At 42.3% G+C, this 288,358-nt stretch overlaps 13 protein-coding genes and 2 long non-coding RNA genes across 25 annotated transcripts in view; 3 read left to right on the top strand and 12 right to left on the bottom strand.

The window, feature by feature from the left end:
* Positions 1 to 6,773, bottom strand: part of LOC138411745 (uncharacterized) — a 7,824-nt gene extending 1,051 nt beyond the window's left edge. The window contains exons 1-3 of one of the 2 annotated variants that reach the window (XR_011244227.1): positions 6,580 to 6,773; positions 234 to 875; positions 1 to 32 (exon numbers count right to left, since the gene is read on the bottom strand). The exon at positions 1 to 32 is cut by the window's left edge and continues 1,051 nt beyond it. This is a non-coding gene — a long non-coding RNA (uncharacterized lncRNA). The remainder of the gene's footprint in view (positions 33 to 233; positions 876 to 6,579) is intronic. The other variant, XR_011244228.1, reaches the window with a different exon arrangement.
* Positions 6,774 to 49,441: 42,668 nt separating this feature from the next.
* arhgef10la (Rho guanine nucleotide exchange factor (GEF) 10-like a) lies at positions 49,442 to 150,645 on the bottom strand. 2 transcript variants are annotated; one of them, XM_069532244.1, is made up of 27 exons: positions 150,310 to 150,645; positions 142,862 to 143,161; positions 140,785 to 140,812; positions 133,874 to 134,034; positions 131,818 to 131,913; positions 131,595 to 131,722; positions 130,271 to 130,366; positions 129,460 to 129,568; positions 128,250 to 128,350; positions 127,309 to 127,386; positions 125,693 to 125,872; positions 124,553 to 124,669; positions 121,608 to 121,700; positions 120,394 to 120,564; positions 117,707 to 117,852; positions 116,720 to 116,892; positions 113,692 to 113,807; positions 111,556 to 111,683; positions 99,468 to 99,568; positions 88,790 to 88,911; positions 72,342 to 72,428; positions 68,113 to 68,327; positions 66,606 to 66,763; positions 64,260 to 64,402; positions 58,092 to 58,263; positions 53,267 to 53,389; positions 49,442 to 52,826 (listed from the first exon to the last, which is right to left on the bottom strand). In XM_069532244.1, the coding sequence occupies exons 2-27, from the start codon at positions 143,154 to 143,156 to the stop codon at positions 52,276 to 52,278; spliced, it is 3,888 nt and encodes a 1,295-aa protein (XP_069388345.1). In that variant the 5' UTR covers positions 143,157 to 143,161; positions 150,310 to 150,645; the 3' UTR covers positions 49,442 to 52,275. The 2 variants fall into 2 exon arrangements, with proteins under 2 accessions (XP_069388345.1, XP_069388350.1); XM_069532249.1 differs by lacking the exon at positions 130,271 to 130,366.
* Positions 150,646 to 152,395: 1,750 nt separating this feature from the next.
* On the bottom strand, positions 152,396 to 192,491 carry chd5 (chromodomain helicase DNA binding protein 5). 3 transcript variants are annotated; one of them, XM_069532226.1, is made up of 40 exons: positions 191,845 to 192,491; positions 184,164 to 184,315; positions 179,055 to 179,273; positions 178,387 to 178,505; positions 177,575 to 177,816; positions 177,368 to 177,480; positions 177,134 to 177,260; positions 176,698 to 176,864; positions 175,826 to 176,044; positions 174,704 to 174,910; positions 173,894 to 174,105; positions 173,103 to 173,234; positions 172,791 to 172,899; positions 172,377 to 172,568; positions 172,059 to 172,259; positions 171,444 to 171,581; positions 171,165 to 171,286; positions 170,809 to 170,982; positions 170,167 to 170,308; positions 169,907 to 170,038; positions 169,634 to 169,751; positions 169,397 to 169,521; positions 169,072 to 169,318; positions 168,456 to 168,628; positions 168,092 to 168,266; positions 166,471 to 166,557; positions 166,260 to 166,348; positions 165,218 to 165,351; positions 164,636 to 164,780; positions 163,681 to 163,840; positions 163,499 to 163,578; positions 163,093 to 163,288; positions 162,924 to 163,001; positions 162,690 to 162,833; positions 161,680 to 161,788; positions 161,349 to 161,481; positions 160,980 to 161,175; positions 158,242 to 158,405; positions 157,017 to 157,173; positions 152,396 to 156,222 (listed from the first exon to the last, which is right to left on the bottom strand). In XM_069532226.1, exons 1-40 carry the CDS (start codon positions 191,909 to 191,911, stop codon positions 156,095 to 156,097), a joined length of 6,024 nt encoding a protein of 2,007 aa, XP_069388327.1. In that variant the 5' UTR covers positions 191,912 to 192,491; the 3' UTR covers positions 152,396 to 156,094. The 3 variants fall into 3 exon arrangements, with proteins under 3 accessions (XP_069388327.1, XP_069388342.1, XP_069388332.1); XM_069532241.1 differs by having other exon boundaries at positions 157,047 to 157,173; XM_069532231.1 differs by having other exon boundaries at positions 166,471 to 166,536; positions 191,845 to 192,490.
* A 1,075-nt stretch (positions 192,492 to 193,566) lies between these two features.
* rpl22 (ribosomal protein L22) lies at positions 193,567 to 196,745 on the bottom strand. The gene is made up of 4 exons (XM_020096512.2): positions 196,615 to 196,745; positions 195,811 to 195,921; positions 195,020 to 195,144; positions 193,567 to 193,755 (listed from the first exon to the last, which is right to left on the bottom strand). The coding sequence occupies exons 1-4, from the start codon at positions 196,624 to 196,626 to the stop codon at positions 193,611 to 193,613; spliced, it is 393 nt and encodes a 130-aa protein (XP_019952071.1). The 5' UTR covers positions 196,627 to 196,745; the 3' UTR covers positions 193,567 to 193,610.
* A 954-nt stretch (positions 196,746 to 197,699) lies between these two features.
* Positions 197,700 to 217,214, top strand: rnf207a (ring finger protein 207a). Of its 5 annotated transcripts, XM_069532206.1 has the most exons (20): positions 197,700 to 197,823; positions 197,958 to 197,987; positions 198,214 to 198,404; positions 204,104 to 204,236; positions 204,483 to 204,566; positions 205,017 to 205,161; positions 205,382 to 205,463; positions 205,553 to 205,628; positions 206,330 to 206,455; positions 207,556 to 207,602; positions 209,366 to 209,438; positions 210,153 to 210,221; positions 210,574 to 210,642; positions 211,128 to 211,234; positions 213,846 to 214,023; positions 214,173 to 214,358; positions 214,605 to 214,656; positions 214,746 to 214,863; positions 215,104 to 215,196; positions 215,692 to 217,214. In XM_069532206.1, exons 3-20 carry the CDS (start codon positions 198,214 to 198,216, stop codon positions 215,840 to 215,842), a joined length of 1,980 nt encoding a protein of 659 aa, XP_069388307.1. In that variant the 5' UTR covers positions 197,700 to 197,823; positions 197,958 to 197,987; the 3' UTR covers positions 215,843 to 217,214. The 5 variants fall into 5 exon arrangements, with proteins under 5 accessions (XP_069388307.1, XP_019952375.2, XP_069388308.1 ...); XM_020096816.2 differs by lacking the exon at positions 204,483 to 204,566; XM_069532207.1 differs by lacking the exon at positions 197,958 to 197,987 and having other exon boundaries at positions 197,707 to 197,823.
* Positions 200,627 to 203,210, bottom strand: zpr1 (ZPR1 zinc finger). The gene has a single exon (XM_020096818.2). It carries the CDS (start codon positions 202,947 to 202,949, stop codon positions 201,618 to 201,620), a length of 1,332 nt encoding a protein of 443 aa, XP_019952377.2. The 5' UTR covers positions 202,950 to 203,210; the 3' UTR covers positions 200,627 to 201,617.
* A 7,518-nt stretch (positions 217,215 to 224,732) lies between the features above and the next one.
* On the bottom strand, positions 224,733 to 232,008 carry agtrap (angiotensin II receptor-associated protein). Of its 2 annotated transcripts, none has more exons than XM_069532204.1 (5): positions 231,731 to 232,008; positions 230,385 to 230,419; positions 230,070 to 230,178; positions 229,073 to 229,283; positions 224,733 to 225,573 (listed from the first exon to the last, which is right to left on the bottom strand). In XM_069532204.1, the coding sequence occupies exons 1-5, from the start codon at positions 231,755 to 231,757 to the stop codon at positions 225,449 to 225,451; spliced, it is 507 nt and encodes a 168-aa protein (XP_069388305.1). In that variant the 5' UTR covers positions 231,758 to 232,008; the 3' UTR covers positions 224,733 to 225,448. The 2 variants fall into 2 exon arrangements, with proteins under 2 accessions (XP_069388305.1, XP_069388306.1); XM_069532205.1 differs by lacking the exon at positions 231,731 to 232,008 and adding an exon at positions 231,458 to 231,628.
* A 717-nt stretch (positions 232,009 to 232,725) lies between these two features.
* On the top strand, positions 232,726 to 234,190 carry LOC138411671 (uncharacterized). Its single transcript, XR_011244223.1, has 3 exons — positions 232,726 to 232,922; positions 233,037 to 233,188; positions 234,001 to 234,190. It is a non-coding gene; the product is annotated as an uncharacterized lncRNA (long non-coding RNA).
* Positions 234,191 to 234,990: 800 nt separating this feature from the next.
* Positions 234,991 to 250,375, bottom strand: draxina (dorsal inhibitory axon guidance protein a). 2 transcript variants are annotated; one of them, XM_020096934.2, is made up of 7 exons: positions 250,229 to 250,375; positions 240,186 to 240,692; positions 239,857 to 240,095; positions 237,310 to 237,430; positions 236,702 to 236,794; positions 236,244 to 236,333; positions 234,991 to 236,053 (listed from the first exon to the last, which is right to left on the bottom strand). In XM_020096934.2, exons 2-7 carry the CDS (start codon positions 240,673 to 240,675, stop codon positions 235,941 to 235,943), a joined length of 1,146 nt encoding a protein of 381 aa, XP_019952493.2. In that variant the 5' UTR covers positions 240,676 to 240,692; positions 250,229 to 250,375; the 3' UTR covers positions 234,991 to 235,940. The 2 variants fall into 2 exon arrangements, with proteins under 2 accessions (XP_019952493.2, XP_019952494.2); XM_020096935.2 differs by having other exon boundaries at positions 235,769 to 236,053; positions 240,186 to 240,689; positions 250,229 to 250,370.
* A 4,521-nt stretch (positions 250,376 to 254,896) lies between these two features.
* On the bottom strand, positions 254,897 to 267,827 carry pank4 (pantothenate kinase 4 (inactive)). Its single transcript, XM_069532202.1, has 19 exons — positions 267,658 to 267,827; positions 267,164 to 267,246; positions 266,136 to 266,341; positions 265,421 to 265,604; positions 264,728 to 264,820; positions 264,483 to 264,636; positions 263,196 to 263,377; positions 262,464 to 262,545; positions 262,093 to 262,193; positions 260,688 to 260,843; positions 259,805 to 259,917; positions 259,039 to 259,126; positions 258,643 to 258,794; positions 258,030 to 258,085; positions 257,876 to 257,925; positions 257,598 to 257,702; positions 257,419 to 257,519; positions 257,193 to 257,261; positions 254,897 to 257,016 (listed from the first exon to the last, which is right to left on the bottom strand). The coding sequence occupies exons 1-19, from the start codon at positions 267,794 to 267,796 to the stop codon at positions 256,764 to 256,766; spliced, it is 2,367 nt and encodes a 788-aa protein (XP_069388303.1). The 5' UTR covers positions 267,797 to 267,827; the 3' UTR covers positions 254,897 to 256,763.
* A 1,096-nt stretch (positions 267,828 to 268,923) lies between these two features.
* LOC109635416 (transcription factor HES-5-like) lies at positions 268,924 to 270,495 on the bottom strand. Its single transcript, XM_020096565.2, has 2 exons — positions 270,342 to 270,495; positions 268,924 to 270,228 (listed from the first exon to the last, which is right to left on the bottom strand). Exons 1-2 carry the CDS (start codon positions 270,462 to 270,464, stop codon positions 269,794 to 269,796), a joined length of 558 nt encoding a protein of 185 aa, XP_019952124.2. The 5' UTR covers positions 270,465 to 270,495; the 3' UTR covers positions 268,924 to 269,793.
* Positions 270,496 to 273,764: 3,269 nt separating this feature from the next.
* Positions 273,765 to 275,003, top strand: LOC109635428 (transcription factor HES-5-like). Its single transcript, XM_020096583.2, has 2 exons — positions 273,765 to 273,879; positions 273,993 to 275,003. The coding sequence occupies exons 1-2, from the start codon at positions 273,817 to 273,819 to the stop codon at positions 274,425 to 274,427; spliced, it is 498 nt and encodes a 165-aa protein (XP_019952142.2). The 5' UTR covers positions 273,765 to 273,816; the 3' UTR covers positions 274,428 to 275,003.
* Positions 275,004 to 275,992: 989 nt separating this feature from the next.
* On the bottom strand, positions 275,993 to 277,164 carry LOC138406016 (uncharacterized). The gene is made up of 2 exons (XM_069517295.1): positions 277,015 to 277,164; positions 275,993 to 276,906 (listed from the first exon to the last, which is right to left on the bottom strand). Exons 1-2 carry the CDS (start codon positions 277,068 to 277,070, stop codon positions 276,672 to 276,674), a joined length of 291 nt encoding a protein of 96 aa, XP_069373396.1. The 5' UTR covers positions 277,071 to 277,164; the 3' UTR covers positions 275,993 to 276,671.
* A 2,359-nt stretch (positions 277,165 to 279,523) lies between these two features.
* On the bottom strand, positions 279,524 to 281,392 carry LOC138411533 (transcription factor HES-4-like). Its single transcript, XM_069532149.1, has 2 exons — positions 281,118 to 281,392; positions 279,524 to 281,004 (listed from the first exon to the last, which is right to left on the bottom strand). The coding sequence occupies exons 1-2, from the start codon at positions 281,238 to 281,240 to the stop codon at positions 280,672 to 280,674; spliced, it is 456 nt and encodes a 151-aa protein (XP_069388250.1). The 5' UTR covers positions 281,241 to 281,392; the 3' UTR covers positions 279,524 to 280,671.
* Positions 281,393 to 283,216: 1,824 nt separating this feature from the next.
* On the bottom strand, positions 283,217 to 287,223 carry LOC138411532 (transcription factor HES-4-like). Its single transcript, XM_069532145.1, has 2 exons — positions 287,070 to 287,223; positions 283,217 to 286,956 (listed from the first exon to the last, which is right to left on the bottom strand). The coding sequence occupies exons 1-2, from the start codon at positions 287,190 to 287,192 to the stop codon at positions 286,624 to 286,626; spliced, it is 456 nt and encodes a 151-aa protein (XP_069388246.1). The 5' UTR covers positions 287,193 to 287,223; the 3' UTR covers positions 283,217 to 286,623.
* Positions 287,224 to 288,358: the final 1,135 nt, after the last annotated feature.

Raw genomic sequence — 288,358 nt, 5'->3', positions numbered from 1 at the left:
CGAGCCCGGTGCTGGAGGCTGAACAAAAATACCTGTAACACATGGGTAAAACAATAAGCACTGACAGATGTCCGCACATGAGGACAATAACAAATCTGGTCATTTAAGCTGAACTAGCGAGAACGAGCGGCTACCAAGGCTACACAATTCTTCAAAGGCCTCATTATTTCTATTTAACCAGGATAAAAAGAAAATTGCATTTGTAATATTTTGCGTAGAAGATTTTTGCAAACCTTCAAATCGCTTCAAAACACATAACCATGATTTTATACTCTTGCCAATTACATGACATGGCCTGTGTTTGGGTTTATAGCCGCCTGAATGTCCCGCTTCATTCACCGTGTCATCCATGATGCTCTGCTTTCGCTGTAAATCCAGCATTTCCTTGCTGCTCTGGTGTTTGATCAGCAGACTCTTCGCTGGTGGATGACATTGGTCCAAAATTGACAAGATTGTGTGTTAATAATCCCTTTTCTTTCCCGGTCTGTGCCAGCTCCCACTAAACCCAACAGTGGCCTGCACCACTGAGGTCGCGCAAAGGCTGGAGTCCAGGTAAAACTCAGATGACTACAAAAGTAAGGTTTTGAAAAATGGAGCTTGGCTTTTCTTATAGAACCTTGGAATAAATTCCTTTGTCCTCACAGTTCATGGTCATACTGTTGCCTCCAATGAATCCTCTCAAATACTCCCTGTGGGCTGATCATCTTCTCCTCGGGGAGTAGTTTCCTTAGGGCCTATCCCGATTCACGCCTTAGCTGTTGCCTGTTTTGTGCGTGGCCTTGAAAGGGTACTGTTGTCCCATTTCTCTACTTGACATAGGGGTAGTGACCATCCAGCCTTTCAAACACCCCTTCAATTGTAGTCTATTCAGGACCCTAGTAAAACCAAGGGATAGATGGAAATTCATGAATGCTTTGAGAATGGAGGCATTAGAAAATAATCATGAATGTAAGTGTGCTGTTCGTATCTTCCACAAGTTTATTTTGCAAGCTGGGGGTCATTGTTGACTCTGTCATGACAACAGTCAATGATCGGTTTCTGTGCGAGACAGTTTCCTTCTTGTATTGACTGAGGTGGAGTTTGATCTGTTGTTGGGACACACCCAGTTCATCCATTATGTTGCCTTGAGAGAATCTAACTCACTTTTTTTTTTGTCTTCCCGACTCTACTAATTATCTGCGTTGGTTTGAGTAATGTGTTGCAAGTAGATATACAATGGCTCCTGGGTAAAAGAGTCATCAATACATTGCTTCAGCCTGGAAAACAAGGAGTCAGTAAGGGTGAAACGAAGAAAAAACTAGGTAAGCTTAAAATCAAATCCCCCATGATCCAGGGAAGGCCGCTGAACACTACGACCTTGTGACAACAGTTAAAACCTGCCTCACAACTCCTGCAGAACATCACCATGATGTATCGACATGTTCACAGGTTCAACCAATATTAAGAAAAAAGATAAACTGAAAATGATTTCCATTATTTTCAATATTTTCAATCATTTTGAGATGCTGTAGTTTCACATTCTAGTAGACAACTGCAATCTGTGTATTTGCACCAAATCTATGACAGGTAGCACAAGTTCTGTTTTCTCTAGTGGTCCACCATGGTATATTCCTTGTTGGCCTTTTTACCTTTGCTAGATTTGTTGTTTTTTTTCTATGTTTTCACGTCAACTCTGGAAAACTTATTCAGACATTTGTGGGGTTTGATTTTCGCATGTGAAGAAAGCAGCAAGAGATTCACTAAGTCAGACACATTTCTCAACACATTGACACCAGCATCAGCCTTTATCTCCAAAAGCTCTTGAATCTTATCTTCCCAAGTTGACATCTTCTTTGGCGTCTTCTACGTGTATGGCATCTTTTTCTATCCTAAGATATTTGTACTCTTCTTTTGATGTTGTTATTTAGTTTTTGTAGTTTTGTGTCCATCACATTAGAAAAGTCATCAATGCACCCACTCAACTGCAGTGGATTCTCTCGTGAATATCCGGTTGTATGGCCTCACTTGGACACCTCAGTTTTACAAGGGGACTTCAGGAGAATATCTGGAGTTCAGTGCATGTCTGAACCATTAGACAGAGAAAGCCTTTCTAAAGCTGGCATATAACTCCTGGACCGGGTCTTTAATTTGGCAGCACTAGATGGATTCAGGTCTTTTAGGCCTTCTATCAAATTGTCAAACCTTAGGGGCATAGTGGCGTGGTGGGGTGGTTGTCACATTATTGCTTAATTAACACACTTTCTTCTTAAATATATTGCCCCTCTTATAAATCACCATTAGCCAAAAAGGCTCTTCATTTACATCAAAGAAAAAGGAAAGGGCCAACTCGGTGTGTCCAGTCGATGCATCAGAGCGTTTTATTAAACTTGTAAAACAGAGTCAGGCCAACTCTTCGTAGCCTAGTGTGATAGCATCTGTTTTAGCTGAGTTTCTCCCACTGGGTGGCTGATTGAGCATTAAGGAGACCAGTATGAAGTCACATAGAACCTCACTTCTTTCTTTTACTCACAACATATTGGGCAACCTGAGATTTCTGTTCTCATATCAGGATCTGCAGGTTTTTTTGTTATGTCTGCCAACAGTCTAGCTGTAACTATTATTGCTGTAATTTCAACTCCCAAAGACAAGGTGTTATTACTTGTGGCACTGCTTGTATATATTGTGGCTCTGCACAGCTACTCTTATAGCAATGTCTAATATATATTTCAACACGGAGAGCTCAGGTGGAGACATTTTTAGAGGTAGCGAGAAGGAAAAGTCTGGTGATTTAACTGAGAAAATGAGAACCATCTTCATTAAGTGTACAGTGCAATGATGATAGGGGACAGAACAGAATCCTGCGGAGGTGAGACGTTGGTGGAGGCATTATAAAAACTTTCAGTTCAGACCCTTTACAAAAAACCAGTGACTCAGAGAACACAGGCCATGGGGTCATTGGTCAGATATGCTCATGTTGAATATATGACAGTAGGGACATGACAGCGTGGGAGAAAATATGAACAGCAGTAAACAGCAGGTGTTCACCCTCAGAGGTTTAAAAGCAGCATGTGAGGAAACCGATCTTTCTCACTGACCTTTTGCTAAAGTTATTTGAGGTCTGATCAGTTGGAAATGCAATGAAAAAAAAACAATTTGATGATGAGCCTAAATGAACAGTCGTTTCTCATAGATCGGTCAACCCACCTAAATTAAATGTATTGTTTGTGTTAGGTATGGAAACTATGTTTTAATTATTTATCTAAAACTCTAAGCAGCATTTCCTGTTTTGTGCTTTATATTCTTTATTTGTGAGCTGTTAAAAGTGAATGATGTTCTGAAAACATTTAAAAATTTAATATTCTACTTAAAATACATAGTGGAGATTACCGATAGCTACCTGTCTCTGACAAGGGCAGGGAGGTTGCTCTAAATACAATGCCACTTATAGCTGTCAACTATCAATAAAAAACATGCATCTGTACTTGTACTACTAGTACTACCACTGGTATTTGTCTTTGCCTGCTAGGAATATGTAGTAAGTTTCATAAAAATAGTACATACAGTTGACTCTCACTATTTCTACCAAAATCTGTGAACTAATTTAATTATTCAAATCAAAGGTAGGTCATTATGTTAATATTTATATTTGAGTATTTGGTACATGTCAGTGGTATACAGTCTGTATTCAAAGTACCAAATCCACCTAACCTGAGATCCCAGATGTGTACCCAAATCAAATTGTGTTCTGTCTGCCTTTTGTCCGAGCTGGGTATTAGTAAAAGTAATTTCCCCTGCTCAGTCATAGCTCCACTGTGCCTGTGAGGTGTTTTTTTTGTTTTTTTTTTCCTACAGCTGTCAAACTGCATCCAGGCTTTTTAAACCAGATGACAGAAGAGCATGACCTTAAACCCAGAGAAAGTTACACAACACACAACAACTATAACAAAACTATATCCAAGTATTTTGTCCTGCATTGATATTGTGTCTTACACCAATTAGAAACTTGGATTAAATGTCCATTAACAGAATTTATGTGAATTCATGAAGACAATAGAGCTGATTGTTCCCACATGAAAGATAGAGTATTTCAGTGACACATGATATGGACTTGGAATCAGGCATAAATACATTAAAATGAGATATCCTGGAGCTAAAAATGTGCGGTTGACTTTATAGAATTGTAAAAGTGACCACAATATATAGACCAAAATGCTGGTGCAGTTCAGTTAAATATCCTATTTAAATGCATGGACTGCACTAGATGGAAACGGTATAGTGTAGAGTTGAGGTATGCAGAAATGAGAGGATCTTGGGTGAGCTGAGAATCTGAATTCGGGTTTGACGTACGGATAACTTCACGTTGGATAACTGCATTTTCTGTTGCTCCTCCTTTTGCCCCCTGTTATTGAATTTCAAATGAAACAACTGCTCCTCTGAGGTTTCTCTTGTTGAGAACACCTGAGAGAAAGGAAAATGGCCACTAACTTCAGCTGTAATTAGATTTGAATAATAGATGTCTGCACTGCTGACAAAATTATCATTATCCCACTAATTGAACTCTGGTCCTGTTCATTGGATTGGCCACCTTAATATCAACAAATGGCACATGAATTACACATCATTTTTCTACTAACTAACCTGCACAGAAATGAAATCCGAAAAAGCTTCAATGGAGATATGGTGTTTTTTTTCAGTTTCTCTTTCCTCGTGTGCCACACAATTTAAAAACCTGTTAAAGTGCCTGATAAAGGCAGCTCCTCTCCCCCACAGAAAACACTGCCACAGAAATGCCTTGCCAGTAGTTGCTACCTCTGCCCCCATTGTGAAATCATCAGGACTAGATGGTGAATATCCCCTTGCACGTTTGAAGGTGTTCTTCCAGAGCCACCGGCTGCAGAGTTCTGCAGTGTGTGATGTTTCTTTTATGATCTGGTGCAGGGCATGTCAGTGGATCCCAGATCTTTGAGGAACCTGATGGTGGATGTTGTGAGGAAACACATGCAGCCAACCTCCACAGGGCAAACTACTGCTACATTCTGCACAGCCAGGTAAAGCAGAGACAATAACAAAGTCCCTTACATGTGCTGGAAGCAGTTGACCAATCAGAACAGAGTGGATCAGCTGGCCAATCAGAGCAGACTGGGCTTTACGGGACGGTGGCCTTAAAGAGACAGGAGCAATGGACTGTATGAGGAATGTGATTTGTTTTCTTAACATTAGAGCATGTAAACATGCTCAAGTAGTAAATAAAAGTATGAACCTAAATATAAGTAGAATGATATAAAAGCTGTGAAGGTGCTGGAAAAGTGGCGTGCTATTTATACATCATCCATATCGCCAAGAAGACTTTGCTATGTCTCTGCAGTACTATTGCCTTTTTTTAAATCACATTGTGTGATGTTAAATAGCAACAGAGCAACATCACTAGAGAGCAGCTCAATAGCTTTAACAACAGTTAATTAAACCAATATAGTCTGGCTGACTTTTTGCATTGAGTCAACATGCGTTTGCTTGTCTTAATGGCCTTGACCGATTGCTTTGCCCTGAGGCTGTGAATGATTCACCTCAGTCTGCTAAACATCAGCAAAAAGAACCTCTTGAAGTTGTTTTCCATCCATCTAACAGCATCTGTGGCAGACCGGTGAACTTTTCTTCCTGCAGCTTAAAACAGGCCACACAAATCTCAGCACCCTGACTTGATAACTGCTCTGTTCATGAATACGCTCGCTCACTGTGGCGTTACAGCTATAATCACATGTCTAATCCTCATTATTTTTGAGTGTAGCCTTGAACATAGCAACAGCAAAGGCGAATCATGAAGCAGGTGTTTTGTGATGATGCATATTAGATTCATATTTGCATTTCAACTTCCTCAAACAGCACAAAGCAAATGCACCATGGCAGACGTAGCGGGAGATAGGAGGCCGTCGTAATGTGACTGTCTGTTTGAATGAATCTAATTTGGCTTATTCTCATATTAAACCGTGTAATGTTAGAAAACAGCTCCTCCAAAATTAAATTATTTCTTATTTGAAAGTACTGCACAACAAGAAGTGGTACTCGGGTCTGAAATCATGAAAGTAAATCATTGCTATGGTGATTTGAATTATATCAGCACTAAATCAAATTTAGAATTGTAATCATCTCTACTTATTAGAAGAGAAATGGAAATACCAAAGAATTTAAAGGACTGACTTTGAAGTGAAACTTTCAAAATGTATGTGGTCAGAATTTCACTTTATAAAGTTCATTTAATCTGATATGATTCTTATGGCATCAAATCACCACGTTCATTATCTCAAGGAGCTTTACATCCTAACACTCACACACCCAGCAGTTCCTATGATGAGCACGCACTTGGAGACAGTGGAGAGTAAAACTCTAGCAGAACCAGACTCATCTATATCTGCCTCAACCGGTTGGGTTGAGAGGACAGTAATGAATGTCAAAATATATACTGCTAAATCTAAAATAAAAGCAATATATATTTAATATTTATTTTATTTAAGTTATCTAAGCCATTTTCCTCACAATGGGGTCAAAAGATTGTCCAGCGATTCTAAAGTTGCATGCATTCAAGACAATAGGAAAATCACTTACGCGTTTAGGTGAGGGATGGCAGAGCCGGCAGACGACAGGTATAACATATAAATTCTGCTGCAGAGATCATGTCCCTTTGCTTCTGCCCTTATCACCAAAAGGTCTCCAGTCTCATTGTCTTTCAGAGTTGAAATCTTCGTTATCGCCCTGAGTTATTATTGAATTCTTTCTTTGTTTGTTTTTTCAGTTTTCATCCAAGGGTTGGCAGGAGACACTCAGAACAATGTCCTCAGCAACTGATTTACACTTTGGACAACCCCAAGGGATCACTTCAGGAGATTATTCAGTGCATTGCTCAAAGCAGCTTTACTTAACTACTACTAGACAGAAGCAAAGTGCATGAAAGACATATTTTAAAGATATATCAAGATGCCTTGTCTCATTACTGAACAGGAAACTACTCTCATGCAATCACCATGTTTACATTTCTCCATGCACTGCCATACAGAGTGGAGATCAAAGCGAGCTGAGGGCCTGCAGTGCCGATGGCTTTGATGCCAGTTACTGAAAAGGATGAGAGAACTGAGTCATTCTTCCACTTCCTTTACCAACAGTCTCCAGAGACATTAGGTGCTTGAAGGACCAAACGCAGGCAGCTGATCACAGTTTACCCGTGATATCATCGCTGCAGCACTGATAGATTGGGATTTGATTTTTGAGAAGGCGACAGCATTGGCTATTGGATTTTTTGGACGCATGCTTGTAATGGCAAAAACTTCAAATCCATCCTGATATTTGTGGTGATCTCTTGACCTTCTCTACAGTTTTATTGTACAGCAGCACAAACTTTTCCACAAATATCCTTAAGAAAATAAAAAAGTTCTCTGCCCACCTGGAAATGTGTCAGTGCCTCGAAGGCAAGCAGAACTCAAAATTATAAATTTGAGAACTCCCACACATGGTCCCACTTCTGTTGGAGTTTTCGTCTTCATAGAAACAGTTTGTAATTGCTGAATAATTAGCAGTTCTACATGAGAAATAAATGAGCAATCTCCCGAAGATGTTCAATATGATGGCCGTTAGTCTTATTTTGCCCCAAAATTATATTTTAACATATACATTGTGCAGTATTGCATAATCCAAAAGTAAATACGGAGATTATAGCCCCGTTGATTTTCTGCACTTCTGTAATTTAAGGTGTCATTGTGTTTTTGTTCCTATATACTGTTATTCTCTTATATTTTTATTGTATTCTTTGTACTGATCGAAGGCTTGTTTTGGACACGCCCTGCTTCATGCACCACTACATAATTCCACAGCATCCAGGGAATCGTCCGACCAAGGTCAGGATTCTTGTGGCGAGCTTGTTTTACTATTGGCTCAGTGCAGGTGCTGAGGGGTCTGGAGAGTTTTGTCCTCTGGGGTAAAAGACACCACTGATCCTGGATGCCTGATGGGTTTGTGTCTCTCCGCCTATGACTCTGACTCCAAAGCAGATGCTCGTCATTTGTTTTAGTCAATCTCCGCTGTTGGAGAAGGTCATAGAGGGTGAGCGGATCATGCTTTGCACAAAGTCTGTATCCACACTATTAAACCCTGCACTGTGGAGACTAATCACTACCACAGCCACGTGTCACGTCTGCGCTGCCTCATTTTGTCAACCCCCCTGATACACAAACAGCCTTCAGATCTGGCAGACACACAGTCACAGTAATGTGACAGTGGATGTTAGGGGACTTTATCCTAGCTTGGGATTTAATGAGTCTCTTGATATCCCCCAGGGAGACAGAGACATATCAAATGTCTTTAATGAGATCCTTAATTGAGGAACACTTGTATCACTCACTAATAGGACAGGGACAAAATATGTCTGAGCTCCAATGTCATCTGATGCAAGGAAAGGTGAAAGGAGTGAAACCAGCTCAAATCAAGCCACAGTGAAGCATAAATAAATCCTGCCCCTTCCGCCCTTGGCTGGAGGTGCATGTAAAACTGAACAATAACAGTGTTAGCAGAGTAACAGGAGATCATAAATTATAGACCAATCAGACCCGAGATTAAAACCAGGTACGTTTTCAACTTGTGGCTCATCAGAAACATTATCCACAGGTTTTAGGTTTTAACATTAACTGACACAAATGACGTCTATATTCTACAACTGAGACAAAGCAAGTGAGCAAATATAAAGATAGGGAATCGTAGTATAAAGGGAATTGTTGAGAAAAATGTCTCATTTGTAACAATTGCAGTTTTGATAAATTTAGTTTTTATGGAAATGGAAAGTCGTGTTTCAAATGGAGCACAAGTTAAAAGTCACAATTTACAAAGTCAAAACGTGCATATCATAAGAATAGAGTTGTTTCATGTTGCGTTAATCAATCTGTCGCATGCGTAACACTGAGGAATGTGGAGCATCTTGTCAAGTTATACTTTATTATCATAAGTAATCAGGACAGGAAATATTTGGTTGTGGTCAACTAAGATAATTGTTGGTTACATCTGCATGTTTTGTTTCTCAGAGAGATTTGATTTGTTTAAGATAGATCCACATGGAGTGAAACTGCAGCGAGGACATTATTTTTCGTAATTCTCATAATAGTATAACTTTCTCTCCTTAAATTCCATCAGATTATGACTTTTTTCATTAACCACACTTGGAAAAATACGCCGAGAGATTTGAAGATTTCACCATCCTGCAGAGCAATCACTGTGTCCCTGCTATTGATCAACACCCTAATCAATCTACCAGAGATGTTTAAAGGTTGTTTTGTGCAGTGGGAAAACAGCTTCTTATCAGCACCTGCACCAGGCGTCACCATCTCCAGACATCAGTGTGGCAGTGTAAGATTCAGGTTTTCAATATATTCATTCATGCTTTACATGTGTCAGGAGCTATGGAGACAGGACGACCTCACCTCACCTCCCACAGAATAAAGCACCATACTCTTCAAAGAACTTACCTAGAATGAGTTATTTCATATGGAGTCAAAAAATGGAATACATAGCAGGAGGCGGAAACCTGATCTCCTGTGAATTATATTTCTCAGCAACTATTTTGCACTTGCAAAATATGGTTGGAAAAATCCTCATTTAAATGTTTATGTGTTTTTCTGTACACTTTCCCCAGGATGCACATGTCAATGCTTCAAAAACATACAACTGCGGGCAACTGGAACGCTGAAGACCATCATCAGTAGAAACACAAAATGAAAATGTGTTTACAGAATTAATGAGATGGTTGGCGCTGGATGTGGAGCATTGTTTAGCTTTGTGGAGTGGGCATCACCAGAGAAAGGCCACTCTGATATATGACTGATGCATGTGAGAACGGGAGAGACGGTGCAAGCGAATCATCGGCTGGACGAAAAGTAAAAGGCGATGCGCGACGGGAGGAGCCCCCCGACTTTTTGCTGTAGGTATTTTTGCAGTTGGCTGCCATTAAACACATACATCAATCACACATGGCACAGATGTGGACGGTGATGAATAGACTTCTGACGGGATGTGGCGACGAAAATAAGCTTGACAGGGAACTTGAATGATTGTGACAGCTGAAAGCGAGAGAAAAAATAAAAAGGGAGAAAAAGTTTTTTTGTTTCCAGCTGCAGTCTGAATGTCCCACTTCCTCAGAGGAATTTTATCTCGCACGCCCCACAGTTAATTTATTCTGTTTTCAGCAAAGTGAAGAAAGAAGTGAAATGCGGCAGAGCTAAGAGCAAATCAGCATCCTTTTCATTGTCTTAATATTTATCATCATTTGCATAATGCTATTTGGAGTTGAGATTATTTCACACGGCAAAACCAATTTCAATGGCTCAGTCATGTCACTTACTTATGAAGTCGGAATGGTCATCCAACTGTGTAATTGGACATTTTAAAGTGCTAAGCAAGTTGGTAACGAGAACACAGTTGAGTCGACCGACGCATTAAAGTTGAATGACAGTTGAATACTGGAGGAAAATGGCCGTCACTGTCCACCACTTAACTCTGTCGTACATTGAAAATCCCTGGTTAATGCAGATTATGTCAACATGTCCCTTAAACACTGCAGATGATGAATAATATTAACGTGAGTTTGTTGTAAAATCATTCCTCGAGATTTCTGGGGGGTTTTCTTCTTTATCTCCGTGTCCTGTAGGGATCTCTGCTAAGGAGATTAGTGGCTGAGAATCAGTTAGAGTTAACTATGACAAGAGAATGACAGTTCATTTAAATGGTGAAAATTGCTGGTGGGATTTCTGCAGGAGTGCCACCAAGCTGGGTTAATACTGTTTGTGATAGCGGCTGACAGGACGCCTTTTGAGAGAGATCATTTGGGACTGTGACCTTTTCTTTTGACAGAGGTCACGGTTTATTTTTATTTATTTATTCGCATCAATACATACAGCTTTGGTTCAGCCGTTATCTCAGTGAGAAAAATGTTTTTAAATCCCAAAGGGAGGAACAACCGCTAATGCTCCAAAATCACATATAATCAAAGACGAGCATAATGTGGGCTTCAAATACTCAGCGTGGCGAGACTGGCAGCACTTAGCAGCTGAAAACTAAACAGCAGTGATACACAACATTTATATTTACTTTGCAATGTGACAGATTATGATAATTAATCGAAAGGTTAATGGTACACTGGGAGGAAATGACTTTATATAAAGATGAACCACATGTCTCCACTTCCTCCTAATATCCAGATATGAAGTTAAAATATCTTACAAACGCTGCACGGATGATGTTATTTGGAGCCGGAGTCTACTCAGCGGTGTTCAGGCGATGGAGCCTCGGTATGGAGTCAGTCTCAGCTGTCACTAATTACGTTTCACCCTGCTTTTATATAATTAGATCAATGATGAAAATTTTAATCAAATACATTTATTTTGAGTCAGCCACCAGGGAGCGATCAAGAAGCTTTAGATTCACTTTTGTCAAGCTGTTGTATCGTCCATCTTCATTTACAGTCTATGGTCTCATGCACTAACATGGAGGAGGCAGATGTTACAACCTATTCTGCAGCCAGTGGGTGATCAAGACACTTCGGCTTTACTGATGGTGGGCTGTCATGTCGTCCATCTTTATATAAAGTCTATGGTCTACTAACATGGAGGAGGTGGGGTTTATGAGCATACTGCAGCTAGCCACCTGGGGGCTACCATCTTTATTTCCAGTTCCTTTTGTCTTTTCACGCCTATTGGACTAGTCTGTTTAATGATGCTCTTATCTCGACTGCATTATATTTGTATTAGTTAATGAGCACATTTGTCAGCGAGAAAACTGAATAAAGATCATGTTCCGTGGTTTAAACTTTCAGCGCTCAGGAAAACTGACCGGGCGATAAATAACCACCTCAACTACAGCCATAACACCATTACTGTAAGTACATTACAGCACTTCCTGAGCAAGGATCATATGGCAGCTCCTATATCTTATGCTTTTCAATGGTCAGTGCTTTTGGCAGCACGGCTCCTCTGCACTCACCTATAACACTGGGAAGGCTTTTGAGGTGCAAGGATTTACTGTGTGAGGGAGAAGGATAACCACATTGCACCCCCACGTCCTGCTTCACTGAACCGAGGGACCGACGGGCCACAGAAAATCGCTACAGGCTGAAGTTTGGGACATTTTAATAAACAAGAATTTTGAAAACTCTCAATCAAACGCCAAGATGTAATCAGAACGACACCATTTTCCTTTGCTGTGGCTGCACACGCCGGCACCTTCATCCTCTCCGCTCCGTCGAACGTTACTATTCCCCCCTGGTCTCTTTCAATCCTCTGACATTCTTTAATACCATATTGAGTATTGGGAATTATAGTGAAGATAAAGGCCTAATCACTCATCCATGTTCCTCTCTCATTCACTGAGCAGAATACATTATATAAATCACATACATTTGAATAATTCCCATTTCAGTGGTTCAATATTTAATTTTGGTGGGGTACTTGGCAGAAGGTTGGTTTATCCCTTGACAGTGTTTTATGATGTTGGACGTGTGGATATACTTTGAAATCATTGTTTCACAGTCACACAGCGGACAAGAGGAAATTTCAAAGAGGGGGAAATTATTACATGACCTATGAACTTTGACTTCATGTGGTCCAAAGAACGCTGAAAGATGAATGCAGTTCCGTTTTCCAAGATGCATTATGCCACAGAATAATTGCTACTAGATGGTCGCCACGGCTTATGTTTCTCCTCATTTCAAAAGCATGTCTGTAATTAGACTTTATTTAAAATTAGCTCCGGTCTGTCTATTTAAATGGGGTAACAGAGCGGAGCATGAATCATGCTTTCTCCGCGCCCTGGCAGAGCAGCTGGTCCGGCAGATATTAGCTCCTTCAGAGCGCTGACCACTTCACCAAGCTTGATAATATAAGTCTGAAAATTGGATATGGTCACTAAGGGACAAGCGGACTGAGGAAATCAGAATTACTCCTCATTTGTATTTGATTTACATTTTTTTTTCTCCATCGGTCTTTAAAAGGCCGGCGTTGGACTCAATAAGAAGATTAAAAGCAAATATAGTTTTGTCAAACCAGGGACTCGGGGTAAGAGCTATTCACTTTCACGTCAGCTTTAAGTCGAAGATTTTGCTGTCAGGCCTCGTTGCCGCTGTAGCTTACTGGGGGATTTAAGTGTCTTTTTGGCGCAGGATCTTTTAACCAAACACGCTCTGTGTTACTTGGAATCAACGTTCAAGTGTAAGTTGTGGGATGAAGAAAGTAGAATTGTGCAAAAAGTTGTGACCTACAATGAAATCACATAATTAATGGGACTTTATTCAAGCCACGCAACATGTTAATCCACACAGTTGAATTTCTTTAATAATTCAGAACGAGAAGTTAAACATTTTGAGCAAACTTTTGATTTTAAATGGCAGAAAGGGCATTTTCTAGATAAATTATACAAATGCCATCTACCGACATTCATGCACCGAGGCTCCTGCTGTCCTCTCTGCTGTGGCCGTGCACTCAGCCAGCTGCAGTCCTGTCTTTGTCAGTCTTAAGGAGTTATCAATGTCAAGGGCTTTGGACTTCTGCCGGGAACAAATGGCGAGCGGGTTAAAAAGTTGAGAGAGATGTCACAACAGGCTGTTGGATGGATCCCAACATAAGCCACAACAGCTTAGGACGGCTGTGTTACACCGTCTCCTGGCAGGGAAGTGTTTGCCACTGAGACATGCGCCCTGGGAGGCAGTCAAGGATTGGACTACCCTGTCATTTGGTTGACAACTGACCCGCGTCCCTCAAGTCCCCTGCAGTCACCGCAATGACAATTTCACGCCATGAGCTTCCTCTCCTACCTGGCTCACAGAATCCCAATGAGTTGACAAATACAGAGGATGAAATGGGAAAATGCTGTGGCAGGTGAGAGTGTCATGCACGGCGTCTCCAACAATTCATCATGCAAAGGAGGAAACTGCACGTCTCAACTCGTTTTACACCAGTAGAGAGTTTTCCAACAGGGTGTCCTCTTAATCTAAAGGAGACATATGACCAGAAAAAGTCGAAGGTCGGCAGTAAAACACTCCTGAAACACTCCTGTCAGTAGTTAAGCCGATACTTCTTTACCATTGTGACAACATGTACATTTGTAAACAATTCTAAAATTATATTATATTATTTTATAAAATCATGAATATGACTTTAATGTGTGTCCAGGTTTTATCATTGTGAATCTAGAAAGTGATGTAGTTTGTGATTCTGAGAATGACTCCCTCTTATTCTCTGATCTCTGGGTGTGAACTGAGCAAAATCTGATTTTTCCAAACACCAGTCTTTTCACTCCTAAGTCAGCTCAGTCCCACTGCAAACAGCAGGTGGATATTCAGTGTTTTCCAAAGAGGGGCGAAGGAGAGAGAAATATAGAAGCTGTGAAAAGAGTTGGTAAATCGAGTTTATTCAAACGATAAGTACAGGGACCAGTTCTCACGAGTAAAATCAAAAACAAAACTCTTTCTTTAGGTGAGTCTGACGTTTTCCTTTTGTTCCATCCTCTGTATCATGATAGCACAGCTCTGATAGTCTGTGACAATTACCTCTGCGGCTTCAGCTGTGATACGCTTTCATGCGTTGTGCCTCACAAGAAGCAGACGAGAACGCTGAATAATCAGTTTGGCTAATTGCTGGATGGTTCCATCACATTCTTCCACTTTGCTGAGCACGTTAATTGTCTAAAAACTGAGGGAAGGTAAATCTTCCTGTGTGAGCAGTTGCGTTTTCTGAGGAAAAAGAGAAAAAGCATCATATTGACATTACATGGTCTATGTTTCCTCTGTCAGCCTCAACAGGACTTAATTGGCCATACTTCAGAGGGACAATGATCCTGAGCCCAAGTTGCTTCAGAAGATTATAAGTTGTGTGCTTGCAATCCAGCAGACGTAATTGGGTGCTTAAAAAGTTAATAACTTTTGAATAAAAGTGCTCGTCAGCTTTTTAGCACATCACATGTAATCTGTGACCCGGGCTCCAGAAGCTTGCATGTTAATGACGACTACGGGGATTTAATTAAACCATTTTCCTCCCCGACCAGTGTGTTTGACTCCACGTTTCAAATTCATTCCAACTTAATTTCTCAGACTGCATGATCAGAATAACGCCTTCGCATAAACCACTTTGAATTAAATTAAGATGCCTGTTTGTCTTTGCAGAATCATCTGACGCCCCGGTCTGAGTTCATATTCTAAGCTCATGCTCCGAGTTCAAAATGTGCAAAGGAAGAACAGAGGAAAAGGCTTTCATGGATAAGAAAGTTTCTTGCTAATAAGGTGTGTGGGCACAACACATAACATGAAAATCCTTAACCTTTAGCACTGGGTTTTTTTCCTCAGCAATAAATATATAATTACATATTTTAGTACTGAGGACAAGGGGAAGCCAATGTTTCTGAGTGGATCATGCTGCCAGGAGTGTAGAGCAGACTCTGATGACAGACTGCCCTTAGGTTAAGTTTCAGTGGAGAATAATTGAGTAATGAAAACCCAAATCAGATTCCTCAGAAATGAAAAATGGATTTTCCCACTGTGTTACAGTGTTGTGGGAGCTGGAAGCATACATCAAGTCAATTCACTGCCAGGAAAATGTATTTATAAGGTGCTTTTAACGAACACGGTCATTGTAAAATCCTTTACCGACCAACAAAAGCATGTGAATACAAACACGAAAACTGCAGAATATTTAGAAGTGTTTGTGTGCATTGGTTTGTATTTGTGTGTGTGTGTGTGTCTGTGTGTGTGTATGTGTGTGGTGCCGGGACAATCCTCAGAGCAGCATAAGATAAAACCACAGAGCACGAAGCGTTGGGATATAGTGACTCTCACAGCGGGGATAAAGGTAAAACAGTAAGCTGTGCTAAATCAAGGTTGCTGTTGTTATTGCATCCCACTTCCTACAGTGTCCAACAGAAGCTTCTCACAACAAACACAAAACGCCGGAACAAAGCTGCTCCCGAACAAAACAGGCTGATGGTTTTGTCCTGTATTCATCAGCTTGATAACCAGTAATAATCATACTAATGATGGCTGTTCAAGGGCACTGGGGAGCTATGGGAGGTGGATAAGGGGCATGTGCAGAGGGGCTGCAGGGAGGAAGCCGGTGCTGTTAATCTGAGAGGCTTGTGTGGAGTTTGGACGGACAGGGAGGGGCTCCGTGGCTGCTCACGCTGAGATAAGGCTGCCTCCCTGCCACTGGTTACCACAGCCGCGGCCCCCTTCACAACAGGACTGGCCTACTTGCCCCCTTCCTAGGCCAGGGATTTTGCCTGCATGTGATAAGATGCTCCTGAGCATTGCAAAATAGCACAGGTATTAGCCTGCCTTCATCTTCACAAAAGGAATGCCGCGGGATCGAGTGAGGGGACGAAGGGATGAACCTAGACTGAAGCCAGCCCCCATTCTGGCTGAACAGATAAGTGGTGCTCTGACAAGGGGTTCAGAGAATGGGAGGGACGACCAGTGGCTCCCCTGCTGGGCCAGATGAAGACGAGCTCACCATGTGGTCTCATCATCATCAACAGCACACTATCTACCCAGAGACCTCCACAATCAGTGTGTGTGTTTATCTGGCGGCTCATAAATAGATATATAGAATATTGTTTAAAAATATAGAATCGTATCATTCCTCAATGATTCTCTGCTTTTGTTATGTTTAGCGGACGTATGCAGCTTCTTTCATGTTACAGCAACACTCTGAGACAAAAAATAGCAATTTAAGGAAAACAGATTTGGCTTGATCATTCTGGCACTGCGTTATTATGTATACAGCTCTCATTATTGTGATTGTCCCCATCGGATGCTGTCAGATTTGGGATAGAAGCGCCGCACGGAAGCAAGGCAGATGAACAGAAGGAGGCACAGAGAGACGTGACACGACAGCTTCAGCAGATATTTTATTAGATGATTGCCCACGCACATAGTTACATGCATATCCTAATGGCTTCGGTGCATGATGCCATGAGCGTGAGAAACTGGTCCAAAATGTATCATCAGATAGAATTCTACAACAGAGGGAATAAATGACAATGTTCCTATGCAAAGTATTTAACATATTGCAAGCTTGTGGTAATGAATTAATTATGTGTTCAATATTAATCAGTATTCCAAGACGTGTGAGTTTCCCACAATATGTTCCTGAAACCATGAGTGACTCCTGAATGAAGAGAGACGAACAGATGTCCTGATCGACTCCACAGTGAGTCCGGGCAAAGTTTAATTACACTGTGCTACTGTGCACAAGTGAACCTGTCTGATTGAAGTAAAGTGTGTGATTGTCAGCATGTTGTCTGCACCCTCACACACACACACACACACACACACACACACACACGCCCAACTAACTTTGTGTTTAATTAAGTTCTGTCGAAGTCGTGTTTGGAAGATCTGCTTCACATGAGACAGCATCACTGTGTGTTAAGTAACCCTCAAGTGAACCTCTATGTTCACTTGAGATTTTATTTTCTGTGCTTTTTTGAATCACACACAATCACATCAATGGGAGGGGTGGTGTCTGGGTAGAGCACATCGACAAAAGCCTTTGAATCTCATGCTCTTTCCAAGGTGACATCTTTGTCTGCATCCAGAGATATTTGGATTCCCCCTATTTTGCATCCAAAAAAAGCAAATTTCAGAAACATGTTCAGGGTGCAGTTCTTCAGTGCAGGTCTGAAAGCAGCTTCCCTGTCAACGCACTGCCCCACTGAAAGAGAAAAACAAAAACACTGTCATTGAAGGAGCAAAGCAAATCTCCATCAATGTCTGGTGCCTGCAATTATTCCCCTCAATTTAATTATCTGCAAACCTCAATAACTTTGCTGCGACTCTGAGAAATATAAACTTTTGCTCTTCATATCACAAAATACCACCTGCCAAGAAAATGGTGAAACCGGCAGAGCACCTCTGTCAAGTCTTTGCAAATGCGGACTCTTGTTTTGTGGCGAGTGCAAAGTCTAAGACACGCTGCTCTCACCACATCTCAAACTCCACCAGCCCAAAGTCAATTTCTGCTTATCTCTCCGTTCTTATCTGAACTTTCAAGGCAGGTTCCTTTGGTTGGCTGCAGTGTTGTGTTTTGGAATTTCCATAAGCAGAAAATGAAGAACAACAAGGAGAGGTTGTTTATAACACTGTGCATTCATCAGCTCGTCATTTAAACACATGGGCGGGTTGCATTTTATTTAAAATTCTGTGTAAGTCAGGAAATTATACGTGTTCTGAGGTTGTCGCATCAAAAAAGAAATGTTATTATACACCCTATAATTCAACTGAAATAATTTGTATCAGTGAGCGTGAACTGCCGAACGATGAAGGCCGTGGAGGGAGACAATCAGTTCGGCCCCAGTCTCTGCTAACAACAGATTATCCATCCATCCATCCATCCATCCCACTTATCCTTTGAGGGTCATCGGGGAGCTGGAGCCAATCCAAGCTGACAAAGGGTGAGAGACAGAGTACATCCTGGACAGGTCGCTAACAAACAACCATTCACTCTCAGATTCACATCTACGGGCTCCAATTAACCTGCTTGTCTTTGGACTGAGGAAACTGAAGAACATACAAACTCCACATAGAAAAGAAGCTGATGAGATTAAGACCCGTTATGCTGGAAGATTCAGGTAAGATTAATCAGTAAAGTCTGTAGAATGGCCTGGTGACAGCAGAGGCATCTGTGTGTGGTGATCCACAGAACCTAAATAACAAGAGCTGTTCTGGGATTTTATGAATATACACGTGTAAAACCTAGAAAACAAACAGTGGAATGAGTATATGTCGTGTCTTGACGCCAGAGAACCACTGATGCTAATGTGTTCTAGTATTTATATAAGTATAGCTCCAGTATTTTAATGAGCTGGCATGTCCAAAAACCCTGAATGCAAAAGCAATGAAAAGTGCTATTATAGTTCAATGCCACAATTACTTGCTCAACAGTTTCAAGTAATTTCCCATGTTTTCAGTAAATGTGCCACATGATTCACCTGTTTACAAATCAGTCTCTGGAATGTCTTTTTTCTTTCTACAGACTGAAAGATAATGAAGTCCATTAAGATTATTGTGCAGATACAGAGAGCCTACAGCAAACTAGCAAATAAACAAAAGGGCCTTGCAGGAAAATATGTTTTCTGATTAATAACGAGTTAGCAAGCAGCACTGCTAATAAATCCACTGCCACACACACACACACACAAAGTGTGGTTGCACAAATCAATTTGAAGAGTGAAAAGTCAGGGGTGATGATAAGGTTTTAGGTTTTTAAACGCATCTTTCTGCACGTCTCGTACCAACTGCGTATTTGATCACAGTGAGCGAGGAGCTTTCAGAACGCGTAACTGGCACAGACATATTCCAATGTGGCGCTCAGAGGTAATGCAGGAGACTCCGAGCGCCTCCAGCACCTGCTTTTTAATCCTCATGGTTCTGGCAATATGAAGCTTATGTTATTGGAAAGCCACAGCAGTGGGTGAATTCAAATTTCTATCATGCAATATTAACTGCACTGTGTCCCGGCAAAATTGAAAAATTCCAGCCTCATGAAAGATGCTGGGTGATAAACAGAAATTAATTTTGTTTTTGTTTGTCAGTAGAAAATCTTATTTTCCAACACAAGAGGTTCAGTTTACAGTTATGTGCAAATCTCTGGGATGAATAAGGAGCAAAAATGTTATGAGTCTGTTGTTTATCATCACTTACAAAGAGGATGCGATCTGATTTATCGGTGGAGTGCAAACATCAGACCAGGATATTGAGAGTTCTAGGTTAATGTTGGGAAATATTTATGTTTATTATGGGAAATAAATGGAATTTAAGGGGCCTGGGCGGAGACTCACTTTAACTGCAGATATCGGTCGGTCTCCTGCCGGACAGTTGGTTGTGGGATGCTCTTCTTCTTCCTCAGCCTCCACGTATGTCTTTTACATAAAGGATCCATTATCACCGGATGTAAACTAAGCAGTGACTTATTCATAATGGACATAATTTCTACAATTGCTGCTAAATTGTTGATATGAAGAATTATATTTTCACCATAACAGACATTTTGCCAACGGAACAAAAAAAAGCTGGAGCAAATGGTAAAATAATAATATAATATGCTTTTAGCACTTTTCTTTTTCTTATTCATGTGCTGCACAAATGAATAAAACTACATATGTTTTTCTCTCTGCTTATTGTGGGAGCTGTTTGGCCTCTCTATAACAAGGTCAATGTATTGAGCCTTGACATAATGAATTGAATAATACAATTAAATAAAGAAATAGTAATATAATTTACTATTACTAATCTAGAGCCAATCTAATAAATCACTGCTCTGCAAATATCTGTCTAGAGAGAAAAAATATCTAAAAGTAAAAAGGAGGTAATATAACATGATGCTGGTGCCAATGTGGCAACACCAAATTGATGTTTAACAACTTCAACGAGTCCTGACATCAACAAGAACTCAGGATCTGGCACGACTCATGGCAAAGTGTTGCTTATTACTGGTTCTGTCCAAAAAGTGTGTGATGATCACAGCATTTATCTCTCTCAGCAGCTCCTCCCATTACTTCTCTTAACAGCATGTTGAATACAACTTCTGACAGCCTGTCAGCTCGAGCAGCAGTAACGTGGAGAGGATTTGGCAGCGCAGCATGAAAATGTTTTACAATAGTTAACTGGACTCCTCAAACAGCTGCAGAGACAAGCAGAGCGAGCCGTGAATATGCTAATACATCCAACTTCTTTTATTTTCCGGACATCGAGTGCAATTGATCCACGCCGTCAATTATCGTGAGATGAAGGAGTGAGATCGCTCTCGCCCCCAGCTCGGTCTGCTCTGCAGGAAATAAAGTCCTGGTGACTGTGGTTCACCACAAGGCAATTTATTTACAGCCCTCCACTTGTGGCTGTGTAAATATTCTTCACGAGAGAGGAGGCTGTCACCAAAGCGCTGCACTTCATCAAAAACAACCCCTTCTTGTCAGGGGCTAATGTGAAGGTGTATATCACACCAAGCGTCTGCCCTCTGAGCACAGAGATGCAGGGGTTGTGGCACTGTTACAAGCAATGGGCAACTCCTATAGGGACTCTGCACCTCCGCTGAGTTGCCTTCACTTAGGAAGTAACACGTGGGGGGGTTCTCCTGGCGGTGGCTACAGGAAGCAGAGGGGGGGTGTTGTTGTACAATCGCCTCAGTGGGAGTGTTTATTAGGGTAGACTTGAGGATTCTTGCTTCTTATTACATCATACAGATTGTTCGTGTCAGCAGCCGCCCCCCCCCCCCCCCAAAGGCAGGTCATGCTGTGTGTGTCTAGCAATGAAATTTCTTACCAGTTGTGGAATGACACATCCGCCTCACTATTACACGAGTCATGACTGTAATGGTGAATGAGGGAAATAACCGTCCATAATTCCCCTGTGTTGTCTGCGAGTAGCCTGAAGTTTTCAGCGTGACCTCCTTAAGGAGCCGTTATTGGATTAGACTGTCATGCCACCGGACTGATGCGTGATCAAACACTTTTATTCTCCTCAGCCGTCTTTATTACACACAATCTTGGAGGGAATGACTCATTAAGAGCTTCTCTGAATCACTTACAGATGGATGCTTTAGCCCGCAGTCGAAGAATGGACAGTACAATATGAGACGGAGGCATCTAATTTGATTTCATTATGTGACTATTGTGCCATTATCAGGTTGCCTTTGTCGGGATGTGAACCATTAGCGTGGTTTCCGAAGCTACTTTCTTTAAATGGAGGCCTAGATGAGGCCTGTGGTCTATTTAGAGGGGACCTCCTGGGGGCTAATGAGCTCAACACCCAAGGATGCATAATTTAACCATATGCCTCATTCCACGACTCTACATGCCACAAAATTTGAAATATTTATAGCTTTATAGTTTAAGCTGCTGCATTTATAGATCTGTTTACATCCCAGCGAGGTCAAAGCAGTTCATCTAATGTGACGCCTTGGAAACATAACTTTTCATATCGCACATTCCGATGTGGCGCCAATTCATACTTTATAAAAGCGCAAACCATTTTCAGCTCAGCTACTGTACACACATGCAATTAATTGAGTGGATTGGCAACTGAAAGCAGACAATATATTAAATGAGTTTTGACTTCCCATTTGAATAAAACTGAAAATATTAATCTGCACCGAGGGTGTCACTGATCTGTTTATAAGCTCTTTAACTTCCACTGCAGAATCAATAATCACCCTTTTAACAGCTTCGTTATCTCCCTCTTTCTATATTTACACTTTAGGTTTTATGTTTTGAGCTAATTAATGAACACCACGAGAGGTTCTTGTGTCTCGTTATTGTGTGAGAAGATACAGAACAGTTTGACAAAACAACGTCTGGTAAATAGGGACATTACCTCTCATTGTGTGCAGCGTAATGTAATTACTTAAAATTACAATTAACGTCCTATGAAATATGAGCAATAACATGAGAGTCTTGTGTTCATGTTTATGGAGAAAATTCACGGGGGGATGTGATTCAGGTTTTTTTTTAAATTTAAATCATCTCGAACAAACGTTAGAAGACCCTCAGCTCTAATTAAAGTAAACTAGCTCGTACTTTTACTTCACTGAGCGATTCTGACCAATACAACCTCCGCATCTGTCACAGTGCTGAAGGAGAAGGTCTCGGTTTGTTTTCATTTGTTCTACTACAACAATGTGACCGATCTGCTCATGTGTTCCGACATATAAGACATCGCACCAGAACATGAAGAACATCAAGGCTTCACATTTAAAATCAAATCACATCTGGGGATTTGCTTTGACTCGCAATCAGAGTGTTCGTCTCTTGACTCTCTGGTCTAGACCTGTGGGTGTAAATTCTCCAATTATTACATACTTCTGATCTGAACCTGGCTGCTCTGGTGGAACTTCAGAGGCAAAAGAAACCAGTGTAATTTAGAAGTACCCTCTGCTGCTCCCCTCGGATCAACACCTAAGATTACCTCTGTGGACCTTCTTAGTATAACTAACTTTAACTGGATCTGCTGTCCTGGAAACAACCCTGGAAATAGCGGGAACCTTCTTTCTACCCTGTGGTTGGTGGAATGGACGGAGCAGCTGTAGGACAGTGTACTTTGTCAATGTCACTTAAAAACCTAATGCTTAATGTTCAGCTACTGTACATGCAACAACAATCTCGGAGCCCATTGGCCATAGTCTGACAACGAATTAGCCTCTGGGGGCAACAGCCAATATTTTGGGGCTTCAAGTGCAGACGGCACATATCCGGGGCGATGACTCAGTCTTCTGTAAACTGATTACAGTCCAATGTGTCCACGTGGAGTCTTTACCTGCGGGCAACCAAGGCCTGCTCCAATGTGATTGGCCAAGCCCCCACATCTTGTCCCTTGCCTTCAGATGCTGCATATTCACATGCAGAGTCTGTTTGTAGAGATTAGAGGAACCTTAAATGAACCCCCTCTTAAGATGTGTTGGTTATAAATACAGAATTTGTGCCATTAGGTTTGAAAATGCTGCGGCCACCAGCATGTGCTGACAAACCACTGATGCAGCTCTGGACAAAGTCAAATAGAACCACAATAAAAAGTGCCCAGACCCTTCATCCTGATGGTAACAACTCATACTCATCATCGAGAGGATGAAGAATGACGTGCCTGAAACGTAATTAATGACTGTGCAGTAATCCATCGATCTTGCTGAGCCACGATCTGATTAGAGAGAGACAGCTTTGTACCCCCCCACCCCCCCACCCCCCTTCCTACAGATGGGTCTTTTTCTGATCCCAAAACTTGCCTGAAAGCCTCGAGCTTGTGTGTCAGTTTGTGTATGAATCACTGAGATCAGCGTTCTGTTCATCCACTCTGTAAAGTGCTGTCTAACCTTAATTCTGGTCACTAAATTTGGACTAATGGCTGTTCCCTTCCTGATGACTTAGAGATCAAAATACATCCATCAAACTCCTGGTGATTCCTGTCAGACTGGGAGTTTTGTTCTCTATTCTGCCCTCGCCGTTCCGTCCCATGAGCCGGGTTCTGATGTGGAACAATCAGACAGAGAACGGGGACTCTGTCACGAGTCCAAACGTTTCTTGAAAACTCTGAGATCCATGAGAGAGGGATGTGTAGCAGCTCTTATTATAATCATTAAACCATGTGTGATGTAAACTCTCAGGATATTCAAAACATTTAGAAACAATCAGTTGATCATAATAAAACTATTATTCTATGATAAAAACAATCTGTGGCATAAATTACAACCTACAGAAAATAAACTCTTGTTTTCTCTCTCTGAGTCATTGTGATTGAATAGTAATTGTGAAAATACTCGCTGCCTTTACATGCGAAAAGAGATACGAGATACTATCTGTAAGCTTTCAGAAGATGTGCACAAATACAGACCATATAAATGCAGGATACGGACTTTATCCGTCCAACGTTCAGCATAAATCAACATTAGTTTAAACGTCCAACCGACGCTAATGAGAATTTGGATGAGCCACCTCTGGAGCCATCTTGCCAGCGTGGCTCGGACTGATTTAAAGGTTAACCTGTATTACAGCAGGTTCCCATTAAGATTTGTAATTTGCAAAGGCCCAATAGATTATCTGACAACAGGGGGCAGTATCTCTGGATGTGTTTGCTTGATACGTCAGACAAAAATCCATATTTTACATTATGATATTCACCCCAAGAAATGTGTCGTGTTCTGTCCACAGTCAATGTGATCGTCAACTTTTCTAAAAATGAAAAACTGCAGAATGGTGATGTAGAGCCATAGAGCAACATGCTATTTCCATTAAGCAGCTGGTTGAACCGGGAAGCAGCATCTGTTCTCCCGTCTGTGTGTCCTCCTCACATGCAGCACGTTTGCATTGTGGCTTCATTTGGGGGATTCAAGGGAATAAACCTGAATGAGAAGGATTCTTTGCTTCTGTAGCCGCCGAAGCAGTTTCAACTCAACCCATATGTGAATCACAGACTCTTTGTAATAGCTCTCCTCTGTCAGGAGAGAGGATGTACCTGTCAAATCATTTAAATTACTACAACCGTTGTTGAGATGGAAATGCTTGGATCAGCGCTTTGACGTTGTGGAACTTGCGGGGGCCTGGAAGTATTCGCTTCGCTGGGTTCTGGTGTCTTTGCAAAACAGAATTATGCTCTGAGAAATGTCTCTGTCCAAACTCATGGAATTGAATCAAAATCAACAAACTGAAGTCGAGCCTGGCTCCATAAACACTCACAACACTGCACACACGTACACAAGCCTGCTTTGCATTCCCTCCCTCTGAGCTGCTCTCTTTAATCAGCGCACAAGCAGTACATTAAAACACACTGGACACTGCAGAAACGACCGTCCTAATTTATGCTGCGACCATCAGTATACTCGCAATACAGTCATTGTGTGTCACATTTTAAATTGAATATTTCTCACGCCAGCAAAACCCTCCTGACGTAGAACCTAGAAATTACAAGAGTTATAATCTTGGATTTTAATTGAATTTATATACATCTCACTCCTTCATGTTCCCTATAGTTAATGGCCTCTTGTAGACCCTTGACTGTTCATAAATCAGAAGTTCAGCTCTGGCGTTATTACAAATTGAATGATCTGGCAAAAGAGGCTGTATCCATGAATCTTCGGAGCCGAGCGTGGGGGAAAAAAGATGTGGAAACACAAACAGGAGAGCCTGCAATTTTTCTATGTCACTATTCCATGTCAGTTTCATGAAATAAAGAGGCAGAGTTCGCAGGTCTGATTATGAGTCTGAGACTGGAACTCAGAGAGGTTTCCTGCAGATATTACGACTCCGTGCTTTCTAAATGGTTTTCATGTGATGTCCTGAGGTGTCCAGCTTTGGTGCATGCATGAAGATACAGGTTTACAATCAATTAATTTTGGAAAGGCTTGAACGATGAAACATTAAAGCTGTTTGTAATTCATAAACATGTTCAGTTTGTCCTTTTTCTCTACTTAAATAGTTTTGTCTGTGTATTTAAATGGTCCATAAAGGTAAAGAGGCTCCTGGAGAAGCAACAAATAACAACTATATTAACTATGTATTTAATAACTAAATAACATTCATAGGAATACTAATTATACAAAAAAAAAATCTAATTACTGTGAGTGTGTTTATTGCGTTGAATCGTTTGCAATTGAATATTCTTTGAATACATTGGGGCAGACAACCCATCTTGAATAGAAAACCAGGCTCCATCACTGTTTTAAGTTCCAACTGTAAAGACCCTAGAGACAAATTCCTATTCTATAATTACAATCCTACAGGATTTCTTAACATTGCACAAAACAAAAGTTTGCTGCTCACTTGGAGACATCACTCACGGCGACGCACACACACAGTGGTGTCTGTGTTACCTCTGCACCCACTCAATGATAAAATTTTAATGATTTCTGTAACAGAAAAGCATATCTAGCTCTGGTGATGCTGTGTTGTATCTGAAATAAAAGAATACTGTTGTTATGCACTGGATTCCTGAAATACTGCCTGGGATGAACCCCCGCAGGGAAAACTCATTGCACCCTTAAAAGAAATGCTGGTGCCAATGCTGCGAAAGAGACATATGAGGCTGTGGACATCCAATTGATTTTCAGTCAACACATCCCTCACGTAGTCTTTTATGTGTTAAATTATTTAAGTGCCGCAGCTTGAGGGAGGTGAGTTTATATCCTCCCGGAGGAACGGGAAACCTACCCGTGTCACTGAGTATTTCACATCAGGTATTTCACACAGATTCGACTGTATTAGTTAAATGGGTTTTCTGGGATTGGCCTTTTCACCCATGGCTTGAAAAGGTCTAAGCAGGTGCTAGAGGGCGCCGCACATTATCATTACAGAGAAGGTCTCCATCATCACTGCAGTGCAACAGTGAATCAGCTTACCTCTTCAAGCATCATTTTATCATCACACAATGAACTCCCCCCTGCAGCGTTCTTGGTAAATGACCGTATTCATTATTCATCAGCGATTACTGTCATAATCGATTTTGTCCGATTGGTCTGAATTCCGCAATGTGTTCTTAATCCTATCCCCGAGAGATGCTGAACTTTGTCACATCTAATTAGGTTTGCACGAGTCAGCCACACAGAGACAGCTTTTACAGCTTCTCCATTACATGCTGGGTAATTGGTGTCCCATTCATTGGATTTAATCAACGTCTCTATACATTTGACACATGGCTGCTAGGACAGCATGTACATAAAACCGAACTGGTGTGTAGTTTGAAAACATGCTTCCCAGCAACATGGGGAAAACTTCTTTTGATTCGAATATGAGCCACTTGGTGATTCAGAAAAGAGTTCTACTTTTCTAGTCACTGAATACCTTTCTTTGTGTGCCCTTCATCTCTCTTTGACGATGACCTTCCTGTTTACCATAGCCAGCTGCATGACGGACCTCTGGTGCATGTGACATCTGTATCTGCCAATGGATATGCTAAAGCTGTCATCTCCGCAGCGCTCAGCCTGTCAGTCAGCCTTGCCACAAACAGCCTGGGACCACAGCTGTCATAATGATCCAGCAATAGAAAAGAACAATCTGCTGATCTTCTCTTAGCCTGACGGAGACTCCGGCTGTTCTTGAAACAGTCAGCTTGTCTTTTTCAACTGATGTAGACCAGATACAGAACGTGGCCTCATTCCCTGTGTGTCTTTGCAGATTCTCTAATTTATTGTCACCTACTTCATCCTATGATAGAGATGTGGATGATGTATTATACAACAAACTGTTCCAGGGATTTCTGCTGCACAGCCCTGCTAATATCTCTCCTCTGAATAATTCACTTCTAAGCCATGATTCATTTGTTGTTCGAGGGTATGAACCAGAATTTTTGAAAATAGCGTTGATTTTCAACAATGTGCAATTCCTTAAATGAGACATTTATGCTCCTATTAAGATTTAATTTGGATTATCACTTAAAAAAAGGTTCACAGGCTCTATTCTTTCCTCCACTGTTACTTGTTGAAGCTCCTCTTGGCTGCCTCAGCTTGGTTATCGCTGCTAATACCTTGTCCTGATGAAGCCCAGTCTGCTCTGATTGGTCAGCTGAGCAACTCTATGATGATTGGACAACTACTTCTATTATACGTATGAAATATCAGCCACTGCTCTTGCTTAACCTGGTTTTGCTTCAGGGTCAGTGGGGTTGTTTTTAGTTAATACAGACTGCAAAAACTGTAAGTGTTCAAATCTGCAGACCTTGTCCAAGCACAAAAACCTACAAAACATGTTACAGGAAAAAGAAAAACTGAAAAAAAAGAGAAAGACCAGCTTTTCTTGTTTTATGCCGGAGGCATTATGTTCTTGTGTCCGTCTGTCTCATTTCTGTGAACATGACATCTCTAGAAACTCAGTTGGATATAAAGATTAACTGATTAGATTTTGGCAGTATGAGGTGTACTGTCAAGGTCACACTGACCTTAAAAGTATTTTTTGCTTTGTGAACGCAGCATGTTAAGGACGTCTCTTGAGAATGCTTTGAAATTGAGCATAAATGTCCACTCACAGATTAACCGATTAGATTTGGTGGGGGTCAAAGGTCAAGGTGACCTCACGTTACATGTGATCTCAAGTCTGCCTTTAGGGGATTTCTTCATATTGTGCATTTGAAAAAATCCCACAAAAGAAGTGTTACCAGTCCGTCAGAGTTCGTTTTGCAACATTTACAAAGTGCTGTCAAGCAAAAACGAACAAAACGTCAAAAATAGCTTGGTATAATAAATGGAGGACTTGCACAGCTAAATCCATTAACGCTTATATTTCCCTAAGGTGGCTACTTGACAGTTATTTATTGCAAACAATACTGGTCCACTGGGTCTATCACCTTTATTTTCAGTTACTGTCGTTTCCTTGTAATTAAATAGACCACTTAGTCAAATAGTTGTGTTTTCAGAGAAAAAGATTTTACCCCAGGTCTTACACTAACTGTATATTATAACAGATGTATAGGGTACAGGGATCTCGTTGATATAAGAATATATAAATCAGACCCAGGGGTAGATTGCTCACTGACTCCTTCTATTTCTGATCTTTTGCCATTTAGATACAACTATGAAAAGGTTAGTGTGTTATGCATTCTGGGAGGGCAGTCGTGTGCTAGAGTAAGAACAGAGTTTACAAGAATAGTCAATTATATTTTAACAAGGCAGCTCTAGACTGTGGATACTACATTGATGTACACAGGACTAAAGCCGTGAATTCCCCGGGAAGATTGAAAAGGTATAACGAGCCAGTTATTCAAACAAGTTCTGCCAGCCACTCATTACCCACTCAGAGTCTGTCACTGCCGATAAAACTTGATGACTACTCCTCTCTGATACTTTTAATTTCTATAGGACATGATTGTGATGCGTTTCTCGATGTGTTGATGAGCATTGCACATACGAAGCAGTCACATTTCCGAATCCATTAAAATATAAGATTACACCTTAAAGGCCTCTAAAGCTTGTAATTACTGCAGACAATTTCTCTGCATAATGACATTAGAATCACTTTAACCTTGTGCACCGAGTATGTAAACTGTGGCTGTAAGCTCTGCAGCTTATAGAAACCACAAGCAAACACACACATTACAAAGAAGCGAAGAAACATCATTTCTATCAAAGCAAATAACCTAAGATTCAACTGAGACGCACTTCAAAACATACATTCACCAATTCAACAACATATCCATGGCTCACAGAAGCACAGAAGAATTATTTCTGCAAATTGAACATGTCCGTATATTTCTTTACTTCTTTCCTTAAAGAAACTATACCCAGATAAACCTTGTGATATACAGTTGTGTGTGTGTATATATATATATATATGGGTAAATATATAAATCAGCAGTGTATAAAACTGCAGATTACCAATGCAGGAATTAAAAAATAATGTATAAGAGCCGACATTTCTTAAAACCTTGACAGAATGAATAAACTCAAAATACCACAGTTGCATAATTTCAAATTTATGGATGAACAAGTGCTTTAAATCCAGAAAATGTGTGAATTATATATGCACATAAATACATAATTATGTCCAAACTGTCAGTTATGGCAAATGAAGAAAGAAATGTGCCTGCGACAACTTTTAAACCAAATCTAATTACAAAAGAGAAAAAGATATGACATTGAGGACAGTGGATACAAAATGTGTTCTGTGAATATTGGTGGTAAAACAATAAATTAACTCTTGAACAACCCTACTTTAATTTTCAGGGCATATACAGGAAGGTAACACAACCAGAGAAGGCTGAAGACACAATGTTAATCTACAGAAAAACATTTAGTAAATATTGTCAAACTAAAAAAACTAAAACATGCAGAGAAATTGTAGTGTCGGGGTCTCAAAGGCCAAAAACCCAAACAGAACACCCGACACTAAACAAAAGTAAAACCAAAATGAAACATAAAAACAACACTTAACTCCCTGTCTGACCACAAACAGTGAGAGAAGGGAAAATGGCAGAGAACCCCTAGCATGCTTCCTTATAATTACAAAACAATTAGTTAACAAAGTGCTGACAAAAACACAGAAAATAACAAGTTAAACCACAGCAGCAGTTCATCAAAGTACTCGCTCAGACAATGGAAGAGCTCCGGCTGCAGCAGCTTTATGCGCTGCTCCACTGACGACATAACGAGCTGCAGGAGTCGAGGAGGTGACGCCGACGCTCAGAAGGTTTGAGGATCTGAACCAAACGGAGGAAACAGCTCCTTTAGTGGCTGAGCGCACCAGCTGCTCCCTGTTACCTGACGTGAACAGCCCGCCTACCAGTTACCTGCAAGGTCAAAGGTCAAAAACCAGCAAGAAGCACAGTTAACTCACCTGTGCATGTGTGTGTGTGCGTTCCTGTGCTTATACCTTTGTGAGGACCACCCAAGTATAGACCCCACAGAGTGAGGACATCTTTAGAAAGTGACATTTTGACAAGTCCTCACTTTTTTCAGGTTTTTTGAGGGTTGAAGTTAAGTTTAGGTTTAGGTGAGGGTTAGAGTCAGGCATTTAGTTTGGATGGTTAAGATCAGGGTGGGAGCTAGGGAATGTATTATGCCGATGAGGGTCCTCACTTAGACAGAAGTACAAACGTGTGTGTGTTGCTCACAGGCACACACACACACAGATGTTTTCATTCATTGTGGTTGATGAGACTCTTAATAAGCCACACCTGTAAATACCTTTGTCTCTTTTTGTGGGTGTCAATTTATTGGTTAAAAAAAACGCCACACTCAGATTTGTGTTTGTTTTCAGCGGTGAAACTGTCGCGAGCTGTTTTAATGGCCTCACCTCTCATCCCGTGAGCAGAGCCCCACAGATGCACGGTGCATATGAGGAACAGTATGGTGTGGTACCTCACTGAAAATATTCAGATATTGCTCTACTTGTTGTAAACAGATGAGAAGCTCCTGCAGAGGACATTAAAATGACGGTTCACATTTTCCTCCAGTGTTACTGCTCAACAAATGCAGCGAGGACTGTAATGAGGCTGCGGGTTGTCTCTGCCTCCTGTTACCCAAAGCAGGGTTTTAACAAGGGCATTGTGAAGACAATGCTGTCGTTTTGTATGGCTCCGAGTGTGAATACTACGCCGTCTGCATTCAGATTGCGATCTCTCTCACTCCTCACTCAATGAATAATGCAGAGCCAGCTAGTCAGGTGATAAATTCTCAAGTGTAAATCCACAAAGCACATCAGGGAAGTGACTGTATTTTGACAGTACACTGTCAGATGGAGAGGGTTCATACCAATCTGCAGAGAGCTGGGACAGGAAAACACTTCAGTGTTAACAGCTCCACTGAAAAGCCTTGACGCTCTGAAGGATAAATGACCGACGGTGCTTTGTTTCTAATTTGGTCTTTCTCTGAGCGATCCGATCAAAGCATAATGAAATTTCATACACTGATAATGTGATCCCAACAAAACAGGAGAATTGCACCGGTGACTCTGGATCATGGGCTGTCAACCACCGGTTACTGTCTCCTAATCATCTCATCACATGAGCCACTGGCAGATGCTCAGGTGGTGATGGCAGCGAGATAAAGGGCCTCAATGAAAAACATTAATAACACAGTGAGTTTCCTCTCTGTCAATCAATGAGCTTTAAAACGCTGCTTATCTCCATTAAACCAACAAAACTTGACTCTATATTATTTTCAAACAGACGTGAGTAAAACCGATCCGTCTCCTCCAGTCCTGCAGATTACAGTGTAATCACTGACACCAGTTTCTCACAACTGTAAAGATTCTTCTGTCTGACCTTCACATCACATTTGCACATGGGACTTTTTTTATTGCTGAAAAAAATACACAGGGTTTCTTTGAACAGAAAAAGAGATTCATGTCGATGATTGAAATAAGGTACACTGACTGTATGTGCTATGGATTATAGATAATTACAATTTGAAGCAAAGCATGGTTTATCTTGTAAGGATCTCATTTATTTATTTTTGCCCCAACAATAATTTACATTTATACACTTGGTCCTTGGAACCCAGATTCAGGACGAACTTCCAATCCTGCTACAGACCAACCTTTATTGTGCAACTGTTGTTTTGTGGCATTTCTTTTCATCAATGCAATGTTCAGTGTTTTTATTTGCTGTAAGAAAATCCACCTTGATACTTGTTGTAATTACATCTCCATAATTTGTGCAAACAAATTTTAATCACATAGATGACTGATAATTATAAAACTGTTTTAGTTCCTCTCATCCATTAAAATGGATAAAAAATATTAGGTCCTCAAATGTGTATTTTCTGGAATTTTTATAAATAAAAGTCCCCACAAATGCAGTCAAATACAAAATGACAACACATTCTAAAACCAAGATGAATCAAGACATTTCAATCTCTAGCGTAAGTGTGTATTTATTTATTTATTTGAAACACAACTTAAAATATGTGATGCTTTCTGAAATTGTAAATGTTTGATCATCAATTTCTATTTCCGCACATCTGGCTAACTCTATTATCTGGTTCTTTATTATGTCGCAGAAAGAAAACAAATGTCAGAGTAACAATGATATAGTATAGTTCAGTTACAGAGCATCAACAATCACTCAGAACTACCTTAAAACGACCTTGTTCCAGTTTCATGTCTCACACCAATCACAAGCTGTGAGACTGTCACTCACGATCCGGAGCAAAGGCAGCAACACAGAGGATTATTACGTCCAAACATAGAACATGTCCGATACGTTCTTTCATTCTGGGATCAACCCCTGCTCGGTCACATTTGGCTCTTTGAGACTTGTTTTCTATTCATTTGTAACAGAAATCCAAATCTGAGACACAGACTTGTTATGAGTGCGGCTGGAATAAAGAAAGACTGGAACTGTAGTAGGGGGATGTTTGCTCAGTGTGGAGGAAAGTGTGGGTGACAGCTTATCAATATTTTGCACAAATAACTATTGCCAGTGTGTGCGTGTGTGTGTGTGTGTGTATCAGTGGTGCACAGATGAGTTGTGGAGGCGAGTGCAGTTTGATGTTGTGCCTACTTCACCACAGGCTCTCCACAGACTCACGCTTCACTGCTACAACCAGTACAACCACAAACATCGCCAGCACACACGTCGAACTGTTGGCTTGATTTGGGCCGACTCCAAACCAGTACGCACCCAAGTGATTTCTAACAACCGTCAGCGTGACATGTGGAGAGGTGCAGCACATCGGCAGCTCCTCTCATCAAATCCTGAGAGCGGCTTCACACGCAGGCACATTGAAAGAGCAATTAAGTCCCAATGCAACTGCAGACTGCTCCCTTTTCTGCTGGTTTACATCATCAGGGCTCAGAGGTGCTTCTCTATTTCCCTGCTCCCTGTGGGAACCAGCTCCCAAGTCCTCGGAGCCATCTCATAAATCAAAAGATGTTTCAATGCTCTTTGATTGCTCGCACAGTTTCAGAACAGGTGCAGACAAAAAGGCTCACAATCTGCCATAAAAGTGAAAATCTGCTTACTGTCTAATGTGTCATTAGGACAGCAAGTGTCAGCTGCCTACCATTCCTAACTAAACTTTTGGGTGGAACTACTTTTTTTTTTTTTTTAAATCAAACCTCAGCTTCCTTACAACATTAATATTTTCTGAGCATCGCCAATTTGCGAGAATTCACATATACACAACCTTCCGAGAGCGCAGCACAGCGCCAGCATACAACCCCCATAGATAAACACAAATAAGAACGTATATTTCAAGTCCACCTGGATGAGGTACTACCCAGTTTTAGCTAAACCAACAATTATTTATTTATTTACGTCTCTATCCTAGGCAGAGAAAATTCGCCCTCCATGCTGACTTGATTTCGTTAGGTGGCTTACATATCCAATTCCAGCTCCGTGTGCATAAACATAACAAGCCTTAATGTTAAATCTGTTATTGATTATGCCGACTACAGCTTCATCAAGACAGCAGGAGACGTGTTATATTATTCAGGAGGAACTGCATGAAAAACAAAGAAGTTTCAACACGCAAAAACAAAAAACTATTTTGCAGTAGTTCAGAAACTTTACTAGTTCACAATCTCTTTATATTCTACTTATTAATATTTTCTTTACATCTAAACTGCGACATAGAATATATCTAATAGAACTGAGTGCTTTAAACTCAGGTCAAACATTTGCTCTAAGAGCTACTCAATGCAAAGTCAGCCAGATGTTGTTGGTTCAGTTGGTCGTTGTCGATGATACTGAAACACTCTCTAATGCAGCTCTGGAGCTATTTAACATCAAACCATGGGATTAAAAATGAGCAATGAGACTGTGGAGGCACAGCAAAGACTTCTTGATACCGCGGATGGCCTTTAAATACCACGCCACTTCTCGAGCTCTTCTGTGTGTCACATCTCTGCATTTAAATTAAACACACTATGCTCATACTCAGATTCACCATTTTGATTTGTAATGCTGCGTGGAAATGTTTAAATGCTCCAATGTTCAGAAACCACTGTCCTCATATCGTCTGTTTTTAGCTCCTGTCTCTTTAAGGCCCCCCCCCCTCCCGATGAAGCCCAGTCTGCTCTGATTGGCCGGTCTGTGATTGGTCAACCACCTCCAGCATGCATAGGAAACGCCGACCTCCGCTGTCATTCTATCTGGCTTTGTTACGGTGCGTACCGCTATGCAAGCATTATGCTAATGTCGGACATAGAATTTCGATGATGGGGAAGTGTCGGCCGGACTTTTGACGACGTGATTCAGGGGAGTTTCTGAAAAAGCATAATATTCCTCCTTTGGCATTCTCGAATTGTCATTTTTACGTCACGAACAGTTTGAATCAGAGGCTTGAACATCGATATTACTTTGTCATAACCCAAAAAACTGCTGGGCCAAACAAAAGACTAACTCCTGTTCGGTTCCTCCTTTCACTGTCCTCCATTGTGTTTCAAATACACAACAGTATAAATGATCCAGTCCATTTCGTTAGAATGAAGCTGTAGCACTGAGATACAATTTTCTCTACTTGTGCATTCGTCTTGTAAATTATTGAGATAAAGGGTATATTTACTATTTATGTGCTTTGTATGCATGTATCTCATTTGAATCCCCGGTCTGTGTACTTCAGGCATCAGAGCTGTGACCCCGCTGTCACCTTCCGTGTTCGTAATCACCAAACACATTTTCTCATAAATGATAATGACATCAAGGACGTGAGCGCGAGCACATTAACTGATTATCTCATGTGGTCATGTGACACGGCATGCAAATCAATTCTCCATGTGTGCAGATATCTTTCATGGGATTGCCTGACATCAAACGGAAACATGTGCATGTGCTTCGAGTCAAAATTATAAGAACAACAAATGTAGTGCAAGGCAAGGTCAGCGCATGAACCGCTAGCGTGCACGAAGCCTGAACCTTGAGATGAAGGGAAATTAAGACAACGGATAAATCTCGCAGCCTCAATTGATTTCACCTCAGAAGCTTCAGAAAATGCAAAGAACAAAGTAATGTATCATCTGGCACTTTGATGCTGAAAAACATCTGAAAACAAGGTTGCAGCACGAGGACGCGAGGACAACACAGTAGTATATTTTACTGTAACATATTCCTTTCAGGGGCTCCTTGATTCATAGAACAGAACTGGTTTATATTGTACCTTGTTCGGATGTGAGATGACTTTTCAGAACTGAACCACTCTCTGTGCCGACAGGGTCTGTAGAGGGATTCTCCTCGCCGTGTCCAGCAGTGCAGGTTTAGTGGTTCGTAAATGTGTGTGAGCTCTGTGAGTTCACCGGTTCAGTCAGAGACACGTACGTGTGACATGAGGAGGCTGAGGTGGTTGAGGGAGCGTTGGCATGAGCAGGAATCAGCTGAATAATGTGAGGAAGTGTCAGGAGCCGAGCTCGCCCATGAAAACCCTCTGATATCTGTCAATGACAACGTTCATTCACTAAACCGTCGGAACAGTTTGCTGAGTTGTGCCTGAGGAAAGTCAGCAAGTGTGGAGTCTTTCATACAGAACCTTGTTTTTGGGTGCAGGGGAAAAAAGGGTGTTTAGGGTTAAGGTTAAATAAGTACATCCTTAAAGTTACCGTCGTGGTAACGTTATTAAAAAACTGCAGTTAAGATTGAGGAATGATCGTAGATAAGACACAATATCGATTGTTGATTTGATTGGACGCTAGCACCCAGTCGATTCATGATGTATTTTTCGAAATCTAGAAATCAATGGAAATGTTGAGAAACGTAAAGTTTCTCACAATGTTAAAGAGAAAAGAAAAGCAGCTGACTCCTGATGCAGATCTGCACAACAACTGAATGGCCTCTTTCCCAGCCTGCCTTGCTTCCCCTCTACTAAGTTTCGTGGAAATCCTTTCAGAAGTTCCTGCGTAGTCCTGCAAACTAAAGCCAATAAAAACACAACATTCCTGTCTCTTGTCTGAAAGTGCTGTATCCTTTGACCCATTCATGCACCCCCACCTCCTCTTAGCGTGGACTTTGCCGCTCTGTATCCTGCTTCACCTGACCTCCTCCTTTGCTCCCCTCATAATTACAACGACCGCTCGAGATCTCGGGTAATAAAAAGTTACTGTGGGTGCTAATAAGCTGCTTGCACAGACGACCTGTAGGGTTCTTTTTACTGGAGGACAGGCGGCCCCTCTATGAACATGCTAGTGTTGTGACATTTGGAAATGCTACTGTGAGGAGAACATATGGGTGTATTTCATTTAACTGTGCTAAAGTGGTCATAAAACGGAAAACGATGCCAAAAATATGGCAATTCATCAGTCTTTATAGCGTGCTGTGTCTGTGCCAACCGTGGCAAGCCAACTGTATGTCTAACCCGTCCACACGGATTAGTCATATCATTAAAACCAGTATTGTGGCTGATCAGAGTTTATTCTATAGACTTGTTGAGAAAAGCAACGACTCCACCCAAAACAAATGTTTGTTAAATAGCCAGCTCCAGTGGTGACTTAGTTGCACACACACACACAGACACACACACACACTGCATTGATGAACACACACGGTCGTCCCGCAGCCTCTCACCAGCCAACCAACCCCCCTACCTCGAAACAACAACTGGTACAGAATCTACCTGAACTCCTTTTCAATGCAAACAGGCGCTTTTCACTTTTTGAAGTAGTTTCACCTTTTTGTGTGCCACATGACTGCGTACTATGTTGTACTATGTTGTACTGTGTACTATGTTTTTATTACTTAATGTGTTGCCTACTTATATGTTCTGTCTTGTGTATGTATATGTCCTGTCTACTTATATGTTTACACCAGGGATCAGAGAGAAACAACATTTCAATCCCGTCTATGTGGTGCACGTCAGGCAGAATTAGACAATAAAGGTGACTTTAACTTGTAGTATTTGTCATGAGGATGCTCAATATCAAGGAGGCAGAAACATGCGTCATCTTATTTTACAATGAAAATAAACTCTGGTGCAAGGTGAGGTCGGTGAAGAATCGTTCTAAGCTTGATCCTTGAGATGAAGGAGAATTAAGACACGAGATAAACCCGCAGCCTCAACCGTTCTCAGAAGAGCGAAGAAGAAAGAGCTGTATCATATGACACGTTCAGTACAGTGGCATAACAAGTCTATAGAACCTAATGTGATGGAATCCAGCATCTTTCAAGGACACTGTGAGACATTAAAAGGTCACAGCTTCCTCTGTCGGCTTTGTCACCAGTGGGATGAGTTATTTCAAACACCAGAATTTCTTTGTTTACCCTAAAACTAAAATGTGCACGGTGTTGCACTGGCATGTGACCCTGACACGAACGTCTTCTTTTACAGTGACGGGAACAATGTAGGCACATGCACTTGTCAGAGCTATATATATATATTTCTATATATCATCAGCCTGAACATTCAGTGACATTATTGTACATGCTGGTAGAGAGCTTTAGACACAGCGTGCTCATAGTTCTAAAGCAATGTGTAGTCAAGCAGACAGTTTACAATGATGAGGTTGTATTGAGCAAAATGAGGAGCAGATTAGGAAGACTGCAGAACATATGCATAATTCCTGGGGCTGGAAAGTGTGATAGTGTGTCAGCCTGTGCTGACAGACAGGGTGAGATAAGTGCAGCGCTGCAATAATGTTTTGCCAGTAATGCATATCATGGTTATACAGGGAAGAGCACGACTTCAGGTCCATGGTCAGCTCTGTGGATGGTGGAGTCTGGCTGTAGGTTGGTAAACAGGACGATTAGGAATAAATGACTGAGGACTGCTCATATAGTGGATGTATTTTATATTTTCCATGATGATTTTATATTTTAAATGCTGATTAAATGCAGATTTGGATTTAAGTGGATTGTTTTACCAGTTTCATTCATGCAGCATTCAGTGTCACATATCTGCTGGGTGATATCCAATATTTGTAATTTGTGTATTCATCAATATTTAGATGTATTACTAGTTGCTGCCAAAGGTTTAAATTGGAAATAGAATAGTTCATCTTAAAAACTTAAAAAAAAAAAAGACTTATAAGGTTTCTCCTTATGAAGTTGCCTATTAAATAAAATTAAATAAAAAGGCGTGTGTGCTTTATATATGTGGTCAAAAATCAGGATGTGTGACAAATATGATATATATAAAAAACATAAATACAGCAACGATTTATCAGAATCAAAAGAAAACAATAACAGACAGAAAAGCTACAGATGTAAAGCATGAAATTAATTAATATTCCAGTTATTTTATTTTAATCGTGCAGTGTTAGCGCTTTACAGGCGTCAAGCAGCACCGTCAAAATGACTTTTAATTTGTAGTAACTATTCTAATGGCCATTTCATCAAGGTGTAATATGTGATAACTTCCCTGACACGTTTTCCGAGGCAGCCGTACTCAAGCTTTTCTATTTATAGGAAGCACAACATATCACGTGTTGTGTAAAGTCTCCTACATTCAATTATAGAACACAAGCTCGACAGGACCGAGTTTAATGATGAATTCAAACTTCAGGGGTTTTTAATGTTAGAGGTCTGTAGCCTGCAGTTGTACCTCAATCAGATAAGATATCGAACATGAAATATTGCTCTGAGTAAATCAGACGTCTTCGAGCCAGAACCACCTGCGGGGTAATAGCCTATTTCCTCCTTCTTGAGCGCGAGCTAACCTTATCCACGAGTTAATAATTTGTGAGTCCCAATCTGAGGACCTGACTGATTTACACTGAGCGGTTTGGTCAAACAGTAGATTCAGTTTAGCAACTTATTTGGAAGCAACAGCTGTTTTAATGCAAAGAAACAATACAGTCGGCAAAACCAATATGAAATACTCGGAATATTAGACTTTAATGCAAATTGATCTTTCAGCAAACAAGAGAAACATATGCATCAATATTGTTATCGTATTTGAATATTTGTGGGTTTGGGACACAGGGTCCAGAGGGGATGGAATCAGTTTTACAGGAAACTGGTCTGGTTTAGTTTAAAAATCATCCTGACAGTAATAACGACATTTACAACTACATGTACTGCGTTTTTTAATTAAGTTAGATACCTGTCAGTGTTACTGCGGCACTAGAGGAGCGGTGACGACTGGACTGGACATGCAGGAATCAAACAAAACTTAAAAATCGCTCACAGTTTTAACGCAGGCAGAGGTCAGACATGAGAAGGAGGTCAGCGGTGCAAAGGTAACAAGGAATCCACAGGCAAAAATCACAAAATGGCAAAAAGGATAAACCAGATAAGGCAGCAAAACTTACGAGGCAAAGAATGTCTCGGAAACGAACACAGTCGATGATTGCACGAGGGATGATGCTGGAAAGTTCCACTTGACAGGATCTATCTGGCAGTGGTGTGTGGGCAGGTGTATATTTACTGGAGGTGCATTAGTGGTGAGTGCAGTGACAGGAAACTGAACAATGGGAGGAAGTGAAGACGGAGTCAATGAAGTGAGTTAATGAAAAAACAAAAAAATAAAACAGGAAGTGAGAGTTCAGTCTGGACAGGGGGTCGGGAAGGTCATTAGGATTGATTCTTTAGAAACTGTTAATGTCTGTGTCACTGTTTGTGATACATTTTCTGAGCTATTTCATTGGACAAGTCAAAACTTTGACCTGCTGGTGGCGCTAGATTAAAAGTTGCAGAATGTCCCATCTCACATTGTTATGTTACCCATATTGGATCCTTCCTCCAAGTTGTCTGATAATTCGTCCTGTAGTTTCTGCGTCATCAACTGACAGACAAACAAATGTGGATGAAAACATAACCTCCTTGTTTGAGGTAAAAATGGCGTTTGCAATTTAGCTTTTTACAAAAACACTGATACCAAAGCTGTTGTTCTTAACCTTGAGCTCAACCATCACAGGAACATTAACCGAGATAATAGTCGATCAAACCCCAGCTCAGACAGTTTCCTCACTCGTGCTTGTTCAGCGTTTGGAATCCCCAACAGTATTGGCTTCCTGTCCGTGGAGAACGTTAAATAATGTTTTTGAAACTGTCCCTGACACCCTCTCACTGAGCTTTTCATCTTGAATGACTATTAAACCTTAAACACATCAACCAATGTTACGGGTGTACACGCATTCTGTCTCCGCCATTCACGCTGTGTGAGATTACCCTCCACCTTCTGCCGCCGCCTGGTTTGTTGATATCACAATGAAAACCCCCTCAGGGTGAGAAGTTTATTCTATTGTGCCACCTGATTTCTTGAATATGAGCCGGGAATCCCTGTGGCTGTGTAGTAATTCCCAGGCACTGGCATAGTAAAATGTTTAGTTAAACTTGCTACACATGCCAAGGGGTAATCCTGTAATAGTGATGAGACAAAAAAAAAAAAATTGGAGAAGAAGAAAGAAATCCAGTGTGTAAAAAAAATACAGAAGCGCTTCACAATGTGACAGCAACATAATCGCTTCAATAACCACTGGTTGAAACGTCTGCGTGGCCCGTCCTGACGCAGTCTGTGACAACTACCTCAAGCGATGAGAACGAACCAGCCAGTCCCATCTGTTTCCCAGCAGCCGTATCAAAGCGCGCTCCAAAGATGTGCTCAAACTCTGCATTTATTGTGTTCACGTCTTCAGAACCGAAATGAAACCGGTGGGCTCCGTGTATTTTGTCGGCAGCTGGTGTGACATTAATGCTGTTTTCATGCCCGTCCTATTATGTGAGTCCAACTGAAGGGCGTGGTGAAGCTAAAATGAAATTATGGGCTTCGTTACCTCAAGGATGTTGTGTTTTCATCCGTCAGCAGGATTATGCAAAAAGTGTTGAACCAATTTTCTTTAAACTTGGTGGAGGGGTGAAGCAAAGACTCATTTATGTTTTGGTGCAATTGAAGGCTTTGGACTTTTTTTAATCACTTTCCTGAACATTCTTTAAACCTCAAACTTTCTCCGGGAGGAATGTAGAGATCTTAAAGTCACAATCAGACATATTTCGTTTTATTCGGACTTGGCAGGGATATTTGTTCTACAGTTGGATTCTAGGAGCTCTGGCTACAAACTACAGTATGAGTGACCTCATGAATTTACAGCACTGAATTCTGCTTGTATATTCCAGGCATGACCCAGTGTTCCACATTGACAGAGCCCACTGGCTGAGGCGTATACGCTTCAGTGGTGAGTGGGAGTGAATTTGTATCTTACCTACATCGAGTAAACTTCCAGTCCCAACAGACGCCACTCTGTAAAAAATAAAAAGTTTTTTTATTTACAAATGACAGTTTAGGACCAGATAACATAAAACTTTATTGACCCCTGGGGGAGATTTGCTCGGTGCAGCTGTACAGAGACAAACTAAGACATAAAAACATGTCAAAATTCGTTAATTTGTTTTGCCAAGAAATCAATTGAATTTTTACTTGTATAACCCAAATTCACAAATCACTAATTGTCTCATAGGGATCTCTTTGAGCTGTGATATCCTCTTCTTAACCGTCGACTAGAGCTGAATAAAAATACAACGGAGAAAACGAGGGATCCCTGTCATAACAGACACATCAACAAAATAACATTGGCAAATATCAAATTTAGCTTTTTCATTATTTAAACAAGTCTCGGTATAAACATGGTTTGTTAGATGCTGTTGGAGTTGCAAGGTTCTTTTTTTTTCTATAATCAAATATTTATCTTTGTTTTCATACAAAAGTCAGATTGTTCATTTATAGTGTGACACAATACACGTTAAAAATATTTTCCCAATGTGATGAGATCAACTACACACACAAGTGTTTTTACCTGGATCATACAAACAGTTGTATGTGCCGCTCTCGTAACGTGTGGTGGCTTCATGTGCTGTGTTTGTGCTTTGAAGAAAAGAGAATACCCGCAATGGCTCCAATATTTCTTGACATTTCCAAAGACTTGTGTTTTTTGAATCTTTGCTAATGTTGATATTTCCCCACACGAGGATGTGGCTCCGTTACATTCTCATACAGACGCGAAACCAATGTGAGGAATTCAATGCTCTCAATTTTTCCACGTTAGATGAAGATTGAAAATATTAAATGTTAATGTCGAGTATATGTAAATAACAAGTCTATTGCAGTTGACCTCAGGTGACAACACTTCCAGGTTCTCTATAGAATTCTGCAGCAGTACGTGTTTCCTCGTGTGCATCTTCAAAAAACAAATCTGGTTGGATTTGCATCTTTATTTTTAACTTATATCCTCTTGTTTACCTGTGCTGTCACAGCTGGTGGTTGGAGCGCAGGCAGGCGCAATGGAGGAACTTCAACAGATGTGAAGAAGAAGTGATGAGGACCAGGCTCACAGACGAACGTATGGACGGACGGACAAGCAGCCAGAGACAACAGGACGAGGAAATGGAGTCCACAGGATGAGAGGCGTGAGAGTAAGAAGCACATGTAAGCAAATGACTGGACGGGGCAGATGGCAGGAAGTGAAGAACAGGTGTGTGGGGGGGGCGGGGAAGTTCCAGTGATTGAAAAAGAGGTGAGCGGGTGGAAGTGGAAACAGGAAGAAAGTGCAGGGACATCTGTGGGACGGGTGGAGTATGACAGGAGGCGAATAAACGGGGCTGAGGCAGAAATGTGTCGTGAGATCAAATCCCACACGGCTGAAGTTGTAAAGAGAGAAGACACTGGGAGCGATACGACCGAAACAAAGAGCTAAGAGTGGACGACGTGGCAGTTCCTTAAATAACAGTTCCCCTAGTGGCAAGCTGCGGTATAGGTCATAAACCCTGCCTCCTCCATGTTAGTAGATGAGACACGGGCCAAACAAAATGTCAAATGCAAGTTGGGTTTTGTCATTGAAGGTATCACACTGATATTTGTTCAAGTGTTTGTTTGTCTGGTTTTAATTAGTTATGCTTTGATTTGTGACGAATGCTCTATAAATACAGATTATTATAAATATAATTTTATTATTATTATTATGTGATGCTGCAAAAACACAATCCCAATAAAAATGTCTAATTTTGTGTATTGGGTTCGTGTTTTCACAAAAGCACTATTGGACATTCTTTGCAAGGTCTTTTTAAAACCTTGTATATCATTCAAAGCTAATGACAAAGATGGAGGATAGAGGGTTGGGTTAAAGGGTTAGGGTTAATGTTGAATAATTTTATGTATTGTAAAATGCAGGGCACTGAATATCAGAATCCATTGAATGTGTTCAGATGTGAATTGTGCTTAATAATTTAGCTCAGTGTCGTTCTAGTGAAACTCTGTGTGCGAGGGACATTATTTGACGGTTGAATGACATCATCTTAGTGACAAACACGTTTAATGAACACGATCAACTCTGTCCCCAGGAGGTTTGTCCTAGAAAGAACACAAAATAAACCGTCCCCCTGGTTTCAGCGGATAGTTTGAGAACACTTTTATTTATCGTTGCACTTACTTTTCACTTAATGGCCAATAAACGGTGGAAAACCTCATAACGTTGGGACACTTACGGATAATTATGACTTGTTAGTGATTCCAAAACATCTATTTTTCTTATCATATCATTTTAAACAGAAACTCTCCCCTGTGCCAGCCACTGTGGCAACGCTGGGTTTGAGAATCTCTCTCTCAGAGGAGTGAGGAGTGTAAAAATAGAAACTGTCATCATTGGTTACTGTGGATGTCCACCCTATAAAACAGACAGCGTCTAAGCTGCCAAGCTTCCCGCAAAGCCAAGCCTCCTCTTTGCCTTTTACCAGGGGAGCATTCTGAATAAATATCATACCTGCCACCATCGATAGTGATTTTCTATATCTTTGAAAAACTAAGAATCTTAACTGCTTCATGCATGTGGTTGTCAGCAGCGATTGGCTCGTGGAGAAAGTCCATTACTCAGTCACACTCTGCTCTGCTGGTGTCAGAGCCGTTTTTTCACGCCTCACTCTGGACTGACGGGTGCAGCAGCAACAACAATCGAGACAATGCAGCTCAGTTAAAAAAAAAAACCTATAACTATTTAACAGATATAGTGCAGTGTCCATGCAGAGGAAAGCCATTCTCTTGCATTGTAGCACTGCCTTGGGAACAGTAATATTATATAAAACATGGCTGCGTTATTTACCATAATACAATGAAAATGTGTTTTAATAGGCTCCATCTGTCATGCTGAGGACAACAGCACTAAAAGGAACTGTACATCTCTTCCCCCGGGGAGGACGAGGGGCAGGAGGGAGGAGAGAGAGAGAGAGAGAGGGAGAGAGAGGGAGAGAGAGAGAGAGAGAGAGAGAGAGAGAAAGAGAGAGAGAGAAAGAGAAACCTACTAAACTGGACCAAACTGCCTTGAGTCCAAATAATGGAAACTTGGTTGGACACATTAAAATGCACGAGGCCTGAAAATGCGTCTTCTAGCGTAATCCCTGTGAATCCTCAGATGCAGGTGATGCAAGCGTTGCAGGAACGTGTCGCACACACAAAGACAGACGTGAAAAACGAAGGTGAAAATGTTTTTTACATTTGATGCCGAACGTGATCCGGGTCTTATCTTTGCGTCTGTAGGTGAAACGCAGCTCAGGTCACAGCTGCGTTCAACACCTTATTTACCTCTGATATGTTCTCTGGCCGGAATCCAAATCCAACAGGGACGCGAAAAAGGAGAACGACGGGACCTGAGTGCTAACGTTCTCATTTTGTTTGAATAGTCAGTGAAATGTTGGCATAAAAGTGACTTGATTCACTGTGAGACATAAAAAGTTTTTTTTTCCTCTTCTCCGCAGAGGTCCCACTGAGATAGTAACAGAGAGTTATAGCAATAGATATATGAATTGAAGGTCACCCTTCAAAGGCCCAAACAGTCTCGGAAAATAAAACACGGCAGGACAGTGAGAAGTGCGGAGCATGTAAAGCTGCCATGTTTATACATATGACTGTAAATAAGAAGTGGGGATAGCAGCGTTGGCTCTGAGACATTATAAAAATGGGTTTTGAGGAAATTGCCTATAAAATTCCTCAGCTGCACGTCACCTGTTTTGATTTAGAGACTGCAAAAAAAAAGAAGAAATGATAATGTCGCAGTCGACGAAGACGCCTGAGACACGACAGCATTACAGGGACGCCACTGTTACGAAGCACCGCGCTCATTGTTCACTTCCTCCGCAGGAATAGACGGACGGAGAGATAAATATTGTGGGAGATGATAACTATTCAATACAGGCACGGTGGTGTCATGCCATTAGGCCGACCTCTCTCTTCTGGGACAAGTTGAATAATGTACAGTGATCAAAATTTCATTAATCCTTTGCATGATTAAAAGGTGGTTAATAAAATATATACGTGAGCAGCAGTGGGAGCATTGTAAAAGACGAGTCGACGTAAAGTGATGAAGGATTGATGGGAATTCACTTCTCCTATCTGAATGTTTGCTGAACGGGAAAACAATAACCTCAACTGAAACAATCACTTCTTCTTTTTCATGAGTGACAGACTTTGTCAAGAGAACTGAGCTGTGACCCGGCCCCTCTCTTTGGGGCTGGGCACCGTTCGTTGACAGGCGCCGGCTCCGAGTGTTGATGGAGGCGGATTATAACACCAGAGGCAGCGGCGTGAGGGCCTTATCCTCATATTCTCCGCATGCAAATCATTAGCTACTTCCTTCCTTTGTCGAGCAAGGTTTGTGCAGTGTGCTCCTCTTCCTTTATCACTCCTCCTGCCAAGCCGGTGGAAATGAAAAGCAATGCAAATATGCCTGCCTGGCTTTTAGGAGTTGGCAGATAAAGCAGGGAGACCTTCAAACTGCAATGCTTCATCCGCTTCAGTTTAGCCTTGACCGAGGCATGCAAATTATACCTGAGACGCAGGGAGAGTGACGCCGCGAGCTGCACAGGCGCAAAGCTGGGGCTGGAGATAGGCAAATCTCTCCCGGAGCAGGGTTAATTGGCAGAAAATATCTATAGAAAGGCTCCGGAAAAAAAGGGGGTTGTGAGGTCTCACCAGGGAAAGCACACACACGTATTTGTGCCCTGCACTGTCTGACTCGACAGGGAAATGCTTGCGCAGCATTTGGGAGCTCACATTTTTCTGTGGTTTTTGGGGTTTTTTCGGCAAATGCTCGCTCTGCTGCTGACCCAGGTACGAGGCGAACTCAGCACTGCTTTATCAGATCTGTAGTACAATTCTCACCGGAGCTGTACCCACGCTGTCTGAACGTGCATTTGATCCTCACTGTGCTGTTGGATCCTGGTTTTTGCGTATTTTTGGCGCTCCCAAGATAAAAATCTGTGAGCCAACAAAAACTTTGAGTAAATGAGAGCTCGTGGCGAAACTGAAAAGAGAACAAGTAAACAAAGCCTAGATTAAACGCGTCCACAGAGAGTGAGGAGGCATATTAATGGCAGGGAATGCATTTTTTGTTTTCTGACACCCATTTTGACGGTTACGCATTTCTAACTACAGAATCACACCGAGGGAAGACATCACTGCATTTAACTAAAAAGCCATCTGTGCGTGTGTGTAATCACATAACTCTTCTTTTCATGTTCAAGTTGATTTACATGAAGAGTATATGAAAGATTCAACTGACTCTGATCAGTTTAGTCAGTTATGTATGCTGTGATTATTTAAACTAGTGCAGGGCCCATTTGAAAGTTCCCTGTTTGTAAAGTTCTCTTGTCTTCTCCTGTGTCGATGCTGCGGAGCTACATCAGAATTATTCCTCAACAGTGAATCCTCGTCCGACAGTTCTACAATATAATGTGACTTTTTTAGTGTTGGTCAGCAGGACGCTGTGTGCAGAATATTTTATAAAAAGAGCGAGGTTAGCAAACTTTGTGTTCATCCTACCTGGTTTATCTGCAATGAAGCAATGACACAATTTGCTTTATTAATGTGGCTCGTATTTGAGTTTGAATGATCTACTCAACTTGTGTTATTTGCTCATACATGCCAGCGTCACTATTCCAGGTCTGCGGAGCAACTGAAACAATCTTCAGACCCAAGTTCACAAAGTTTTCAAAGTAAAAGGTCGATATAAAGCATTGTAGCAACAAAACTCACGTTGCACTTTTACTTTGTAGAGAACTTTCTGAAGAGGATGTGATTAGCATGTTGTTGCCATGACGATTAGCACCCACGATGCCTCTGAATGTCTGTGTCAGTCTGAGATGGTAAAATAATCCAGATTTTAAATATGTTCAATTCAGTCCACAGGGCTCGTCAACTGTTTATTCGAAGTTTATTAATATTGAACGTCACCAAATTCAACACTGCGAGGGCTCTTAACAATAGAAAAGTGTGAGGTCGATAAGACGAATGGTTCTGGAGATATGTGAGCCACATACAGAGATTTCTGAAATCAGTAGATAGATGTTCCCAAACACCTTTTTTATTATTCATGGTTTATTTTAGCATTGACCTTTCCTGCTAATTTCCCGTGGACTGCTGCTGAGGCTATTCAGCTGTGAGGTCAAAGGGAAACCGTTGCACACGTTGACCTCACATTGTGGAGTTTTTATTCCTCTCACATGCTGGAAAGAGAAGGAGAAAGAAAACAGCCGGGGAGAGATACAGTCAGGTAGAGAGAGCCGGAGGAGTGGAAGAGGCGGGTGGGAAATGGTCGGGGTTCCCCAGTGTGTCTGCGCCTGCAGTTTCGCTCGTAACAATCCCCGCCTGTCTACCCTCCGAGTGCAGCGGGCCAGCGACAGCATGAGCCTGAACGTGAGGAAGCATAAAGGATGAGACAAACATCTAATTTAGCTCGGAATTTAACGACAATGTAAATTTAAGTCAATTCGTAAGACCTTGTTTTCCCTGATTCTGTTTTTTGCTTTTTGCACCTAAGGTTAATTAATGAGTTTACTTTTCATTAAACTCTAAAAACCAAAGCTGCCGTGGATTTTAAACCAGGGACTCAAAGCCATAAGATTAAAAGAAGCTGCGTGACCTGTGATGTGATGTCTCGAGGGCAGCGCAGACGACAGGACACAGCCGAGTTCAAAATGAAATGGCATTACGTCATTCTTCTCTCTTCTCTTCAGCATCTGTGTTCAGTGTTTTCTTTTGATAAGCATCTTCTTTGAGTATAAGTGGATCATCTCCACCAACCAGAGCAGTTTCCATGTACATATGTCGGAAGTCCTTTTTCCCCCAGATTGATATGAGGCCACTGTGACCTTTGACCTTCGACCACTGAAACATAATCACGTTATCTACCACATGTAATGAAATTCCCCGTGGGCAGCTCTAATACATCACATGCACAGGGACGTGTACGAAATTTGAAAACATTCCCTCAGGTGGATCCTAAGATGTCACGTCCAAGAAAAACAGAGACATACTCTGTGAGGCCGCCGTGACCTTGACCTTTGACCTTTGACCACCAAAACCTAATCCGTTCCTCCTTGAGTCCAAGTGAATGTTTCTACCAAATTTGAAGAATTTCTCTCAAGGCATTCTTGAGATATCTTGTTCCCAGAAATGGGACGGATGGACAAACATAACGACTCCGATCACTGGCTGGAAAACATAAAAAGCTTCAAAGACGGGATTCAGAGTCAGAGAGAAATAAAAAAATGTGTTAAATCATAAACAGAATAATGCTGCAGACGTACAATATATAATCCACATCGACTACATTCTTCATGAGTCAGAGACAAAGATCAAACTCATGTTTAAAGACGTTTTATTTGAACTTGTTAGAGACAATGTTGAGACGTGTAACATTTAAACTTCTGTACCGAGAGGACACAAGTTTTTCATTTCAATATGCCTTTGATGGCTTTAAGCGTAATACTTTAGTCGAGAGGATGATTATTGTTTATTTTCTTTATTATTATTAATAATAATATTTCAGTCATGGTTATATTGTCGACACTAATACTAGATTTTTTTTTTGAATGTAGCAGGTTTTAACAAACGTAAGCAGTCACATGATCACACAGGTTAGAAACAAACCAACATTTGCAGATGGCAAAGTTTAAGCAGCTTTCATGTAATTGCAACACATTGCACAGGAAAACACGTGCCTCCGACCGTTTGGCAAAAAGTCTGACAAATCAAAACATTATTTAAATTTTTGCCCTGAAAAATGAACCTTTGAAAAAAAACACAACAGTTTGTTCACTTGACAATTTGTGTTTCTTATTTCCCCAGACTTCTTAATTTCGTGTGTTTGTTTAATTTTCTTTAATTTTGATATGGTGCATCTCAAGTGGGTTCATCCTCTAATTAAATGTTCAAATAAATAAATGAACTGATGTTGTTAAGACCGAGGAACAAATCTACAGAAATAATAAATGATAAACAGCAGTGACCTTCAACGCTACAGGAAAATGAAAAACTGTGCCTCGTGCAGGCTCGTTCAAAATATCAACACTGTCACAGTCCGCTTTACAAAAGGGAATAAGGGTTTAATTAGCACAGCTCTAATTAGTAGTACAGTACGTTCATTCATGAGCATTATATTCAGTGTATGGATGATACCTGCACATATGTAATAGAAGCAAATGAAATGAAATGAAATGGTCAATGTCCCTTAAAGGCAGAAATACATTTGAGATTCAATCTCAGTTGTTAGTGGATAAGTTAGCGAAACACATCAAATCTGCAGCAGAGGAGATTTCATCAGGCTCCTCAAGCAGCAACGAGTTAGATTCTCTGCTTGAGGTTGAACAAACAATCTCCATAGTGACCATGAGAGTGCAGTGGTACCAGCGGCATTGAACCTGACATGAATTAGAGTGTATATTTTTGACATGACATTGAGATTTACATTTAGATGACAGCATCTGAGGACGGTTCACATCATCGTGTTTGTTTATTTTTTAACGATTCCGGCCGACAGCGGGACGTTTAAATGCCTTTTTGAATTTCAGCTTCGAGGAGAAGAAGAAGAAGAGGAAGAAGAAGAAAAGAGGGGAAGAAGAAGAACGTCAATGAACGAAATCTGAATTTTTATTCTTCGTCTTTGATGAAGGGATAAGACGTGAATCCATGTGCGGAGAACGGGCTACGTGGAGTAATGTGGGCTGAGAAAAAATGGTAGACTATAAGCCACGTTCATGGGCTGATACTTGAGCGAGCTGCGTCGGCTCACTGTAAAATGTGCCTGTTTAATATCATTTTCTCCGCGATGCCAATGTCATCGGTCCATCTTTACAAGCCCCTCAATGTAACTGTAACTTATATAGAAACATCACAATATTAAACTAAGTACCACTGAGTGCTTCTCATACCCACTTCAACACACTGCTGCTGCTGCTGCTGGATAAAAACAAGGAAATTCCAAAATCTCGTTATTTTACATGTAAAAAAAAAAAAAAAAGAACCTGTACATATGGTCATGAGGATTAATTTGCATGTTCAGTTAAAAACACAAAGACTAAGTCGTCTTTCGACCAATCTGAAGACATGTTCAGTGACGACATCCTCGTGTCCCGATCAGAAAATATTAATGTTTGTGTCAAACTCCAAATATTATCATGAAATCACCAGGAAAACTTGTGAGATAAGTTTGATGTGACTTAATATCACACAGAATAAACATCTGTACATTTCTGTACAGATGTGCTGTTTATTGTAGAACATCCCCTTTAATCAGAATGTAATTGAATGTGCACGTCTTAGTTCGATTCCCTTCGTTGATGCATCGCCAGTAGCGGCGGACGTGATTATTTCATCATCCGGTAATAGAGTTTTGATGTGTCACTGGGGTTTCTAGCTAATGTGAGTTGTTTGTGAGCACACATTTGTTTTTATCTGGCTGACGAATGACAGTGAATAATGAAAACCGATATCTGGCAGCTCTGGCAAATTTTTTTGTTTTCCCTTCTCAACAAAGCGATGGAAGTTCTTGGGTGAATCAATTTTTTTTTTTTTTTTTTGCAACAGCTGCAACAAGACACAACATTCTTTTCAGGAGAGCACATATGGAATTTTGAGACACAATATAAGGTTTCTTACGTTCACATTGTACAGGGATGAGAGCGAGGCTGGCGGAGCTCATAAAGTGATGTTAATGTGCTTTGTGGTGCGGTGGTAGTCTCCGGCTTTCAGCTCTAAACAGATGGGATCTCTCCCACAGGATCAGATAAAACACGTCCGTCTCTAACTCTGCGGAGCATGGCAGATTCAACAAAGGGCCGCTGTCCATGGGTGCTCAGCCCAAAGTCCTCGGCATGAAATAAATGTGAAGTGCGATGAGGTTAAATTGCAGCATATCAATCGAAACTAAAGCAGGAGGAGGAACCACATCAGAACTAAACTGTGGCAGCTCATGATGCACAGTCCTGAACATTAAAGGGTCCTTTGGGTGTCGAGTAAACAGGACGCCTCAGATGTTCTGATTCCACAGGCTAAATCACAAGATGTCAAGCTCTGTAACAATGGCAACACCTTCTCATTATACATCCAAATCCCTTGAGATGATGGAACAGGTTACTGGAGGCTAAGCTGGGTAGACATCTATAAATATGCATCATCTTTCCATATATATTTCATATCACACTGTCAGTGGGAGCTGCCATACCATTAGAATATTCTCTAAACCCTCCACATTTGTCCTAGTACCTGCTGGAGCTCCTTCCTTCAGTCTGCGGAAGCCTTTGCCTCCAGAGATAACCGCCGCCGAGATCACCCTGTCCCTGCGTCCCCCGTCCCGCTCACAAGGACGCCCCCTGACCCACATTTCTGGGTCGTCGCTGAGCTCGTAGATAGATCCATCTTCCACGCTGTGCTCCAAGGACTCCAGGGAGGAGTCTGACGCCTCGTCGCCCAGCGCCGTTAGCGGCCGTCCGGGTAATCCGGATGTGGAGCGCAGCCTGTACTGCAGCAGAACGCCTCGTCCTTTGCCTCGCCCCTCTCCCTGATAGGAGCTGGACTGTTGCAGGGATTCCTGCGAGGACGTGTCGCTGCGGTCCTCGCCTCCGCAGGCCGAGTCCGGGCTGTCCACCACCGAGTCCCTCTTGAGCAGCTCAGGAGACAGGGTGCTGGTGGTGGCTACCAGGAAGTCCACAGGGCCGCAGTGGGCGTTTAGAGAGATCATGCCCTTTCCTGTAAAGGCAGCAACAGAATATTCAAACATTTTCCACGGAGACACTGCTTCTCGACAGGGCTGAGGTCACCTCGCTGACAGGTACATCACTTAAAAGAGTGAAAATGACTGGAACCAAACCTCGGATCATCAAAAGTTATCTGGAATGATTGTAATTTATGGATGGTACCTACAGTTTCACTTGGTAGAAGAAAAACAAAATGCCGCCGGGCAGGTTTTCAAATTACCCTGCATGAGAATATATACAGTGTGATTTGTGTGATGCCTGCCTGGTAATATTTGCTCTGATTCCCAGAGCCACAAGAAAAATGTGAAGTGTGACCTCAATAATGGGCAGAGCAGAGTAATTTTCTGTCATGAAAAAAACCTCTTGGCTTCTCTTTTGACCTCTGAAGAGGCTGTTCAGTCACAGTCGTCCGCCCCCTCCTGTGATCCATACCTGTTATTTTGGGGATGCCCTCCAGTTTGGGAACAGGGAGAGTGATGATTAAGCCTTGGGCAGTGCCCACCCATAACAGCCCCTGGCAAATCAGGAGGCTCGTGACTCGCATGTTCTTCGGACCTGCGACGTAAGAAAACAACAGACAAAGTCACGCGTCAATATATAAAAACGAGGTGTCGCTTAAAACTACGACAGATTCTGGTGTTTTCTGTGAGAGAGTGAATTCTGACAAAAGGGGCATTTGGGAAAGTGACTCTTCAGAGCTTGCTTGATGAAAAAAAAAAAGAAAGATATTCATTGTAAGTTATCAGCGTTAGCTTTGAGAAGAGTTTAAGCTCTATGATCAATCTGTATCTGACAAGCTTAACACACATGCACAGCACAGCCACCCAGGGCTCTGGGTTATAAAAGATTATGAAAAATTGGATTTGTGGAATTGCTACTGACCCAGTTGAAAGACAAACTATCATAAAAGCACAAAGTAGAGAAAAACACACTCTCAGTATGATACACCTGTGTTTCAGATCTGAGTGGTTTTAGAAATGTTGAGCTCCAAGGTTTTCACCTCCTTCTTGTACGCAGCCAAACTGACATACAGGGGTGCCGGTGGAATGAAAGACACCGTTAATCTTCTCAAATTAACTCTACACACATTCCACACAGATTAGATCAGAACTATTCTCAGCTTAGGTGCGGAAAGAAAAGAATATTTGCAGTTCATTGAAGTTTATATATATTTGACGAAGCATCTAAAGATCCAATTATAAATAAAGTGAACATGTCTGTCATGCAGGAGAGGCATTAAGAACTCATAGAGCGTTTTCATATTGACATGTGAAAATCTTTTAACTTTGCAGACCTTCAAAAACACTCGGAGGAAATAAAACATTTAAAAGTGATAGCGTCTCCTTTTAACTCGTTTTTTCTACCAAACTAATGTTTAGTAGTAAAGATAAAAAGCAGCAGAACGTCATAATATTTAATGTTCACTCTTCCGACATGCATGCGTTCACAGGCTGCTGGAAATGGGAAATATTTTCATAACCTCGCCTATTTGACGAGCTTCATTTGCTATAATAAATATACTGAATTGCACTACATGTACTCATACAAATTTATTTGCTAAATTATCTGCTTTAATATTTTTATATTCTACCTCATATATACACTTTTTAAAATTGTATTTTATATTTATATTATGCACCTTGAGGTTTGCTGCTAAAATGTAGTTGTACACTCTGTAATGACAATAAAAGGAATCATGTTCTATATATATTCTAAATGTAATGATTCATAACAGAAACATATTAAATACCAAACCAAATACTGGTTTTCCATTTCCTGTGTTTCTTACTGTTCCAATTACAACCCAGCACATACTGCAGTATTCCTCTAATAATACGTATCTAGGTGTTTGGCCAGATGATGAAACTATTCATAAAGTCAGTTTAACATTTAATCGTGTTGTCAGTTGAAACTGTGGCCGCGTAACCTTAGAGACGAGCCTCAACTTAACCCTGCACGCACAGGTGTGCTCTGGTCCAGTGGGGGGACAGCTGTGGTTCAGGCCATAGAATGGGTCGTCCACTAATTGGAAGGTCGGTGGTTTGATCCCCGACTCCTCTGGTTCCGCATGTCTAAATGTCCTCAGGCAAAATACTCTACCACAAACGGTGTGGGAGAGAGGCAGTGTGCAGAGGTCAGTGTGTGTGAATGGGTGAATGTGACCTGTGATGTACATCGAGTGGTGGTTAAGATTAGAAGAGTGTTATATACAATCCACTCATTCAGCTCTGCCTCTCAGGCCGTGAGGTCAATACAGTCAAACACTGACATCTTCCTGACCTTTCTTCATTTCAGTTACAACGGCTGTCGTTGAACAACGTAACAAGCTGTTGTTGCTTCAAGTGTTTTGGTTTAGTGTCCAAATAAAACACTAACAGACGAACAGCAGATATAGAAATATAGAATATATGCGATAATATAGAGGTTTGTTTTTTTCCTTCTTGTCTCGTAAGTAGTCTGATATTAGATGAGACGTATCAAGTTGACATTATGAGGTTTGCTGAAAGTGCGACAGAGGAAGTTACTCGTGGTGATTTTCTTTTCCCTTCCTGGGTGAGATTTAAGCAGCAGGTTTTATTTTGTGTGAAGTTACGTTTTTACATCCTGTCACAGCGAACGACGCCAGAGTCAACATACGTTCTCTGTTGTGAAGTTTTCCAGCACCGAAGAGTTTTTGCTGCACAGCATTAGTGACGGGGAAAAGGACAATCGCACGCTCTTATTATACATGCACATCCTTTGTCTCCAGTTAACAAAGGGCTGGAAAAAAAAAAAGCATTGTTTGTTTTGAATTTATTTTTGCATTCCTTCTGCGCTCCCTCAGCTCTCCGCTCCCATTGTGGCCTAGTTATCTTTAGACGCATTTCCCGTGATATCCATGGCAACGGGTAATTGAATTACACCGACACTCTTGGTCAACAACTAAAACAATGCTCATTTACATGTGTAGCTACATGTTTGTTCAGAGTCATGCTCAGATTATGACGATTTGCATGAGCGGCTCAACAGTGTCATTAAAGAATTCATTGGGCTGTGCGGAGATGAATCATCATCCCGAGTAGGAAGCTGACTGCGCAAGAGGAAGTGGAGGCAGAGCGGACGAGCACCATCAGCAGACGCCTTTAGGTGGAGACCTTGGAGGGTCACGAGTGAGGTGGGCGCCGGCGAAAAAAAAAAACAGCCTTTATCTCCAAACTGTCTGCCACCTGCTCACACCGCCCCAGAGCCTATTTGTACTCTGGTTTGAGAGCTTAAGCGAGAGAGCGGTGCTCATGAACACCCACTTTTGGGTTACCGTGAAATCTGAAGTTAAGTCGGGGCATGTGCGCGCCAGGCATTGTCTTTAAGAACGGCGATAAAGATGGATAATGATGAAGACACTTGAGATTAAGGAGGTATAGCTTAACCTCGAGCAATCTTGCACCTTCAGTTTTTTGCAGCAATGCACACCCTCGAGTGTGTGCAGTGTGTAGTGGGTTTAACGTGGGAGCCGGTATTTGCCTTAAAAAGACGATGTCTCTAAAGATAAATGTTTCTCTGTGATATGTCACTGAGGACTTTATTTTGGAATATTATCTCCTCACCCGGAGGACAGAACTATTAAAGGCATTAGTAGAGAGGAGATCAGCAGTTTCCGCTGCCACAGAAACTTCTGTTGTTTACTGCAACTGAAATTCCCTATTGAGTATAAATCACATTAAGGGGAGAGGATTAGGGGGTATATCATTACTGCATGTCCTAGCATAAGTCAAGGAGAAACCTATGGGAGCGGAGACCTATTGACAGAGAGAAACTATCAGTATTTCATGTGCGGTATCTGTGCTTGTCGAGTGTCGGGGGAAGCTCTTTCCTCTTGTGAGCTCAACAAATCACAACTTAAGTCAAACATCCTCCTCCTTCCGTGGACCCTGAAGACATGAGCCGAGCATCTCTTTTTTTCTTCTTTCTCTTGACCTTGTTTCTTCCCCCAGGGCCGAGCCTCCAGGCTGCCACCCTCCCTCAAATCTGCTGCATATTTCAAGGGGAAGCGCTGGTGCCGGATGAAAACGACCTCTGGATCACCAGATACGACGGCCATAGGAGTGTGTGCTCCTTAAAGTCTTTTTCTTTACTTTGATCTACAAGAGAAAAGTTTGGTGCCTGAAACGCATGCTGCTTTTTACTCTTTTACTCAACTCGCAGGAGAAAACCTTTTTTTTTTTTTTCCTTCAGAGGAGGAGGTGGAGTGCTACCTCAGCTTTGAGTATTGCTCCAAATACATCAATCACAGTCTGGTGTGGATCAACGAAAGGGACAATATATTATAAATGCATTCACACGACTCGGTATTGAACGAGCTGATGGCCCACAACATTAGACATGTTGGAGGGAAGTACTGTTATCACCATTAGACAGTTTTAGGTATGCTTCATTAGGATCTAATTTGTTTACTATGGCTCATCCCTGAAAAAAGAGAAAAACACTGGCTGATAAATATTTCATCCATCATGAAGGAAGTCACACAGGAAGTAATGGACTATCTGAGGCAAGCTAAATGGACTGCAGTGGGGTGAGTGGGTTTTTTAAAGCAGAGCGGAGAAGATGAAACAGGCAGCGAGAGAGAGAAAGTGGGACAAAAAGAAAGCAAAATATTAACTCAAAGGGAAAAAAGTGGGAAGGTACGTGCGGAGAAAACGAGCTAAAATGGGCAAGATATCACAGACGCATGAACATTTAAAGAAAGACAAGAGTGTTTCCATGGGAACCCTTGGTATGAAGATCTTAAATGCAGCTCAATGTCTTTATTTCTTTTTTTTTTTTTTTTATCAGTCCCTGAGTCTATTATGGCTCTGTGAAGGCCTGAGATATTATTCAGGTCAGTCTCCCGAGGGCAAGACCCAGAGAGCAGCTCGGACAAGGGAAGAATAAGATTGTAGAGAGGAGAGCTTCATCAGTGTTAAATGAGAATCCTCCCATCCTCTTATCTATCCATTAATTCTGACTAAATCTGTCTGTCTGGGCCCGAAGAGGTGCGGTGTTGAATTTGGTGCAATTTGAAAATTCATGAACTTTGAATGAACAGGTGAACGGCTCCTCTCTGCAGCAGCGGTCGAGCAGCAGTCGGTACTGCTGCCGGTCAGAGAAAAGAAATCTGCAGCCATCATCGCCACAGGACACAGACGCTGCACAATATAGCCAAGATAAAACCTTTCGAAACCATAAAATGTCACTTTACTAATGTCGAGGACCCAGGTGTGATGCGTGACGACGTGCGTACCGGTGTTCAGCAGCGTCGACCGCGTGGAGATGTTGATTTCCTGCAGCAGCTCCAGCGTTTCCGTGTGAAAGAGACGAATGGAGGAGCCCTCGGAGAACGCCATCCACACCCCTCCACCAGCACACGCCATGTGTGCCACGCTGACCATCGGGTCCGGATGGACTTCAAACTTCTGGAATGTCATACGTAACAGCAACACAGGAGGAAAATCACACACATTATCAACACATTTTTCATTTGTGTGACACAAAACATTTCTAAAACTGAAAGGTTAGCTCTCTCTGGGTTTATCTGGGGGATTTTTTCCTCCATATATTCTGTGGACTTGAAGAATAGCAGCTTCAGAGCCAGTTTTTCAAAAGCTGTTTTGGTCTTTTTTCAGTTTAGCCTTTTATTCTCTGAGGAGTTTAGCAGCGTCACGGCTATTTTTCCTTTAATAATTGAACCAGCTTGTGGTTATTATTTCCAAATTATATATTTCACAAACAAAGTGAATAAGAATAAAAGACGTATGCTGAGCGTCTCTCGCTTCATTAGAGACAGTTTTTCTGGCACGCCATTTATTGATTATTGTGACAGTCATGTCCAAGTTGATTTGTTGCAGTGGTTATTTTTCCAAACATAACAAGATAACTGTCACAATTATATCATGAGGTCATCAGACGTCCTGCTGAATCTTATGTTCGCTCGTCCCTCTGCACTGATTTTTCTGTAAATAAATCCAAACTGTGTCTCCTAATTTTGTCATTTACAAAGTCCCTGACACATGTTTTTGCACCAGTCCCCTGGCTTCCATCTTTTTTAAGAGCACAATGAAAAAAAGAGAGTTTTGCAGGCACAGTCTTAATGAGTAGCTTGAAATAAATGCAACGAGCCTTATCATAGCGACACATGCAGCCCCTGCGGTCCGAGGCGTGACAAGGGCTGGTTCGGGCATCATCTTGGAACTCATATCACTGTCAATGCACGAGTTGCATGAGGCTGGGCAATTAGTCAATGAGAGCAAGTGGGTGAGGATGAGAATGCAACCCCGCGGCCCAAACCGGGTGCACCGGCGGACAGGGATTACCACCTGTTTGTGTGCCCTTGCCAGTGGGTTCTCCTTTGTTTGACATTAGGGAAAAGGAAAAGAAGAAGGCTTTGATGTGTTTTCTCTGTTAATTGACTCCTCAGCAGCGAGCGCCGGCTCCGCCACAGAAAGGACGTGCAGTGCAGCTCTGTGATATTCAAGTGCAGCCATCAAAATATTAGAAATCCATGAGAAAAAACACACCACCTTGCAATTCAAAAGGGTTGAGAGTTGTGTAAAGAATATCTCAGTCCCACTGTGTGTGCTGCTTTATTATCGCGTGAATCATTATATCAAATGAATCAAGTGTGGCGGCTCTGAAAGGGATTTCCAGCTGATGAATGGCTGTCATACGGTTTAATGCCTCCTCGCCACATGTTTACAATCACCTGTAAAGCACTCTGTGAAGCACGATGTCTTATTTGACTTGAGTGAACAAAAAGAGCCTGAAAACGTGTGAAAATAACTGATTTGTAAGAAATGTTTTTACATAATATCAATTTACACTTAAGTCAATATTTACCCTCATCGAGGAGTTTATGTGTTTGTCTGCATTTGTCTCATAGTTGGCAGGATTATGCAAAAAGTACTGACGGGATTACCACAGAAACTTGTGCTAGAATCCACAAACGTTTTGTACGGATCATGATCAGGGGGCGGATCGGGGAACTTTTTTTCCCACTTTCTTAAACTTTGTGAGTTTCGTCCACGTTTGCACTTTATGGATCACGATGAAACACAGCGGACATGTTTATGGGAGTGTGGGTAATTTGGAGTGGTTCTAAATAAAAATCCAGAACTAGGGAATTTAAATGTGTTTCCATAAGGCCTGGGTGTCATCCTGGTTAAAAAATAGAATTCTCCAGTCTAAATCAAGGGTATAGACCGGATATGTTGCGGCGTTGTGTCAAATACAGGATAAATACAAGCCCCTCCTGCTGCCGCCGACCAACAACCTGGCATAAGTCTGCTGAGTCCAGTGTTGCTTACAGAGATGAGGTGGTCAGTGAAGCCTGACAGTAGTAATGTGCCCTTTCCACTTGACTCCGCAGTGTCACACTAACAACAACATCCCCATTTATAGTTCTCCGCCAGCCGAGCCACAGCTCCTCACACTGCAGCCTGTCTGAGCAGCTCATTAGTCCTTCATTACGTCAGGTGACAAGGTGTCGCTGCCTTTCCCGAGTGCTAAGTCCACATCTCCACTCTGAGCTGCGGTGAAGGCAGTCGTAGACATGTGAGTGATAGGAGAGAGCAGGTAGTAAGAGAAGTAATGGGAAGAGGATGGAACAAGGTCTGCCAGTCAGTATTGATCAATGCTTGTATGCCCATGTATGTCCTGCTTCATTAGCATTGCCTTAAATTACAGGTGCTCTTCCGGGGGCCTTGGTATGTGGAGGTCAAGAGATCGACTCTTAGAAAATTCTGAACGAGGCTGAGACGCGTCTGGAATCCTGATACGACGATAAGTGTTGGTGGATTTCAACAAAATTATATTTCTGCAAAAATCAAAGAAGCAAACAAAGCACTACATTATCGACAGTCAATCAAATACGTCTCTTTTGTGTGACAACAAAACAAAATAAATTCCCAAATCTCATTTTCTCTCCACTTCATTTTGCCTGATGAGAATGTGAATCAGGTTTATCGCTCTATAATTTATTGATTCTCTGGAAGAACATAATTTGGTATCAACATATTCACACGTCAATAAGTGTTGTCACTGAGCTATTTCTTAAAAAACTGGTGGTGAAGCAAGCTTCCCCCAATGTCTGTGATAATTTCAAACGAAAAGACGGGAGAGAAGGAGTAAGAGCCGGAGACGCTGCTATTTGGTTCCCGGAGAATGTTGTTAATGTTGCAGTATCTTGGTTGGCCACTGGGATTTTAAATTTACGGTAATATATCACGTTCTTAATCCATTCTTCAGCCAAATTCCGAGATTCCATCAGCGGGAAATGAAGCTGCTCTTTGAAATATCTCAGCATTCCCAGGTGATTAATCCTAATGATGTTATTGAACCATATTCTAGTGCCACCAGCAAATGTACTTTTTTGGTTTCAGAATGACAATCATGCTCACTATTGGATGAGTGACAATACCATGACATCTAGTGCCGATAGCCAACATATATTGTCATAACTTCGATAAACCTGTGACTTTTCATTGTAAAACAAATTCCTGAATCAGGCCCCTTGGAAATCCGTCTTAAATACTTATAATATAAAATGGTGGTAAACATTTATATTTTCTGAGCATCAACATATTATGAGCTAAAAGCAAATCTGTTTCAAAGAACAACACACTGCAAGCATGGCTGTGAAGTCTTGACTGTGATGCTGTGAAGTCTCATTTGAGGTATTATTTTGATGCTTTGTGAGATCTTTCTAAAATATTGGCATGTTAAGACAGATGAAACAATTATTTTACCGTCTGCTACATTTGTCCCTCTTCTTTTACCTCATTGTGTTGCTGAGGTGTTGTCGGCCCTATAATTTCCATCAATCCCCAGCAGAGTGTGCGTAATTGAATAGTACAAAGCCGAGACTACGCACAAATGTTTCAGTCGTGACGATTCTTTGTTTCTTATAAAGGCAATTTCAACAGCATATGTCTGCATGTTTACCCAAAACAGACTGATATTTGAATGAGCCTGCAGCGCCAAGGCACCGACTGCAAAGATTTAAAAAGAGATTCATGCCAAGTAGCACTGTGCAGGGATCGGAGGTGTCAGGCGAGACGGGCTGCGCTGTCCACCAAAGTCATGGATAAATGATTCAAACGTGCTGCAAATCTGACAAAATGGCGAACATCCGCAGGGGAAAACAACGAACGGGGGAAGCGAGTAGAATCCGTGACCCTCCAGCCGCGCTCCGAGTCATATCTCTCGCTACAGGTGCCAAGTGTTGCTTCTCCAGATCCTGGATATGCACCGACGCCCCTGTGAAGTCAGCCCTCATGAGTCCACATTAGTGCGGAAGACAAGGTTAGCAAAGAAGTAACCAGAGCTGACCCGTTAAGCTCTGTGGGAGATACAGTGAACCAGAACCGTGGCTCTCCTGCATGGCTATTCAGCTGATTAAGCTCATGTCTCCAGAGGACTGCGGTAGGCAAAAGAGGTGAAGGAATAAAAGGAGACATCCCCGACTCAGCTCGCTCCGAAATATGTGGCTCCTGAGGCAGACTGGAGGAGCATCTGTCGCCGGATTGATCGTCCAAATTCGCCAGCTGCTTCTTATGGTTTGTTGCTTCTTTTAAAAGAGATGCATTTTAATACCAATTAACTTTGTGGTTTATACAATCAAAAATGAGCTTGTTACTTGCATGTTGATGTCGATTTTCTATATAACAGGATGTCAACCAAAATATCTCTAATTTCAAAATAAAAGTTATGCATCCGTCCATTTATTATCTACACTGCTTTTCTTTAAAGGTTCAGTGTGTAAGATTTAGGTGAAAGGGATCTATTGGCAGAAATTGAATATAAAATAATGCTAGTGATGTTTTCACTAGTGTGTTTCATCTAAATTGTACGAATTGTTGTGTTCTTTACCCTGGAATGGGCCTTTTACATTTAAATACTTTATATTTACTTCGGCAGCGGGGCCTCCGTGTTCTTAAAGTCGTACTAAACCTTTTGAGTTTTATGACGACAGGTTCTCTGCCATGTTTGGAAGGGGAGGGTGAGGTGAGGGGTATTCAGCTGCAGCACAAACCTTCACCACCAGATGTCACTCAATTCTACACACTGACCCTTTAAGCTGACATTGCAACAGGATTCAAACTGAGATGACAGTACCACTGTACCACCGTAGCATTTTGCCACTTTGTTTGTTCCCCTTTTCCCCTGAAATGTAGCTCATTTGTTTTCTGCTCTGGGAATGGAAAACAGATTTTACACTGCGGTCACAGAGACTCGTGTATCGTGTTTACTTGCAGTGTTTTACTTTGTTAGGTTTATTCAAATTCAAATTCAGCATCATATTTTTTATCAGTCAACTTTTATTTGACCAGGGAAGGTCTGCTCGGCACACAAGCTTGTTTCCGCCAAAAGCCTTTACCCGTTTATACAGCTACGCACACTCACATCTGGGATACATAATTAAATGGTAATGGTTTGCAGCTCAGCATCTGAATACCACATTAACATTACCCAGAAGAGTTTGTTTCCTGCCATTCATTATCGTCTACCACAGCTAGGGAAGTCATCCCCCTGTACAAATCTAACGACACACAGTACAGATGAACACCTTGGAGAAAGACTACACAAAAAAAAAAAAGGAAAGCATGACAGAGACGAGACCCAGGACGATTTTCTGGAGATAATGGTGTTCATTCCTGCAACATAACTCAGAGCGCTTCAGCAAAATGAAGCTTATTTGTATATGGAAGCCCTACAACAAACACTGTATATGAATCTTTGACTTCGTTGTCCATGCAGCGGCTCCAGGCAGTAAATCTCGATGACATCACAGATTAGAAAGCTGGCTCTCTAAGGCTGTCTGCATAAATCTTTTCACAAAATAAGACGAGAGGAAATTTTCCTCAAAGCTGTGAAAAAAAACCCCACCTTGTCTTTCAGTTTCACTTATGAACTCATCCATTTAGGTCTTCAAACCATGTTTTAGTAAAGAATGAGAATATTTGTCTGAGATGTTGGAGGAGTTGACCTTGCAAGAGAGTTCTTTCAAACAAAAGCTTTTGAAACGATGGATATAATAATCTTCATCGTTTTTGGAATATTATTGAAATGCTTTAAAAAATAAAATACAGCTTAGTGCTAGAGTGCTGTATAATAACTATTTAAACAAAAGGACACTTTATTTGAGCTATACTTGATTGCATTTAATATGGGACAGCTATATCTATGTGTGTATCTATCTATCTACATATCTATCACTATATATACATCTATGTGTGTGTATTTATATTATTATTTATTTATATACACACACACACAGATTTTTTTAATTTCTTTTTTAATAAGATAAACAATCCACAATCCTAAAGGTCGGCTCAGATTGAGGCAGTTTTTCCTCAGATGAAAAATTGTGGTGGTCTACAGGTCGCATGTTCCCAGCAGTGACCTGGTTATTTACCTGAGTGCTGAGACTGGAGCCGTCCACGACTGTGACTGAGTTCCCGCAGCTCGCCCACACCGAGTCGTCTAATACCAACAGCGTCCGGACGGGTTCTGAGCCCAGGTTCACACATCTGCACGAGTCAGGTTCCCAAAGATCATCTGAGCAAAAGCAAACAAAGAACACTGTGAGCGGCAAAAAATACTGAAAGGAAAAAAAAAAATCAATGGCTATCATCACAGCTGGCTTAAAATCATATTAATAAACCCTGCTTCTATTCCAACACTGTCACATTGAGTGAGGCAATTACATTCAATTCCCCCCACTTGTATTGCAGCAAGATACCTTGGTATTTATTTTGAAAAATATTCTTAAAGCAGTTAAATGTTATTAAGCAATTACTAAAGCATCAGTGAAGCGGGCTCACAGTGGAGGCTCCTTTTATTTCACTTTAATTAAAAAACAAATATGTGCGAGAACGAGAACTACAGGTTGACAAAATAAAGACTTGGACCTCCATTTGAATCACCACACACTGAGCTGCACAGCGTTCGCCACCCACATGCTAATAACTCTGGTGTACACTTTAATCCACTTTCCAACTTCTTCCCTCGCTCCCTCGCCGTCTCGCTCACTCTCTTTCTTTTTTTTTTTTTTGCCTCATCATTGTGAAAATGGAGCAGGCCCTTTTTTCTTTTCGTTTTAATCACATAGTGCACGTTGCAGCCACAACAGAAGCACATTACGAAGCGAATTACATAAGCATTTCCTTTGCTATATGCGTTAATGAAGCAAAATTACAGAAGGGAGTGCATCCAGCCATTTAATTAACATTTTGAGTTGTTTATTTCTGCCTTTCATTGCAGAATAGCTTTACTATGGCTCCTGACTTCCACAGGTTAATTGCCTGGTGTGTTATAAAGGTCATTTTTCCACCTTTTCAAATTTTACTCTTGTAAATGTCCCTCTGGCCCCGTGCACACGACAGGACCACACTGATGCTTCTCCCTGTTTAACACTGCATCAAATAAAGCTTCTCTGCCTCATCTTGTGGAGTATTTTCATTTGCATTTAACACAATGTCCGATGTGCATCTCAGCGAGCACAGCTCTCAATTCGAGCCTCTGCATTTTCTGGTTGTTTCAGACTTGTTATTTAGACACTAGCAAGCTAGTCAAAGGCATCAATCTTTAACAGATGTGCAGAATCCACAAACATTCCCTGGCACCCTCCAAAGCTTTTCTCCTGTCCTTTCTTTTTCTTTTCTTTTTTTTTTTTTACATACAAAGCATGAATAGTAATATTTAATCGGCATGCAGCAGCTTGGTGTAATTAATCATCCTTTCTGCTTGGGAGGAGAAAGGAGCACAGGAGGAAGGCAGGCATGTTGATTTACTGGAGCCAGGTAAAAAAGAACCTGGTGATGGAAGCATTGTGCTCCCGCTGGCTGCGAGGACAGAAAACTACTGCTGAGATGGTGTTAAGCCCTCCTGGCCTTGTGCAATGCCTGACTAGACATGGCACGCCATCCACCACATGGGGAGGTGTTATTTACATGCTTACACCTGGTGTGAAAATCACCAGGAATAGGAAATACAGCATAAAAGGGAAAAGTGATTTTAGGTTAACGTGATTCTATTATAATTTTACTAACAAACATTCTGAAAAATAGTTTTTTTTCTGAAAAAATAACAAATGAAAGTCTGTATGGGTGACTCGTAACATAGATAGTCTTATGCAAAACCAATTGTGTTAATAAAAATATATACGAAGAGGTTTCAGGGGAGCCCTATTCTCTCTTCTTCCCTTCTCTGTTATACAAACACAAATAGCAAGCGTGAATATGAATTCAAAACAGGTTTTCAACAATAGAAAAATTATTCAAAAGAAGAAATATGGGGAACTTTTGTCCTTCTCTTCTGGCAGTGTGACAAAAAAAAATGTTTACGCGCATTTATGACGTACGCATACAGGTGAACATCAGACTCTTTTTAAATCAATTATTTCTCACCTCTGAACTGTTTCTGTTTTATTGGGAGCATCATCAACGTTTTTCTGACCCATCCTCAGTTTTCCCGCTATACTCCAAGCTGCTGTAGCTAGCACCACTACTGGCAAGTACAGATAGAGGGCGCTGGCAGATTTGGTCAGCATTGTTTGGCAATGACTAAAATGCAACAGACCTTCATTTGTGTGTAGAAGTCTCACACTCCAGCTTTAAATATTTATCGTCCTCCCTAACATGCAGCATGTTTTGTACTCAGGACGACACAGTTTCACTTCCTGCGACAGACCCCCACACAGTGAGACGCTACATCCACACTCCAACAATAAGTCTGAAACACAAAACAACAAACATCTCACCACTGTTATTTCTTCCATAAACCATCATGGTGCCGTTCCTCAGGCCAGCGAACAGGAAGCGGGACGACTGCTTCAGGCACAGCACAGGGCAGCCCTCTGGGTTACGCAGGGTCAATAGGCACTGTGCCGCGGTGTCCACGCTGCCATAGACCAGGATGCTAGAGGAACAAAAGCGGCACAAGCAAACATGATAAATGAGCGTCATTTAAAATGACAGAGTGGCTCGTTTTCATGCGGTTTGATTTAACAGTTCACTTTGGAGCAAAGAATTGTGTGTGTGCAACCACTCTGTCTTTCTCATGTTTGAAATCCCATCTGAACGCGGCTACATCTTATTGTGTTCTCCAGAATGACAAATGCACATTGCTGCTTGTTTGTTTCTGTCAGTCTGAGAAGAAAATGTCAAGTAGAAGTGGAGATGACATTTTTTTCTGAGCATGCTGAAATTGTTTTCTTTCTTTCTTTCTTTTTTTTTTTTGCTGTCTTTTTTCATTTCCCTGGACAGACAATCGGATTGGAAGAGAATGAGTCAGCGTAAAACAAACTGCTGACATACAATTCTTAAACTAATGACTGAACACTTCAGTAAATGAGAATTACAGAAACATAACAGGTACGTCTAAAATCCAAGAATATTCTCTGCCTGAAAGAGAAAACAATTTATTCACTGTAACTATGACAGGAGACCGTTGGTCTATTACAAACAGCAGGGATCAGGGGGTTTATTGGATTTGAAAATGAAACTGATCTTAGCAGCAGTGGCAGTATTGATGCTGTGTTGAGGCATCAGCTCTGATTTCTTGCTTTGATGAAATATTGACAAGCAAATCTATACAGGTAGAAACCTCAAGGGAGCAAAGCACCGGATAAAACAGGAAGATAATATACAACAGCAGATTGAAGCACGTTGAAAAGTATTTGTCTTCTCATGTTAATATTTCTGGTTCTTATTTGATGATGAAAATACGTTTTGATTTCATAATTTGTGATCTTGCCATTTCTGCACAAAGGCTTTCTTTTGTCTGTTTCTACACGGTATCTGTTCATTTCTGTAATATCGAGCTGCATGTATATGACAGTTTAGTTTCACATCAATGTTCACGCCTGGTGTCCGGAGTTTTCAAGCACCAAAAGAAGCTACTGGGGAAATTTGGAAACGCTGCTGTTCCCATTGTCGTTGGAAAACTTTAATCTCTCTGAGGCAAATGAGGTCCTGCATTCAAGTTCTATTCACATGTGAGCTATTACAAGTGACCAATACAAACAGTGGAAGGAAAAAACAGCCGACTAGCTAACTGGCTAGCAGTTTTTTTCCCCATACATCATAGTTTTAGCAGAGACGAGCAGTCATGGGTAAAGTAGATCTGACTCTTTTAAAAGGTGAAGAACACTGAAAGTCCTGTGCACTTCAATAAAACTGGGGATTTCTCCGGTGTTTGAAATTATTATAGATTGTTCAAAACAGTTTGGATAAAGTTGTTTATAGAAAATGTATTTGTGTCCTCACCGGCCATCGTCTAGTCCAACACAAATGTTGGCGCCGATCCCTGAGGGTGCCTTGTGAACTCCAGCCTCCATCTCATCCGCCTGAGCAGGTTCAGGTACATATTCCAGACATCGGACAGCAGAGTCCACCTGCAGGCTCTTAACAGCCCGAGGCAAGGGCCTGTTGAGGGAAAATATCTCTATCTGCCCCTGTGAACCTTCACCTCTGCCAGACACCTGTGTGGAGACAAAAAACGTCTTGTTAAAATGTACAAGACCCCATGTTGAACTGCAGAGAGTTGCAATGCCACAGGTAATAAAAAGTGGCCCTCAAGAGTTTTGTAATGATTGATTGAGGCCACTTCAAAAAACCCTCGATCAAGTGGAGTTCTTCAAGTTGAGCATTCTTTTGTCAGTCAGAGAGTCTTGAGGGGCATTGAGGTCTTTCCATGTTACATTATAGGACTCTTAGGCTGCATTGTCATAGGTTTTAATACAGTTTGGAACCTGTGAAGCTGTGAAATGTGTCTGATTGCAAGTAGAGGAGATATGTGCTGACCCCATTTGGATTTTTATGATGGTCTGCTACTTCGACTTCATTAGGTCACAGAGAAATTGCTCTCATATTGTTTTAAAGCTATATTCATATTAATCTAAACTCTATGCTATCCCACATTTAAAAAATAATAAGTGTGATATGTGATTGTTGAAGGTTGAATTGGTTTAAACTTGGTAAATATTTTATTACCAAAGTATAACGTCATCAAACCTCCAGAGGGTTTGGTCTTTGGTTTTTGAAGATATCATTATTAATCTGGAGTCCTTACAATGTTGTTGAACATTAGATAGTGATCAGTTCATGGTCAGGCTCATGGAAAATACCAATGCAATATTGTGATACTGTGGAATCACAACTTTCAAGCTAAATTACCCATTTCTGTCCCCAGAAGTATCTGCACAGTGAGCTGCCTCTTTTCCTTTGACAAAAATCTTTCTTGGGTACAACCCATCAATCAATCACTTGATCCGACATCTGATTTTAACACTTGAAGATACTATCCTCAGTACCAATAAAGAAGTTCACAGAAGTGTACGAACCGAGCTGCTGAAAGCTCTCACTGTGGACTCTACCAGTCCACGCCCATAGATGTCTCTCCCTTCTCGAGGAAAAAACAAGTTGTGAAACAACCTCTCAAACAAACAACAACCTTATCAAAACAGGTCCCCCAATCACAACAAGCTTCCCAAGGTAATTCACACCCCACAGGCCGACTGTCTGCCTCAATAGAGACTTGATTTTCTATGTCCCACATTTATATTGGTCTTTGTGTAAGCCTGTCAATGCCAATGCTGAGAAAACAAAGACGGCAGGAGCCCTCCAACCTATCTCTGATGCAATTCCAATTAAGGTGGCATTGCTTCTATTCCCAAACAATTAAATTGCCGCTGTGGGTTTTCAATATAATCTCATTCATTATTCTTGCGTTAGGCCTAGGTGGATGTCCAGACAAAATACAAAGCCCTTCCTGGAAAAGATATCGGCTGCTTGCTGCTCGACAGTGAAGATTTATTCTCCGTATGAATCACATCGTGTGAATGTGACATGAGCTAAATATAGTCTTTAGCTCTTCTCCTCCATGCTCACCCTTATTTGCATGCAATCATTTGTTTGATTTGTATCAGCGTGCAGAATCTGGACGGGAGCGATCCTGTGGGCTCTTGAGAATGAGCCAGAACAAATAATGGTCTGTTGCACAGGGTGAAAAGAAGATAGGGAGGACTTATCTTGCAGCATGAAGCCCGAAAAAAAAAACACTGTTTCAAGTGACTTTGTGGAACCAAAGCCAGAGGCAAGGCCCCCATTCACCCAGCCTCCTCCTTACATGTCTATCTGTGCCTTCCCAAACGCTTCCACACACCATCATCACCACTAATCACCCCCCCAGCCCCCCACATCCGATGCAAACACACTGTCCTGACAAAGTCATCACTACTCATTTGAAGAAATAGATGTCTGGAGTTGTGCCCTGGACAGATTTCTCCTCCCAGTTTGAGGGAAGCAAAAACTTTCCGAACAGTAAATGCTCTGCCAGTATTAATTACATTGCTCTGGACACAGTGAGGAAGCCTGGGAGAATAGTCATGACAGCACACTGTTCTCGATTGTATTTACCACGTTACGAAGCCAAAACCATGGATCACCAGAATGTCCATCTACTTAAAAAAAATGAATGTAGAGTTCCTGGTACTATGAATGCTAAATACTGTCCTGTATACATGTATAAGATGAGAAACATATGGAGTGAGTTAACAAAGACTTTAACATATAAGAAGAAGGATGTTGGGGAAAGTGGGACAAGGAGGGTAAAGGGAAACACTGGGTTATCAGCCTGATTAGACACAATGTCATTACTCTGATCAAAGCACACAGAAATCCCCATAGCCCATCTCACTTTAACATGATTAGTGTCATCCCTTATTTGACAAGCCTGCCAGGGAGGTAGAACCAACTGGGGGCGGGAACACTCAGCCACTAATTATTCTTGCTGCGTCTGCAGGCCTTCGCGATGATGTTTTTTAGTGGATACGAGTTTGTTTTTTTGCGTTGATTAGAAGTTGTACTGAGCCGAGGAGAACAATTCGCTGGGAGAAGGTCACACGTGCTTCGTACTCAATGAACTGCTTGTCCTGTTTGCAAGGTTGGTTTCAAGAAGCAGGAACAGAATGTGAAGTAAATTGGTCCATGAGAATTGTATTCCTTTCAATTCCCTTTGCTCAACCCTTAACAAAAGCTCCAGACTGGAGGCCAAATCAGCATTTCAAGTCAAAGACGCAATTTTAGGGTCTGACGTCACAGACTCTGACTACATTTCTAGAATCCTACATATCTAGACGACTCTGCCAAACAAAGCACAAAGGTGAAGGTTCCTGTAGTGGTGAGGTATCCCCTGATATTTTACACTGCACATAACCGTGCCTGTGAGGGTAAAACAAACAGTGCAGCTCAACCGCAGCGGGCTCAGGTTGGGCCTCCGACCAAACAGAATGCCTGATGGGTTTGGGTCTGACTCAGTTTTCTCTCAGGCTCAGACAGATCCGTGCAGAAAAATGCAGCCTGAGCAGGAGGATCATTCAGCCTCACCAGGTCACTTCTCATGAGTATTTTTGTGATTGTACGTAGTCCGAAGATCAGACGTACTCAGGGTTTTCTCCTGGTGAAAGATCATGAATTGAGTGTTGTCCCATCACCACTCAGTCATGTAGTATAAACTCACAGCGACGGAAAGACTCCAGATCACAAGTCGAGTAGTGTGAACTTGGCTTTAGCGTTCCTTCCTTGAGATTCAGCTCCAAATTCTTCCTTTGTTCGATGCCACTATCTTGACAATTAATGCTATAAAAGACAGCTGAAGGCGGACATTTCACAAAATTGTGGATTTCAGTCTTTACTTTAGCCTTCACTCACGTGGACATTTTGTCCACCAGTGTCACACACATGACAACAACCTACCTTTGCTTCTTGAAATCGTGCTGGAGGACAAGGTCAGGGGCTTTTAAGTCATCAGTAATGGTACAGTGTGGCCTATGCCCCTTCAAACATTGATATCACAGTTCTCTGAAAGCCAGCTCCCCCATATTTCCTTTTTCTCCACTCCTCTTTACAAAAGCCCAATAAAAGCAATTAAGACTGTACTCTTTGTCTTTGAGGACCTACACTTGATTCAGACTTTCTTTAGGTCAAAATGGGATTACCTGATAAATTGCCTACCTTCTGCAAAAAGGAGAGGGAACGAAAAACTGAAACGTAAAGATTTATAGCAGATTCTCTCAGTTTTTTGGTCCTCTACCCCAGATCCACTAAATTCCCCCTAGTCTGCGGAAGTCTGGCAGCACAATTTGCCCTACTCATCATAAAACACAGCAGTTACCTACCAATAGACTTTATACTGTATTAATTCAAAGCATCCTGGTGACATTTTACAGTGAAAAATGGTGCATGTCCCATTTTTAGCCTTGAGATATTTTTTTATTCCCTCTACTAATTAACGAGAGCAGGTTGTAAGAGAGGATGTTTAAAATGACATGGTAATTGTGGTAAAAGCTAAAAAAATTCAGCAACTGTAAATTTATGTTTGCCTTGTCAATGGTTTGAGGTGTTTGGCATTCAGTGTAGTGTGTGGATGCGTGTGTGTGTGTGTGTGTGTGGATGCGTGTGTGTGTGTGTGTGTGTGTGTACGTGCAACACATTACCCAGAGGTAGCCTTGAGGTAAGGAGGTGCTCGCTGCAGAGAAGCCCAGCAATGCACAGTGCACAGGATTATGGAGGGCAGCTTCAAGCTGAGAGAGACAAAATGAATATTGATTAAATACATATCACGGCTCAATACTGCAAACTTATTTTTGATGGAGTCACAAAATAAAATACTTTCTAAGTTACCACAACACACAACAGGCTTGTCACTTTTTATGTGGAGGCATGAGAAATCTAAATTCTCAGCTCTGCCATCAACGAGAACTTTGTCACGTCACATGAAGGTTGATGGTTCTCCACCCACGTTATGAGCTGTAAATGTTCCACTATTAAAACACTGAATGGAGCCATTGGAAATTCATACCTTACATTGTTCTGCAATATGTCAAGGAACTTTTGCTGTGAGCCTTCAATGAATTCCTGTTTTGATGTGTGAACACTTTATCTAAAACAGCCATTTTATATGTCAAATGCTATTCACAAAAAATGGCAAACATACCCAGCAATGCTCTTATGAGTGTGTAACCTGTGGTTGTTAAATTTATTTTGTCTTCCAATGCCAACATTAAAACACCAACAATAAAAACAGCTTATTATGTTTATGGTTTTCTATATAAATGTTATTTACAGCTTTAGGTTTTCATGTTTCTGTGATTTCTAAAATGATCAGTTCATACACGTGGATATATCCCGGATTGTTCTACCAGCTTTGAAGCACCATGAATCAAATTACAAAGTTATTTCCAAATGCATCAATACCAAGTTTGTGATTATACAGTTTGAATATAATTGTAATCTTAAAACTCGAGCAGCACATAAATAATATTTACTTAAAAAGACGCAGGAGGATTAGTGTAACTGGTAAATATATTGTTAGAAGTGAAATTCAGCAAATGTGGGAACGTACAAATGTCCTGAAGAACCAAACCCAAGACCCAACAACCCCCTTATGAAATCACATTTAAATTCACTGTATTTAGATTTTGATTAGATTTTGAAATAATTTGTGAGAAATCAAAGAAATAAAAAAAAAAAAAACTATTTTTATTACAATGTTAAATGTTTGATTCAGCTCCCTGCTCCGGAGCCACACAGAAATGTAATCGGTTCTTTGTTGGGTCATATCCCCCCACTTGATAACATTTCATGGAAAGTGGCTGAACAGTTCTTGCAGAATCCTCCTAACAAACTAACACATACAGATGGAAACATAAATAAATCCATATGATCTATATCTTAATATATATGTGAAATCTATATTCCTTGGACACACGCGGGAATGCTGGAGGTTGACATTTACAGTATAGAGCCTGTGGCTGTTAGTACATCAAACCCCCGTGGTGAGAGCTGCTCGTCTGACCAGCAGTCTTTCTGGTCGGGAATGATTATTATTTTGGTGTGTAGCCGCTGAGGGTGGGCCATGTGACAGACGGAACAGCTAATTGTGTGTTGTTGTGTTGGTGGGGGGTTGGCAGTGGGTGAGATGTGGAGTTGGTGGGTGAAGAAGGGACAGAGGGAGCGGAGGGAGGGTCAGCGATGAGCGCCGCACGTCTTTAACTGTCGTCCTCCGCGGTGGCAAGCATCAATCACCGGTAATTTATAGCCTCTGTTGACCAGGACCCTCCCCCTTTTCTCTCTATTGGGTGTGTTTGTAAACACTAAACAAAAATAAAGGATGCTGGCCAGACCCCCCCCCCCCCCCCCCCCCCCATCTGCAGAACATGGCTTTTCCTTCTCTCTCCCTCACTCCCTCCTCTGTGTCTGCCTCTATTCAAATTCAGATGCGTGGCTCGTCCCCTATATCAATCTCACAGTTCCACTTTCCAATTTCTCTTTCCCATCTTTCAATCTGCTTTACTCCTGCTCCTCTTTTCCCTCTGTCTGTGTCTTTTTTCCTCCCTCTCCCCGTCTGCCAGTCCCCCATCAAGTGTAATAAAATGTTTTTTTTTGATAGGTAATTAAGCAGAAGCCATAATGTGGGTCCATATGGAGGCTCTGTGGTAAAGAAAGGAAGAGTGGCTGTGGACCAGAGGGACTGACGCACTATACTGGACTGTGCAGGTACTTCAATGGTGGTTGGATTTTATCTGTCACCTGAGACAGGGAAGTATTGGAGGCCAATCTTCCCGGGTCTAGATTGCTTCCTCTATTAGCACCCACCAGAGTCAGCGCGGCAATACAACTGGGATCTCTCCTCTCTATCGGAGTCTATTAAATGAGTATTCAAAGGCAGGAATGTGCACAAGGATGATTCAGATAAAGAGCTGATGTTTTAATAAAGAGTTGTTCCTTAATGAGAAATCCGCCATTTGAAAAATGTGACGCCCACTCCTGTGAAATGATTGCAGGTGTAAAGAGGAAATCTCATTTTGGAACAGTGTAAAAGTAATTAGCTATTTGCTAATGACACCCCATTATGCTTAAAAATGTGAGACAGCATTTCATTCCATCTCGTACGATTATTTAAATTCCACACAATCGGGCAATAATTAGCGTGAGACATCATTTCCATATTATCAATTTGGGATAAAACTCTTGGACTGTTACATGAAGCAACAATTGTCTGAGTAAGTGGCTCACGGAGCTGTACGTGTTCTATGATACTGAGCCGAGGATAGATTGTGTTCCCATTAAAGTGCAGTGACGGTGACTGTGATCAATACAGTAAACCCCCTGGTCTACTTATTGAACATCTTTGTAACCGCCAATGGAAGGAGCTTGGATGAGCACAATAAGCCTGTGAGATCATTTCCTACCTGTGAATGTGCAAATCATATTAACAGGCACAAAGGAAATGTAGGTCTTCAACGATGACCGTATCAGTGGCCATCCCAGCGTTAATAAGGTAGCAGTTTAAAAATCAATGAGATCCAAGCTTTCTGAAAGTCAATTGTCAGTCTCGTTTATATCCTAGTCTGTGTGTGTGTGTGTGTGTGTGTGTGTGTGTGTGTGTGTGTGTGTGTGTGTGTGTGGAGCTGTAGGTGCGATGTTGAGGAGCCTAAGCTATTCCCCTGAGTGGAGACAGGATGAGAGGGGAAGGTGAGCCTGTAAGCCGTATGAGGGAGGTTTGATGGAGGACTGTGGGGAGTGTGGGGAGGAAACGGGCGGCTGAGCTAATTAAAGCGAGATTTGTTGATGTGATGAGAGGGCGGCCTCCCAGCTGCTGGTTACCAATGACCCAGTGGTCGACAGAGAGGCCGCCCCACCCATTACCCCAAGAGGGCGCCTGCCCATATGCTAGCTCCAGGTGGTTACGGCTACCAGAGGAGCATCCATTGCTTTTCTGGAAGATGAATGTAAGATATGTGCAATTACACCCATTCCTACAGGATAGAATGGGTCCATTTATCGTGACTTATCTACCGCGAACGTTTGCCTAGTTACACATGGCAGCAGCTTCACGCTCTGTATGACAACAAATGTAGTGGTGGTGGTGCTGGTTAGTAGTACTGGTCTAATATGACAGGGTTTTAATGATTCACAATCTTGGATGTCAGAGCAATGTCCCCTTAATGAGGATGACTTCCCCAAATTCAATTAATGTTGTTTTACCTCCTTCTCAGGTGCCCTGTTTCGTTCCAGCACTTTCTGCCTCTGTTAGCTCAGTGGAGTCTGCTCCCAGCTGTGTGGGGGGGTCTACCACACATCAGATTGTGACAGTCACTATCCAAAAAGGCATCACATTCATCAGGGGCCCATATTGTTATCAGCCGCCAGCATTGCATTGTTTGGCCTGCACCATGCTTATGTAATGGATTCTCTTTATTGGAGAGTGTGCTCTATAGTCACTTTTGAAATACTGCATCCTGTGAAACTACTGAGCACACACTTCTGCACTGCTCAAAAGGGAAAAAATGAGTTTGCAAATACAATATATTGGACTGTATAGCCGGATGAAAATCAAATAACAAATATTATCTCTACAAACGGCTAGCGTACAGAGAACTGGGTGCTGTATATTAGAACCAGGCACAGAAAATATGCCTGTATTTTATGTTTTTCTAATTCCAGAGTCACAGTGACTTCCCCCAATTCCACATACCACAATCTTTTACACGCACTAACAAGCACTAATAGAAAACTTCCTCTGTTTATTAACTGGTAATTGACTGGTGCTGGTGCTCCCTCTCCACTGCAGCTGCACAGCCTGAGGCCCGCGGTGGCCTCGAGCATCTGGGGGCACGTTAAAAACAGAAAGCATGCCGACAAAATGCAAGGAGCGAAATGAGTTTTCAACAATACTGGTATATTTTGGGACTTTAGATGCATTGTGGGCAATTTCAGCATCTCGGACAAAAAAAAGTCCCATCGATTAGTAACTGAAGAGAGGCCTCACCTTTCTGTGCACCTACTATTTATTATTGCTGACAGACAAACATAAACAATTCTCTCCAACTAAATAAACCACAAAAGCAATACTGTCAAGTGCACAACTGCAGCAACCGCAGTCCAAATGTACCAAATGTACTGTGGTAAAGCTCGGCAGCCATGAACCATCCAGTCTGTCAGAGCAAAATAAACTGTCAACTGTGTTTAAGTTACATTATTTCTACGATAAACGATTTTATATAAAAATATGTTGTTTTTATTATTTAATTGTATTTAATTATCTGGTTTTTCAATGAATGTCTTTTGAAAGAGGGACATATTATATAAGATTCTTCAGCTTCTTTCTGCAGCTTTTCATTCGAGAGTTGAGTTTATGAATTTGCATTTAAATTGTATCGTTTGGTCAACGAATGAAATAAACTTATAAATTAAAAAAACATTTAAAAAAAAGTTTGTCTTCAAAATCATAATCACACAACATCACGACAAAATCCAGCGTCTGGTGAATTTGAAGTGGAACAAAATGTTTTTTCTTATTATTAACACAAATCGTAGAATCAGAGAAACTGATCATTTTGCAACTTTGAAGCGGTGTCGCTAAAGATAGAGATATCTGTTGATATCTGTCTCTACAAATTGTTGTGATATAAAACGGGCAAGCTAAAATAAAGCTACAGACAAACAGAGAAAAAACCTTTTCTGAAATGTTAAAGCCGCACAGAGCCAGTGATCAACATCCAGTAGAGTTAGCATTACAAAGACCTGTGCACCCCACAGCTTCAGTCAGGTGAGGGGATCCTCGTGTGCAGCCCCACATATTACTGCCAGATGAGGGGGAGCAGAGCAGAGCACCTCCGACAGCTCCTTAGTTTCAAATTTACTCAAGACAATGAACTCCGTAATCTGTGTCCAGAGTTCTAAAGAGGTCTGTTAAATTTTATTGTGCGTCTGAAATGATAAGCAGTTCAATCCTCACTATAAAATAAAGAAATTGCCTGCTGCTCTGTACTGTGATGGCTTTTCTCCAATAAGACTGCATGTTCTAAAAAAAGCAACAACAAAAAAAAGCTGGTATATGATTAAATCCTTGCTTGTCAATCAATGGCCCTTTGAAAGGCAGGGTCTGTTTCAATTGAAATGGGTGAAACATAACTAAGGCCACCTATGCCTCAGGCTACAGGCAGGATGGATGTTGAGTGGATGGTCGGTCGGGCAGAAATTACTCACATCCAGAGCGCTGCTATAGGTAACACGCGCTTAACAAGCTGCTAGCATTACTGATTCTGCTCTGGTGAGTGACGTTTCTTCATGATAAAATCTAAAAGGATGCAGGAGTTTGTTATCCATGTCCAGGTCCAGCAGGTACTGTAGGTCTGCTATGGAGATTTCTCTACGTCTGTAACAAACTAAAAAGTGCTTTGTTTGGCTGAGTAACTGTTTTCATTCAGATGGGATTCTCTAAAAATGGCGACATATACTAGATGCATATCTGGACAATTACATTTTCTTTCTGAATTTGATCTTAAGAGGTAAGGAAGTACAAATAAGTAAATATGAACTGTAATAAAGTGCACGATGAACACATTTACTGCTGTTGCCCTATATGTATATTTATGATATTAATTTAAAGAGAGTTAAACTAATAATTTGAATGTATTGACATTTTAAAAAACAGTTGTAATGTGCTCTCAACAAAGGCAAAGTTTATCTGTAACCAACATTTGTTAAAGCTGGGGTTGGTAATCCTGAATAAACCAGCTCCATATGCCACGCCCTCACACACTGACACATTGTTTGTGAACCCGCTCTTGTGACGCAGACGTTTGGGGAAAGCAAAGTGTTTGCTCTTGATCTGTTTCCCGATACATCACACCCTCTGATGAAGCTAATACAAAAGGACAACAGGATCAAAGTTGAGACTTGCTGCTCATGTTAGGATTTCATGAGCTCGATGTCACCCTGCGATTTAAATTCCGTCAGCATCTACAGACGCAGATCAAAGGGCCAAGCACCTTCTGTGCTGGCGGGCGCTGCATTACGCTCGGAATATTCAAAGTCATTTGCAGACAATAAGATTAAACCATCTGCACAAGACGGATGAATAGACGGCCTGATTGTTAACTCCTGATCGGACTGTATCAGGTCCTTTAGAGGTGGTTCGAACTCGTGGCAAAAAGCACACGGCTATCAGCTTATTAAAACTGGCTCAGGACATCTCCCTCAATTTAATAACCACTGTCTGTACAGTAACGGTTCAGCCTCCCCTGGCTATGCCACAGATCATATCAGCAACAAGTGGAATGAAGTTGGAGCGGTTTTGCATATCTCTGCCGAGAGCCACAGTCTGACATTGGTAGGACATCACAAACTCATATTCATGACTCGACTGAGATTTTCTCCCCCGTGCCCTTCACCGCTCCTAGCTGAGCGACTGCTACACGCCCAACAAATGTGATGCAAATTCGCTGTGTCGCTGTATCCTCTCTTGACACACACACACAGAGAGAGAGAGAGAGAGAGAGAGAAAGAGAGAGAGAGACACGCGTACATGCACGCACGCACACACACACACACACACACACAGCCGACTCCTGCGGCCATGGCAGTTCCAACTCTGGATGAAAGCAGTGTACTACCCCTGCATTAATGGGTTCAAAAGAGGACTAGGGGCCAAAACTTCTCTGTGTAGTCAATCACTTCCTCCATCTTCCCTTTTCTGTTGCCAGACATCTGTACACGGCACCGACAAGCTTCGGATGAGCAATCTCTGCCCACCTCAAAGACAGAAACTAATACAACTGTTTGTCAACATGGGGTCTGAGATGAAACCCTGGGCACACGAGTAGACAAGACTTTCTATAATCCTTAATATCAGATGGCAGGAAATGCAGAACAAAGGCAACGCCGGTGCCAGCTCAGTCCTCGCCATGTGGTGGCTGAAGCTACTTGCCAAGGAAACTCTGCACATCAAGGAGTACCTCCCGAATTTGAATCTGCCCCTTACAATCCTTGGATCCTTATTCTGTGTTGGCCTGTTTGGCACAACATGAGAGGAACTCAAATATAACTGTTCAAAAATACTAATCTGGTTATTCAAATACCATATTTCAGGTCCATTGTCTCAAGCCTGTATTTCAATATTTTAAACGTTGGACATGATTTAACCGTCTTTTATGGATCAATCAAAGATTTTGTCTTTCATGAGCGATCTGGAAAAAGGCAAAGATGATATCAGTTCCAAAATACAGCAATTAAATTGAGAGGACACACTTTTTATATTGCACACAAGCTGAATGGAAAGTTTACATGTTCACCTACTTTAAAGGTAGAGAGTAGAGTAGAGAGTTCCTGTCCTTAAATCTCTTAACACTGGCCAGGAACAATAAAATGAAGCAGCATTCAGAGTGGTAGGTAGTAAAAACAGAAAGGATGTATCACTGCAACAGAAACTACTGGTTTGGCACAATAGGAAATCAAAGAAGAGAGGGAGCTTTCTTCCCTTTTTCTGAGTTAATGCTGTTTTTGCCTATCGTCCTCTCCACATGGATGTATACTCGCAGCGGAAGAATGCGACCGAATTACCGCATTTAGCAGATCTGCAGGAATTTCCCCTTTGGGTGCATAATTTGTTTCTGCTTGCTATCTTGACAAGTACAGAGTAAGCGGAAAACCCAGGGCCAGAGAAGGACTCTAGTCTGAGGCATTGCTCGAGTGTCTATGATTCCCTGTAATTAGTATGTTAACTGTCACAGCAACCCATCGGGCCCTTTGCAAATGACCTCGCTGTCAAACGGTGGGCGTGTCAACCCTGTTTATGCATATTCAGGCGTTGCAGTGCCCTCTATTGGCAGGCAGAGCAATGAAGACAAGAATAATTGTACAGTGTAAGAGGCACAAAAAAATAACTAGACTGGGGTGTTTTTGTACAAGCTTGCTGTGAAAACCAGACTCTGGGTTACAAAATCAACCACCTTGGTCCTGTCCTCCATCCACCCATCCATCCATCCTTTGAGGGTCATGGGGGGCTGGAGCTAATCCCAGCTGGCATTGGGCAAGAGTACGTACATGCCACCAGTCCATCACAGGGCCAACAACCATCCACACTCACATTCACACTTACTGGCTAATAGAGTTACCAATTACTGCAACCTGCAGTATCTTTGAACTGAGAGGAACAGGGAGTACCTGAGAAAACCCATGCAGACACATGGAGAACATGAAAACTCCCAGAGCCTTGTTACTTCGAGGTGTGCTCACCACTTCACCACCGTGCCGCCTGGATCTTGCCAAATTAAAATTCCCAAACCCTCTTCAACAACACAGCTCCAGCTGTTTCTTAAATTAATTAAAACCTGAAGTAGACAGGATGTAATGACGACTTCACTTTATTACTATTCCCCCCTGAATATTGGAGCTATTTATTTCAATGCACCTTTATTGTCCCTTTAGTACACACACACAGAAACAACTTGCTGGCAGCAAATCCAGTGTTCCTGTCCTGGCAGATACGAGGCAGAGATAAAAGGCTGTACTATTGGCAAGCATGAGAACCATTCATAATGTACCTCTACACTCTCAAGTTGTTAGTTACTCTTTAGGGCAATTCGAACAATACAACTTCTGTTTAGAATAGATTAGAATAGAAATCCGTAAAAATTAAATATGACTGATAATCTCTGAACCCTAAATTTTCTTCTCCAGCTGCTTTTAAAAATGATGAAAAACAAAACGCAAAAGCCACCTCCTATGTAGTCAATATTCACACCAGCAGTGCCCACCCACCACATTTACTTTACTGCCTCTGTGGTTCTTGCATCTTTGTTTTGTTGCAGAGATTGAACTTTAAAATTTATCACAAAAGGGAGGCGGTGCAGCTGGCAGTCGCTGCTTCCGGCTTGAAAAGTACCTTCAAACCATTACTTAAATTCAATAAACTTGACTGCTGGTGCCTCTTACGCCTGGCAGAGTAGAGATCCAGATCTACAGGGAATGCCTGACCTCCGAACACTTCTGAAACATTAGCTGAAATGTTGGAAACCGTCACAAGTCCCTCAGAGTTGTTCTGCGCGAATGCCAAAGTTTGACTTCTGCCCTGACCTCTGAGCAAGGTCCTCTTTGGTCCGCAGCGTTAAGCAGTCAGAGCTTGTGTGCTGTCACTGCCCCCTGTATTTGTGACAGTGACAAGTTTGGTTTGTCTGGAGTTGGGCTTTGCTGAACTGAGCCACGACAGCAAGAAGCTGCCGAGCGGCATCAGATCCAGCGACAGGTCTGCTTTGGTCCAAGCTTCAAAAACAGAGAAATTCGATTGACACTTCCTCCTTCCTCGTATTCTGCATGCCACAAGCTCATCTGCCCGCTTGGAACTCAGATGACAAGCAGCAGTGGGTCTGTTTTCTGGAGGGAACTGTGGTGCATGTTTATAAAGCTCTCAAGTGCTTCCAAAATTTACAACTAAATTTGAGGCAAGTTATTTCTCTCTGAGTGAGACTCTCACAGCATTTCAACAAACACAGTTCAATAAATAAAAACTGATCCGGGGGATATGGTATACTGAATTCGACAATAAACACATTTCTGCAGATGGTCGCTTGCAGAAAAAACTACCAGAACAATTTTACAGACTATGGGAAATTTGTTGGTATCCATGCATTTAATATTACAGACAGCAGCTGTTGATTTTGGATTTACTGTAGATGCCACATTCGGTTTTGCTCCACATTCCAAAAACACGATATTTGTTGAGCATCCAATGCATTAAAATGTGCTCTAAGATGCAAACAAAGCAAATCAAGCACCAGGCTGGAACTTGTGTTGCATTCATGGACATGCATTACTTTGCTGGTCCAAATTGAAGGGAGGTACACAACACATTTTTACCCCGACTCCTAAATTAAGATGCTGGTGGGTTGCCACTGATAACATATTTGAGCATCATTTGTGGAAACGATAATGAAGCGAACGCAGCCAAATAGAGCAACGGAGCACACCAGTACAGTTGGTCATCATCATGATTCATTTGGCCCTGATAGTCACAGAAAAGCCTGCATGCTGTAGATTAAATTTCTAATAAGCATCCCTGGGGGGAAAATAAAACTGCTCTTGATGACGATCAGGTCAGGGAGGAGAATGATGAGCTCCTTCCAAAACAGTCTCAAGCCTTCGTGCATCCAGCTGTTTGTGTTTTTCTGTCTGCCAGAAGGATATTACTGCAGAGCAAGAAAGGGAGTCGCCGCACCTTGGGTGGACATGTGGCTGGGACGACCTTTTAATCCATGCTGTGGCATCTTGTCTTGACAAATCAGAGATGTGGCTGATATCTGCTCATCTGAAAGGTAGCAAACAACCTTCAAGAAGAAAAAAACGGGTGGGGTATATTCTGAAAGGTGTTAATTTGATGACTTGCCTTTTAAAAAAACGATAACATAAACAGTCTAAAGGAGGGAGAGGAAATAAATCAGCGGAGAGGCGTTGCATCAGGGGAAGGCCACCTTTTTGTCCTTCTCCCTTTTAATCCATATTTCATAACATAGCATCCCGGCAGCCTTCACACTGAACCCTTTCCCTCATCTTGGCTGTGAGAGCTCGGAGTCATTATGTTTGTAAATCAGTCACTCACCAGAGAAAAAGTAGCTGTGTACATGGTGTGTTCGCTGCTGCCAGGAATGTTGCTCAACCAGCTCATTTTCTGTGCATGCACTCACTTTCATGTGGCAAAGTGAATACACAGTTCTGCTCTCTTATCACTCCATCAGCAGGGAAGATGGATGACCACGCGAGTAAAAGGGACACGCACAACATGCCCCAAAAGCACCAGCCAGTCCAGTAAACAAGCACAGACCCCAGTGACCCAGTACAGTGTAATTGTACTGGATGACAGACAGAGATGACCTACAACGTGTTTGATGGATTTCCGGACTGAATTACAACACTTTCCAAAAGAGAAAATACATTAAAAATGAGGTAAATAAGGAATTATGATGATCTGTGCGATCTGTGTAAACTAGTGGTGTATATTAGGGGTAAGACGTGAGCTAGCGTTGCCGTTTTTCCGAGCGGAGATACAGAAGCTAATCCTCTCAGAGAAAGAGAAGGGAAGCTAACCCCGACGCAGCCCGAACCCGTTCCCAGTTTGTCATTCTGCACTTCAAAGCATACATGATGAAATCCCCCAAGGTATTATAAGAGCTCTGGCATAGCAGCCATCCTCAAACCTGTCCTAGCCCTAATGCCTCATAAATGTAGTCTGGAAACATGTCCCTTTACTATTTGTAATGTCTTTGTAGTCTTGGATCTTAAGAACCTTTTAGAGTTGCAGAGGAAGGAGAAGAAGGAGATATGAGGCGTTTGTGAGTCATTATGCAGCCGAGGGATTCCAGGCCCCTCACTGTAAAAATCCTGCACATACAGTATGCACGTGCACCTCTTTCAGAATGGTTAGATCGGTGCAGGAACTCGGCATCGATCGTCTTCTGAGCTTTGCTGAATGAGCAGTTGTAGAGAAACACAGTGCACAGAAAATAAATGTGTCCTACATTGAGAAAAGCACGTAATTCAAGCCATTTGGTTCTCAATGTACTATGTGACGCCATCGGATGGCGGTTCTTTATTCAGCGTGCTGAGCTGTCACATTATTGCGTTTCATAAATACATCCATTACTGGTCTCCAGGCTTCAGGCGAACAACGCCTGCTGGACAGACTTGAAAATAAATGGCTGATAAAACTCTGTATGGCTCATAGTCACAGAGGGAGATGAAGGGGGCACTATGGATGTTGTCCAGATATCACTCACTGTATAACTGCAACCAAAAATCCCTGCAATCCATGCTAATCAAATACCTTTATTTAAGATTTTAGTGCAACATTGAATTTATAATAAAAATTAAATATATAAAAAGTAAAGCATATATAAATCAAAACGTAAATCACAATCCATGCTAACAAAAAACTTTTTTGATGTAAACAAATTTAAATGTTTTCAATTCAGCTACTACCTCGGGAACAGTGAAGTGTCATACAAGATGGACGGCTGAGGGCTCATAGCTATTATTTCTATTTGTTGCTTAAAGGTTCAGTGTGTAGAATTTAGTGACATCTAATGGTGAGGGTGTTTGATGCAACTGAATACCCCTCACCTCACAATCCCTTTCCAAACATGAGAGAGAACCTGTGGCAGCTTCAGTTGTCATAAAAACTAAAAAGGTGTTTAGTTTGTCCACTTTAGACGACTGTTAAAAACATGGCAGCCTCCTTAGAGACAACCCGCTCCTGATGTAAATATAAAGTATTTAAATATAAAGGGTCCATTCTAGGGTAAAAAAAACAACAATTTGTACAATTTATATGAAACACACTAGTGAAACCGTTTTGGCAAAATTATCTACATTAGCAAATTATTTGTGAACCTACGAACAATGCTATAAATATGCTATGGTACATGGACGGTATATAATTATGGATGACAAGACAGCTCCCTGAATGTGAAGCCTAAATATCACAATCGCCCCCTGGTGGCTGGCTGCAGTATAGGTCATAGCCCTTGCCTCCTCAATGTTAGCAAACAGAGCGTGGGTCAAATTAAGGTAAGGTAGTTGTTATCACTCAGGTGCATGTAAAAAAACTTCTGGTACACTTGGTATTAATTTGTTATTTGATGGATGACTCCACTCCACAATCACTACTGGGCAGACTCAAGATGGCAGCACAAGTATCTGTGATATCTTGGCTTCATTCTTTCTACATTTGAAGGAAGTAGAGACACATCATCCATCTTTATATGCAGTCATTAACTGTGCAATTTAACAGCTGATTCTTCTGTATGGAAATGTGGTTCATCTGTTAAAGTATCTACTATTAATCTGTTAACTCCAGCACCTCGCACCGTCCCTACGGGCCGACTGCCAAACCTGCCCTGTTTCATCCTTCATCAGGGTGTGCACTGACTCTTTAAACAACGACCATCAGGATGTGGTTTGTCTATTGACCACGATAGCCCAGGATTCTGTGTGTGTGTGTGTGTGTGTGGGTGAAGGGGAAGGAGAGGGGGAGAGAGATAGAGAGAGAGAGGGAGGGAGAAAATGAAAGAGATAAATTGAGAGGAGTCAGTCTGTTCTCTCTCAGCCGACCTGTGATAAGGTTTATCTCCGGGACCTAACGAGTTCAGCTCCTGAGTGGACCGGGCCAGCGGTGGGTTTAGCATGTTGTTCATGCTACGCTGCTTTAGAACTTTATTTCTTGTAGGAAATGGCTTCGGCCCCTTCGGCCACATCTCTTTTAATCTGGGATTTCGTTCTTTTTTCACCTCCTTTTCTTCATCCTTTCTACTCACTGTAACTCAGACTGCCAAGAGAAGCTGCGAGAGCTGGAGAAAGAGATGCTGCGGAGCTTTGGCACAGAGAGGCATGTGTGTCCCAGAGGCGGTGGCTGAGGCGAAGATGGAGACGCAGAGAGGGAGAAGGGCTGCTGCCGAGTTAAGCCCCTAATCACAGTCTGCTCTGCATGAAGGACTTAAAGTCACTCCATTTAATGCTACCTTCTCTTTAGTCAAAAAACGGAAAGAAATACTACTGCTTACCTCCTCAGCTCTCTCATACCTAGGCCCCAGTTGCTATCACACAACAATTCATGTGATGCATTTAAGTAATCACTAGCACACAAATAAATACAGAGAAACATGCAACCTAAGCACATACATAAGCTGCTGTACTGAAGTCTGGACCTTTTCCTGAAATGTTCCAGAAGAAAGCAAACATCTAAATCTAAATTAGTTGCTCAGGACATTTTCCTGAACTTCTCCAGTCAGCTCCCCTCATCCAAGTGAGAACATGTGAGAATACTGCAACGTCTGGAAAATTCACAGAGAACTAGTTGGCGTATTAATAAAGTTTCTAAAACACGACAGATGCAAATGTGAATCAGGCATAACAATACAAATATATCAGAAAAACATGCTAAAGACACGTAGACTTAGAAAGACGAGATTCAAATGCACTTCATGATGAGGTCCAAAGCTGGTGTCTGAATCTACACATAACTCCGGCTGCTCTACCCTGACGCCCCCCCCCCCCCTCACCACAGCTCCTCTTGAACATGTGTGACCCTCACAATCTCCAGCTGCATTCTTCATATGTGGAAGGCAAACTCCAGAAAATGTTCAGGGACAATTTTCCAGATATTTTCTGGAGCTCAAACGGCTATAAAAACACTCCTCAATGAATGTTTCCCTCTCACACATCAGCTTGAACTTTAACAGCCACAACAGCAACAACATACACGCTCAAAGTCACGTGACACAATTTCATGCTGAACCACATTTGTGACTGAAAGAGCCGCCGTGCCCTTCATCCGTGTGCTCAGGTGCCTCATTTGTTTGTGTGTGAGAGGTGGAGAATACGAGCGGATCCTTCGAGACGACAGACTCCCACTGCCTCAAAATATATTAATTGACTTGGCTCCGCTTCCAGCCAGGTGTAACACACTTTTGCAGAATACTCTGGAACATCGGCGATATCTTTTGGGAAATTCCCCCTGCCGTGTCGGAGCTTCACTTTCCGCACTTCCAACTGCTGCTGCACCTCACCCTTCCCGTCTCGACCACATGGCTGGCAGACTCTGGGATGGCATATAGGTCTTAATCTAATGTTGGAGCATTGATTTATGCTTGGGTGTCCCACAGCCATTAAGATAATTGCATGATCACTTTATAACACCCTGCTAATATGCCCCCCCCCCTCCACCCACCTTGCTCAGAAAGACCCGTAACCACATTATGGTGTTATAAAATGTGGTTGGAAATATTATCTCTCAACTCTCGCAAATTGATCTCAAACCATTTCCTGTGAATAAACCCTTTTAGTCTATCTCTCACCTTTGCTGACCACTTGATCTATTGGAGGCTTCCAGAACTTAACAGCTTGTATTGATCGAGATCCTTCCTCCGGCATCTTGAGGGGATGCTCTTGTGTCACCTTGTAATTCTAATAGTCTGGGTACTTTTGAGTGAGCTCATCACTGAGACAATGTATTTTTAGCCGCTGGGGCAAGGCATCTGCACTTTGATTGCATTTAATTGAAAACGTCGGAAGTAATTGGCAAAATGATCACTGTCGACACAAATCTTTATGAAAATAAAGATTCCGACATTGCTGTGGGCGAAGGAGTTAGCATCAGTGAAAGTTAAATTGCTCTGACTCTAAGGGAGGCACTTGGCTTCCTGAGCACAAACATTACCAGTTTAGAAACATTGAACACGTAGAAACCAAGTTCAAGTTCAAAAAGATGCAGTGAATTAAAACCTTTGTTTAAAAGAGAAGAATATTATATTAATTCATAATTTTTATTTGGGTAATTACTTAGAGAAAGTTTACATGCACTTTGTGGTGCTATGTCATTTGACCTTCAAACTATACTCAGGTCATCCTTGTGTCCCTGTGAATCTTTGTGCCAGATGTAATGAAATTCCCTGTGGGTGTTACTGATCTATATCACAGGCCAGTGTGACTTTGACCTTTGGCCTTCGACCACCAAAATCCAATCAGTTCATCTTTGAATCCAAATAAACATTGTTTCTCCTTTAATATCAGCCACTATAAGAAAGAGGAATTCTAATTATTTGTGCACCCAGTTTGATTTCTCCAATAATAATTAATAATTTAATTAAAAATAAACCATGGTGAGAAATGTCATGTTTATTTTTATACTTACATACTTATTTTTGCTTATTTAAAGCATTACATGTAGTAACTAAGATTTATCCTGTAGGAGACCAGATGTTAATAAAGATTAATGAGCTTTTATAGAATTTACGGGATCTTAGATGTGATACCTTGATTTACTGATTGGTCCCACTGTGTTCCATTCCTATTTGATTTAAATGACGGGTGATCGACAGATTCATGACCGGAGGTGAGAAGCATCAGTCATATAAAAAAAAAAAAAAAAAACACATTTATCTTAAAGATTCAATGTGTAGAATTTAGTGACACCTAGTGGTGAAGTTGCATGTTGCAGCTGAATACACCTCACCCTTACAAACTGGACTTTTAATCATCGTCCCCTATACATGTGCATAGAACATATTTTAAACCTGTGCTCTTTAACAAAGTGTCACAGTGGATTTACCTTTCTCTCTGGTGACTTCATAGCAAAGACGGGCATGTGACAGGAAAGCAGTGGACACCAGAGCGGGGCCATCGTCTTCCCTTCGTCTTCTCCGTATAACCAGCCTGGTGAATTCTCTTCTCCTGAAAGAGAGAGGAAAAAATACTTTTTCATTTCCTCTCACAAAGGTGGATCTATGTTAATGTCGTTATCATTCACCGGCTTGTTTTATTGACATGTACTGACTGAATGAATCTCACACTCACATCTGCTGCAAACTCTCCTTCAAGAGATCAGAAACCAAGAATAGGAAGAAGGGCATTTGGCTACCTCCGTTATGTAATATGAATGGTGTTATTAGCATGTGAATGATATAATCAGCTAGAGGCCTATTCCCAGATGTAGGAAGCAAGGCCAGGTACTGCCAACACAGGGCCTCAGCAGTGATTAAACCTTCACTTAATCAACAGTGAGAGTCAGTCCCAGCAGGAAAATACAACTGCTGGATTTGAGTTATAATAATGGGTCTGGCTGGTTGTTGCAACATCTCAGCGCTCGTAGCTCCGAGCTTTACAACAGGTGCACCCCTGACAAGGCACCGCGCAAATCTGCCAAACCGCTCCCATTATGTAATTTTGTGATCATCAATTTCAATTTACAGAAACTAAATTGTGCATGAAATTCAACAGCTTGCAAAGATTTGCCCGCATACGTTTTCCATGGCATGAGCTACACTGTGCCTGCACCGTGCCTCCCAGACATCGCAGTCACACGAGACGGATTTGCATTGGTTTATTTCGGAGTTTGTTTGATAGGAACAATGTTGATTGACTCTCTCTTCGCATCTAAGAGTTTGCACTGACTGACGTCACCAAAGGTTGTAAGAATGGACTCATTCATCCGGTTTTGGCCGCACAGATTAATGCACCTTAACAATTTCAAAAGCTCTTACTGAATTAGTGAAACTACAAATATGTATCATCGCTCTCCCATGACGTCAGAGTGAAGTCTCCTCACATTCAAAGCTTGAGTGCATTTGAATAAAAAAAAACAAGCCCATGACCAAGGACAGGAATGAATGGCAGTGGATGAGGGTTTTGCTTCTTTTCAAAACTTTCAATGACTTTGCTTTTGGTGTTTGTTTGCTGTTGATTTTTCTCACATCTATTTTTTAACCTTGTGAGCACCACATCCATTGCACCCTCAAAATATTTGTAAACAAATTAATTTCATTCTTTTTATATCAGAAAATAGAGGAGAAAAAAAAAATTTCAGGAGATACTTAATCTGACAGTGCTTTATATACAATTCATAAAATGGCTGGATATTGCACAATTTAAATAGTGTTAGCCTGTAGGCCGACCGTCCCTCTGCAATTCCCTGCCAGGATATAAGACTTGAATGGCAGCCAGATTTGTGCAGGTGGGGCAGGGGGTCCAGCGGTTTCATTTACACCCGAGTGAACTTTCATCACTTAATTATAACATTCGCTAAAATAATGTTCTGTTCGGGGAGGCTGGGTGCAGATTTAAAAGAAACAGAAGCTTGGTGAGATGGAAGGAATGGAAAGAAACGGGACATGGGTATGAGAGGACACAAAATGGCCTTCACCTTCAGTTTCTGCCATCTAGTCGTGATGATGAATAACAATGAACAAATGATAAGCACGGACCTAAATTGAAACCGGCATCAAATTTGGACATGCAGGGCCACTCACCTCAACACAAACACACCCCACTCATAAACATACACGGCCTCAAACACACACACACAGTCAGATTTTCTCATTTATGAATGTGTTTGCATCATTTGCACCTCTAAACACAGGAGCCATAATAATCAAGAGGTGTAAATACGCTGCATTCCTCATCTGTGTCAGAGGAATCCATCACTTTCCAACTTATTTTTCAGTCGTAAATTTGCTGCTCGTCATAAATTTCAGAAAATAACTAAAAACTTGAAATTTATTACATTGACTCAGGTTAACGGGCTCATCTTTTCCTTATAGTCCTGCGTCTTGAAGTGAAATAGTACCTGAATCCATCCCTCCTTCATTTTGATGGTGTTTAACCGACTGTGGGACAATGAAGTTCTCACTGAAAACATTCTATTTCGTGTGTTTTCCCCGGGTCTCGTGCCCAGTGAACTGTGATTCATACAAGATTCACATCACGTTGCATTTACCAGAAATAAGCCTTACACAGACTAGGGGGTAAAAAAAGGATTCATGTCAGCTGCATAATGGTAATTACAAGTATAGGGGCCGAGGACATGCGACTTACTGTGGCTTCCAATATCTAACCATTAGTGTCACATTGCAGTCACAAAAGCCAGCAGCCAGTCCGACAAAATCAGAATCAAAATCTTTATATTATTAAATCGTTATATTACAGATGCAAGGAACTGGTTATTTTTACATATAATTGGTTAATTATAAAAATAAAATGTTGGAATATGGAATCAGCGTATAAAGAGGACTATGAAATCTATTCCTGATGATGAGGACTTTTCATATGATGGCGTAAAAAAAAATAATCGTGGAAACAGAAGGGTTGTGTAATATCTGATCCGCTCATCTCCAGCGTTTTACAGCTTCACTCAACCCCCGTCATCTCATGAGTCATGAGCGTCACCTGGCCTCACTGTAGACGAAGAAACAAACACATCCTATTCACCGTACGACCTTATCAGTCTATTCTCCGCAGCGAGAGAGCCGTGCATCACACACCTGGAAATATCAATAGAAAAACCACTCGATGAGTCTAACTGTGGATGCTGCTGTCATTTCACTGTTTACGGACAAATGATACCACACACACACGCCAGCTTGATCATGAGATCACCTGGGCATCCTGCACACTGAGGTAAACAATGATTCTCACTTGCCTGCATGTTGATATGTGCATGGTTTTCTAAATACACGTTCAACTAGCCCATTTCCCCCAGAGGTCAATGGGAGAGGAGTCAGGTGACCGCAGTGTTTGGAGTTTGATCCACTTCCAACTTCTACAGTTTTTGCGATGCCTTATTAAACTGGATCTATACTGTGGATATGCAGTTGCAGCATGGATGCACTGCACGAAAAGACTGACAAGTAGATTAGTGCAGTGCTTCCAAGCCGGAGGTATACGTTTCCCAGGAGGTGCTTCTGCAGCTGCCAGAGAAAGACTGTAAAGCAACTGAGCTGAAAAATAAAAACTATGATTTAGTTTTAAAAAGTTTACTTTTAAAAAATCCACTTAATTGTGTTGAAGAGCAAAATGAACGCACAAGTACCTATACTAATTGGTGAGAGGTAAACTTGTAGATATGATAATCCCACTGAGTGAGCTGTAACACCTGAGCACAACGGTCTATTTGAAGAGTGCACGAAAACTCATTAGCGGGAAAGTGAAGAGGTGGAAATAGCTAAAAGTGCTAAAGCTAAAAGTGGTGTCAGTCCATGTTGACAATGTTCCAAACCGTCTGAGCACAGACAAAAGTTACACATTTCCACGATCACTTTGCCTCGATGACCTTTGTAAAACGAGTGAAGTCTGTGAAGAGGCCAATATGAAAGCGCTGTGGGGACAGATTAAAGAAAAGTGGTTTGTGAACCACTTGATCACTGGACCAGCACAAATAGTAATTACATCATTTTTATTCCTAAAATGCAGCAAACAAACAGCCGCGAACACACAGTGAGTACGATTCCCACCTCCTGCAGGGCTGTGGTCATTTCTACAGCAATGTTCTCAACAAAGGAATCTCCTGACACTGTTTAATGACTTATTCCACAGATTTGATTGAAATGTGTAGTTACAATCAAAGCTAATCTTTCTGATATCAAATGCAATCACACAGGAGGGAGACCAAGGCTGCGCTCAGCACGGACACAACGTTTATTTAATCATGTGAGTGTTGCCATTGTGGCAGAGAGAGTCATTGTTGGGTTAACATATTCTCCTGGAAGAAAACTCTGGGGTTTATAATCATGTTTAATATTTCAAAATACACTAATTGATGTTACAGTCTCTGCTTTTGTCATTTCTGTCAACTGATGCAAACACAAAGCACCAGCTCTTGTGTTTGTAGTTAACTTTACTTACTGTGCACTTCGTTTTTAATACGGCTGAGTTAAAACACACATTACTGCCGATTGGCCAACACCTCGGGACACACCCACCAAACGATATGAATTATGACCGGAAGCCCATCGCACACGGACTCAAGCAAAAGGTCAACGTCATTCAACTTTGAAACCGTAGAAAAAAATGGTGCAAAATATTATGCGACTGAACGCTCAGCAGACAAAGACAAACAGCAGCCCAGATATAAATTCAAAATCCAAATCGAAGACCAAACACAGTGAAAACAACAAGGCCAGATATCAAGGCCGAAGTCAAAACAACTGAAATGCAAATCTAGAATCAACAAATTTCATAAACAAGGCCAAACAGAAAGTCCACAAAATCCAGAAGCGGGTCAGATCCTGACAGCTACGACTGTTTTGATGTTAACAAACTACAGTGTAGTGAGTTCCACTGAGCCGCAGTTTATTTATCTGCAGTGTTAATTAGAGGCAATCAATATGAATGATGAGATTCCTCAAGCTAAAGGTTAAGGTCAGGTCTGTCTACAAAACTGGGAACTCAATCGCAGCTTCTGTACCATAACTACGTCTAACAGCATCATCTGTGGGGGTGGAGGGTCGGAATAATAAGTGGGCGGATTCAGTTCCTCGCTTTCCTTATTCCAATCATGCTTTTGTTTCAAGTCTTTTTTACTGATGAAGATTAATTTGCAGAGCATGCCGCTCTTTCAACCCCAGTGACACGCAGGGCAAAGATATAGACTAATTAAATACACCAGTGCAATTTATATTTCCCATGGATCAATGCGAGTGTGGGATCTGTTAATTAAATCTGTGATAATGTTTACTCATCATAAACATTTCCCATGTTTGAGCACGGCGAGATAGGGAGATAATCTTCGCTGTCTGACAGATTAATTTTAAGGGACTAAGGGAAAATCCTTCCAGCACATGCGGAGTGAATGTGGGCTGGCTCTCCTCCACGTGTTTGTTAATCGCCTGACAGCACAGAGCAAAAGAGATAACACCTATATGTCAGGTATAGCAAATGGATGCAAAGAAATCAGTCACTATAGCAACCAAACAATCTGAATCCGTGGCTTAATGAAGCCCCCGCTCTCTCTCTCTCTCTCTCTCTCTCTCCCCCCCCTCGCCTGTTTGATGTGTTTTGTGTGGTACACATCAGCATGGCACAGGTTATCACACAGTGGATTAAGAAGATGTGTCAGAGTGTGTGCCAGAACTTCCAAAGCCGCACTCCACTCATCTATTGATCCGTGTGCGAGGGGGGGGGGGGGGGCGGCACACTTAGCAGTGTAACCGCAGGCAGCAGCCCCCTGCCTGCCCTCTGTTCCCTGCAGTGGGACTGATTGCTTGTCTCAATCATCCTTTCACCCACCCCCCTCCCCACCATCACTTCCACACAAACACACTCCTGTAGACACACACTCCCACACACCCTCAACTGCCTCCCTCTCTCCGAGGCTCATTCATTGCGCTGCCTCTGTCTCGGCAGCAATCTCACATGATTCGACGGCCTCTTGCTCTTCTTGTGAGGGCCATCAAAGTCTTAAGCCTTAACCCTGTCTGAAAGGGCTGGGACTGCATGGTAGGAAGCAATTAATTCTGCAGCGAGAAAGCCCATTAATTAGGCAACGCTTCTGGCTATTTCACGAAGACCACTCACAAACGGTAGGGCCACTCAGAGAGACATAAAAGATGCACTGGCACACCAGGTTATTAATGGACCCCAGGACTCCTGGCGAAGCACCGCTGTGGGCTAATTCTCACTTTCTGTTTCAAGGCCTCATAACCACCACGTCCACTCACAAAGTGGCAAATGCTATTTACTAGAAACGTGCCTCACCGGGCCTGGCTATCATATGAAATCATGTTAACTAGTGCAGCTTCAGTATTTTGCTTAAGGAGGTGTTCAGATTCAGGTTGTTATTTTTCATTCTGGTGCTGATTTGAGGAGGTACCGTTCTTCATATTGACCGTTGCTGCAACTTCAACACTTCATTCTTGAGTCCAGGTGAATGTTTGTGCCAGATGTAATGAAATTCCTTAGGGGGCTTCAAAACATATCATGTTAACAAGAACATGAGATCCCTGTGACCGTGACCTTTGACCACCAAAATTCCATCAAGGTGTTCCGGAGCTGTTGCTTTACCACGATCAAAAATGTGTCCGTAAGGCCATCGTGACCTTGACCTTAGAATCAGTTTTTCTTTGAGTCCAACTTAACGTTTGAACCAAATTTGAGGAAATTCCGTCGAAGCATTCTTGAGATATCGTGTCCACAAGAACTCGTATGGACGGACAACCTGAAACAAGTCTATACAACACACCGGAGGGAAGAAACACTGACGGAGCATATGTCTTATCTGATCCTGATATTCACTCTTCAGGATAAACACTGGTGTGAAGAAGACTCTGGGAAAATGTAACGTCTAATCACCCACTAAATCATGCATGAGTACATTAGCTATTTGTGCCGTCCACCATTTAGGGACATTTCGGGAGCGCGGTACCCATTTCAAACTAAACAAGGCCACGGTCGGGTGCACTCGAAATGCTGACTCAGCTGCGGATCTCCCCTGAGCGCACGGCAGGCCTGCCCCCGCCTCCCCCCCCCCACCGCCTGCAACGACGAGGAAACCTCTGCGACAGTACGCCAACCGTGAAATTAAATCAACAACTCCCTTATTGTAATTACATTTAGTTAAATGGGAAGGCAAAGTGTGGGTGTAAAACAATTAACATGTAATTGTCATCCTGACCAGGTTGGTGCTGATCTGTTTTCCCAGAGGATTCAATGAAATCCATCACGGCGCCCTCATCTCTTCCATTTGTTTTTAAACGGATCACTAAGTAAGGTGTCTTGGTGCTGCTGTGCAGCCGTGAATGCAGAATTATTTGCGATGATCTACACAAGATGATTTGAGTCATGTCGCAAATTAGTTTTTCACAGATTCTGACACGTCAATAATTTATTTGGAGGTAAATCATTTAAATTGGAGCCAATATTGAAGTTAGATATTGTGGAACGGAGCAAAGTTTATTACATTTACTGCAAGTCCCATTAAGGAATTATTGAGTTTTAAAACCTGTATTTTAAATGAGACGTGTAGGCGCCTGCACCAAATTCTCAACCTTCTGTCATCTACAGGATTTTTATTCAGATAATGTTATATACTCTTCTCTTCAAATATCCTGACTCTGTTAAAACTGTTTCAAATCATAGGTTATATAAGCACAGTCTGTCATACACATCAAATATTACAAAAATGTTGTATGACAAAAAACAGCCATAAGAATCTGAGGTCATTTAAAATTGTGATTTTAAGATATGAATCAAATTCCCACTTTATAATTGAGTGCAGAGTGAATTACATCATCCAACAAGACACAATGAAGTTAATACTAAATTGATTATCAATATTTTAGTTAGAGCTGTTCATTATCTATTATCATTATTATTATTATATTTAAATTTTCCATTACCACTTGTCCCAATGCATGCTGGGACAACCGCATGCTCCCCTGTGATCCCATAGAGAGAACACGAGGCTATAAAAAATGAAGAGCTGCGTTTTTCCAGTTTCCCTGTAGAGAAGATGATTGTATTTTAAATTTTAGTTGTGTAGTTTTTATCATTTAATTGGTATTTATTTTAATATTGGTGCTTTTATTCCAGCAGAACAACAGTAGTCCATTAGCCGCTCTTGCTACGGGACTTTGTTTGTTTGTTTGTCTGTACAGCTAACTGCGCTCAGAACGGTTAATTGTTTGCAGGGGAAATAATTGTATGTGTAAACTTTGGGTTGTGTTGAATCCACTTTGTGTACAAGACTCATGCTTTCAGTGTGTACGGGTGTGAGGTGCAGCTCAACACCTGCCCTGTTAGTGGCAGCTGGGAAGTAACTGTGAGGACGTTAAAGAGCCAAGTATTCATTTTAAAGCTGTAGTTACTCTTTATTGCCATTTCTTACACCTGTAACCTGTTGAGTGAGTGAATTTTGCTCTATTACTTTTATGACTGCTGCTGCTCCATGTGTACACATTTTACAGATGTGTGTGTTAGATGTATACGTGTATGTATTTTTTCAGTGCTTAAATTAATCTTTAAATGTTTTGCATATGACGATGAAGACTTTCGCTTAAATCCGTGATTTTACTCTAAAAGAAAAATTGTGATTTGATTTGCACACATCCAGACGTAACTGAAACATCTTCTAATTGAACTTGTGTTTAAAAACATGCTGTCCATTATTTTTACAGAAGCCCCACATCCCCAAAATGTGTGTTGGGCATGATATATAGGATTTGTTGACTAGTTGAAGACACACAGCAAAGTGTCAGGTCAGAACCGAACATGTGGCCGCAGCAGCACCAAAACCTCTGTATTCATGTGAACGTATAGAAATGATTTATATCTTGGCTCATGTGGGCGATCTTTCCCCTCCGCTCTTTTTGCTTCACTTCCTCTAAAACTCTCTCGACAGTTCTTCTTGTATTTCTTGTGCTTGCTGTTATTTTATCGCCTTTCTTCGCACCTCAACGCTTGCTCTCCTTACGCATGACTGCTCTTCATGATGTTGATGAAAAGAATTGCCTCTCACAGAAACCAGCCCAACATAGCTGTGATGACTAAAGCCCTGAAAACCTCAGGTGTGTCGATTTCCCTTCATCAGTCAAATGATCTGAAACTTTTTAAGGCGAAGATTTCATGTTAATCTTAACACACCGGAGAATAATGTCTTTGACAAGCACTCGAGGCTTCGACATAGTGGGACAGACATGACAAAGTGATGCTGACAGTTGCACCATTATGGAGTCACTCAGTATAAGAGTTAAAATAATGTGCATTATTTAAACTCTGCCGGCTTTTTACCCCGTGTCTTAAGGTTAAGGTTAAATGTTTTCCACATGTGTAGTGCAGAAAGAAAGTGAGGAAATTAAATTTACATATTGAACGCTTCAAGCAAAAAAAAAAAAAAAAAGACTAAGTACATACTTTCACTTCTCATAATACAGGTTGATGGTCTCTTTAATCTCTGCTGGACTCCTCCCTTGTATGGCAGCTATGAATAAGTTCCATGACTTGACTTTGAATGTCACCCATGTCCACATAGCAGCCACAGAGGAGGAGCGTGGCCCCATCAGTGCGCCTGTTGTGTGGTTGATAAAGGTGCGAGCAACGAGGAAGGGCTGGGGACGCTGCGCTTCACTGCAGCCTGATGTTTCTGATGCCACGCACACACACGCACACACACACGCAGGCATGCATGCACGCACACACACACACAGTATACAGCGTTCTCTATTGAAGACTCGACAGATGCACTGAATGCTTCACGCACCTCTGTAACCTAAGTGGGAAACGTAGAGCCAGCAGAACGGGGGAAGAACACTTTCTTCTTTTACGGTAACATGCAGGGATGAAGATGGCGACTCTCAAGAGACAGGCAGGCAAACAGCCCTGTCCACATAAATGCAGATATTTTTGTGTTTGGGACCAATGTCCACAGGTGTTTGGGAAGTGAGCACAAGGCCACTGTTGCTTTGAATACATCAGAAACAACAATACACTGGTTTCTTTTCATTTGGTTTGCACTGCTGCACTCTGTAATGAATAACAAAATCCTTGAGTTTCCACTCAGGGCTGAGCTCGAGTATTCAAAGACTCACAAAAAATGTATCTTTGGCCACTTATCTAAGCAAAACATTTAATTGTGTCCTTTAATCTACCTCCGATAACTTCCTCAGAGGTATTGAATGTTTCTGCGCTGATGCTCTCGTCGATGGCCTCTGGGATGTAAGAGGCCACAACAATACAACTGGAGCTGCAGTGTTGAGAGACATATAGTGCATGCACAACAAACCCAGAATAAAATGTGTGTGACAAGGAAGAGTGCTCAAGGCGGCACAGGGAAAGGAAAGGATGGGGAAAGGGGAGCGGGGTGGTGAGTGGGCTGAACATGCGTGCCATCATGGCCAAATAAGCAGATTAATGTCCTCGGTAGTGCCATCTCTGCTTTTGCCACGGGATGACAGCATGCATTGATGAGCCCAGGAGAGGAGGACCTCCTGTGCTGCAGCGTGATCAGACCGTGTTGTGGGCTTAGGCCTGGGCAGAGCAGGGCACGGGGCGGAGGAGGGAGGTTAGGCGGATAAAAAAAGAACTGTGCTGCTCCCTGCTGGGCAGGGTCTGGACACTTTTATTTCCTCCATGAATGGCGTCCACTGCTTGGGCAGATGTAGACTTACGAGTGATTGATGGCACTGAATTGACGACCTCGTGTCTGACGCAACACAAGATTTCCTGAATGTTAGGTTTTGTTTTAACTTCAGAGACATGAGGTTATTAATTTAACACAGTTTAACAGTTTGCCTCTTTCTTCAGCTCATAAACTCCACATGACCCAGTTGGGAGTTTCTGTTCTATTGAGATTATATAAGGTGGAACAGATACATTGTGAAGCAAACACTGAAGATGTGTCTGAGCCTCTGACTTAAACATTGTTATTGTATTTCATTGCGTTACATCATGCTGTTTAAATAGAAAATACATAGTAATCCTCTGTGTGTGTGTGCGTGTGTGTGTGTGTGTGCATGACTTACGTAGTGCGATCTTGGACAAGTGCAGTCTGTTGACCCAGGAGATCTTACTCAGGGGGTTTGGAGTGTTGAAGACCATCATGAAACTAACAGGACGCCCTGACCTGCAGGAAAACACAGACACAAACACACAGACTCAGGATCACATGAACAGATAATACATTTTCAACAGGTCAGAACAGAGATCTTGGTTTATAATAACAAAACAAAATAGAGGAGATGAAGAGAACACTGGAGTTTTTATTTATTGATTTCAAGAGGAAGGACGCGACATTGACATTAGTTCCAGAAACTTAGATTTTAAAGAAATTAGAGTCGTCTTATATTTCAGGGCTAGAAAATGATGTGTTCATTCATTACAGGTGATTTCTATATGAATGGAGAAAGTTAAAGTGTGATTATGGCATTTTACGGAGTCTGTAAGATCTGTTTTTCATGAGTGCAACAATAGAGACATTTACAACACTAGGAAACCACTATTCTGATATTAGCCCGAGTCAGACAATATTCTGAATAAGTAAACAGTGTTTGTCTTCCTGACGTAGCTTCAGGTCGACTCACACACACACACCTGTGACTCAGCTTGCATTCAACTCAACAACCCTGATGCACCATATGACCCCAGTTCAACCCAGCAGACTCCCCCCAGGTCGCCCAGTCACACTCTGTGGTCGTAACACTGCTGCTGCTCTCTCTCTGCCTTTTGCCTTTATGATAGATTCTACTTTGCCGGTCTCTTTTTTTCCCCTGCAGTTCTTAAACTCTGTGTACCTGTGTTCAGGTCCACCACCCGCCGCCCTGCTCTGAAACTTCCAGCCAAAATAGTTGTCGGATCTCTGGATTGGAAACTGAAGTAGTTTGAATGCCGCCTGCTGCGCTCTGTCATTTGGAGATCAGCTGGACTCAGATGAACCTCAGTCTGCCCTGCTCACTGGAACAGAAACTCAGAACCATACATCCCGGCTGCCTGCTGGCTGCAGTTCTTTCTTTCCTGCTAGTTTTTATATTCAAACTTCTCTTGTCTCTGCTCCTGTGTCTGCAGTAAGAGTCCTGAAAATCATAATGGTTCATTACGAGTGTGCTGCTGCAGTGTGGTCAATGTGCAAAATTGTGGTGGTAGTTGGGATCATTATGGAAACAATCCAACCTGCTGGAAAGGTCAGCCCGTCATTAGATCATGTAATATGTTTATTAACATATTCAGTTCATCATTGTGCCGGATTTCCATTATTCCTCCTCGTTACTCTATTTGTTTCCTTCTCTGTTCCTCACATCCATATTTAATATATTTTATTTTTTATGTTTTTAAGGGTAACAAGTTTTAAAAACAGCGATGTAGTCTGACAAAACCACCGGAGATGGCCGGCTCTGCATTGATTTAAATTTTATTTACTTAAATGAAGAGTGAAAGAAGCTCATTGACTTCAATATCAACAGGAAGGGTGGGCCTGCGGAGTGAGACGAACTCATGCAAGGCAGCGTTGGTGATGCTCTTCTTAGGAAAGTAAAAAAAATAAAGGTCTGAAAGTTGGTAAACTAGCAGCAAATGCAACACTACCCACAAACTCCATGAATTGTTTATAGATGCAGCGTCTCCACTCCTCCCACTACCCAGAAATTAAGTCAAAATATCGTGATACAAATGTCGCCATCTTGCACATTGGGAGCCAGAGTCTGCGCTGCAGCAATCTGGGGACGGAGCTACGGTAGCGAGGTCCTGCTGGAACTCTTGCTTGACCCATCGTGAGTCAGTCTGAGCTGTCCATCGTCACGTTTTATAGCAAATTACAAATAAAAACCAAACTTATCAGAAACACGAACAAACAACAAACGACCTAAAATGACAGAAAAATATTCATTTAACGTAATCAGACAAAGTTTGGCCCTTGCCCCAAGTCCCTACCCTGCAGCCAGCCACCAGGTGGCGATCCGGACTCTTTGGCTTCCCTTATGGGGCGTAGTCATGTCGTCCATCTTCATTTATGGTCTACATTAAACGCTCCGTGGTGATGTAATAAAAACTGTGCCGAGTCCACGGCTACTGACACTGATCAACCAATGATGTGACTAACTGACAAGTGATGTAACGATCACTCGGTCAGTCTCAGAGGGCTCGTTGCAGTCCAGCCACAAAGAGGAAAGTGTTTTTCCGACATATTCTCTAGATGTGCTGCATAAAAACAGAACAGTACAAACTGGGCACCGACAGGGAGGAGAAAGCTTCTTTCAGCAAGACTTCCTGACCAGTGTCTTTTCTCTGCTTGTAGTTTTACAGTGTTTCAGTCTAGTAAGCCGAGGCTTTGTGATTTGAGCCTGTACGTCGACACACAGGGTGGGTTGTGATGATCGCACAGCGTGGTCACAGTAAATTGCTTCTTGATGGGCTCCGATGCTCAAAATGCTCTTAATGTGTGAGTTCTGCTGCGATCAGGCACAAACAGTAGAGAGCTCTGATATATGAGAGCTTTCTTGTTGTGCCGGTTCAAGTTCAGACAGAGTGGGAGGACAGACCTCAGTGTGTGTGTATGTGAAGCATCACCATTGGTAACAAGAAAGACTAGAAAATGATTGACGTTTTGTCCAATTAGGGACAAAAGCAGTGTCCTCGTTTGGGAAAAATAAGCAGTTTTTGAGTCAGTGATTAAGGCGGATGAAGGAGGGTTGAGTCCCCCTGCAATGGCCACTGGTTCGGTTCTGACCCGGCCCTTTGCTGTGCGTCTTCCCCGTTCTTTCCTTCCATCACGGTCTCCACAAAACTGATTTCAAGTCTGACTAGAACGACACCTGAGAGCACATTCGTCTGACAAGGCTGACGCACTCTCTCGAAATGTTACAGAGTAGAAAAAAGGTTTATCTGGATCCAAAACTTTTTGGTTAATGTTGTGAATAACAGTGATGACGAGACTTGATAAAGACTTTTAAAACTTCATACCGGATTAATCATGAGAAGTAAGGCAGGGTGACACAACATGAAAACTTTCTACGAATCTTTTCCACCTTGAAACTGGAATCCAGTGTAAAAGCCACGAGTTCAATCACACTGCTCCTGATATCATCTGCAAAGGCTCAGGGAACAAAGTTTTCAAAGGATCCTTTTCAAGCTTGCAGGGAGGTGACTGTTCAATATTTAATATTGTTCCTTCATTCTGTGAGATATAATATTCTGGTATGAATTCATGTATTAATCATAATCAAACTAATATAAATACAAATTAACAGGTCACCTATTCAAGTTCTCAAAAGACAGATGTTGTTTCATTCACACTGATTAATCTCTGCATGTATTTCCATCACAATCCTGTAACTTATTGTTTCCCAGGGTTGAAATATATCCGTCCACCTCGATGTAAATCATGAGTAGGGAACATAGTTTGCTCAAGGCCCCGCAACATGTTGGATCACACATCTCTATGCTGGGATTTGCATTTCGCCTCTGTCGTAAAAATATTGTGCATTTATGGATGATTCTTTGTTCCTCTCATGTGGACAATGTGCAGAGTCACAAAAATAAAATGTGTTGATCTGTTTCTAATGATGAATTTAACAATTAAAACACGACAACTGTTGAAAACAACCGAACACTGAAAATGCTTATACCTCGGTTGAACTGTTTATTTGTGCAAAAAGCCTCAGAGCAATATATTTTAAATTTGTATGAAGTGAAGTACAAAATGGTGCCTGTAGAGATTCTATTAAAAATCAATTTCAATATAAAAATGGTCAGAGATTAATTTCTATCAGACATTTTAAGTTGAGGTGATGTATTGTTAACTAATTATTCAGATATTCAGAAATCAGGTTTCTGACAGTTCTGTAGGTACGAGTGATTTCATTTGCACAGACAGTTCATTAGAAAAACTACAAAATCCTGTTATTGTCTCACTTATTCTACCAGAGGCCATCGGGTGTTGTGTCTCCTTCATCCCCACAGGAACCAGCGCTGGGCCACAGAGCCAAGACGTAAACAAATAAATGTCACACACACACACAGTGTGTTTTTATAGCCTGATCCTTCCAAGAAGCCCCTCACCCCTCTCAAACACTCAGCTGCCTGAGACAGCTTTAGCTCAGGTCTCACTCCGTGCCAACATGAAATGAGACTTGGCCACCGCTGCTGCTGCTACGTAGAAATCTGCGGGACGATATTTGTGGTTGCATTTATGAGCTAATACATTTTTTTCTGTACAAACAAGCTTTTGGTTATTTTTTCTTTTCATATGTCTCAGCAGCTGAGGTCAAATTCTGTGATTCTCTCAGTATTTTTGTCCTGCGTTAATTATTTTGTCTTATTTACTGTCAGTGTAATAAATCCTCCATCCATTGACGACCAGCTCTTACAGTTATTCTTCTGAAGAAAGGTTACACAACCGGAAGATCACAAGGGATGGCCAACACATAACGATGGGTCTGTCTCATGTCAGTGATTTAAGTGAGTTCCACAAGATAAAAACTCAACTTCCATTAATACCAGAGTCAATAATGAAAGAGACTCAGAGAACAAGTCTCTTAAAACCAACCAATTTATATTAAAGCATCGCGATGTAACGTTTAGTGAACACCAGTATTTCAGTAATTCTGAGGGGCGCTGCGTTGGAGCGATTAAGTGGTTTTCATGTTGAGAAAATAAAAAGTCTGTCAATGTATTGAGCGGAGCTCTGACTGTGTAGTACCGCTCTGAAACACAACTGAACGGTGGAAATTACCCATGATCCCCTGGCTGCCTGTACCAGAAGAGCAGCTGCTGCAACAAATTCGCCAAAGTCTGTTAAGAATTCTTATTTGAAACGTTTCCCGGCTAAATATTAGAGATAAACACTGTTTTTAAACTGTGATTGATCTTCAATTCAGCATTAACTTCACAACGTGTCCAGCTCGTGGTTTTCAGAAGCTCATACTTTTTTAGCTTTTTTCACAAGGAGCCAAGTCACTGAGAACGTATTCACCACAGGCAGCTCGCTGTCGGCCAGTTTGCATCCACCCAGGTTGCCCATAACATTTTGTGTTTTACATGTTACACACTTTCTCACTGGAGATCGTACCCGGTCACCACAGCCACATAGAGCAAGGCAGATGTTTGGGGTAAGGATTTATGGGTAAATTGCATTCACAAGCAATAGACAGGCTTCATACGTGTTCCTGCAGAGGCGGTGTCAAATGTGACGTAGAGAAACATACAAACTCATCTCCTGCTTTATAAATTCTTATCTTAACATTTAGCTTCGGTGAGTCACCTTGTTTGACCAGCGGTGTTTAAATATTTGACTCTGCTGTCAACTGAAGTAAAAATAACCTCCTAATGATTAACAGGCTAAAGTGAGACTGGCAGCATCGGCCCTGCGTTAGCAATGACTCAGCCGTTATCTATGCATTGACAGCAGCACTCTGCTGTCCGGATTGATCAGCCTTTATTGGAACTACCAGCAGGCTGTCTAGTCAAGGACGAGTTGTCTTTTTAAAGCACTAAGTAGCTCTCTGAAATAATGGCCATTTCTCAGTCACCTGTTCCGCGGTGATTCAGGGGGTGATAAAAGAGAGAAAAGGGAAGTGGAAGGGCAGAGAGAGAGGGGTGGGGGTGGGGTGTTTCTTCAGACAAATGTAATGTACGTCACAATCAGACATCATCGGACATCATCAGGAGGTAACTGAGTGGGGAGCGGTGAACAGCCTGGAATTCTGCTGCTGCAAATTCATTTTCTTTTCATAGAGGAAAGAAGAAAATGGCTGGCTGAGAGAGAGAGAGAGAGAGAGAGAGAAATCGCTGACAGGAACAGAATAAAGAAAGATATCAAACTTCCCTGACGTGCTGAAAAAGTGTGGATTTCACAAAGAGGTGTAATTCATACCATTCACTGCTTAAATGTAAGCAGAGGCAATTTGCCGAAGACAGAAGGGGAGACGGGGTGTGACGGGAATACAACTGCTCACTTGGTTGGATTCCTAAGGCAACACTTCGTGCCCATATGGCCTCAAACATGCTAAATCCAACGCAGAGTCTCTGATTCCCCCCTCCTGTCCGCTGACTGACAGCCGCAGTGCAGGTGTGGTGCACTGCCGGAATAGAGAACTAGACTCCAGTAGGCAGGGGGAGACGAGGAGAGCCGAGAGAAAAGGAGAGTTAAAAAAAATAAAAAAGCAGGCGAGGAAAGGAGGTAGGAGGAGAAAGGGCAGAGAGGGGCAAGGAAGCAAAGCGAGGAGCCGGGCCCGGCTGATAAATACGAGCAGGTCAGTGCTGAAGCGCACCCGTGACACTAATGTACAAGGATGAGACAGATTCAGGAGTGAGTGCTGAGTGGCAGCCTGTCATGCATCCCATCCTCCAGCTCACCTCCAACCCCCGGCAGAAACAAACAGCCGTGATGAGTTGAAGGAGACATTTCAGTGTCTCCTCTGAGAGTTTGTCCATCCCGTCCTGGACAGATTTGACAAACAAGTCGCATGAAGAAAATGTTACAGCTGACAGAGTTCAGGACTGAGTGTGATTTATAGAGGAAAAGAACAAGGATCTCTTTAAGTGGCCAAAACATGAGCCTGAAAATAACCGACACGTCTGCTGGTCGTTAAATCTGAACAATTACACAAACACAGACTCACTGATACAGATACAGATGGATGACATGACTGCTCCCCAACGTATCCTGATCGCCCCCTGGTGGCTGGCTGCAGTAAAGCTCATTAATGCCCCCTCATCCATGTTAGCAGATGGGACCAAATTAAAGAGACTGTTAATCCAGGCAGTTTTTAATCCCACTGGTGTTGAAGTGTTCATGTTTCTGATAAGTTTGGATTCAATTTGTTACTTGATGATATAAAAACTGGGTGAAACGTCACGATTGACAACCGAGACTGACTCGCTAACATGTGAATGGACACGGACGGTTTGTACAGTCTTTATCAGAAAGTATTTTTAACTTAGGTTCTTTGTCGCTACATTTACTGTCTTTTCAGACCCCGTTAGCAACTCTTTTCCGCCTTAAGAACGCCACCAGCAGTAAATCTGGCAACATAAGCTGCTTTCAGACATGCACTGAAGGCAGTCTGACCCGGACGATCCCCTGCTGTGTTCTTCATGTGAGGAAGGAGAAAGACTTTCCCGTTGAAAGAGTCGAAAGTTAAAGTTGTTCTGAAAGTGGCAGAGAGGTGGAGCGGCAGCTTGTTACCAGACTGAGCATGGAGAGTTGTTTACGGTTTGTTTACGGTTCCAGAGTTGTTCCAGAAGAGTTTTCAACTACTTCCTCAATTTCACACATTGACCAATAACACTCCAGCACCAATACAAGGTTTTGACCCGGTCTCGTTTTTTTTTCTGTCTTGTAAAACAAAGTGTAGTAAAAAAAACTAATTGCATGAAATTGAAAGTACAAAAGTTTATTCTTATTCTATTTGCTTTATGAGGTTCACTGTGGTTTCAGCTGAGTATCTGTACCATACAGAGAGACAAAAAGAGGACACAACCATAAATCAGCTCGCTATATTAAAATGAATAAAGGGAAAACAGCATGGAGGGATAAGATTAAATACCTCCTCAGTGAACAAACCAAGGAGCTGAGTTTCCCAATTAGTTTTGATTACTCAAGCAGGAACACAAACTTTTCCAGTTGACCAAAGAAAATGTGTCGGAGGTGCCTTTCAGTTTCAAGCCCATTGCACCTGAGAATTGGGTAAAAGTCGAGAAAGCAAAGAAAAGAAAACCTGTAAGTCTTTTCTAAGTCATATAGGTGGGGGAGGGGGGGGTGCATAGATGTTGTAAGAACAATCTCGAGAAGAACATTTGCTGTCTAACTTTGAGTCAGATAAGAAGATGTCATCTCTGAGATAAGTGTGGAATACAACCGTCAAAGAGTTCCTTTAAAATGTAAGTATCTGGTTTTGCCAGTTTCTTGGTAATCTGTCCAGTTTGGAACAAGCAAGCAAACGGTGACGGGTGAAAACATAACCACGTGGGTGGAGGTAATACAACCAGATAAATGTGTGTGCGACAAGACATCTCAGAAAATAACTTCTCTCTGATTCAGGTGGACCAACCTCTGAAGTGGGATCCTGCACCGCACCTTTACCACAGCACAGCCCTTTTCATACATAAGTGATGATCAGAGAAACCCTTCTGCAGTCCAGACACTAACAAGAGGTCATGAGGATTCTCCAGAGCGTCTCAGGGAGCTCGTCTGTTTGGACTCATCATCAGAACGGACTCCAAACCACATATGACTGAATCTTTAAGGGTTGCCATTCGCCTTGCAGGCAGCCTGCACAGCCTTCGTAAAAAAAAAAAAAAAAATTTAAAAAGGCTTCAGGCTTACAATACTGTCCCTTCATGTGTGCCATGCTAGTGTGAGACGAGGATGAAGCAAAACAAACACATTTGGTTAAACAATGAAATTTGAACTGTGTGTCTATCACTTGCTAGTGTGGCCTGTGCATCTGCGTCTGTGGTTGTTCCAGGAGACGCAGTAAAAGAGGATGTTAATGAACTGCTGTCACACGTAGGCTGGTGCCTTTGAGGCAGCAGTCAGGATTCTCCCCACGTATTCAGTCTGTTTGCAGTGTGGAGGCTGTGATGTGCTGCCTGACTGCAGAGAGTTGCTTGCGGCCAGACAGAAGGGGACCGATTCAGTACAGGGGGTCCCTGCTGCGGTCCCACTCTCACCGGCGGAGCAAAGGCTCGGCTCCCCGTGCGTGTGTGTGTTTTTTCCCCTTTGTCTGAGATGCATGTTTACTCATGTGCAGGTGGACTTACTAGCAGGAAGCATGTGTGACTACATGTAACATGTACGTTGGGACTGCGGAAGCTCCCTCGTGTAGATTTACTACTTGTTAAGATTTGTAACACAACAGAGAACGACGGCAAGGGAAAACCAATGTGTGTTTGTGTGTTTGTGTGTTGGATGTGTGTTGGTGAGAGCGACGGAGCCAGTCCGCCCGCTGATCTCTCCTGCGATCCGCCACTTCTTCACCCTGGGTAGTGTCAGAATGGTTTGGGCGCCCGCTGTGCCACCTGTCAGCCCCAGCCCAGAGGCTCGCTGCCCGTCCAGCTCCCCGACTCCAAGGCCCAGCCTCAATTAGATTGATATCGCACAACCAGGATTCATTTTTCCTGCAGGAGATTTCTCTCTTTCAGTACATTATCTTTTACCTCACCACGAAAACTCAGTGCTCATCTCCAAGTATGATTTCACCGCAGAAACTGCTCTGCATTATTTGACTTTTAAATCTTTGCCTGGACGCAAGGGGTGGGAACCCCCCTCCCCCTTGTCAGTGCAGCTGCTAACGACGTTATCACAGAAACTCAACTAGGGTACCCCTTGAAGGGGAATTTGGGGACTCTGTTGTAAGCATGACATCTGGCTCCACCAAACATCTGAGTAAGCAGATTGGTCCTGCAGGCCTGGTGTGACAGCCGATGAGAAAGCTGGGAGATGTGGGAGAACCGATCTGCACAGCTCTGCTGCTCAAGCTGTCACTTTAGCTTGGCTTGGCACAGTTAGATTCTCCCTGGCTCTGAAGCATTAGGCCAACTCCTCTGACTGCCGCTGCCCTGCCGGCACCGAGCCAAGTCTTTCATGGGGGAGCTCGATCATCACCCTCACTCTTTCTTTTTATCCTCTCCTTCTCCTGCTCAGTCTCTCAGCAGGGCGCTAGCTTATTTTTTCCCCTTCTTTTGTCCTCCCCTGCCTCTTTCTTATCCCATCCACACCAGAAGCTGCAAAATGGGATCCATTGTAATTTGCCATTATTTACAATTCCCAGTTTCAGTAGAGTACTCCGAGGTACTCTCTGCTCTCCTCTCCCCATCTCTGTTCTTCTTAAGTAGGTGTTCAGTCATGCGGAAGTCACTTTAACCACCAGGATCCACCGCAAGGATCACTTCATGTTAAGATGAGCACTTTAACATCCTCAGCGAGACGACGTAACCTGCGTGTACAGTAATTATGCGTGAAGCTGAGAAACACTGCAGTGGCAGCTTTTTTCGTCTGGGCTGATTGGCTATGTTTACATAAACAGCAATATTCTGACTATAGACCGTATTTCTAATGAGACATTAGTAGATCATGAGGTTCTAGTAGAAGATTCCGTTCATATTAGCCTTGCATCATCAAACCAGTTGGTATCTGCTGAATGTTGATGTCACAAAACGCTGTGAAAACTCGACATAATGCAACAGTCAGAATATCACATCTCTGAATTTGATTATTGCTTATTCCAGGTATAATCTTATAAATTACAGATTGAGGACTATTAAGAAATAACTTATTTATCTAGATTTTCTCTTGTGCAGTAAAGAGTAATATGCTTTATTGTTTAATATTTGTCTTTTGATATTTGACACTGTAGAGATAAAACTATACGGATCAAAGTCGAGCAGCAGAAACATAACGGTAAACGTGTCTCATTTTGAATCCAGCCAAAGGAACATTTTGTGAACAGTAATCATTATTCCATCCAAGTATGGATGGAAATGAATTATTTGAGTCGGGTAATTACCCACTCACGACAGAATAAACTGTTCTCGCCTCAAATTTGCTGAAGGTCAGGGTGTCCTGTAGGACCAGTGATAGAAGTGCATGTATATAACCACAGTGTCCCGGGCTTTTATAATTGCCCTCCTCCTATATTTCATTCTACTCTAAATTGTCCACTGTTTAAAAAAGGCAACATTAAGACTGTAACAGTGCATTTAAAAAGCCTTTTAATGCTTTGCCATCTTGTTTGGTTTCAGCTTTTTGCCTAAATAAAATATTAAATTGTTTTCCTGATTAGTCGACACCGAATTACCGAAATACCACACAAACTTCCAGTTTATCTCTGATGTTTTCTCCTCATCTTTGAGATGTTTCTCGACCTGGATTGGAGTTAACTGTGGTAAATGGTATTGATCCAACATGAATTGACATTTCATGTAGGTCAAGCAGGTCATGTGGTGGATGAAACGAGCTTCCCAGGAGCACAGTGGGCTCCGTAATCCTTAAATGGAAGAAGTCTGAAACCAACCAGGACTAAGCCTGACAAGTCAAACTGAGCCATCGGGGGTGTAAGGCCTTGGTAACAGAGGTGACCAAGAGCCCGATGGTCACTTTATCTGAGCTCCAGAGATCGTGGTTAGACTGAGACCAGGCATCATGTCTGGTTTCCTCCGGACATGATGCTTAGAATTGAGGCCAAACAGTTCAGTCTTGGTTTTATCAGAGTAGAGAATCTCTTTTCTCGCAGTGAGAGTCCTTCGGGATCTTTCATGTGTCATTCACTGAGGAGAGGCTTCCGTCTTGCCACTCTGCCATGAAGCTCTGATCCACGGAGTGTTGGATTTCTATGATGGCTGTCCTTTTGGAAGGTTCTGCCTTTTCTTCCCAGGATCTCTGGAGCTCAGCCAGAGTGACCATCAGGAACCTGTGCTCTTGGGAACCATTAGTGCGGCGGGATTTTTTCTGTAGCTCTCCTCAGATCTGTGCCTCGACACAAATCCTTCCTCTGAGCTCTGCGGGCTGCTCCCTCCATGTCATGGCTTAGTTTTCCTTGTGTACTTACATGATTAAAAAAAGTTCTCCAACCCAGAGATATCACAAACGTTTATCAAGGTTGCAGGAGGTTACCTCGAAGAACCCACCACATTTTTCTGCAAGGTCAGTTAATTTATTTAGTTTTCATTGTCTTGAACATGGCCAGTGCTTATTTCAACATTTTCATTGATTTCTCAGATAAAGGTTCATGGATTTAGATGAAAAAAAATTCAGACATGCTTGTGTGACTGAAAATGTATGAGTTTGTGCAATTTGGTGCAGATTTAATGGATTTAATGTGGTTTCATAAAGAGATTGTTGAGCCTTGGGGGTAGTTCATGCCCTTCTAGTTTTTATTCGTTGGCAAACATTTTGATTATAGTTTAAAAGTTCAAAATAATAAATAATAAAATAAAATGCACTACAGATACACGTTTACACCAGTGGCTGAGTGTAGTTACTAGCACAGGGAAAACGTTTTCATGTTGTAGTTGTTACCTTTTCTGTTTTTGCGTCTGTGGTCATTTGTGTTTTTGCCAAACATACGCAGCAGATTTCACCTCCCATTTTATTTCTGTGTGTGAGATGCTAGTACTCACTTGTCGGGCCTGCCGGGCACCTGCAGGCGTAAGCGACATTTGTTAGCGCTCTGGATCTGCTCCTCTTTGATGCGAATGAGCCTCTGCAGAGCCAGACACCAGTCCTGGGCCACAGTGGTGTTCAGGTTCTTTGATGGGAGAAAACACACACAGTTAAATCTTGGTTTTCAGCACTCAGTCGGTCACCGAGCAGAAAAACAAGCACATGAAATGCATACTGAGCGCGAGGCTCTTCTGTAGATGCACTTCCATATTAATGGTCTCACGCGCTAACTGAGAAACAACAACACACCCGCTCAGATGAACTGCAGTGCATTATTTGAAGATACTACTTGTGGCGTTTTTATCCCCTCGAATGTGACGCCGAATTCACTTCAACACCAGCATCCATTCAACAGTAAAACCTGCTCCCTCAAGTCTAATAGAATCAAATCAATTCTGTGAAGTCAATGAGCTGTGCAGAAGTATTTCGTCTATTTGTTCGGTGGACAATATTATAACGGAGTGGAAAGTGAAAATCAGTCATTTAGTGCCAGGCCAATATCACTTCTCCTGAGGACATTGTGCTCATTAAGTGCAGGAAGGCAAAGGTGCCACCATTAGCCTGAGAGGCTCTTTGGTGATTGCTGGAGTGTACCTCCCTGGTCGTGTTATGTAGAGAATGGTACTGCCACTGCGTTGGCAGCGGACCACTGGGATGTGTCCCCATTTGATTGCTGCAGGAGGGGATCTGGTTGCCTTTACAACATAGCAAATGACTCGTCTATCAAATGTATCAGAGGGAACATCTCATTCCTACCAGTGTGACACTGCTGATGAGGAGTCAGATTGCAGACTCCTTGCTTTCAGAAATTGATGATTCAAGGAGCATACAAGGCTGCACTTTGATCACATTTTAAACATCCAGAATCCATCGTGCAGAAAGAGATTTCCCAGTGGTTATCTTTGTACCATCCGAACTTGATCTCTTAAAGTTTGCACTGACTCCGGCAATTTAAATTAACTGTGCATACTCCAGTTTTGTCTTCAGTGCCTCTGCGATTCTTAGGTGTGTCCTCAGGACTTAAGAGCTATCGCGAGGTAAGCTGCAGTTAACAGAGTCCACTCCATATTTCATATATTTTCAGTCAATATCTTGGGATAACTGGCTTATAAATAATTTGTGATGCTGAAATCTGTTTTTAGAGGAGAGAATAGAACGTTTGAAGGTCAGTCTGTAAACAGACTTTTTTTTTTTAAAGAGGCCAATTTGAGATAAAGTAGCTTTGTTTTTATTCTTGAAACCAGAGAGAACAAAGCTGGCCTGTGTAGAGTTGTAACACATGTAATGAGTTTTGTGGCTTCAGCTGCAGAATCAGTTGGACTGAGACAACCTATGCATTACATGTGGTGTATGATGGGTAGGTTTGGGCCAAGAGACGTTAAACATGTAGAATAGTAACATGGGCATCATTAACTCATTTAGGCATAAAGCAACATATGAGTGTTGTTTGTGTGCTTCTCCATTTAGAGCAGGATGAGAAGTGAGCACGTTTTATATGATGTCATCTTTTTTTAAGACATACGATCTGCTGAAAGGCAAAGTGCATTATGTGAAATGTACTTTATTTGTCTTTCAGCAAGTTTTTAATACTATATTGTATTTCAGAAAAAAAATGGCTGAGATCGTCATTTTGAATCGATGTTGAAGCCGCTAACGTCCGTGTTCTATTGATGTAAACAGCGATAAAAATATAAAAATGAAGAAGATTTAGACCCAGACGATGTTCCTGCTGACCCACTCAGTTGGTAACAGACTCACTCGAGGGGAGTCTCAACGAGTTTGCCGGCTTTATTGGTTTTTAAAAATGTTCATGGAGTTTAGGGAAAAGACAACTATTCTACAATAAAAGCTCAAAGTTTAAGCTAATCAAATATTTCTTTATTTAATTTCTCTTTTTGCTTCAGAGGCTGAGGCTGATAATTCTTGTTAAATTCTATCTCAGATTATTTGCTTTTTATTCCTATACATTACTCCGGTCCACTACTCAGTCTGCTAACAACTGCACCAGCTTGATTATAATCAGGGTGTCATTGTCGGTTGTAATATTTCAATTTATACGTCGTCAAATGCCAGTAACGTGCACATTGCTCTACCTGGTACGTCCCCTGCAGCGTGCCCACAAGCAGCGTGACCTCCTCCACCACAGAAAGGTCATGTTGTAGCTCCTGCAGCTCCTGGTAGAGCCGTGGAGGCCCCAGGATCACTTTACCTAAGAGATGACACGCAAGGAGTATTACAGACATAATAATAATGATAATAATAATAATACATTTTATTCATACAGCCCCTTAAAACATAAAAAGCAGCTCAAAGTACTTTCCAAACAAATCAAAAACATGAAATAAGACAGATCAATAAGAAAACAAAGACTTAAAGACACAAAGACATAAACTGACAAAAGGTATAAAAAGACGTATAAAAAAAATTCAACAGAAGTAGCTTGTTTGATGTGTGGTGGGACTTTGTTCCAAACCTTTGGTGCATAGCAGATAGAGTATAGAGTGTATTGGAATAATAGATATTCCTGTAAAAAAAAAAAACACTTATATACTGTTAAAGACAAGAAGGTCACATAGCAAGTTCCCACTGAAGCTCCAGTGGCAGAAATAAAAGAGGTTTGATGTGTAGATGGATCGATCCTCATTATTTGATGATGTGAAGTTATGAGTAAAAAAAAGAAGTAGATGTAGAAACTGTTATTCGGAGCTATGATGCCCTTTTGCTGGCCAAAAGGAATGCAGGTGTCTCATTAGACGCAAAATTCAGCATCGATTCGAGGCCCGCTACCTTCAAAGTCTCTCTCTCCTACTGCTGCAAATCGATAGCCGTGTCTCCTCCTGTCTGCCGCGCTCCGTCCCAGCTCCCCCTGGCCCGCATCTACCCGGCAGCAGGTTCCATGAGAAGCGCCTAATTAAATTCTGCTGCAAGATTTTGCTCCAGAGCTGTCCTGCACTGTCACCGCCGCCACATAATAGAGTAGTAGAAGAGCCCAGCCAGTAGGCGGGCTTAGTGAGGCATGCTCCCTCCGAGGGGACCCGTTACCTTTTGTCTAACCACGTGCATAAATGGAGTGAGAGAAAAGCCATGAGAGGGAAGGGAGTGGGGAAAAAATACGCGGGTAGGCTGGGATTGTTCATTCTAAAAGCTCCATTGTAGCATTGGGGGTTTAATGGGATTTTTGACACGGGCAGCCAGTGGCATCTGTCATCTGTGCAGGGAAATCAATAGGTGAGACATTTGAATATAAAGGGGTGTGTTGTGAGCAGCAAGAACAATGTCTTCCTGTGTGAAAAACCTGGACCCCTGCTCAGATTCGTCGACTCCTCTGGGGCCCGCTGTTGGCTACGGCCCGAGAGGTGAATGTGCTGAGTTGTAATCCAGCGTAATCCCGTTGGTGAGGCAGGATATGGTTTTCACACTCAGACACGGCTATCCACGCCGGCCGCCAGGCACGTATAGCTCGGTGTGGTGTGGAAGGCCAGAGCCCAGAGGGGTCTATCCCTGCTCTCTCCGGAATAAGTCAGCAATCTTAGCGGCTGTGCCAGTGACGCTTGTCAGTGGATTTAAAAGACAATGCAGCTTCAGCACCTGCATCAAAACCCTCCACTGATCCGCCGCCAAAGCCCACTGGTGGACTGAGTGAAAAACTGCACTCCTGACAGCAGGTCAAAAGAGAAGCAGCTGTACGGGAGGTGTAACAGGGGCAGAACAAAGGTAAGATAGCTTGAGAGCAAACAACTACTTTGGCTCTGGTGTGATGGTAGAAACACACAGAGAGAGTGACTGGCTGACGGACACGCAGGCGGAGAAGACTGAGAAAAACAGGCCTGGAGGTTTCTCTGGACCTGCAGAAGATGAAAAATGACTCCACGCTCCACGGTGAGCTGAGGTAAAGCGGGATTTACATAGACTACACACCCCACACAGTGACATCACAAGGGGGACTGGACTATAAATAGATGGGACGGCCTGTCTGAAGGAAAATTCGGGGAACGGTTCCACTGATGTGGACACAGACATGATTACGGTGACATGTCAAAGAAGTAGTACAAAAAAATAAAAAGGAGAGAGAAAGTTGGAATCAGAATCCAGCAGCCTGTAGGGGATTTAAAATTTGCAGAATTAGAAGAGCCAGACGCATCCAGAACTCACCTTGAAAGATCCCCAGAACCCTCGCAGCAAAGCACAGTTGTGAGTGCACGAGTGCACACTACCTGACAAACAGTGGAAACTTAATCCAGGCAGAATCTAAGCCAGCTCTCAAAACAGTAGCTGCTTGCTGAGCATGACACGGGTAGCTCTGAAGAAGGCACCATTAATATTTAAGTCGCGGAGCTGCAACTTTAAAAAGCCTGTACCATAACATCCTGATAAGGTTTTGTATCGCCCTATTCCCATGACACATTTATCAGGGATCTCGTCAAGCTCTGTATACACCAGAGTTTTGCAAGGGGTGGTGGGAGAACTAGTGTTTCAACCAGCGATTCCTATCTACTGCTACTGGCTCTCTAATTGGGCCTGGAAAAGGGAGGGAATAATCTCTGCAGATTGATGACTCCACTCGAGATGTGTTTGTGGTCTATCAGAGAGTGAAATGAGACTGTGGGGATGATGCAGCAGGGGGCTCTCTACCCCCCTATCTCTCTCCAAGATAAAACACCCCAGGCAGATGGGAACAAGTGACCGTCATCACTATCCTCCTCACAAACACATCCTCAATCAGAGTGACAAGCAGCGCGGATGCATCTCCAGCCCTCCGCGGGACACTCGCGAGCAGAAACAGATTAGCCTCGCTGAGTCAGAGAAAGGTGCTGAGACCAGTCGAGTCAGTGCGAGTGATGAGATTAACTCGAGAATGACACATGTGGGAGAGGAATGAGATACGACTGCTCATATTTTGTGTATCTTTTCTAAATCAGGGGCCACGATCAACACAGACATCCATGCACACATCCTGATTCAGCATTCAGATTCTTATATTTAAGTCCTTCCACACATCGTTGAATATGTTTTGAAAGTTGTTCCATGTTCGAGCACATTGTGTACTTCAAAAAAAATGTGTGTGGGGCAGTGCCCCCCTGTGGACCCACCACTGGATCCGTCCTTGTAGCTGGTTTTTACCTGAGGTGCAGGCGCCACCCGTCCGCTTGGACCCGCCCTGCTGGAAGAAGGTGTCTTTGCTTTGAGAGCCCTCTTGCCCCGCCTCGACAACTTGCACCTGTTGCAAAGGGGCGCTCCACTTCATGGTATACTTGGGGCCCACGGGGACGAGGCTGCTGATATCTGGAGGCCCCCTTGCGGATATAAGAAAAGAAGATTAGAGGATTGTGTTGAGAAGGAAAACAACCTGAGAAAAACAACCCCCTCCCCTGCTAACAGCACCCAGACCCAGCTTTTGAAACGTCAAAGGGGGGAACGGGAATTAGAATCTGTATGATCACCCATGTTCCTCCACCAAAAATTGTACCCCTAGCTGTGAGGAGGAGTTCATTGCTATTCATGTATTCATGTAATCACGCAGACAATCAACATTGTGATCGGTTTGTCAAGATCCTGGAGGGCAGACAAAGTCAACTTCGGGACACTCAAGTTGAATGAGACATGGAGCGATAATTACTTTGAAGGCTGAACAAGAGAGCTTTCAGCGACATTTCTGACAGGAGCTTTGCAAAATAAACAAAATCCCTTTCCTGTTTACTTCTCTCAAGAGAGGGAGGGGTGGAGGGAGAGAGAGGGAGATGTGATCAACGGCGCTGTCACAGCAAATAAATTGGAAAGAACTAAAAAATGTTTTATGTCAGTAATCTAGGACTCCTGCAGATGTAGTTAGGCATTCTAGCATTTGTTTAAAGCTGATAAAGCTCCCTGCAATTCCAGATAGTGCCCAAAACCCCCAGCAGCCACCTCGCTTTACTACACAGTTTGCCAAAATATCTTTGCGAAAACCTAGGGCATCACATTAGAGCCCTGTGCCACCTAAATGTGCAGCTTAGCAGACTCCACCTTTAACACACACTTCATGCTAGAACTGGAATTATGGACATGTTAGTAAAGTATTCTTGAAAAACGAGGGCATGTAGCTAAAGTTGCTCTCCAACAGGGACTTACTTGACATTTATGTTTGCACAGATGAGTACATCATCAAAGAGGAAGACCTTTCTCTCCTTTGACTTCAGGACTTGTCCCCGCTCGCCGTACACAGTCTCAATAAGCGTCTCACAAAGGACCAGTGACCCCTGCTCCGCGTTCAGTTGCTAAAAGGGACACAGCAATCAGATCAGAGGCGGAGGAGACAGCATCACAAAGGGGCCCGGCACAGAAGAGTGCAGTGCCTGGAGGACGCAGAAGTTAGACTCGGTGGAGCGGATGTCTCATCAGGGATTAGCGGCACATTCATACAGCTGAAGGTCATTTAACACACACACACACACACACACACGCACACGCACACGCACACACACACACACACACACACACACACACACACACACACACACACATCTAGAGCCTGTACATCCTGCACATTTAGTGGAAAGAGAGAAAAGACTGTATATGTTCACTATCTTTGCTTTGCAGTGATGAAAGAAACTCAGAAGTCAGTGGAACTCAAGGAGCTACCACTGCCATTTTTTATTATTAGTATTAGTATTATTGATAGCAGTACTGGTAATAGTAGTAATTTAACACACACAACACAGTATTTCATGCAAACCTGTTCAAACCGAAAACATACAACTAAGATGAAGGATAGTGATGTACAAAGGTTTCTCCTCTGATGCTACACAACCCTTGTGATGCTAGGGTCATCAGAATGTATTCTAATACAAGTTAGTGGGATCCTTAGACACGAGTCTGAATTAGGTTTTAACATCTCGTGTTTTAGCCTTGAAACACATTTCAGCATGAACGTTGGTTCAAAATAGTCAAATTAAAAGGAACAGGAACTAACTGATGGAGAATTAATCATACATGCATACTAAACATGTTAATGAAGCTACATGACTGATGGAAACATAATCAAACTACAATAATTCATATCAGACTATTAATCTGATCCACATTTTGATTAACAGCTGGTTTTCCTTGGTTCTGGTTGAGAGTTTAGATCTGAGTCAAACGTATATATGCACATATACAAGCGTCTGAATGTTGTACTGATCACACACAGATGCACAAGACACATGACACATGTATACACATGACACATATATACACACAACATACTCAGATGTGGGACATTAAGCAAATCATCACACAAGCGTATGTGTTCGCTAAACGTCCCCAACGGTGCCACACACAAACAGAGAGAGAGAGATGCACGCAGCCAAAGAATCTAATAACAGATGCATTTTGAGCTACAGTGTTGAGCTGGCACACGCTGTGCTTTCCAGTCATCCATATGTTTGGCAAAAGGAAATAGCAACACAAAGCTTTTTTTAATCACTTTGATCCAGCGTCTTTTATGGCTGCCTAAATCAATACTTTTACTTTTATGCACACTGCGCCGATCTAAGCCAGGCTCGTTACAATTTAAGTGAAGCCACTATACAGCGAGCAGAAGGTTAAGTCCGAAGAAGGAGTTCGCATACATCCTGACGCTTTGATGTTTGTGTTTGTTCAAAAGGCAAGAAATTTAAGCGAATAATGAATCTCCGGGCTGCGTCTGTTCTACAACCTGCAGTGCAGTAAATGCCTCGGACCACATTTCACAGCGCGGGGACGTCTTATCTGCAGGCAATCTGAGGCTGATTTTGGCTGTGGCTCACACAGCACACAAAATGAATCATTAGTCTGACTGGAGCTGCTATTTGATGGCTACCAAAAAGCATACAGCTCCCTGAAGAGGGCTGCTATAAGAATACATCCCTAAAAGTCTTCAGGCATCAATAGGTACAGGGTGCACTGCAGCAGGCATGTGTGCAAGTGTGTATGTGAAACCCATTCTCGCTCACATTGTTATCTGTCCTATTCTGGTGACTTAGATACTTTGAGACAAAGAATGAATATTTCATCGGATGGTTATGGGGGCAATAGAGTCGACTGTTTCCTATTGGAATTCTGCAGTGTCACCGCGGCAAATGGAATTCTGTGTGGAGTGTGGGAGATTGGCCGAATCAGCTCATCTCAGAGTCCTGGAAAGCAAGGGGTTGATAGAGGGAAATAAAAAGGAGGGTGTGAGAGGCAGGAAGAGAGCGAGAGAGGAGGGAAGACAGAAGAAGATGCAGCCGCACAAGAGGAAGAGAGCGAGAGTTTATAAGTGGAGAGAGAGAGAAGGAGTAGCCACAGACCTCTACACACACACACACACGACTCGAGAGCGAGAGTGGAGGCATGAGAGTGCAAGTGGGGAATAGAGGGGAGGTAAAGTGGAGAGAGAGAGAGCGAGGGAGAGAGTCAGGGTGAAAAAGATAGCTCTCTTACAGTTTCCAATTAAATGTCTCATTTACCCCCTAATTCTTCTTATTCAGAACAGCATTTGTTCCGATTTGTGGCGGCAGGACTGTAATTTCAGCGTGGTAATGGAGAGGCGATACCTCTGCCATCGCAGTTTGCAACTGTTTAGGGACGATAATAGGCATCATTTCTGGGAGATAATTTTCTCTATATAAAAATGCCTCCCCAGATTAATGTGTGGGGAAAGTGATATAAGCGATGTAAGCAATCGCTACATGCTGGTTTAGTTCATAGGTGTTTGGCTGGCAGTGATAACAACGCAGAGGAGGTAAAGGGCTCGGCAACCGGCTCATGGCAGAATGAACGTACTAGACACGTGGAGAGCGAGTGCGTCCAGTCACCTTACTGAGCAGGCGATCGCTGACGCTGCGCGCCAGTTGTTGAGTTTCCGTTATCTGGTCGGCGACTCGCTTCTGTTCATTCAGCTTCTCGGCGAGCATCTCCAGCTCCGTCAGAGCGAGCTGCAGCGGCAGACGGTCCACGTGGCCCTTCGGCGTGTTCTTAAGCATGTCCTAGAAAAGGTCAGGAGGAAAGTTTCCCGTAAAGACACGGCACAATTTGAAAGAAATACTAGCCGTCATGTGTAACCTCGGATACACTGAATCCGTTCAAACAGAACTCTAGTACCCATTCACGTTTCAGTTAAAGACAGAAAATAAAGATGGACGACATGAAGGGTCCACAAAACTAAAAATCAAAGTACAGAAAAAGATTTTTTTATCAAAAGACAGTTTGTGTTTTAATCAGTAACTTGAGCAACTTGTAATGAAAAGGGGGTTGAAACATTTTCACTACTGCTCAGCTTCTGGTTTCAAATGACATGAAAAAGCCCCAGATGGCAAAACCCAAATCCACAATATTTCAGCTTAATGTCCAACAGGAGGAAGTAGAGATGCGTCCATCTGAATTCACAGTCTATGGTTCATTCGTGTTCCTCACTGATGTGCAGCATTGGCTCAAATAAATTTGAAATCTCCAAACCATCAAACCATGCGTAACCACAGGCTGCGGCAGGTCCATGGTTATGTTGATATCTATGTTTATTCTGCATCTATGACTCACTGAGAGTTCTGTGTTGTCTTGATATGCATCTCAGATGAACATCAACGCCTCGAGCTCCAGTTCCCAGTAATGTAATGATTTCATACATCCACTTCCTCTTTGGAGCGGTGAGTTTGGGCTGGAAGCAAATGCCTGATTCACATTCATAACTTATCTTTTGAATTCATGGATAATCAATGCTTACTGAGGGATGAAATGGGCTGCTGCAGATCTAGTCAAGTCAAGCTCAAATCCAAATCCTTGCCCAGAATAGAAAGTAGAGGAGCAGGGGATGTGGAGCCAGCAGGACGAAGAGCTGATGTGGCTCGCTGCTTGTATGTAAAAGTTGAGTAAAAGTATGTGAGGTAAGACTTCTCGCACTAAAATTTTAAATCCAGGTAAAAGCCCTGCAGCTCTGCACCTTTATTAGTGCTCACGCTGCTAAATATTTAATCTGACTGAAGCCTCTCATACTGGATGTGTTTAAGCTTGTAAGACAAACAAGAGTTTATACCTGCAGGAGCAGAATGAACTGAGGGAATCGCTGAATGGGCTTCACCATCAGGCCGTACAGAGTGATGCGGTCAACACTGGATGCCTGCTTCTTCTGGGAATACAAAAAAAAATAGAAGAAAAATAAAACTAGACACACACATTTGGAAATATATTCCTACAGAGAAAGGCCATTATGAGGAAACTACGCTACTCCTACTTGAAGAGGCGCTTGTCAGAAGACTGTATAGACCGGGAGTGGGTGTGTGAGTGGGTGAATAATTCTCTTCTTTTTTTTTTTAGCATGTCTTGTTTAATGTATTAATGTGGGCAGAGGTCGGGAGAAGATGTCGGTGTCATGTCAAGTCTGTGGCATCATGAAAGCATCTGCATAAAGCAGCAAACCACTATGTTTGCTGGTTAAAGGTCCGAGATCAACTGAGAGACAGAGAAAATATAGGGAAATTATTTTTATATAAAGATTTGTTCCAGGAACTTCAGAGTTATTGCATCATCGGCTATAAAGTGCAGCAGCTAATATAATTTCCTGAGGCATGAAGAAACTTTTTTCACTTGTAAGATGACACATAGATTAGACCTGAACATCAGTTTGATTTATACTTTAGTTTTGAATTAATTGGTTTGACACTGATGTTCTGATATAAGTAGATATTGATGATTGTAATATAATGACTCAGCCTAAATTTGACTTAATGTTGCAGTCTATTAAATGTAGAAATATTTCATCTTATCTGTGTGATGAATGATGAATACCTTTAGTTTTCTGGTCATCACAGTCACATTATTACACCAGTCAGTCACTGTCACATTCTATATCATCACAAACTGGATAACATCTTATTACATTAATAAAGTTCATGAAAACAACCACAAATGCAAAGAATTCAGTGCAGAAAGTGCGAGGGTCGGGGTTGATTGACAGCCGTCACTCAAAAACTCAAAAGCCACTAAAACTCGACCAAGTGAAAGGTTTTTGCCAGAAAGGCAAAGAAAGCTAAAATCAGCCAACGAGAGAATTGGCAGCAAAGTCGACACTGATGGCAAGAGTCTGATCACAGGGAGGGAAGCAGAGGGAGAAGTGAACTAAAGAGGAATTAGTTTCACTTTTGAGATGAGATCTACATTTATTATTATTGTGTGAGTGTGCAAATGCAAAACAACTCAACAACGCATGGATTGTTGAATTAGTTTATGCTGAATCCTTCTTGCCCGATAAATCTTTATGGATGTTTTAACGACCACCGACGCAGGTAGGATTATTTGTGAGTGAGAGAGAGAGGGAGGGCGAGGAGCGTGATTCCTTGTGTTCTTTTTGATGCCATTTGGTTTCAAGTTTTAGACATAATCTAGGTAACAGCATTTGGTAGCATTATTAATTATGGGATGTTGATGTTCTGTGCACGCGCAGCTCTCTCTCTCTCGTAGGGAATGGGGCAGAGTTGACAGATTTTTTAAGGTGGGACAGTATTTTGGAAATTTTGCTTTTGAGGGAATAGTCTCCCTCATTATATTGACAAAAATCTTTGTTGCAGATGTTTGAGATTTCTATTCTACCAAAAATGTTGCATCTCCACCAAATGCAGCTCTCACATTACATCATGATGTCCGCCAACTGAATCCAGACTCATAATTCACGAGTCCCAATCCCTGCTAATGTTCTTTGCATGCTCAGGATCACGGGCCTCGACAATATTTTAAAAAACAACATAATGTCCGTCATTTATTCCGTTTGGTTGCTTTTTCCAGTCTGTGTCATACCAATTTATTATTAGTTTTTTCTTCACGCTGCCAGTGCGAGCTGCGACAGTCAGTGAGAGAGACAGAGGAACCTTTCAGCAGACAGAAAGGGATGCATGTTATCTGGAGTAACATGCAGGGCTGTCAGCTGTGTGATCTGGTTCTATAAATCAGCATTACAGCTCAATGATCCAGGTACATACTCATGCATGAATGCCGGGGCACACAGGGAATTGTAAACTCAGTATATTCAAATCAATTCTTGGCACCGTCCATGCACGTTGGCAGAATGTTCCATTGTTCGCAGTCCTTAATTAATATCAGAAATGTTAAGTAAACAGAGGGACACATCATAATTGTCTTGTTGGGGGAAACTGTCCACTTTCCATTTCTCATTATAGATTAATCAAATGTGTAAAATCTCCTATATCTGTGAATTGGTCTGTGATTTAATTGAGGTTTCTGGCATTTATCCATTTATCCATCCATTGCACAACGTGTGAGCTTTTAAAGACACATTATCAGAAGATTTCAAGACAGAGAATGAGAGAAAAATACAAATACAGGCTAGTTATTGTCAGACAGCATGAATACAGGCAATTTTCATTACCTGGAAATCCTTGGGCATTTCGAGGCAGTGAATTCTATATCACTAAGGAATATATTATTTCTATCCATTCATCCCTTATACAGCTCACCCTTTCAAGGTCATGGAGGTCTGGAGCCGAATATTATTTATAGATTCTAATATTCAAAATACAATGTACAAAGAGTATTAGGGACATATTGAAGAAAGAAAATATGAGTAAATACATTTGATTTCAGGGAGAATGTTATTATTATATTGCATAAATAAAGCCATTTAATAGCAAAGAGCTAATCATATTTTGTAAGTATTCAGTTAGTAAAGTATAACTTTGCAAGATGCTCCACATTTCTCATTTAAACGCAGGAGACAAATCTTCTGATATTTCTCCTTCACAATATATTACATTACACATTACACCATCATAAAAGTACCCACATGAAAATGAGCATTTTCTGTTTTCTGTTCTACACACTGAATTATTTGGAAACCTGAGATTTATCATTGAGGCCTTTGGGTAGTTTGTTACCACAAACTAAAAGAGGAACAGAAAACAGGTGGGTTCCTTTAATTTGAAAACTTAGAGAACTAAAATAATTTTATGTAAATGGTCTGAAACTCACCTTTAAGAATTCCAGAAAGGCTGGTTTGGACATGCAGGCCTTTTTAATTAGAGCCATGGCCCCGGTGAAGTTGTTCACGTAATCACTGTATACATCCAGCACCATCGACTTGGAAAACTGTGGAAACAGACACAAGCATAATCACCTGAATTTGTGACAACAGCCCTATAATGAGAAGGTCTACTGCTCTGCCACGTTTGATTATTTTGTCTTTACACCAGCATCCACAGACGCAGTCAGGTAATTTCCTCTGACATCTCGAATGTCTGGCTAACCATCCTGTTCGCAGGGCGACCCGAGGGTAATTTCAATGAAAAGGGGGAGGCTGGAAAATGGCCATTTAAGTATAGTGCTTAAAAAAATTGGTTTGTTTACCATCCCCGGTTACTGCAACACCCTTCACGAGCCATTTAAGAGGTCGGGCAAGAAAGTATGTGTGTGTTTGTGTGTGTCTGTTGTGCGGAAGACATTTGTTCTCTCTCCTCAATTAAACCCACACCAGGCAGCTGATAGTAGCAGTGGGGAATTAGCAAATCACATGAAGGAATTAACCTTCATTGCTCACACCCTCCTTTAGGATCCTGCCTCTGAGATATTACCAGAAGCCCCGCAGGTACGGAGACATCGCCACACGACGAAGGGGCGGCTCAGAGAGGAGTGCACGGTCCCAGCACTGGCCTCATTTGGTGGCAGGTCTTAGGATATCAATAGAACAGAGCTGTAATGGCCAGCGGAGAAAGAGAGGGTCGAACGCACCCCTCTAATAGGCAAATAATGAGTGGACCTTATGGATGAGCACACTGCAGAGACTCACACTGAACAGTAATATTCTAGTGACAGAATTTGTGGACACATATCCCAGAGAGATTCATCTCGGCCATAATTGATTCCGTGTTTGGAGTAAACTATCCCTGTTTGCTCAATCTAAAAACCTGTAGCTCATTAAAACTCTGGGGTAGCAGAGATTGTGTTGTAAGGATACACAGAGACATCATGAAAAATAGGTTTCTACCCAGAGTGCAAGGCTTTGTTTTGCATTTTGTGCACAAAAAACAAAAGGCACGGCAAATAAGACCCTGGTTTGTTGTTCCATTTCACACGTATAAAGATGTACACAGGAAAAAAAAAATGCACACTAACCGAGGCGACAAATAAGTCTCCAATTTTCTCGCTGCTGTCCCACTCAGCCACTCGAGACGCCAGTGCAATCTGGAACATGGAGTGGCACTGCGTGATCTCCCTGATTCGGTAAAATATGGGGCGGATCTTCCTCGGACTCAGGATGCGTGGATCTGCTTCCATCAACGGTCTGTGGTATTCCTGGTGAGATTGAGAGAGAAAATAGGGTTTTTATTGTTGGCGGTATATGTACATGTACATGTATATGTGTGTGTGGGTGTGTGTGTGTGTGTGGGTGGGTGCGTCAGATGAATCTGCTGTCACTCACCCCTGTTAAGAGTCTCTTCTATTCACCAGCGTAAATAGACAAGTGAGAGGTAACTGACAAATATCCCATGAATCGGCTATAATGAGGAAATGTAGTCATGCTGCCTGGAAGCACATCAATCCAGAGGATTCACCCATAAAGAAGCATTTGCCACGAGCAAACATGTTTAGAACTCAAGGTGACTTGTAATCATAAAAGCCAGAATAATAATGGCCAAGAAGCAGCTCCCAGCAGAGTTACAGATGCAAAAGCAACATGGTGAAAGGGGTATTGACTGTTTCTTCACTCGGTGCTCATGAGGATATTAGCATTGCCTATGGAACGATGTTGACAAGCAACCCAGTAAACACGACTTCTTTGAATCTGAACCTACTGAAGTGTAGATAATATCGTGTAAAGGCAAAACCAGGAAGATGGAAACAAACATTAATGCAACTGAATTTTCTGGAGGGGCTTTGTGAGAGAACGCAGGACATTCTAAATGTTTTTCTTGCCAGCCACCAGAATAATAAAAACTCTGGAGAATGACAGAGTGACTCCACATGAGAATAAAGAGCGGTAATGTCCGGAGGATTCACCGCGAGCGGGTGGGTGTGTTTGACATTTTTAAAACGTGTGGGATGAAACGTCATGTCCTGCCTCCTGCTGCTCTACCCAGACGCCACCTGATGTTTCGAAAGTTTTATGTCTTCGAATCTGTCACTGAATCATCGACGGAGGGAACAGGGGCGGGGCGGCGCAACACGAACAACCATTTTACAGTGAAAAAGTAAAGTTACAACCCTCGGTGTCTAATTGTGCTCGTGACCTTTCATCATTTTATGTCTTTATCTCTCTGGAGATGCTGCATTTACCGCTTGACTCAACTCTGTGGACTGAGAAGAGAGACTTTCAAAGAGCATCCCCCACGTAGCACGAACAATCAAGTCTCTCAGCAACAAATGTGGCACATCATATCCTGACAGTGAAGGATTTTGCGGTGCATGAGGTAGCCATTGATTGCTGCTGATTGCATTTCAGTGGGTGCTCCTCTCATTTTTTGTGATTAAGCGATAACAAGTCTCCTTTTCCCCACCAAAAAACAAAAAAGGCTGCGCCGCGTCCCGAGCACGTCTGACAGTCTCTTTCTCTTAGCATCAACACTGCGCCGCAGAAACCTGATAGGTTTGTTTTATCAGGATTATTTATGCCCAGACACTTCTGTAATTTGATGGATATCACCACTTCTCCTTCTGGTGTAATTCATAATGGCTAAATGGTGAAGATATTGCATGTGGCAGAGGAGGACAACGGGGACTGAACAACTCACCTGCAGGATTCTCCTGAGAGATTCCAGGTAGCTGCGCTCGCTCTGAATGATGGAGCTGAGGATATGGCGTCTGACAACCTGCATAGACAACAGACCAGTCAGTTAATCCAGCGCTAAGGGGACATGATGGGGCAACAGTGTGCAGTATGTTTTCAGTGAAACGTGGTGCACGTTGATAGACTGAACTATAATCATGAGTTTGTCACAGGAGGAAAAAGAGTGAAAGTGGGGAGGGTCTGTTTGAGCAAGGCCTCTGAATCATCAGATTACCTATGACATGAAAACGCCTGCTCTGGCACTTAGTGTAAAATTATAAAACATGACGTGTTTCCAAACAGGGAAAAGAGAAGAATACATAAAAATACATGTGTAAAATACTTAAATAATTAATTACTACTATTAAACACGACACACTAGAGCCTTTCACATAAGTGCAAGACATTCATTTCAGAGCATGTTTCTACATAAGCAGGTTAGACGTCTATCCACTGCTGATCTTTCCGTCTGTTTGTGCACACCTCCAGAACCGTCAGCTTCACACTTGGCTTTTGTTTTGTTAAGGGCCAAAGGAAGTGCAGTGTTGAATGTGTAGGGATTTGGATACGCTATGTAATATTAATAAACTTTGAATACACAGGTGACCAGTCGATCGCAACAGCGTGTTCACGACGACAACACTCCAGTTAGCGGTTCCGCGTCAAGATTCACTGAACTTTGAATGAACATGTTAACTGCTCTTTGTGCAGCAGCAGTGTGACACAGCTTCTGGGTTCCGTGGACTGCAGCGGGCTTTTATTTGACACGGCTCAATTACTGCAGGTCACGAAAAGCTGCAACCAGCATTAACACAGGCCGAGCAAACCGGCAGGTTTACAACGAGGCACTGCACTAGCATAGAGAAGAAAAATAGATATCTGCAAAAAAAAAAGCGTGAGGTGCACCTGGTGGCTGGTCAGCCCCTCCGGCATGGGACTCAGTTGTGGGGGAGGGTGCTTCATTTCCGACACAGCCACATCCAGGTATCCTGCATCATCCTCCTCCTCTGCAATCAGAAATGATGGAGAGAAATACAAGGAGGTTAAAGAGAGAATTTGTGTGTGTGTGTGTGTGTGTGTGTGTGTGTGTGTGTGTGTGTGTGTGTGTGTGTGTGTGTGTGTGTGTGTGTGAGTGTGTGTGTGTCAGAGACAGAATGAGACACAGAGGGAACAGCAGAGAGGCAGCCTTCAGATCTCACTGCAGCTGGAGACACTGCGACACACACAAGTTTATCACCTCTAAAATATAAAGAGACTTTTGTACTTGCTGTAAAAGAATATGAGAGAGAGAGAGAGATAGCAATGGCGAACTGAACGAGAAAGAGAGAGAGAGAGAGAGAGAGGGGCCTGAGGAAGAAAAAAAAAAAAAGAGATTTTCAAAACAATACTGTATCTCTGAAGGAGTAAAGCAGGCACACAGGAAAGTGTCTGCAGAAACACATCCCAGCACATTCTCATCTCTGCATTGGCACAAAGACATTCGACACTGACATAAGATACCAGAAGCCTCCACCATTCCAATTAAAGACTGGGAATGATAACAGAGCATTGGTGGAAAAGTAATATAATGCTGTGGAGATTTCCCTCCATCAACACCTAAAAATAGCAGCACTGGCCTCTTTAACTCTTTGTGATGGCTCGCAGATTTGTTTGAGGCGCTTCTCGTGCTACGTTAATGGATGCTAATCTCCTTCTATTGTTAGGCAGGGGTTCCTATGGCACAACCTATAGTGTGTAGCATGAGCTGCCTCATCCTCCTCTCACGTAGCTCGACCACATCATGCGTCTTATAACTAAGACGGACGGTTTTATTCATTATGGTTTTAATCAGTGAGATCTGTCTTTATTTTCTACAGCACTTTCATTTCCGCCTGAGGGGATTGTACAAAATAAAAACTTTTTCCTCCATCTAACACTACTTCGGCTCAAAGTAGTGTTAGCCGGAGGAACAAGCTTTACACACAACAAACTGCCTCTAATTCAAAAAGTCAGGAGCAACAAAAACCAAACTTCATAACCAATATTCATCATTAGAAATCATGAAACTTTTAACCAAAAGATTAAAAAAAGCGAGTTGACAAACAGTTGCAAACTTTTCAAACTTCGCTGCATTTACCCGATTGATCTTTTCTCTGCAGGAGGGACACTTTTCGCATGACGGCTAATTTGGTCTTTTCAAGCCCATCCTTTGTCCCACTTTTCGCCGCCTTCATGAGCTGCTGAACCTGGTTGGAAGGAGCAGACAGAGACAACGAAGGAACGTTAGAGCACAAGAACTGTGCCATGCTGCGGAGACTTGATGACCTACGGTGCTCCTCTGGAGAGCGGTGGAGAGAAGTGGCGCTCGCTGGGCTCATCATGAATCTCGCTATCTGCGGCTCCCTGTGGGTCGCTGTACAGCCTCTAATCAGAGAGTCCATGAGCAAGTCACGGAGAGATTATGGTCACAGGGTGAGCTCAACATTAGAGTGTGGGAGAATTTATCTGACCGCAAACTCCCCCCTGAGCATCACAGAGGACCTGCAACCAGACTCCACGAACCCAGAATACACTCTGGTTGATAGTATTTTTAAATGATGCTACTTCAGGAAAGTAGGTCATTAATTGGGGGTAAGTTGCACTGGTGTTTATGGAAGTAAATACGCAGAATATTATTAAATTATTCATGTGTCCCATAAATGCATCTTGATATTAAACCAGGCAGGGAAAGAGGGAGCAAGACAGTCGTGAAAAGAAAGTCACAGTCCGAAGGAAAGTTGGGGAGGAGGGTGCAGCAAGTCAGTAAAGCCTCTGAATCAGCTAAGCTTACAAACGCAGCATATTTCAGCTCTGGGTGATCGTCAGTCCTACGAGCAAACATCTCACAGACTGCTTTGGGCTCTGCAAAGAAAAAAGTGTGTTATCGCTGTGTTCACTCGCAGATATACCTTGATGTCATAGTTGTGTTTGCCAGACAGCCGCATGGCCAGTTCACGTTTGGTCCTGGCACACCGCTCCCGCAGCCGTAGCACCTCAGGAGAGAGCTAAAGGTGTTGGTGGACAGGCAGGGGGGGGTGGAGGGGCATGTGGAGGGGGGCAGGTCGCATTTAAGGCACGGCCGAGGGCGAAGACAGAGAGAAAACAATAAACAAAGGGGAGGAGAGGAAAAGGGAAAACGGAAAGGCAAAGTGATCAAGGCAAAAACAAGCGACACAACATCGGGAATTAATCACAAGCACAGAAAGTGAAAGCTGGCAGCGCTGCTTCGGTCAAAGGAAATCTGCTTTATGAGACTAATGGCCACTGATTTATAGAAGGGGATGTCGGGGGGGGGGGGGGGAGTGCAGGCTAATATCAAAGAAGCAGAGCTCTGTCGCAGCTCTTCCAGGCAGTGAACGGAACGAGAGGACAACTTCAGGTACACTTAGGGGGAAATTAATCGGGCAGGACTAATTAAAAACAATGTGTTTTGATAAAAAATGTAAAAGAGCTGAGATTTCTTCATTAATTGTTCAACCAGTGTAGCTGAAGAGCTTCGTTTTGTTCAGTGGCCTGAGAAAAGAGGTTTTCACACCAAATCCTCCTGTAATTACCACAACTCATTTTTTTTTTTCTTTTTTTCTACCAAAGCATTTCCCTTTGGTCTCCCTAAAAGTATTAACTCACTTCAAAGTGTTTTCATTAATCTGAAAACTGCGATGTGGAAAAATGTGTTGGAGGCCAGAATAAGTCTAAACACCGATAATGATTCAACACCAAACACTTCTTTACTGGTTTGACTCCTACATCCCCCCCCCCCCCCCCCCCCCCCCCAATGCCTGCATCGATGCATGCGTGTTAAAGGCCGGTGGAGCGTAAGGGGAGAATGCAGTATAATGTGTGAATGTGTGCACAGTGCCATCATGTGGAAGAGCAACACTCTGTTGATGGGCTGCAGGAACACTGATGAAAAGCATCCTTGGCAGAGAGAGGACAGGAGATCTGCGGCCGCTCACACAGAGATGCCTCTTGTTTACCTTCATTTCACACTGGAAGCATAAAGCCCCGACAGCCTGATTCTTCATGTTCTTTATAGTTTCCTTCCACTTCTATACATTAATAAAGACGGCTGCAGCAGAGGACTGGGAGATGAAATATACTCCTTGATTATATTTGTAAGTGATGGAGACCAACGACAACAGCCTGGCCGTTTAAAGTAAAGAATCATTCCTGACAGACGAGTATGTATGTATCACACACACACACACACAGACACACACACAGACACAATACCTTGCTCCTTGCAGGTAGTTTGGCCTCATTATCCGACTGCTCGTCATAGCTCTCAAACTCGCTGGAGCTCCAGCCGTTGCCCGTGTTCAAAGGACCCGTGTCTCTCTGAACGTCTTCATAAATTATATCTGCGAGAGGAACGTTACAAGTCAGCGACGCCGTGCTTCAAGATTCATGGACCATCAAACGTCATAAACAAATAATTCTGTCACCGCACGCCCACCTTCGACAGGGGAGAGGGGGTCCTCGCAGGGGACGTCGTCGTAGATCACCTCAGGAGAGTCTGACGACGGTGGTTCCACTTCGACCGCACGAGACGCTGGTGGGGAAAACCAGCAAAGTTAGCCAAGTCATCGAAAACTGTTTTTAAATGGAAGAATGGCGATGCATGTGTTGGAATATTTACATTCTTGAGTCATTTTCACGTGTCGTGTTTCCATAATGGCTTCGTCCATGTAACGCAACGTGACTGCATCCAGCTTGTTTGAGCTATTGACCCGTTCTATCTCTACGCTCGACAGCCTTTGTCATTAGCTGCTTTGAGAGTGTTTCGGGCTAATTTAGCTCAGTGAGCTTTATTGATTTGGTTTTAAACTGCGATTTATCTGCATCACTTTCCTCTAATCCCCCGAACAGCAACAATCACTGTTTTCAATTAATCTGATTGGAGATGTGTATTCTGTCACGGATTATTCAGCAGAGTTAAGTCCGACATTTGAAATTACCTTGGGCACAATCCAGGAGACGAACAAAAAGGCAACTGTTCTTTCTTCAAAACAGGATTAGCTACTCATCTCGCTGCCTTTCCTTCACTTGTGCATTCAGAGAGGATTCAGCACAGAGAAGAAAACAACTGGATTTGGGATATCAGTCTGACTATCAGCATATCTGCAAAGTGATTGGGCCTCATGGGTACACGGCTTGTTATTCCAAATGTGGTAAACCACAAGTTCGTCGCTCTATCTTCTTACTTTTATTTAACTTTTCTCTACAGCAGCACAATGACACTCTGGTAAACTCGTTCACAGGAAGTGCAAACAGGAAATGCTTCATTATTCATAACAGTTCTTCACAAACGGATCTAATCCTGCCTGGTTGGAATGAGCTGTGCGTTCGGCCTGTGGAAATCTTTTCTTTCTGAAATGTGAAAGTGACCTGCAGTAATTGAGCCGTGGGCAAATTAAGCCCTGCTACAAGACTCAGCCCTCAGAACCCAAGTTCACCTGACTGTTCAAAGTCCAGTGAAGCTCGACTCAGTGCGCAGAACCACTAACTGGAGAATCAGCTGTCCCTTAACAGGAGACATGCCAAGTACGAAGCTGATGAGATTAATGGATTTCCAGTTATGTGAGCAACATACAGACAGATAAAGATTTCTGGAATTAGCTGATGACCTGTATTAAGCACATTCGGTCAAACTGAAACAAAACAAAGAAACGCGCCCTCCACAGCTGGTTAATAGAAAAGTAGAAATATTGTCTGAAAACAGTTTCAAAGGTAAAAACACAAATGCAGCATTGTTGCGGTTTCCCCATTGAGATCAGTGCAAACGCTGTCATTCATCTTAAGTTGACTTGCTTTGTGTTCATGTGTGAAAACACATCAGAGGGGTGGGACATAAAAAAAAATATCATGCAGCATTGCAGGGCTCCTTTACATTTCTCATTTCTGAGCCACCTTCAAATAACAGCAGCAACTGCTGACGGAGTCAAAATCCAAAAGCAATTTTCCCTCATGGAAATGGTTCTCTATTGATCCTCATCCTGAATTAATTGGATTCATGTCATGTCTGTGTAGGAATCAAATCATGGCAGAGAATGTGTGCATGTGAGCCAGTGTGCATTGTGTCGGTGTGTGTGTGCACATGTGTGTGGGTGTGTCTGTGCGGATTCACGTGTCTTAACATATGTGTGTGTGTGTGTGTGTCTGACCACCGGAGGAATCAATGAGCCCTCAGGTGGCTGTAAGTCTGTAATATGGTGTTCTTGTCACCTTTGATCAAGGTCAAGAGACGCAATGTGCAGCACTAACAAAATACCGGTGCACAATTTATACTGCCAGTGTCATTATGGTGTAGTCCACAGTGCTGTTTACGCAACTCTGGAGGCCCTGTTGGTTTTCTATTGGATCTGTCCGTGATGGGAACACTATAATACATTGGTGGAATGAGCCTGAATCCCAAGGCAAGCTTAGGTCTAATCTTTCTGCTCTGAAATTGAACCCTTGATCTTCAATATAAAGGTGCATCACTTCCCTGTCAATATAATTCAGTTCTGTACCTTCAGAGGTGTCCCTCGAGCCACAGCTTTCCTTGACGCTTTCTTTGCTGTGCTCTGCTGAATCAGCCGGCTTCTCCGCAGCTGATGGCGCCACAGGAAGCCCCCGGAGCTGCGTTCCCACACAGGGAGCTGAGGTGCTGGGCTCATCTGCTGCCGAGGCCCTGGAAGGTACCCAAACATTAGCACAGTTAAACCGACACCGAGCGCCGTGCGCCTCATTACATAGTTGGTTTCAGCGAGAGGAAAGGGAGGCACGGTGGCTGGAGGTGGGGGTCGGAATACTTTGTTGTTATCCAAGCATGCAAACGCACACTCCCTCACTACTGACAGAGCACATACTGCTGCTGTCAAATTGTCAGCATCTTTCTGGGGTATGGAAAAGTTTGTTTTTTTTCAAGCTGAGAGATGTGCATTTTTAATTCCTAGCTACTACGTGACCAATTAATAGGAAATCTGAAAGGAAAGGTTTGAGCCATGTTTTTGTGCCAAAGTAAAATGAATCAGACAGATCATCTCGTAAATTCCACGATACCCCTCTTCTATATTCAAACTACTGCCCCGTTCTCAACCTGCCTGTTTGGAAACGGGGCTGTGGTGATGCTAGTTCCTGTCTTCTATCTGAAACTGTAAAAGTGACCTGCAGTAATGGAGCCAGGGCAAATGAAGACTTGCTGCGGGACTCCACAGAGCCACGAAGCTGCAGCTGCACAAACAGCTGCTCACCTTGAGTTTAATGAAGCTCGACTCAGTAAAACCCCAAACTGGAGAATCAGCTGCCTTTGTCATTAACGCGCTGTCGTCGTGATCTAAAATGAACAGTACATGAGATACGCCCACATAGAGACACAGAGATTTCTGGAAAATAAATGTAAATTACTCTTCTTCTTTTACCTTTTCACCGTTTTCATGCGACGCACTGCATTTAATGAAATTTACCTGGCACATTAAATCTATTATTCCATGTGTTTTTATGCAGTTGTGCAGTCAGACACATTCATTTTTAAAATTCTTTCCATCACTAAATGACAGATTTGTTGGGTTGTTGTGCGGTGGCGGGGGCACGGGCTCCCTGAGGACTTCTATCTTTTATGTGTGGCTGGTTTTTCTACATAGGCTTTACAGGTTTTTTTAGTCCTGAAACTTTCCACCCACACGGAACCTTGAGTGAAACTGATATTAGTGAATTGTTCAGAATTACAAAGTGGGATTTTTATTATTATTTATGACTACTTCCACTTCTTCTTTGATTACTTTTGTGATAATAGTGACAGCTTCAGCCGGGCGTGGGATTAGCAGAGCTGATTGACTTATTCAGAATAACTTTTACCAAGCCACGTGTAAAAAAAAATAATAATATCACACCCACTGCTTGTTACTTGCGTTACTTAATTTGCCCTCGAGCTCAGTCAAATCATTATCTGTCAGGCCTGCGGCTCACTGTAATCACCACTGGCTTTGTGTGAGAAAACATGCCCTGAACCAGCTATTAAAAACAGACAGGGGAAATATTGTGACAAGCTATCGCATGGCCTGTGTTGACGCTGCCAGTGAGGGTCTGTCCTCCCCCACATGACTAATAATATGACAGGATCCATCGTGTAGGAGAGTCCCAGTTACACTAATTTAATCCGTCCCTCTGCTAAACACCTCAGCAACTCTCCACAATGCAGCAGCAGCAGCAGCAGAGTGACAGGAAGGCGGCAGATAAACATGACGTGCAGGGAAGATAATGCGTATTAAATGCTGTAGTTTCGAGAAGCAGCTTCACAAAGTTTTCATTTAAGTGGAAATAAAAGTATATGTATAAAACCATCTCGCAAACTATTGTGTTTCCTTGTACCCAGCTGGTATTTAGACATTTTGTTGTGATTTGTTTCTCAAATGAAAACAGCACTTTTCCCAATTTACACTCAATGGCTCATAATGAAAAAAATCAAAACAGAAAAATGTTTTCAAGTATCCCAGACGATGTTGTGTTTTTCAAGATTGGACAATGTGTCTCATCTTCCTTCCACGATGCAAAAATGAAGCCAAACTATCCTGGATGCAAACACTGATCATGAGGCTGACGCCATTCAGAGCACAAGAATAAGCAGAAGCAATAAGATATCAAGGTTCCGCCACTACACACCTCAAGGCCAATCAAGGCCCTTTGGCTTCACTTGTCATCCATCTTTATGTACAGTTTATGGTTCAGACCCATTCCTCCTGGAACAAGATCTCTGGATCTCAGATATTGTGATCATCAGGTTCTTGGTCATCTGTTACAAAGGATTCCTCCCTGACCCCGACATCCTTCCACTAAGTTTCCTGGAAATCCTTACAGTTGTTTTGGTCCAGTCATGCACACACACACAAACAAACTAATAAACGGACAGGGGGTGAAATCACGACCCCGTTGGAGGAAACAGTTAGCTCCTGACCAAAGACTCAAGTGTCATAGCAAAAGGTTTGAACACGTAGTGAGTGCAGCGGTTTCTGCATCATAGATGAAGGTAGAAAACCTGAAGGCGTCTGAAAACCTTCTAATTGCACACGATACAGCAGCAGGTGAGGTGTGTGTCAGCCAGAAAGGAAAGCGTGCCCGCAGCAGAGGAGGATTAAAAAATAACAGCAGGCATCTTGTAGCATTTGTGTTACGACGGAGAGAATACTGATGGGTAAGATTCATAAATATATTACCACATCGACTGATATTACCGGTGCTGATAGCAGCCATTTGGTTCTGCAGCGGTATCAAGCTGCCGTGTATTACTCTGCTGCTTTCTCTATAATGCTGCATCATTCGTCTCAATGCAGGGGGAGCTCGAAAATGATCTGCACCCACATGAAAACAAAATAAAGAGCGATTTGTCAACACATTTCTTACAATAAACCCGTCTTTCATCATTAGAACGGCTCGCGTGGGAACGGTGTGGAGCCCAGACAATAGTCCCCCCCCGACTGTGTGCGTTCGTGTCAGGTGTGAGTGATATGAGCCGTGCAGCGGTCGATCCAGGCGTATCTTTGTGCATCCCTTCACAACTTATCTGTGCCTATAAGAGAGGCGGGAATCATTTTTCAATGCAAATGACGCAGCCCGGGGGCCAAACGCAGCCTCAAGCAGAAAGCTGCCTGAATGCAAATCTCACACCGTTCACCATTCCTTTCACTTACTGTGCCAGGGCAGTGCAGCGTGACATGGGGCTACCTGTTCTGCCCCCTGGTGTCTCCTGGGCATAGCTGTTCCGCAGAGCCAGACATTGTGCTGACCATACTGATGGAGCTCTGTTTATCCTCAGGTCATAAATCTCCCCCCCGTTCCCACGATTCGGCGTCACCGCCCCCGACATCGGTCTGCACAACTCAAATGAGATAGCGCTGGTATATACGTCTTTGGTTCTTGTCTTCTCTTTTCATTTGTAAGTGTTTTTATCGCTCATGCAGCAGCATCACTCTTTTGCTAACACAGCACACCTGACCTGAGGAGGAGTACAACAGGGCGAGGTGGTCCTCAAACAAACAATCGGCTGTGAAAAATACATGTGTTCCGTAAGCTACTGTAGATGAGTTTCCTTGCAGGGGCAAATGTGAAAAGTTCTGCAAGGATGCAAAAGGGTAAAAAGGTGACGGCAAACAAAGAAACTTCAACAGGAGAAGAGAAGAGTTGAAGTTCTACTCCCACTCTGTAAATAAAGCAGACACACACACACACAGGCCACGTTGTCATGGTTTCTCTTGTGTCCATCTCTTCACTGCTGAGGTTCCATGCTATGCGTTTAATGAAAACTATCTGTCAAAGGGGGGGAAAAAATGGAGCCACAAGTAAATGTTGGCATCAAACATTGGAGCGTTTGGAAGGAAATGCTGCCCTGAGCCTAACGGCTGTGACAAGCAGAAAAAAAAAACCATGTTTCTGAAATGACAATCACAAAGTCATTTTTGATGACATTTTTCTAAATCTGCCGATATGCTGACGGACATAACACCTTGATGCTGGAAAGTGCTATTGATAGCTCTTCTCTAAAAGGCAGATTAAAGTGGAAACGTGCACTCAGCAGAAATGTCCCTATATGAGAAATTGCCAAGACCTCACTGTGACTCCATCACACACACACACACATTGCACCTGTGCAGAAATACAGGCCTCTCCTTTCAGCACAGGAAAGCCCACAGGAATCCAGCCTCTACAGTCCACTGGCAGCAAAAGGTTTCTCAGCACACTTCCTAGAAGCACAGATGGGGGGCCTCACCAAAACCAGGGCCCCTGGATGGCTTCAACATGCAGGACACTGAGGCTGGAGACCGACGAGTTCTCCCAAATGGAACGAGTCCGGGAAGAGGAAGAAGAGCGCAACTAAAGCGATGCACGCACCTCGACGTTGGTTGCCACCCGCCAATAACCTGTTGTTTTTCTGGTCTATTTTATACCAAGATGTCTCAAACAAGCGTGTTAACAGAAAACACGAAAGCAACAGCCACAAGACGATGCAACTGTGATAACACAACCGAAACACCAAACCACAAAACCTGCTTGACCGGATTTAACAAATGAAGGCTCACTTCGCTGCTTTTTTCATTGTCGTTCACTTCTGTTGTGATTATTTTTCCGTTGTGTGACTCTTCCATCACCGTTTTCTGTTCATGTGTTTGTCTGAGACGTCTCTGCCACGGTACGTTTACAATATTACAAAAGTTGAACAATTACTTCACAATTACAAATCATATTTCTTAATTACTATAGTCAAGTGTTTGGAGGCATTCAGAACAGACGTTGAGGCGTATCCCTCCCTGGTATAAATAAGATATCAGCTATAAACCACAGTGTTTATTTCATTTTGTTTTACTCTGACTAATGAGATTCCAATGGTTTGAGCCATTAAATAAGAAGGCAAACCTCCCTGTACAGCAGGGAAGGAGAAAGACTGTTACCCCACAGGAATCAATAAAATATCTCATTATCATGTTCTGTGCTGAGACCTTGAAGGCTTCTTGATTGAGTGAAAGATGCTGCGTGACTCCATCAGCGGATTTACTTCACACACGCACCTGCTCATCCCACATGTTGTGCATGTTGAGACTGAAGCTCACTTCACGTTACCAAGAACTAGAACTCAGGACCTCTGCCAGAGTCAAACCACCTTACACACGTCTATCGAAAAGGAAAGCAGAGTGAACCTTCACCAAATTTTACAATGTCAATAAAGTTCCAGACATACTTCCAGAGAAATTGATGAATGTCAAAAGGAGCTGATTATTTTGAGAAACCAAAATGCTGGGTTCAAACTTGTGGGTTTGGCCAGTTAACAGTTAAAATCATGACTCAGCGACGCAACAACACTGCATCATACTTTCCACTCATGTCGGGGCTCAATCTTCAACCTTTTCTCCAGATAGTAAAACTATAACTTCGAGGATATTGAAGTTATTACAGTTTAATATAACCGCAATCATAACTTGCAATTACTGTGTATTTCTTTACTGTTAGTAACAACAAATTCACTGATTCACTTCTTTTAAGCACATCTCTGTTCATGTCCAATCCCTCCACCTTATTTGGTGTAAATAGGTTCAATACTTATATTCCACAATCCAGTAAACGAACAAAGGAACACGCAGGTGAAAAGAAGCTGCATAGGAGAGAAACATTTTATCTATCAATTGGATTTTAATGTTTCCATGAGTGTATGAAGAATCCCTAAATTCCACAAATGCTGCGTGTCACTTCACCAAAAGCACAAAAAATAAAATCAGCCCCAGTGGCAGTTAGATTTATGTGTTTGTTTTCAGGTTTATGTGCAATGGTTTCTGAGATATATCCACCAGGTGTGTTTGGTTATTCTGGCTAAGCGGACGTCTGCACAAGACTGAAGTTCAGTGCAATTATGTGAGGTCACCAGACTCCGAGTTCTAAATGTATAATTAAAGAACTATAATGTAATATATAGAAGTGTAATTTGTCCCACGCTAACGGTGAGTAGGTGAGTAGGTGTTGCGAGGGTGTGCAGGTCTTTTAACTCCACCAGAATGTAATGAAGGTTAAATCAATTACAATGATACTCAAATCACTAAAAATGGTTAAAAATAAATCAACACGGATCTTTAAGGAAAGAAGAAGTAGTCTTATGACTTATATTCTGTGGAATAAGCTCTGTCAAAGCTAATTTTATCTCAGGGTCCTCTAATACAACTAGTGCCACTGTTTGCTTTTCTGTTTTGCTGATTTTCACAGATATGAAGCTGAAGATTTGAAGCTTGGTGTCAAATTGTTCTTTCTACTCAACATTTTTTGAGAGTGACACTTTCCCCACACACGAGATGGAATAGTCAGTCGTGTCAGAACATTTCAGGGGCGATGATTATCATCATCAGATCTCACAAATACTCAGCTCGTCGCAAATCAGGCTGAAACAAGCAAGTTATGACAAGTTCACGCAGCTAAGAGACAAAAGTCAAAGGATTTCAGGGCAAGATAATGTACGAGGCCTGATGTTGTTATAGGAACTTCATTGAATTGAGCCACTGATGACGCAAAAGTCTCTGTACAATACATTTCAATGGATTTACTTTCCCTTTCCCTCCACTGTACTGGGAGGAAGCAGAAATTAGGCATGGAGCGTAAACAAGACTCATCTTATCATTCTGTATATGCATCATTATGAATTAGGCAGACCTGTGATTTCCCTCTAGAACTGGAACAGCAGCAGCACTTCATACTTGACATTACTCCTTCTAGCTGTGGGTGTAAGGAACCATCTGGCGTCTGGATGTTGTACAAACGAATGTAGGGTAACATCCCGGTATCTCATACCCACTGACATTATCTCAGACATAATGACATGACACTGATGTGGTGTCGTCTAGAGTCTACGTCCTCCACCGCCCTTTTAGTAGTTTTCCACAAACTCAGATAGGAATCAAAGGCAACTTACCAGCTGGGTGACTCACTAACCGGAGCATCTGTTAAAAAGAAGGAAAACAGCAATGAGACAAATCGTTCCGAAGCAAAGAAAGTACATATTTGAAAAGTGACAAAACATAATTACTTATAGGAAAGAGGATGCTCAGTTTGCTGGTTCCAAACGAATTTGACATTTGACAGGTCAGACACACACCAAACCAACAGACACCAAACCAACAGACACCAAACCAATCTAGTGAAGTGTATGTAAGTATCATGGAAAAGTCTTCGGTGTTCTCCCTAAATTACAATATGAAACCAGAACTAACATAAACAATGTCACAAGTTAACCTTTGTTCCAAACTTTCCGGTGTGAAAACTCCCCGAGTCTGAGACAGTGAACCAGGTGGTCAAAGGTAAACACAAACTCTAAAGTGATCTTGCATTCTTGTGCTGTATTGTCAAAGCAAAGGTACGCACAGCGAAGGTGATGTTAAACAAATGCCATTATCGATTTCCTTTAGCTCGCACCATGTAAACTCATGTCATCTGTTGAGGGAGGGATCTGAATCTCAGCAGCTCTCTGCCCTCGATTACATAACAGACCTCCAACCACACACTATTATCAATGCCCAGAATTCCCCCTACGCATCCCCACAGCCCACTAAACAGATTATACCACACAGACTTGGTAAAAAAGCTTTTTAATTAAGCACTAATCGCTCTACTTTGTCCAAAAGAGCTCGTCCAACACCTTAAATCTCTCTATTTATCTGGGTGTGAGTTAACCGGGAGCTGTTAACGCTGGCCAGCCTGGTGGTAAATGTGTCATGCTTATGTCTACATAAATGTCATCCAGCGAGGAGGAAGTTGACTCTGCTGCCTGAGGAAGAATCGAGTCGTGTTAAGATTAAAACAACATACAGCTGGCTGAGGTCACTCACACACATATGGTGAACTGATGAGATTACATTAATCGAAGAGGAGACATCGAATCTACAACATAGAGACAGTTCAGCAGAGACAGGGACAGTTTGACATATGGGAAAAAGGGAATATTTCACCTTTGTGGACAAGTTGTATTCAATTCTACCCGATTGGTACTTTATACTTTATATTTCAACCTCACATGTAGTTTCATGTTAGAGGGGAAGCCCCTGCACACCCACACATTCCACCCACACGTGGTTTCACTTACTGTGCTAATTAGGCCTCCATCTTATCTTACTTGTACTTTTACTACATTCTACAGGGGGTTGCTTACTTCAGCCACATTTATTTGGCACTAAAATAGAGTCACTTTTCCTTCAAGCACTTGAATCCAAAACATATGATCGGCTTAATAAATATGATTCATTGTACAAGAAAAACAAATACGTCAAATCTCGACCGGCTACAACCTTAAAATATTCCTTATGGGTAAAAACACAAGAAATCATAATCCAATACTAATAAAACATGCGTGATAATGAACCACTGTAAATACAAGATGGATACTGTTTGATACCAGTAGTAGCTAGTAGTAAATTTAATACTGAACATTTTTGGTTAATTCATTTATAATATTTAAACATTATTGTTTTTTAGGAACTTGCCAGAAAAGGATAAATGGAAAGGAATGGAAATGGAAAGCAGACGAGTCGGTGTGAAGCTTTAACACTAAGTTAAATAACAGAATTATGTCTGGGGGCCAGACAGAAATAACTGATTGGTAGAGAGGGACTGAACCTATTTCATTTATTTCACTATCTATCTTTGCAATACTGAAACGTTTAAAACTCACTTAACACTTAAAAACTGCAAAGATAATTAAGGATATATCCCCATTTAGAAAATCTGCTGTACGGAGAGAGAATCTTGATATTAGGGCCAAACACTAGAGGAAATGACTGATTTTTAATTCAGGACGTGGTGAGAATTTTTAGATTACGCTCTTCACAAAAAGTGTATTTTGATGCAAATCATACTTTTACTTCGGGGAAGTTTTGAATCACAACATTAGGGATTGGTAGACTTGAAAAAACTTGCCTCTGTCAAGGTTGTCTGAAAAAAACTCAATCAATTCAGCACCTGTTTAAACATTTTGATCACTCCTGAAAATATCTCACCTGCAGGAGAAATTGATGCCTTGACCTCGGTAGAGACGCCCTCCTGTCCAGCAGGAGGCAGAGTTTCGGGGAGTCGGGTACCGTCTGTGATTGTCTGTGATGCGTTTCCTGACGTCCCACTATCCTCCTTCTTTGACACCTGGACGGAACTGACACAGTCCAAGATGATCCCTTTACTCTTCTCCTCAGGTTTCTCGTCGTCCGTGCTGTCGTCAAACACAAACTCTTCCCCCTGCTCCTCGTCTTCATCCTCTTCATCCTCCTTTGGAGGTTGCTGAGACATCACAGTCGACATAATTCCTGAAAAGGTGAGAAAATATTCACGTGTAAATACGGTTGTTCATCACTTTGAGTTGAAGATGACACCCGTACCACATTTTTACTGAAAAAGTTTCTTTAGACTTTGAGGGAATGGTTATTAAAGATTATTCAAGATTTGCATTTATTATATTTGATAGGGACGGTGCTCAATGATCAACAGACAAAATAATGTAAATGAACCAGGTCTATGGATATTTCATGTGCATTATACATATCATCCAAACAAACTGTACAACTAACCCATGAATACTATCATAAAAAAATAATCAACACATGATTAAAACACTACATTCAATAATGACTTCAACTTCCAGCCCTTACATAAAAAGATTTATTCGGATAAAGGCAAAAGGGAAACTAACTGGAGGACTGAAATGGATCCTGATCTTTAAAAAAAAACACACCATTCAGTGGCTGCTTTACAAAAACACTGGTATTTAAAATACCTTCAAGTGATATATTAGTATTTCTATCTGAACTGACATGAACTCTTGAACAAACAAGGCATCAGACCAAAATCCTCAGACTTCATTAGTAAGCGGCGAATCGAAATTGAACAACGTTTTCAAACACTTTGACCAAATCGAGCTGAATAAATGCACAACGTCCACACTCAGGCTGCACTGAGAGAGAAGCACAGTAAATCCGAGCACCGCTAACATGACATATGGCCAGAAGAAGGACTTTTAGTTAAATCTGAGGAGTGGGGGGGGGGGTCTGAGGAGGCTTAGAGGCAGATTAATGTAGACACCCAGTCCCCAAACATTACTGACCTCAGTAATCTGAGACACTCATCTCACCTCGTCTTATCAATGAAAACAGCTTTAACTCCCAGTATTACTGTTTTAAATAATCAGAACTGATCAAAGTTGTCATGTAATAATTGCAAACACATTGTTCACAGGGGTTTTGTAAGAATTCTTCAACAAATGAGCATGTCATCATCCGTAACCATGGAAAACAGATTGGTTGTTTGCATATTTTCACAATAAAACAGCAATTTTCCACCCCACACGTGCCCTCAAGGTATTAAACTGCTGCAGCACTTTCATTATTTCATAAAAAGAGGGGGATTTTCTATGACGTACAGGCTGTCGTCCTGTACATGGTGGTGTAGCATTCCAGCACCCTGAACCTGCTTTGCATTTTGATTAGCACTGAACTTCTTCCAGCGCTGGAACATCGTCGGGGCCTGACGGGGCACTTTGTCGGGCTCCTTTGGGAAAATGACAGCACGGAGCCGCGGGCAGCAGAACACAGGTCCGGCTGTGAGGGGACACATCCCTGAAACATGCTGCTTGTGGATTGTAAAATTCATCGTCAGCATTTATTGTTTAACCTGGATACAAGCGCTGTCACAATGTCGGTTATACGGTTCTCGTTATCTTTTACTGCTGCTCGCTGCCAGCTCAGTTTGGACAAGATGTTTGTTCAGGAGCAGTGATGGCTTTCGGATCTTAAATTACCAAATATGTTTCTTTAAATAAGTCTTTAAATTACAGCGGTGAAATAATAAAACAGTCCCGCCGTCTTTATAAATGAGTCGTCTGCCTGTTTTACAAGTACAATATGCCAACTGCAGCCTTTGGACCCAGTTACCGCCTCTGTACCACAAACAAGAGTTCCTCCAGTCATCCCACTCGCTGGTCAAATTAACAATGACTCTTTTGTGGAGTGAAAACTTCTGCTCGGCCTCGGCAGGCATTGTTTCTGCATTCGTCACAGCAGCACTGATTAGCTCACAGGTCATTTGGACCATGGCTGTGCAGTCTACTGTCACATGCAAACTCAATCTGAGGAAGAATGGAGGATTTTATAAGAAGAAAACAGCGTTGTCCTTGAATGAGATGTATTTTTAAAAGGAAACTACAATGTAGGGTTTTATTGAAAAGAAATTGTTCCTGTATTTCCACAAAAGAAAGCCACGGTGACTGAACTCTCACTCTTGAATACTCGCAGGAATGAATGGGACTGACTAACCCAGAGCGCCCTGAGATCTCAAAGATGTAACTGATCATTACACATTGTTAAAACAACAGCTTGTGGCATAAATAAATGGTCAAAACCTACAGGCTAAAAGGTTTTCATTTAAAACACCCTCCTCGATATCAAAACAACAGGTATTCTGAGCAGCTTTCCTTTGACGCAAGACATTTAGCCAAGTCTTAAAACAGACTCCAGCTTGGAAAAATAAAGAGCCCCGGGAGTGGCGCTGGGTGAAAGCTATTCTTGAGGGGAAAATAAGATACATCACAGAATAGAGATGAATCAAACTCCTACACACCCTGTCCCTGACCTACATAGAGCTCTGCAAACTCTCCCGCTGTGTCCCAAATGTGGTAATGAGTGGAGGAAAGGGAAGAATGTCTACACTCTCACGGGTGATCCACGACAAAACGGGCCACACGTTCACCGACTGAAAGCATCAAACATTGCATCATGTCTTGTCTTTAAATAAATGGTAATAAATAGTCCTCGCAAAAGCAGATTCTTAGACCTGATTCATGTCGTCTGATTCCAACTCAGCTCCCAACTTAATTCCCTGAGCTGCAGGGATATGTAATTTGCTTTGAAGAGAGAAAGTTAAATGAAAAGGTTTAAAAGCAGCAGATGAAAAAGTGGAGTTTCCAAACCAGTGACTGGATCCAAACTTTCCAGTGAGGACTTCTGGGCAGCATATTTAGTTCTGGCCACTGATTTACACCAACTGCGGACAAACCGCTCAGCCATTGGACAGTGGCAGTAGGTTGTATGAATAGACAAAGGAGGAGAGCAGCAGCTGGGGGTGACTGAATAAACAGCATTGGAGAATCTAACAGAAAGTCACTAAGAGCAACCCTACTTTAGAGTTTTGCTTTAACAGAAAATGGCAGACAAACACTCCGCAGACAATGAGCGAGCGGTGGACCATTGACAACAACAAACAGTGCCAGGCAGGGGATGATTCTGCCTCTGGCGCCTGTTCCTTTTTCGGCTTCCCTGAGGATTTCCTACGAAGAGATACGAATGTGACTCGGCCAATTTAGGAAGCGCAAACAGCTCCTTGAGAACAGACGGAATATGTCTCTCTTTGGATGTCAAAAGGCAGAACAACCTGAGTGGGAGGCTGTTCACAGACATTTGAGGATTTCATGGATTTGCTTTGACATCGCGTAACCTCACTGAAAGATCGTCAAACACAGGAGAACCCAGAGCCTATTGCATTATAAATCATGACTAGGACGAATGTTTGAAATCTTAACTTTAAATGAATATTGGACGACTGTGTGCCACGGGCCATGCTGAATATAATATCACACTGTAAACACAACATGATAAGAGGTTTATCTATGCATATTTGATTTGATTTCTGCTTTCCCCCAGGTTTGCTGTCATGTTGCCACTGTTAAGACATGCAGGGATGTATTATTCATTCAGAAGCCAGTCTGGCCTTCATCTGCCCTCTGCTGCAGAGGAGGGCTCCAGTGGTGTCGGCCCACAACAGCAGTGATGTGCAGGTGGTGCTGCATTTGTCAAGGACACGGTGGGAGCAACCTCCACCGCCCATCTGCCATTTGTGCTCACAGAATAATAGTCCGCCGGACTGGATGTACGCTGTGCAAATACTGCACAGAGATAAGAACGTCCTGAACGGGTTGATGAGACAAGGCTTTTGTTTATCAAGAGAAATCATCACATAAATCTATGTCCAGTTTACCCGTTTATCTGGATAATGCTGGCACACATTTTTACAGAATTTGGCTCATTAAAGATATTAAATCCATTAACACACAGACCATTATTACCTCCACTGAGAGGGTCACCGGTGTCTGCTTGTTTATTTGCTCACAGAAGTACAGGAAAAACTGTTAGACTGATTTCCAGTAAACTTGGGAAGAGCCAAGATTTTCTTCCCCTACTTTCGTTTTTATTGGAAAATGAATCATTTAGGTTGTCAAACCACTTCCTCTATACTTCTACAGTAAAAACTAGATGACCGTGTGCTGGATTATTAGGCCTCAGCGGAGGAATATTCTAGAGTTCCGTCTCCAGAGGCTTGACTGGGCTGTTGCTCCCTGCAAACTATTCAATTCAATAACTTTCTTAGGGTCTGTGTTTCTGAAGTCTCTTCCCGTCTTCATCTCACTTTTATATTAGGGAGCATCAGGACATCTCGCTGCTTCCTTATTATCATTAAAATATGAAACAACATATGTATCAAACCTTAAACTCATCTCTTATATCTCAGGTCGATAGTCCTGTCTTGTCCTGTGAACAAGATATCGGTGTCAGCAGTGTAGCGCCGCAACTGTGGACTCACTACCCACAGACAAAAAGAGGAACGGTCAAAACCAAGCTCCAGGTCCTGACTTTCAGTTCCTAGTGTGGGTCAAATTCCAAAGACAAAGGGTCCTACACTTTTTTCAGTGCAAACTGAGAGGCCTGCATCCCTGGGGATGACACAAGAGAGTTGCAGGGAGGGCACGGAGGGACAACCGTGAGGCAATGACGGGTGAAAGACGAGACATGAGTTGAAGACAGGTGAAAGGGACAGGTGTATTTTATGCGAAAACAATCGGATGTACGTTGCTATAGTTTTGGGTAATTGACTTTGCTGACTCAGCAGTGGTTGTGAAACAGCTTAAAAAGGCACTAAGGGTACTTAAAATATCTTAGTGCCTCTTACTGCCACAGTCAGCAAGAGAAACATCAGAGCCCTTCACAGAATCAGAACACGGTCAAATCTGAATGCAGGCTTTTTTGGAATTAGTGAGACTAACACTCAACAAGGACATGTCAGTCACAAATAATAACCCCTGAAGTCTCACATGTTAAAGTAGCCCATGTCTGAACAGTCATACAAACAGGCATTTAGCACGTAGCCACTAAGAAATCAGTTTTTGTCTTGATTTTGTCTGAGTGGGAACACTGCTGCCTCTGTACAACCAACAGTTACAGAATCCCTGCATAATTCATGCTAATGCCTTTCAAACTTCACACTTCCAGGTTCATAGCTGAGTAGTCACATGATTATTTGCCCAGACTTGGCACAGCTTGTCCAGAGCCATGCAGCTGTTTTCACAAGGTGAGAAATCCTCATGACATGAACTCACCTTTATGGGGAAAAAACGTCCCCTTTATGATATATACCACGTTTTAGCTTTTTCCTGCCAATTCTTTTTAGTAAATGACGATAAAGCTGCAAAAACTTACTGAGCTTCTGTGCCTTTTAAATCCACTTTGTGGAAGACAGTAAAGTCTACGACCTAAGTGTGAAATCTTTTCATTGTTCCAAGTGAAAGCTCCAGAAGTTGGTTCTGGCCTGATCTTACAACACCAGAGTTACTACAGTAACTGCACCTGGGACCACAGAGGGACATATAAGGTACAGCTAAAATGACGCAGACTTCTGAGACTATTACATAAGTACCCACTGCACATGGCTGGGATCACACCCACTGTCAGACTTGGCACACCTGTAAAGTTTCATGACTCCATATAACATGGTTGTGATAAAAATCTGTCCACAGAGTCCTCACAACTTCTGTGATAGTTCTCACAATAGCCAGCGTTTCCAGGACTACACTCTGCTATGACGACACACACGGACTCAAAACAACGCTGTCACAGCTGCTGACAATTAGGTTTTTGGCCTGTGCTGTCATTACACTCTGAAAATGTTGTCAGACATGAACTGGGTTATTTCCAGATCACTATTATCCGGACATGTTCTGCACTTTGCCTGTCACATCTGACGAACACAGCAGGAGTCTGAGTCACACTCATTCAAAACAACAGGAAAATGCAGGCGATGGATGGGCGGAGCCTGGGAGGAGACAGGACGTGACGTGTAAATTCTGCTCACAACAAATCAACACTTCATCTCAGTGATGCATCTTAAAACTAAATCATGGCGGTGTGAGCGTAGCCTAAACTTTAAGGCCCAATTAAACTCAAAGTGCTTTAAACTCAGGCTCCAGATATCAGGGGAGGAATCTGTGTCATTCTTCAAAAACTAGTGTGCTGTCAGCAGAGCTCGCAGAATATAAGTCAGGTCGTGTTTGGGCAACGTGCTGCAAGTGCAACATCAAAGTGCAACAGAACTCGGAAATGCTCCCAAATTCCTTCTCATGGTCAATTACCTGACATTCCCAGGGGATGTCACAGCACGGCAGCAAACTTCTGACAGGTGAGTCATCACTATCAAGTGACTCCCTTGAAAACCAAGGTCCTTGCATGTGTACATATGATTGTGTGAGTGTGAAATGGTTGAATGAGTGGCAAAAGGCAGAGGGTTCCCATTGATAGAGAAGTCTGTGTGGTAGCTCCAGGCCATGCATGCATGGATTGTTAATGTCTTTGGGAAGTGGTGGAATGGGACCAAGGAGGGGGGGGGAAAAAAGCCAGATACAGTGAGTCCATGGAGTTTCTAAGGAGGACAGGCTCTTAGACTTCCGGCAAGTGAGGCACAAACAGTGCTCCAGCTCCAAATGCAAATTAGCAACATGGTCAGAGGTCCCTTTGCTCCCCCCTCTCCATGCCTCTACTCCCTTGTCTCCCCCTCTCTATTCTCCTCAGCATAACAGCAGCGTGAAATCCATCCTGGGAGGGGCCATTGTAGTGCGGGAAGCGACCGTCCAACTGGAATGGTTAAGACCAGGGAGCCTCTTTTTACGGCCCGGAGGCTTTTGGAGGAGGTGAAGTGCAGCACTGCTGAAAAACAGCCCGGCCAGAGGTGTGGGTCTGGGATGAGCCGGCAAATCTCTCACTCGTGCTCCCTGGTCTCAGGAACTAGGAGCTATCATAACAAGGCCCTGCCGCTCTGTGGGGCCGGTTTAATCGCCCATGATGGTGTGGACTCTGCCGATCTGCCATCCCCATCCTCCTCTCCTCTCCTCTGCTGCTGCTCCACCTCCTCCGCCGGCCCTGTGGTGTCACTGAGGGGTAGAGAGGCAAACAGAAAACACCCCCCCCACACCCCAAAACTCCACACACACACACACACACACACACACACACCTACTGCACAAAGCTGCTGTCTCTGTAACATGCTGACCATGCTGAGTGGAAGGGGGGGGGGCAGAGTAGAGACAAGGAGATAGGGAAGGTGTCTGCAGGAGAAGAAGGACACATAGAATGCATCTCACCTCCTTGTCCTGGGTAGTGTGTCCTCCAAGAAGCTGCAGACCCTCCCGGGTGACCCTTCAATCCCCGCAGCCTCCCATAAACCCCCCGGCTCTCTAGCAGTGCGCCGGGTGCAGCTCACTCATCTTTACGTCAGACCTCCGGAGCTGTTTACTTTCCCACAACTTCTCCCCTGCACCGTGGAGCACGCGCAGCTGAGGATGAGGACACTGCTCCCTCCCTCTCTCTCTCTCTCTCTCGTTCTCTTCTTCCCTCTCTCTTTTCATCAGACGGCTTCCTTCTCTTCCTTCTTCTCTTCCCCCCCCCCTCTTCCTCAGCCTCTCTCTGTCCTTTCTTTCTCTGCTGTGTCCCTCCTCCCTCTCTCCTTCTGTCCAGGCAGCGGCGCAGAGCAGGGCGACGGCTCTCACACACAACCGGCCAATGGCGGAGCGACAGACTGACGCGTTCGGCCAATGGGAAGCCCGCATGGGGGCATCAGCGCCAATCAGAGGAGCGGTTGAGAAGAAGAGGGCGGGGCAAAGGGAATTAGGGGCGATGCCGCCTCGCAGCACTTCCGCATCAGACTGCAGGTGTGTGGTCATTAGTCACTGAATTCAAATCATTATTACATTTTATTTATTTGAGCTTTTTAAAAAAGGCTGGGGAGACTTAGCAAAGCAATGGATGTTAGCCTTTTATTCACATATTTTTTTAAATATTCTTCTCTACATGTTTTTATTTAAAAGGATTTTTATAAATCAAAAATATACTTTATACCTTGACCTAACAACAATAACAATTGGAAAATGTGAATTAAAAAATATTATAAATAGCAAATTAATTGACGCAATCGATTTTAGCCTTTTATTTATATTTTATTTTGTTTTAGTATTGTACTTCTCTTCATGATTTTATTATATAAGATTCTTGGCAACTCTGTCTGTTTTAAAAGTTCCTTATGCATAGACTTGACTTGATTAAAGACAATTAAGAATTAATACAATTTGAATAATACACAATTTTCAGTAGTAAAGTTGCTTCTTTTTTAATTTATTTATTATCATTAAAGCAGGAAGTTCTTTCACAATAAAGGAAGTCACTTAAAATGTTAATATACAACACACAGATAATGAGATTGTATCAGTGTATATCCATTAAGTCACACATTGATATGTTCTTTTGTTTATTTATCTACATTCTATTGATAGGATGATACAAACCTTGTATTTAAAATCTTACTTCACCGGGAGACTACAAGTATTAAAATGAACTTATTGTATTGAAACTATAAACACAAATAAAATACAACAAAATGGATCATCTGTGATATATTTTTACATTATATATTATATGTAATGTTCCTGAAATGTTCTGTGGAATGTGAAAAATGTCCGAGTGAGTTGCTCTGGACAAATGCAAAACTGAAAGAACTAAATTCATACAAATATGTCAGGATGGAAAACAGATGCCCTAGAAGACACCAACGAAGACGATAATGAAACTAGATTTGAGAGTTGTGTCGATGCAGAATTTGTCACCTCACTTCCTGCCTGCCCAGACTCCAGCCCTCTCCTCAATAATCCAGAAATGTTCCTGATGTCGTGAACACATCTGACCTGAACCATCTCTTGCTGCATTCTTCATAATGCGAAAGACAAACTCTGGAAAATATCTTGACCCAATTTTTTGGGCCATTTTCCATAATTTATGTCTGAAAACAGCTTAATTGTCATTATAGAAGCATTTGAGCTACAATGCATTTTAATTACATGCTTTATATTATACAATATATATATTTTATAGATATTTTATCCAGATTTGATAGATTTTTGTCTTTTTTCTCTAGACTATTCTGTGACCACCAAGGCGTCTCTCTGCTATTTTTGACCTCACACTACCTACAGCAGTGTTTCTATTTCTGCCTCTAATCACATTTACAGTGCTGCAGGCTCAAGCAGCTTGTGCAGGAGTCGCTGCACAACGAACACGAGGTAACGTTGGAGGTCAAGTACAGATTTAAATCCCAATTCCTCCTCGACTCAAGCTCAATTACCCACATGCACATTTAATTAGTCTGCCAGGGGGAGAGAAAAAAAAGACTGTTGTCACTGTTGTCCAGAAGATTTATTAAAACACATTGAACAAATACACAGAATACAAATAAAAAGATGACAATTCACTTTTTTTTTCATTCATTTGCTATACAGAACAAATATCAGAACCATAACACTGCTCGGAGCTCATTGTCTGTAAATGCTAGATACACTACCGCCTCCTCAAAGTGAACCGTCATGTCAAACGCTTCACATGCTGTGCATTCGCTGCAACAAAGGTGCCTTTTATCAGGGTCTTTTGGTAGCTTTAGAAGCCATGTTAATAAGCATGTACATACATTGTTAACATATTTATAATATTAGACTGAAGCCTTGTTTTCTAACAGACGTTACATTCATACTGACTTCAGTTTGATTGCATTTCATTGCAGTATGTTTTTGATGTCGTCTCGTGGTCGTCACTCCAGAGGGAAAAGACAAGATTTTGACTGATGAGCACACACGGCGCACACTGCAGTTCTGTGGCAAACACCATCCAGCAGACATTCATCTTTTTTCTTTTTTCCAGTTTGATACGTAAATCTATAGGAGACGGACTTATCTCTGAAAAAAATCTTTCAAGTATTTACATGTTTCTGAGGTTGTATCTGTCAAGCAACCTAATACATGTCATGGTCGAGTATTCGGGGAAACAAAACAGCACTGATTAACACTGACAAAGAAGAGCGCAGAAAACCGATATGATGCACTTTTCAAAATGATTCTGGTCGAGTTTTAGTCGGGGATCTGAGGGTCAAAGAGGCGGCAGTCACAATCAGAGTTAAGTGAAAAAGATGAGAGCACCTCAGGACAATCATCCAAATTGTCGAAGAGGAGAATAAGAAAATACGCTCGCCGCCTCTGTGCAACACTTCCTCTTCAGTTTAGATGAGTCCAATCACAGTTGTCATCCCAACATTCCTAATGTCAAATAAGTGCTGCGGCAATGTCACAATTGGCGATGCCACCGGTCTTGGAAAAAGAAAATGTGTCGATGTCGAGAGAGGAATTTTCACTTTGTGACCAAATATTTGAGCCTTTGTAGAAAATAAATGGTCTTGGATTTATAGAAGATTGCTTTACATAGTGGACAGTCACTTTAGGGCGTGAGAAGAACAGATGGAATGGACGGGATAAGTGGATAAACGGGGCTGATGTGCCGTCACAGCAGGTAAAGCAAAGAACAAAACACATAACTGAGGAAACTGTAAAAGTGGAGACTTCACCTAAGAGTTAATGTTGTGCAACACTGGTCCTTAAAAGCTGATATATAAAGACAATATTCCTTCAAATGTAGGTTCAGACTGCGACAATAACAGTTTCAGTCTTCACCTCTGCATCGAGGAACTAACTATACTGGATCCTCTTCTTTAATGGCACCAAATACATCTAAGTTCACATAAAGAGAAGCAAACTAAAGCTTGTTGTGCAACAATTCAAAAGTTAATGTTCCATCGCACCTCAAGGATTGAAGTTCTTATTCAGTTTTATCAGCGGGAGGGAACTGGGGAAAGTCCCTGGGATGTAAGAGAGAAATAAAAAGTCGCTCTCCACTCGGAACTCTGGGTTTGACCCTGGATGTGGATGTGGACCAGATGTGTTTTTGTTTATAGTGCAGTCCAGGGGTGTAATTCACAGAGGAGGGGGGGGGGGGGGCCCAGGGGACATGTCCCCTGCACTTTTTCAGAAGGCAGAACAGGATCCCACCACGTTTTACTGTAAGACAACGATATATATAAATAAATAAAATAAAAGCATCCTGCAGGCACTATGAGGACGGTGGAGTATTAGGGCCACGTTGAATAAACACGTTCTGAGAGTTCAGGAAAAAATTGAAATTTTGCAAGAATTAAGAATTGTAATTTAGGACACGTGTCATTTTACAAAGGACATATCAGAAGATGAGGAATGTGGAGCTTCTTGTCAAGTCTCACATAAAACCCAACATGTCATGTTTTGGCACATCAGCTCTACATTCGACATCAGGAGTACTGGTAATGGTCTGCAGGGTTAAACCTGAATACATCTGCATGTTAATCAAAGAGGTTTCACAGTGAGATTGTTTGAAGATTTTGATCCTTGTTGCTTCTTAATGTTTTATCACAAAATTACAACTTTATTCTGGTAGTGTTTTCAACTTTATTCCTCATATCTCTGAATGTCTTTTACTTAAACGTGACCCTAATATCCCCTCGAAGCTCATTCAAACCGATTCAAACATCCAAACTCAAAAATGGCCCAACATGTCCAACATCCCCATTTCAGAGAACTTTCTTTCCAAAGTAAGCTCACGTTATAAATATTCACAATGAGATCATGTTGGATTATCAATTATTAATTATTTCATATGAGCACAGTCGTCTCACAGAAATTCCAATTCATGAAACATTGAATATCTCAGCGTTTAGTTCAGTTTGGAGACTGAACCAACTAATATATGAGAGAGAGAGAGTGTAGGAAAACTACCACCCATGCACTGTACGTGTAGAGTTAATTTAATATCATAATATATAATCATAGAAACCCCATGTAAACCATAATTTTATTATGTTTATAAGTAGTTTTCCATCTCTCTCTGTCACAACCGTCCATTTCTTGAAGGGCACATATCCAATTTATTTAAAGACACCGTGTTTTACCTCGTGTCGGGGTATAAGAAAAAAAACAAAAGCCCTTTTGAGGATTTGTGTCTGTCTCCGTATCATCATAATCCCGCCCCTGGTGCAGCCCCACCGGCCTCCAGGGTTAAGCTCTACCGCCACTACTAACATTCAAATATAGAAAGAATCACAAATATCGTACCATACACAGAAATACTAAGTCATCTCTGAAATGCTTTAAAAATCGTTTCTTCTGCTCTGCCCGACCTTCATACGTGTTTCCAAGCCCGGCGTCTGATTTCATCCATGTATTGTACACGTCTGTTACTATGATTAGACCTATGTGAGGTAAAATAAACAGCAGTCTCTGAGTATATACAGTACAAGAGGCCAAACCCTCACAGGTACTGCAGTCGAGTGTAACTGCAAGTTACCAGCGGGTGGCAGTCTTACGAGGATTCAGACAGACTGTGTCCAGCTACTGCATACATGATAATAGCTTCTGATGCATTCAAATCAATACTGTATCCACTGGTTACTACATGAATGACAAAAGCACATATTCATTTAAAGTAATGATATCGGCCCTCGATAAAAACAATCTCTTATCAAACTATGATTGAAGACGTCCTTGACAACGCTCGTCTTCACAGAGGAGAAGCTCCAGTGGGGCACAGTCACAGTGTACGATGAGTGGGTGGGTGGATAAAAGCAGCAGTGCGCACGCGGAATCAAACAGTCGAGGCTGGCACAAATTAAACACACATTCCGAGATTAGATTGAGCCCCAATCAAGAGCATCAGAAATCAGTTCCGCCTCGTAGTGGGAAAAAAAAGATCCTCCGTCAGGAAAACTGCTCCTTCCTCCCTCCTCATCCTCCCCTCTACTGAAATACTTGAATACGATCCTCAAAAGGTAAAAGTGCAATTGTTATAAGATAGATACATCTGCATTAAAAAGTTAATCGCCTCATCCGTAGACAGCAGAGAGCTTGATGTTTGATTTGAAGGAGCAGGAGAATGAGGACGATGAAGCAGAGGAGATGGGCGGCTGTCGTCCGTGCAGATTCCAGCTCTGGGAGTTTTCTGCCCTCGGGTCAGAGTTACGGCGCTCGTCTAGTCCTCGATGCAGATGACATCACTGGGTTTGCCTGACTTGAGGTCCGGTGTGACCACGTCTCTCAAGGAGTCAAGTGACTTCTTGTCCAGATGGCTTGTGGGGGGTGGGGGACCGTTGGAGGACACTGAAGAGGAGAAGAGATTGAAAAGGTTCGTCGTTCGTTGCAGTGGAATCATTCTCTGTGTTTCTCAGCGTAGAAAAGTTTGATTAAGTGACTAACAAACAGAAAGAACGAAGTAAATTCAGCCATTTATTACATTTATTAAAGTTAAAAACTGAAAGTGAGCGTAAACAGAATCAGGACATTGGTCTGTAAACACAAACACACTGTTTATACCTCAATCAGGAAACTTTTGTTTAATGTAATAATTCCATTTCATCTGATCTAGACAAACTGATGACCTTGTCTCTAATCTTATTGGTTGCAAAAAGTGATTATGAATTATTATTTTGGATTTAAATATGTTTTAAGTCATATCTATATTTTTGATGTATGCTTCATGTCATTCTCTGAGTCTTTGTCAGAAGATTATATATAGAAATATTTAAATCTAAGCTCTGGATTGCCTCTCTAGTCCAAATATTCACACAGATCTCTTGGATAATTTGTTTTTTTTTACCATATTTCAGTTGACCTTGGACTTAACCTTTGACCAGTCAGCTCTAAAAGTTAATTATCTGGAGAATCATGCCCAGGTATTAATCCCACCAAGAGATCTGTCCATGCCTTTCTGAGTTAGTGTATATATTGCATTTCATTTCTACTGTACTTCACATTGATCCAATTAAGCAACCATCTCAATAAATAAACAGGGAAACGTTCCTCAACATAAACTGGCACACCATTGACATTGAATTGAAAACTAAATTACAGTTAAATATCAGAACTTCCTCCCTCTCCCACTTGTTTCAAGTCACCTGTTATCCACTGCAGATGTTGATCCTTACCGCTGACGTAGGGTCCCAGAGGCATCTGACTGTAGTTCACCAGGGGCTGTCCACCCGGGCCTCGGAAGCCGCCGCCGAAGCTGCTGCCGTACATCTGAGAGCAGCCGAACGCACCCTGGCTGAAAGGCTGAGGAGCATACATGAAGTTATCCTGTGAGCTTCACAAGATACGATGATCATACAAACAGGTATCCGGCAGGTAGTAGTACTTCTAAATATTGTCTGAGTCGCTCTTTCAGATACATTTACTCCCTGGAGAAGAAAACCAAGGACACTGAGTGGGATCAGCAACCGTTTCCCTGGTTACGACAAGAGCTGAGCATAGCAACCAAAGAAGCACAGTCAGGACACATGATGAATATATAACCTGTTGTATAAGTGAAAACAAAGCACTGTTCTGGAGAACAGGTGCAGGAGACGTGAAAGTAATGAGACAGAAGAGTCTCTGTAAAATCCTCTGGGACAGAAATGTGGTGGAAGTAAACAACTACTTTTCTTGACTTTGCACCTGGGGATGGTTTTCCATGGGGGATGGTGAGTCTCCACAGGTTCCCTCTGAAGGAATAATGTGGGTGCTGAGTCGTGACTACAGAAACACTTCAAGGTTTTCAGACCGTAGCCATTTAATTTAACCAAGTTCTTTCACACACTTTCAGTTTCCTCAGCAAGTACAAACCATTAAAGGTGCGGAGGGGAACGTTTACAAAACTGACGTTTTTGTCGTAATTTGCAGAAACTGTGTTACTATGAAAACTAAATTACCCAGAGGCTCCTCTGGCCCGTATGTAAGTGTTGCTATTGTTGTTTACTACATAGCAAGAGTTAGCCACAAGCTTTACAGTGATTACCCCGACCGGCAGCAGATTTCCTGATGATACAGGCAACATTAGCTTGTTTTCAATTATACTTGTTACATGTTCAGCAACTGCAATGTTTGCAAAGTTGCTGAACATGTGAAATAACCAGACGTCCATGTAGTTTTCTCTGGTTACTTATAATCTCTATAAACAGGTTCTACATGTGAATGTCTGTCGGCGAGGGACAAGATCTTGCGGCTCTATCTCACCTCTGTTTTTCAAATCATACCAACTGCAGCTTGAGAGGGAAGAGTGGCTCCTACTTGACTCCACAGATGACTTACGATTGGTTCTTTACAGTCACGTGACCCTCCCTGACCACCAATGCCTCATCTCACCTGCTGCGGCGGAGGCTCGCTGCCTCGGCTGGTGAGGCGGCTCAGGATGCTCCTCTCGGACATCTGCAGGCGCGCCGACACCGGTGGGATCCTGGACAGCATGTTGGGCAGTCGTGTCACATCTGCTTTCATGTCGCTCAGAAGTTCCTCCAGCTGGTTCAGCACTGAGAGCACAACACAACGCGTCAGAGAGAGGGACACACAACATGTCAGAGAGAGGGACACACAACGCGTCAGAGAGAGGGACACACAACGCGTCAGAGAGAGGAACACACAACACGTCAGAGAGAGGAACACACAACATGTCAGAGAGAGGGACACACAACGCATCAGAGAGAGGAACACACAACATGTCAGAGAGAGGAACACACAACATGTCAGAGAGAGGGACACACAACGCATCAGAGAGAGGGACACACAACATGTCAGAGAGAGGGACACACAACGCATCAGAGAGAGGAACACACAACGCATCAGAGAGAGGGACACACAACACGTCAGAGAGAGGGACACACAACGCATCAGAGAGAGGGACACACAACACGTCAGAGAGAGGAACACACAACACGTCAGAGAGAGGAACACACAACACGTCAGAGAGAGGGACACACAACATGTCAGAGAGAGGGACACACAACACATCAGAGGAACACACAACATGTCAGAGAGAGGGACACACAACATGTCAGAGAGAGGGACACACAACGCATCAGAGAGAGGGACACACAACGCGTCAGAGAGAGGAACACACAACACATCAGAGAGAGGGACACAACACGTCAGAGAGAGGGACACACAACACGTCAGAGAGAGGGACACACAACATGTCAGAGAGAGGAACACACAACACATCAGAGCGAGGGACACACAACACATCAGAGCGAGGGACACACAACACATCAGAGAGAGGGACACACAACACATCAGAGAGAGGGACACACAACACGTCAGAGAGAGGAACACACAACACGTCAGAGAGAGGGACACACAACATGTCAGAGAGAGGGACACACAACACGTCAGAGAGAGGAACACACAACACGTCAGAGAGAGGAACACACAACACGTCAGAGAGAGGGACACACAACATGTCAGAGAGAGGGACACACAACACATCAGAGGAACACACAACATGTCAGAGAGAGGGACACACAACATGTCAGAGAGAGGGACACACAACGCATCAGAGAGAGGGACACACAACGCGTCAGAGAGAGGGACACACAACACGTCAGAGAGAGGGACACACAACACGTCAGAGAGAGGAACACACAACACATCAGAGAGAGGGACACAACACGTCAGAGAGAGGGACACACAACACGTCAGAGAGAGGGACACACAACATGTCAGAGAGAGGGACACACAACATGTCAGAGAGAGGGACACACAACACATCAGAGGAACACACAACATGTCAGAGAGAGGGACACACAACATGTCAGAGAGAGGGACACACAACATGTCAGAGAGAGGGACACACAACGCATCAGAGAGAGGGACACACAACGCGTCAGAGAGAGGAACACACAACACATCAGAGAGAGGGACACAACACGTCAGAGAGAGGGACACACAACATGTCAGAGAGAGGAACACACAACACATCAGAGCGAGGGACACACAACACATCAGAGCGAGGGACACACAACACATCAGAGAGAGGGACACACAACACATCAGAGAGAGGGACACACAACACGTCAGAGAGAGGAACACACAACACGTCAGAGAGAGGGACACACAACATGTCAGAGAGAGGGACACACAACACGTCAGAGAGAGGAACACACAACACGTCAGAGAGAGGAACACACAACACGTCAGAGAGAGGGACACACAACATGTCAGAGAGAGGGACACACAACACATCAGAGGAACACACAACATGTCAGAGAGAGGGACACACAACATGTCAGAGAGAGGGACACACAACGCATCAGAGAGAGGGACACACAACGCGTCAGAGAGAGGGACACACAACACGTCAGAGAGAGGGACACACAACACGTCAGAGAGAGGAACACACAACACATCAGAGAGAGGGACACAACACGTCAGAGAGAGGGACACACAACACGTCAGAGAGAGGAACACACAACACATCAGAGCGAGGGACACACAACACATCAGAGCGAGGGACACACAACACATCAGAGAGAGGGACACACAACGCGTCAGAGAGAGGAACACACAACACATCAGAGCGAGGGACACACAACACATCAGAGCGAGGGACACACAACACATCAGAGAGAGGGACACACAACGCGTCAGAGAGAGGAACACACAACACATCAGAGAGAGGGAAAAGTTTTGAGAAATCATCTTTACAATTAAAGAGCGAACTGAAATCACTAGAAAAATTAATTAGGGGAGCTTGGGCCTGAAATAAACAACTGCCAGAAACTAAATGCCATAAAATCTTTCCCTGGCAGATGAATCAGCGAGGGTCACAGACGGCAACATTTTGAAACAATAACATTTGAACTCTTCAGCGTTTCATCTCGGCCTCGTTCCAAACTCCCGACTAATCGCTGTCAGCATGTGGATTTGACGATGAGGGAAATAAACATAAAATGATGCCTCTGTGTCAAACAGCATCTTTTCAGCTCCTCACACGGCAGCAACAGAGATTCCAGGAGATACATCTTTTAAATTAATTTCATGCAGATTTTGTTTTCTAGCCTCTGGCAGACGAGGCAGAGATTCATTATATCTGTTGCTATTTGTGAGACCTTTGTGCAGCACGGCGTTGGCCGGCTTGTTCCCAGCCAGAGACTCTTTGGACAGGTGCTGGTGGGACTCGGCCAGACATTCCACCTCAGCAAAGCGAGTGTTGAGAGCCATGGCCGGGTGGCTGGGGTCCTGGGTCATATTCAGGTAGGCCGCCCGCCGCAGCTGCTCCTCGATCACCAGAGCCTGTTCCAGCAGCTTCAGGGGGGGAGAGAGAGAGAGAGAGAGAGAGAGCGTGAAGCACAGAGGCGAAGGGCAGAGGAAAAACACATCTTGAAACACGTTTTGCGTTCAGATAAAACAAATCCTTTAATCCTTGAACTCGTCTGTTTTCAGTTGTTGATTTTAATTACGAAAAACTCAGGGATTGCCTTGAAGCGGCGAGCCAGGAACTTGTTCTTCATCTCTAGGTAGTTGCCCTTATGTATCTCAGTCTTAAAGGGCTCGTTCAGGATAGCATAGCGTGGGTCATTCTGAATGTCTTGCCAGCGAGCGTAGCCGTGTCTGAGGCGGATTCAGGGTCAGGGAATAAAAACAAACAGAAGCACAGAAACCTCATAAAGTTCTTCAAATAAAACAGCGAGACGGCTCCGTGGAGTTTTAAATCGCTCCCTTCCACTGCACCTGCCCTCTGGCCGTGAGTAACTCCATTACTTTTGCACAGATGCTGAGCCTCTCGCTCGCACATCTGGGAAAGGATACGTTACGATGCCAGCCAACAGCCAATAGTCATGGCGGCGGTGCCAGATGTCGTGCATCTTTCCAGAGGACAGCGCGGCTCGCTCTTCAGTTTGCCACAGGGTGTGCAGCTCTGACGGCAAAAACACAAAGACAGAGGGTGTTTTTTAAACAAATACACAAAAGTGGTATTCAAGATGTTTGCAGCATACGAAGAGCACATTAGCAACACAATCAAGATGGATGACAAAACACAGCCACTTCATGATGGCGCCTGAAATAAACAACCTTTGTTCAGACAAATTCAGGAGATTAAACAAAACAAAGTCTGGCAGGAGGACGTGATATTATTAAATTTAGACGAGAGTCATGAAATCAAAATGTTTAGGCGAAGAGCTTCCAGCTGTGAGGAAAATGTTTCTGAGTGAAATCAACTCAAGTGCTGTCACGTTGTCGTGCCAGTTGTTCCTTTATTCACTGTCTGCTCGTTTGCCTCTAGATAACATCACAATTGCCTTATCGCTCCGTTTCTTAACTACAGAAAAATCATTTAAGTTCCCTGATTAAATCTCAGCTGCACAATATCACACAACAACATTATGGAAATGAGTCAGAGGCTTTTAAGAACACAAGCTTCTGTTTTTTGTCTTTTTTAGATCAGTGCCCAACATGAGATTCAAGTTTATTCCAACAGATTTAAATGTAACATTCAACACCAGATTTAAAACTCAAATCAAACACGTTATACGTCTATTAACTACGTCGTGCTGGGGCCATATTCAAAAAAAGAAATTCAGAGATTTCGAGAATCATGACAAAATACTGCAAGAATAAAATTGTGATGACGAGAAAATGTGTAATTCACATGAAAGTCAAGTTGTAATATTACGAAAATAAAGTTATAATTTAAACATCAAACCGTGGAGCTGATGAGTCAAAAGTTTCAGAAGCACGTTTTCTTTATTCACACATATTATTTGGTAATTTCCTGGTTTGTTCAGGGGTTTAAAATAAAAACTTCAACTTATTCTTACCTGTAAAACCTCCATCAGCAATATTAAACATGAACTTGGCTTTGAATCCATTTCTGTCTTCCTTCCTGCTCTCGTCCAGCTCCTCCAAAGTGTCCTTGTCTCCGTTTAACCGACCCTCCAACGCGTCTTCGCTCTTCACGTCGTCTGCAACAGTAAGGACAGAGGAATCGATTCAAAGAGGAACAAATACAGCACGAACATCAGCGATGATTCAAGGATCAATAGTTCGCATACCTGGCTTATTTTCCTTGTCTTCACTTTTTGCTAGAGGAAAATCATTATCTCCTTTTTCTGAGTCTCTGCAGGGATCCACTGAGGATAAAAGAGGCATTTAAGGTGAAATTAAAAAACTCTCACAAAGAAAAATGAAAAAAATCCACAGCAAGGATCGTGCAACACTCACTTTTAGGTGAGATTTGAGCGGATGACAGCTCTGCCTGCTTCAAAGCCGACTCTTTGGGGTTGGCAGATGGCTCCGTCTTTGTGGAGGGCGACTCGGTTCTGTCCCTCTCATCTCCCGTTTTCTCCTCTGAGCTGGCCTTGCTCTCCTCGCTGTCAGCTACCTTCTCAGGTACAGATGCCGGCTCCGAGCTGGAGGTCTGTCGAGGGAGAAGCAGCGAGGACGGTCGTGGGAGGGAGAGGAAAGTTGGTAGAGGGCAAAGAGACAAGTTAAAAGGTGTCGAAGTTTGACAAACGGTGCCTTCTGAGACAACACGTGTCGTGGTTTTAAAGCGTAATGAAGCATGAGCAGACGGAAGAGACGAAGGAGAACAGAATGAAAGTGATGGGTGGTGGAGGGAAGAACTCACCTCCTGCTCTGACAGTTTCTTGCTGTCTTGCTCTGTGGTCTCCTTGTCCTCTGCGTTCCCCAGTAGAGACTCGCTCTTCTCTACAGTTCAGAAAACAACATTAACTCAAACTTCCATCTTTTTTTGAATCTTTGTGAGCTTAAAGTTTAGAGCGGGAGAAAGGTGAAATGCTTTGTTCCGACCTGGAGGGACGGGGGTGCCCGGCTGAGTGGCGACAGGGCTCGCTGGCACAGGGGTGTTGGGATCGGAGGAGACACTCTCCGTCAGTTTTTTCAGCTCCATTCCGATGGGAATCAGATCCGGAGAACTCAGCTTCCCGTTCACATGCTCGAACTCCTGCACCTACAAAGAGGTTTAGTCAAATTAGATCAACTGTGCACCTTCACAGGACGGACCGAGTATCCTCAAATAAGGAATAAGAGCAGATGTGTGACTGTGGCCTGATGCATCATTATATCATATATATTCACATTGTATGAATCATATATATATATTATATATATTTCAATTAATAATTCAAATTTAACTTTGCTTTTAGTTCAGACATAGTTTTACATTTTGTAAAGCTGAATCAATCCGTCTCTTGATTCATTGATTTGTTTACAGACTCCTGCCATTTTGTCTCCTTGTTGGTTTGTTGTTTTCAGTTTGTCAGCAGAATTACAGAAAAACTGTTAGACGCATTTTCATGAAAGATCCCATTCAATTTTGACGTCGACAAAGAGATTGATCCAGGAATTTTTTTTTCATATATATATATATATATATATATTATAAAGTCTATTAAGGGTTAGTTACTTTGGACTTTTAAATAATTTTAAAAGAGTCCAAACGTTGATTCCAGCTTCTCAAATTAAACGATTTGCTGCTTTTCTTTGGGAAAAAAAAAAGTAATCTTACTACAGGGTTTTGTTTTTGTATTTTTAAATAGCAGCCCAGACCCCCCGAGAGTACACAAACCCTTTCCCTCTCCTGCGTCTACAGCCTCACAAAGCAAACAGACATCTAAATTTGTAGTTTGATTCTCCAACAGTGGAAAACAATATCTTGTCTGTGTCTGCCTCTCGCTGAACAGTTTGACCCACTTTCTCTAATCTCACAGGGCTGCAGCAGAAAACCTGGTGTTTGGTGTTGTACCTTTTTCCTGACGAGGGACATGACCCCGATCCTGGTGAGAACGTGCTGACGAGACAGACCCTCTCGTGGGACGCCATCAGCGAAGGTCTCTGCTCCGTCCGCCCCCGGCTCACATAGATGTCTCATGAACAGAGACACATAGGCCCTGATGAGAAACACTTGACAGTTAGATTCCTCTGAGGTCACCAGAACCAACGCCATGTTGACCTCTGTGTCTCTAAATGATTCACTATGGCAGCAGTGGAAGCAGCTGTAGCAGCCGTTAGAAGAACAGTAGCAGTAGCAGCGGTTGAACCAGTAGAGTCAGTGCAGCACCAGTGGTGGTAAAACTTTATCTGCTCGTGTTTTACTTTAGAAATAACAAACAGAACTCAGGGCTACAAAGATTCTGAATATTTATTTGTGTAATGTTTGGCTCTGGTCCATTATACAGAGAGAAGCAACAGGCAGGGCCGACTTTTAGAAAGTTTATGAGAGAGTTCTGGAGCTTTGCTCTGGGCAAACCAATTAAATATGAGAAGCTGACAAAACAGCAGCAGGCAGCCATCACACTCTCAGTATAGAAAACCACCGGACCCTCACCTGAACTCACGCTCGCTCTTCCCTCGCAGGTCCCTCACCAGCCAGTGAGAGTTGAAAGCATCCTGCGGCGGCATGCCCCACCGCATGATGGCGTTGAGGAAGGCTTTCCTCTGGCGAGCGTTGAACCCCAGGACCTTTTAAAGAGAACAAACAGCTTCAGACTGAAACTCTCAACCAACAACCAGAGCACGTTACACAAGCAGAATACTCTGATAAATACAAAAAACACAGATTGTATTGGACTACACGGCCTGTGTACAGTACTTTTTAAAAGTATTATGTTATGTATTGCCTGTTTTATAAAGTAACTAGAAGCACTCAGCAGATTACACCTTCAGCTACACTGAGTATTTGTGTTTCTTATTCTGACAGATGATTGGATGACACCACGTTCCCAGACAATCTTGGCAATTACTTGGGTGAATACAATTTTATTATGACTCATTATAATAATGACCCAAACTACACAGAAATAACGACCACATTGTGATGAATCAGGTTTATCTTTATAGAGCGCAGACATCACAGTCCCCGTATGAAACCACATTTAAATTCACGTGGATCTGCACCACATTTGACACACTCATACATCAGTCCCCGAAAAGTGCCAGATTTTTTTTCATCAAGATCCAGCGGCTCTTCCCGAGAAAATAATGAAAACTTTGAAAAACAAACACAACGTTAATTAAAGTGAAAAATAAATCCCTCGATTGAATGGGTTCTTTTTTTTTGGCCCGATGCTTCCACTAAGTTTTGTGGAAATTTACCAAGTTTACTTTGCTGAAAAATAAACAATCCCGCCCACAAACCAACGAACAGGGCATAAACATGACCTCATTGGCGGAGGTAAGAGAAAAGCAATCATTTACTTAAATCTGTCCTATCGCAGAGCAGTGATCGATCACACAGGATCAGCCGGGGAGAGGTGGTGTTTGATTGAGCGTCAGCTTGTTATGATGCTTAACGTTGGTCTCTTATCCCAAAATCAGTTGCCCTTATACCCAGTACATCTTGAGAAAAAGGGCCTACAGCCTTCACATACCTCAATACTGCCTCCAACACGTGCCAGTAACGGAGGCAGAGGTTTGTCTCTCTCGCTTTTCAGCTGCCGGCGAGACTGTCTGCGCCCTCCTACAACAAATAAAGTCAAACCCACTGTCAGAAGGATCCTCTCCTCTGTGTCTCCACTCGTAGAGATGCGCTGCACTGAAAACTGCACGATGACGATGATGATGCCGTGAACCGATGCCTACCTTCAGGCCTCTCCTCGAAATCTTCGTCCTCGTCCTCGGACCCCACGGAGTACTCCGACTGATTGTCTGAAAGATCATCCTGCCACTCTGAGCAAATACATCAAACAGAAACAGTACATTGTGTTCGCTTCCGTTGGTGGCCACCTGAGGGCGCCGTGGCACTGCCGATTACCGCAGACCGCCACAGCCGGGCAGGCACGCGCTCTGCCGCCCATGTCCTCTGGAAGAGAGGTGAGAGAGCACTACTCTGCCAGACAATCACTCCGCACTTAGAGAGCACTCTGAGCTGTGATGGGCTGTGAAATCTCTCACACAGTCGGCTGCTGTTGAACTGTGGCGAAGCTTCAAAAACCAGCTGAGGAAACTCGATAAATGAGACACCTGAGAGCTTCAGGCCAGTGAAACGCTCCCTGCGGTGGATCTGATGGAGGTCAACAGCTCTCGCTCACACTTGGTGATTCATTTCTGTCCAGTTTTTGCTTAAACTGAAGAAATTATTCTGCGTTAAAGGGATAGTTCACCGAAAAATGAATATTGGCTCATTATCTCCTCACCGCTATGCGGATAGAGGGGTGGGTGAAGTGTTCGAGTCCGCCAAACACTTAAGGAGACTCAGAGGCAAACAGAGGTGCATCAGTTGTGACCTCTTCTTCAGACGTAAAGAAACAGAAAACACAACACGCCTCCATACTTTCAACTCGAAACAACATCGTTTACATGTTTTTAGCCTAAATTTCACCTGATTACCTCCTCGGAGAGTTGCGTACCCTTGGGCAGCTCAGAACACCGCAAACACTCTCACCCCTGTTCGTGAAGCTACGTCGGCTAGCATAGCCACTTCCGGTAGTGGACTTTAAGGGTTAATAAGAAGAAGTCACTTTGGCTGCAACACTGTTCACCCCTGAAACTCCAAACGTGTTTCTTGGACTCAAACACTTCACCCACCCCTCCATCGACATAGTGGTGAATAGGTAATGAGTGAATTTTCAATTTTGTGTTTGTGAGGAAACAGCAGCCGGAGCTACAGCCTCAGTTCACTGTTCTGTTATTGAATTAACAGGATATCACACTATCGATCGCAGCGTTTGGTGCACGAGAGCTGCTGACGTGCAGAAGCCAGCAGAGAGGAAGGTTCACTGGTCTGTGCAACGATGCCAGTGACAAAACATAGCTCCTGTTTCTGCAATTCCTCAAATGACTGCAGGAAAACGATCATCACATGTTGAGTTGAGATGTTACACAACAAACACGCTTCCATTTTGGCAGCTGATTGGCAGATCGGCCACAGAATTGAGCGGCTTCTTCTAAACGTCGATAGAAACGTTTATTTTTCAACAGAAACAAGGAATTCTGTGAAATATTTTACGTAAAACAAAAGTGCTAATCTCTAATCTCATCATAACGGGCAGCAGCTCCCAGCAGCACACAGCATTTAGTATCGACTGTTTGAGGCCTTGATACTCTGCTTAGCTGCTAAACTGCGTGAAGATCATTTGAGGGTGAAAACAAACGGATCCATATTTTTAAAAGAAACCGAAACAGGAGCCTGCTGAGTTGTTTGTTTGGAACATTGTGTGTGTGTGTGTGTGTGTATGTGTGTGTGTGTGTTGACGGAGCCTACCTTGATCCTCCTGCGTCGTGTCATTGTAGTTGACCTGCTTCCGGATGCGTTTGCCTTTGCCCAGGTTCCGAGCCAGATCCTCCTGCTGCTGCTCGTAGTGGTGACGGAGGAGTTTCTCCCAGTAGTCTGGATCCACGTTCTCCTCCTGCTTGATGATCTCACGCTCCACCTCCTCCTGAACACACACACACACACACACACACGTTAGTAAATGCTATAACACTAGATGTTATGAGTTGTGAATGTCCAATAAACAAATAAAACTTTTTGTATTATCTTAGATTTAGAAAACCTTCTTAAAGCCTTTGAAATACTCGTGTTACAAATGAGATTTCCATTCTGAAGTAGTCGAGTATTCCCTCACCTCTCCGTCTTCCTCCTTCACCACGTACTGAGCCACCTTGAAGGAGCTCAGGTACTCGTTCATGTTCTGAATCTCCGTGTCCTCAGTGGCGTCCTGGCTGCGGTCCAGCAGCTTGGAGATGGCATCGTCGTCGTAGTGAATCACGTTGCCCTCCTCGCCATCTTTGTTGTCACCTGTCGATGAGAAGACGAGTTCATCTGTTTATTACCGAGAGGAGCAGAAGAAAAACCTGTTTGACCGCGTCTGCAGCTTTGATCCACAGGAAAAAAAGAAACTGAATCCAAAAGAAGAACTTTCGAATGACTGGCCAACCCATAATTATATGGATTCACTGGTGTTTCGGGGTTTCGTCTCGTGTCTTCTACCTTTTCGTGCTCTTTCTGAGATTAGCTCCAAACTCAGTGTTTTACTTTGTGAGTCACTGACATCTGCTCACGATGATGGTGCTAATACTTCCACGGACTGCAGCACAAACCATCTCTGCATTTTCAAGGATCAGGGTAAATGGAGACGTGCGTTTGAGAAGTAACGTTTATTTGTATCATGGCAGACAGAGAATCATGGGAACTTCTGGACACTGGATCCCCTCAGCTGGAGGAAAATTCAACAGACTCACCCATGGCCCGGGCCGCCTCCATCTCATCTTTGAAAAGCTCCTCCGTGCCAAACTTGAGGATGTCGTCCAGCTCCTGTTTGGACATTGAGCCGGTTTTGGAGCCCAGGCCTGGCCGCACCACCAGATGGGTCAGCATCATCTTCCTCTTCGCCACCTGAGTAATCCGCTCCTCCACCGAGCCTCTTGTCACGAAGCGGTAGATCATCACCTTCCTGTTTTGGCCGATACGGTGGGCCCTGCTGAAAGCCTGGGGATGACGCACAGCACCGGTAAGAAGCAGCTAAAACTAGTAAATAAATCACACAAGTGCTTCGTGAATCGTTACTTGAATGTCATTGTGAGGATTCCAGTCGGAGTCGTAGATGATGACAGTGTCTGCGCTGGCAAGATTGATGCCGAGACCTCCAGCTCGTGTTGAGAGCAAGAAGCAGAACTGCTGAGCCCCCGGCGCTGTGACAGAAACCAGACATGGAGTTGATGTGTGCGTGAATGTGTCAGAAAACACACACACACACACACACACACACACACTAAGAATAATACTGCATCGTCACAAACTCACCATTGAAGCGGTCGATGGCCTCCTGTCTCAGGCCTCCAGTGATTCCTCCATCGATACGTTCATATTTATATCCCTCAAACTCCAAGAAATCCTCCAGAAGATCCAACATCTTTGTCATCTGGAAAAAAAAAGTGCAGCTGCGATCAAACTAATTGTCATGTTAAAGAAAAGACTGACTTTAGCACTGGAGAGGCCAAAATGTGGATTTCATAGCCACCGACCAACGACAGCTGCGGCTTCCAGCTCAGACAGAATATTCACTGGACTATTTACCTGAGAGAAAATGAGAACTCTGTGTCCCTCGTCTTTGAGTTTCTTCAGCATTTTCTGAAGCAGCGTCAGTTTTCCTGAGGACTTCACCAGCAGGTTTCCATCATAAGATCCGTTGGGTAACACAGGAGCTTCCTGCAAAGACATCAAAATCAACTCCATCATCCAGAGAAATACATCATACTCCACTGATTTGGTAGAGATTGAATATTTCGTTTGTTCCTGAGTGATTTGTGTGGAGCAGTGTTTCCTTGCTGCCTCACCACAGCAGCCACAGGGAACAGGTAGGGATGGTTGCAGCACTTCTTCAGGTCCATCATGATGTTCAGCAGCGACACCTGGTTCCCTCCCCCTTTAGAGTTCAGAGCCTCGAAGTTCCGCGTCAGGATGAACTTGTAATATTTCCTGAGGGTCGGAGGTCAGAGGTCAGATCGATTCGATAGGAGTGAAACACAATTTACTTTAAATTAAATAAAATCATCACAATGTAAAAAACAGTATGTTGAATTTACTTATTACATCAAGTGGTTGCACAAAATAAACAAATTTAAATATAAATATAGTTGAGTGTATGTATATTTTTTGAAATTGAAAATAATAATAATAATAATAATATAAACGTACTTTTAAGCTATTAAAAAATATAATATTTTAAATTTTTTTGTAGAATTTACTGTAATTTGTTTATGTTGATTTAACTAAAATCAGTACATTCACCTCAATGTGACTTTATTAATTTATTTGAGTTTAATCTTATTACTTTTTTTTACATCCTCTCAGTTATATAGTCTTATGAAGCCATTACTTTTTAATTATAAAATACACTGTGGATAAGAACTGTGTTTTACAATCAACACCTACTACAACTCTCATCCCTTTAATATGTCCGTCCTCCTGGGCCTTACTTCTGCATGGGGCTGAGCTCCACCCTGACGATCAGCTCCGTCTTTGCCGGCATGTTCTTGAACACGTCGACCTTCAGCCTCCGGAGCATGTGAGGGCCGAGCAGGTCGTGAAGCTTCTTGATCTGGTCCTCTTTCGAGATGTCGGCAAACTCCTCCAGGAACCCTTCCAGGTTACTGCACAAGTCACATTAAAAACGAAGCCACAGTGAAGACGGGACCATTTCTCGTGTCTCAAGATTTACTGATGGACTTATTTAAGGAGGGAACAGCAGCGAAGATCAAAAAATGAAAAGATGGAGAGTGGAATAAAAAAGCAAGGGAATCAAGATGATAGGCAGAGGAGAGGAAGGTCTTACTTGAAGCGCTCCGGGGTGAGGAAGTTGAGCAGGTGGAACAGCTCCTCCAGGTTGTTCTGAAGAGGCGTCCCAGTCAGCAGCAGCTTGTAGTAGATCTTATACCCGTTAAGAATCCTAAAGAACTGGACAGGACGTGTTTTGTACAGAATATGATTAAAAGGCTGTGGCCAATATATGAATATTTATCTCTTAGATTACAGTGGTGGACAAACATTTCTCACTTCTGCTCCTTTTTGAATCCAACATTCAATGGATTTTACTATTTAGAGGCTGTTGTACCTTTGATTGGTTGTTCTTCAGCCTGTGGGCCTCGTCTACCACCAGACAGGCCCAGGTGATGGAGCCCAGAATGGCTTGATCGATGGTAATCAGCTCATAGGACGTCAGCAGCACGTGGAACTTGATTGGAGTGTCTTTCTGCAAGAGGAGGAACAAAGAACAACATCAGAGCGTTTCAAACGTTTCCAGATTTAGACGGAGGATCCTTTGGTGAAGGAAAGTTATTTAAATACTCAACTGTCACAAAAATCCAACTCTTCTGTCAACTAAAGTTTTAAACTGGAGCCCGACCGATAAGCAGTTTTAAGGGCAGATGCTAATAATGATACTAGGGAGTAAAAAAAATGTATATATATATTAAAAAGAAATGTAATTAAGTATTTATATTTGACAACAGTAAACTTTATGATAAATGAAAAGAAAATACAATGAAATATATATAAAGTTTATAAACATAAACACATACATGCACATCTTTTCTGAAGTTTTCACATTAGGCAAAATGTCGTTGAAAGGCTCTTTTATCAGCCAATCGATAAATCCGTCATGCTCTGGTTCACACTACAGTATCGGTTCTGGGTGTGGTCTTGGAGCAGCGGTCTGAGCGCGACGCACCTTCATGCGAAACACCTTTCGCCCTGATTTCACTGCACTGTCTTCAAAGGTGAACTCGTTCTCCCGGATCGTCGCCCTGCTGTCTTTGTCCCCGGTGTACGTCAGCACGTAGAAATCTGGAGCCCACATCTCAAACTCCCGCTCCCAGTTGATGATGGTGGAGAGAGGCGCGCTCACCAGGAAAGGCCCCTTAGAGTGACCCTGAGATACAGAGAGAGAGGGAGAGAGAGAGAGAGAAAGGAGAGAGGGAGGAAAGACTTAGATGTCTTTCATGTGATTCACTGAAGAGTCAACATGAGGACATTCCTCCACCCTCACCTCTTTATACAGAGAGTAGAGAAACACTATCGTTTGCACCGTCTTTCCCAGGCCCATCTCGTCGGCCAGGATGGTGTCTGTGCCCTGAGCCCAGGAGAACCTCAGCCAGTTCAGGCCCTCCAGCTGGTACGGGTGCAGCGTTCCTCCAGTGGCGTTGATGTACCAGGGCTGGTGCTCAAACTTGATGGTTGGCTGAGGATGTGAACGCAGTCAGAGGCTAGAGTCAACAATTGAGCCCAAATTTAGTGTGGCGTATCTTAAAGTATATGCATGCCCAAGAATAAATAAAGGTTAAAGAACAACATCACTTTTGAGAAGGTGACGATAGAAATCTGCTGCAGAACCTGAAATTATTTGACTAAACAGAAACACGGAACTAGGTGGAATCATCTGTGCCCAAACATCCCGGCTTACATCTATGATGGGAGCGTCAGGAGGGACCTCCCTTTTTTGATGGTCCTCTTTGAGTTTTTGTCCTTTTCTCGCCACCAGGGGGCGTTGGTCCTCCCCTAGAATTTGCTCCCTGAGAACAAAAAAAGAGGAAATTGCAGCAACATGATGAGCCAAACAACTCAAACAGGGAAATCACACAGATAGAGGGCAGGGCAGAGGAGACGCAGCAGCAGATGCAGCCAGTCTTTGTTTATATCTGAATCTCACTGTCGCCTCCAGACCTCGAGGAGACACTGTGGAAATAAGCTGGTTTAGAAGTGTGGTTGAACCAACCTGTGGTCCCAGTAGAAAGCTTTATGACTGTCGTACTCTGGGACGTCAAAGTCATCCACCTCCCAGGTGCACTGGTCGTAGGGCAGGTCTCTCCATTTGATCAGGTAGTGCACATCGCCATCTTTATCAAAACTACAGGGAAGAATGAGCGTAGACTCAAATTAACATTTGATAACGAGACGCGGCCAAAATCACATGAAGGTAATTTGCTACTTTCCACAACTGTAGAAGTTAAAAGAAAAATATGAAGCTTTTTCAGGTTTTCTGTGAATGTCAAAGTTAAAAAAGCCCAAAGTAAGAAAAGGCTCCTTTTAGAAAACTGAAGCTCTTGTGATGCCTCGTCAGTAGTCCTGCCAATATTTCTACTTCGTCCTGACGTCTCAACGACCGGCACAGAGGCTCGTCTGACGTACTTGTGACGTTAAACATGAATCAGTCGAGGGGGTGAAAAAACAGAGAGGCCTAAGTTTCCTACATATGCTGAAAGTTGTTGACCAATCACAACAGACTGGAGTAGCTGGTCATATATCTATAGTAAAACATACGATTAGACTATATACTGAATCTGTCTTGAGTAAATGTAAATGTAAATATGAAAAGTTTCAAGACAGGTCCTTTCTGTTCTCGTAAATATCCGTCACTAAGTATTTTCTGAGACTTGAAACACAGTATTTCCCATATTTACACATTTAAATTCACTGTGCACTGAGCAGGAACCACCGAGCACCAACTTAACATCCTCAACCTCAAATCTGCAAAACATCTGGATGTGAGTAACCGGGAGCAGCCACCTGTGGTTGACCACCCGGTGGATCACCATCCACTCGGGTTTGATGCCGTAGCGGTAGAAGCGCTCCTCCATCACGGCGTAATGGGGGTCTTTGCTCTTCCTCTTCTCGTTGTTGAGCTCCTCCTCTCCGGAGCCGTAGTCGAACGGCGGCGGCTCGTCCATGTCGTTCTTTCGCTGGTAGTTCCGATACATGACGGTGTGATACAGCTCCAACTGCACAGCCACAGACAGAGCACAACAATTCTGCTTAGTCTCATTCAGCACCACCTGCTTTTTCTCAAGGACGCAGATAATTCAGCCATAGCATAGAAACTCCTTGAATTCAGTGCTAAAAGTTTGTGCACTGAAATGCTCACTAACTGTTTTTATCTTGAAGACTGACAGCTGAGATATGATCATACATATATTACATATGTATATGTATATAAACATATATCTTTACATAGTATACTACTGTCAAACTACCATATACCATATACTTACACTAGTCTATATATGCATGTTTATGTTTATTTCAATATCTCCTTTCAGATAATACACAGGTTTATATCCTTGCACTTTACTCAAGTACCTTTCAGTACAAATAATATTCACTTTGTAGTGAAAGGTGTATTTCATATAAATATTTTTTTAATATTGCATCTTTTGTTTAATTGCTTATTTTATTCTATTGTCTTATCCTATATTATCTTGTCTTAACATTAAAATCAAAAGGGGCAAAATCCTCTGTTTGCTCCACATTTAGAGAATTCCTTGTTCCTGTGGCCAAAGCGAGCAGCAGTGTTAATGTGAGACACTTGTGTCGTCTCACCTGCAGCTCGCTGACCCAGGAGCAGTGCCAGTACGACAGACCAGCCCACTTTACGAAGAACTCCCTCTCTGCGTGGCCCTTGAGCGGAGGCTTGGTCAGTGGATCGTTTGGTTTTCCGTCGGGGCCGGCGGGCAGCTCAGCCGGCAGCGGAGGTTCTCCCCATGTCCAGTGCAGAATCTTCTGTACTTTACCTTTCAGCGGAGGACACTTAAAAAAAAAGTGAAGGTAAATATACAAACATGATAACAGATGAATGTAGTTCACATTAATATGCAGATTAATTCAAACTAATGAGGAAAAAACATCCTTATATATTCAGGAAACAAACTTTACAAATTATTTCTAGATTCAAGCTGACATTTGTTTTTTACTCTCACCCTAACAAACTTTCTCACGAAGACGATTTCTGCCAACTTCTGTTGCCACAGGCACTTTATCTTTTTATAAAATACAGTCAAGTGTACAGACTTATTTTTCACATTTTAATCCTGAGCTTGTTTTTCTTCGCGATGGCTCCTCAACACATTTCCACCGACGTCACCCCACAAATCCACAACTGAGAGTTAAGTCAAATAGCAAACTTCCAAAATTCTAAACTCACGATACGGTAGAAGTGATTATAAAGTGGTGTTCATGTGAAGTGCTGGAGTATGTGAAGCATGTTGTCAAGCGCACAGAAATCTATATTCACAATCATCTCCGTAGGTTTTTTTTTTTTGCTTCGAAGTCACATAAGTACATTTGATAGAAATCCTAACATTCTATATTCTTTTGAAGTTTGGGAGATGAGTTTAAGGTACAGAACCTGTAAGCCTCGGACTTTGGGACTTGATGCATATTTTTATAAATTAATAGTCATTTCAACCATTATGTTTATGATCTAAATATCTTTTGAGGGTCGACCTCAGCTGATTAATAATTGATATAATTAACCTAAGCTGCGTGTTTTGGGGCAGTGGCAGGAAGCAGAAGTACCCTGAGAAAACCCACACAGATATGAGAACATGCAGACTCCACACAGACTCCTGGGCTTGGTCGGCCGATAGTGTTAGGGTTAGATAACCCAAAGGGTGCCGTGCTGACCACTGCACCACCGTGCCTCTATCAACAGCCTCGACTCACCATGCACCGAGGACACAGCCACTCTCCGTTGGGTATCTCCGGCAGAGGCGGGTTGAGGCAGTGGATGTGGTAGGAGGACGGGCAGGTGTCGCAACACAGCAGCTCTCCTCCGTCTTTACACACTCTGCAGAACTCCATGTGGTCGTCCTCCTCCTCAGCCGCGGCCTCCTCCTCCTCCTCATCTTCATCTTTGGCCTCCCACTGGATGCCCTCTTTCTCCTGAGAGATGCAGTTTTGCACAAGTGGTTTCAGCAAGGTTACATTCTGACAGATTGAATTATCCCACATTTGGTTTGTACATAACCCCAATTATTACTATGAAGTCACATTAAGATATAGTCATTTGTTGTCATTACTTAGTGCGCGATTAGATATGTACAATAAAATAACAAGCAGAATAAAGATAAATAACAAGAATCTAAGGAAACTTTGAGTCCACAGCATCAACGGCTTCTTTTGTTCTGTTCTGAAGATCATGAGAACAAAAGAACAAAATTATATTCAACATTGATTTCTCTGACACATTGATATATCATAGAATTAGGTTTATTATCTAATAATCTATTTCTTGTATGTGTTTAAGTTTCTTATGTACGTTCCACTTGCTTATATTTATTTCCCATGTTTATAAAGACATAATTGAAAAGGTGACGGTTTCTGTTGATAATGTGAAGTTGAGTGAATAAAAGGTTCAGTGTTAAAACTGTTATATATGTTTATGTAAATGTAGGGAACGTGACCCAGCCACATATCCAGGTTTCTACGATGAGGCTCATTCGTCCTCCCAAATTAAATTCTCACAGAAGTCTACTTCAGCTCATTGTTCGTCTGTATGAAAGCAAAAGATAAGAGAATCAAACCGGTCAACTCACACAGTGCGGGCAGCTCCATTTGCCCTCGGGGGCCTTCTCCAGCTCGGGGTCCAGACAGACCAGGTGGTACGCTCTGGGACACGTGTCACACAGGATGATCTCTCCGCCCTGTTGACAGACCTCACAGTAGTCCTGGTGATCGGTCTCGTAGCCGTCCCCGTCCTCCTCTGGAGAGGGTGAAAGAGAAGTCAAACGTGAGTAAATCCCACGAACATCACGTGACTGCAGCAGATTAGAAACATTCTACAGAGTGTGAGGGAAATAACCAATGAGTTCTGAGTTCTGAGAATAAATAAAGCTCATAAATAGATTTTAATTCACTCGTAAGCTGTAATCAGTCTGAGATTTTGTTTTTGAGTTTGGAAGAGAGAGAACACACACACACACACACACATACACACACCAGAGCGTGGTGAGTGTGAGACAGTAAACATACTTTTCCTTTTTTTCCGCCCACGCCGGGCCTTTTTCTTGGTGGCGGCCCCCAAGGTATCGGAAAACACTGAGGCACTGTGGATGCTGATGTCATCAAAGTCTGACTCCTCCAGGAAGTCCTCCTCACTCTGGAAGAGCACACACACAAGAAATAAGAGCTCAGAGCTGCAGGAAGACGTCAAAACAACCAGCGTGAGTCCAGAGGAAAATAATTATCAAATAAAACTGGTCGTACCGAGGAGGCTTTCTTCTTCTTCCCACTTTGGCCCGACTTTGATTTGGTCTTTTTCGGCTTCGGCTTCTTCTTCACCTCCTTCACAGACTTGCTTCTCTTCCTGACTCCGGGTCCTGAGACGCACACAGATCCAGACAAGTTAATCAAGTTGTATTCCTGCTACTACTTCTAAAAATATGCGTTCTGCCACACTCCACTGAGCCTTACCCTTTCCCTCTTTGGTTTTGGCTTTTTTGATTGGCCCCGGCTGAGAGCTCGGCTGGCTGCCGCCGACAGTCGTTGGCTGTGCCACGGTAACCGTTTCCACAGCGGCAGCCACAGCGGCGGCCACAGCGGTGGCAGATGCGCCTTTGAACGGGTTGTTGGCACTGAACTCTCTCCACTTGGCCCCCAACACCGTCATCATCTTTGACATGGGAATCTTCGGGTTCTTCTTGGCAATGAGAGGTCTGAGGAAAACCAGGGCGAGAGGAGACAACAGCAGCTTTATTATGTCACCCCTCATTCCTGCTGGTGTGATTTCTACTTCCCTCAGCACTGAAGGGAGCCGGGTCCTGATTTGCTGACACCCCACTGCCCCTTAAGTTTATTTTCGCGCCTGCTTTGCTGTGTGTATGTCATGTTTATGATTTGTCAGGCAACAGCTTGAGGTTTGGCACGCTGGCCTGTGAAGGATAGTGGGTCAGAGCAGCAAGTCCCAGAGCCTCCGGGCTGTCACAGGCATCCAGTAAGCAGCTGACTACTCACAGGGGGCACTGCAGGAGCTCATGCTCCACTTTGTCGGAGCAGAGGCTTAGCTGAGCCAGACAGCCCCAGGTGAGACAGACTCTTTATACCAACAGCCGAGTTTTCTAGCTCAAACAAAAAGAGCAGTGTTTGCTCGTCACAGAGCACCATCGACTCACTGTGGAGTTTTTGTTGGAAGTCTCTCCGTCAGGGACTCTGACGATTCTTAGAAACAGATCAGAGCTGTTTGACACACACAGAGAGACACTGCAGACATAAAATTAGATGCTTGCCTGAGGAACTGGCTGAAAGCCTTGTAGTTGGTGATGGTTTTATAGTCGTCCTCGGTGAAGCCGTACTGAACGTCCTCAAGACCCCACTCCTGCATCAGCTGGCTCGAGGATTTGGGTTCCTGGAGAAATGAGCCAAGGCAACAAATACACAATAAATTAAACGCACGATGTGTTACTTCCGTTGCTCGGGGTCTGTAAATCAGAAAAAATAACAGTAGTAACAAAGATCTAGTGTGATGATGTCAGTGTTGTCTTCACGTTATATAGTAATAACAAGACTGATCCAGACTCTGTGGATATAAAGGGCTCGTTCTGAGGTCATGAAAACTCACGGGTTCCTATTTTACGGAGATTAAACACTAATGAAAACACAATTATGGATTAGATCATACACACTGCTCCTGTAAGGACGGGCCACCTAAATTCAAAACACTACTTTTCATTGTGACATATTTGCCCTTTGTCTTCCTGTAAAATATCCTGAGGGCGTTTGAAACACATAAATACATTTATCGTGTTTTTTTTAAATTAATATATAATGAGAGGATCAATTTAAAATTATTGAAACTAAGACAAAAAGTACCCAACTAGAAGTTCTGTACAGAAACAACAGACGAGTAGAACAAGACGTGGTCATCAGGACGTCTGCGTCATGGACCTTCACTTACCTTCAAGTTACCATCATCGTCGTCATCATCGTCATCCTCCTCATCTCTCTTCTTCTTCCGGGGCTTCTTCTCTTTCTTCTCCTTCGGTTTCTTCTTCTTCTTCTTGGTGGGACCGTACATGCTGCTCTCGCTCTCCGAGCCGATTTCTGGACGTTGCAGCTCCACCTCCACCTCGGAGGTCTCCTCCAGGTCGCTGTCAACTCTGGCCTGAATTCCTCCCTGCAGGCGTTTGAAAGAAAGAGGGACATGTGTGCATTCTTACGTACGACTACTAATAAGGATTTCAAATCTGGAGACATAAAAAGGGGGAAATCGTTAAAATATGAAACGTACTGATGGGGCAAATGGCATTAATTTTGCCAGTGTCAGGGAGCAGAGGCCACTCACGCAAAAAAACCTTTACTATAAAATCTTTGCATGAATTCCAAAGTGTCACCTGCTCTGTTCATATCATAATTCCGCTGCCTGTTATAAAATATGCACCGATGAGGAGTGGAGGCAGAGGCACGTTCACCTTCTACACTCGCCTCAACATCAAACTGAGCAAAGAGGCAGAACACCTCAGGCAGTGCAGCCCGTCAGCTGATGTGTCGACCGGGCTGCATCCTGCCTGTGTGACAGGAGGCATCTGGACCAGTGTGTGGATTTAACAGTAAACAGGTGGTGCGAGTGAGATGAGGAGTGTCGCATACGAACAAATATACTGTGTGTGTGTGTGTGTGTTTGTGTGTGTGTGTGTGTGTGTGTGTGTGTGTGTGTGTGTGTGTGTGTGTGTGTGTGTGTGTGTGTGTGCGAGTAAGAGGGAGGGAGAGGGGAAAGTATGTATTTGAAAGTCTTTTTTTTCTGCATGTGTGTGCATGTGCCTGATCTCTTTGTGCGTTATTTCTCATCTCATGTGTGTTTGTGTGCACGTCTTCAAACAGTATATGTGCGTGTAGAGTGTGTATGCATCCGTGTGAGAGCATTTGTGTGCACGTGAAAGTATGTGTGTGTACAAGTAAGAGAGAGGGAGAGAGCAAAGTATCTGGTGCCTCTCTCTCATATTTACATGTATGTTTGTGTGTGTGTGGCATGAGTGGATTGCACACGTGTCTGTTCATGTGTGTGCACGTGCCTGGATACAGTTTGTGTACATGCATGCATCTTTTTGTGCATTATTTTCAATCTCACGTGTGTTTGTGTGCATATCTTCATGTATGTGTACGTGCAGTGTGTGTGTGTGCACATGCTAAGGAGTGAACCCGTGCACGCAGCAGCGTCGTGCTCTTGCTCGCTGCCTGTTGCTCAGCAGGCCTGCGTGGATCCACGGAGAGACTTGCAGGCGTTTCACTCTGTAGCGCAGTGGAAAGGCTCACGTTGCCGCAGCGCCCGCCAACCCTACCAGCAGCCTGGCTGTGTTGCCATGGTGACCAAATTTGAGCAGTGTCTGGCTCCAGCTCTCTCTTTCTCTCGCTCTCTCTCCTCCTAGTTTTCTCTCTTTTTTCCCATAGCTCACCCCCCCACACTCACATGCACACACTCACACACTCACACACAAACACATGCGTTCTTCTCGCTCTCATTTTCTCTCCTTCATATCTCACAACAACCCCCCAATATTATTTTGTCTCTCACTCTCTCTTAACTGCTCCCCCTTTCTTCTCCTCTCTCACTCCTTTTTTCTATCCTGCCACCCCCCCCCCCCACCAGACAGACACACACACACACACACACACACACGCACACACACACATACACACACACAAACACACATGCACACACCGTCACAGTGGCAGCCAATGGAACAACGCCATCCAATCAGAGGCGTTTGCATAACGAGCTTGTTATGCAGAGGCCTGTGGTTGCAGAGCTGGTGCTCCAGCACCCGTCTAGACAAATCTCATGCATAAGAAGAAGAGAGAGAGAGAGAGAGAGAGAGAGAGAGAGAAAGAGAAAGAGAGAGAGAGCAAGAGACAGAGAGAGAGAAAGTAAATTGAAGATTGTGGATGGGGGATGGGAGTGGAGGTGGAGATGGAGGAGGGAAAAGCAAAGAAGCAGAACCTCTGTTGAGAGCAACTGCAAAGAAAAGGTGGAAACTGTGCAACAAGCTCATTGTGGCTCAGAGTTCAGTGTCGCGCACACGTCACAGGATCAAAGTGGACACTGACAGCAACAAAGAGGGTGTCTCTGCTTCCGCGGGGAAGAAAATCAGATAAGTGCTGATAACGTAATCAAATTAGATGTTTTCCCATAATGGCTCTGCCTCGGGGAGATCGCAGAGGATGCCACCGAAAATATGAAACGAGCAAAGGACTGGATATTCAATAAAATGTAGTTCAACGAGACAAAAGTGCTGCTGTAAAAAGGCTTTGTGGTTTAACAACAGCCTCTTTCCCCCCCAGAAATAAGCAACAGCTCCTTGTTGACTCACAATCGTGGAGAGGATAGTGAACTTAATAAAAACAAGACAGAGGCTCTCAAATATACTAGATGTCCGGTGCTTGGTGCCAGCACAGTCGTCGGAGTCTCAGGCTTTAGTTTCTAACAACGTGCCATGATAGCTGTCAATGAAATGCTGAGGATAAGTACAATGGAGCTCCAAGGGCACTCAGTAGAGCTCAAAACCTCTCAACAGTCCCCTTGTGAAACCACTTTCAATAGATCCAGATTTTTAATAAGGATATACACCAAATTACAAACATAAATATATTATTCACAGAGATATGTTGAAAAACGCCTTATTCCTCGTTACGTTACAGCACACACACACACACCACCCTGCTCTCTCTCCGTGCTTGACCACGACCCATTCAAAGTGAATTAACAGCGTTTCTGTTGAAACCTCCAACGCAAACGAATCCTGCATCCCAGCTTTAACAAAGGTTAATTGAGACCAAACCCCAACCTCTTACTTCATCAATAAAATGAAGTACATACATAAAAACTAGTCCCTTGATTCTTTGTTAGGCGAAGGCCGAATAAACCTTTATGTTTAAAGCCTTTACAGTTTCTTTGTGTCACTGCAGATGAAAGAAGAGCGACGTGTACATGTTCAGTACATCGCTCCCTGGCAACCATTCACCGACCAGCAGCTCTGACATCAGGCTGGATTGTGTCACCGACTGTCTCTGACCTCACTCGACTTCTGGCCCCTGTCTGACACCGACCTTTGGGGAGTGATTGGATTTGAATTACAGCAGCAACGGTTCCTCAGAGGGAGGGAGGGAAAGAAAGAAAGAAAAGGAAGGAAGGAAGGAGTAGAAATAAAGAGAGAATGAAAAGAAAGAAAGAAAGAAGGAAAAGCAGGGGCATCACGATTAGAGCAAAGTGAGGTGATGCGAGAAAGAGGAGAATACAGAGCAGAGTGTGTGAGGGAGAAATAGGAGAGTGTCAGAGGGAGTCCCCCTCCTCTTCCTCCACCTCCTCCTCCTCCTCCTCATCAGCTCACTGAGACCCAGAGCTCAGTGTTTACCACAAGCAGCCAAGGGCCGGGTGGCAGCCTGGCCAGCCAAGCTCCTCACAGCACTGCTGGCATCTCCGCCCCAGCAGAGGGGAACATCCTGGCTGTGTCACTGACGCCAGCACAGGTGGAAAACTGGCACCAAGAATCTGGTGGATTCCCCAATGAAAGACAATCATAGCTTCAGAGATTAGATGGTTTTTCAGGCAATTTTATGCTTTGAAAAAAAAAAAACAGCTGCACTGATCAATACTCAGTATCAACAATAGATCAGATGTTGGAGCGGGTTCCTCGCAGGTTTTATTTTCAGACATCTGATAACACTGAGCTGTTCCCAGTGTTCGGCCATATTACCCTGTTAGATTTTGAGAAGATATTTTGTTCTGGAATGTGCTTCCCCTTTGCCATGGGGTCCCAGAAATGACCAATCAGGCCTACGTTAAGGGGATTAAGGGGAAAAACACTTCAATGCAACAGTGAAACTCATCAACACAGCTCCCTGTCACAGCAGGCGGCCTTTTCTGAAAATAAAATGGTGCTGCCTGTACACTACCAGCCCAGCACCAAACGACGAGCAGGAAGAGCTAATGAGACGGGTGTCTCCACAGACGTTAGTGGAACCCAAGAAAGAGCTAAAGGAAAGTGAATGGTTGATTATTGTTCCTCAGGTGGACAGAAAAATGACAATGGCTATAACATTTACTATAGCAACATGTTATGGTCCAGCCCTGAGACCAACGCAAATAGACTAAGGGAAGCAGACGCCAGTGATTTTTTTGTGATACTGATAGTAACATTAATGCAACTTTAAAGCAACACTGATATTTGACAAATTGGTTCATCTTTGAGTCCAAGTAAATGTTTGAGTTAAATCTGAAGAAAATCCGCTGAGATGTTGCATCCAAGAGGTGAGGTCACAGAACCTTGACCTTTGACCTTAAGATTTATTACAACGATAACGTTTTTTAATGTTCTTGGCATTCAATTTTTTTCATTCAGCCAATGTCACGTATGTTAACATGGATGGGGCAGTGTTTATGACCCATACTCCAGCCACAACGAGGTCAAGATGTTTCGGGAGCGGTCGTATCGTCAGTCACTGGAGCGGACGGACGGACAAACCGAAAACATGGTGCCTCCGGTCATGGCTGTCACTGGCGTGTATTCAGAAAAAATCGAGTTAAATAAAGTCACTGGTGTAAAGGCTGAGAGCAAATCAAACCTCTGACCTGACCTGACATCTTAAGAGACCGAAGGCTGGGAAAACTACTATAAAAACGACTCTGCTGTTAAAACCCGTTCTGACTCCCACTGTTCGCCTGGCACAGACTCTGAGGGCTGCTTCTGACCTATGCTCTCTGCCATCAGCACCAGCACCACAGGCACAAATCTGCACTCTTTAAATCAGCACTTGGTGCCCACAGCTTACACTGGCACTGGTGGCGACACTGCTGCCAACCTCCCCTAAGCCTGAAACAGTCCACTGCCTCTCATTTAGATTACAGAGGCAGTCCAGCAGCCAAAATACACCTCTGATCCAATTGCAGAGACATCAAAAGAGCGATGGGTTGAGAAATGGAGAATACAGAGTGCAGCTTGAGCCAAAACGCCTGCCAAGCTGTTGTGTCCAAGGTCATGACAGATGGAGCTGAGGGAGAATTACACCTTACCTCCTTTTTCCTCTTCTTAACTTTGGGTATTTTCCCCTCTTTCATCTTTTTGGGCTTCTTCTTCTTTTGTTGTTTGAGGGAGTCATCATCAGAGAAGAAGCTGTCGAGGGGCGTGAGGGGAACGGCGTTGCGCTCACCTTCGTCATCCTCATCTGGACACAGAGAGAGAGAGAGAATGATGTATCTGCTTCAGGAGTACATACTGTGCACCGACTACTTAAGATAACACATTTCAGAGATTTGGCTGATCCCTTGTCGGCTTTACAGCCAGTTGAGTTTGTAATTAGGCTGAACGTGAACTGATAAATGCAGTTTGGCTTGTAATCTGCAAGTGTGTCTATCGATTAGCAGGAAAGTGATTGACAACAATTTTTTTTTAAAAGTAATCGTTTCATCAATTGAAGACAATGTGAGTGGGTCAGTTGAGTTGGTTAAACAATACAAGCAATGTAAAGACTGGGATTGAGTTTAGCAGATGAAATCCATCCACTCATCCTTCCATTGTCTATACCACTCATCCTCGCAGGGTCGCAGGAGGCTGGAGCACATCCCAGCTGACAATGGGTGAGAGGCAGCGTTCACCCTGGAGAACAAATGGTCAAAATATAACTCTTTAACACCAGAATAAATAAAGATATTTGACTCCTTTCCCATTGCCAGTAGAGGATGTTGCCTTTCTGTGTTTTTTTTCTCCAGTACATCATGGTACCACGTGTTTCCATCGGCACCAGAGCAAAAGAAAACCTGCGTCTTTTGTAACCAGTAGAAAAGTTGCTCTACAGAGACAAACAACATTCACAATCACACCTATACAAACAATTTCGAGTCTCTAGTCAACCTAACCCCAATTGATTGGAACTGTGGGAGGAAGCCGGAGTACCCGGAGAAAACCACGCCAACACAGCGACATGCAAATTCAAACCCTGCCCAGCCAGGATTCAAACTGAAAACCTTCTCGGTGGGAGGTAACAATGCTTCCCACTGTACCGCCATGCCGCTACCAGACAAAAAGGTTTATTAAAAAAGAGATTAATCAACGATGAGATTAATCATTAGTTGTCAGCCTTGTGCACAGTGGGGAAAAACAAGTGAAGAATGTCGGTTTTTGAAAATAAAAATGATGAATCATTGCCGGGGCCAACGGGAGCACTTGGCAAAAATAAACCCCATAATCACACATCATTGAGTGTGGATCAACTTTACTCGTCAAACGACAAGTAGATGGAGTGCCTGCCCTGCCGCTAGTGGAAACTCCCTGGAGGAGCACTGAGGTATACTGAGCATATCTCCTGCCTTTCATGCTTGCTGGGACTAAAGCGACCTGCTGCTGGTTGTCAGCTGCACCGTCTCAGAGCTGCTGTGTACAAACGTGCTGACTGCTGAGCACAGCAGCCTTCACTGATGCCATAGTGGGTCACAGAGGAGTAAGTAAGGGTAAGGGAAAGAGAGAGAGAGAGAGAGAGAGAGAGTCCCAAACAATACATCACATTAAAGAGACGCGAGGAGAAACACGCACAGGATGCAATCTCCCCTCCGCGCCTCAGACTGTCTTTTTCGTCTCGTTCAGTCCGTCTTTCGGCGCGTCTCCCTCGCTGGCTGCGGCTCACGCAGACAGGCTGGAGGGCATGAAATATGCAGCACATGTATCAGAGTCAATCAGCCAACACTAGCCCTGCAGTCTACCGCTCCCCTGGGTAGCCTGAGTGAGAGATTGGGGAGGAGGGATTCCTGTGTAGTAGACACACACACAAACCTCACCAAGCACTTATCCTCAATTTAGCAAAGCTAGCAGGAGGTATCCCACGCACACACCAACCAATACACATGCAGTACATACACATCAATGAGTTCAAAGCTTTGTTTGGTTTCCTCTGTCCGACAAATGACATGCGTCACCCCTTCTTATGCACTAATTGGGGCTGACTTGAGCTTTATAAACAATTTTTTAAGCCATAAAGTTTCATCTATCCATCCATCCATCCCTCTATCTATCTATCTGTCTATCTATCTATCTATCTGTCTATCTATCTATCTATCTATTTATCTATCTATCTATCTATCTATCTATCTATCTATCTATCTATCTATCTATCTATCTATCTATCATATTTTACCACCGGGGAGACCTGTCCCTTTGTTTGTTGGTTGGTTCGTTTTTTATGTTCTACTGAACATGTTTCTATGAATCTCAGAAACTGAGCGACTTCTGTATCTAGTTGCTGTTTACGTCTCAGATGTTTATTAGACTCCTGCCAAGAAAGTTTTGAAGACAACACACAAGAGTTAAATTGGCACAAATCGGCCTTGTTCATCTTTAACTATCTTTCCTATATTTTTTTACGCTTCTCTCGTTTCTAAATAATTCAAACAATGATTGAAATGTCGTGATTGTACAGAACATAAGGGAGGTGATGTAAGAACTTGCAAACATCAGCTTCCTTTGTTCAGTCAAAAGGTTTTTCCCTAAGAACAAGCAAATCAGTCAGATGGTTGATGGTTAGGTGGATGGTGAGGTCATGATGAAACAGAACGATCTGATCATCTTTGTCTTGCCTTTCACAGGAATAAGGCTTTGTTCGTAAATATGCGCCCAAGGCAACCCGCAAACCACAGAGCAACCCACTGACACAACGAGCCTTACGTCTCTCTGACGCACAGATGATGACAGGGATCAGATGCAGATGGAGACAGCCCTGGATTACAGAAATCACAGTTCATCACTCTGCACCCTTTACATGAACCATGACTGACAGCTTGACCACACGTCACTAATCAGACATGTGTCCCCTGCTAGATAAATCACTCAACCTGACAGTGATGATACCGTGAAGGGTTTGAAAGTTCAATTACATTCACCAGATTCACTGGACTTAGTCCCTTTTAGCCACGACGGAGGTGGCAATGTCGGTCTGTGCACTAATTTGGGCAGAGTTCTGTGCAGACGTCCAGAGGTCCAAGGTCCTCAGATGTTCTATCCTGCTGATCCTCTGACTCCTACTCTACTCTGTAGTTTTAAGTAAAATCTTTCCACAACCTTTGAATTGCCTCGAAATTTGGTAGCCTACAGTCATTTGTTTCACCAAAAACTTTACTTTACTTTTTTGTGTGCTCATTAGCTAATGTTAGCATGCTAACAAGCTAAGCTATGTTCCATCCCTTCATCTATGACACAATGAGGGTCGAGGGGGGAGCTGGAGCCAATCCCAGCTGACACCACACCAGCAGGGCGAACATAAAGAGACAAACAGCCATAATGGCCACATTCAGACCATCAGGCAATTTAATGTCTCAATAGTCTTTGGCCTGTGTTCCTTCGAGATCATCTTTCCCAAGTACAAGTACAAGGTTTTCCGACTGTAGCAGAGTACCCGGAGAAAACTCTGCGCAAACGCAAGGGGCACGTGCAAACAAAAAGATCTGAACCAGGATTCAAACTGGGAATCTTCTCAGGCAACACTGCGCCACCATGCAACCCTTTAAATAATAGGTAAACTATATTTGCTTATCTCCAGCATTACCATTTTTATTGTGTAAGCATTTAATTAAAAACACAGTTGTGCCTCTCGGAGCTGCTAGCATAGAGACTCTTGTAAGAAAAAAGTTTAAGCAGACCTAGAACAAATGATCTGTCAATAACAGACTTTATTTATAAAAGGGCTTAAATACCCTCACAGCAATGTGATTCACTGAAAAAGAAAAAAACAACTATCTGTTTAAACCTGCATGGCCTGATAATCCTAACCCTGTGGTAAATGGCCTGTGAGGTCCCCAGAGGGAAAGCTATCAGGGGAAAGATAATCTTTCTGCTTGGTGGGTGAACCAGGCTGTGCCAGGTGTTGGAAGAGGGGAGGTCGCTCAGTCATGTGGCACAGAGAGGTCTGGCACCAGTTAGAATCAGGGCCAAAGCTGCACTTGGCAAACAGGCCTCCTCTAAAGTGTGGACGAATGGCACAGACACAGATCTGACCTTCCTGCAAGGGCTTGGCCACCGGACTGACCCATTAGAAAGGGAGATTCACGAGCGACTCCCAAGTGAGAAAGCTTGAGATTACTGGAAAGAACATTAGCCCTTTCTCCGTTGGCCCCTGTATGGAAATGTGCACTTAATGTTGCCCAGCATTTCTTGCCACAAAGGAAGCAAGACGGAGCCAAAGGGTTTCCTTTCTTCATTGATTAAGTGCTTATAGCTCAGGACTCAAATGCCTTCAGACAAAGATACCCATTGACTATTATTAGAAAATGAAATCATCAAAGTGATGGAAGGATAAAGCCCAAATGGCATCATTAAAATCATATCTATTATACACAACGTTTGCACAAGATCATAATGTGTTCGATATAAAGCAGATATAAAATGGACGAGAATGCAATTCAATACCCCTCATGTGCTAATACACATTTTAAAAACGGCATCTTTCGTGCTTTGCCTACGTGCACGCGCAGCAGGGAAAAATGGTGTCAGCCTTCACAGTAAAGGATCCAAAAATAGACTCTGTTCCAATTGGGATTAACATATGTAGGCAAACAAAAGCCCCTGATAATCTTATAATTTTAGGGATGAACAAAACAATTAAGGCAGAAAAACACAACGGAGCAATCTGTGACAGTGTGAGAACCCAGAGTGAAACAAAGGGAATTAGGACACTTTATGTGCCACAGCAAATAAAAACTGTGATGGGACGGCATTTAGGTTCCTACGGTTCCACGAGGACGCAGCTTCTGCATTGTTGCCTTTTAATTGCACGGGAGCATCTTGATGCCCGGAGAAAAAAAATAGCTGTGATCTGGATTCCTGACCTTGTCTGTCAATTTGACGTCTGTCGATGGAGGTCGCAAACTGCTCCGAAAACTGCTTCCTGTCACGGCAGCATAATAATCATGGCTCTGCATCTCTTTATCCCAGTGATACGGCAAGTTAAAATAAAAAGACAACAGAGACGTTAACCACCGATTATATTGAAAGATGAGCACAGAGGATCTACATAATTTTGTCCATTTCCTTTACTCTTTATTATAAGGGATGACGGTATTAAATTTAAATTTACAGCCTCAAAGATTCAATCAAAGCACATATGAAGCAAATGTGACTGACACATGAAACTATTGTGTTATTAAAACCGGATTACTACTCACATGTCTTCACTCACCTGCCATAATCAATAGCACCTTTCCTTCCTCATACATGTTTAACCAAGCCCTGGGTTATTGAGGACACGCATCAGTGCCCGTGTTCTCCCTCAGGCAACTGCTGGCAGTCATGGATGATGCCTCAACTTCTCTCTCTTACTCCCTTTCCCTTCCCTCTCTCTGTCTGTCTGTCTTTTCTCTCCCTGCTGAACACATTCACAAAGAAGCCTGCAAGTATTGATCTGTCTTATCAAAGATATAGTATATATATATATATAGTCCAGGTTTTATATTCCACAATGCTCAGGCCATATTTAAAACATGTCCTTTTAACAGAAAATAATAATAAATAATAATCTATATTTGATTTTAGAAACAAAAAATACTCACGAACCCATGCTATGAGTCTTATTCCAATTAATGTAACCCGACTTTTTTGAAGGAAAGAAACAAATATGAGATTTAAAGGCTCAAGACCTTGAAAACAAATATGAAATATGAGCAAAAGAAATCAATGAATTCACAATCATGTGACAAAACCAAGGCAATGTGATTCTGAAAAGGCTTTTTGTTGCATTATTTTACCCTGTACGACCAGACTGCACGTCTTTTCTACATCACTGTATCTAAATTTGGAGTAAAACTGGAACATGTTGGATAAAACACGATTATTCAGCAGCACTTAAGCCCTTTGTTTGCATTGAAAGTTTATGCCCCCTCAGTATTTCATTATAACAAGGAAACTTTTTCACGCAGTGATGTGAAAGTGAAATAGAGGGCAGAGCAGCATCTTTGAAGTCTTGCCCTTGACATCAAACCATCAAATAACGTGACGCTTAGAGCAAGCTGCAGGGGGAGACACAAAGAAAAGTGATATGTCACTCAACTGGCTGCACTGGACCAACAGTGCAGAGTCATAACCTGGAGTCTGTGTCCAGTTCAGGTGCAGCAGTGGGAAACCTCTGCTCCCAACATAGAGGATCAGGAAACCAATTTAGATTTTGATAGAGACTGATGGATACAGATTTTGGGGGGTGATGCTGATACTGATATTTCTGATGTCTGATATAATTTTGATAATTATATATATGATTCCGAAGATATCAATCCTTGAAAGAAATCTAAGTGATATTTTACAGTAAAACCAAATCAAGAAACGGTCAAATAGGTAGCACTTTAATTAAGAAAATAAATATTGTTCGGAATTGTTTAATCTGTAAAATAAAAGTTGGTATAAGCAAACATAATTAACGATGCCAATATGTCTGTGAAAGACTAGGTGACAACCCAGTTATCAGAAAATACGACATAAATATAGGGTATGACCCCACAACTGTTGGTTTATCTAATCACAAGTAGAGCAGCAGTCGTCATGCAGGAGTGAAGAAGATTTTATATTTATATAGTCGGCACAACGTAAAACTATGATTCCCAGAACGTTTCTTAAGGTACGGTCAGATTTTAGGACACTTAAGAACCACTGGGGACACGAACACATGCCTGACACACTGACAAACTTACGTTAATATCTTAAAGAAAACAAAATGGACATAACGCAGCAAGAAACCTTCATCAATGGAGGAATCAACATCTCTTCCTGCGAGTTGATTTTTAAGGAAAGCAGCAGATTAGTTTTCCAGGCAGAGGAGCTCGTCTGTTGCCCAGATTCTGGTTTGCGTGCAGCCACCATGTGAACTCAATGAGCTGCATCTCAAGAATGTGGGTTAGAGCTGAATGGATGTGTGGCGACCCAACCGAGGTCACCAGCTAAGCTTGGGGCAGAAGATGTGATGAGCAGTGTTTACTGTGGCCTGTGCACGTGGCTTCCACACCTCTGAGGCCATAGATTTTTAAAGTTGGAGCAGAAGTGGAGACAAAATGAACAGGGATGTTGTCACTGGAGCCCAATTCTACATGCATGCATTACTGGAGAGGGACAAAAACATCATCAGTGCATTGGGTTGAATCAGCTGACATGGTTTCACACACCAGACTTGTGGTTTTGGGGTTTGAGGTGAAGACATCCACTTTTACATGCAAGCATTGATTGACTGATTGATTGATTGGGGAGGATAAAAAACCATCACTGCATTGCACTGAACTGGCTGTCATGGTTTCCCACAGCTGTCTGACACTGAACTTGTGTGTTTTTGGACTTGAGGTAAACACATTCACTTGTTCACAGCATGCAGGAGAAGAAAAAGAAAAACAGCCCAGAGGAACCGTGCAGGAGGGTTTTTCATCTCCAGCCTCCAGATCAGGCAAGTGAGGACAGCCTGGGGCTAATCCAAATTTAAAAAAAAAAAAAAAAAAAAAAAAAATGAAAAAGCCTGCTCCCACCTTAGAGACACTGGGTCGTGCAGGGAAATAATGGCATGACTCTGCTGGCTGCACCCCACCCCTCCTCCACATCCTCCAGCACCGCTCTCAGGAGCAGGACAAGCCCTTTTCCCCGCATTCAGGGCGAAGCGGCGGAGAAACACAGTGAAGGACACCCCGCCTCTCTCCCCCTCTCTCCCACCCTCTCTCTCTCTCCCTCTTGTTCCCCCCTCACCTGGCAAATCGTCTTCAAAATCCATGTCGTCCTGTCCCTCGTCTTCATTACTCAGCGACCCCGGCATCTTCAGCTCATAGCCCCCCAGTCCCCCGCGGTTTTTTCGGCTGAGGAGACTGAAAGTTAACCCTGCAGCCGCCGCAGCTTCTTTCTTCACCTCCAAAAAAAAAACAAAAAAAAAACTGCAGGGTAGTCGTCGATGTTATTTTATTTGTTTTAATTCCTCTGCAGGGTAAAAAAAATTATAATTAATAAAAATCATGCATGTATATTATTTTTTTTATTCCACTGATCTCTATCCAGGTCCTCCAGTCTGAAAAATAAGAAAGACGAAAATGGAACACACATGCCCAGATTGTGACGTCTGGTCTGTTGCCATGACGATGCATCCCATAATTTCACCCACAACTAGTTAGTCACGCTCGCCTTAGTTACCAGCTCTAACCAACTAGTCGCGCGCGGAGGAAAAGAGAGAGAGTGAGAGGAACACGCACCGTGCGGCGACGCCACGCATGTTTTTCCCGCGAACGGGCGGACACTCTTTCCCGCGCCCGTCGCGTGCCCCTGCTTCCCTGTGGTGGAAGTCCAGAGGCACGAGACACGAACTTCTGCAGCTTCACTGTTCATTCAGTCTCTGCTGCTCTCAATAGGAGGGTGTGTGTGTGTGTGTGTGTGGGTGTGTGTGTGTGTGTGTGTGTGTGTGTGTGTGTGTGTGTGTGTGTGTGTGTGTGTTTGTGTGTGTGCAGGGAGATCCCCCCCCATTTAATATTTTATTGCCCCCCCCCCATTTTTATCAGATGCATTAATCAAGACTAAAATATTTCTATCTTTCGTTTTGTAAACTTCCTTCTTTTCCCAACACAAACACAGAGCTGCAGCCTAATGACTTCATGCTGAGGAGTCCTGCCTGCCAGTGGTCTAACTGTTGTCAAGGTTACCACAGCTGGATGCCCCTCCGAGACCGATGAGTTCCAGCTTCACTTTCCTTATCGCAAAATACACAAAGCCAACAGCTGCAACTGTAGGTCTGTTTTCTTTGTGTTTTATCACTTTTCATCTTTGAAATAAACACTTTCAATAGTTTCATTCTCAAAGAATTAGTTGGTTGGTGCCGATTTCTGCTTATAGGTAACAAAAAGAACTAGTAATATGTTCTCATTTGTCATCTCAATTCAGACAAAAGCATCTAAAACAAAAGTTAACTGATAGTATAGTAGACTGCTGCTGATAGGTGACCGCTTCCATTGGATTATTATCCTGACTGTACATAATTAAATTATAACAGAGCAAAGCATACAGTGTTAACTTATACCTCCGGGGCGTAACTCCTCTATGAAGAGATTCTGCATGTGAATATGCAAATCTGTTTGTGAAGTTTTTGGGTCCAGAAGCCCTCTGAGCAACTTTGGTTATCTGCAGGTAAACAAGCTATCAGCTTTTAATTGATCTGCATATGACATCATGGGTTATTAGAGATTAGCCAAAATGTCACCTGGACCTAACACCTACAAATGATCTGTGTTTGTGTGGAGAAACGTTCAACTCGAGTTATAAAAGAAACTAGTCAGTGTTCGGGAAATGGAAGATGGTTTTGATATCCACCGTCTACTTCAGGAGAATATTGGACGCTGCCCTCTGAAGCAAATTCGTTCGGGGTCTGTGATCGTGTGTGATACCCAGGGAGGAAATTAAATCAAACCATTAAAAAAAAATCAGAGACAATTTTTCCACCTTATTTTGAACTTTTATTAAAAGTGGTGTTAAGTTTAATCTTCCTCTTCCTCCTCCTCTTCATCCTGGTTGATCTGGAAGTAGCGCAGCTCGTAGCTCTCCTTGGTGTTGGCCACGACCCTCAACCAGTCCCTGAGGTTGTTCTTTTTCAGATACTTCTTGGTCAGATATTTCAAGTACCTGAAAGAGAACAGAGGAGGAGAGTACATATACCTTTTAGTGTATAATATGCAATCAATTTTCACAATCTACTCAATTGGGAATCAGATAATTTTGACCTCAGATGCATTAAATCATGATTTTGTTTTTATATATTTGACACAAATAGCATACAGTATGTTACTATGTACACTAATAAGGTCTAGCTCACACTTCATTACATATGCATACATGACATATGCTTATCATATGTATAAATACTACAAAAGGACAACAAAAAAAAACAGGGTTTTTAGTTTTATAATGCGTACAAATATATTTGTATCACTGAGAAAGAACTACAACAGATGCATGCTGCCAAGACAACTTTGAAGTCCAGCTGAAAGTAGTGTTAAAATAATGTTATACATTTAAGACCAAGCTAAATGCATCTAGACTTATCTCCATTTATTCTTTCTGTTAAGCAATTTTTAATTTTGGTGAAAAAGGTTTTATATAAATAAAGTGTATAATATACATTACTAGTAGATACACTGGTACCAACATCCCACTGGTAATATGAAGTAGTCCATCTAAGAATCAAAATGGTTGCGTCACCCTCTGGTGGTGGTGTTTCTAACTCGATCATGTATCTGTACTCGTATGATCTTAAACCTGCTTTTCTGATGCCAAACTTAACTTTAAAACATGTCGCTACCTTGTCTTTTGTCCAAATAAGAAAGAAAATTACCAAAGACGTGACTTCAAAAACGGAATAAGTTCCCCGTACTATGAGTAATACTTAGACCACCAATCGGGTTCTATCAGAGGATGGGGGGGTTTCTGCTCAGTTTTCACAAATGAAAGAGAATTTATAGAAACCACAGAAAAACAAGCCATTTTGCCTCCTTGTCTGTTTGACAAGTTCATCAAGTAGTGCATGTGGATTGAGAAAACAGCTGAACACAGCTTTTTCAATTACATAATAAACCACAAATATTCACAGCCACATGTGTAGTCCAGAAGTGTGTAAGTCATTTTGGGCAGCATCACCATTGTTTATAATATAAAAAATGAGGCCGTGTTTGTTTGGTGTCTCATTGTTTTTGTCTGTTACATAACTTGTTGATGTGTCAATGATATTAAACAAATTACGTTCCAAAATACAGATTTTTTGTAGCTTTGCATTCTCCTCTCTCACGTACAAAAGTTGCACAAAATAGTTAAGAATTACAAACGTGACTGATAACAAAAACAATACTAGGTCAACTGATGAAACAGAACTGAGCTGCAGTAAATTCTGTACCTCTTAGAGAAGGGAACTTCAGAGTTCACAGCAATTTTGCTCTTGCTCCTCTCGATGGAAACCACACCACCACCAAGGTTTCCAGCTTTGCCGTTCACCTTAATGCGCTCCTGCAGGTACTGCTCCTGTAATCGCAAAGGAAACAAGTCACACACCGACAGCAGACATTGCCATGTAAACAGCGTTTTCAGACTACCTTAAACTGAATAAGTACTCAGAATAAAGCCTAGTGCCCACTAAACGATAATCGCAGGGGCGTTCATGACTGAATGTCACTCTGTGGCTTTTTTAAAAAAGCCCGCGGTTTTCCCTGATTACAGACATGCGCTGTGTAGAAGTTGGACGTAATGTTGATGTGAGTCACACTCAGACTATGCTCTGTGACGAGTGAACAGAAATAACGTGATTCCTAGAGTCTTTAAGAGTAGAATGGGAGGTAGAGCCTTCAGCTACTGGGCTCACTGTGGTAGTAGTGATATGATTGGACTTTGTACAGCTATGGATTTAAAGACTGGTGTTCATAAGGGTTGTTTCTGTTGACATTAAGACTACACTGGATTTGTGAAGTTTGATCATGATTAACTGACTGAAAATCATCTCCAATGACTCAGGAATGATCCCATCGATGTGACGGCTGAGGACTTGTGTCCGACAGCTGCTGCTCACTGATCAACAAGCTGTCACTCTGTGGGGCCTTCAACTCTGAGACCACTACCTCATTTAAGTGAATGGGAAGTGGCCTCTAACTTTTATCCCCCCCCCACCCTTTATTTCTGAACTGGTTTACTCACAAAGTTGGCAGCGTCCATGATGCCATCTTCAACCGGGTGAGTGCAGTCCAGAGTGAACTTCAGGATCTGCTTCTTCCTCTTTCCACCCTGCTTCTTGACCACCTGTCTTTTCTGGTGCGGGCGAAAAATTGCAAAAAAGGTGATTAAAACTCACAGAAACGACCATCACATCACGTGACTTCAAAAGAACACGTTAAAGAGCTCATAACTGTATCTGCCTGAATCTATTTCACCGAACACACTGTGCAGATAGACAAATGGAGAGCTATAGAGAGAGAGAGAAAGATAGAGAGGTAGATACACAGATAGATAGAGAGAGAGAGAGATAAACAGATAAATAGCTACACAAACAAGATGTACAGATAAAGAGATAGATGGACAGATACATCGACAGACTTCCTCTTCCCAGCCTGCTCCTCGACCACCTGTCTTTTCAGGAGCGAGTGAAACATGCAGGTTATTAAAACTCACAGAAACCACCATCACATCACGTGACTGCGAAAAACACAACGTAAATAACAACAATACTAAAAGAGAAGTGCTGACTGTGTATCTGGCCTGTGCACGTTTCACCCACAACACTTTGCGACATGCTGCACACGCTAACTGCTGCTAGCTAACGTTAGCACTGGGAGTTAGCCCAACGTGGTGCCCGTCGACAGAGCGAACAAATCGAAAGGACGCGATCGAAATGTCCCCGACACGCATGTCAAAGATCGCGGATTGAACAGACGGCCGCGGATGTGCAACGGAACCCGAAATACACCGTGTGTTCGCGGTTTATTCGACCGTGTCTCGACTCACCAGCGGGGCCATGGCTGACACGTTCAGCTAAAAGGAAGGGGGAAGGTTGCGCAGGAGGTTTAATACCGCGCCGCTACATCGATCGATCTCTCATCGAGTTATCCGGGATCGATTAGGAAGCGGCTCCGGGGTCAGGTACTCAAACTAGCTGAGTTTAACGCGATTTACAGGATACACGCGGTGATTTAGACGCAATTCTAATCAAATAAGAAAAACAACTGGTATCTCAGACAGTTTTAATAACTGAACACTATCTTTTCTAAATGTTGTTATTTTGTTCTGGCTAACTGCTGCTCAAACAATCAACCTGAGGCTAATTAAGCAAATTTAATTAACCACGTAAATTAACTTTTCTTTTAAGAGTCATGATTGTTTCTGTACGAATACAATCTAATAATGTGAGGGCCGTAGAGGCCTAATCTGAAACACGCACGATTTAAGGTTTTAAAGTAAAAACTAATTTTTAACTACGAGACATGTGAACAAAAAATAGAAATATCAAAAATCGATATAAATATACGAAATATAAATGAATGTTAACAACTATGTTTAGATGTGACAACAAGATAAATATATAGATAGACTGATAACACCATGACACATGATAATAATAGTACTAGCTTAGTAATACTACAGTAGCAGTAAAATAGCGATAAAATATGTATTTATGACTCGCATCACATTATATATTTTCAATGTCAGTAAACTAATGTGAAATTATTTGAAAGTAATCACTGTCAGTTATTTGCTCTTTAGTTACAATGGATAATTGTTCTATTGTTCTAAAGTAGTGAAATCAACGTCATTGTTTTTATGCATCACAACAATACGTTTGATTTATGTAGCACTTTGCCAACACACATCTCAAAGTGCTTAAAAATAATCCTTTATATGACAAGTTGAAAGCGTTCCTGATAAAGTATTACAGTAAGTACACGGCTGTAATCTCCACCCCCTTCCCTCCGTTTACTCTATGTACAAGACTTAATAAGAGTATGACATTAGTTACAAGACAACTGTATTTGCAGTAATAAAAAAAACTATGGGACAGCAATATTAAATGTCCCTCTTGCTCTCTGGCAACACTCGGGGGCTGGCATTAGGTGGGTGCTGTCAGCTGCCCGGCAGCGGGACCCCACCGTTCTACTACTGAAGAGTTTCCTCATTGCTGTCATTCCTGCTGGGGGGAGCTGATAGCACCACTGAAAGGTAAGACAGTGGCTCTCTGCTTACTCCAGATGAACAAACTGATTTTACACAAAGTTTTGTTAGCTGGGTGGAATTTCCAGTGTGGGTAATGTTTGTGATGTTGTTTTCTTGTGGATTATGTATCGTCACTGAAGGTCTTGACCACGTAACACTCATCTGAGAAGGTAAATGAAAAAGAAAGGTTCCTCTTGCTTATTTCAGTCAATATATGACTCTTGATCAAAGTGCTTCATGTCATGTCGGCTTAGCCTCTCATCTATTTTGACTGTAATTCAACACCATGCTAAGGATTCATTGTTTAGTGATGGGATGATGTGGCCTTTTAAAAAAACGTCAATCACTTGACACACACACTCACAGTCTTTAAATATTCACACACTGTGTTTACAGATGGCCGGAGGAATCTTCACCAGTTTGGATAATCAGTATAACGTGGACTGTACAAGCGTCCACCCCCTCATGTGTCACTTGTGTCACGAGCAGTACCAGTCCCCGTGTCTGCTGGACTGCTACCACATCTTCTGCGCCCGCTGCCTGCGAGGCCGGACCAGTGACAGCCGTCTCAGCTGCCCCCTCTGTGGGTAAGAAATATCACTGTGAGGTTGATGAGGAACCATTGAGGCTGCATGTAAATTATCAATCATGAAGAAGTCTTGAGTTCTGGACAATTTAAGCCTAAAAACATTTCCTCAAACTATGGTCTGATCATAAAGGTGGGCGACATGTTTCCACTTCTTTCCACTATTAAAAAATTAAGCTAAAATATCCCAGAAAGCAACACTGCACACATGGAGCCTTACATTGCGGATTAGTGATCAGGGGATGAAACCAATCACAGAAGCAAAGTTACCGAAAACATTAAACCATGAACATACTGTGCATTAGTGTGGTGAGAACTACCTAACATGACAGAAACCATATTTGATATATGTTATTCATTAACATGGAGGTTAATGGATTTATGACCTATATTGCAGCCAGCAAGGTGCTTTGGTTCTACATTTGGGGAGCTGCCATGTGTGTTTACATGCAGTCCATGATTCATAATAAGCTAAAGAAAAACTCAAGGTGTTGAACACAGTGTTTAGTCTGAGTCTTGATATCACACCTGAAATATGGAGGTCAAAGGTCAAGGATTGACTGTTTTTGCAGGAAGATTGGCGTCTCCCACAACTTGAATGGTATCATGATGAAATTAAGCGATTCACAGGTGATCTCAAATTGTTCAAACGTGACTAAACAGTTTAAAATCAGGGAGCAAAAATAATATTATTGCTCCTTGAAATCCCACACGGGGTCAAACTCTTCATGTACGAGGCCATGTTCTTCCTCAGGCCCCAGTTTTGTGCAGCGTTGCTCAAAGGGATTTGTTCCGTTTAAGGTGATTTGTAGATCTGTGTGGTTCAGATTTGGGGAGAATCCAATTGGTTTCGGAGAGAGTCAAGTCACTGTGTTTCTGCTCAGTGACCCTCTGCTGGTCTGGTGCGGGCAGCCGAGGACTGAGTGGCTCTAACAGCTGCAGGGTCATCCTGAGTCTCTGATTTAGCCCTTGGCCTCAACACCACTAAGACCGGTCACACAGCAAACAAAGCATTCTGACATTCGCCACCAGTGCCAGGAGCTTAGAGCAATCAAAAACAGTCACATGATACCAATCTATTTCATCCCCTATTAAGTAGGGACTCGTGATTTTACAGTCACCTTCAGGTCTGCAGTATTAACTGTCCCCCATCAAAACACATAGGGATGTAAAGAAATTCACCTCTAATGCAAGATGTTAAATCTGAAATATTTTCTGCTGCATCGGATTACATAAAAGCTGCTGAAAGGATTTCTAGGAAACTTGGTGGAAGGATGGGACAAAGAAAACACCCATTCAATTCCAGTGCCAATCCAGACTAAGGGGATTGGTCCTGTGGTTTTCTTTTTCTATCACAGTGAAATAGAGCACTTTCTCTCACAGATTTCTCGGTTAAATGTGGTTTCATATGCTGTTTTTTTAATCAAATATCATCCTTCTGCAATGGAGATTATGATTTCATGATCTGCATTGCTTTGTTGGCTTAGCTTTAAGGCTTGATTGAATTTAGGGGACTGTTAGTGGAGGTATGCGGCTCTTCTGAGTGTCGGAAGTCAGAGGTTTCAGACTGAGAACTGCTTAAACAAGACAAGAAGCTTCTGGATTCAGATTCTGCTAAAACAGAGATGTCTACTCAAAATACTGTTTCATCTGAGGATATATTTGATTCTTTTCCGCCTTCCTCAGGAAAGTTTAAGCTACATTTATAAACTAAATCATAAATTATTGAAACAAACTATGACTGAACCTCAGGCGACCTCCCCGTCTGCCTCACAGCTACTTCATGTTCACCTGTGTTGAGATTTTCTATATGGAAATAATCCAGTGGGCACAGAGCCGCTGAGTTCTGTAGTCTGGGGCTCGGGCTTCAGGGGCCTGTTGCCTGGCAGCTACTATTTCTACAGCCCCGCTAACAGCTGCTCTATCAAGAGCCGTGTAATCTCGGAATTCACTACTGTGCTATTAGTAGAACACAATAGATCCCTGTTGCTATGAAAACTAGATAAAACACACACAGTGGGGGAACGACAGTGGGTGTGTGCATCAGTACAGCTGAAACACAATAAGACAAACTGTTGTTTTTTTTTCAAGCAGTTTTTCCAAGTAGATAAAAACAAACACTCTTCCTCGAACTTCTTAAAAGTATAGATTTGAAACTTCTCTTTGGAAACTGATATCTTTGGGCACAGTTCAATTAAATAAGCAACCTGAGGACGCCACCCGTGAAAACTTAACTATTTGAATGTTTATTTTTAATCCACATGTTCAATCTCCACAAGAAATTTAGTACAAAGCATGAAAGCAAAAGGTACCAAAAGATAAATGGAGCAAAACAAACCTTTTATACTTAGAATTAAATCGGCTAAGGAAGTTTTATAATTGAAATATATCCATCACCTTATTTTTAAATGTACATGTTTGTAGCACCTTATTATATTTACAGTTCCACATCTTTTTTTGATATTTGTCCTCACCCTTGTTTTCCTAAACTTGACTTTTCCCCTGAGCTCATACAGGCTCTCTTGATTCATTGTTGGAAAGAATTGATAGTTAAAGCAGCCTGAGCTTTTATGTGCACCAACGCGCTAACAAACTTTCCCATGAATCCACAAAAAACACCCATTTTTTAGGAGCATTTGCCTAGTATGTGCAGTGAAATTAAAATTCTGGCTTTTCTGACGACTAATTATGCAGATTAGAGCAGAACATTTGTATTTAAATCGAAACGCAAACCTTATCTGCCGTCTTTTAACATCTGCCAAATCAAAGAGCAGAGCTAAAGTATGAATTAGATATTGCTTTATTTAGACGATCTCATGCTCGCAGGTGTATAAGAAGATTACTTTAGTCACACAGTGTGGGATCCACTGAAAGAAAAGAAGCCTTTTTAATCAGAGGTGAGGATAGTGCGCCATCTTCTGGGACGATACAACAATGCAAATAAACACCAAATTTATCAACAGCATCTGTGTTTTTGCACAAATTAGGTTACTGATGTGTTTTTATAATTATTTTCAAATACATGTGTATTCTGGTAACTTAGAATTCCCCTCAGTGATCAATATACTATTGAACACAACCTCTCGGCCCGTGATTAAATTAAACTTAAAATGTATGAAAAATAAGTAAGATGGAGTAGGATAATTACACAAGGTTTTTATCAAGACATTATCAATTAACGACTCTTTTAGTCCATTCAGCGAGAGCTGGAAGTTCACTTTTCTTTTTGGTACCCCTCTGTCTTCATGCCGTTCAGACCGAGATCTTCATTCTGCTCAAATGTGCGAGTGTACTTCTCAATCGTCATCTCAGGATCAGGATCAGGGGCGTACACGTTCTGCAGGTAGCTGTTCCCTGCTGGGTCGTCCAGGACCAGGTGGACGTCCATTTTCCCTGAGATAACCTCCTCAATCTTCTCTCCGAACTCTGCCAGCTTATGCATCCGGTCTGAAGCGACGCTGTCGCCGCAGATGAAGGGGTTTTTGGAGACGATGAGGTCCTTGATGTCTTTCAGCAGCCCCTCCAGGGTGGTGAACTTCCCGCCGAGAGCTGCCATCCCCAGCTCAAACTCCAGCTCCGGGATGAGGACATAGCACGTCTCCGACTTGAGCAAGTCTCGGGTCATGTCTGAGGGGTCGGTGATGTGCAGGGTGATCTTGGTGCCCTGCTCCTCCGTGGCACCACCCGACTTCACCTCATTGGTCCGGTGGCTGCAGCTGTCGCAGTTGGTGGCCATGATGATGACTTCCTTGAAGTGAGGGATCTGGACGAGCTTCATGTTGGTCGAGGCGGGCGCGTTGCATTCTGGGCAGTTGGTGTTGAAGACCAAAACCTCATTTCTCATGGTGTCCAGGTCGTTGCCTGCCGGCTCCTCTTCCAGGTCATCGTCGGCCCTGATTCCCAGCTGCATTTCCTGCTGCACCGTCCGCTTGAACAGGGTCACGATGAGGGCCTCGTCCCTCTGAGGGGCCCGCGGGTTCTCCACAAAACTGTTTCCGGACGGATCCTCGATCACCAGGGTGAATTCATTCTCAACGTCTTTCAACTTCATCAGCTTCTTGATGAACTCGTCTATCTTCTCGGCCACCTCGGGTTGAGTGGTCCGTCTGACAGCTTGGTCCTGCTCCAGCCCTGCGACCGCTCGATCCAGCAGCCCCTCAATGGTGGAGAGGGAGCCCTTCTGGGTGAACGGAGGGATTTCAAAATCCAGCTCAGGGATCCTGGTGGTGGCGGAGTCTGCTTTCACCACCTCCCGGTCCAGGTCCTGCTTTGTTTTGACCCTGAGGGTGTAACACACGCCCTGCTCCTGGATCCGGCCTGCGGACTGGATCTCGGTGTTGGACCAGCTGCAGTGCTCGCAGCTGAAGGAGCTGACGATGACCTCTTTAAAGAAGGGGATCCTGGTGAGCAGCAGACGGGTCATACCGTTCTCGTAGCAGTTCATACACAGACTCTCGATCTCAGAGGGCTGCCAGTCCTCGTCATCGGCGCTGATGTCCTTAAAGACGCTGCCACCTCGCACGTTCCCCTCGGAGATCACAGACATTCTCACACTTCGAGTGTTAATGTTTCCGTCCGGCGGATAATTTGCTCACCTGCGCTGAGGACTTGTCGCTCAGAGAGTGACTCTCGATCTAGAACTTTCCAGATGTCGGAGCGCCGAGCTTCAGCTACTGCGCACGTTTGATTAGATCGTGTTCTGTCGCAACTTCCGTGTTTTCTTCTTCGAGTGCAGGGGAGCGGCCTGGAAAGTTGCTGCTGCTGCCCCCTCTGCTTTGTCGGAGAACTGCGTAAAAATAAACAAGATTTAAGTTAGTTTCTCCCTCAGAAAGAGATCACACAGGGTTTTTAAATCATTAAAAAGTTACAATATCTAACATATTATACGATCACACAGGTTTTATTAAATCATTAAAAAGTTACAATATCTAACATATACGATCACACAGGGTTTTTAAATTAATAAAAAGTTACAATATCTAACATATTACACGATCACACAGGGTTTTAAATGATAAAACATGTATATCTACGTATAAACTTTTTTGTTTTGGTGTTTAATGTATTTTCCTCCTAGATTTTAGAAGGAAAAAAAAACAATAGTCCCTCTTCCCTGGATTGAGGGTGAATTAGTTGAGTGGCTCTCGGCTTATAAATACCTGGGAGTGGAACTTGACGATCAACAATTAATTTTTTGAGGAGTTTTCATTCATATAGTGACGTATATGTGTCCTTTGATGTTTCATGTTTCATAGACATCACCATTAATCATTTTTGCTTTAATTTCAAAGCCCTTTTAGATTTGTACTCTTGTGGAGGTTTTTCAGAATTGTGAGACAGATTTTCTTATACTTACATTTGCTCTTGGTTTTTGTAATAAATTCTTCTTGTGAAAATCTAATGTTTAGATTTTATTAAAAAATCCTTGGATTTATATTCAGATGCTTTGAGGCAATGTTGGTCGTGTAGAAAATTGTGTGTCTCAAACTTGAGGTATTTCACTTTCTTTAAAAACAATGATTGCACATTATTGTCTTATTTTATGTCTTTTTTTTCACATTTTGTTGTTGAGCAATATCTGATCACGGTGCAAAATTAGTATTACATGAAGTATTCACATCTTTCCCTTTCACCTCACTGTGTCAGAAAATGATTTACATGGAACATAAATCACTAGTTTAGTTTCTCTTACTGTCACAGATATCCATCCATCGTAAAAGGGAACAATGCCCTCCCACCAGAAGACCGTCTGCTCAAGTTTCTCGTTGACAACAATGCAGACACAGAGGAGACAGTCCCATGTGCCAACTGTGACCAGGAAAGTAACAAAAAGGTACTAAAACAATTTCTTATTGACGTAACGGCATCATAGACAGATAATCAAGGAACATATAGACAAGATACTTATGTTGTGTAAAAGCTTAAAGGGATAGTTCACTGAAAAATGAATGCACTCAGTATCTACTCACCATTATGCAGGGGTGAAGTGTTTGAGTCCACAAAAAACTTCCGGAGTCTCAGGGGACGTAATAAAACAACTGAAAAAACATGCCTCCATACTGCTTCTGTGTGTCCGCAGGTCCCGACATTCATATCCAACTCGAAACAAGGATCATTTCCACCAAGTGTTTGGCTTTATTATCCACTGATATCTTCCTATGAGGTGCATTCACAGACCATCCGACGTGCTAATGCCCATTAGCTTAGCCACTTCCGGTGGACCTTTAGGGGTTGAGAGAATTTTCATTTTTGGGTGAACTATCCCTTTTAACCGAGGAATTTTGGTGAGGCCCAGTAACAGAAAGGACATGAACGAAACATCAGGGTTATCAGATATCATACGAAGAGCACATGATGCTGTATTGTTTTATGTCTTAAGATATAAAAGAGCGATCAGAGAGAAAGATCCACATTTTGTATTTGTGTCTGTGTGTATGTAGCTGACACAGGCACACATGCACTTTGGAAACTTGCTGTTGTAACTCAAGATGTTAAAACCACTGTGTTGTGTAGAATTGTCTTGATGGGATTGCAGAGTGTCTCAAATTATTTTGGTGACATTTGATTATTTGTCAATCCTGAAAACCAATTTTATTTTGTTGTTTCTGCACAGGAAACAGGGCTGATGTACTTCTGTAACACTTGCAGCCAGCCACTGTGCGGAGACTGCAAGGAGCTGACTCACAAAGCCAGAATGTTTTCCCATCATGAGATTGTCACCTTGGCCAAACGCACTAAAGCCAAACACAGGAAGTGCTGTGAGTGTCACCTGTAATTTACTCCTGAAGAGTCACAGGCCAAGAAGGTTTTATTACACCAGCGGTAGAATGTTGCTCAGGAGAACTGTCGTCCCACCTGTTCCCTGCTTGAATGTCCTGGGCTACATGTTAATCATATTCTACCCAAGTGTCTTAGCTTTATATACATCTGGTTACTTAGATTTGGGCTGAAGTTAAAAAGGCATCTGTGTCTCCACAGCTCTCCACGAGGAGCCGTACATCCTCTTCTCAACAGAGAATAAGTCAATGCTTTGTATCAAGTGCTTCAGAGACATGCAAGTGTAAGTGAATCCACTACATACATCACTAATATAGTCCATCTCTCCTCTTCTCCTCCACCATCAAATTACTTGTCGTTTGTTTACCGCAGGGAGAGTCGGACTCACTGCATTGATATTGAAACAGCCTACATGCAGGGCTGTGAGATGTTGGACCAGGCTGTGCTGGTGAGAGAGTTCTGTCTCTTCATCTGACATCGTGCAATACAGCGAAGGGCAATTTGATTATAGTTTTTCAAAATAATACTTTAAGCATTTTACAATTAAATGGGGATAAATGCAAATTACTTTTTGGGAATTTCTATATGTGGGTTAGGATTAGAGACTAAATATTTAACAGCACCCCATAAAGATATAAAAATCTGCTAGATTCAGATATTGTTTTGAAATACACAAAATAAATAAAAGCCCTCTAAACGAATGGTTTCATGAATTAAAGCTCAATGTTAAAAAAGTGAAAGTAAAATCCTGCATCTGACCTATAATCTGGATCATCACCAAAAATCTGTTAACTTCTCATATCTGTGCTCCATTCCTTCACTCAGTGAATCGGTTTCATAGTTTTTGCATAATCCTGCTGACAAATAAACCAAAAAAACAGACTCGAGTGAAAACATAATCTCCTTGGTGGATGTGATTAAAGAGAATACATGAGAGAGCAAGCAGATGAAGATAACAAGAAAACATTTCAACCTAAATAAAAACATCCAATGTTGAAGGTGATCTGAATGGGTTCTAAGATGCAGGAGAAGCTGTAGTGAAGTTAGAACAGGTAGATTTTCAGTCTGATGACAAATTAATATGACTTAAGTTTCCCACAGTGACTGACACTCACAGTGAGCCGCCTCCCTCTCTCTCTCGCTCTGTAGGTGGTGAAGGAGCTGCAGACTTCAGCCCGGGAGGCGATCGTCCTGCTGAGATCAATGATAGGAGAAGTGTGTCTAAATGTGGAGGAAGAAGAGAACGCGATCTGCAGTCTCTTCAACAGTTTGCAGGTTGTATAGTGATCCTGATGTGGTAGATACAGTATATATGTCCCTTAAATATTAACTGACTCCAAACCACACGTTTATTTAAATCGACAGCTGGATTCCAGACAGAAAAACCTCTCAGAACAATCAATATTTAAATAAATATATGTACATATGTACTTAATATATAAATTCTGTCTATCTCCATTTATCTCTGTTGAATTCTGACCTCTTGATTTTCTCCCTGTGGAGAAACAGGTTGTTCACTTTACCATTTCAAACAGTGTCTGATGTTGCATTTGCATTTACATTTCGACTGCCCCTTGGTATTCCAGCTAGATTACCTGCTGTTTTAAGGTTGTTTGAGGATTCTGGTGTTCATTATATATAACTTACAAATCCATGAGTACATATTCCTCACCACAGAAACTTCAATTTCCTCCAAGAGGCAATATGTTACAAAGCACAAAAAAAAAAAAAACATCAAATGAACAAACAAACAAAGACGATCATCTGCAGCAGCCATCATGAATATCATCACAGTTAAAGCAGACAATTCATTATTAATTATTCCATATTCCCTCATCCACATCGTTCTCCAAACTCCACATCTGCTTATCCCTTAAAGGGATCAGCAGAATAGATAATGGGAATAAATACGTTTTAACTTTTTTCTCGCTGTGAGCTGCTCCTCCAATTCTTTTCTTCATTGCTTTATGGGAGAAAAGCATGCATCTATATCAGCCACAAAGAGTGTGCATTTATAAGTTATTATTATTATTGTTATATTGTCTACTGGGAATACACACAACCCCCTAAACCACTCACTAGAATCTATTTGTCGTGTTTAAGAGGCACATGGCTCAGTCTGGCTACAGTGGGGAGTTCAGTTGCTCTTTTTACCAGCATTAGCACAGTTTGGCCACTGGATGTCTCTGGTAACCTTCCTCCGAGGGACTTTCTACAGAGAAAACAATCCAACAGAGAGCAAACACCACAATGTGGAATTCACACCTACTTTTTTCCACTATCTTGAAAACTCTTAAGGTGTTACGAAGTCAAGGCCGCTTTCACAGCGGTGTCAGGAATAAAAGAGGCTGTTTTCTCTGTTTCTCTTCTGACAGGAAAAACTAGCAGAGAGGAAGAAGATTCTGCTAAGAGCGGCTCAGAGGTAAAATTAAATATATCAAGATTTACACTTCCTCTGTGAAAATGTGCTTTTTTGTTGCCACGGATCTCAATATTTACTCAATTGAATGCTTTTATGCTGCTGTCACCGGGACACTTCAAACACTTTCCTTTTTCATTAATGTGCTGCATTGTGCTCAAAGTGATGAATAGCTGCTCCCTGCTTCTCCCTGAAATAATCCTGCTGTCCAACAAACACCTTTTCTTTGGCGATTTTCATTTGAACAAAGTGTGACGCTGAATTAAAAACACTTGAGGGGGATCAAAGTTTTCCAGTTTGTACCTGGGTCCTGTGAACGAAAATGAAGTCAAATGAAAAGAACTGGTAATTATGGACTTATCTTATGTCACAAGTCAACAGCAGCTACCTGGATGCATATGAGCAGATTTTGCACCAACCAGTCAAACGACACAGCACTGAGATCAGATTTCAGCCACAAGACTGTAAAGTGATAAATAATAAAGAAATGACTTTACATTGACGGCCTCACAAACCTTTAATTTAATGCTAAAATAATTAAATAAAATCTTCAACATCCCTTGAGGGATAATTAAAGTTTGATTTAATGTCATCCACCATTTGCAACTAATTAGTCATTAAGATCAAATTATTGCACATCAGTTACATTTCATGGAAGATTAATGAGGAACCAGTGTGAGATATATGCTATTTTAATATTTTAATAATTCATTGCAGTGAAGTTAGTTTAAGGTTGGACATTCACAGGGCTTCCACTTAGGGAGCATCAATAAATTCCTATTTCAATCATGTGCTTTTATTACTTTTCATGTAAAATATCAGAAGCACTAAAATCTACTTAAAAGAGCTACGTCCAGGTTGTGTATGGCAGAGTCAAAAATATATATTCTCAAATAGATTCACAGGTACTGGCAGGAGTATAAAAGTTAAATAAACGCAGGCTGCTCTACCAGGTGAGAACAGAAGTATGTTTGTTTCAAGAGAAATCAGAAGTTGCAATGATTTAAAATTGAAATCAGCTTACATGAATCCCAATCAGCTGATTTGGAGTCAGCTGGTTTTAGAAGCTATTAAAAATAGCAATGCTGTTATGGCCTTTCAAGTTTATTGACGGTCCCTAAGTGAAAGCCCAGTGCTCCAGAATGAGAGTTTGTCAAATAACCAGCTTAAATCTAACTTCACTGCGGTTGTTTAATCATGGGTTCTACAGTTTATATTCAATTCAATTCTATTTTATTTGTATCGCGCCAAATCATAATATACATTATCTCAAGGCACTTTACATAGAAGGTATGTATATACATGAGGCTCCCATTTCCAGACGACTACAATCTCAACGAGAACCATTTATGAGCACTTTACTTTTTCAGTGTGCGTTCCATGTATACGTGTGCACGATTGAATCAGAACAATTTAGTGCATGTGAGTGAGTGAGTGTATCGAGTTGCACTCTGTGGGGATCTCTAATGAGATTTTTTTTGTGCCCATGGTTCTCCATCTCTCACTCGATGCCTGGAAGTCGTCCAGTGGCTGGGTTCCCGGAAGGGTTTTAAGGGCTATTTATGTCGGGCTCTGTGTGTCCGGCCCTGTGTCTCTCTGCTTATGTGTTTGTTACGGGAGAAGACGGATAGATTAGCTCCTGGAAATATGGAGTAGTAGGTTGTTTGCAGCTGCACCTCCTGAACTGAATCCCCTGTGTAGTCGGACACGCGTGGAACTGAAGGTGTAGCGTTACATGTTCACATGATTTGTGTATGTGTTTGCAGTCAACACGAGGAGAAGGAGAAAGCACTGAAGGAACAACTGTCACACCTGACTGCGCTTTTACCAACCCTCCAGGTAGAGACACGTAAAGACCTTATAATAAACTGGAATGGCACCAAGTAGAGTGCAAACGTCCCCCAAGGCTCAACCGTCGCCTTAAATTCAATCCAGCTGCACCAAATTTCATTGAAAATGAAAAATTCCTGGATTGAATGTGTTTATAGTGTATTTTATAATCGTATCATATATTTTCTATATGTAAAAGAGAAAAGTCGTGGGGTATTATTGGTAATGGTCTGTTTTTATAAGGCGCTTTACAGTTTCACCCTTTTCACACACACATTCATACAGTACATCTATGGGAAGTCATTTTTTCTACGAGGGGACATTTTGGGGTTCGGTATCTTGCCCACGTACACTTCGGTAGAATGGGAAAGACTGGGATCAAACTCCCGAGGGTCAAGAATACAGATGATTATATTAGTCCACACGTTAATTGCATTGGGGCCCTCCAGGTCCCTTTTGCCTGGGGCCCTTAAAGTCCTTTGAAATGCCCCTGAGCATAATGTAGCATGTGTAGCATAAAATTGAAAAAACGTAAAGCAAAGTGAAGTAAAGCAGTAAAGTATCTCAGAACTGTAATAGAGTAAGTGCATTTAGTTACTTTCCCCTACTTCTATTCTTTGTGTAGTTGTTTGTGGGGTGAATTTAATTAGATTTGATATCAGTGTGAATCCATCATGGGAGTTATTGAGTTATTGTTTGAAATCTAACTGTTAATCTGTTCAGGTTCATCTCGTCACGTGTTCGGCTTTCCTCAGCTCGGCCAACAGGTTTGAGTTTTTGGACATGGGCTACGTAAGTACAGCAGAAAGTTTAGGATCACAAAACAAGAATTTAAAAAAGAAGTTTATTATTATATCTTAAGTATTTTTAAAACTCTCACACGATCGCTGCACAATAAATGCAGCACAAAAATTCTAATTGACGGAATATTGTCACCAAACATAAATCAATTTAAGTGTTGATTTACTGCGAATCATTATACAGAAGAGAAAGCGTTTGTTCCGGAGACGTTTGTTGACTGTGGCGGAGAGAGAAGATTACATATCAGCTGGAGTGAATTGGTCTTTAAATGGAGTCTGTCAGTCACGTGTCAGGGAGGTGAGGCGGGTCACTGAATCACATCCGCGTGTTCTTGCTTACACAGCAACTAATGGAGCGGCTGAAGAGGATCGTGAAACTCCCTCATCGACTGAAGCCGGTTCAGAGCAGCAAAGTGAGTGTCCGCGCAGAGCTGGAGGAGGTTACACTCAGATTAGGACCCACAGAGGTCGCCTGATTAGTTGTCTCACTAGTTCACATTGGTGTTTCACCAGATTTTCATCTCTGAGGCCCGAAAGCCCAGAACCATGTTTTTTTTCTAATTGGAGTTTTATTTATTCATTCAAATTTCTTATATGGCTGTTGTGATGAGGTTATTTTTTATTAATATATTGTTGTTATTTAATTTAGGAATGGGCACGAATCGGTCATTTGTCTTTTATTTTCCTCATTTCTATAGTTTAATTGCTGTTTGATTTGCAAAGCTTAAAACACAATGAGAGATGCTGCAGTGGAAAATAATTCCACTGACTTCGCTGTATGGTCTAACCCTTGATAAATGATTCTGAGATGTAAGTGCATATTTTCCAACTGTTTTCATAGAAGACTTAATGACTTGATCTTTGTCTTCTGATCTCTTGATTTCTGATCTTCCTCCAGATCAACACAGACTACAGAAGCGAGTTCGCCCGCTGTCTGGAGCCCTTGCTGCTGCTGGGACAGCGCTGCCCTCCCTCTGTCGCTGGATCTACAAGTGTTGCAACAAGGTGAGATGAGTATATCATTAATGCGGTGACTAATTCATTCTTTCCTCCTGTGATGTGCCCGGATATCACCACGGCATCCTCTGGATTCTTCCAAGGAATTAGAACAGTCCGGGCAGAACATTTCACACTTGTTTGACATCCAAACGCTAGATCCCCCCCCCCAAATGGTTTAGAACTACAGATGGCAGACAGCGATGAGTGCAGTGAGAGGAGAGGAGGCGCCATGCTGAGTCCCACTATGGCAGTTATCCTGTCTGTCAGTCTGTCTGTACGCTCTGTACGCTGGCATGGTTACGTAAGTCACCTTGTTGCACCGCGGCTGGGAAGGAAGCAGTTGTTCCTGTTTTAGAAAGCCGCCGTCCAGCCGCGGTCAGACAGTAGCACAGACGATATTACAGAGATGGGAAGATAAGTGCAGTGGTACAGATCTTGGATTGAGATGTTTTCTGTTTGACGTCTTAAAGAGAAGTTATATTGAAATCTTCAAACACTGATCTTTTCACTCCATGAAGTCCTTTAACAGTTGAGTTAAAGCGTGAGGAAATATTTACGTTACAACCTATCAGAATAAAGGTTTTACATCCCTCCACGTACACCCACCTCCCTTGACCAGTATTTTTTCCACATCATCACCCACTAGTGTCAGCATACTGACAACTCTCCTTTCCAACTTGTTTAGTGCTCTGCCAGTGCCAGTGCAAGACGCAGAGAGGGCAGGAATTGGTGGCTGGCGGGCTGGCACTATTTTTATCGTAATTTCACAGAACTCTCTGGGATGCGTCTGGAGCGGTTATGGGCCGCTGTGTTCCAGGCCGCTGATGTCACGGCTTTAGCGCGGGCAAAGACTTTAATTGGCGTCACTGGTGGGAGGACAGAGGCTGGGTGACAGATGGTGACGTGTGTGTAGCAGCAGAACGAGAGGAATACTCGTTGTAGACAGGTCTTCTGTTGCATCAACATTAGAGAAGGAAGAAGAAAGAGGCTACCACAGGTGAGTGGATGTGTATTTTATTATTTTTACATGTTTGCAGACTTTTCTCTTATCTCATGTGCAGTTTGCACCTTCAATGAATTTAGCTTTTCCAGTGGCATGTCTTGAGATATTTCTGATTGAGATAAAGGTTCGAGGAAATGTGTTTCATGACTGTGAGGTTGGTTTTATACTCTTTTCAGGTAAATTTCACCCACACGGTGTGTAGTCTGTTATTGGGCTCAACTGAACGTCTTGTAGTGTCTGATTCACACTAACTCGCCGTCTGAAAGCCTCCTCTTTACCACTTATCAGCCGTTAATGCAGGATGCAAAGCGGGCAGCGTTTGGTGGATGGCCAGCTGGCTGACTGCAATTTTATCACAATTTCACAGAAAAGAAGTTGTGCCGGCTCCTTCATGCGGCTGATGCTGCTGCTTAAATTGACTGTGCAGGGACACAGAGGACAAAATTCATAAATTATATGGAGATGGATGTTTTCACGACTCGACTGTTGGAAAATAGATACAGGGCTGTTTGGGACTGGTTCTATAAGAATCCACATAAATGCAAGTTTATCTAAAAGGCTGGTTTTGTGTTAGATACACACTTCAACACGCTTCTTGAAGGTGACAGTGGAGATGTGATCCGACACGTGGAGTAAGAATCGAGTATTTACTGTTTTCAAATTGTATATTTACTTTTATTTCAAATCTGATTTCTTTGAGATGAAGTGTAGTTTAAACTTATTGGACAGAGAATCTGCAGGTCCCTCACCAATGAGGTTTGCATTGGTTGGATTTAAAGTGAAATAGTAAAGTTTGGAAACTTTATTATGGAGAGATGGAAGCTACCATTGAGGTTGAGCTTGGCAGAAACACGTAGCTGAAGAGCAGATGGTGCATCAACATTATTTTTGTTGAGAAAATGTCTTTAAAACTAATGAAAGTAAGCATGATTGATTTTCTGTGGCTGAGGAGCAGAGCGGTCATCCTCCAAGGTCGACAGTTCGATCCCCAGTCTTCCCCATCTGTGTGCCGAAGTGTCCTTGGGCAAGATGCTGAACCCTGCATTGCCACTCATGGAACAAAAAAAGTGCTGCTAATAGATGCACTGTATGAATGTGTGTGTGAATGGCAAACTGTGCTGTAAAGTGCTTTGAGGGGTCATCAAGACTAGAAAAGCACAATAAAAAATACAAACCATTTATCATGATTTAGAAGTAGTTAAAGGTAACATGTGACATCAGTAAGAAAAACCTGGGATCTGTTTTTTGCAGACTGAGCATAATCCCCACTGACAGCAGCAACAGAGAATAAGCTCAAAACAATATGAAGATCACACTGTAGGATCCCAGTGTTTTGATAGGTGCATGGAGCAGAGCTGTTTGTATATAATCTTTGTAGCCTTAGCAGAGCTGAGAGTAGAATTTTAATGCCAGCGATAGTTTTATTGACCAGTGTGGTCAATAATGGGATTACATTTATTTAACATGAAGCTTTAATCCTCCTGTGGTTTAACAGACAGAGCTCAGCTCCAGGTTATATTGAGCTGACGGCAAAACAAAGATCAGAAAATGTTCCAAGCACAGAATGTAAGAAAAAAAGCCAGGTTTGATTCTTTTGTTTCCTGCTCACCTCAGGCTCCAGTCCCCTCTCTCCATGTCCTGCCGCTCCCCGTCTCTCAGTGAGATGCCTCTGGGCTCGGTGTTGGGGCGAAGGCCAACATCTCATCGCAACATCTGCACCAAGGTCCTCCTGGCCGAGGGGAGGGAAACGCCTTTCACCGAGCACTGCCGCAACTATGAGAACACCTACAGGGTGAGTTAAATGTCTGTCATTTTCCTCTGGATGTTCATCTTTAACCTGTCAAGGTTCTCAAAGTCACCTGGCATCTGTACAGGGGTTAAAATCTCTGAAACACCTTTAACATTATGTCTTATGTGGTACGAATGTGTGCATGTTTACAGACTCTCCAGACGGAGATCCAGAATCTGAAGGACCAGGTCCAGGAGCTGCACCGTGACCTGACCAAGCATCACTCCGTCATTAACACAGATATAATGGGCGAGGTCCTGGACAGGTCGCTGCACATCGACAGCCAGATCGCTGCCCAGTACTCCACTGTGGAAACTGTGAGAGTCATGTTCGAAGAGGTGCGTCAGGTGGAGCCTCCGTGCTTTGACCTCTGCTGTGTTCCTGCCTCCAACAGACAAAAAAAAGTTTCTAGAGTTCTCCAAGCTTCATACTAACAAGTTAGTTTTGCTTACCGCTATAAATGCAGGTTGCTGACAGTGCAGAGAGAAACAAGGACAAAGTAGTAAATGTCAAAGTATCCCATGAGTCGACTGACTGCAGTTCATCTGTTTTATTTCATGAGCTTATTCGTGTTTTCTTCTCAGATCTGGGAGGAAACCTTTCAGCGGGTCACTAATGAGCAGGAGATCTATGAAGGTTTGTCTTCAGCAGCGACAACAATAAAAACAACCAATTGTGTCTCATTCTGATGTTTAAATATGATTTTCTTTGTGTGCTGACTCCAGCTCAGCTGCTCGACCTGATGCAGCTGAAGCAGGAGAACTTCTACTTAACCACCATCGCCAGACAGATCAGCCCCTACATCTTATCCATCGCCAAGGTCAAAGAGAGGCTGGAGCCCAGGTGCTGTATTCACAGGATGTTTGTCCGTCTGCCTTTTACTTTATGTATTAAAAATCTGTATCTAAGTATTACGCTGAGAAAATATTTGTGACCTGTCTTCGAATACTGAGAGAGTGATTAAAACATTGTTGGGTTTATTATTTTACTTGAGTTTGTGGACTAGAAGAAAAAGACTGAATAACATCAGACTTGTTTTTAACAGCTCTAAGAAAATGACATAGTTCAAAATGTTTTTTCTAGGTTTCAGGAGCCTAAGGAGCACCATGACGACCGCACTGAAACGATGCTGAAAATCTATGAAGACAGCTCGATAACCAAGGAAAGTCACAACAGGTATAAATACATGCTGACTGAAAGTGTAAACTCGTGCCCAGTCTCAGACAGAATAAATAGTTATAAGGATTTTGTTTGTTGTGTGATCTGGGCCGGACTGAAAACTCCCTCACTTTTAATGAGAGGGAGGAAGAAGTTCTGAAAACAGCTGCAGCAACAACACCTCCACCATTAAAATGAATTGTGAATTATTCCCGGGGGAAATTGGTGAAATCGAAAAAACTTGCAAAAGCTTTGCAACGTAAAAAGAAATCCTGCATCCACACCAAAATATAATGATCCTTCGTTCCACCACATTTATTCAGTAGTAGGTGAAAACATAACCTCTTGGAAGAGGTGATAATAACTATGCTGCGTTTTAAATCATTATTATGTCAATGATAAAATCCTTCAATCACTCAGGAAGATTTGGGATAATGACAGTAAGACCCCAGATGTCTCATCTACCAGTCGGCCTCTGTGTTGACGCTGCTCCTCGTCTATTCTCGTCGACAGTGACGACCAGACGTGCGTCGCAGACCAAGACAGAGACACGAACCCCCGTCCGCTGATCCTCGAATTGGGGGAGGGCTCCGTCAAGCCCGATCATCCAGGCCGGCAGAGGGGCGCCACGGAGACGCCCGGCCACAATGAGATGCCTTCATAAACACTGTGTCATCTGATTTCTCACCCTCTCTCTCCCTCTCCTCTCCCCGGCCCCTGTGGAGCAGCGGACCTTAATTCATCTGTAACGGAACCAGGATGCTATGCGACTTCTTCGGCCGTCCAGATACTGTACTGTCAGCGGCTCCAAAGTGACGCCAACCGACCGTACACACGTGGAGGTCGAAGAGTCACAGCCGTCTAAAGGAAAGCCTCCTTGTTCAGAGCGGGCGAAGATAACAATATCGTATGCGTTGGCTTTATTTAAAAACCATGGACGGCTGTAATGAGAGAATAATCTTACTTCTCCAGACTGTTTGTGTTTTGACTGTTAAAATGATAAGTGAGCTGAAGGTGTGACCGATCGCTACGTTTTGTCTTTTTATCTCCAGTGTGTGTAGAATTGCTTTTTGCAGTATCTCTTCTTTACATAAAAGGTTTTTTTTCTGCCGACTGAAGCCTCATGATGAACGACCGATTCCCTGCAGTTGAACAGGTGTAATGGCACAGATGGAGCAACGCAGCGATGATGCGTTTGTCATTCCGGGTGTGGGCAGAGGGTCACATATTGATTTGTTCCGTGTGTATCATCTCATGCATTTAGTCTCCTGCAAAATGAGGCAGGAAAGTGAGTTTTTATTTCACCGCACTTTCTACATCTTCATGCAAAAGAGGTTTTTCGGACGTTACAGCCTTCACCTCGAAACTCCTATTTTTTTTTAGACCCAGCACTCGTGGTCAATATCCCAGCAAGGAGCAAGGAGCTGCTGCAGGAGATATATTCCTCTTGGTTTGCCTCTTAAATCGACTGCAGCATGCTTTAAGGCGTTTGCCCTGCAGGACATCAGCAGGTAGCTCTCTCACTTCCCCTCTCGTTTCTCCCCTTCAGGTTATTCTTAATTAATCTTGTTAGTTTTTAAATAGAAGCAGGGGGGTGGGGGGGCATGAGGGTGTTTACCGTACCACTGAGAGATCTCCAAATGAAATGAGTTCTGTCTTTTTTTTTTGTAATAGTAGGGCTTTTTTAATTCTTCCAAAAAAAAAAAAACATCTTCGAGAAACACACAGGAGCGTTTCAAGGTGAAACCCCCCCCCCCCCCCCCCCCCCACACACACACACACTGCTACAGCACAGAGACAGTGACGGCCCCTATTCTCAGCGCAGGTAAGGATAAAAACGAGGAGGTAGACTGATGGTTTCAGAAAACACAAGGGGAAGGTTATTTACATTACGCTCCCGGAGTTAAAGTGTGCTCGTTCGGAGCTGCTGCTTCTGCTTTACGGGAAATATCGGGGTCACGACGGCCTTAAGGAACTGTCGCGCTCTGCAGAGGAGTCAGAGGTGCAGATTCATTAAAAATACATTTGTGACAGCAGAGTAACAAATGGCTGTGCCTGTGCTTTGGTCCTGTACACTGTCCCCATGGTCATTCATCATCTGCACTCATAGAACCACCAGGACCATGTTCACTGTTGATTATTCTCTCTCTCTGCTGGGCTCCTTCACCGACTGCTGGAGGGAGAGTAAAACTCTGAAGGTAGTTACACTGCAAGACAATAAAACTGCTATTTTTGAGTCCTGGCACATTTAGTTCATGAACTGATGCCACACTCGTGCAGATATTTGCCAAAATGAACTTCTTCCTCTGCATTTCAGCCTCTCAGAGAACTTTACAAACTATTTGCTTTTCAAAAATTCTCACATCTGAGTATACGTGTTAAACTGAGTGTTCTGGAAAAGATGTCACATTTTATTCCGCACATGCTGCAGAGACACCAGACACAACAACAATGGCAGCTCTATACCGGTTTCTCTACATGGTTGATTATCACTGATAGGCCTAAGTACAAAATCACAGCTACATTTAGCATCTCTGCACAATTAAGTGTTTGTCTCACTATTACTTGGATCTCTAGTATTTGACAGAAAGTTGAGGTAGATTTTATCGCCTCCTACTGGCCCGGCATGCTCGTTTGTGCATTTGTAGTCATTTTTGTGTTTGCATCTGGACGGACACATTTCGTAAAAACCAAGGTTGGAGATTTCTTAAAAATCAGTGGGAAAAATATCCAAAAACTATCTGCACCAGGGGTGGATCCAAGGGCGGGGCTAGGGGGGGACACAATTACAGTTATTCTTAAATATAATTGATTTAAATTAGAAATATCCTTGATCTTCCACTGATCCACAGTAGGAGCAATAAGAGCGGACAAAACTTAGTATATAGAGGATACACCAGAAGAAGAAGTCTGCCTCCAAGGAACCATTATTTAAATCTAAAGTCGTTATCGTCATGTAATAGAAGAAAAAAACATTAAAGACAGAAGAGAAGGATAAAGATAAAATTAATGTTTAATGGTTTCTATGGAAAAACTGGGTCACTGAAGAAATGAAAGAATACAATTAGACCAAATAGAGCAGATTGAGCTAAAACCACAAATGGTTATATAATGAGGATGAAAATACACGTACGTCTTAATCATGCTACACACAAAACTGCAGTTTTGAGTATTCAGAACTGCAGCGCTGCAGTTTTACAGGTTCATATATTTCTGTGGACTAAAATACGTATATTAGTTCTCTCTACTGCCGCACGTGGTTTCTTGCCAGGAGCAGGTGGTGGTGATGGTCGTTTGCCAAGAGCTTCTGCCATTGTTGTGTTCACCAGACGAGAGGTTGTGATTTGTCCTCCGCTTCAGACTGGACGCTACACTGACTCACTTTCAGAAAGTGAGAAGACAGACTGACTGGTTAAAGCATTTTAAATTCAGTCAAAGCATAGAGGACGATGTGGTAGCTCCCCCAGAGTGAAGCCAAAATATCTTGATCGCCCTCTGTTGGCTGGCTACAGCATAGGTCATAAACCCCACCTCCTAAAATCTTTTCCCAAACGTTGTTTCTGTCATTTTAAGAAGTTCTTATCACAATAATCTGGTTTTCAAGTTTGGTTTTGATGCTATATAAACAGAGTAAAACGTCATGATTGACAGCTGAGACTGACTCGTGATTGGTCGAGCACATGTATCAGTGGGACCTCGATACCGGAGCTCCACCTCCTGATCTCTACGGTGCAGACTCTGGCTCCAAATGACGTCGAAGCCAAAGATGGCGGCCCCCGGGACACTTCGGCCTCAGTACAGACATGTCGTCCATCTTTGTTTAAAGCGGTAGGAGGTGCCAAACAAAGGTTTCGAGTAAAGTAATTAGGAAATGAATGTTCATAAGTAAACAGCTGTGAATGCTAACACTGGTGAACTTTGGCTAAACTTATCTATAGGCCCTTTAATAAGTGGAGCAGATCTTTGGAACTGAAATTCAAGAGAAAACCAGGATTTTCTCAGACTAAATAAAATCATCTCAGCTTTGTTTTTAGACTCAACAACAGAAAGAATGTGTGTTTATCCTTGTTTACAGTCTACGGTTTATACAGACGTGTGGAGCATCAATCATGAAAGGTTTTAATGAAAGTCGCTAATCATTGCATTCATCATAGAATCCAGTGTTTTAGGAACTCAAACATTAATAAGAACTAAAATTCAGGATTTCTCAGCCTCTGCTGATTTCATGACGGATCTTATTTCATGAATTTATAGAACCCCCCCCCACAGGAGACAGTGTTCACAACAACTACAGCCAATCAGTTCTTTGCCTAACGTCGAGGGATTTGTCGACCTCTTCTCTGTGGGCTGCTGTGCGATTGGAGGGTAAATGGAATCAATGCGGATGGCGTTATCACCGATGGCAGATGGACGAAGCTACAGTGTGAAAAGGTCAGGGGTTGAGAGAGCGCCCCCAGGGGACCGGAGATGCTCCAGGCATAAAAATGTCATCCTTGAATCAATTTCAGCTGCGAACACTGGTTTCATCTCTGAGGGTTTCTGATGTTTCCACTTCTCTTCTTACTGTCACAGCTCCAGATGTGCAGATGTTTAACATTCCTCCTTCACTTCGAATATCTGTCCATCCAGAGGAGACAGATTATTTCTCCTGTGCATCTAAACTCAAACACAGACCTGTAGGTCACGTCGTGTCAGTATTTTTTATCACTCAGTGCCCCGCGCTGTATAATTGACCCAGGAGTCACAGCCAGAGGTTTCAGTTTGATCCCAGCTGCTCTCAGGTTCATATTTTTATCTCGCTGTCTGCTCCGTCTGCATCGGGAAGTGAGAAACTGAAAACGTGCTAATTGCATTTTTCTTTGTATTTATTTATTTAGAAACAATTGGAAGTCTGCCCTCAGCCTGAAAGTCTAGTTTATATCGAGTTCATGTTTTCTGAGAACGCAGAAAGAAAAACACAGCGGTGGAGTATGAATGAAAAACAACCACGAGAGGAAGTTGTACTGGAAAATATGAGGCAAATAATAATACATTCTGCTCAAGTAGAAGTAAAATGTATGAAACTATTCAATTAAAATGCCACTCAGTGGAATTAACAGTAAATAAAGCAGCAGAAAAGGTGGAGCTGTGAAGTGGCTGCGATGTTGCTAGGAAACACCAGGAGGTCATTAACGATGCCTTCCTCTTTAACACTCGTCTCAACTCTGCAGCTCGGAGGACGAGTCACATGACATGAAACATGACTTCAGACGTACTCGACTAAAACAAATGATTCTGCTTGACTTTGACGTGTTATTCTTGAGACGGATGAATTGAAATTACTTTTTTACTAAATAGAGTTTTGTTTTGTTTTTTAAAATTTAGTCTAGATTTTAGAATTACGTTGTTGATGACCAAAAATGTCGGCAACGGTATTCCAGCGTTTAGCCAGACCCAGGGTTCGGCCTGTCGGTGACTCCACGTGTGTATGTTCTGCGGTGATGCATCAATTCAGGTCTCTTCACTCGTTGCATTCTCAAACAGTTTTAATCTTAACGTCATTTTGTCAAAAGAAAAATACATAAAACTTTGTATCTTGCAACTTGTGAATTTTGCTCCGAGAGAAAAATCCTATGAAATAACTGAAATGAAGAAAGCAACATAAGACAAAAGCAATATCAAGGTATTGAATCAATACTCCATATAACTCTGTGTTATTAACACTGTGATTTAAGATTGTAGGACTAATATTACAGTATTGATTCCAATCAGCTTAACGTTTGTAACTTATTTGATATTTATCTCAGACACCAGATTCTTTAAAACTGTATAAAGCACTAAACGTTGTTAGTTTCTTCACCATATCTTTTTTTCTGGAATAAACATCAATTTGATTTCAGAAATATCCGTCACCTCTCGACGCTGTAAATGAGACGTCTGCAGCTCTGACGCCCACAAATTCACTCTTTCAAAAACCTCTCTGGGGATCGTCGCTAACGCAATAACAGAGCTGACAAATTGAGTTCCTTTTATTGCGTCGAACGACAATGGCAGCAAGCGAGCGGGCGAGCGTGTCCTTGAATCGAAGGAATCGCAGGTGTGAGCCTGAGGATGTGAAGGACTCAGGAGAGCGAACCCAACGGCTCCTTATTAATCAACAGCTTGTTGGTTTCTCCACCATCGTCCTCCCCAACATTTGTTTTTCCATTTCACAGCCCCTGCCTCCCAGTCTGGTCAGAAGCTCTGAGCAAATTAATCATCAACACAGGTTGCCTGCTACTTAAGACCTCCCCCACAGACGCTCACAGAGAAACTCAGCATGTAAATCATCAAAAAAAACACTGATTATTGGGAATATTTTCTGTGATTTCAAGTTTTGCCTCGTTACTGAAACATCTCACCTTGTCACAGCTGCAGCAGCGATGCTACTTTATTGGAGGAAATGATGACAACTCAGACCTGCAGGCAGAGAAGTGGACAGACACTCGGGCAGGCAACAGGAAACTAAAACAGGTTAACAAGCCAAGTGACAGGACGGAGAGTTTTGACCCCAGAGGGACTCACACTGAGACACACAGGAGGATTGTGGGAACAGACGGAGGTGAGATCACTGGTATAAATACGGCAGAGACAATAAGGAACAGGTGTGTAGGTGGGCGGGGACGTTCTCGTGGTTTGGAGCGGTGGCTGCTTGGAGCACGAGGACATCTGGTGCACTGGTGGAGTCATGAAACGCTCAGATTGGAATAAACAAATCACTGAAAATCCAACAATAAACCAGTTTAACATTCCAGGTGAATTATTCCAAGATATAAACTGTGTTGTAATTTAAGGAGGACTGCGTAAATGGCAACTTAAGAAGTGGACATGACAAGAAAGTGTTAATATCCTTAGTGTTTTGTGGAGTTGAAGCCTGATACTTACATTTTAAAGTGTAAACAACAAACGCTTCGCTCTCGTCGCTTGACGCAATGAACCCTGGGATATTTATGGCTGGATGCATGTGTCGGCCACATTTGAAAGAGAATTTGAGATTTTACTTTCTACCCGTGATGTGACACAATCAGAGGCGTCCCCTGAAATGGCATAAAGTTGTTTTACTTTTTCTTTCTCAAATTCTTTCAGTTTCATGGATAGATGAAGATAAAGATTGTTTATTGGTTTATTCTCCACGTACCGTACTCGAGGTCGAGCGAGACGTTTGTTAGAATTGATAAATTAGAAATGTACCAATGCTTCTATATTTAGCTCCAAATTACATCCGAATATTTAGAGGAAATCTAAAACATTGTGTCCGTAAATCAAATTACAGGCCAATTGAATGAAGCTCGATTTAACTGAAAGACTTCAGAGTCGGTTTGTGACACAAGTTCTTGCCTCAACATCTCTCATCTACATGAACGTGCCTCTAAACATGAAGAATTAGATATCCTGCAGAGAATGAGCAGCTCTCCTCCTGTTGCCAGAGACCCTGGAGCCTCAGTCCCTCAACAAATATGACGAGGGCTGCAGCTGAACATGCTTGTTTTTGTACAATCAGTCGAATGTTTCCATCCTTACTTACTCAAGAGGCCCACGAGGCTCCACCATATAAAAACAGTTAACAGGGCTGCAGCCTCGAGGGCTCACCGCTCTGCAGCCTACACACTCGAGGACAATGGAGCGTTCAAGCTGACCAGAGTCAACAAAGAAAGTCAACAGGGACATAAACCTTGACTCAAAGTTCACATTCTCTGTTCACTACCGTTCTGAAACCTATAAAGTGAAATATGAAAATCAAGTGTTTTGTGTTGCAAGTGCAAGTATTGTTATTCTATTTCTGCTTGTTATGTTTATTTGCAATTCAAATAAAAGAGGACACACACGTTTAATTTTCATGAAGGTTGTTTCATTTTAAGAGTACACAGGCGATGGTGCGGATTGTGCCGAGTGGGTGAGCGTGAGGTGGGTTTTGAGAAGCTCTCGCTGAAAATGGTTTACGACTGAAGGTGGTGTGTCTGTGGGAAAGTGCACAGTGGAGTGTGAGAAGAAGAGGGCAGAGGACGGAGGAGCAGGAAGATAAATGTGTTTTCTGGCTGGATGAATAAAAGCAGGGAGATAAAGGGACGTTTGAGAGGAGCAGGGTGAGAGCAAACAGGTTTGTGACAGAGAAGAAGAAAAAAAGGAGAAATGAGAAACTGCAGGAGAAACAAAAGATCTTTATGTCTTTAAGTATTTAACAGGGATCAAGATAATTACTTATTATCCCCAAAAGTAAAAAAAAAGTAAAGTAAAAGTAAAGCCACAGTAGCCCAGTTGCCCCCTGGTGGATGGCTGCAGTATAGGTCATAAATCCCGCCCCTTCACGCTAGCAGATGGGACATGAACCAAACAAAGAAACAAAACTTTAAATACATTTTCTCAAAGATGGTTTGCATCATTGTTTTGTGTTCTTATAACAATAATGTTAATTTTTCCTGTTTTTGGCTTTAATTATAATTATCATTGGTCGAGTGTGTGTGTGGGCGGGACCTCGCTACTGCAACTCCACATCCCCCAATCGCACAGACTCTGCTCCAAATGACGTCATGAGCCCAAGATGGCGGCACTCGTATCGGGGATATTATGGCGATATTGTGAGACGTGCATCTCAATCCACAGTCATACAAGAAGTCCGCATTCGTGTTGATTGTGTGTCAAAATATAAAACTCTCAGGACCTATACGACTCGTGCCGCTGCAGCAATGATAACTTCACATATCCACAGTGTCACCAACGTAGTTACCACATCTCTGCTCTGTCATTTATACTCATTGTGATTTCGAAACAGGAACCGTGAGCTCATCAAACTTTCAAAAGAGAACTGAGAGTTAAAAATAAAAAAATCCCAATGATGAAATCGCTCAGTGAAGTGTGCGGCCACAGCGTCCGCTTCCTAATGCTCTAACCACTATCACTGCTTAACACAGCGGGCACACTTCATATAATGTTCAGGGGATGATGTGCAATCTTACTAATCGTTCCATTAGCTGCTGTGAATATATCAAGAGATGTCTCATATCTTCTTTTTACATGACAGGAACATTTTCTGATCTGCAGTTTGTCAGGATCAGGACAAAGAGGTTATGTCTTCACCCCCCTCGGTTGTTTTTTGTTGGTTGATTTGATTATCAGCAGGATTTACACAAAATATAATTACACAACTTGGTGGAAGGACGGGACATGGGGTCAAAAAAGATCCCATTCGATTTAGGATCTGGATGAAGGGGATGCAGGATTTTCAAAATTTTCACCATTTTCTCATCCGACACATTTAGGAAATGCATATCTATGAGTGTGTGCAATCGAATGGTACTAATCCATTCGTGTCTTTTAGTGTGGACTGTCGCAGTTGCCCCATAGGATAACATTGGTGGTGCTGATGCGTCGCTGCTGCTGGCAGAGACGATCGACTGGACTGACTTTTTTAAAGTGCCATTCATTTGCACGCCCACACCTATAAACACAGGGCCCAGGGTGAAAAAAAGCAGAATTTGCCTTTAAAGGGACAATCTGTCATTATATCACGGACATATCTAGGAATGAAACAGGTGAACTGGTTGAACATGAAGTTTTTATATACAGAGAAGAGTCATACTCTATCATGTAAAAATCTTATATTTCATACAAGTGCTGCTTTCATATGGATTTTGCATCAACATAAACAAACAGGCTCCACTCAGACTCCAACTTTCGTGGTTTCTCAGGCATGACACACTCCTGTGTTAAAAACTGTCCAGTGCTTTGAGTATTGCTGGAAAACAATAATTTCCTACTGCAGACGACGACGACGACGTGTCCTTAAACGTTTACAGAACACAAAGAGAAACACAAATCACTCGTAATGTCCCACATTTGTGAAAAAAAAAACAAAAAAACGATTCAGTTGGGAAAAGTAAACCAGTGAAACTCCTGCAAACAACAGTTCCACTAAAAATAGTCGCCGGTAAAAACTGAATCACAGCACAGGAAGGGTGGAACGATTTTTCCTCTGTATTTATTCAGCAGTGATGAATGAGCTCAGCAGGACAAAAAACATTCCCATCTTCGAAGACACGAATTTACGATGGGTTTAATTACCGCCACATTTCATTTAAAAACCCAGACCGGGTGGTTTACCATAATAAAGGTATTCAATTAGTTTTCAGTGCTGCAGCAGAGCAACTGTACGAAACAAATGGACTGACGTGGAATTGATTTGTAAGAATTGCCCCTGAGCACTGCTGCATAAAATGTCAGAGGAAAACCGTGCGTGCTTCACCGCCTGCTGCTCTCAGTATGTGCGGACTGCTGGTTTGCTGTCCTGGGCCTGGTTGAAGGGATTGGCCGGGTTGGAGGACTCGTCCTGCTGGTCGATGGACTGGTAGGCGTCTCTGTTCCGTGATACAGAGGGAAAACCTGCAGAGATAAACCAGAAGCCTTCAAACACACACACACACACACACTCAATGTTTTGATGTCATGTAATCAAGGCTAATCTTTGAAAAGTTTCTACACAACTTCCTCAGTTTTCCTCACTCACACATTCATGACACAGTTGTGCAGATTTCCTATCCTGAGCCTGTGGTCCCTTCTGGATTAATATGGATTACGATGCAGGAAACAGTCAATCACACTCTGCTGATGACACGAAACGTCTCGAACTGTTCACACTGAAAACCTGCGCACACGTTCCTAACTAACGATTCATGTCAGGATTCTGTGGAGATCGTACGATGTTATAATCCGTCTGTTACGTCTTATTACAGCTCAGACTCTGACATGGTCGGAATAACCACGACGTGTGTTTGGATGTTCAAACACTCTGATTCAGTTAATTACTTTCATTGCAGAGATTTGATAATCCTCAGGAATTTTATTAAAGGAGACGTATGATGCTTTTTCTGTTTTTCTTCTCTGTCTGTTACGTTTCTCTAATTTATTTTTTTTATTGTAAAAAAGTCTGCAGCGATACTTCGGCCGATACTTCCTCATGTCACATCGGTTACTCTGGCACGCCCGCTAACAAATCCAGGTAAACAGAACCTGCCAATGCTAGAAGCTGTTGACCAATCACAAAAGTCTGCGTCAGTGATTTCAGACAGAGGGTGAAAAGAGGAGCTGCAGCAATGCATGAGGAATGTTTTCTGAAGTTTGGAGCATGTAAACATTTTCATGCAATTAGCCAAATTAAAAAATTTACCTGAATTTTTTCAGAGTTTCTCTTTGAATGCAAACTTGATTGATCGAGTAATAATTTAAATTTTTTTGTATTAGTGGTTGGATGAGAAAAACCTGCAATCCTCTGTCTTGCACATAAAACCATGTTGCATTCATTGTCTATTATGAGTCGACAATATGTTGACTTTAATTAGGCTGATTTGAGAATGTGCACCGTCATGCAGCTCTGCTTTAAATACATGCAAACACAAACGCTAATGAGGCGTCTGGAGAGGGAATAAAATGAATAAAACATTGATTCCAGAAACATATCAACATATAATGGAATAGACATGAATACAAATACAGTGAAACACAGCCACGAGGACAGATATTGGAAGGTAATGAAGACAGAACAGACAAAGAGAAAGAAGAGAGTCTTTTTCTTTTTGGTCCAGCAGCTTTGAGATCTTACTTCCTGTGTGGAAGGGGATGGAAGAGGATGATTGGAGGAGAGAAATGGTAAAAAGGGAGCCGGGAATCAATAGCGGCGGCCAATAAAGAAACTGTCAGCACTGTCCGTAGTGCAGCGACTGTCCACAGAAGTCTCTAAGTCTGAGAGGTCAAAGGTCAGCAGCGGAGGAGGAGGGAAGAGAAGAGACAAAAAGGATCAAATCACAACAGGAAGAACACGAGACAACACGAGAAAACATGACAGTGCAGTGTGACGAACACCGAGACGGACTGTGAGGGTAGAAATCATAAATCATAACGAGCCAGAAAACAAGATTACACTCGAATCGACTGTGTGACCACGGACCAGCTGAAAACAGGGAGCGCTGGAGACCTGAATCCACATTTCACCTGATCGCCTGCATCCCAGTGAGCTGAGTGCAGCAGGGAAACCTCGGTAATACCAGCGACGCAGTCAGACAGAGATTAGAACACACGTTGTATGTCACTAACTTCAGCTGCAGTTAATCGGTCACTGCACAATCACAGTCTGATGCATCAACCTGCTGAGTCTCTGTGGCGGTAAAGTAAAACCACAGAGAACAGATTCATTCAATTATCTTCCAAATGTCTGAATCAGGGGACGTAGTTTTTCAGCTGCAGGGTTGGAATCTGATGACATTTTTAAATGTGCAGTGTAATAGATTACATCATGCTCGCAGAGCGACTTCTTTTAAATCTCTTCTTCAAACCCATTTTTATAGACTTTCCTGTCATGACGTCATTTTTTTAAAATCATTTTCTCATCAGGCTTTTTAAAATTTATTTATTCATATTGTTTTTCATATTTATTCATTTGATTGAAGGACCTCAACGTTATGATCCGGCTTCTGACGATTGTTGTTTTTCTTATTTTTGCTTTAAAACACTTTAAAGTGCTGTATAGATAAAGTTTATCTTTACTACTCTTATTATATTATTCTTAACTCAACATGCTGCAAAAACAGCAAAGGAAGGATGACCATGAAACCTGGTGGAGGGATGTGGTGAGAGTCCGGGAGGAACACATTTAAAAAAAATTGTTTTACTTTCTTCAACATTTGCGAGATTCTTTTCAATGTTTTTCGACATTTTCTTTGATTTCTCCGAGAATATTTCATGATTCCTGATGAAAATCACGGCGCATCTTCAGGGGACTGATATTAACGAGTGTGTGTCTGAATAAAATCTGGTTTGGGTGAATTTAAATGTGGTTTGATAACGTAGAGGACAAGCTCACTACCCCCTGCGTGGAACCGCTCTGAATGAAAATCAGTTGAGTTCATGACTGTAAACACACACAGTAAATCTGTGGAGCTGAATCCATGAGCATGAGGATTTAAGAGTCAGACTGGAATTGCAGCTCTGTGGGATTTGTGATAGAAAAACTCTCAGTGGTCCGCAAATCAATGGCCACACGCAGTTAATCAAAGAACATCATCTTCAGAGTCTCCTGACGTCTCAGCGGAGGACGAGTTCTTATCATTTGTTGGCTCACGAGGAGAGAGACCGGCCCAGTGGTCAATAACAACATCTTCATTTCTCCAGACTCATATTCTGCTCCTTCGCACATCTGTCCTGAGCAATTTTTTTCCCATCATGCTTTTCAGATAATGTTTTTTCAGCCTCCATGCGTTTAATGTGCTCCTTCACGCAACGTAAACTGGTGAGCAGGATGACACAGATATTACAAACAGCTCACGGAGAATCGATGTCCTCGCCCGGCCGAACCGTGGCTCGGACATTTAAAGTCTTGTGACTGTAGCTAATGAGTGTTACTGCGGGTGGTTTAGCACCAGTGGTTTAGCACAGAGTCTTTCCCAGTCAGCACTGCACTTGGCAGGAAGCGACAAACAGCATGAAACAACACAGCGAGGACCTCAAAGCGCCCCCTGGACTCATGCGTCTCGTTGCACCTCAAGCTTTGGCCGCGCTCGGGGCTGTGGGGGTTTTTTCCTTGGGAAGTAGAAAAACCTCATATCTCGGATAATTTCTCGCTGGTTGTGAAATTTTTACCAGAATCCGAAGTTGATGGATGAAACCTTGTCGTGTTATGTAATGTGACATTTCTTCCTGTCGATATGTGTCAACTACTCACAGATTTTAAAATCATGGGAGACGACAGAAATAACAACAGGTGGAGCAGATATTCATCCTTGATCTGCCTCAGATCTGAATTGGACCTGAAATCAGCCCAATTATCCTTCAGTGACATTCTTCAAAAATCTACGAACTTCCAACACTGTACTTGACTGGTGTCACTCACCGAAGTTGACGTTGTAATCTCCTCCACGCTCGCGGTACATTTGGTAAACGAAGAAGCAGGACACGGGTTTGAGCAGCAGGTTGAGAATGGCCATTCCTGCGCTGAAGTGGAACACTCCCTTCGCCCGAGCCGGTGCCAACTCGTTCAGCTCGTAATAAATCCCAAAGTGGATGATGTCGGTCAATATTGTCAGAATCATCCCGACCAGAAACTACAGAGAAACAGAGACAGAGCCTTGATGCAGAATATGTGAAAACACCACAGGGAGAAGTTCCTGTGTTCTATACTAAAGGAAATTGCTTTAATAAAGGAAATTAGATAAAAATCTAACTGAGAGTCACGATGCAAGAGAACATAAGAACCGTAATTATTCACCTAGAGGAACTAATCACCGCCTCATGGTTTTAGGTCGTTAACAACCAATCAAAATGCGGGAAATGTGATCAGTCTCCTCTTTTGTTCCTCTGGTGCTTAATAATCACGAGAAAGGTCACACTGAAGGCGACCTCTGACCTTTTGAATATAAAATCACTTGATTATTTGAATCAGAATCTACTAATACTCAAAGCAGAACAGACGTGTAGCAGAATTGAGATGTTATCTTTTCTCAACGAGGCGTCAGTTTACAAACTAAACCTCCTTTGTTTTTCTCTTCCGGCACCGCTGGTCAGGGGTCAGTGAAACGAGACAATTAGCACTTTGCGTCTTCTGGCCTTTAAATAAAACCCCATCAGAAAAGTGTAACTCCAATTTAAGGCTAGAAGTAAAAATCTCTCTTGTAAAACCAGCCTCTCTGTGAACTAATGCAGGCGCCACGACTGTTCTGTGAGCTGAAGTAAAGGGAGGCCATCTTTCTCAGAGGGACGCTCGCAGGTTGCCCTAGATTCCGCAGACAAATAGGTTAGCACGGATACGCAGTGCAGTGCCTATAGTTAGACTCTGGTACGTGTCACATGATGTTAAGATTACAGAGCACCGTGTGAAGGCAAACTCTCACCATGAGCACAGCGTCGATGGAGTCCCTCTGTGCAATGGCCCAGACGCCCACCGCTAAAACGCTGAAGTTCCCCCAGGGGAAGGAGCTGGGAAGCCACGCCATGCAACCCCTGCAGGACAGACACGATTCTTACCAGGACCATTCTCACACCAGACCAAGTATCTGACTGAGTTTACAGAGTGTGTGTGTGTGTGTGTGTGTGTGTGTGTGTGTGTGTGTGTGTGTGTGTGTGTGTGTGTGTGTGTGTGTCTGTGTGTCAGACGAGGAGAGAAATTCCCCAGCTCTGTGAAGAAAAAAACAAAACCTCACACTCACCACACTGTGAGCAGCCAGTGCACCAGTACTATGGCCTGAGAGAGAGAGGACAGAAGACAGGAGTTAAATATTATAATATTTAAACCATTGTTAAAATATCGCTTCAATATTTAAAGATAATTAATCACCTTTGATATACAGATGATTCATCATTTTAACAGCTGGTGCAACAAATAGAGACATTTTAGACTTTACTGTCACTTTTCTCTGACTTTTTATAAATTCTTTAATATTAAAAATAGTTTTTTTCATATTTTGTTTTTGATCATTTGGACTAAATATTATTTTCCAGCCACTTACTTAATTTACTCCTCTCTGTCTAATCATAGCCCGAACAATTAGTTGGCTAATCAATAATATTAATATAAATGAAACATAATTTCTACATAATAAAAATAATATAATTAATTTTAAACATTTTGAAATATAATATTGATAAGTCTGGAATGGGACAATTTGGATTAAATATTATTGTACATTTACATTTACTTAATTGAATATAGTCGGACTGTTCACAGCCCTAACAATTAGTATTAATATAAACATATAAATATTAAGGTGAAGAAGCTGCGGAACTAAAGGTCAAACTGAAGTGAGCTGATTTCATGGAAATTGATGAGGTCACATAATGAATCAGAAAATAAAACGTCATCTGTTTTTCATTTGAAGTAAAGTTTCTGATCTTTGAATGAGTCTTGTTCAAACTGCTTTTAAACTGTGAGGCCTTCAGGAACAGCACAAAGACATAATTCAATTTAAAGGCTCTGGATTTAACAGATTGAGGCTCGACAGGAAGACATCAGCTCATTCATGTTTCCCCGAGAAAAAAACATTCGTCTAAAAGAAGGTTTTTAAACACAAGAGGAGAAATCAGAGATAACTGATAAGATGTGTTATATAAACACATCTAAACACCTGGAATCTTCATTTAGTTCAAGTGACAAACAGGTTTTTTCAGATTCACTCCATATCTGTGTTTTGTCTGAACTTAATGAAATCACAGAAATATCTGGAACACAATGAGTCGATTCATCGCTGTGTTTGCACGTCTCACCTCCCACAGTGTTACTTACCACATGTCACTGAGAACTCGGCCCTGCAGACTTTAAATACATTTAAAAATACAATGTTTGATCATCTCTGGAGGCTAAATCCACTAAATAACTTTCACAGCTCAACAGAAGCCGTCCAAGGGAAACACAAAGCCCTGCTTCACTGGGGTGTGAGTGTCTCGTTGTTGCCACACAGAGGAATTACCAATTGAGCAACAGGGTTTTTCATCGTCACATAATTGAACCCCGGCCTTTAAAAACAATGAGTGACATGATGTGGAGCAGGAGACTCACCTTCAGGTTAATAGCAGGGATTTCCATCACGTCCTGTTTGTTGAGAGCAGCTCAGCTCTGAGGCGGTTCTCCCACTTGTTGAGGAGGCTGCATGAAAAACTTCAGATTTCCTCTTGACACAAACTTCTGGGTAGGAACTCCTCCTCCCCTCACATCAGCCTGCAAACACAAACCATGTGACACCAACCTGACTGCCTCCCATGTGACTCACCCCTCCTCACCCCCGCCTCTCTGTTCCTGCTGCTGTGGTCAGAGAGAAAGAAACAAACCACATGAGCATCAGCATCAGTCACAGTGGCTTATTTTTATTTCTTTTAATGCCCGGCTCTCCGTGAGCGAGGCGTCCCTCCGCCGGTTCACTATGAACGATCAGGAATGCAGCAGGGAGCGTCTGCAAAGTTAAAATCTAACTTTCTGCTCAGTTTCACTTTTAAACTGACAGATTCTGAATATGAAAAAGAACAGAAAACCATTCTATTTAAATGTTAAATGAGATGAACTATTATTATATTTATTTATATAGCAACAGCAGCAGGTCGATGATTTTGTGACTGTGGGGTTATTATAGAAAGAGAAACATTTAGTGTATATAATAAAATATATTCATGTAATAATGCTCTTTAAAACTCATCACATCATAATAGTAAATGTTCTACATTATAACTATATTTTATATATATATTATATTATATATTATATACTCTACTGTAGTAAGAAGACTTTTGTCACGTTATACAAATGTTTTTTCACTGTACTGTGGTGTTTTGATGTATTTATGACATAACAACATATCGTGTCGTAAAGTAAAACGTTATCATTTATCCTTAAAACATAAAACTTGTGTCAAATATATGTTTTGTTATAACACGAAACTCGTGTTTGAATGATGTCATGTTGATAACACTGATGTCTCATTAACCAGATATGCTTCACTTTTGGGAATCGCCACATTTCTATTCGGTGTCTTATCGTTCACTCTCCAGCCGGTTGTAATTAAATGAAGATCACATGATGAAGGCCGTGACGTGCAGCTGAAAGCTCCAGACGAGCTGGTGGAGCCTGCGTGGACTTTATTCCATCAGATTTTTTGCTGAGTTGTATCTTCGCCTCTAATTTTTCACAGAATCATGAAGTGTTTCTCAATCCTGGTGCTTTCACGGACATTTGCACCCGTCGTGTTGCTCGTCTCAGGGTGAGTCACCGAGGACCGGAGCAGCAGCTACATCTTTAAAATGCAAATGTCATTTCCTCTCTGTGTGGGTTTTTTTTTCTACAACTACAGCTTCTGTCCTCTTGTATTTTAAAGGAGCTGTGACCCGTGTTGTGAATCAAACATGGCAGATGGCCGCTGCTCTTCCATATCCAGCGTGACCTCTGACCTGCGGGTGACTTTTCGCTCTGATTAAAGCTTATATTCTCCCGAACACGTCTGACTCAGCTGAATGTGCTGGGTTGAAGGTGTGTTTGTGTGTTGTGTGTGTGTGTGTGTGTGTGTGTGTGTGTGTGTGTGTGTGTGTGTGTGTGTGTGTGTGTGTGTGTGTGCGTGTGTGTGTGTGTGTGACAGACATGTTATATAATTTGAGGTGTAATGACTTTAACCACCGGGGGGAAAACATTGCTCGGAGCAGTAAATGTAATTAGAAACAAATGATCCAGTTGATGTCCTGACCTGCAGTGACGGACGTGACAAGTGATTCACAGAAATGTTGTTATTTAGATCTCGTCTTCCATTGTTTGTAATATTTACTGCTATTACTGTCAATACCTCAATACCTCAGGATACATTCTTTAAACATTGATCCACCCCTGAACACTGTCTTTCATTATTATTTCATTTATCTCTCTCTGAGGTTTCTACATGTTTTCCTGGTTAAAAGGTTTGTTCCGGTAGTTTTTCCTCACTCTTGTCGATGGAGGAACAGAGGATGCTGCACCTTAAGCCCAATGAAGCAAATTGTGATTTGTGAATATCATATTTACAGATAAAATTAGATTGTTTATAATACTTATAATACTTCTCATAAAATAATTTAAATTATGGAAGATATAGTTTCACCCATTCAATTTTGGTGTCGATTCAGACGATCCAGGAACTTGTTTTTAACATTGTGACATGAGGCATTTTGTGACATTTTCACCAATTCCCCAATTAATAATTAATTTAGATGGATTTGTTTTAAATCACGTATATTTAGAGGACTGAGGTTGATACTGCAACATGTCCTGCACCTTTGTTTCCTCTGATGTGAACTCCTCTCTCTTCCTTTCAGAGCGCTGCCTTCTTGATAAGTGGGTTAAGACACCAACTTGGGTCATTAATTACTTCGGGAAAGCTTTAGGTGGCCGGGTGGTGTCGGTGATGAGGGGCTGCAGCTCTGCCGGGACGTGTCTGTGTGTAATCTATCACTGGGCTGCAGGCCGGGTTCCAACAGGCCTCTCCACCAGAGCCGTCTGTCAGAGGTGCGTACTAAAAACACATCAGCTTTTATTCCGGGTCCCTAAATCAGGTTTGGCCCAATCAGAGTCCGTCTGAGCTGCTTCTTAGGAAAGAAAAATGAGTTTCGCTGTCTCTCCAGCTAATCAAATATTGATACGGATGGATTTTTAGACGCCTGATCAGAGACACAGTGGATGTTATCACTTCCTCTAACGAGTCGAAAGCTTCGCGTTAAAAGCCTCAGACAGTTCAGGGTGGTGGTGAGATAATGAGCTTCAAAGACTGTTCGTTTTATCGCATGGAAGAAAGATGCACCTCATTAACGACACTGTAATGTGTGTTTGCAGAAGCTTTAATGTGGCAAAATCAGTTCTGAGAACAGGTCACATGAAAAATCTCATTGTGCCAGCGTCATGGTTTTTATCCTCCTGTGGCTCAACCAAGAAGATTTCCCTCTTCATCAAGTGAGACCACGAGGGAGGAAGAGTTTCACATCGAAGCGTCTTCGGAGTCCAGCCTCGAGGATTATAAATGATTATACCTGCACATGCACTGAATATTTCTACACACTGGACCTTTAGTACTGCAATATAATATATTCTTCTTGTATAGAAATGCAATACCAAATAAAACCTGTTTTCATAGTCTATTGTTTAGTTATTTGAATCGTCTTTAATCGTGTTTGTTAGCTCTTTGTATGTTCTAACATACATATATTCATATATATCATACTCTTTCATTTTATTTTGACTCATGAAGCAGATATAGACTTGTATATAGATATACAAGAACAGTATATAGATGAGAACCACACCGCGTAATATTTATCGTAGTAAGTGTTTAATCATGAAAACAAAAAAAGGGCAGAATAACACAATATAGACAAAGGTCTTGAAGAACCTTATAAATAAAACATATATTAAGACATGTATAAGGGAGGTCGAACAAGCATCTGTGTTTATCTTTCTACTGTTTAGTACATTTGAAGAGTCTCAAAATCAAAACAAAACAAAAACTTTTGGCAATTCAAACACATTCATATTTACAATACTGTTCAAACAGCATTTACAGATGATGTGTAGTGTTGGTTTGGAGAAGCAGGTGAGAGAAAGGACTTTTTAAAAAAACAGTATTGCAAACCGTCCTGAAGCAAGAGAATAATCTGCAAGAACACAGTTTCAGTTACCTCGACACTGAATGAAGGATTTGTAAACACGGTTCCACTCTGATCAGGACAAAACATCAAATATTTCAAATGTAAATCAAATGCATGAGAAATGATGAAGAGGTGTTTGAAAAGGCGTTTTCTTAAATTCTCAAAATGTCTTTTCCTCAAAATTTGAACGTGTTGAAAAGTAAAACGTTTCCTCTGAGAATACATTTTTCTTTTCTTTTTCTTTTCTACCAATTAAAAACTCATTTAAAATTCATTTTCAAAAGTCTGTTTTCTTTTAGTTACTGAAAAATCGAATTCAGAGTCAGACTGACCTGTTTTCATTTTCACTGAACAAATCAAGGGATTTAAAGATGGCGATTATTCTGGTTGAGGATTCTCCCACAATGCAACGCTCATAACTCAGTAATCCCAGTTAAACTACGTCTGGTTAAGTTTTAACTGCTGGTTTTGGTATTTGGATTCTTTACTGTGAGAGAAAAAAAGAAAACAAGCATCAGTCTGAAGCACTTGGTCTGTCAACAGAGTCATGTGATGTCTTGGGGTCATGGGGCCGTCATTCGTCCTCTTTCTCCTTCCTCTCGTGTGCCTCCTCTTCCTCAGATGGTGATGAAGCCTCCCTGGTCGCTGCTGACCGACTCTGGCACCACACAGCGACCCCGCCTCCTGGTGACGCGCCGCTTCCGGTGGAACTTGGCATAGCAACGAAACCCTTGATCAAAGAAAAAATACAAAAGACGTTTTTTACTGAATCTTAGAGAGGAGAGAGATGTGGAAACATTTCAACCAGTAGAGCTGCTGTAATGATAAATTAATTATAATAAGAACAGAATAAGAATAACTGAATAAATTTGATTCATGAATTCTGTTGAAGTCTGCACATTAGAGTGTATCTGACTCACCTTCCTCACACATGCAGTCGTCGTAGCATTTGTTGTTGAGGCCTCGGTTGTGAGCTTTACACTCGTGTTGCCTCAGGTCACAACAGGAACCTGCAGCGGAACAAGAACATTCGAACACGACTTATTCCCACAGAGACCCCACGGACACTGCGAGGAGTTCAAATCATATGAAGTCATGTCTGCGGGACGTGACCAAACAGGGATCTTTTGGTTTGTTTTTAATCAGCACTGGGTTAAACCCATGTTTATTAACCATTAATGACAAATGTTTGAGGCCCGAGGAGGTAAAAGTACACAGGAAGTCACAAAATTAAAAGCAAAGTTCAAGTTAAACATTGTTTTGTATATCATAGTAACTTATATAGCACTTTTTAAATCACAGTTACAAAGTGGTGAGCAGCTTCTGGTTTGTTGGAGTTTCTCTATGTTCCAGAGCATCATGTGTGATTCAGACTGACCGGGGAGGCAGTCCAGGTGGTGGTCACACGGCTCGATGGCGTCAGCGTCTTCAGTCACGTTCCCGCTGCTCAGGTTCTTACTCCGTCTCTTGTCTGCAAACGAAATAAACAGTTTGATCCTGCTGCAGCAGATGACACTTTGTTGTCCGTTATCATCTGGTGGAGCTTGTTTAGTCCCAAAGAGAAAAATCAACTTGACGTTTTAACACAAACAGATAAAATAAAGATTCAGAAAATCTGTGAAAACGTTTGATTCGGTCCGATTGTCACGTGTCTATTAAAAACCTGTTGAGTTTAATAAGTTACATGTTTGTGATTGGGTTAAAACATAAACTGTATTTAAAGATGGACGACACAACAGAGAAGTGAAGCCAAAGTGTCTCTATCGCCCCCCTGGTGGCTGGCTGCGGTAAAGGTCAGGAACCCTGTCTGCTCCATGTTAGTAGACTTGGGCCAAACTAAAACGTACGCGTCATGACTCGTGATTGGTCGAACATGCGCAGACTCTGGCTTTATGAGACGTCAACAGATACTCGTGTTACACAACAGGAGCGACACGTCATTCCATCTGTTTAGACAGAGTGCGGAACAAACAGTTGATTAATGACCTTTTTTCCTGGAGGCCGGCCAAGTGTCCACAGGTTTCATGTCCTCGTAGTCCGTCCAGTCAAAGAGCGTCATGTCCAACGTTGGCATCACCTCACCTTGTCCTTTTCCACGACCAGACCGCTGAGGGAACGAGACAAATCGTTATTGAATCGGTGAAACACTTGCTCTGCCACCACAGTGGGATTTTAGGACTCTTCTATGACGAAGATGTGTATTAAAGAATAATCCTCAAACTGAATCTGACTCAGAAGCTGCGCTGGTGAACACACTGGAGAGATCGATTCTGTCTCCTCAGATAAATGTCGGGTTGCTTCAGTGAAGCAGCAGCAGCGGGGGATGACGATTGTTTGATCAGTTGGGTAAAAACATTCTGGGCGTTCATGAAACACATCAGACTTCTTGTTGCAGGCGAGAGGCAGTAACGCTTCATTGATCCATAAAACGCCCTCGCAAAGTGGACAGCCGAGCTTTACAACCTGTCGGCCCACAGTTATACATCAGCCTCTGGATTCTCAATACATTTACAATACACAGGCTTATTGATCCACACAGACTGGAGCCATCGGGCCGGTCGCTCTGATCAAAGCACTGAACAGTTTAACTTTCTTCTCGTCGTCCGATAAAAATAAGTGAAATCCTTTGGCCTGATCCGTTAACTGAAACACAGATTGCAAAAATGATAAATGAAAATGTGGAGACGAGTATTTTGAAGACTGAAGACATCTCCGCTGTCATTTGCCTTCAAACAGACGAAGCACAACAGAGAAGTCGAACACTATAATTAAGACGACAAGGCTTTGCGGTGTCTCCTGAGGAAAATTTAATCAATCAAAAAAATAAGATCTTCATGTAAACAGATCCATACTTGTTTCCTGTTACCCCCAGGAAATGAGCCTATATGGAAATACCAGTGAGATTAATTGCAGGCGGCCGACAACGACTGCTCGGCTGCTCATTAAACCATCAGCAGAAGATCGAACATTAATTAAGAAGCTCGAGCCAATGAACCTGGGTTCAGGAGGCGCTGCAGCTCCAATAATATTTGACGGCCCTCACACTGAAGACATGCGCAGTCTCCGAGGGTCTGAGACACCTTGAAAACAGAATAACAAGTAGACTGTCCGTCTGCAGACATGGAGACTGAAGGGAATTCATGATGACTTGTTTAAATATCTCAGCCATGAGCTGTAGATCTGAATCCAAACGTAAAGACATACCAGACGAATAGATGATCCGTGCAGCAGGTTACCTGTTGTTACCTGGCTCAGTGATGACATGACACCAGTGGCCGTATAAATAAAAGTGAATTGAAAACCAAACAAAACACCCCACTTGAGTTATGAGCTAAATATATTATTTAGAGCGTACATAAGCTCCATCACGGTTCTACAAGCCCACTCTGTATCTGTGGAAGTTCTTTACAATCTAAATAACTGTTGTAAATTAGTTATAAATGTTTGATTCAAGACTTTTTGGTCGTACTTTATTCTACAGAGCTCCAACAGGACGTCACAGCTGTACTTTACATGGAATCACACAAAATTAGAAATGATGTGTCATTAATTAGACAGGACAAAACGTGACATTTGAAAACTTTAATTCTGCTCTAATCAGAAACTGCACTATGCCTCTTTAGACCTAAAATATATTATTCTTAGACACTATAATACCAAACTAAACTTTAATTAAAAACCTCATAGAAGACAAACTTACGTCCTATTCTGGCACAACTGCGTTTGTTTATTGGAAAATGAACATATTATTTCTAGTTTTGTCTAGTGTGATATAAAGTGTAAAGTCTTAGTATAACTGTGTTTCTCCCTTTGAGGAGAAGCTGTACAGATGATGGATTTTTCACTTTCAACGTCTTTGAACAGAGCTTGCCAATAAAACAAGTGTCAGTCAAACCGTGACCCTGTGACTGTCGCCAGAAACGAGCTGTCGTATGTTTATAACGACTGTAAACACACTTGTTCAACATCTGTTGACATCAGGAGCCATTTTGTCTCACATGTAACGTTCCTTGATTAAAAGAGACGTTTTTCCTCCTCGTAAATGCCGTTGAAGTATTGTGCTGGTTGGATGTGACAGGTGGTGAGTGGAGCCTCACTCACTCCTGCAGATTTCTTATGTGCCCACAGTCAGACACAAAAAAACCCTCTTCACGGTCACATACATTTTGTCCTGACATGGTTCCTAATAAAGGAAAAGGGCGGTAGTTACAGAAAATGCGCTGCCGGACTATGAATTGTATGATTTTTGGACCTAGAGGCGTAGTTTTATTACAGGAAACACGATCACATCGATCAAACACTCGGGGACCAGGAGCCAGAGTTTGTCCTGCTGGAGGGTGTTTTTCACCAGCAGCACTTTCAGGTTTTTCTCTGTATCGAGTTGTCATTTCGGAGATGAGCTATGAGGTTTTGCGGCAGCGTAACGGCAGCACTGGGGCCCATTTTCACTCCATTTCCCCCTCGCGCACTGGAATCACACTGAGCCACAACAGACGCTGCCTTTAATAAGCACCCGGGCTTCGTTGGGGTTACCTGGGGTTTGGTGGAGGCCGGGGGCAGCGTTGGGGGATGCTCGTTCATCACCGTGGTAACCATGGAGGAGCCGGAGCCAAAGGCGGCGCCGATGGGGGAGGGGGGTTCGCTGGGCGGGGTCGCACCGAGCGGGGGGGAGGCAGCAGGGGAGGAGAAGGGGGAGGATGAGGAAGAGGGAGGGTCCTCGAACAGATCTCTGTCCCTCAGCGCAGCCCTCAGCTCAGGCTCCACAGGAAAACCTGAGAAAGCGTTGATGTTATCTTGTGTTTTGACTTTATAGTGAAGTGATAAAATGTCAGAAATAGTTTCCACTCTGTGTCATGTCTCACCTTTACCATGTCGTCCCTTGTCTCGACGGCTCCCTTGCCTCCTGTGCTCAAAGTGGTGTCCATGTCCGTGCCCGTTTCTGTGCCCTCTTCCCTTGCGTGTGCCCAGAAGGTTGTTCTCCCTCGTCTGGGTTTGACTCCTCATATTCATTCGACCTCGGTCTCTGTCCCTCCCCGGACCCATCTCCAGTCTCACCGGGCTCAACCCCTCCAGACCCGTCCCGTCGTCCTCTGGCCTGGCCAGCGGGTGCAGAGGCCTGTGGGAGAGCAGCCCGGCCCCACCTTTGCCATTACGGGCCCCCTGGTGCCCTCCGTGGTCCCTGCCGTACCCGTGGCCCTGCAGACCTTGCAGAGGGTGCTGCAGGACGTTGCTGCCACCTGCCGAGCCCTGCGCCTGTCTCCTCTTGCCGTGAGGTGCTCCGGGCTCAGCGCTGTGCGACGGAGCCAGGCTGGAAAACAGGAACACCACGAGCAGAATCCAGGAGAGAGCCATTGTCTGCAGAACACCTGCTGGGAACACAGAACATATAGAGAGTGGATTATTAAACTCAGATAACTGACACTGAAAGTGGAGGTGGACTTGTATGATCAGAAAAAACTATTTGAGGGATTTGTTACTGCTGGAAAAAAAAAGTGAACAAGAGTAAATCAACCTGCAACTTTTCAAGGTTTTCTGATATTGTATCGAACAAATGATAAATTGATTCATCAAGAATTGATCTGGCAGATTAATCACACTAGTGCTTCCTCTTAGAAATGACGGCCATCAATCCTGTATCTTCTATGTCATTATGAGATAAAGCACAGGTTCACAACCTTCATCAACGGCTGTTCAAGGACATTTCAGACATCTTTCATTAATAAAGTCAACATGTCTGAGGGGCGACTGAAATATGAGGTTGTGTTTATCTGCATTCACGGCAGCAACTTGTTCAAACATCAGTGAAATGATGATGTTGAGTTTGAATTTTTCTTTAGATACCAAATTACGTGACAGTCAGGCTCAGTAAAGTTATATATGGATTTGAAAGATATTTAAAAGGATGAGATATTTTTCCCATTTCACAATATATAAATGTCTTGAATATTATGTTTATCTAAAACCCACAACATCATGTTTACGGCTATCAACTTCCTTAATACCTCAATTTTATTTCTTTTAGCACCAAATCTCAGTGTACATTACCTCAGGGCACTTTGCATAGAAGGTCCCTCACATGTGTTTAAAGAAAAGCTTGAAGCCAAAGTGAAACATATCGAGACAAACAAGAAAGATTATTGATAAATCAAACCCAGACGATCGTGTCGACATGAGAGAACTCAACGTTTCTAATTATCTCAATTAAAATTCATCACACAGCCCCTCTCCTGTAACAACATGTACGCAGTAAAGATGATACATTGATGGATGGATGGTTGAGTGGATGGATGGATGGATGAGTGGATGGATGGATGAATGGATGGATGGATGGATGGATGGATGGATGGATGGTTGATTGGATGGTTGATTGGATGGAGGGATGGTTGGGGGAAGGATGGATGGATGGATGGATGAATGGATGAATGGATGGATGGATGGATGGATGGATGGTTGATTGGATGGATGGTTGATTGGATGGAGGGATGGTTTCTCGCTCATCATTCTCACCCGACCACAACTACACAAACTAGTTTTGGTTTCATTTTGATGAGTCTCAAATTTCAAAAATCACCCGGCCCAATATTTGTATCCACAAAACCACCGACCAGAACCGAACGAAACAATAACCACCAAAGATAAAGGAACACCAGTAGTTTTAAAAGGGAATGTAAGACGACAGGCGATAATAAATATGATATTGTTTTGTCCTCCACTTTAACAGGCGGAGACAACACATCGCCACAGACACACACAGCATCATTATGTTGCTGTGGCAGGAGACTCCTTTGTGTAAAAAGACAAACGACAGCGGAAGGCGAACAGAAAATCAATGAGGGAGAAGTATTGAGCTGGTGATGGTGTGTGGGGGGGAGCATGTGTGTGTGTGTGTGTGTGTGTGTGTGTGTGTGTGTGTGTGTGTGTGTGAGAGGAAGTGTGCAAGGTTTAGAAGGTCTATGCTCGATTTTCACACTGAGGCACACACACCAAGTTGAAAATGCACATTCTTTGGGTTTACAATGGGTTGATAGGTATTTCTAAAAAACAAAACAGCAGCTGCAGGTAATGTGTGTGTCTGTGTGTGTGTGTGTGTGTGCATGTGTGTGTGTGTGTGTGTGTATGTGGGCTTGAGAGGATGCTGGTGATGTCAGGGGAAATTTGCAGTGTGAGCGCAGGAGGCAGCACCTCGGGGGATTTAAAGGCAGACTGCGTCCGCTGGCCTTTGGGAGCTCGACCAGCTGTGCAGTTTTGCAAACACAAAGCGTGAGGTCGGCCGCTGAGGTGAGACCGTTATCTCCAAATAGACCCTCGGAGTGTCAGGGGGCCGGGCAGTCGGCCGTGTCACGCACTAAGTGTTCAGCCAGGATTGTGCTCCGTCTGTTTCACACACAAGGTCCCGCAGCGTTGAGTGGTCTAAAGATTGATTCAGTCCGAAAACAAAGAGAAAACATACAAACTCAACTGTGCGGAGATGTGGTCAGAGAACATTAACAGCTTTAACTCGTGTTTGAACCTTTATATTTTGGGGTGTGGTGTTTTAAGAACATTTTACGTTCTAACAACATGAACAGAAAGATTTTACTTTCATGGAACAGAACCGTCACCCTCCTCCACCAGGGCCACCGGTGAATAAAGACAACAGGGACGTTCAGACAGGGAAGCCATTTTACATAATTACATATAATCACGTTGCTGATCTGCATATTGTGAGGTGCTTTACTCCAGAGCAGCATAAACAGTATATTCAGTTCTGAAATTAACTCAGACGTGATAGAAAAAAAAGAATAATGGGTTTATTTAGATGCAACTGAATTTCAACGACTCTAATGAGCCCAGAGTTTGAATGAGACAGGACTCATCGACTTCCTGTTTGGAAAACGTTATAGCATTGCTACGCTAGCATATAGCTATAGCAACACTGTGCTATACACAGATAACTGAGTTAGTTTGTTAGGAATGATTATTTATGACTGATTTATTATAAGTTGATTATTCTCACCTCTGCTGAAGAGGTTATGTTTTTATGTTTTTATGTTTTTACCACTGTTTGCTGGTTGGTTGGTTTGTAAGCAAGACGACACAAAGACAACTGAACTGATTTCCACAAAACTGTGTAGAATGGATCAGGGAAGAAGCCATTACATTTTTTTTTTGTGGATCCAGATCAGGAGGTGGATTGAGGATGTTTTTTCTTTTCACTTTCTTCAACATCGCATGATTTGAATTTAGATTGAACTATGGGGAACTGTTGGGGCTCGGTGGAGGTGAGCACTCTCCTGAATACCATTCTGATCCACCTGCATCTTTGTCTGCATGTTTCATTTCAGATTAAACATGTTTACAGAAACAGAACAATGCAGAAGCACCTGAGCAGGAGTTCAGAGCAGAAGCTATAAACGCTGCCATTACCCAACATGACCCCTGAAGAATTCATTTTCCCCAACACAAAGAAGGATGCAGCACCTCTGCAGACGCAGAGGGCATCGTGCGTCAGCTCCATCAAATCTCAGGCCTGAATAGAGCTGTCATGTGAAAGGAGAAGTCGGGCAGTGATGGAGGAGGGACCTGTATCTCAGCACAGCAGTGCTCACACTTTCATGTGCTGCTAACAGGTGGTCCTTTGAGGAAACACAGGATGGGGATGATAATGGAGCTCGCTGGGTGGCATTCCAGGGCTTAAGCTGAGTCTCTGGTGTGTGATAAACAACCTCCCCGAACAACACAGCCCTGCACCTCAGCCTGTGTTGGTGCGTGGCTGTGTGGCGTAGGTAAGACCCAGCAGGGGAAGACTCTGCCACTGAACAGGCTGCCAGGAGATGAGTGTCATTCACGAACGAGCTCAATCCACCAAACTGAACAGCAGCACGATGGTCGGGGCTCAAGGCTTCATCACATTAAAGCTTTTACAGTAGTTGGTGTTTTGGAAGAATGAAAACATGTTGAAGGTTTTTCTCTTTCAGCATCTTTCTGTCAGTGATGGACTCTTATTTTCTGCCAAACAGTGTTTGTTCTTGAGACTAGCGTCTGACTAGTATAGATTGTTTTATAGCCGATTATATGTATTTCTTTATTTTAATCGCAATGATTCATAATATGTTGTTTTTGAAAAGACGAAGAAATGCAGCTGAGGTTCAATATTGTTTCTGGGAAAGGCGATATCAGTTTTCTGGCCGACAAATAAATCCGTCTCTAGATGTGGCATTTCTCTATCCTTATTCTAATTATTTTTATCTGAACATTTTATTTATTTATTTTCTATATTTGATGCTATTTGAAATTTTACTTTAATCATGGTTTCTTTAGTCTTGAATACAATTCCAATTATAAACAAATTCTGATAATAATAATTACAATAAGAAGAATACGATGTAATGACTTTCATAGCTGGAAAACACTGGAAAAAACGTCATTCTCATTTCAATACAAGAACCAATATTATGCTTTTAGTATTTTTACTATATTAAAAGACCAACTGGACCATGTGATGAACTGAGGAATAACATGATGTGATTTTTCCTATTAGTGAATTCTTCAAAATACACAAACAGAAAACAAGTGTGTTTCGAATATGAGAAAGTTTGAAAGGAAACAAATAAAAAAGCAACACTGGTGAAATCACTTATATTAAACTTTGTTGCACTTTCAATTGTTAACAACAAAACCAACGTCTTGATTATTGTGTTGTAGTGCTTTATCACTCCGGGCTCTACTGTGGGATATTTAGGAACATTTACGGTGCAGATGTAATAACTGAGTAAAAAAACAACTAACATTATTTTAAAGGGACACAACATGACTTGGACAACTTTATACTGACTTCGATCTCGTTCTGAACCTGGTGGATGCAGCCTGACTGCAGCAGCATAGGGTGAGAATACAAAATACAATAAAATCTAATCAAGAAAATGAGTCCAGAGCAGCGGAGCTAAAATTGGATTCTTACTGTTAACAGCTTTTAGGAAAGCACAATATAGTGTGTGTGTGTGTGCCAGAGGTTTTTATAAGCACAGCGACAAAGTGTGAGGAGGCCACCGGAGACACATGCATCCGAGCAGAGCAACAGAAGTATGAAGTGATTGGTAATCTTGCACGAAATTGCAAAGGGGGGTGCTATTAGCAGCAGGATGATTAAGCTCTGATGAGATCAGAGACCTCACAACAGTCCGGCCCTTAAACATGGCAACGCCTCGGCAACGCACTCGAAATAAAAAATACACTAAACAGAGAGCGGACCCAGATCTGAGGAAGGTGAGGTGATAGAGGCCGAGCACGAGGCGACCCCGGTATTACTCTGCTGTGTGTGTGTGTGTGTGTGTGTGTGTGTGTGTTCGACTTTCAGCGTCACCTGCTGTGACACCAAACCTCCAGGAACCATCTGCTCCTGTTGTTTTATCGCTCATAGCAACCAGCGGGGCCATAAGGATCCCGCAGACAAAAGGCTCCAGAAACAGGCGGCCGCAGCGGAGCCGTCATGTCAGGCAGAGGCCATCTTCTGTTCCTGACCGCCTGATTAGACGTTTATAAACCGGGGAACACTCGACTGTCCATTAATGATGGAATAGATCATATCTACTGGAACAGAAAATCATCAGCCCAATATTAATCTGATTTACAACATATGCTCCATTTGGAAATTTATAACAGGCTGTCAATACTCTCAACACTTTGATGAGCAGGAACAAGCGAAGCTCAACAAAGCAGCAGCTCGAGCATCTGCTGATAAAAGACGCAAATGATCATAAGAAAAATGCATCATTAAGTTTAACAGTCCCAAAGAAAAACAAATCTGTTGTTTCCGAACGATTCCACTGAACACGTGATGCACAAAGACTTTTCTACACCCCACCCATGGCACTGACTTATTTATGGCACATTCAGATTTTGTTTTTCATCCACTCAAAACCCCTGCGCTTGCACTCAGATAGCCTCTGCTAGTGCTCCAGCTTCAGCTCTTCCCCTTGTGCTCAAGCTGCTTCATGCGTCAAACATCTGCTCCTGGACCTCTTCTCTTGTGTTTGGTTTTCTTTACACGCCCTCGTTGAGGGGTTGGTTAGCTTTACTTAGGGGGCCATTACGTTACAGCTTTATAATCTGTTTTTTCCTCCCTATCTTTATTCAAGAGCATAGTCTTTCAGTTTACGGTCAGATTTTGTGAAGCTTTCCCTGAGATCTGCTTGTGCTTAGAGTCCCTGCACTCCAGCTTCACCTCTTGTCCCGCCCTCGGTGTGGGTGCGTTAGCTTTAATTTTTTGAGAGACAGTTACTTTCACCAGCTTCATGCACTCCTGCCCTCCACGGCTTTATTCATATCATTGTTCATTTTATTCCAAAAGTTTTAAAAGGACTATTTGACTATTTAAGCAGGGTTTTAAGTGAAAGCATCACAAACTCTAAATGTGAAATCAATATGTGTTGCTTTTAAGCTGAAAGAACCACGCTCTTGATTAAAGATAGCAGAAAAAAACATATTCATCTCGTTTAGAAAACGCCTCCGTATTTTCATAAATATCAACTCAATAATGAGCACACAAATTACCGCCTCCGTTAATGCCTCTGCATAATAAACAGCTCCGCCAAACTGCAGTTAACACCATTAAACTTAATTTCCTCAAAGGCCAATAGCACCGACTTCAGCTATATAAAAGTGCTTTGTCTGTCAAAATCCCCAGCAAACAATGTCGGAGAGGTTCACACGTCCACAGCGAGGCAGCTCTTGAGGAGTGTGTTGGATGGTGAAGGCCCCTGGAAACAACACGGGGTGAAAAAAACAAGAGCCATAAGGAAGGTCCATCTGTCAGCAAGTGAGCCGCAGCCGAGAGCGAGAACACACCGAAGGTTCACTGGTAATTTGGTCGCAGGTACAACAGATGTGAGCGAGACCAGAACATCGTCACTGATGCATGGCAACATCCGTGACATCCGCCAACGTGGCCCTTATCTCCCGATGGAGTGCACTGAAGCCCGCACTTACACACACACTGCAATCCATGCACACACACAAACACACACTCACACACTCACACACTCACAGCGGGGGGAACCTCCACCAGACACCCACATATAGGCATGTTCCAAAAATGGTGTGAGACACAAACAGCACCCGAAGCACAGAAAGAGATGTCCCACAGAGAGGAGAGAGACAAAAGGAGGGAAGAGGAGGAGGAGGGGAGAAACTGAGAGGAGAAAATAAGATGTAATGCCGAGAGAGGGAGAAAGAAAGGAGTGAGACGCGAACAGAGGGAGAGGAGAGAAACTGAAATGAAAGCGGTAGCGAGAGGGAGAGAGGGGGACAGAGGGAGGATTTATCCCGTCTTAATTAGAGCAAAGTGTCGGTGGCATCTCTCATTTCGTGGCAGATAAGGACACCAGCTGAAACCCCACTAACACACACACACACACACAGACACACACAGACACACAACAAAGCTTTGGCCTCTGCAGACCAACAACAACTTGTTCTTTTAATAACTCGTCAAATCTGGACACCTGCCGCTGTATCTGGATGTTCTGCATGGGAACGGTTTGACCGGTCAGCGGGGGCAAGCGCTCCCGTTTAGAGACGATCAAGTGAAGCATGCCAAACCAACCCAGAGTAGCCCCCCCCCTACCCCCACCCCCACCCCCTCGCCTCCCTCCCTTGCATTGACTGGCTGCCAATGTTGAAAGAGTCTCGATCAAACAGACGCAGCCACGCTTTGGCAGCGATGTTCAAGGCAAGTTTCACACCAACGGCGGCGGAGACGGGACGGATGTTTAGCAACGCTGGCTGAAAATCAAAATCGGGACAAAAGAAATGAAGAGGTTTGCTGTCATGCGGCGACTGAGAGTGTGAAACAGTGTGATTCCCTCAAGGTTGTTTGAATCCTTGTTTGATACTTTGAGATCAGATCACAGACTGTAAATAAAGACGGACGGCGCAACTCGACTTTGTCCCGCAGCAAAAAAACAAGCTAAAATATATATATATATATACGGCAGCCATCTTGTATTTGCATGATGTGGAGCCACGGTGGTGAGGTACCGCCCCAAACAAGAGTTCAACCAATCCTGAGTCAGTCTCAACTGTCAATCTGTTTTGATAGCGTCAAATAACAAATTAAAACCAAACTTAACTGAAAAATGTGCATTTCATCAAACATCAGAGTGATGAGAACTACCTGAACTGATGGAAACCATCTTTGAGAAAAGTTATTTGATGTGAACTCTCGACTTAAAATCTGTTTTCAGACATGAACCGAAGTCCAGACGTCACTCGGTCCCGACACTTCCTGGAACTCTTCCTGCCAGCTCCCCAGTGTGAGCCCACGTGTTGACATGTGATGTACATATGTAATGTAATGAATGTAATAATGAGAGAATGACGCACGGAACTGGAAGAAAACATCTACATCAAGAGCGTTTGGTGATGAGGGCATGTCCTGCCACCTGCTGCTGTACCGAGACTCCGCCTCTCACCTGAATGTTCCTGTAGACGTGAAAGCACCTGACTCGAAGCTCCTGCTTCTTCACATGTGAAACACGAACTCTGGAAAGTGTCTGGACTCATTTCTTTTGGACATTTTCTGTAGTTGATGTCTAAAAAAACAGCTGATGCATGTAATTGACTTTTCTTAGGAACCAATTAACTGATCTCCTTCAAACTTAGGTCAGAAAGAAACGCTGCGGGAAAATGTGGTGCAGTACGGACACATGAAGCCGGCTGCGTTCTTTCTATGTGGAAGAAAAACAATAATCCACTTCAGCTTGGTCCCATCTGCCAATATGAAGGAGGCGGGGTTTATAAACCTGTCCTGCAGCCAGCCACCAGGGGGTGATGTAGATGATTTGGCTTCACTTCCCTGTTGGGCATCTTTCTCTCATCTTTTGTTTTTGATCCAGTGTTTTACAGTGAGATGAAGAGTTGGATGATTTCAACACTGAACTGATGCAGTTTTTTAAAAATTAATTTGCACTTGAACATCAAATGATGTCCTCAGGTTCTCTTTTCATTCTCCTATCATTCACATCTCGGTGGGTGTGTTGGGGGGGGGGGGAGGTTTGTTTTGGCCCAAGGTCGCCTCAGTGTGGGGTCTCTCCTCTCTCCCTCTCATCCTGTCTCCTCTCCCCTGCTGACTGACTCACAACTAATCAACAACTCCTTCATTTGAGTCCACAAACATGAGTCTCACTTTTAATTGAGCGGTGTCACACTGAGACTCCCAACTTTAATCTCTCCCTTTCTCACCCCTCCTCCCTCCCTCCCTCCCTCCCTCCATCACACCCTCACACACACACTCTCTCTCTCTCACACACACATTTTCACACTGGTGTGCAGGGGGCAACAATGAGCTGTCAACAAGAGATAATCGCAGCAATCATTTCTGATTTTCTTCACCATTCATCCTATAAATTCCTTTTGCGACTGATGTCATTGTGATTTTTTTAAAGCGTGGCGCGGCGCCATCACAAAAGTTAGATTCATTATCGGATTAATTTTTTTTTTCCCGGTATCAAACCAAATCCAATTCGCAGTTTGAAAACACTCTTGATCTCAACCGCACGTGTTCAAACAAAGGAGGAACCGTTTGTGACCGATAATTAAAGTATTTATCTTCAGGATGAGACACCGGTGCGCTTTTACGCACAGATGGGATCCATGGCACAGGAGACCTATACAGATCATTTAGGACAACTGCGATACACCTGTAAAGCTCACATAAGGACCATCACAGCTCCATAACTTAGAACTACTATTACACAATGGCGTGGGTTGTATAAAATAAGGAGCAATGGATCAATATAAAATGAACACAAAGTCGCTGCAAACTCATTTAGCGCCACAGAATCACCACAGTGCGCTGAAGTAACGATGGTAGCTGAGAACCAACCCCGAGCAGCCACACTGCGACTCATGCAAAATCACCTCTTACCTTCAGATTGTTTGTTGAGGTTGTTTTCTTGAATGTTAGCCCAGCAGCTCCGTCATAAGGCTGCAGCCTGAGAGCAGCGACGCACAGCAGCAGCAGCAGCGGCACCTCTGTGGTCCGGTGTCTCTGTGCAGAGCATCCGGACTCACTGACTCTTTCCTCCTCCTCTCTCTCTCCTCCTCTCTCTCTCTCTACTCCTCCTGCCTCTTTATGGGGAGGAGAGTCTCCCTGTGCGCGCTCCCCGAGTCTGCGCGTCCACGTCAGAAGCTTGTGCCAGCAGGTGAGAGAAGAGAGAGTGTGTGTTATGACACTGAATGCACCATCATTGTATTTTATTCAACTTTTTTGCAAATTTCTTATTTTTTTTTAACAATATGTTTATTGAGTTTTCAACATAACACAAAAGTATAGAGAACACAAAATAAATAAATATATGAAATGTGTTGTATGCATATTTACAAAGTCCATTATTGTCATTTAAATATACACTTATTCAGACAAGAATATAAACACACAGGGGGTTCTATACGACAGACAACTTTAAAATATACACCAGAGGTTCAAGAGAATTCAGAAGTTATAATTATATTCCCACAGATTCGTCCAACGTAGAAGATAAATCCCTATTCCTTAAAACGGGTTATGGTTTTATCCTGCATGTGAACGTCTCTGTGCATCTACACCTGTGTATGAAATGTGCTTTATGAATAAAAGAAAGCGAGAGATCGGAGCAGAGAATTCACCTCTCAAAAAAAAAGGAGACTCAATGTTCACAGTAAATCACTGAGTCAGTTGAACTCCAGGGATTTCAATCTGTCCATTCAGGAAGCAGAAGTGATTGTGAATCAGTTTCACCTGCTTTGGTGCAAATGAAAAATGACAACAGGTGCAAAAGAAGCGAGACAATCACCAGAAAGGAAATGGTTTAACATGTGGCGGCCACGGACAGCTGCTCTCTCCTTATCCCCTTCGTCACTACCGGTAGCACAGTCGATGAGCTGCTCCTGTGTGTGTATCCACACGATCTGGATGTTCAAAACCACCAATTCATGCAGCTGGAACACCTGAACGTTTGCTCTGCAGCATGCAATTACATTTCAGACAATAGTGTGTCAGGTTTCATGCAGGAAACGTTTACTGAAAAAAGGAGAAATAAAAAAATAGAAACAGAAAATTACATGAATCAAACATTTTTGTGATGAATAAAACTTCAGAACTTCAAACCTCTGGAGCCAGGTTCCACCATCTCATTAGCAAAGTACAAGAAATAAGAGTGATGGCTCTTGAAGTGACAGGTTAATATAAATGATGGTTTTAGGAATTAAAATCACACAGGAGTGTAATGTTCAGGTGTTCATTTACTCTTGGTTTTGTGGTTTACGTCCGTCTGCAGCTAAAATGGATTAAATTCTAACAGAAATAGAAAATGTCTCCTGATGTTAATTTATGGATTTATGCAAAAATAAAAATTCTCAGGGTAAACAGCAGCCGAAACCTGCAGCAACACCTCCAGTAATAATCTGAAGTGAGTTTGGATTTGATTTGACGGATGTCCTCTGTAGTGAAACCCTGGAAAAGCATTTTTCACACTCAGTCGTACAAGCTCAGCCGACTGCACTAATTCTAAATCTACTCCACTATGAGCCTGCTGTGGGTCGACAGATTTAACGCTGCGTATTTGGAGAGTGATTGTGTGTAAATCACTTAAGGGAATTGGCTGACATTTAGTATTTCAGCCTGTTTTTGTGAAAAAAAATGTTTGTTGGCTTTATTGAAGTCAATGAACAAGCTTTATATTCATTTGGTTTGAATGCAAACAAATGCTGACAAGCCACTTAGTGAAGTGTGAGTGCAACACAGAGGGCCTTGAGTCTGCTGCAGGAAGATAACAGGCGAAATTTAAAATGCCTTTAGAAATGTGTATTTAGAGCTCAAACATCTCACTGAGTGGAGGTTATTGTGAGTCTTTGTGCATGAAACAGCCGCTCTGAGGGTTTATTTGTATTTGTTACATACATATATGCAGTTTTCTTCATTTGTCCGTGTATTTATTATGTGTTTACTTGGTGCAGCACTTGTTTGGAGGCGGATCCATCCAGTCAGCGTGCTTTGTATTTAAAAAACACATCAAGACACTTTTTCCGCTCCTGTTTCATGTGGAGATTTCCACTTATTGCTTCATGTTTACAGCCTGTGTCGGCCACGTTAGAGCAAGATATCAACAGCTCTGCAGAGTTCAAGATGGCATTTGAATGGGACCCCTGTAGTTCCTGTGTGACAGAAGACTTCTCCTTCTTCTTCTCCTTTTTCTAAAAATCTATTCCCACAGGTCTGGATTCTCTGGGTTCTGCAGAACAGGAGCTGCAGGTTTCTCAACGTGAAATGCAGAGTTTCTACAGATCAGTTGATGATTTGGATACCGAGGATACTTCTGCAGCTGTGGGTGGAAATATTTTCGTGGATATATAAATATGCAGTATCATTCCACAGACATCTGCCTCTGTGCGGAAATGCATATTTTGTAAAACCGTTCATTTTATCAGCTTCACACTTGTCAAGTTTACTGTTAATGGCCCAGGGAAGTGCAGTTAATTTGGACATGTGATAACTTCAGTAATTTCAATACCATCGACCTTTATGTCAACATGGGTCTGACGTTTGCGTCGATGCTTTGCAAACTTCGGAAATAGCCGACACGCAATGTATGAAAAAGATTGAAATCATTCAAATGTTTCTTTAAACCACACACGTGATCAAAAATAAAGCTCAATCAGTTCTATTCTACGAAAAACACTGATGATAAAATCTTCATTGCAGATTAACCAGGTAGGATGAACACAGGTTTTTTTCATAACTACACTGGTACAAGACGCGATAAACTGCCACCTAGAAGAGGCTGAATGTACGAGACACACTTCCCACCAACTGGAGACGGCTGTAACAGCCCTGCACTGCAGCAGTCAGATTCTTCTAAATGTTTAATGGTTGAAATATGCAGCTTCTGTCATGCATCTATGAGGGTTGATCAAAATTACATGAAAAAAAAGAGACCAATCGTTTTAGGATCACTTTGTCACACTGTCTATGTTCATGTAGCTTAAAGCAACAAGAGGTCGATTTTAAAACAACAGCTTCAGGATCATTTAGAAGGTGCAAAAACTCACAATGTGGAGAACTGAATGTCTGTCAGTGCCACAGCGCCCCCTGGACACCTGCATCTCTGGTGCATCGCGCTGGAACATTACGACCTGCAAACGTCACACACCAGCGACCAGAGCCGGAGCTGGCAACTCGCTGGAAGAGACAATTATGGAAGATCCACAGAAGAAACTGAAAAAAGACACTGTCAGAGGAAAAAGAGACGGTGACAGAGAGAATATCGAAGCATACTCACATCCCACCAGTAGCATGATATAGTTTGAATTTCCCAGTTCAGTCCCACATCGGACTAAACCACCTGCAAATAACACCAGTGAACCCAGACCAGCGAGGAGAAAGTTATTATTGGACATACAAGACAAACTTTCTGTGTTTACATGTGTTAAACAAAGTGGTGACACACAAATTGATGTTATTGTTACTCAGAGTCCACAACAGGTTGAGCTCATGTGTGTTGAATTCACAGCTAAAGAATAAAAATGGTTGTTTACTGTATCTGCAGTAATTGGTGTTATGCAAACACGCTGCACGGTTTTCTCAGGGCTGCTGCTATCAGTGTGTTATTGGCCTTGAAATGTATACTGTGAAAAAACATATCTCACTGTTAATGTTCTGTTCCACGGCAGCTGCAGAAACAAGTCTGCAGAAACATTCTTCAAGTTTTGAACCTTTTCATTTTTGCAATATTTTAAAGGTTTTCCAGTGTTTGACTTTAACTTAAAAAACATTTAAGACAAAATTAACTCTCTGATGATGCATTTATTTTGGTATTTCTAATTTAAACAATCACTCTAATGGTATTCAAAGATTTGATTAGGTAGTAGAGCTTTATTGTTACGTTGACAAAGGCACTGGATTATTTCCTAGGGTGTATAACATTTTTGTATTTGATGCTGTGTGTGTGTGTGTGTGTGTGTGTAGTCTCAGTGTGGATCTATTGTAGGAGGAAGCTCTCGTGAGGAGTCGTGTCTTCCTTCATCTTCGTATAAATCCTGAAGTGAAGTTGCAGTTTTTTTTAACAGACAGCTTCTCCTAACATGAAACTACCCAGAGACCCCTCGTCTCATAATCCACCCATGACTGTTCTGATCCTGGAATCACCGCTGCTGTCCACACTGGATATTAATATTAGACAAAACCAGACAAAAACCAAAATTGTGGCTTCGACACAACAGAGCAGACCTTATATGTAGATGTCACTGAATCCTCGCGGGCGTCTCGGAGAACTGGTGAGTGTGTTTTGGCAGTTGGAGTGATGAGCGAGGAAAAGCAGGAGGACCCCCTGCTAGGTCTCTCCGTGCATTATAAGCTCGCAGCTCCCCAGCAGGCATCAAACACTACGTACCAGGGTGTCGAGCTTTTGCACCGCCAAGGGCAGATTCATTCTTTTTTATATATTTATATATATATAATTATATATATATATATGTGTATGGGGCAACTCTCAACTGTAATTCTCCTCATGGCTGCACTGTCCCCCGACACACCCAGTAATATACACAGAGAATAAAATTCACTTTTTAACCGTTTAATTAAAACTGATTGTCAGGAGAATATCACACAAAATTGTGCATGATGCGCTTAAGTGAAGTGATGCAAATGGATTATATATATATACATACATACATATATATATATATATGTATACACACACTTGTATATCACATATATGTACAAATAACATACAATATTGCAATTTGTGAATCAAAATGTCCAGCGACTGTGACTTTGGTGAATATTTTCATACCAGCTCCTGCTCTGATTTCAGATATTTATGATGAAGCCAATAATGTGATCCACCAAATCACAACCGTGCAGTGTTTAACGTTCGATCCCAACTAGGTGCTGCAGTATTATTGCCTTCAAACAGCTGTTGTTTGGATAGAGGGATGATTTACAGTGTGTAGTTGTACATGTTAATTACAGTGACTTCCAGTTCCACGAGATGCTTTGATCTGAGACCGTTTGAGTATTCGACCTGAAATACGCAGTGTTAACACCGTCACCGAGCACCTTGTGAAAGACTTCTTGAAAATATAAACACAGTAGAACACTGCCACCTTGTGGAGGAACACGAGCAAACTTCTTCAGCCTCAGTGTGTCATAAAGTGCAGCTTCTCCCACTGATCCCAACATTTTCCCTGATGCCACTTCTACAGCGACAAGTGACAGTGATTCCCTTCTTCATCTCAATTCATTCACTGGCAGTCATGAGAAAGAAAGACAAAAAAAAAAAAAAAAAAACAGGGAATCAGTGGATTCTTCCTCATCTATGGCGTGAGACTGCCGGGAAAACAAAAGCAGATATGTGTGTCGTATGGTGCAGCTCAACAGGAATTCAAGGCAGTCTGAGTAAACGATGCTTTTATCACGTCAAACTCAAGGCACGTTAATTACACTTCATGTAAAATGGGATTCCGCTGAAAGCTGCAATTACTCCAGCGGTTCTTTCTCTCTCTCTCTCTCTCTCTTACACACACAACACACATAAAGAATGTAATTTGTCCAAATGGGTGCACAGCGTCGTGCGTTAGCAGAATATGTAAATCTTTTGAAATGAAAGTTTCTTTCCAAATCATTCTCCTTCAATCTGCAGATCTCAAGTGTTCAAGTTAACTGGACCCTGATGGTGATGAATGACATGCTCCGAGTGGTGATGACGCCAGCAGTTAGGGTCCAGGAGACTAGGAAAATGGGGTCTGGTAATTTTCAGGACTTTCATAAATGAAGAGGAGATTTTCTGGGTCAGACGTCTTCCCATCAACAGGAAAATGTGTGGAGCAGGAAGTGACGTATACATTTTGTTTACAGCACATTAACACCAACATCGGCCCTTATCACCGAAAGCTCTTGAATATCGTTGCCTCTCCAAGTTTCCATCTTTGTCTACGCCCTCTTTATGCACGGCACGTCGTTTTGTCTCGAGAAATTTGTTAATCTTTTTGTCGTTTTCAGTTTTGCATCAGAAACCTCTCCGACAATATGTTTTCGGAAAAGTTCCAGAAAAATGTCCAAAGCAAGTGGCCTGGACGTTTGCTTTGTCACATGATTTCCCTCCAGAAAATTTTAGGAAAACGTCTGAACCGAGGCGCCTGTCTGAAAACAGCTTTAGTGATTGTAGAGGATAATGGACAGAGACCCGGGAAGAAGCAACAGTAATTCTCTATATGAAACCTGCGGTAAAATCAATAATGTCTTAAAATAAAATGTAAAACCTCCGTGTGAATGATCAGTTAAAAATCTGCCAAAACATTTCAATCAGCTTCACAATCATTCACTCAGTGGCAGTATGCGATCGACATCCTTACATTCAGAGCTCCAGCTAATCGCTTCTGGTCGCTCGACTTCGACACTCTGTCCTTTTGAAACACCTCCTCGCTCACAATGGCGTCAACGCCGCAGAGTCCTGGCTGGTTATCTTTCCAGCCGGTACCTCGTACTTGAAGACCACGCTGAACAGCTTCCCTCCCAGTCGGTCGGCCAGCCACGAGTTCTTGATGACGGCCATCTTGAGGCTCTCGCAGCTGAGCATGGCGTAGTAGTTGGTGTGAATGGCTCGGCCCATTCCCTCGATGATCACCAGGTCGGTTTGCCGCTCTCGAACCACCATCGCCAGCACTTTGTCCAGACGGCTGAGGAAGATAAAAAAATGACTGTAATGACCAAAATACAGATATAAGGACAAAAAATCATGGTGGTCTCTAAGCCCAAGATAACATTAGTCCATGTAAAGATCATCCGGGTTTATGATACAGTGGGTACAGTAGTTCTTTGAAAATGTAAAATGTGAAAATGCCAAATAACCGACCTCAGATCAAGACAAGGAGAACTGGATCCACTCTGGACCAACGTCAACCTGTCCTCCCTCAGACCAGCCCTGCAACACATTTTACAAGATTAGACTTTAAGAAGTTACTAGGGAATGAAAATAAGCTTAATTAAAAAAAGCAGTGTTGTATGTTATGTTGCCATCTTTGATAATAAATGATTTATAGTGTTGTTATCTAAATTTCCATTGGTTCATCAATACTCACTGAATCACTGGATCCATAGCAGCGATTCTTTCCGTCAGTATTTGCAGTTCACCGTTCGTTACATCGTTCAAAGCCGGACCAGAGTTGCTGGCCAACACGACCTTGACAGACAGTGCGGTTGAAGTAACGTTTTATAGAACAACATATCTGTGTAAATGAGGGTGTCTGTGGTTTCTTACCTCTGTTCCTCGAGAGAGAAGCTCTCGAACAAAAGGTATCACCCCTAGAATGATGTCTACTCCACTATTATCTACGAAAAACAAGGCACACTTGTGAGGAGGACCCTGCAAGAGAAAACCAGGATGGATTGTGTTCAAGCACTGATCGTAAAAAAAACATACAACACTGACACACTAGTGAGCTCTAAAAAGGAGTCTTCTGTTTCTTCTTTGCTAAAATCAGAATAAATGTTTCCTGCCAAGTTGTTTGAAATGAAACAGCGGAGAAAGAGTCTGACCTTTAGTCTCTCCAGCCACTGGTCGTAGGAATCGATGAGCCACGGCCGCTCTGAGGGAGAAACACAAAATCAGCTGAGCACCAACGATTTTCTCTGCACAGAGGAGCACTGATGCTGCTGCGGTCACCAGTGTTAACGACATGCACTCTGATACCTTCCAACTGTTGTTTGGCCTGCTCAAACCCAAACTCAGGATCTGATTCCAGGACACTGTGAGACAGAAAAGACAAAATGTGCAAAAAAAAAGTGTCATCGACACAAACATAAGCAACGAAGTCTTCTGAGTCTCTGTAAGAAGTAAAGAAACTTCCCGTAATCTGAGATTTAACATCCACTGCAAATACAAAACAGTTGTTTACCCCCTTGAAGTAAATGACATAGATGAATGAGCTGTTCTACCTTTCACTGCCAAAGAGCTTAAGAAATTAAAGGATCTGTAAAGAATCATTGTTGATTGTTTGGATTGATGGTGAGCAGCACTAATAGATTTTTACTTCAGCCAAGAAGGTGATGTTTTCACATTACTGTCCACATTAACTTGACGGATTCAGTGCAGAATTTAAGGGGTTTATTTCTGCCATTATACTTTAAATCTTGTCCCAACACATAAATGTTTGGAGGCTAGAAAATCCAGGTTCACTAAACTTAACAAAACAATTTAAAATTAACCAAAGCAGCAACATAAAAAACACAAGATATGCAACCAGAGCGTCTCCAACTACCCACAATCCACTAAGTGTCTCAAAGGGTACGATAACTCCACTCACTCTGACACGGCCTTGGCTCCCCAGTCGAAGACGTTCCCAGCCAGGACGCCCCGCACCAGGGCAAACTGTCTCTGCTCCCAGCTCAACTGCTCCAGAGACCTCACGGCCTTCTGGTAATACTTCAGAGCCATGTCGTTCTCTCTCTGTTTAATCTGCAACACAACAGAGACACGATGCAGCTGACAGTTCACAGGCTGGTGTTCGGTTTTAATCAGAAAACAAACACGATTATACTGAAACAACTTCAGACTGTGCTTTGTTTTAAAAGCATTAAATTGTGGAAAACAAATTGTGAAACATGGAATGTTGACAAATTCAGAGAACGGCTCAGTGAGGGGACAAACCACCAAGAACACAGAAATCAAACAAAAATAGGTTGATAGATTTCACTCAGACCTTCGAGTAGGGATCAGGAAAGTTGAACTCGTTTAAACAGTGTTCCCTCGTGTCTAAAAGACTTCTGACAGTGAGGGATCCATAAGCACTAGGTGAGAGAAGAAGCACTCTACATTAGCCAGAGAGAAACACAGACACACAGACACACGGCTGGCGGCTCAGGGCAGAAGACACAGTCACGTAATTACTGTTGTTATTGTTGATTTATATTGATACTAGTTTTATTGACACAGTGTTATAAAGAAACCATGTCAGCAGCTACTGTCTAAATCTGTCCTTTGTGTCCAATTTCAACGAGAACTTGCACGTCCACACTCCGTGTTGGTTAACAACTGGTAGAGTCAACGCTACATCCGCTCCGCTACGTTTTAGTTTTTGACAAAATCACTGCCGCTACATTAATGACGTGTTTGTCACCTTTATCTGATGAGCATCTAACTGCAGACTCAACAGTCTGCTTCCTGTTTCCACTGTCATGAATGGTCATGTGATATGTGTTAATAAGGACGGAGAAAATGTCTGATATTAAAGCTCAATCGTAATTTGCAAATAACAAAACAAAAACAATTACTCACTGCATCTTAATCCTAAAAACTGAGACAACAGAGTTAACATCAAAATCTCCCTCTTCATTGGCACGTTGGCCCTTACAGCAGGTATGAAGACATGAAACTAATGCAGACAATGAACAAAGTTGAGTTTTAGTCGACTAGAAGCAACGTCTGAGTCTAACAGAAGTAGGAGCAGAGGTAGAGGCCGCTCTTACAATGGCTGGTGGCGGAGGGTCTCAAGCTTGTGTCGGTATTTTTGACGGAACTTCTCCGCTCGCTCGATTGCCTCTGGTACGTCGGGCTGACTCGCTACAGCTCTCTTGACCACCTGCTCAGAAAATAAAACTGGTTATCAGCCATTACAGGAGTTTTCAAAACATCAAAATGATTCATCACGGATGAAAAACACAGAATGTTTCTCTTACGTCGCTCTTACATGAGCGACGTAGATGAATTTTTGGAGTTCAGCGTGAAATTCTCAAAGGTGTCCAAGACGTCAATGGGAAATATGACCGAGTCTTTCTTACTACCAGTTTTGTTTATCTGTGTTAAACCCTACAGACCTCAGGTTGTAAATAAAGACAGACCAGATGAAACCTCCCTTAAAGTGAAGCCAGAGTGTCTCAATCACCCCCTTGTGGCTGGATGCAGAATCTCTCAAAGATGCTTTCTGACATCGTAGGTAGTTCTCATCACACTGTGTACATGGTGAAGTGTTTCTTTTCCCAGTAAGTTTGGTTTTGATTACTCATTTAATGGTATAAAAAAAGTGGTGAAATGATTGAGAGCTGAATCTGACTCATGATGTGTTGGTGTGACTGTGACGCCTCGGCTCCACTCCACAGTGTTTGGCTCTAAATGAGGTCAAAAGTATAAGATCGCCGCATCATTGGCTTATTTTTGTTCAACACGGGGGAGGGGGAGACACATCATCCATCTTTATTTACAGTCTATGCCAGAGACAGAGATTAAAATGTTGCCAACAGAACTATTTTCTGTTTTTTTATTCCTCCCTCAAGTTTACCAACCTCTTTCTGTTTGGCACATCTTAATTCCAAACTCTGCTTTCATACTGTGAAACAACAGCAGCTGCCCTACCCCGTCCAAAGCCTCCTCGAAGCAGTAGAGCCAGTACTCGCGAGCCACAGCGTCCTCCGTGAGGTCCATGGTGTCGGGGATGTAAGAGGAAGGGTCCTGCAGCAGCGGCAGATTCACCAGCTGCCTCTCCAGACGGTCCATCTCCAACATGTCAAACTGGACACAACAAAGAGACAGAGCGGAGACATGCTGTCAGTCTCCAGCAGATCGATACCACTGCCAGCTTCTGCTCACATTTTCAAAGACTATTCCAGCTTTCACTGTTTAAACTTTTATACTAGAATGTATTTCACAGTATTTTTCTGTGACCTAACAACACTGCGGTAGCTGTGTTTGTATTTTATTGAGACAACAAGGTCAAAAAGAAAATGCATGATGAAACAAGAGGGAAGGATCTAGTAAGATTTTATTAACAGGGGACACAACCAATCGTGTCTAGAGAGGGTAAAGGTTCTTAAAGGATCTTCTGCTTTTGCAGAGGGTCTCTAAGGTTGAAATTCACCTTCAGCTGAAATGTGAATTGGTAGAGCCAGACTGATATTCATTTTTAACAGCTGATGCCAGGTGAAACAATTCAGATGCAAATATATCTGCTGCATTGTTTATTAAAGACTCACATCCACCAGTTTCACACAAATCAGTCGGGCTCATCGCAATCACACTTTTCTAATTCGCACTAATGAAAACTAACTATTGAAAGCTTGAGAAAAAAAAAAAAGAAACTTCATAGAGTAAATTGTTGGTTTTCAGCTTTTACACAGACCTGCATGCTCCAAATATCACAACAACAACAAAGTCAAAAAACACAGCAAGTGCACGCTGTTAAGGGCTCTCAGGAAATCAAACACGGTTCTTCTCCATCCTCATATCAAAGGATTCAACCAAAAGTGATTCAATCAGTGAGAAAGCAGCTGCAGGATCCTGAGCAAAGCCAAACTAAACCTCCTCCTCTCAGGTCTCTCTTGTCCCTGCCCTCATTCACAAAACAAGTGAGTGCCTGACTTGAGTGTCTACAGCTAAAGAAAGCAACCGTGAGCAGGAGCGATATGTCATCATCAACCCAGAGCACACATGTCAAGCAGCCAGAGGTACTTACGGAAAACTGAAGGAGAGGGTTTGGTGGACAGAAGAATGTGAGGGGAGGAAATGAAAGAATGATTATGAGATTGCAGAGACTGATGTGAGGAATGTTTTTATCTGGTGCCTGTGGATTCCGTGAGGACAGTGGTGATGGCGACTCCATAGAAATGATCAGAGCTAAATTCTTCAGTTCTGAAGAAATGTAATTAAACAACAGTGGAGGAATAAAAATCAATGAACCACGAACGGAGTGAAAATAGGTCATGAGGTTTGAGGTTGTGAATTTTTCATATCAAGCAACTCCTGACTTCCTCTGCGGACTCACCGTTCCACTGCGAGCACGTTGCATGGGATTCATATCTGGAGAAACACTCATCAGGCCCGAGCTTCCAGCATAATTCTCACCCCAACTGTACTGGTTTGGATCTAAAAGACAAAAGTAATAGACATAATTAAGACATTTATGGTGTATGATATTTATTATAATAGTTAATTTCCAATTTTAACTATGATTTCTAATTGTTTTACAGCAGCTTTTATTGGTGTTGGTCATCCAGCATTACTGCCCTCTGTAAATCATCAGTAAAAATATTCATTCAACAATCTGCTATGAGTAAAACTATGTTTCCAGTCAGGGAGGACTTGTCTAATGTGTGTGAAAACTACAGCAGGTATTTGCAGTAATTGTTTTCTTACTATCTTCCTCTGCTCCTTTAAGAAAAGCTCCAATAGCTCCGAGATATCCTTCATGTCTCAGGAACAAGGCCTGAACTTCACCCTACAGCCACAAAACAAAACTCACATCAAAATCTGGACTGTGGGAGAAAGTTCAGCTGATAAGAAACAAAGTTTGGGACGAGACAGAGATAAAACAGTGAGAAAGAGACAGAAAACTGAACTGGAAACTCTTGCAGAGCTTCAAGACACTGAACGTTTCTTCTACATACACAAATGTAGTAATAGTGTTGAGGGGATTTTTAATCATCCCTTAACAGGCTTTGTGTCCATTTGTATGTTGATTTGTGTGTTTTCTTGTCAGGACAATTACACAAAAACTACTGAACAGATTTACACAGAACTCAGTAGAAGGATGGGACATGGGCCGAGAACATTTCAACATTTTCCCCAATGTCCAAGGGACTAATTCGTGGATCTAAATGAAAGAAATCAGACATATTTTTGGTGCAGATCTAGCAGATTGAAATGTTTTGTCAGAAGAGTGTAGACATTTTTCAATCACTGTACATTACGAAATATCACCTCAAACCTGTCGCTGCCACTGTGCAGCTGAAATCATTTGGATTCAGTTGGTGAGCAACAGTTTACACATGTCTTCAACAAATTTAAAATGATGTCCAAACGTTGGGCCCTGGAGGAGTTATATTCTCTACTTGTTTGCTTTTGCGTCAGCAGAGGAAGAGCCCTTGCCTTTGTGAAGAAGTTGATGCTGTAGGTGATTGTGTGCATGGTGACGGGGTGTCCTCGAATGAAGAAGCCTCCAAAGTAAACTCTGGTCAGGTTGTGGAGCTTGGCATACAGACAGGCCAGCTGCCCGATGTCATTGCTGATCATATGGAGTAAACTCTTGGCCATGTCTTCTTTAGAAAACGCTGTAATTCAGTAGAGTTATATAAGCACACAGGCGAATTATCCATATTACAAAACTAAAAATATGTTTCAAAGCAGTAAAAGACTAATATGTTAATGTTTGTATTATATTATTTTTTTCAAAAACTCAATCGGTAATTGTAAACGTTTTTAATTATTCAGATTGTGACGGATCTCGGTAACTCAACTGTTGTCTGTAGCATAATAAAATATAATTAAATTGCAATTAATGTAAATGAGAAAACAAGAATGTCCTAAAATGATAAAACTGTGTTTTTCTGATTATATGAGCATTAGGACAACAAATCAATGTTCAAAGAAACTGACATTAAAAATCATGAAACTATACTAATCGCTCCTGTTACAGCATCAGCAGACGGACATTAACAGGCTTTGCTTCAATAAGACGGCAGAGAAGGAGAATGTTTGTACCGAAGCAACATTTCCAAACAGTTGCAGAACAAACGCAACACATGAGCAGAGCTGCAGTAGAACAGAGTCAAAGGTCATCAGTTGATTTCTACACAAGTTTTGTACTCGGATTGAAAAACATTAAGTCAGACTTGCCAAAAAAGAAATCAGCAACGAGAAATACAGGAAAAATGGATGTGACTTTGTGACATCCCTTCTCTGTTAGCTGTCTAACGTGCAGCCTGCAGTCAGCTCAGATCCACAGATGTTACATCGGGCTCCAGTGATGTTCAGGGATTAAATGAAGCTCTGCATTTTGCCATTAACTGGAGACGGTGTGACAGTTTGCAGTGTTCGGAGCATATGGATGGACATCAGAGCAGGGGATTATACTGCAGGGTTGGTTTGAGATTCACTGGAAATGTTCATACTTTCTTAACTGGGAAACTGGGTCACCATCCGAATACATTTCATGCACCATGAATCTGAGCCGACTGCAGCTGCTGCCCTTCGAAGCAGGAAAATTAGCAGGTTACATTTTGCAGCCCCCTCTTAAGTCCACATGAAATAAAATGATGGGAAAGATACTGATTTAATGTTTTTTTTAAATATTACGGTAAAATACTACGGGTAACCTCGACATATACAAACATAACGCTACAGTAAAGCCACGTAGTTAAAGTGCACATGCGTCACCTTTGTCGGCAGTTGCAGATTTCCCAAAACTGCTCGCAATAAGATCCCCAGTCAAACCCAAAGACCCGTACGATCCTCCATAGATATCTTTGACGAGCATATCAACACTCGCGTGCTGCCCTTTAGAGGCCAACTGTAGCAGCTCGTCAAATCTCTACAGGAAGAGCAAACAATAAAGTTCGTCACTGCGCTGAGGAGCAAATAAGAAACAATGCTGCAAGTAAAGACCATGATGTTTAAGATACCTTTGTTTTGGTGAGCAAGGCTCCCAGGCCCCAGAACGTCCCTCCACCTATCGAGCTTCCTCCTATTCGCTCAAATTTGTCTTCTGATTCAACCTGTTGAAGAGGGAGTAAAGGGGATGTTGATAAATGTGTGATCAAACAGAGTAAGAGCAGAAGACTTTTGTTTTTACGTATTATATTCTCCAGTTTAAGTCAGAAAGTCATGTGCCTTTATCCCTGTAAGCTAGGACAAACCCTGTCTAATCCCGATACAAGACTTTTTATCTCTGCCAGGGGAAAGTTCTTTCATCTGACATTCAGCAGGATTACTCAAAAACTACTGAACCGATTTCCACGAAATTTTGTGACGCATTCGGGAACTTTTTTCACTTTCTTATTGGGAAAAGTAAGTTAGTAAGTAAAAGTTTTACTGCTTTCTGCCATTTCGTCTGTGTCCAACACATATTCCGGAAAATATTTATGCTGATTAGAAAATGTCTGCAATAAGAAGTCAATGTCACTTTGACTGAAACTGCAGCTGACGTTTCCTTATCGATGAGAGACATAGGTTGAAACTTAGTTTATCTGAACTCTTTCCACTGAAGCATCCTCTAGTTCGTGGTGTTTAAAAGCTTTGAAGAAACTTTGCTTGTTAAACAGCGAACGCTTCCTCATCAAACTACACAGAAAACCTTTGATTTTTTCAGTTTTTACCTTGACTATGGAGACCCCAGAGCCGATGTTTACAAGCAGGTAAGGAAAAATATCTGGATGACTCGTCTGGAAGCGGAACTCTGAGTCAGCGTGCTTGGCGTACACAAAAGCCTCATGGGGGATGTTCCTCAGCACAAAGTTACAACCCTTGATAAGGCAGGTCATCTCATCCTCTTTGTCCACTCTGCCACACAGCAACACAAGAGATAGCTTGATCAGACAAATATATAATAAAGCCAGAACAAGAGAGAAGCCATTTTGTCCACATGCTGCAGGTAAATCATTAAGCACAATGTGCTGCCTCCTTGTTACATATGTCTTTACATTTTACTAGAAGCTGTCAGCAGTCAAGGGTTAAGAGCCATACAAGCAGATTTTAGTGCCAAACTAAAACTTGAGTTGATTTCACAGTTGAGTTCCTCTTCTCTGAGTTACACTACTGGAGTGTCAATGTTTAGCTAATATGGATTCAGACAAAAAGCAAGTCAAACACCCTGTGAATGCCTTTGTTTTCAGATGGTTCACCAACAAAGAAGCAGCTAAAGCTGGCAGGCCATCGAACAGTGGAGTTTTTTTTCCAGAATAGTCTCCATGTGGTCTCTAAAAGCTCTTTCCTACACAGTCAGTCCTCTGATTTAATTTGTTTCACAGGAAGAGGGGAGGACAATTAGCGTAGATTAAGACAACTTACTGAACAGTTGGTGTTTACACTCACCTGAGACCAAGTTTCCTCTCAATGAGCTCCTTAAATTTATGTGCCCCTCCACCAGTGGCTTTGATAACTTTGGTTCCCGTGTTGACCAGATGGTCTTTGATGAAGTCCAAGCACGTTTCGATGTACGCATTTTCAAACTTGATAAAGTGCAGACGAGGGGTGACCTCTTCCTGCATCGATATCTCATACAGCTTGTCACTGGCAGCCTGGGGACAGAAAGACCTTCTTTATTCATCCTGCTACTGACATCGCCTCTGCCAGAGGAGAACACTGACAGCATAATTCCACAAAGGTCTAGTGTTCAGGGTATATTAGATTATCTGGTGTTCCTCTGCCAGAGGAGCTGAGGGCAATCCGGTAAACACTTTTTAAAAAGAAATCTTAAAACCTACCATTTTATCCAAGCATTCGCTGAACCCATTTTAATTATCTTAATCTATTAAATTCACATCACCACCACCACCATACAAAATAATTGAATTAATGTTTTTATTTATTTACTTAATGAATAGTTTCAAGTTGAGTATTTATTCAGTGTGACTGTTGGTATGGTGTCTTCGATAAAGTCCAGTCACTGTTTATATAAAATGTACAGAAGCAGATCATAGATATAGAATTCCATCTGCTGCCTGACAAACTATACGGAGCAATTAGTGAGGTGGGATGAAACTCTGAGACTCATTTACCTCTTCCACTTGAGATTACCACAGCATCTTGTTATCTTATCTAATCTTTCCTTGTGTGAATCTCATACTCATTGCATTGCTGCACGGTTATAATTTAGGTTATTGCAACATTGCACGAACAGCGCAACATAAATAAAGTCTGATTTGATTCATTTTAAAAGACAGAAAATGCAGGAGGGACCGAGAGATGGAGGCTTTTCTCATTCATGCATGTTGGACTGAGGAGGGGGTTTAGGGGGTCGAAGGAAAGGTGGACACTAGCACCGGGACACCGGGGATGTCTCAGGAATGGACGAAGTAACATAACACACACATATGAATAATAATATTAATGATATTTACCTCTGTGCTGTGCTCGAATGATCGCACTCTGGCCACTTTGTGTTGTACAGTAGAGTAGTAGGCTAGCTTCGTGAGAGACCCCCCTGTTAAACAGATCTGCATTAATAATAATAATAATAATGATAATGATAATAATAATGAAAAACAAGAGATATCCTGGATCACAGCTCACATCCTGACTTTAACACTTCACTGACTGTGTGTTTACACTTCACACCAACACATGCTAGCTAACGGCTAACACCACCTGTAGGGGATAAACTGAGCGCACACACACACACACACACACACACACACACACACACACACACACACACACACACACATACACACACACACACACACACGGCTAACGCTAGCTTAGCTCCGCGTTGTTTACTTCCACTTAAAGTCATGTGTTGTCAAAGTATCCGCAGCTGCTGCTGCTGCTGCTCCACCGACGTTAGCTCCGTTAGCGCCGCGGAAACGTAAACAACGTGGGCACTTCCGGGTACCTATGTCTATGGCGAAGCGTTTGGCGTTCTCCAGGTTGCGGAATATCTCGTCCGGAGGGAGAGTGATGCTCTTGTCCATCGTGTGGCCGCTGCTGCTGCTGCTGCTGCCGCCGCTGACAGACGACTCACGCTCCGCCATCTGCGATCACCTGACGCTGCGTCACCCTACGTGCCTGCGTCACTGCTCCGCGTCGACCAATCAGCGTCCACGTAAACTCTGAGGAGGTGGGCGTCGTCTGGTCAACAAACTACAGCGTCAATTTATTAGGTACATTCAAACCTGATTCAAACTAGAGAATTCTATAATGATGATGACAATAATAATAATAATAATCTGTCAAATACAACCGAACTAGTCATATTATCACAATCATTTTAATAATAGTAACAATAGTCATAATAATGTAGTAGGTACACACAGAGTGGTTGGATAAGATAAGTCACACTAGTTGGACATTTGCAGAGTTACAGTAGCAAATATTATTATTATAATAAGAAGTAGTAGTAGCAGTAGTATGAAAAGTAGTAGTAGTAGTAGTAGTGGTAGTGGTAGTGGTAGTAGTAGTTGTAGTATTTTGGCACACATAAACTAGCAAGAAAAGATAAGATAAGTCACACTATTTAGATTATTATTATTAGTGTCATTATTATTATCAGTCTTAAACCTGGACTATGAAACAGTCAAAAGACTTTCAGTTCACTTTGAGAGCATAGCTGTGCTTGAAAACTCATGAGATGTTGCAGACATATCCACTGTTGTGAAACAGAATGTTTTATGGGTCTTCTGCATGGGCGTCCCTCAAACACTTTTAAAAATTAAAGCCCTCCTCCCTGACTTTGCCCTGGTTTTATGAAAAACTCCCAGAGTTTCAGTTTTATCTGAGTTGTCGTGTTATCTTCACGTTATCGTCACTCAGTCATGTTGTAATAAGTTGCAGAGATGGCTCATCAGAGCAGCTGTACCAGGAGGTGATGGGCACGGCTGAGTCCAGTTGGCTCATCACTCTCCAGTTTAAAGGAGGCAAACAGAGATCTGCCTCATGTGGGAAGAGACACAAGAAGAGAGACACGTTGCTATGTAAGAAAGGTTATGTTGTCGGGTGGATGTTGACCAATAATAAATAGCAATAAAAATTATGAACTGGTGAGCAGCTGCTGTCTAGCTGATGTTGGGAAACTTGTGGTGATTAGGAACTTAGGGAATTCAGTCTTTCATGTTGGATTCAGATGAGTTTGGTGTAAAGAACAAAATAGCTCAGTTTAAAATTCAGTTGATATGTTTTATTACCAGAGAAAACATGAATCACATCTTATGTCCATATGTAGTGATGATACATCACAATAAAAACTTGACGTCCAAGACAATGAACTCAATAAGAGACAAGTGAATGTGGACTTTCTTTTCTTTAAAAGAGACTGTGAGTCATTCAGTCCAAACAAAGTGAACCAACTATCTTATATTGAAAGAAAAAAACTTTCAGTTTCACATTTATGCTGCTGACAAATGTCAAACAAGTTCATGACTTCAAGACCCAACATGGATCGACAATCTTTTGCATTGTACAAATATAGATGCAAGTACGTGATACAAGCTGCACCCTGAGAAACACTACAGTAATGCAGTTTAAAGGTTTCCAGTTGCAGTAAGGTCTATAGCATATTGATAAATCAATAAGATGATAGTATTCATAGAATACAAAGCTGTGTTTCATAATAGAAACAATTTGGAAATCATGCTTTCAAACTTGAAAGAAATTATCAGTCCAATAGGACTTTAAAATATTTTTCTGATTCAACTGAATAGAAAATAACTTTTGACCACTGAGCTCGTCTCAGTTTGTCTGTACATTGATCACTGTTGTGTTAGCGACAATACACAAGCATTGTGATAATAATAACGTGTACTTCACAGAGTAACATCTGAGTAAGAAATAAGTGACTACGGTTAAAATAGCAGTCGACCTGTTGTCTGCAAATATCACAGAAACACAATTTAACTTTTACAAAAGTAAAAAACAATAAGAAAATTGCATTAGCATGCAATGACTCTTCAAACACGAGATGACCACGAGAACGAACACAGTTGTTGGAGAGTTTCTGATCTTGAGCTTCACTCTGATAAAAGTCCTCAGGTGTCTACCACGGCCTCCAGGGGGCGCTGTTGACCAGACTCTTGTCTTTGGTGATGCTGGTGTGGACTGTGGAGCTCAGAGGAGAGAAGTCAGCCTCTCTCAGCTTCTCATCAGAGGAAGACTGCAGCTTGTTGAAGTGCTTCATCAGTCTTCTCTGCGACTGTGCCTTCACCTCCTCACTGGACAGGAAGTGTGCCACCTCTTGGACACATCTGGAGTAGCCCCGGTTGACCGCTGCTGAGCCCACAGCTGGATTCTGCTGCTGCTGCTGCTGCTGCAGTCGTCTGAGGAAGTAAACTGTCATCTCCAGGATGTCTGCTTTCTCCAGCTTGGAGTCTGGCTGCTGTTTGAGGAACTCTGGACCCAGGAGAGACTTGAGCTGCTCGATGCTGCTGTTGATTCGCTCTCTGCGTAACTTCTCCACCAGAGGCTTTCTGAGCTGCAGAGACAAGGACAAAGTCAGTCATCAACGTATTCTGGAGTCAAGTGTGAGCATGAACAAACACAAGCTCTGGTGAAAGAAGAGCACGTCTCCTTGAATCTTCAATTTACCTTGTGGCTGCGAGTCAGATGCTCCTGAGAGTCGGTCATTGCTGCAGTGATTGTAGGAGCCATGTGTGGATCTCTGTGCTGTAGAGGTCTCTGTAGAGACAATCTGATCTCTGCTGCCTTCATCCCTCCTATTTATAGTCCTACATCTCCATATCAATGTGTGGGTCTGGGTCTGGCTGCAGTTTCCCACAGTCTCGTCCAATCAGAGAGCTCGGGGAGACAATAGTGCATGTGGAGCAGCGACATGCTGAATGGTGTTAATGCCTCAGGGACAATAGTTAGATCTCAGGGGAACAGGTGGAGGACTGGGGGGTGATGGAGAGAGACTCACAGAGCTCTGTGTGGATCTGGGAAAGTGGTGACCCTGTAGAGAGCAGATCTGCAGCCTGATGCTGATCAATGACTCTGACTGAGCACACGCTCGTCAGCACACAGTGACAACCTGGGCCACCTACAAATCTGAGAAGTGTTATTAGACTGATTTCTAATGAAAAATTAAACCAGCTTACAATTACCTGCAGACATTAGATCAGTTTCCTCCCTTGGTATGTTTAAGCATGCCCTGTCTTCTTCTCTGACTGCTCCTAATAAAGCTGTCACTATATACGTATAGCAATAAATACAGTATATCTTGTGCCGTGGCCTGACGATACAAGATTATGTGGTGACCCACTTCTACTGTATGAGTCTTAAGGGAAGTGTGTATTAGGTGCAGATCCAAACATAAAAAAATCCAGATCTAGTGGATTTTAATGTAGTTAGATTAGACTTTATAATTATCATTGGTTATAGGTCACTTATATTAAATTAAAAAAGAAGACCAAATTCACATTTTATTGTGGATGATAGGTCCAACAAAAAATTCCTTTCCCTGCTTTTGTCTTTTCAGTCCAGATTGTTCTTTTAACCACGAGATCTTGTCGTTTAGTCACTTTGTTTGTACGTTTTGTTAAAACACAAGGCATTTAGATAAAAGCACATGTGTGTCGAAACATCAGGCAAAACAAAAGTCTTTCTCTCTGCTGATGTCGGGGCCGCTGACAGTTTGGCAACTGTCAATGGATTAAACCAAAAAGGCTCAGATTGAAATGATGACCCGTTAAACAGAGAGGAAATTAATTTGGCAAACGTTAGTGAGTTGGCACCAGAGAGATGGAGGAAGAAGAGAGTACGAGGAGCTGGAACAATCTTCCTGTGGAGTGTGCCAACTCCCTCTGGAGCACAGTCAGGTGCTGGTGGGGCCGAGGATGCTAATCACACTCAACTGTGACTCTGCTCTCTCTGCTTTCCCACACTCAGCCGCGGCTCAACAATAGACATGTGCCTCGTTAAATGCTAATTCATCCCCACACAAGCAGCTCCCGGCGCTCCCCCGAGGCCAGCGTTTGTTGTTTGGACACTCTCAATTAAGGAGACGAGAGCTGGAGATAAACACAAATATTGTGACTGAGGATTTAGCCTAACAAGCAATCAGGTAAATGTGTCTGGGTGCAGATTTTATAATGAGATAAAAGCAACATTTTCTATGAACACTTAATATAAAGAGAAACATTTAGGTTCATTACAAACTACAATGCAGATAAATGACATTTTTTGGTCTTTATTTATGTAAATTTGTGAATTATTATTATTTATTAATAGGTCATTATTCACAACTCTAATTAATATTATTAGTATTAAGGTGCTTTCTTTTCCAGCATTTTAATTTAACTTTTGAAGACATATCTATTATATACTATACATCATCATTAATTATTTGATGATATGTTCCCACAGAATGATTAACTTTCTCAAACACATATCTCTATAGTAAGCAGTATTTAAGATATATAGTTTATGTGTAAATATATATATATTTAAATGCCATACATACTATAGATTGATAATAGTTTAATTGTCAATTTAACTAAGGCTTGTCCCCCATGTCTTTTGTAATGTCTGAAAATGCATTAAATAAGGTCAAACCTAAGTATATATATTTTCCTGCTTTGGTGAGTAAAAACGTAAACATTTAATATTCAGGAGTAAAGAATTCCTCCTGCTGCTCTCAGACGTCTTTGTCTGCTCCGTCTCTATTGTCCCACAGGGGCTCTGTGAGTGAGTTTTCTCTGGTTTCCCACACTCTGCCCATTCACCGCTCTGAAGAACAAAAGAAGTGTGTCTGGTTGCACATCACATTAATTATGGAGTCAGTTTACGAGTTTTGTCTCACCGGCCCTCAATGGACATTCCTGTCATCAAGACTCGTCATTACCAGGCCTTTGTAAAACGCCCATGAGGAATGCAGTCATGCTCTGGATTAATGAACATTCAAAAGATCTTTCTCTCCCTCACGTCCTTTAGATTCGGATTGTTCTCCTGCATTCCAGACACTTTATTTTGACAGGACGGATAAAAGGGGAGTCCATTCCTGAATTGATCAGATGCTGGTTATGGTGCATGTGGAGGACAATGAGACTGAAATGAAAGAATGTGTGTGAATCAAACTTGACCAGAGACACAATCAAACCATCTTCACCCAGATGTTGATAATCTGTTTTAAAACATTTTTTTATAGAGTTCTGTTTTATCCAGGGTTTAATATTAAAGTCATTTTTTCGTCTGTTAGTTTGAAGGATTCTGCAAAAACTATGTGATGGATTTCCACGAAACTGGGCGATAGGATGTGGTAAGGGTTGGGACCCCATGAAATTTGATGGAGATCTGGATCAGTAATACTGTTTTCATACAGAATTAGATTTTACTTAGTGACATTTTTCATAATTTTACTTGATTTCTCGAAAAATAATTCAAGGTTCTTGATGAAAAAGGGTCTGTTTATCGGACTGATGATTCTGAGGGTGAGTGATTTGGTGCAGATCCAAACAAAAAACTGGATCTAGTAAATTTAAATGTTGTTTTCTATGACACCCAAAAAAAACATTGCCTGAAATAGGTTAAATCTTATACTATCCATCCATCATTCATCCAGCTTATCATTGAGGGCCGTAGTGGACAGGAGCCAATATATAACAAACACTATCTGTGTTAAGTTTAATATGGAATATTAATATATGCCGGTTCAGAAGAACAAGAATGTTAAGTATTTCTCACACACTTGTGCTGCTGACGAGCGTGTGCTCAGTCAAAGTCATTGATCAGCATCAGGCAGCAGATCTGCTCTCTACAGGGTCACCACTTTCCCAGATTCACACAGAGCTCCGAGTCCTCCCCCCGTCTCCCACACCCTCTCCCCTCCCAGTCCTCCACCTATTCCCCTGAGATCTAACCATTATCCCTGAGGCAATAACACCATTCAGTGTCTAGCATCCTTTATTGTCTCCCCGAGCTCTCTGATTGGACGAGACTGTGAGAAACTGCAGCCAGACCCAGACCCACACATTGATATGGAGATGTGGGACTATAAATAGGAGGGATGAAGGCAGCAGAGATCAGATTGTCTCTACAGACACCTCTACAGCACAGAGATCCACACATGGCTCCTACAATCACTGCAGCAATGACCGACTCTCAGGAGCATCTGACTCGCAGCCACAAGGTAAATTGAAGATTCAAGGAGACGTGCTCTTCTTTCACCAGAGCTTGTGTTTGTTCATGCTCACACTTGACTCCAGAATATGTTGATGACTAACTTTGTCCTTGTCTCTGCAGCTCAGAAAGCCTCTGGTGGAGAAGTTACGCAGAGAGCGAATCAACAGCAGCATCGAGCAGCTCAAGTCTCTCCTGGGTCCAGAGTTCCTCAAACAGCAGCCAGACTCCAAGCTGGAGAAAGCAGACATCCTGGAGATGACAGTTTACTTCCTCAGACGACTGCAGCAGCAGAAGCAGCAGCAGAATCCAGCTGTGGGCTCAGCAGCGGTCAACCGGGGCTACTCCAGATGTGTCCAAGAGGTGGCACACTTCCTGTCCAGTGAGGAGGTGAAGGCACAGTCGCAGAGAAGACTGATGAAGCACTTCAACAAGCTGCAGTCTTCCTCTGATGAGAAGCTGAGAGAGGCTGACTTCTCTCCTCTGAGCTCCACAGTCCACACCAGCATCACTAAAGACAAGAGTCTGGTCAACAGCGCCCCCTGGAGGCCGTGGTAGACACCTGAGGACTTTTATCAAAGTGAAGCTCAAGATCAGAAACTCTCCAACAACTGTGCTCGTTCTCGTGGTCATCTCGTGTTTGAAGAGTCATTGCATGCTAATGCAATTTTCTTTTTGTTTTTTACTTTTGTAAAAGTTAAATTGTGTTTCTGTGATATTTGCAGACAACAGGTCGACTGCTATTTTAACCGTAGTCACTTATTCCTTACTCAGATGTTACTCTGTGAAGTACACGTTATTATTCTCTTTGGGAATGCTTGTGTATTTTTGCTAACATCAAAGTCTTGTTTTTCTTTGTAGGAGACAAAGTTATTCATGTTAAACATGTTTAATATTTTTGTGTGATATTCACATACTCCACTGATTGAAACATCCTTAGTGATGTGTCTATGAATTTCTCAATTTCCTGTGTTTTAGCAGATGAAGTTTTTGTTTATGAGCAGAAATCAAACAATGTGCTGCTTTATGACTCTGTGAGTGACGGCACCCATACCTTCAGTGAAGGACGTGTGATTTGATGAATGTATCTCTTCAAGCCAAGTGATGCGCAATAAAACAATCATAAAAAAACAATAGCAAACGTTTGCTTGTCTCATCTTTTACCTTTTTCATCTGCACTCATATTAATCCAGTGTGTGTCTTACATACTTGGGATAACAGAGGGTGATGTAAACACACAGGGCTAATTGTGACAATATCTTGAAAATATTTTTCAAGGGAAATAAATCAGACAGTCAGGGAGATGCTGACTCAACCATAAATCACACTTACAATATCTATATCAATATCAGAACATTTCTCCTGATAATGTCAATGAAACAGCGTTTTCTAAAACATGTGATCCTATTAAGGCTGGATGGTAAAATAATATCAGAAGAGAACGTGTCCTGTGTGAACGTTGTGGTTTTAAACTCAGATTGACAAACACTTAATAAACAGATTTACAAATGTGAAGTAGATCAACTGAGTATAACCATTATATTCATATGTATTGAACCTTTGTTGCTCTTGATTTAAACTTGTTTTATTGCCGAGTCTTATCTCTTACAAATGGTGATTTAATGATGGAGAGCTGATTCTCCCGAAGATGTTCAGTCCAGTGCAGATGTGGTGAAATCAAAAGTTATGCGACATGATGCCAATAATATTCGTTCTTGTGAAAATATTCGTGAGGCCCCTGTTATTCAGAGCGTCCACAGTCGTCTCTTCACATTCAGTTTGTCTTCAACCTGTCTCATGTGTGAAGTTGTGTGGCGGCAGCAGTTAGCAGTGGGTGTGTTAGTAATTGTGTTATGTGTTAATTAGCTAAAGGACTGCAGTTGAAAATTAGCCCTCTGTGGATAACACTAAAATATTTAAAGATGTGTTGATTTATGTGTTTTCTGCTTTAAAAATAAATATTAAATATTAAAATAAAATTAGCTTCAGTGAAAACCCCAATCAAGCTAAATGCTTCATATGCCAATTGGGTTATTTTTACAAAATTTAACTGAAATGACTGAACTTCTTTTTTGTTATTCCCCAAATAGATTTAAATGAAGTGAGAAAAAGTTTTTCATCTTTTACAATTTATTTCAAAAAATGCAAAAACACCAAAACAAATCTGAATCCACTTTGGATGAATAAAAAGATAAATAAAACTGATGAATCAAACAAAACATGCATACATGGCATACAAAAAAATTATAACAAATCCCTTTTCAGAAGAAAGGTGGGCGTTTAGGAATAAGACACATTAAACCTTGAAACAAGGCAATATCCAAACTGTTTTCACAGGAAGAATACATAGGTTGTATATATATATATAGGTTAACATTGTTGTTTGGCTTCAAACATTAAGCAGATTTTACTGAAAATAAACAGTAAAACCTTCGAGGGTAAAAAATAAAATCCATTAAAAAACAGATTTGATACAAAATATATAAACACCAGCAACTATTTCCTGCATAGTCAACAGACTGGATTTATCTTCAAACTCTACAAATCTCACAAATAGCAGCATACGTTTTTAACAGAAATCCACATCATGTGAGGTGGAAACTTCTTGTGTAAAATATCAGAATAAGGCAAACGATCCATATCAGTCTCCGCGTGTCCACTTGTCATAATGCAAATAATGCATTTCTCTCCAAACATCAGAAATCGAACATAATCAGAGATGCAAGTAGCATCAATAAAAAAGAGTTCAGGGAAAAATCTGCCATGTTGTCCTGCAGATTCAGTGACTTTCTGCAGTCGTCCTCAGAAGCAGAGAGGAGCCAGGTCGTCCTCAGCATCAGGAAACAGACGCAGAATGTCCCTGGAGTATTTGGAGTAGCCGCTGTGAGACAGCAGCGCTTTCCTCAAGGTGAGAAGCGACTTGGTTTTCTCCAGGATGTCTGCAACTGGGATCCCACTGTGGAGGTGCTCTCCAATCAGAGCCTTCAGCTTCTCCACTCCAGAGCAGCACTTCCTCTCCAGCATGTGCAGTTTACACCTGAGAGAAACAGATCATGACTTTTATTAATACGTCCATCACTTTGTTCGAAACCACACAATGACACAAAAACAGTTAAAGGGCATTGATGCAGCTTTGAGTTCTTACCTGAAGAGCTGCTCCTTGACGCTGTCCTGAAGAGCGAGGTCTGCGTACAGAGTCATGTCTGAGTTTCTTGTCCTGGTGGAGCTGCTGGAGGTTTCAGGAGATGCCTGTGAAGGTTCAGAGGAGCGTCTGTGTTGACTTCTGCCTCTCTGCTCTGCATTTAAGCTGCTCTCGCTCCGCCGCTCAGCCAATCAGGAGCCTCCGAGCGTCGGACAATGGGGTGAATTTAATGGCTGTCACAGAGAACAGGTGGGATGCTTTATCTGTGTGCCACACATCAGAAAGGTCAGTGGGAAAATGTTTCTCCTGGAGTTGACACGGGAAAAAAAAATGTTTCTTGCTGTCGTGTTTGGAGCTGAATGATTTGATGGAGCAAAGACTCTTAAACTGCATCAGCAAATATTCAGTTATTTTCAAATCAGAGCGTTAAATGATGATTTATGAGATAAAACATGAAATTCTGGCTTTTATCGCAACAATTTTACTGCTAATATTTAATTCCCTATATTATAAAACTTTTAATGGGTTGTATGAATAAAATATATGTATATAATATCTCATATAATATCTCATATGTTAGAAAAGAGTCTTTAAAACAAAGTAATAAAGTTTGCAAGTTGTATTTTCCAACTATATAAATTACAGCTGAAGCAGATGGTTGATCTGAGCAGCGGCCTTCTGTCATTCCCCGGCCTGAGAACCGTCCTGAGGCTTTATGAGAGCAGACACACTTCTATTGTTCGTGTGGCTGAGCAGGCTGCATACAGAAGTGTGGGAAGCCGTGTGTCGCTGTGGCTCCCAGCACCACGAGGGAGAGGAGGGCGTGTGACCGGGGCACGCTCAGCCTTGTGCAGGAGGAGGAGGAGGAGGAGGAGGAGAAGGAAGAGTGGGAAACCTGAGCCTCTCACCCACAGACAGCAGATAGACACTGAGACAGATGGAGAGGAGATAAGAGTAATCCCACATAAACCTGGTCACACATCAGTTTCCAGTTGTGTCAATGTGCTCACAGATAATTATGAACAAAAAAAAAGATGAGATATTTATCACAGACATGAAAACATGATGCTCACGTGTGTGAAAGAGATTAAATAACGGCAGAAAAAAAAAGCACAAACATGAAGATTATGATTCCGATGGGAAAAACGATAATCTTACAGATGGTGGGGGAAAGTAACTAAGTATATTTACTCAAGTACTGATTTACTTTAAAGTCAGTTTGAGGTATTTGCATTAATCTGTGAATAAGCCTGTTCTGTACAACTTCATACTTATATATTTCACTGCATTTAATCACAAACCTTTCACTTCATCTACTTTATCCAACAGCTTTTGTTGCTCATAACTTAAATTTATATAGAAAATCTATTGAATGTTTGTACTGAATTGTGATACAACTACTACTACTACAACTACTACTAATTATAATAATAATACATTTAATTAGTCATAAAACCATCATATTTGAAAGATAATTATTAAGATATTTAAAATATACAAAATAGATTAAACTAACAAACAGAATAGACACATTTAAACATTAGATCCACATATTTAAGCAACATCAGAATCATAATTTCTCTCTCAGACACACTTTTAGTCTTGAAGAAGCAATCAGTAATAATAGTACTTCTGTCGGCTTCTGTGATGATTCTGTTTGTTTTACTGTGTGTTGTTCTGTTTCAGTCAGATGAAGTTTTCAGGTATAAACTTTCACTTCATGAGAAATTCCACGCCACCAAAATTGTATTCATAGTTGGGGGAGGTATAAAGAAATGGCCTCCAGGGGAATACAAGGAATAAATCCTTTGTGAGTGTTGCGTAAGTCTGTCAGAAGTTTATTTGCCCCAATCCATGATTCCACCTCATGATTAAAGCAGATCCAACTTTGATTATGCTCCCTGCTCTATCAGTGTTTTCATCCATCCAGTGTGTATACACCATTTATCCTGTCAGAGCTGAAGGGGGCTTGAGTCAGTGCTGTCTGACACTGAGTGACAGGCGAGGGGACAGAGGGGGACAGATCATCCGTCCATCACAGAGCTGGTGCCTCACATTCACGCCTCCAGTTAATCTAACCTGCACGTCTGTGGGAGGAAGCTGCAAAGAAAACCCACATGAGAATACAAACGGCCATCGGGATTCAACCCAGAAACGTTTAACTTTGTCATAGAACACAGACGTTGTCACATTTGTTCAGCTCTCTTTGTCTCTTTCTTCTTTCTTTACTGTAAACGAGACAATATATTCAGATATTATGGTGTCAAGAGTCAGCTGCATATGTTGGATCATAAGTGTTTCTTTAAACTGAGTTTATACTGAAAATTAGTTTTATAAAAAAAGGAGAGGGGGGGGGGGGTTCGTTGCAGATTAATCTAAAAAGTAAAAAGTTTTTTCACCAACAGTGAGAGGAAGAGTGACTGCTAATGTGAATTCATCAAGTGGAAGCTGGATTGAGAGAATTAATTATAGACATTTCTTCTTTAAGACAAAATGAGATGAGAACAATTCATTTGAGTGAAATGTTTGTTTATTGTAAAAACAAAGTGAGTTTCAACACATGTGATAAAAGTGTGATGACACATCACAGAACAATAAGAAGTTTACTTCAGGACACTGAGCTCAGTGAGAGTAAAGGAACAAGCGTCTTCATAAAAGACAAACACATGGAGAATAAAAACTTCTCATCAATGATGTTTTTTAAAATTAATTACTTCTTCAAAAAAATGAAGCAAAACCTTAAGAACTGACCCTAAAACAGATCAGATGTATATTTCACATTGTGATGACAGACAATTAATGTTAATATTAACACAACAGTCACTAGAAAATAGTGACAAAGTAAGAAAATAATAATTTGGATCTTAAAACAGATCAAATTTGACAAATCACAAAGATTCAAATATTTAACATTTCTGATCAAAATGATCGATACTGTAAATACATGAAGTACAGTGAGGTATAATAATACCTGCTGATGTAATCAGATGTGGTTCATGCAACATGCATGATTAAAGTAAATTCCATTATTATAACATGTCCATAAAAAGGACAAATATGTTCTCATGGCAATGATCAATACTGATCAATAGTTAACAATGTTATCATATGATGATATAATAATAACTGTATTTGTATATAACACAAATACATGAAGTACAGTGAGGTATAATAATACCTGCTGATGTAATCAGATGTGGTTCATGCAACATGCATGATAAGATGTTCTCGTTCATAAAGAAAATGAAATAAACATTTGGATCTTAAAACAGATCATATTTGACTGAACAGAGAAATGAAAAGTTAAAGTCCTGATGAAAACATGTCCACAAAAAGAACATTGAGATGTTTTCACAGCAACGATCAACATTGATCAACAGGTAACAAACCATATCATGATATATCACTGATACAGTGAGCTGTGATAATAATTGCTGATGCAATCAGAGGTGATTCATGCAACATGCATGACAAGATGTTTTCTTTCTTCACTTGAAAGATGTTGTTGCTTCTTTTCCTCAGGAAATGTCCAACACACAAATACATGTTTCTGTTCATACAGAAGAACGAGTCCTTACATTTCATAGAATTCACTTCCACTCGTCTTTGACCACTGATCTGGTGTCAGCTTGTCTGCTGGTAACTCCAGTCTGTAGGAGTCTACCACGGCCTCCAGGGGGCGCTGTTGACCGGACTCTGGTCTTTGGTGATGCTGGTGTGGACTGTGGAGCTCAGAGGAGAGAAGTCAGCCTCTCTCAGCTTCTCATCAGAGGAAGACTGCAGCTTGTTGAAGTGCTTCATCAGTCTTCTCTGCTGTTGGTTCTGCTGCTGCAGCTGTGTCAGGAAGTCAACTGTCATCTCCAGGATGTCTGCTTTCTCCAGCTTGGAGTCTGGCTGCTGTTTGAGGAACTCTGGACCGAGGAGAGACTTGAGCTGCTCGATGCTGCTGTTGATTCGCTCTCTGCGTAACTTCTCCACCAGAGGCTTTCTGAGCTGCAGAGACAAGAACAAAGTTAGTCATCAACGTATTCTGGAGTCAAGTGTGAGCATGAACAAACACAAGCTCTGGTGAAAGAAGAGCACGTCTCCTTGAATTTTCAATTTACCTTGTGGCTGCGAGTCAGATGCTCCTGAGAGTCGGTCATTGCTGCAGTGATTGTAGGAGCCATGTGTGGATCTCTGTGCTGTAGAGGTCTCTGTAGAGACAATCTGATCTCTGCTGCCTTCATCCCTCCTATTTATAGTCCCACATCTCCATATCAATGTGTGGGTCTGGGTCTGGCTGCAGTTTCCCACAGTCTCGTCCAATCAGAGAGCTCGGGGAGACAATAGTGCATGTGGAGCAGCGACATGCTGAATGGTGTTAATGCCTCAGGGACAATAGTTAGATCTCAGGGGAACAGGTGGAGGACTGGGGGGTGATGGAGAGAGACTCACAGAGCTCTGTGTGGATCTGGGAAAGTGGTGACCCTGTAGAGAGCAGATCTGCAGCCTGATGCTGATCATTGACTCTGACTGAGCACACGCTCGTCAGCACACGTGAAGAGGAAAACCTTCATGTAGTATTGTATGAATCACACATATAATGAAAATATTTATTTACCACAAGAAGAAATTGTTCTTTAGTAGTTTTTTTACTTCTACAGAGAAACATTTCTGAATACTTCTGTCGTGAACTTTGTTTGATATTTAATATTATAGAGTATGTTTCTATTATTTTACAGGATTTTACTTCTTCAAATTAAAACATTCATCAAAAAGCGTGTTATAAAAAACTGTGTGATGTCCGTTCATGTCGTTAAAAACTCAGGATTATAATGTTGCTGCTGTCCAGATGCAGCAGAGTCTTTTGACACGTGCCTCATCGTGTGTGTGTGTGTGTGAGTGTGTGTGTGTGTGTGTGTGTGTGTGTGTGTGTGAGTGTGTGTGTGTGTGTGTGTGTGTGTGTGTGTGTGTGTGTGTGTGTGTGTGTGTGTGTGTGTGTGTGTGTGTGTGAGTAACAAGCGGAGCTCACTTTCCCACACTGACTCTCTGAGCTGTGGTCAATGAACAACAAAGAGACGTGTGTGACAGATGCTGCTGTGTGTTGTCATAGAAACACTGCCGGAGCCATCTGGAGGGAAACGATCCCATTGGCTGAAACTGAACTTTTGTAAAGTTTGAAATTATAGAGAAATAATCTTTGATGAAGTTTCAACAAAGTGTCTTGAACGTCACATGTTTTACTTCTTATCGTCATCATATAAACTTCATTCATAACCACGTCTGATTGTTGATCATGGATTGGACTGAACCTTCTGCTCCATACGTGTGTGTGTGTGTGTGTGTGTGTGTGTGTGTGTTAGGGGGGTTCCTCGTGGGGGTGCTTGTTTCATGAAGTGTGCCAAACCCCTGTGGAGGATTCCTCTGCTGCTGGTGGAGTGAACGTCATTCACACTCAGCTCTGACCTCCACAGTTTTCCCGCTCTCTGTCCGTCAGCAGGAAACACACACGAGCCTCAACACAAGTGAAGTGTGTGAGGTTTGTGTGCACAGGCAGCGAGTGGACAGTGGAGTCCTGTGCACAAACTGTGACAGAGGAAAAACATGGAGCATGAGCACAATGTCACAATCAACATTTACTGCTTCACATCATTAGTTCATATTGTAAAATACAAATGTTACATTTTTATTTTGTTTAAGTTTCAGAAGATTCTCATTTATTTGTACATTAATATGCTGAATGTATAATAATTCAAACTAGAGGATCAATGGCATGGTGATGTCATGCCCCCCTCCAAAGTGCTCTGACATAATATATGTAGTTATATGCTGCTAAACAAATGCATTGAATTGATTGACTCCTGTGCTTTTCTGCAGTGAGTCAGGACTGTCACACAGGATTCTCGTGCAGCGCGGTGCAATGCAACACAGCACATGCACTCATATACAATGTGCCAGAGAGAAGAGGGAGGCAGAGGGAACCCATTGGTTTCATGTTTGTGTGTTTCATCTCAATTAATAATTCACTGATAATAGATTGTAATTTTTCTTTAAAGTTTTGACTTTTATAAAGTTAAAAAGAATTAAAATGAAAGTTAAAGTTGTATCAATTGTATAGTAGAGTATTATGACTATTTTTTATTTTCTGTAAATTTAAACATTAGTGTGAATCAACAGAGGTGCAATGCTACTGGTATATACAAGAAAATACATACAAAGCAGATATTGTTCAATTTTATTTATTTATAATTTGACAGTTTCCATCCTCCCGGGATTCTGCTGGACTGGTCTCATCGAGAGATGAAAACTCCAAAGCTATCACCTGCTCCGTCAAACAGTTGTGGCAACGGGTGACAAAGCTGCAGCCCTGTTCACATCCGCTCTTTCTGTTACATATAACAGAGGTTGTACTACACCAAACAGAGTTTTAGCTCGACTGGCCTCATGCAGTGCTGCTGCAGCTTTGTATATAGCGACTGAAGCATTGTACCAAGTTGCAGCAAAGGTGCACACAGCTGTAGCACTGGTCCAATCCAGTGCTAGTGTGACTTTGTGCAAAGCATCTGCAGCACTGTACACATCTACAGCCACATTGAGCACAGCTGAAGCACTGGGGTCATCCTCTAGAGCTGTAGCGTTGAGGGCAGCCACTGCAGTGTCAAACTCAGCAACATCATCACTGGCCAGGTGCAGTTCCACTGAAGAGTTGTACAGAGCATCTGCAGCTTCAGAAAGGTTCCACACAGCTGCAGCACTGGTCTCTTCCATTGGTGCTGTATCAGCTGAAAAAATAGAGGCGGGGCAGGTCCTTCTCAGTTCTGCTACAGCCTTATTCAGAACACGTGCAGCGTTACTGAAAGCCGTAGCAACTTGGGACACAGCTGCAGTACTGGTTGTATCCACTGATGCTGCAACGTCAAACACAGCTGCAGGCTCTGACTCTGCAGTGGCCAATGGATTGGCCTCTGCCTCTTCAACATAAGTTTCCCATTCAGTTAGCATGGGTGCTGCTACCTTTCTCTCACCAGGTGCGAGGAAATGGTCAAACAGACACTTCACAGTTTTAGTAACTGCAGAGCCTACAAGGACACCAAGGGTCAGGAAGGGCATGTTGCTGGGTTTTGTTCCTTTCTGAATATGTGGGGATCAGAATGAAGAAAAAATCTGCTTCTCTTGTTTTGCGTCTCTGCTAATGAGCCTAATGACCATTCAATGTCAAAGGTAAAGTATGCATCAAAGGCATGAATGGTCAAAGGCATTAAAGGATCAATGGCATGGAGGATCAATGGAATGGAGGATCAATGGCATGGTGATGTCATGTCCCCCCCCCTCCCTCCCAAAGTGCTTTGACATAATGTATGTAGTTATATGATGCTAAACAAATGTATTGAATTGATTGACTCCTGTGCTTTTCTGCAGTGAGTCAGGACTGTCACACAGGATTCTCGTGCAGTGCGCTCAAAACAGATGATACTTATCTTGGAATAGTCTGATGATCCTGTGTTGTGTTTGTGTCTCTGTCATCTGTCTGCTGTTGGTTTCTAATGTTGTGTTTATCCTGGTTTTATGTATTTTTTTAAACAACCCAGTTTCTGCTCTGATAATAAATTTGACTTGACCTGTCAGCTCTGCTCCTCCGTTCATCAAACTCTGCTTCTGTTCAGACTTAACTGCAACTAAACAGCTGATTTTCAAACTGTCAAAACAAAGTGAGTCTATGTAAAACTTTTCTCTGTCCATTTACACTAAAACTGGTTTGAAACCAGATTCATGTTTAATCCAGAGTCTGTTTTAATGTGTGTGTTGAGGTCAGAGGTCAGAGGTCAGGGTCTCTGGTCCCTCAGGCTCTGTGAGTGAGTTTCCTCTGGTTTCTCACACTCTGTCCTTTCACTGCAGCAACAATACAAGTGTGTCCTATTGTTCATCTCATTTCAGACAATGTGGGGCCTCTTTAAATCTTCAATTCAAACCTTCCACATCAAAACACTGTTTTCACTAAATGATGCTGCAGTCAAAGTATTTTTTAAATGTACATGTTCTCCTTCGGTTTGATGATTTCCCTCAGTGCAGATAAAGAGGCTGAACTTCATCAAACATCTTAATGCAACAACACTGAGTTTGACTAAAGTCTCAATAAACTGTAGATTAATGACACAGTCTCTCCTCAGGCGACATGTGATCTGATCTTTGAGGATTTCAATTCACTGTCAAGATCTTTTTCATGGAGGTGAAATCAGTTCATAAGAACACATGTGATCATCGTCTCTTGTTCTTCATCATGAACAAGAGAAATATAACAACATGACGAGGAAACAACTTTTTCATCTGACAGTGTTTGTTTATTCAACAAGTCACAATGAGAGTATGACAGCGCCAACTAGAGGTGATGATACATCACAACAACAACTTGTAGGTTTCTACAAGTCACAGTGAACTCAGAGAGAGCGAGGGAACAAGTGTCTTTACAAAAGACAGTCAACAACATGTGAGGACACAGTACTCACTGTACTTTCACAGGATTTTTCCACAAGGAAAATAAGTTTGTCGTTAATCAACGAAGGTAAAAACAATAAAAACACAAATGATTCAACAACAAATCACTTTGTTCTTACTGATCAGGAACTTCAATTAGTTTTCAAAAGATAAAAACAAGTTGTCACAATGAAACTGTGAGATTAAATTTAAACTTTTACAATAAAAGAATAAACATGTTGATCTTAAAACAGATCAGTTTCTAATCATCACATAAAGTGATGCAGATTCCAATTTGACAAAATATCCAAATCAGGACAATGAAGATTATGATCAACATGATCAAAACTATTCAAAAGGAAACAATGTTACTGTTGAATTAAATGTTACCAACACATGACGCACAATGGAGAACAAATGTATCACAAGTAAACTGTGATAAAAGCAAAACCTTTCAAAAAAGAAAAATATTGATCTTACAACAGATCAGTTTTGACTAATCACACGGATTAAAGTAAATTCCATTATTATAACATGTCCATAAAAAGGACAAATATGTTCTCATGGCAATGATCAATACTGATCAATAGTTAACAATGTTATCATATGATGATATAATAATAACTGTATTTGTATATAACACAAATACATGAAGTACAGTGAGGTATAATAATACCTGCTGATGTAATCAGATGTGGTTCATGCAACATGCATGATAAGATGTTCTCGTTCATAAAGAAAATGAAATAAACATTTGGATCTTAAAACAGATCATATTTGACTGAACAGAGAAATGAAAAGTTAAAGTCCTGATGAAAACATGTCCACAAAAAGAACATTGAGATGTTTTCACAGCAACGATCAACATTGATCAACAGGTAACAAACCATGTCATGATATATCACTGATACAGTGAGCTGTGATAATAATTGCTGATGCAATCAGATGTGATTCATGCAACATGCATGACAAGATGTTTTCTTTCTTCACTTGAAAGATGTTGTTGCTTCTTTTCCTCAGGAAATGTCCAACACACAAATACATGTTTCTGTTCATACAGAAGAACGAGTCCTTACATTTCATAGAATTCACTTCCACCCGTCTTTGACCACTGATCTGGTGTCAGTTTGTCTGCTGGTAACTCCAGTCTGTAGGAGTCTACCACGGCCTCCAGGGGGCGCTGTTGACCGGACTCTGGTCTTTGGTGATGCTGGTGTGGACTGTGGAGCTCAGAGGAGAGAAGTCAGCCTCTCTCAGCTTCTCATCAGAGGAAGACTGCAGCTTGTTGAAGTGCTTCATCAGTCTTCTCTGCTGTTGGTTCTGCTGCTGCAGCTGTGTCAGGAAGTCAACTGTCATCTCCAGGATGTCTGCTTTCTCCAGCTTGGAGTCTGGCTGCTGTTTGATGAACTCTGGACCCAGGAGAGACTTGAGCTGCTCGATGCTGCTGTTGATTCGCTCTCTGCGTAACTTCTCCACCAGAGGCTTTCTGAGCTGCAGAGACAAGAACAAAGTTAGTCATCAACGTATTCTGGAGTCAAGTGTGAGCATGAACAAACACAAGCTCTGGTGAAAGAAGAGCACGTCTCCTTGAATCTTCAATTTACCTTGTGGCTGCGAGTCAGATGCTCCTGAGAGTCGGTCATTGCTGCAGTGATTGTAGGAGCCATGTGTGGATCTCTGTGCTGTAGAGGTCTCTGTAGAGACAATCTGATCTCTGCTGCCTTCATCCCTTCTATTTATAGTCCCACATCTCCATATTAATGTGTGGGTCTGGGTCTGGCTGCAGCTTCCCACAGTCTCGTCCAATCAGAGAGCTTGGGGAGACAATAGTGCATGTGGAGCAGCAACATGCTGAATGGTGTTAATGCCTCAGGGACAATAGTTAGATCTCAGGGGAACAGGTGGAGGACTGGGGGGGTGAAGGGAAAGAATCTGGGAAAGTGGTGACCCTGTAGAGAGCAGATCTGTAGCCTGATGCTGTTCAATGACTCTGACTGAGCACACGCTCGTCAGCACACGTGTCAAACCAGAGACTCTTCATCAGTAGAAGAATATGAAGGTGAACTGTGAAGTTTAACACAAACTCAAAACTCTGTTTGTGCAAGTTTACAGATCATGTATAAATTATTTTATATGAATAAGCTTTATAAAGAGTTGTAGTTAATGGATTTTTAATTTGATTTAAATTTGTATTTTGTTTAAAGATATAAAACATTACATCTTTAACTCACTGGAAATCAACATCAGATTTCATATCAGATGTCATTAAATTTATTTTCTCAATGACTGAATGTTTGAAGTTTCCTGGTCTTGTGTCTGCTGGTGTGAGTAGAAAGTTTCTCTCAGGTTCCCACACTCAGTGTTTGAATGATGTGGTCAATGAACGACAAAACACTTTGAAAGGAGCTTTTGTGGCAGATCGTGGGCGTGTGCTGTGCTGGAGACACTGAGCTGACGTCAGGCCACCGACCATCTGGAGGGAAACAACCTCATTGGATCATCTGAGCTCTGACAGCTTTTAAACATAAACTCAAATTACATGAAGTCTCAAGAGTTAACTGGCAACCTTTTTATCTGCAACTTTGAATATTGTCAAAAACAGAATGTTTGTGTTGACGACTGGATTTAAGATTCAGAGCAGATCTGCTGCCTGAACATTTGTATTGATGGACGATGAAACTTTAAACATAAGTTCAATTCACTTTTATTCTGGATAAATAAAGAATTTTATCTTTAATTTGGGTGTTCTCCCAATTTTCTTCCTGATAAATCCTGTATTCATCAGTTCATTTGTATACGTCTGTAATGTCTGTGATGTATTTAACTGGTGTAATAACGAGGACCCTGCAGCTGTCCAGATGTGTCCTCTGACTTCAGTGTGAGTAGAAAGTGT

This window comes from Paralichthys olivaceus, chromosome 2, assembly GCF_024713975.1.
Source record: "Paralichthys olivaceus isolate ysfri-2021 chromosome 2, ASM2471397v2, whole genome shotgun sequence".
NCBI classification, from domain to species: domain Eukaryota; kingdom Metazoa; phylum Chordata; class Actinopteri; order Pleuronectiformes; family Paralichthyidae; genus Paralichthys; species Paralichthys olivaceus.
The sequence above is the reverse complement of the archived record's forward strand: the minus strand, read 5'-3'. Positions and strand labels throughout refer to the sequence as shown.

Coding starts and splice junctions, on each gene's coding strand:
- rnf207a (XM_069532206.1), top strand. CDS start 198,214: ATGGCCGGAGGAATCTTCACCAGTTTGGATAATCAGTATAACGTGGAC. Junction 205,162..205,381: donor AGCCAAACACAGGAAGTGCT/GTGAGTGTCACC, acceptor GTGTCTCCACAG/CTCTCCACGAGGAGCCGTAC. Junction 210,222..210,573: donor AGTTTTTGGACATGGGCTAC/GTAAGTACAGCA, acceptor TTGCTTACACAG/CAACTAATGGAGCGGCTGAA.
- LOC138411533 (XM_069532149.1), bottom strand. CDS start 281,240: ATGAAGGCAGCAGAGATCAGATTGTCTCTACAGAGACCTCTACAGCAC. Junction 281,005..281,117: donor ATCTGACTCGCAGCCACAAG/GTAAATTGAAAA, acceptor TTGTCTCTGCAG/CTCAGAAAGCCTCTGGTGGA.
- pank4 (XM_069532202.1), bottom strand. CDS start 267,796: ATGGCGGAGCGTGAGTCGTCTGTCAGCGGCGGCAGCAGCAGCAGCAGC. Junction 259,127..259,804: donor ACCCTCCGCCACCAGCCATT/GTAAGAGCGGCC, acceptor TCTCTCACCTAG/TGCTTATGGATCCCTCACTG. Junction 257,262..257,418: donor GCTATGGATCCAGTGATTCA/GTGAGTATTGAT, acceptor AATGTGTTGCAG/GGCTGGTCTGAGGGAGGACA.
- arhgef10la (XM_069532244.1), bottom strand. CDS start 143,156: ATGTCGACTGTGATGTCTCAGCAACCTCCAAAGGAGGATGAAGAGGAT. Junction 113,808..116,719: donor GGGTGGCGCCTGCACCTCAG/GTAAAAACCAGC, acceptor GTCATCTCTTAG/GTAAAGTGATCCTGGGGCCT. Junction 64,403..66,605: donor TTATGGAAGAAATAACAGTG/GTGAGATGTTTG, acceptor GCTTTTGCTCAG/ATGATCTTTGGGAACCTGAC.
- draxina (XM_020096934.2), bottom strand. CDS start 240,675: ATGGCTCTCTCCTGGATTCTGCTCGTGGTGTTCCTGTTTTCCAGCCTG. Junction 240,096..240,185: donor CAAGGGACGACATGGTAAAG/GTGAGACATGAC, acceptor ACGCTTTCTCAG/GTTTTCCTGTGGAGCCTGAG. Junction 236,334..236,701: donor CCACCTGGACTGCCTCCCCG/GTCAGTCTGAAT, acceptor GTTCCGCTGCAG/GTTCCTGTTGTGACCTGAGG.
- LOC109635416 (XM_020096565.2), bottom strand. CDS start 270,464: ATGAAGGCAGCAGAGATCAGATTGTCTCTACAGAGACCTCTACAGCAC. Junction 270,229..270,341: donor ATCTGACTCGCAGCCACAAG/GTAAATTGAAGA, acceptor TTGTCTCTGCAG/CTCAGAAAGCCTCTGGTGGA.
- agtrap (XM_069532204.1), bottom strand. CDS start 231,757: ATGGAAATCCCTGCTATTAACCTGAAG. Junction 230,420..231,730: donor TCCCTGCTATTAACCTGAAG/GTGAGTCTCCTG, acceptor TCTCTCTCTCAG/GCCATAGTACTGGTGCACTG. Junction 230,179..230,384: donor CACTGGCTGCTCACAGTGTG/GTGAGTGTGAGG, acceptor TCTGTCCTGCAG/GGGTTGCATGGCGTGGCTTC.
- zpr1 (XM_020096818.2), bottom strand. CDS start 202,949: ATGTCTGTGATCTCCGAGGGGAACGTGCGAGGTGGCAGCGTCTTTAAG.
- LOC109635428 (XM_020096583.2), top strand. CDS start 273,817: ATGGCTCCTACAATCACTGCAGCAATGACCGACTCTCAGGAGCATCTG. Junction 273,880..273,992: donor ATCTGACTCGCAGCCACAAG/GTAAATTGAAGA, acceptor TTGTCTCTGCAG/CTCAGAAAGCCTCTGGTGGA.
- chd5 (XM_069532226.1), bottom strand. CDS start 191,911: ATGCCGGGGTCGCTGAGTAATGAAGACGAGGGACAGGACGACATGGAT. Junction 164,781..165,217: donor AAGAGCGAGCGTGAGTTCAG/GTGAGGGTCCGG, acceptor GTTTCTCATCAG/GGCCTATGTGTCTCTGTTCA. Junction 162,834..162,923: donor AGACAAGGAAAATAAGCCAG/GTATGCGAACTA, acceptor TTACTGTTGCAG/ACGACGTGAAGAGCGAAGAC.
- LOC138406016 (XM_069517295.1), bottom strand. CDS start 277,070: ATGACTCTGTACGCAGACCTCGCTCTTCAGGACAGCGTCAAGGAGCAG. Junction 276,907..277,014: donor GTCAAGGAGCAGCTCTTCAG/GTAAGAACTCAA, acceptor TGTTTCTCTCAG/GTGTAAACTGCACATGCTGG.
- LOC138411532 (XM_069532145.1), bottom strand. CDS start 287,192: ATGAAGGCAGCAGAGATCAGATTGTCTCTACAGAGACCTCTACAGCAC. Junction 286,957..287,069: donor ATCTGACTCGCAGCCACAAG/GTAAATTGAAGA, acceptor TTGTCTCTGCAG/CTCAGAAAGCCTCTGGTGGA.
- rpl22 (XM_020096512.2), bottom strand. Junction 195,145..195,810: donor TCATGGACGCTGCCAACTTT/GTGAGTAAACCA, acceptor TTGCGATTACAG/GAGCAGTACCTGCAGGAGCG. Junction 193,756..195,019: donor GAAGTTCCCTTCTCTAAGAG/GTACAGAATTTA, acceptor GTTCTCTTTCAG/GTACTTGAAATATCTGACCA.